Source organism: Tachypleus tridentatus, chromosome 1 (assembly GCF_004210375.1).
Source record: "Tachypleus tridentatus isolate NWPU-2018 chromosome 1, ASM421037v1, whole genome shotgun sequence".
NCBI classification, from domain to species: domain Eukaryota; kingdom Metazoa; phylum Arthropoda; class Merostomata; order Xiphosura; family Limulidae; genus Tachypleus; species Tachypleus tridentatus.
In genome coordinates, this window is record NC_134825.1 from 100,726,515 (window position 1) to 100,982,576 (window position 256,062).

Below are 256,062 nucleotides of genomic sequence, written 5' to 3' on the forward strand. Positions count from 1 at the left end.
TAGAAGGGCTTGCTGGCTCTCCTAAATTGGTAAAAATAAGTTACAGTCTGGGGTCATTTTAGTGGAAACATCTTTATCCCAACATTCCAAACTTCTCTTGAAACCAAAGGTGATTGGGGATATACCCATTAAGGTTACTTTTCATTTCTCTTTTGAATTCTTCCAGAGGAGTTATAGTTGAGAGGGATTTAAAGACCATTCCTGAGTCAGAGATTCTCACAGGTTTCACCAACCAAGGTGTTAGAACCGTGTGCCGAATTTTGTAGAGACAGGATTATGGAGTCAACAAATGTTCTTATATTAAGATTTACAACATCATGTCCTCCTACCACAATCAAAACAGGATATCTGATTTGTAAGGTATGGCCTTATGTTTATAACCCTGTTAGATGTTTTAATTGTCAACAATTTGGTCATTCGAAAAAATCTTGCCATGGTTCCTTGACATGTACCTGTTGTGCTGGTAAAGACTTGATGGTTTTGGATGCCAACTAGAACTGCATTGTATTAACTGTAATGTTCCACATCCTTCCTATTTTACTTCTTGCCCTAATTAGGCAGAAGAGAAAGAAGTACAATGTCTGAAGACAGTTCACAATATTAGTTATGCATAAGCTTGGAAATTATTATTCCCAGTTCTGTTTTGGATTTATGCTGTTGTAATCTGTTCCACTACTACAGTAGGAGTCCAGACAGACCTTTCCGTGCCTCCTACAGAATCCTTAACAGCACATCTTAATCTAGTACCCTCCAAAATCAAAAAAAATGAATCAGTATCTACTTCTATCTCTGTCTGTACCATATCTTCCAGTCATTGCCCAACTTCACCTTGTTGAAGCCCAGGTGTTTCCATGGGGTCTTCCTTTCTTGACACTTCAAAAAAATAAACCATTTGTTCATGTCCTCAATCACTGGAACATATGTCTACAAACACTGACCTTCCTACTAGATCCAGAGCAGGATCAATAGAGGGTGAAAAACCCACATCCAGTAAAGAAAAAATGCAGTCACAAGCAGGTCTCTTTGCTATATTCTCCTCCAAAATAAATAAAAACACCCACGTTAATCCAATGGAACTGTCAAAGTTTTCAATCAAATCTGAATGGCATCAAGGATTTGATTGACTTTTATTATCCCAAATGCCTTTCTTTGCAGGAAACATTTTTAAAACTTACTAATATAATCACAATTTAACAATACTTCTTATACCAAAATGACAGGTCATGTTTAGGACAAGGACATGGAGGAGTAGCACTACTGGTTGATCAACATGTGCCCACCTGGTCCTTGCCATTGAATATGCCCTTGGAGACTGTAGCCATCTGTAACTCCATGGGGTCATACCATCACTGTTTGCTCTCTGTACTTTACCCCTGGATAAAATTATAATCTGTCAGACCTCGATGCTCTTATTGAGCAACTGCCAACCCCTTATTTAATTTTGGGGGATCTAAATGGGCATGATGCCCTCTGGGGTGGTTCTAGTATTGATGTGAGGGGTCGTGCTATAGAGCATATGCTCTTGAATCACAACCTGTCACTCTTCAATACTGACTCTCATTTTAATGCACCAAGTGAGTCATTTACTCCTATAGATTTTTCTATCTGCTCCCATTCACTTTTCACATGCATTTCTTGGTAGGTTGATATCAATCCACGGGGTAGTGATAATTTTCCTATCATATTAAGAGATTGGCTGTGGTCAGTGCTCCCAACACATGTGCATCAGTGGAAGTTGGACCACGTCAACTGGCTCTCTTTCACTACTCTCTCGGAACTTGATCCTGCCATCTTATGTAAATGTGTAGCAGCAGTAACTAACTGTATTGTCCAACAGCTGCTCAGTGCATCCCCAAAATCTCGACATCTTTCCCATGGCATTCTCGCCCTTTGTGGAACTCTGCTTATTATACAGAAACCTCAGAAACGTGCTTGAGATAAATTTCGTAGATATCCCATGCTTTCAAACCACATTGCATTTCAGCAAGCCCATGCACATTGCATGCTCAACGAGTTAGACGTCAAATCCAGAAGGAAACTTGAATCAAATACACTTCCAGCATTTCTTCAACCACCAGTTCAAAAATCATATGGAACAAGATCCGAAAGATGAGTGGATGGTATACTTCTGCCCTTTCTCTGTCTTAATATGCAATGGCCATGAAGTTGCTGATGCTCAGAGCATTGCCAGTACTCTTGGTGAATGTTTCTCTCATGTATCTAGCTCTTGAAATTCATCCCCTTCGTTTGAAGCTATTAAAACACGAGTTGAACATCTGCCACTTTCCTTTTCGACTAATCATCCCTATTACTACAATCGCCCTCTTAACTTGTGGAACTCAGATTTGCACTTTATTGGTCTGGTGATACATCAGTTGGACCTGATGATATACATTATCAGATGCTATGCTTTCTCTCTCCTGGCTGTCTTTAACTGGATATGGCAAGAGAATGACTTTCCTGATGCATGGCAACAAGCTATTGTACTCCTTATTCTTAAACCTGGGATGAATCCAAAGATTCCTTTGAATTACCGTCTAATTTCTTTGATGAGCTGTCTCAGTAATATCTTAGAGAGGATGATTAATGCTCGTCTTCTTTAGTTTCTTGAATCAAACAACCTTCCCTCACCCACTCATTGTGGGTTCCAAACACAACACTTCATGACAGACCACTTAACTCGCCTTGAAACTTGTTTCTCGCATCTTGTTTCTTTTTTATTTTATTTAGAGAGAGCTTATAATAGAGCATGGAGATATTGCATCTTGTGAAACCTTCACCTATACGGATTGCGTGGCAATTTGCCACTTTTTATTAAGCATTTTTAATGAACTGCCAATTCCAGGGCTGTGTGGGCTCAACACTTTCTCGTTTCTTCTCACAGGAACTTGGAGTCCCTCAGGACTGTGTTCTGATGTCACATTTTTCATTACAATTGCAAATGGTCTTTTCGTTGATGACTTTCACATCTCATGTCAGTCATTAAACATGAGGTTTATTGAGTGGCAGCTACAAACTGCAATCAGTCATATACTTAAGTGGACCACAGCAAATGAATTTTAACTTTCCCTAAAACTGTTTGTGTACATTTCTGCTGCCAGTGGGGGTATTCATCTAGATCCAGAACTATGTATTGATGATGTTATACTTCCTGTTGTCCCTGAGGTAAACTTCTTCAGTCTTTTATTTGACTGTAAATTAAACTTTATTTCGCATGTCAAGCAACTTCCTGTCAAATGTATAAGAGCACTGAACATCCTCCAGGTTCTCTCTTCCACATCTTGAGGAGTGGATTGATACTCCTTGCTTAAAATTTATCGTGCCCTTATCTGATCTAAACTTGTCTATGGTTTATGCTTCTGCCAGAATCTCAGCACTGAAAATGTTGGATCCTATCCACCATCAGGGGCTTCGGCTTTGCACTGTTGTCTTTCATACTTCTCCAATCCAAAGTTTGTATGTGGAGTCCGATGAACCCCCTCTGTATATTTACCATTTGTAACTGTCTCTTATGTATGCTTTCAAACTTTGCTCCTTACCACAGCATCCCACTTGGGGTTGTGTTTTTCATCTTCAGTGGGCCACACTTTTCTATAATAGAAAATTTGCCGTTCTTCCTTTTAATCTTCGTATCTGGGCACAATCAGAAAAATTGGCTGTATCTTTGAATAGCATAGTAGTATCAATGTATTGGCATCTTCCACCATGGCTAATTACTATCCCCATCTGTGACCAATCTTTGAGCTACCTGAGGAAGGCCAGTACTCCTGATTGGAAATATTGCCCTATTTTGCTGAACATCTTTCAAACGATTCACCCATTCCCATGTATACAAATGGTTGAAAATCAGGTGACTCTGTAGGCTCTACCATGGTATGTAACATTTCGGTTGTAGCACACAGAATCCCCCTGTACAGTTTCTATGTTCACTGCCGAATTGTATGCCATTTCTCTTGCCCTGAATCATATTGAAACTATGCAATATACGAATTGTCTATTGGCCCATAAGTTTCCATCTTATTCTTATCAATATCCAAAACAAACTGACCCATCTTTATCATCTATCTCTAGTTTTTTGGTTACCAGGTCACGTTGGTATTCGTGAGAATTAGCTAGCTGATAGAGTAGCAAAGACCATCTGCTCTGGCTCTACCACCACCATACCTGTTCCATATATGGACTGTGGTCCAGTTATCAAAACCCGACTGTACACCAGTTGGCAGTCAACCTGGAGTGAGCAAAGAAATAATAAGCTTTTTCAAATCAAGCCTTCTTTAGCTCTTTGGCCATCTTGTTTCTGTAAAGATTGAAGGGAGGAAGTTGTTTTGACAACTTGTACAGAAATGACAGGCTGTGTGTTGGACGAGTGCATGGAGGGGTGGCACTGTTGGTTGATCAGCATGGGCCCACCTTGTCTTACCAACTCCACACACCCTTGGAGGCCATAGCTATCTGTGTTCCTTTGGTCATACCATCACTGTTCTCTCCCTGTTACCTGAAGAGACCTATGATCAATCGGAACTTGATGCTCGCATTGAACAGTTGCCCATCTCCTTTTATAATCCTGGGGGACCCTAATGGACATCATCCCCTCTAGGGAATTGCCAATATTGATGGGAGGGGTCGCTCCATACAGCATATGCTCTCTAATCACAACTTTTCTCTTTTTCAATAGTGGTTCTTATACATATTGTCATGCACCTAGTCAGTCCTATACTACTATTGATCTCAGTTTGCTCCCTTTCACTTTTCATGGAAGGTTGACAATAATCCATGAGACAATGATTATTCTCCTATAATTTTGAGAGGGAGTGGCCGTGGTCGATGCCACCCGATCCGCATGCCCTGGTAAGAGCTGGATCAAGCAAACTGGCTCTGTTCCACTGCTCTTGCAGAACTTGATCCTGCCATCCTCTGTAAGATATATATACACGACTGAGTGGCAGCAATAACTTATTGTATTATATAGGCAGCTGCTCAATGTATTCCTAAAATATCGGCACGTTTTCCACGATATCTTCGTCTGTGATAGAATCCTGCCTGCTACAAGGCAAAGAAGGCTGAAATATGGGCCTGGGATACTTTTCATAGGTGTCCCACACTCTTACACTGCCCCGCTTTCCAGCAGGCCCGTGCACATGCTCAGTGGGTAAGACGTCAAAGCCAGAAAAAATCTTGGATTAAAATCATAACCAGTATATTTTCTACTACCAGTTCCAAAGTCACATTGGACAAGATTCGAAAGTTAGTGGGCAATATAATTCTGTCCCCCTCTAGATCTTGCTCTCTGATGGCTAGGAAGTAGATAATATCCAGAGCATGGCTGATACTCTAGGTGGAATCTTTTGCTAGGTATTTAGCACTTTTGCTTCTTCCTCCACCTTCTTAGCTATCAAGACTGACAGAGTGATAACCTCTTTCCTTTTGAGCTGATTGTTTCTATGACTATAATTGTCCCTTTACACTGGTGGAACTCAAACTTGGTCCTTCATCATTCTGGCAGTACCTCGGTTAGACCTGATGATGTACACTAGGAAGTGCTGTGCCATCTATCTCCTGCTTCTCTTGCTATTCTTCTGATTGTTTTTAACCACATCTGGCATGAGAATGTTTTTCCTGATGCCTGCTGCAAGGCTATTGTCCTTTCTCTCAACCTTGGATGGATCCAAATATTCCTTGAAATTACCATCCAATTGCTTTGACGAGTTGTCTTTGTAAGACCTTAGATAGGATGGTTAATCCTCGTCTTGTTTTGTTCCTCGAATCAAACAATTTTCTCTCGCCCACCCAGTGTGGATTCTGATGACAGCACTTCACCATCTGATTTGACTTGAAACGTCAATCAGAGAAGCCTGCCTCAAATGACAACATCTTGTATCAATATTCTTTGACATTGAGAAGCCTTATGATACAACATGTAGGTATGGCATTTTGCGAGACCTCCATATATATGGGTTATGTGGCCTTTTGCCCATTTGTATTAAAAAATTGTTAATGGACAGGCAACTCCAAGTTCATGTGAGTTCGACACCTTCCTGTTCTTTTCTACAGGAACTTGGAGTCCCTCAGTGCTGTGTTTTGAATGTCACACTTTTCAGTATAAAGATTAATGCCATCACTAAACAACTCCCTCTCATTGTTGCAAAAGGGCTCTATGTCGATGACTTTCACATCTCATGTCAGTTGTCGAACATGAGGTATATTGAGCGGCAGCTACAAACTGCCCTCGATTGTTTACTGAAGTAGACTACAGTAAATGGCTTTAAATTCTCTCTCTCTAAAACCATTTGTATGCGCTTTTGCTGCCAATGGGGTATTCACTCTTATCCTGAACACCTTTTTGGTGAAGTTGTACTGCCTGTGGTCCCTGAGACAAAGTTCTAGGGGGCTTATCTTTAGCCATAAACTGACTTTTATGCCACACACCAAGCAGCTATGGGTCAAATGCACAATAGCATTGAACATCCTTCATGTCCTCTCTTCCACCTCTTGTTGAGCAGATTGATGTTCTGTGCTGAAGATATATCATGCTCTTATTTGATTGAACTCGACTATGGATCACTGGTCCATGGCTTTGCCAGGACCTTAGCCTTAAAGATACTGGACACCATTCATCATCAAGGACTTTGGCTCTGCACTGGGGCTTTCTGCACTTCACCAGTTCAGAGCGTATACAGTGTCATGAACCTTCTCTACACCTCAACAGTTTGCAACTGTCATTAATTCATGTTTCGAAACTTTGTTCCTTATCAAAACATCCGTCCTCGGGTTGTGTTTTCCTTCCACAGTGGGCCATGCTTTTTCAGAATACATGATTGCTCCTTTTGGCCTTCGTATCAGGCTCAGTTGGATGAATTGGGTCTGTTCTTGGATAACATTGCTGTATCCACTCGTCAGCCCATCCCACCATGGCTTATTACAGTCCCCACGTGTGACCTGTTTTTAAGTCATCTGAGAAAAGCAGACACTGTCTGCAATTTGCTGAACATCTTTAGAACCACCCTTCCATTCCTATTTATACAGATGGTTCAAAATCAGGTGACTGTGTGGGCTCTGCCATGGTTTGTTGTGGTTTGGTGGTTGTGCGCAGAATCCCCTCTACATCTTGTGTTCACTGCTGAACTGTATGCCATTTCTCTCGCTCTGAATCACATAGAGCTAAGCATTACTCAAACTGCACTGTTTATATTGACTTGCTTCGCTCTCTTCAAACCTTGGAATCGCTTCACGTTAGTTCACATCCTGTTCTTGCCAATATTTAAAACCGACTGACCCATTTCTTTTAACATGTACTTCTATCCAGTTTTTCTGGATACTGGGCCAATTTGGTATTTGTGGGAACAAGCTTGCCGACACTGCAACAAAATCTATCTGGACTATCATTACTGTGCCTATTCCATGCTTGGACATGGTCTTGTATTCAAGTCTCAGCTCCATGCCAGTTGGCAGTCGACTTGGAATGAACAACGTGAAAACAAGCTCTTCCGAATAAAACCCTCTATTAGACTTTGGCCGTCTTGCTTCCGTAAGGATTGGAAAGAGGAAATTGTTCTAACTGGATTACGCATTGGTCACAGGTTTTTAACTTATTGTTTTCTTTTAGTTGGGACTAATGCACCAATGTGCTGTCTGTGTAACACTCAGATCACAATAAGCCACATTTTACTGTCTTGCCGTCGTTACGACTCTCAGCGACGGCACCATTTTAAATGTTCTGTCCCAAGGTTTATCTGTAACATTGAACAGTGTTATTGGCGATGGTGACACTGTCCACCCTGGAAACGTATTTAGTTTTTTAAAGGCCATTAATCTTTGTAATGCTATTTAAGCTTTTTAGTTTATGCATTAGACCTTTTTTAACGTAATTCCATTTTAAAAATCAATGTACATCTTGTTCGATGTGAAATTAGAAAATGATCATAAAGTCAAATATCTCGAAACCAGGACTGGAAAGGTCAACTTCAGATGATTAATGCTGCTGTTTGAACTACCCGTTAGTCATCTTGGCGAGCTATAATTAAAATTTTGCTACAAGTCTTTCAAAACTTTTATTACTTTACTTTCTGAAAATGGCCATTACATCAAATAACTCAGAACCAGGACTGGAAAGGCCAACTTCAGGTGACTAACGGTGGTTTTTGAACTTGTCTGTTAGTTTTTTTGGCGAGTTATAATAATGTTGTTGTTGTTTTGAATTAAGCACAAAGCTACACAATGAGCTATCTGTCGTCTGTCCACCACGGGTATCGAAACCCGGTTTTTAGCGTTGTAAGTCCACAGACATACCGCTGAGCCACTGGGGGGCGTTATGGTAATTACAATTATCTACAGAAAGTCCTTTATCGCTGGAAACTAGATGTTAAAATTGGTTTTAATGTTATTTATGTTTTTTTTTGTTTTTTAATTCAAAAACTAAACTTTGTTTTGTTTTACCTTAATTTCCTTTTGTGAATTTAATTTTAACTTTTTACCGGATGTTTGGCGCAGATAGCCTAGTTGCTTTGCGCCATAAAACACAATTTCAATTAGGTGATCGTTGAGGTCTTCAGCCATGTGTTAGATTCTACAACTAATAATATTGTTGGATAAAGGCACCTTTGAAAGTAGTTTTCTCGTAGATTCATCAAACATAAAGTTCACTATATTCACTGCAGCTGGTAAAATCAGTTCTTCTGTGATGGTGTGAGGCTTTTTACATTTCGCGACTCTTTATGCCATCTTGTAGGATGCTAACAAAGCGTTGCTTGGTATTGATACTTTTTTCCAAAATGTACCTTTTTGTTCTTTTAACTTTTTGGTAAAATAACCACGGGATTTACTGTCCATGTTAGGATAATTGGCCTCTAAGTGGCATTTTAGTTCACTTGGAAGCATGCACTCTGGAGCCAAAACTTTTAGACGTAATACACACTGCGGCCACTCTTCATGATTGACATGTACCTAAGTACAACCAAAATCTAGGTAACTATCGCCATATTTCAATTTCTTTACGGCCCGGCATGGCCAGGTAGTTAAAGCACTCGACTCGTAATCTTAGGGTCGCGGGTTCGAATCTCCGTCACAACAAATGTGCTCGCTCTTTCAGCTGTGGGGGCGTTATAAGTTATGGTCAATCCCATTATATGTTCGTAAAAGAGTTGGCGATGGTTGGTAATGACTAGCTGCCTTCCCTCTAGACTTACTGCTACATTAGGGACGGCTAGCGCAGATAGCTCTCGTGTAGCTTTGTGCGAAATTCAAACCAAACCGTTTCTTCACAACTTTGGCACTGATTTATGATTCGCCATCCTTTTCTTTACTGCCACACTTCTTATTAATGTTCAAAAACCTTTCTGTTTTTATGCACAAGGCCTAAAAATCAACAAAATAATTCACTGAACTTCGCCAGACCTCGCAAACACTTGATCACAACACTCTTCAGTTATTTCGATTACTGACAAACCCGGAGAGTCGACAGGTATTTATATACAAAAATCTAAAAAACGAGAAAGTTCGAGAAGTTACTGGCGTAGCCGAAAATACAAGTAAACAAAACCAAATTTCAAACATTCGAGAATGTCATTGAAGGACTGTGAACTAGCTAATAGTTCCTGCGATGTCCGACAGATGTAAGTATCGCTGTGTTTCCCTCGAATATTTGAAGTATCCGCGGCGCACAGTTTGGGAACTACTGCTTTCGAGGACACAATACAGTAGATAGCTCTCTACCGAGAGGGTGCTGCTAATATCCACATACACTAGGACACAATACAGTATATAGTTACAATGACAGTATTGAATTAGAACATAGTATGTTATTACGAACTTTAGATTTAAAAAAAAAGTTTGTATGATATAGTCCCAGTGGCTCAGTGAGAACATGAATAAGCTCTAAGGACCTGAATTAATGAGGTGAATAGAAGGAGACACGTTCCGGTTGTTCGATATGGAATAGGTGTAGACATTTTTGAGAAACAATTTTAATAGATTGGCATCGTAGTCATAGTGATTTTGGAGATGCTGTTTATCGTGCTTAAAAGCGAAAAGTTTGAATCGAGGGTGTTTGTATCGGTAAAATCAATTTTAAAATACGATTCCCGATTCAAATAAAATCCTACTCGCATATATTAACATTTTATTTGAACATTTATACAGGCTTACGTTTACCATATTTATCACTGTCGCAAATACAGATCGTCATTTACTTCTAGTGTTAGAATGTGGAGAACCTGCTTTACCTGTTGGGTCCCATCATGTTGGAACTCTCATCAATCAAACTGGAGTGTTCAACCGAACAAGCAGAACTGTCTACTGTGTTATGCCCTACTTTACCTAGTGTGTATGGAGGTTTTATAAAATCGGATTTCCCAAGTGTCTTCTGGCTCACATATTCATAACCAAATCGACTTCACTTTTTATGACAAATCATTGAGGTGTTGCTTTGCCATGGAACTTGTTCTTAACAAGTTGCAATGCAGAGATAAAGTGCTTGAGAAAAGAATTAGAACTAAGTCAGGTTTGTTTGTTGTTGTTGTTTTCTTTGTAAGCCATTTTTACCATATTCAAATAAATTTTACGAAGTCCTTTTAGTTTGAGAGAATCGAAGACTTCTACAACTGATCGAGTAACCAGCTCGTATTCAGAAACCAGAAGTTTGCAGTTGAGGTAGCCTATATAGAAAGCATGCTGCAGATATAGTTTGTAACTAGATTTTCTGTGCATTTGTAGATGGTAAACATTCAATGTACATAAAAGACGGCAATATGTTTTCAGAAAATTGGATTGTTGGAGCATTCAGCATCACATCAAATACTTCGTAGAAGAGTGTCTTAGTAAGTCTTTGACAGTTAATTTAAATCGGACATCCAACATACAGGACGTGATAATAAAATCTGGAACCAGTACAACTTATAAAACACTAGCGAAACATTACAGTTACTCAGTTATAAATTTTAATTCACGGTAAGCGATGAATAGATATGTTTACAAAAACTTTGTTGATATAGTAGAACAATCACCAGACAAAAATTAGCCAAACTCTCAAACACGTAACAGATACATCTATGTGAAACAGCACATAGAACTCGGAATTGGCTCTAATCATCCACTTTTTATATAGGCAACTAGTAAATTCAGCAGTAATGAAGGCGTAAGTGACAATATGCTTTATGATATAAGACTTCTACTATCACTGTGCTTGTGATAACTATACGCTCATGTTAAAATAGAGGCGCCGGCCCAAGAAAAGAATGATTTATTCATACTACCTTCTCCTTCATATAGAAAAATAGCAATAAGATGGAGTAACCATGTATTTAATTCGTATTTAAATACTTCATTCGACGAATACAGCCTGTTATGGACATTAGCGTCTGTTAATATTTTTATGGGTTATTATAATGTGTTTTGATTACTGAAGTATTAATATGCACATTATTTAGTAATTTTTATTAATATAACTAACTCTCAAACTTTTTAACTCTACTTTTTGTAGTTTTGAAGATGAACTATGTGTGTGTGTACTTGTGAATATAATGCGAGTCCTCATTTAAATAGAGGCATCAGGGTATAATTGGATAAAATGGAGTAAAGAATTATTTAGCTCGAACTGAATTATTTTTATAGGCCACCCAATAGCACAGCGGTATGTCTTTGGACTTACAATGCTAGAATCTGGGTTTCGATACCCATCGTGGGCAGAGCATCGTTAGCTCATTGTGCAGCTTTATACTTAACTACAAACAAGCATTTTTATTAGACAATTAGCATTTATGCTGAGAATTATATAATCTTTATCGGATAGGTGCGTTTGTTCTGTGTTTTTAAGAATTTACCTAATTATGCTTGTTCGTTAACTGTTGGATTATGTTAAAACATTTTACAAATTTATTTATTTGTCACTTACCATAATTAGGATTTTGACTGCATGCGTTTTATGCTGTTTGACTTTTGAATGTACTGCTGTACAGAATGTTTTTTAAGTGCGATGTTCTGACGTTCTTTCAGCTGTTGCAAAATATTGAATTAAAGTTTCCGCATTTCAAGTTCTCAAACTAGCACTTAAAGGTTAGGCTTAATTGATGCCACTGAATGTAATGGTATGTACCAAAAAAAGTGATCTTATATTTTTATTTAAAAATTGTTCATCCAAGTATTCAAAATGTCTATGTTGTTTCAAACACGTTGTTGCTTGATTTTCACAAAAGTGAAAGATTTGTAGACCTAGTATGTAGATTTATAGTAGTTTGTCGCAGATGTAAGCAAAGAGATAAGATTCGGTCTGAAGACAGATAATAACTATGACATCGCGATAAGGTTGAACTGTATTAAATTAAAATGAATGAAACTGAAAACAAATTGTATTTAAAAGTAAGCTGAAGGTTGAAACACCTAAGTCACAGATGAATATTGCTGGAAACACTAAATCTGTTCGTACATTCCACATACACACACTGCAGCTAACCAAATCATAAAAATGTATTGAAAGTGTCTGGACACGTATTTCCTTCTTATGGTAATTGTAGGTAAAGTAGGGCATAACACATTAGACAGTTCTAACGATATGGTGTTGCTATAACCCCAATGTCTTGAATTGGAAGACAAGATTTAGTGTATTAATGACAATTTTAGATTGAAAAAAGTATTATACAAACTCCTCGTGGCTCAGCGGTATGAAGACTTATAACGTTCAATATATGGTTTCGTTATTTGTGATAAGTACAGTACATATAGCCCACTGTGTAGCTTTGTGTTTAACAATAAACAAAAAGAAGTATGATATATATGGAATTGAAGTATCAGTTGTACTGATTGATAAAATCTGGCTCTTATGTTTGTAATAATCAGCATTTTTCATTTTATATTATCAAAAATATTACCACGTTCACTGCTCTATATATATAAAAAAATCCACATTTGAATAATACATTAAATCCTTAATTCTTCAACAACAAACGATAACAAATTAATACAAATATTCGGCTTAAAATATTTCTCCTGATCCGAAATGGAGTTATGGAAAAAATAATAATTAGTGTATTTCTAATATAAAATATCGAAGCAATTACACATTATTTTTCCAAACATCAAGTATTGTTTAATATAATATAGAACTGATTTAGTGTATTTACCACCATTTATTTTTAATCTCCCATTAATTTAAGTTGTTACGTTTTATTAATTCTAACTTTATAACAATTTCACATATAACATGATACGTTATTGGTTAAGTTACATTATCTCTTCTCGTTACTTTCTTTGCATTATTTACGTTTGTTGTAACTTTATTTTCTAAGCCTTAATACTACTTAATACTACTAGCCTAATTAATAAAACAAATAGTAATTACAGTTCACTTGATAATCTGATCCACTCTATAATAGTTGTTACTCATGAAAATTACGTATATATATACACACACACACACACACAACGTCTAGACCTCTTTTGAGCCTATTGTATCTCGGCCAGTCTGATGAGCCCTGGTAGCAGGCGAAAGGCTTCGTTGTCAGTACTATAGTTAGCATACTACATAACACACTCTTTGCTTTCGCTCATGAGCTCTTAAAATAGATTTTTCTCTCGGCATTATCCTGGTCACTTGCCTTTACACCTAAACGGTAGCGTGTTATAGTAATTTAACTCAGATGCCATGCACCTCTAAAATTACACTGGTTGCAATATATTTTTTCTTATACATTGTTTTGCTAGTGTAATGTTCAACGAACATCAAATCTGCGACAGTACTTGAAACTAAAAGATTGTGTTTGTGTATTTGGTAAGATATACTGTACTGTTATTTTTATTACTAGTATTCGTTATAATATTTAATATATCTAATGTTTTCACTTTTTATTATTATACTATTTTTACATAGATTGTTTTGCACTATCATTTTAATAAAAATATTTATGACTAACCTAATGTTTTATATGCTGGCCGAATCTCGTGAGATATTTTTATTATTATTATTATTGGAATTAAGGCATAAAAATGTTAATAGTGACGGTGTGTGTGTTTTCTTTTAGCAAAGCCACATCAGGCTATCTTCTGAGTCTACCGAGGGGGACCAAACCCCTTATTTTAGCGTTATAAATCCGTACTAGCGGAGGACATAGTGACGGTAGCCAACTGATAAGACAATTCTTCTTAATTTGTAAGAATGTATAAAAAAAATGTATCTAATTCGCTATACTCATTCACCTGGTTGATTTTTAGTTTCTATCTACGTACGTGCCTTACACTAATGTTAATATTATTTAATACGTTTTGCTGATATTATACACGAACAGTGGAAACAACTGAATTTATAAAGTAGGAAACAAAAGAACGAATTTTACATGAATAATCTTAATCGGCTAAGGTATCTTGAAATATGGTATTTTAATAAATATTTTTCAGAAAAATATTTTCGTGAATATAGGATGACTACTAGTTTGTTTCAGTATAAACCTATCTGTACTTTGTCCACCATAAGGAATCGATTCCCAGATTTTAGCGTTGTTAGTCCGTAAATTTACTACTGGCTCACTGAGAGGATAAAATGTCTACTAAGGGTTTATTCTGTTATTATTACGTTATCGCTTATTGTCTTATTTCAGCAGAATTTCAAAATTTAAATAAATAATAGTTTTATATTAAAGGTACTCAGTAATATTTTGGTGTACATAAGTTTCGGTTTAAGAGGGAATGAGATCTGTACACAGAAAATTATATTAATACCCAGGGCTCCTAGAAACGTTGGTTTAAAACTGTTACCGTGCGCAACCTAACCAGGCACTTTTATTAAACTTAATTTTTTATGACATGTGTACAAAAATTTATCATTCAAAAGACGTCTTATCCAGAATGTCACTCATAGTTGTTAACGCGATTGTAAACAAGTTTGATCCATCGTACTTTAATGGATAATAAATAATAAACTTTACCTTATGAAAAATCAATATTTGTTTGTTAAAAAATCACACACACAAAATGTGCAATTAGCAGTCGCTGTTATTAGTTTGTTTAGGCTGTTAAACACAAACTTCTGCAATAAGCTATCTGTGCTTTGCCCACCACTAGTATCGAAACTCGATTTTTACGCCATAAGCCTGCACAATTATCGCCAATCCTCTTGGGCGGATCGTGTTATTGAAACCTCGACCTACCCATATAACGACATTAAAGATACATAGTCTTTGAAACGATGCATTTTATCGATCCTGGCTGATGAAAACTAACAGCTGTTTGGGAAGTTTTATACGTATAGGTAAACAGACCAAGTGGCAGCGACTATGTAACATGTTTTGACAGAATGTTTCTGACGCACGTTCCAAAGCCATGAAAAGGACTGCATCAATGTCAGCTTTTATCAGTCCATCTAGGTCGATGAGAGGTGGACATCATCAGTGCAAATCTGTATAGTATTGTTATCTAGAAAATAACTTGCTGTAGTTTTTAGATACACACGCACCTTTATTCTCTCATTTCGAATGAAAGTTTAAAACTATTTTATCTGGAAGGCGGCAATGTGCATTGCAACGAAGACCAACGTAATAAACTGATTTTCTGTATTCAGCACATTTTGTTACATTATATTCTAGTCCTAACTGTGACCCTTAACCAAAGTATCGTCAATATGGATTAGTAGCCATATCCTGATAAAGGTTTAGCCTAGTTAAAGCAATTTAAACTTATGACGTTTAAAGTCATAGACTGTGATAGACAGGCATATATGACTCTCCTTTAGTTTGTATTCGGTATTTATAGTTTTCAGATTTGTTTGTTTCACTGATTCAGAAGAACAAGGCTTAGTTTACTTCCAAATTGTCACTTAGAATTCTTGGAACAAGGACCAAATAAAACATTTTGTAGCACTGGATACCATGGAATATCTGGAACCAGATAAACTCTCTACCTGTAAAAGTCTCTGTCGTTGAGTTGCAACATCACTTTGACTCACTACAGAATAGTCATTTATTGAGCAAAATTATAGGGAAGTGACGTGAGTGTCCAAACAAATATTAGTTGTACGTCAATGAATTGCAATGCTTTCACAATAAATAATACCCCATCATGTTGGCAGCCAATCAAGGAGATATTCTGGTTGATACGTTTGTGGAGGGACTTCTTAAGTGTCATTAGTTCAGCACTAGATACATTATATGTTTAACCAAAGCTATGGCAGTAGTAAGAATTTACAAAATGGTAAACTTAACTGAGTTTAAATGGTATAGAAAGCCTGCAGCAGAAACTACAGTGGCCCTATAAATACAGCCTCACAAGTGTGCCAATCTTACATTACAGGAGACAATGACAGGTGGCGTCATACTTATAGATATTGTACAGTAACTTGGTTGAACTGGAATCAATGCGAGCTAAGTGACAGAGATACTATGAACCTAATTATCCAAATGCATTTATGGAGAGATAAGATCCACAGAAAGAAATCAACAAAGGACCAAGAGCTTGTTACGACTGTGGACAGTATAGTTATTGTTGGCAACAAAGGAATCCTTTTCCTCGCCAAGTACAAGACCCTACGCATTCATCAAACAAAACAAATGGCAAAAGACAGTTTAATTGGTTTACGTTAGTAAGGGATGAATCGTATCTGGCCAAAGGTTTTGGAGATAATAGTTTGTTTTGGAATTTCGCACAAAGCTACTCGAGGGCTATCTGTGCTAGCCGTCCCTAATTTAGCAGTGTAAGACTAGAGGGAAGGCAGCTAGTCATCACCACCCACCGCCAACTCTTGGGCAACTCTTTTACCAACGAATAGTGGGATTGACCGTTACATTATAACGCCCCCACGGTTGGGAGGGCGAGCATGTTTGGCGCGACTCGGGCGCGAACCCTCGACCCTCAGATTACGAAGTGCACGCCTTAACGCGCTAGGCCATGCCAGGCCCCAAGATAATAGTTAGTTGTGTGTTCTAACAGGTGTGCTGATTAGTCTTGTATGCAAAAGTCGAGCGTGATTGGGTATGTCACTAAAAATTTATTAGTGTAAGATAGTTTTTCGTAATTATTGCTGATAGATTACAGTGAATATAGAAGTTCAATTCTAAATCACATTCGATACTTTCATTAAACACCTACAAGCTGTTATTATGAAACTTAATTAAAATACCATCACTTTACGTTAAGATATTCCACAGAAGTACATTTGTGTAAAACTGTAGGATGAAGTGCAGCTTCGTGGTGAAACCATAAAGTGTCATCTCCAACAACACATGTCGGGCATTACAAGTGCCATTTCTACTGGTGTTTTGGACGTACAGTCTCAGTATATACCATAGGCTAACTCAATGATACAAGCAATGATTTAGATTCACTGTTATTGTTGTTTAAATATAAAACAAGCTAAATTTGTTCGGTTTATCATCACTTCAAAAGAAAGGCATATTCTGGGTTTGTTTGTATGAAAACCATACAGTAGTTATTGACTGAAACGATAAGAGGCATTGCGCATGAAGGACAAAAATTATCAAAACTAATAGTATGGTAAATGTTGCGTCATACTGATATCTCACTAGCTGAACGATATGGAGAGAGAAAAATACTTCAGGTATCTGTTATAGGTAGGCATTTTGGTTACTTCATGTATCTGTTAGAAATAGGCAGCTGGGATACTTCATCTATCTGTTAGAGATAGGCAGTTGGGATACTTCTTGTATGTGTTATAGAGAGGCAGTTGGAATACTTCATGTATCTATTATAGATAGGAAATTTGGATACTTCATGTATCTGTTATAGATAAGCAATTTGGATACTTCATGTATCTGTTACAGAGAGGCAGTTTGGATACTACATATGTTTTATAGATTGGCAGTTTGGCTACTTTTTTATCTGTTATAGATAGGCAGTTGTATTTCTTGTGTCTGTTAGAAATAGGCATCAGTGATACTTCATGTATCTGTTATATAGAGGCAGTTATTGGATTTCATGTATCTGTTAGAAATAGGAGCTGGGATACTTCATGTATCTCTTATAGATAGGCAACTGGGATACTTCATGTATATTTTATAGACAGACAGTTAGGCTATTTTTTTATCTATTATATGTAGGCAGCTGGGATACTTCATATATCTGTCATAGACAGGCAACTGGAATAGTTCATGTATATTTTATAGACAGGCAGTTGGGATACATCATATATCGGTTATAGAGAGGCAGTTGGGATACTTCATGTATCTGTTGTAGATAGGCAGTTGGGATACTTCATTTATCTGTTATAGAAAGGTAGTTGGGATACTTCATGTATCTGTTATAGAAAGGCAGTTTGGCTACTTTTGTAACTGTTATATATAGGCAGTTGGTATTTCATATATCTATTATTGGTAGACACTTGGGTTACTTCATATATCTATTATAGACAGGCAGTTGTGATAATTCATGTGTCTGTTAGAAATGTGCAGCTTGTGTACTTTGTCTCTATTAGAAATAGGCAGTTGGGATATTTCATGTATCTGCTATTAGTAGACAGATGGGATACTTCATGTTTCTGTTATAGATAGACAACTGGGATAGTTCATGTATCTGTTATAGATTGGCTGCTGGGATATTTCATGTATGTGTTATGAATAGGGAATCGGGCTACTTTTTTATCTGTTATAGATAGGAAATTAGGATACTTCATGTGTCTGTTATGACAGAAAACTGTGATACTACTTACATCTGTTATGGATAGGCAACTGGGATAGTTCATGTATCTGTTAGAAATATGCAACTTGGGTACTTCATGTATCTGTTATAGATAAGCATTTGAGTTACTTCATGTATGTGTTATAGACAGGCAGGTTAACAAGTTTTGTATCTGTTATACATAGACAGTTAAGATACTTCATGTGTATGTTAGAAATAGGCAGTTGGGATGATTGATATATGTGTTGTAGATAGGAAGTTGGGATGCTTTATGTGACGGTCAATCCCACTATTCGTTGCTAAAAGAGTAGCCCAAGAGTTGGCGGTGGATGGTGATGACTATCTCTAATCTTACACTGCTAAATTAGGGACGGCTAGTGCACATAGGTTTTGTGTAGCTTTGCAAGAAATTCTAGCGGTGTAAGTCCACAGATATGTTCCTGTACTACTGGGGTAAATCAAAATGCATTCATCCAGGTAGAACATTTCGATTCCTGTCTGCCTATTGCAATTTTAGAGACAGGGTGCAAGGGGGCCGTGAGGGAGGATGCTGTAAAACCTTGTAAGTATAGTGAGTGTTGGTATAATAAAATTAAATTAAAGACGTAATGCGGGATAATCTAGTCTAGAGCCAAATCATTAAATTTATCATAAAAGCAAAAATATTAATTCAGTTTTAAATTTAAATTGTTTCTGAATTAAGCTATTTTACGTTATATCATAAGCGTTTTGAATAAAAACAAGCCTCTTTAATTAACGAAAACTCTAAATTAAGGATTTTATATAAATATAATAGTACTGTCTGTTATGTCTATGTAACTCCTTTGCAGTGTGTGGATGATTTTAACCAAAATGGGGTCTCACTGGGTCCAAGGGGAAATACATACACATTTTTGGTTTGGGGGTTTTATGAGTGCTTTTTACTACTAATTCACCTTCTGCAGATAGATCTTCACCAAATATGGTATGGAGATTCATTGGATTCATGGATAGCTACACACATATTTTCAGTTTTGCGTTTTGCAAGTTTTATGGACGATTTTATGTATTTTACTACAACCCCACCTTCTGTGGATGTATCTTTCACCAAATTTGTTATGGAGGTTCAAAAGATCCACAGGGAGATACATACAAATTTTCAGTTTTGAGTTTTGCTGTTTTTGTGGACGTTTTTTAAAATAATTACCTACAATGGAACAACTTTTCATGTTCTGATATAACCTTTAATTTACTTAACTTTCGTTTAGGGAAAGGTTACTCCAGTTAGTGAACAAACATTTTTCCAGCTTTGTTGTCTATAAATTCCTAATTGCGTTACATTTATTTAGTCTAAAGGAGAAATACCCTAACGACGAGCTCTCCCAACATAACTGTTCGAGAAAATTTGTTTTCTGTTTCAAAAATCTGAGGATAGCAGGGATGCAAGCACTTTTAGTGAGGTAAAAAAAGTGATGGAGAAGAAGGTAAGTCGACCCAAACAAGCTATAACAACAAACGGGCCTTTTCAGGACCTGGCAGGATTAATAAATCCAAGTACCAAGGCTTAGATCTACAAATCCAATTCCAAAGAAATTTTTGATGCGAGGAAAGGGAACGAAAGTATCCTGAGAAAACCCACTTTTATAGGACAAATGTCTAATTTTTAACTTTTCATTGCCCAGGCTGGGATGTAAAACATGAAATTATAATTACACGAAGAGAAATAGTGGAATTTGAATGTTGATTATCTGCTTAATTCACAAATAATGTTTCAGTGGTCTGGTGGTTCTCGGTATTGGTTTTACGGGAATAGCAATTTGAGAGGCGCACTAGTAATGACATATAGAGATACTATGAGATGATTTATTGATTCAGTCTGTAATATTTGTGTGCTAGTTTACTACGTATAAGGATATTGCTTGCTTCTTGTAGGTATTTGGTAGGGGTTTAGTTTCGGAGTCTTACAGCTAATTTTAATACTCTATTTTGTTGAACTTGTAGTTTGTTCAGAGTCCTATTTGACACGTTATAACTTAGAATCCACATTCTGTGACTAGGCATATATACTTCTGTGTATCTGAGAAGAACATAATTTATTTTAACCAGTAATAAGTCTTAATTGGATAGTTCTTTCACTGACTAACTTGTATATTTTACTTTTATATGTTCTACCTATGTTAGTTTCCTGTCAAAAGTTATACCCAGCAGTACTTATTTTGATATCTGTGTTATCAAGCTCGAATTTTACTTGTTTCCATTTTTAAAAGTGCTTGTTTAGGCTACAACAGAAGATTACAGTTTCTGTTTTAGTGGATTTGGAAGGACTCGCCAATCATTATACCATTTTACAATAGCATTTAATCATTTTTGGACTCGTTCAGCGACAGTTAATGATTTTCTGGAAATGCTTGAAACACAATGTCATCTGCAAATTGGGAGAAGTATGTGTATAGTAGTCAGGAAAGAGGGGATACTGTTGATGAAGGTAATGCATAGAAGAGGTCACAGGACAGAGTCCTCTAGAAATCCTTTGGAAATGTGACAAGACTACTGCAGAATTTCTTAGGTGACAGTACCGATTCCTGCGGAAGTCCTTTGAAGAAGTGACAGGACAGAGCCCTGCAGAACTCCTTAGAAGAGGTAAGAGGACAGAGTTCTGCGTAACTCCTTAGGAGAGGTGATAGAACAGAGCTCTACGTAACTTCTTAGGAAAGGTAACAGGACAGAGCCCTGCAGAACACCTTAGAAGAGGTGACAGAACAGAGTCCTACGTAATTCCTGCTGTGACATTGAAGGTTTTTGAGATGGTATTTAATTGTATAGTAGCTGTATGTTTGGTTAGAAAACATCCGATCCAACTTGTTTTTATTGGGTTAATATTCATGGAGTTTAATTGATATCTCAAGGCATTGTGCCGAACACTGTCAAAGGCGTTACGCATGCTTATGAAAACGGTAATTCTTGTTTGATTATTATTAAAAGATTTATATACTGCTTCTGTGAGACGTGTAAGATGATCAAAGGTTTGTCGCTTTTTTCTATAAGAGTTTTGAATATTTATAAAGAGATCATTAGTTATACTATAATAAAGGCTCCTCAATGAAGGCTGTATGTTTGCGGACTTATAGTGCTACAAAAAAGGTTTCGATATTCCTGGTGGGCAGCGTACAGATAGCCCTTTGTGTAGTTGTGCGCTTAATGACAAACAAAAGAAAAGACTATGATAAAGAAGTCTTTGGGCTATGTTTTTTACATTAATTTCCCTACACAGCTAAGGAGGTTAATAGGCTTAAAGTGTTTAGGATTAGATATGATGTTATGAAATTAGTAAATGGAAAGTTAGGGATATATATTATCGAGGATTCTTTTTACATGTTCTTTAACTTATTGTTGGTTGGATGAGCTCAAAGGTTGGAAGAAGAGATGTTTCCGAAATGTTTTGCCAGGATATTTGTTTTTTCTGAATTTGTTTTTGCAGTGATGTTGTTATATTTGATTTGGTGAAACTTATTGTTGTTGTGTTTATCTGAGATAGTTAATTTGAATCTTTTCCAAAAAACTTTTGGCTTATCTCTTAATTTGTCTAGATTATTACAAATTTGTTACTATTTGTCGCTTTTAGCTATGTTGATAATTTTCTTTATTTCTGTTGTGAGTTTGTAGATGTGAGTCTTAACGTTGACTTCGTAATTTCCTGAGGCGATGGCGATCAACAATTAATTTATGTACTTCTGGTTTAAGTGTTTAGCGAATGTAATGTGTTGGTTCGTTCGAACAAGAATATTACAGTGTTTGAGGCTTAATAAAAGGACATTGGCGTAGCTTGTCTGAACGTGGATCATCACCACCCACCGCCAACTCTTGGGTACTCTTTCACTAACGCATAGTGGGATTGACCGTAAAATTATAACACCCCCACAGCTGAAAGGGCGAGCATGTTTGGTGCGACGGAGATTCAAACGCCTTAACCTACCTGGCCATGCCGGGCCATTTCTTCATCTGTGACTCGTAGCTATACATTTCATTTTGAACGTTTTATGCGTAGACCAACAACTTGTTGGAAAGCAGTGTTAGCAAAACGCACATGCTTTTTTATATGTTATAGGTTGTTAATCTAACTTATTAGTTATTCTATAAATAGGTCAATTTCATGAATTACTTTCATTTTCATTGGCTCGCAAAACAATTTCCCAACGTTTGACTATCTCGACTGCACTTTTCTGCATCTTTGTTTCTCAAGCTTGATTGGTTTGGCTTGTTTCGAATTTAGCGCAAAGCTACACGATGGCTATCTGCACTAGCCGTCCCTAATTTAGCAGTATAAGACTAGAGAGAAGGCAATCAGTCATCACCACCCACTGCCAACTCTTTTATCAACGAATAGTGGGACTGACCGTCACATTATAACACCCCCACGGCTGAAAGAGCGAGCATGCTTGGTGTGACAGGGATTCCAAACAGCGACCCTCAAGTTACGAGTCTAGTGCCCTAACCACTTGGACCTGCTGGGCCTCTCAAGCTTGATTTCGCAAGATTTATTTATTTGAGTTAGCTGTGAAATGTGAGGTTAGGGTACGCTATGGGGTTAGAGTGATAGTATTTCCTCTTTTTTGTTATTAGGCACAAATCTACTCAAAGGACTGTCTGTGCTCTGCCCACTACGAGTATCGAAACCCGGTTTATAGCGATGTGCAACTGATGACAGGTAGTACTTGCTCCGTCATTTTTGACGGGATATACGCTAGTTGTTAAATAATTATGCAAACACACGTTTAGAATTATTGCAAATTTGAGTGGGTTGTTAATAGTTTTAAACTCCTTTTGATTTTAAAATAAGAAATTTCCATCTATTTAGTCGGAAATAAAGCTTGCATTACATATAAATTACAAAGAAAATTATTTTACTTATGACATTATTATTGATGCACGTTTAGACCGGTTTAATTACAAGTAAAGCCAGAATGATAGATATCTATGCAAGTTTAACCACAAATAAATGCAAGGGCATTAACAAAAATTCAGACAACCTAAACTATGTAAGGATAAACTACACATGGACAAGATACGATCAGGTCTTTTGAGGCTGTCCTTGAACACCAACTGTTGAGAAAAATACAAGTCTAAACTCGCCCTTTATTTTCTAGAAATTTATTGTTCCCCCTGTTAATCTTCTTTACAATACTGGTCTCCACTACTACCAACAGCTGGCAATCCTAAGTCAATCACTGTGCAATAAAAATAAAACTGGTTTTACTGAAGCCTAGCTTGTCTTTTCCATGCTTCGATCTTGTGACTTTTCACGATATTAAAATTATAACACAAAGAAACTAAAGGCTCTTATTTTGTCTATACTCTAGATAATCTTTTAAGCTTCAGTAAGGCCGCCATCTTACCCGTCTATTCTCAAGAGAAAATGAGAGATATTAACTATCTATCCGTTTCATCTCCGGAATCAACCTGGTAGATCTCCTCTGAACCCTTTAGAAGAAACCAATATCATTTTTTTTCAGATAAAGAGATAAAATATACATAGTATTCCAAGTGAAACCGAGATACTGACTTATACACGAAGAGACAGCAGAGGAGTAGCAAGGTTCGGGGTTTAAGCCCATGGGAACGAGAACTTTCGGCGTTTCATTGTGATATCTATCGTGATTTTTCATCCTTATTTATCAAGACACCAAATGAAGGTTCGAGGTGCTGTGAAATAGAAGGATCGGGGCACAGGCACCATGTGACAGCACCTGACAACATCTTTGACATAAAGATTTAATCACCGCTTTTCACTTGTAATCAATATCTCTCGTAAATATATCCTAAAATTATATTAGACTTGCTACTAGCAACAAAGCACTTACTCGACATTTAAACTACTTTGGACTTACAACGCTAAAATCTGGGGTTTGATTCCTTGCAATGGACATGAGATATTCAGTGAGGCTATCAATGAGCTATCAATGAAGAGACACCACTCATTCGGGTTACAGACAATTTCAATTGCCTCGTACAGACTGGATACATTGTGGCAGAAGCAGAGCCTATCTTGACGAGTGAAGAAGCTTGAAAAATATCGGTGACGCTTCCTCTGACTTGTGACTTGCACACTTTCATCTAACAAATCCCACCTCTTGAGCCTAGATGCCAAAAGCTCGGCACTCGACTTTGTTAGACCAAGATCTCTGATCATGTCATTAAGGTCTCTCTGGTTGGTGTAGTATGGGTTTCTCTTACCAGCTGCACCTCTGAATCTGTAATCTGGATCTTCAACATCTACCTCCTCTTCTGATTTGCTGCTCTCTTTTGAGGATGGCTGCTTTCTCTCTGGCGGAGTGGGTACAGGGAAGGTCCAGATACATGATAGCAGATGCATTCTTGACAGCCCGACGTTTGGAAGGGTCTACCATGCAGAAGTATTAATTGCTTAAGTGGTCAGTGGGTTCGCGCCAAATTCTTGGAATAGCAAACTTAATGGCTTTCTTTTCCCCTCTGTATCATCCTGCCGAAGAGCAAAATAAAATTGTTATTATGAGAATAAATATATTTCAGCCACAACTAATGTGTAAGAGGTTAATGCAAAATATTTTATTTGTGATATTTTTTCTATACTATTGAAAACTAAAAAAAAGAAAAGAAATCAAAAGATATTTAAATTTTAAAAGTTCTAAAATTTGTATTATACAAAATCTTACTATTCAAGCAAGCAAAAATTGCCCGTCTTAGCTTCTAGAGTTTTTTTGCAGTGCTCGCAGTTAAAATGAGGTGCCCAGGGTTTGTCTTGATTCCCGACAGGCATTTCGAAATATGCCTTGTAGGCTTCACCCATTTTTGGCAAATGCTGTTACAAAGTACTTTCTCGCTCTTGTCTTGATAAATTGGCCACATACATAGCAGAATGCGTCTGTAGAATGCTTGCAGCTTCTTGATGCCATCTCTGATAAAATCAGATAGGTCTATGCGTTCAGTTAGACAACTAGAACTAAACTGAAGTGGTAAGTGGTGAGCCCCTGTATATATATTACTATGGAAGGTTATAGAAAATTCTAAAAGGTTCTTGAAAATTCTCGTAAGTTCTACAACATTCTATAAAGTTTCTAAAAATTCTCTATCAACCACTCAGCACTGAATCTACCCGGAATGTTCTGGAAAATGGGTAAATTTGAAAATTTCATTACCCAGGTCACAAAAGCAAAGTTTGAAGAGAAAATTGGGTCTTTTCCATTTACTTTAGGTGTAAGCAATTGGGAAATAACACTTTCAGCCTAGGAACAAGAAAAATTAAAAATTTTGTAACATAGTGTAATTTACAGAGCAACACTTATCACTCCTTTTCAAACTAAGAGTCATATTACCATGTCCCCTCTCTATTGACCTACATAAAAAATAATAGCTACAGAAAAGTTTTGGACTCCTTCAAAATCACGTGTGAGACTTGGCTATGGTGATTCACTCTCTATTTTTATTTCTACTACTTAACACTAAGGAAGACTTGGCTATAGTAATTCATCTATTTTTGTCTTACCAATTGACAGTAAGGAAACTTTTAACTAAGAATAAACTTACTATCCCATAAAAAATTGCAGAAAATTATCATTACACGATAGCAGTAATTCTACAACACTTGTAATGGATGTAGAAAGATATTTCAGTTTATTTAGAAGAATAAAATGTCAAAAAGATTCAGGTCAACTGGAATATCTAGCCTGGCTACGCTATACGAAGATCCAACACAAAAACGCAAATATACTCACATTTTTATTTCCATTTAATTAATGTACAAATAATGTAATTACTTGATTGATATAAGCCAGTTTTTCAAATTAGCAAAATAAAGCAAGTCTAATTTACTACTGTTGAAGTAATTAAAGAGATAAGTATTAGTATTAACAAAGTAAGATATAATTCATGGTTTTAATTTAAAACAGATACGCGTGGATAGCAGATCCTTGAACAGTGAATCTTTTTAATCTGTTAATGTTTTTTTTATTTCTATCATATTTAGTTATGGCGTATTTCAACCTCTTTATGATAGTTTTACTTTTTAAAAAGTTGTAATTTTCAAAGAGTCAAAACTTGAAAGAAATTTAACTCGGGATATTTTTTTACCTGCGTTTTTAGAGTGCAATGTTTATTTTGATATAGCTATAGCCGGTAAAATTAACCTTTTGTAGTAACATCGTTTTCGTTTGGAAAGCTCCCCAGTGGCACAACGGAATGTATGTCTGCGAACACACAATGCTAAAAATCGCGTTTCGATACCCGTGGTGGGCAGAGCAGAGACAGCCCATTGTGTTGCTGTGTGCTTGACTAGAAAAACAACAACACCAACAACAATTCATTTGGATAAAAGAACGCTATTTTGTATATAGTAGAAGTATAAAGGTCAACAATAAAAGTGACATATTTTTAAACACTAACGTATAAAGGACCTGGGGCGTAACAGTTCCTTTATGTAACACTATGTAACAACATTTTCTTCTTCTTGTTCCTAGGCATAAAGTGTTATTTCCCAATTGCTTATGCCTAAAGTAAATGAAAAATACCTATTTTTCTCTTCAAACTTTGCTTTTGAGACTTGGGTAATGGAATTTTCATATTTACCCATTTTCCGGAATGCATCTGTTATCGTGTATCCGGACCTTCCATAATCCATCGCCTCAGTGTCATACTGCCCTGAGCTCCCTGTACCCACTCCGCCAGAGAGAAAGCAGCCATCTTCAGAAGAGAGCAGCAAATCAGAAGAGGAGGTTGATGTTGAAGATCCAGATTACAGTTTCAGAGGTGCAGCTGGTAAGAGAAACCCATACTACACCAACCAAAGAGACCTTAATGACTTGATCAGAGATATTCGTCTGACAAAGCGAATGCCGAGTGGGATTTGTTAGATGAAAGCGTGCAAGTCGCAAGTCAGAGGAAGCGTCACCGATATTTTTCAAGCTTCTTCACTCGTCAAGATGAGCTCTGCTTCTGCCACAATGTATCCAGTCTGTGCAAGGCAATTGGAATTGCCTGTAACCCGAACGAGTGGCACCTCTTCATTGATAATTCATCCAGAAGCCTCAAAGCTGTGCTGCTCTATAACGGGAATAAGTATCCGTCTCTTCCCCTGGCACATTCGGTGCACCTCAAAGAGGAATACAACAGCGTAAAGACCTTGCTAGAAGCCTTGAAGTATGATGAGTATGACTGGGAGGTTATCGGAGACTTCAAAATGGTGGCATTTCTGATGGGTCTCCAAGGAGACTTTACCAGGTTTCCTCTTGGGACAGCAGGGACACCGCAGCACACCACAAAAGGAAGCACTAGCTGCAATGGACCGAGTTCTCTGTGAGGAGGCACAATGTCAAGTGTGAGACACTAGTGGACCTCCAGAAGGTGTTGTTCCCACTATTGCCCATAAAATTGGGTCTTATGATATAATTTATCACAGCACTTGATAAGGAATCTGCAGTCTTCAAGTACCTTCGAGACTTCTTCCCTACGTTTTCTGAGGCAAAGGTCAAAGCTGGTGTCTTCGTTGGACCACAAATAAAGAAAATCTTGGAGTGCACAGGATTCCAAGAAACTCAGTAGGAAGGAAAATAAAGTTTGGGACAGCTTTGTCGCAGTGGTTAGGGGCTTCTTGAACAATCACAAGGCCGAAAACTATGTGGAACTGGTTGAGGCTCTGGTGAAGAACTACGGCAAAGTGAGCTGCAGGATGTCCCTGAAAGTCCATATCCTTGACGCTCATCTTGATAACTTCAAGGAGAACGTGAGAGCATACTCAGAGGAGCAAGGCAAGCACTTCCACCAAGACATACTGGACATTGAATGCCGCTACGAAGGAGCGTATAACGAAAATATGATGGGAGACTATATTTGGGGCCTGATACGTGAAAGTGATTTACATTACAGGCACAAATCTAGAAAAACTTCTCACTTCTAAACATTTTTGTACATTATTGAATAACTTCAGTACAAATACATGTAAATCTTGATTCATATGTTATTTTATTCAGACCTTATGTAAATGAAAATGTGCAAATTTGCCTGTTTTTACATAGAAAATAGGTTAATTTCTAAATTTCCTTATCCAGATCACAAAAGCAAAGTTTGAAGGGAATGATGGCCATTTTCTGTACTTTTATAACATAAGCAATTAAGAAATAACACATACTATCCAGGAACAAAATTTGTGTTACATAGTGTTATTACAATGCAACGATCGTTAACTTATTCACATACACAAGCGGTTCTTTTACTTTATCACACGTTTAGAAACATTGCTGTACAAACCCCAAGTGATGCAGAACAACATCAATAATAAAATAATATTTTAATCGTAGTTTTAAACGAATTTTCCATTACACGGGAAGGCCTCTTCGTACAAAAGTTTTGGAATTCTTATTTTTGGTTTGTTAGTAATGATTCAGTGTATTCTGATATATTTATGACGGTATATATTCGTCGAATAGACTGATATATGAAATTATTTGAACGAATTTTCCAAGTTCATTATTGGCCCGATATGGCCAGGTGGTTAAGGCACTTGACTCGTAATCAGAGGGTCGCGGGTTTGAAACCCCGTCACACCAAACATGCTTGCCCTTTCAGCGGTGGGGTCGTTATAATGTTACGAGCAATCCCACAATGCATTGATAAAAGAGTAGCCGAAGAATTAGCGGTGGGTGATGATGACTAACTACCTTTCCTCTAAATCAGGGACGGCTAGTGCAGATAGCCCTCGTGTAGCTTTACGCGAAATTCAAACCAGGTTCATCATTGGTTCTTGCGTTTGTAAGTTGTTTAGTGTGATGGGAAGTTACTAATATGAAACTTTATTATTAGCATTACATTCCACCCTTTTTCTTCTTATAACGATAGTTGTTATGGTAACATTAAAAGCTAATTTTGACATGTTTCTCATGACTTTTTCAACTTACTAAAATTGTAAAAACCTTAAACAATTATTAAATGTTTGAAACGTAATTTTAGACTAATGTGCATTTCTCCAAGATTACTTTAAAATGACACAAAACATAAGCTGTTAACCGAAACCAGACCTTCGATTAATACTATTCAGTGTATACGCAAATCATGTTATGGACATCGTAGATTTCGATAGATATGTCCAAATCTAGAACTGACTAGAAATCAGCAAGATTGTAGTCGATTTATACCTATACAAATATTTAAAAAAATACTAAAATAAGAACACATATAACGTTGTGAAATGTTTCTGTTTTATAAGACGCATAAGGATTTTTATGATTAAATGAGACAGCTTTCAAGGAAAATGTATTCCTAATTTCTTACCGCAAATTGCCAAATTGAAAGTAAATTGATAAATTGTTAATATATAAGTACGTTTTGAAAACTATATGAGCTTACATGTGTATCTACAATTTAATAATAATAATATATTTTAGCCAGTCGACACCAGAGGGATCAAATAACAAATAAAAGTTTTAAAGAAACTGTTTGTTTCTGTTAATCAGAGCTCGGTTACATTTTGCAGTAATGATTATATAACATACACAACTTACAACGTCTCTCATGGTGCATTAGTTTACAATCAGATTATTGGATCAAGAAACTAAATCTACGGAGTTTATTATTTTAGTTCTAAAGTCTAGCATAATGTTATTGTCACTTGAATAGTTGACAAAATTAAATTAACTATATAAATTTCACACATGAGCAAAGTGCATGCTAAGAGAAAGACATACGTAAATAACCTTTTGGAAAAATCAGTCACCACCAAGAATAATAATTTTACACTTCTACATCATTGGCTAGTTGGTATATGATCATATACCTGTGTGTATCTATTAATTTTGATAGATGGTCAAAATATTATATTATGTATTAGGTTGAGGAATAATTCGTGAGCGTTTTTAAATAATTTCATTCAAGCATTACATGCAAGACTATACAATACTTCAATACATGAACACATTACACCCAAAACATTTATTATGATACTTTATTTCATGTAATACCTAGGTATATAGTATGCATTGTTTTAAACGAAATTGCAGGAAATTAAATGCGAAAAGCAGATGGTGTCGAAAATGCTCGATTTTATCCACTTGACATTCCATTTAATGAGCTGAAAATGAAAGCAAAAATTAAAGACATATGAAAATCAAACACACCATCTATTAGAGCAAAAAATTATCTACCAAATGACATGAAATATTTTGCGAAAGCGTTTCATTTATGAATATATTTTTTTCAACTTGAAAAAAACGCTCACGAATTATTCCTCAACCCAATATAAATTCTAAAATCTTAGTGATTCTTTGAAATTTGTATCAATACTTCTATAGTTAAGACACTGAATCAGCCCTCGCAAAAGCAATAAATACAGAAATCACCACTATATGGAAATAACTATTTAAAAGTAATTAATACGTTTATCACTTAGCGGTTTTCAAAGCCCTATGAATGGCTAGTTACAGAAACGAAAGTTCATATGCGTATATTGATGGTAAATTATCCTAATAACATTAAACTCATTAAATTTTATACACACTGATTTTCAGTTCGTCGAAACTTTAGTCAACTTTATCATTATTTAATATTTTTTGTTTATGGACGGAAGGCACTACAGTGATTGGAATGATTTGTTCCCTTTATGGAATTCTTATAAAAGAGTGTGACTAGTTGATTTTCAGAGTTATAACTTATATGTTAATTGTGACTTCCTGTTAGTTTTATTATAATCTAAACTTAATTCCTTTCACAACATTATGTTCAATGATGAAATAAGCAGTTTTGATATTTAAAGAGCTTTGGCTTTGATTTGTTGAAAGATGGCGCATAAGATCAGGCACTCTGACTGGATTCGTCGATGAAACCTATCATAGAAAACAAACTGGATGATGAGAGCTGTAATCTTGATCGTAAATGTTACTTAATATTTTACAACTTTTAAATTGTTAGCACTGTTTAGAGTTGGTAGAACTAGTTTTTTGCACAATAAGAAAATAGAAGAGGCATTGGAATTAACAATATGAACAGCACCTTGTTCGCACATGAGCTAAAAGGCCAGGTTAGACCACTGAGAGCTAGAATTTGTTAAATATTAGAAATTAAAATATTTCTAAATTGTAAACAGTAGCTTTATCTGTTTGTCAGTTGTTATGGTGGCACTTTGTATTCGCCATAAGAGGACGCCACATCCATGTTAAGGAAGGGGGAGAAGGGTGACATAATAAAAGATGTAACAGTATCAAGGTTTAATCATTTTAATCCAATGATTTTTTTCTGAACTCCTATATTTCTTAACCAAGATGATCATTATCCTTCCATGAGTCAGTCTTGGTAAACTGTATTTTGGTGACGTGAAAATCTTTATTAAAGTGCTGTAAAAAAAGCTTTACGTTTGATCATACGTCGTCACAACAACTGACTATATGTGTGTATTCTAGTTTGACATCTGATATGGTTGGTTAGTTTTATGAACATGTATTAGAAGTAACATGTAGAAATGTGTATACGTGGCTAGTGTGAAAGTTGTGGTATTTTAAATATTAGTAACTAGTAACTTGTTCATTTAATATATTTATCTGTAGGGCAATTATTGGTTATATTTTGAATGATTTGTAAAAGTGAAACAGTAAGTATTCTGCAGTGTTAAGCACCCTTTCTTATGATGATTTAAGTATAAATAGTTAGTGTTAAGAATCTTTATAGGAAGGATTTAATTACAAATTATTTAATTAATTAGTGTTAAGCACCGTTTTTGGATAATCTAATTAATTAATGACTGATTACAGACATGATGAGACATGCATTGTATAAGTCATGGCTGCTTAGGAACACATTCTTTACTTTGTGACAAAATCATCCATCATGGAACAGCTGTAAAATAATGTGTGTAAAATAAAGTCACATTGTTGAACTATGACCTTATCATATTTGATGATATCACCCCTCTCTCCCTCCTTCTTCAGGTATGTGGTACCTCTTTCGGTGCGTTCGAAGTGCCTCTCTAACGACTCTCAAACTAGAAAACGTTTAAATTGTGATGTTGAATCACTAACTGACTAACTGATGGAAATTATTTAAAGCTTTCGTTGGTTGCTTTCGATGAGCAGTGTGAATTATATATATATATATATTTCTATTCGCTACTAGGTGAAGTAAATTTTGACGTTGGAGTATTTTGTTGGTCATTGAAAATATTTCCGTTTAACAAAAACCAACAGTATAATAGATGGTCATAATACAGAAGTTAAACAATGTTCTAACACAGAAAACTGTAAAATAATTGTATGTCTTTATAAAATAGGATTCAGTGCGGTGTTGTTGTATTTGCAATGCTATCTAACTTAATTTTGTTAAAGTTTTAAGAAATTTTTTTTTTCATACTAGAGTTTATTGCAGAATAGAACGATTTCATTGTTTATGAATAGATTTATTTCATGATTGGTTCAAAAGAAAATTTCGACACAATATTACTGTATATAATCATATACAATAGAAATGATTGAAGTGCCAGCGAGGCACACGCTCAATAGATTAGAAATTACGTTAACCTGTCCATTGTGCTAGAAGCTGCGAACTTTTGTAAATATTTGTTTGTTTGTTTTGGAATTTCGCACAAAGCTACTCGAGGGCTATCTGTGCTAGCCGTCCCTAATTTAGCAGTGTAAGACTAGAGGGAAGGCAGCTAGTCATCACCACCCACCACCAACTCTTGGGCTACTCTTTTACCAACGAATAGGGGGATTCACCGTCACATTTACGCCCCCACGGCTGGGAGGGCGAGCATGTTTGGCGCGACGCGGGCGCGAACCCGCGACCCTCGGATTACGAGTCGCACGCCTTACGCGCTTGGCCATGCCAGGCCCAAGACAAACTCAATAAACACAACAAACTTGCGAAACTCATTTAAGAGTATAGAAAATCTTAAATGCTAATTTTTATGCCACCCCACATAGATATTTCTGAAAATTTATTCTATATAAATGGTCAATTTTACAATGAGAAATAATATAAAAATGAAATTTAATAAGTTTCTTTAAACCAAGCAAGAAATTTAAAAAAATTATAAATTCAATGTTGTTACAACTATTTTTCTTTCGTTTTTTTATATAGCAACTTAATTAACTTGAGCATCTAAAATAATTCTTTGTACTTCGGGTTTATTAAATCAAAAGAATATTTTGATTTTCTCACACTCTGACGAGATTTTATTTTATTTCACCTCTCTAACATTTCACCTATGTTAGATACTTTTATTTACAAAAGTGGGCCTCTCACTTTCAGCCGTGAGAGCGTTATAATAGGAGTGATAGTTCAGTGACATTTCACCTGTGGTAACCCAAACTATCATAGATTTTCAGCGAATGTGCTCTACTTCACTTACTCACTTTCAAGATAACCCGTTATAATATATACAATTGTGATTTAATTTCTTCTTTTCTTCTTTTATTTGATAGAAAAACATATTTAACCTTTATGGATTTTTCTTTCAAATTTACAATCTACAAGTAGAAGTTTCATTTGGTGTAGGTATAAGACATGTGCAAAATTATTCAATAAAAACCGCTCAAAACGCAAAACGTCACATGAGCTATCGAGTTAACATTTTTTTGTACAGCTTTATCTAAGAGTAAAAATGTTTGTTTTATTTTTTGTCATTTGGATTGGATTAAATGCGGTTTCTTTTGAGCAGCAAAACTATAAGGTGAAATAATGTTCAGATAAATAACTGGTAGTTAGGACAAGCAAATTAAATTAACAGTTTCAACTTCATATTTTCAAAAGAATCATACCGGTGGAGGGTTATTATTCATTATTCATTGCCAAATTTGCTAAATGTCATGAGATTATCTTAATTAAAAAAAAACGTTTAGTGTCACGTGATATTAGCTTAAGCAATTAGCGTAAATAATGATGCTTGATACGACTGTACCGATTGCATGGAGGTAATCACAAGAAATTGTTAATCTCTATTCCATGGCGTTACTATAAAGGAAATTAATAACGCTGCTTTAGGGAGAAAAAATACCATAACATTTTGAGGAATGTGGTTGGTTCCGTAAAGTATGGATCTGTTCCGAAAAATAGGGATGTGATCCTAAAGCTAATATGGGTTACTATCGAACGTCACTTTCTTACTAGCTGTGGTTTGTTGGTGTGTTTCACAAAGAAGCCATAATATCTAATCATGAACACCTTAGGTGCGACAAAAAGGTGCAGCCAAAAAAAAAAAAATAAATAAAAGATTGAGTGTGCAACTCAAAGGAATGAAATCAAAATTGGCAGTCAAACAGGTAAATACAACATTGATAAGAACTTTACAGCAAATATTCATTCCTTGGTTAGCTAAGCAGTGTATTTTATCCAACATCATAGCAAATTTGAACGAATACTTGCTATAAAGTTATTACCAATGCTGTAAGTGTAGGTGCTAGTTTGGTCTCCGATTTTGATTTCATTTCTTTAAGTCGCACGCTGAATCCCTTTCTGGTCACATGTTTATTTCACTATTACTAAGCATGTCACGCACGAAGCCACAGGATTCGCATCTATCGTGCGTGACACGTCACACCTCACTAAATTAGCGATTTTAGATTGTTTTCTCAAAATGCGATTGGCACACATTCTTTCTCCTAGACCATCATAATGTATTACGATAACTTGCACAAGTTTAACAATTATAACATGATAATGATTCATATATATTATGTACAATGCAGTAAAGATGAATCATCATAAACTCTTGTTTTTCATGAACTTTCAAGGTTAGTCCTACAATGTTCTAATTTTTTTACCCAATACGATATACCAATAAACAATATTTCAACCTCTTTATAACACTGACTTATTGAACATTTTAAGTGGATGAAAGGTCTGGGTTGAAAGAACGTAATTAGTTGAAGTAAGACTTCTAGAATATAGCATTAGCTCTTTTTATACTTGTTCACGTTCTTGTTTGGAACATGTCATTTAAATAAAAAAGAAGCTATGAGTTTATGTCATGAAAAACTTAAGAAATTACATTCTGAGAGTAACTCGACAAGAAAATTTATTGAATGAACACTTTCAAGCTCATTTATTAATTCTTCGCCTTTATGACTTGTTGTGTCTCAGACACTTATAAATATTGATTAAAAACTGGTTAGGCCCGGCATGGCCAGGTGGTTAAGGCATTCGACTCGTAATCTGAGGATCGTGAGTTTGAATCAACTTCACACTAAATATGTTCGCCCTTTCAACGGTGGTAGTGTTATAATGTTAGTGCTAATCCCACTATTCGTTGGGAAAATAATAGTAACCCGAGAGTTGGCGGTGGGTAGGGATGACTAGATGCCTTTCCTCTAGACTTACACTGCTAAAATAGCCCTCGTGTAGTTTTGTGCGAGATTCGTAAACAAACAATAATTTAAGTATTTGGGAAGTGTATTTACGGAAGATGGTAAAATGAACAAAGAAATAAACATCAGATGTACCAAAACAATTAATGTTTTAGAACAACTTTTTCCACTGCTGCAACATAAACATATCCCAGTCAACACTCAAGTTAACCTCATAAAAATTACATTCTTACCAACACTGTGCTATCAATATTACATCTGAACTCTAACAACTTCACAGAAGTGTAAGATCAGTACAACAGAGATATCTGAGACGAGCTCTCGGAGTATCGTAACGAGATAGAATCAGACACAAAGATATCCAAGAAGATTGGAAGTAAAACCAGTTTTAAAATATAATAAAAAGTAACAAATCAAATGTTTTGGTCACCTCACTTCGATACTTTGGAATAAACTGCCACAACGAGCAAAAATACAACACAATGGATACAAGACAAGGGTAAGACCAAGAGGAAGGTTGAGTCAAGATATCGTAGATAACATTAAACACCACGGAGTCACTCTTACAGTAACTCTTGATGGGGCATATCAAAAGTCCACACGTCTTCCTTCTACACCTCACGACAGAAAGAGGAACGAAAAGTAAAGACATGTCTAACGCTTCACAACAGGATTTTATTCAATCACTGGATGTAACTAATGGTTAATATGTAATTTGCATCTGGCACTAGATATCATGAACACTTCACAAGACATTTGGCATCAGTCACTGAATATTATTAACACTTCAGAATATGAATTTGAATATCTAATTGGACATCAGTAAGGAAACATAATATATTTCGAATCAGGCACTGGACATTACTAACACTTCATAATATGTTTTGAATATTCAACAGGACATCATTAATGAATCACTACACGACGTTCTTCGGGTACTAAACATTACTAACACCTTCCAATATGATATGAATCGGATGCTGTCCGCAATTAACGCTTCATAATATGTTTTGAATATTCAACAGGACATCATTAATGAATCACTACACGACGTTCATCGGGTACTGGACATTACTAACACCTTCCAATATGATATGAATCGGATGCTGTCCGCAATTAACGCTTCATAATATGTTTTGAACATGATTTGAATCGGGCACTAGCTATTGCTAAGCCTTTGCAACATGATTTCAGCCGTGAATTGGACAGTACTTACGCATCATTACAATAAATTTCCAATGGTCACTTCACATTATTAGTTATTCACAGTGATTTACTTCGGATATCAACTATCACTAAAACTTCATAATATGATTTCAGTAATGAACTAGACATTATTAATATCTTAAAACATGATTTAAATCCGACAGAGAACGGCATTAACACTTGCTACGTACATCAATAACGTTTCACAACATCATGGTTTGAATCTAGTACTGAAAATTATCAACGTTTCGTAACACGATTTTAATCGGACATTGGACACTATTAACTGTTTAAAATACGATTTTAGTCGGGGTCTGTACATCATTAACGATTCGCAACATGATTTAAGTCGAGCGGTGGACGTTACTGACACTTGAAAATACGATATAAATCAGTAACTGAATGCCACTAACATTTCATAATATGATCCTAAATCAAACACTAGACATCATGAAGGCTTCACGATCGTAACTTATATCTGGCATTCAATGTAATTAAAGCTTCACAATGGAATTTCATTTCATAACTAAACATTGTTATTAGTTGACAATATAATTTACGTCGGGTAGCGGGTGTTGTATATTAACACTTCATAATAGCGATGTACGTCACGATTTGAATCGGGAAATAGATATTACTAACACTTTGTAGCATAATTTGAATCGTAAAGTGGACACTACAAATAATTTACGATAGATTTTAACACCTTGACGTCTTTAACGATTCACAAAATGATTTACATTGGACAAGGACTATCACTAACACTTTACAATATGATTCGAATAATGAACTGGATATTGTTAACGCTATTGTAGTTAGGTGTATAATGAATGAAGAGAATTTGATTTTGTTTACTCTTCAAAATGTCCAACCTCGCTACGATCTTGACATATTATATAAAGAAAACCGTGTCCATGTTTCTTTATTAGCAGGGATTCGGGTTAAGTTTCAGCGAGAAAACTACGATTAGATACTATCGATCACGCTTCTTACTAAGAGTTGAAATTTAGGATTCTTAATAACACATTCAATTATAAACATACACAATTAAATCTACAGTACTTACCAAATGATACAATTCGTAGAATAAATTTTAATACGTATCTCAAGAAAACTGATATATTGCATAAGTTGCAGAAGATAATATGCTACAGTATCATAATACACATATGTTGTTTAAGGGCAAGTGCAAAGTGTATTAGTTAGCTATCTGTTAGAATTATGGAAAGAAAGTATAATTTTTAGTGTACCAACACACACATATATATTTGCAATTAGATTCCATTACTTTTGTGGTTATTACATTATTGTAGTTATTACGGTAGACAAAGGTATTGTAAGGTTTAATAAAAAAAGATAATCAATACATACAATATTCCGATGCGATACTTCTCACTGACCTTGTTTTATCTTATCTTTGACAGATATTTGGTTCCAAGACGGATTTACAGTTTCATACTTACATTACCTGCGCGAACCCAAACCTTATAAGTGCTCCCGATGCTTCAAGTTTTTCGCCAATTCTTCATATTTGTCACAACATACCCGTATTCATCTTGGTATCAAACATTACCGCTGCAAGCTGTGTCAGCGAAAATTTACTCAGTTGTCTCACTTGCAACAACACATCCGGACTCACACTGGTGATAAACCGTACAAATGTCGTTACCCTGATTGTAATAAAGCCTTCAGTCAACTCTCCAATCTCTAGTTTCACTCTTGTGGACACCAGAAAGGCAGGCCCTACAAGTGTCATAGCTGTAACAAGTGTTTCGCCAGTGAAGACAGTTTGTTAGAGCACATCCTTAGACACAAAGAGTCCAAACATCTCAAGATCCATATCTGTATGCACTGTGGGAAATCATACACACAAGAGAGCTTTCTTTCCAAACACATGCAAAAGTACGCCGGTTGTTCGAAAAAAGAACGGCATTTGCCAGTTGAAAAAAGTCTTATTTAATACCATTTACTTTTCCTTGTCATATCTCCACGGAAAACTTGTGGTCCAGCAACATTTCCTCTACATCAGGCCGCGATCCATCCTCCTTAGTAGTGACTGATCATTCTGCTGTCCCACTTGTGTTGGAGTCTCTAGCAAAAAACAACTTCGGCTAAATAGCAACATTCAAGACATTCCATTAATTATTAGAGGAATAACAGTTAGTAACCAAGCTAAGAACACAGATATTCAGATCCCTTCTGAATCGACTCAGAGTGGTATGTTGCTATTGTCTCAGATAGCTTATGACACTTGCTTCCTTTCTGCATCCACCACTGAGACGAGTTCCTCTTTTACAATGATCCAGCTTAGTATTATGCCAATCTCCTCTGGATCCCAGCTGTTTTTGGCCGAATCTTTACGATATACACAATATGTTTTCCAAAGCACCTAATAGCCTTAAACCACATTAGGAACTAGCTTCTATGCCTAAAAGAGAACGTTCCAATGCTTTTGAGGAAAATATTTAACAGTAGCTGCTTGTTCATTTCAAATGGCTCAGTCGGTTATTCTTAACGACTTAATAGCAAAGACACGACTTAAACTAAGACAAACTGCTCCACTCGGGATAAGAAAAGAGTGCAATATAGATATAAAATTTTCTCCATGGTTGAACTAAATGTTATTCGGTGGCTTATCTGTAAGTCTAAAGACTTATAACACTAAATTTAGGGGTTCGATACCCACGGTGAACAAAATGTAAATAACCCATAGTGTGTGTAGCTTTGCACTTTAAAACCGTAAAAAAATATGTTTTCGGCTGTCTTTTCAATTTTTTTTTCATAATGACAGTCGAAAAACTAGAAGAGTAGAAATACTTATAAAAGATGTTGGGACTATTGTGAAACTGGAACAACTGAAAATTGGGAAGAATTTAATTGATTTTATTTTTTGTGTATGTCTTTCAATTATTAATAAATGGTATGTGAATAATATAACAGAGAACGTGAATTTTGTTCTGCTCAACATTCTTCTGTTTTTGTTTATTGGCTTTCTTTGTTGTTTTTACCGTACAGTCAGCACCAAAAATGCCGACTGTGTTTACCATTTATATTTGATGAGGCTCACTGACAGACCTTTTTCATTTAAGTGTTATGTTCTGTTGTAACTGAACATTTTTACTGCAAAATCAAGATAGTTATGAATTTCTGCTTCAAATTAACTGCATGTTTTATGAACATTTTTCTAAGATATGAAGTAAAATAGATTAATTTCCTGTTGTTTCTCTATTACCTTTTCTCTTCCTACGTATAAATCAGATAGTCATGATTGACTGTTATCCGTATATTTACACATTTTAACAATGAATGTGTAAACATAAGTCATGATTCACATTGACCAGGTGGTAAAGGTGCTCGACTCGTAATCTGAGGGTCACACCAAATTGTATCTGTTTTTCGGTTACCTAAATAATTGCCATGTGTAATTATATAACGGTAAAAACAAAACCTATACTCTTAAACCGCGTCTGTTTTATTGTAAATTCTCTTCGTTCAGTTTCAACACTAGAATGGAATTTGTAGTAACGTTTCTGAGATACAACAATAATCGTGAATACGACTTTTGTCACAATATATGTGAGTGTATGTGTGTACAAGGACAAAGTTTTATGAGATATGTTTTACCAGTTTCGGAAAATAAGTGCTAGTATTAAACTTTACTCGAATACATGTATCATTAATTACATAGCAGTACAATTAAACTTCATGGTTTACATACACATCATACATACACTTGTTTATCCAGCGATTGTATAATTTCAGACACAGCAGTACTTCTGGATGATCATTACGGTTAACTTTATTACTTCATTTAAAAAACAATCGTTTAAATACTTAAAATCAATATTTTGTTACAGTTAGTCTAAATGTATAGCTTACTTCATCACTTACGTATTAGTTAAATTGCTGATACAGAACGAACAATTTATACATAGAACATTAGCTACTGTCGTTACTTAACGATTTGTCAGAACGTGCTATTGGAAAAGCTGCTGGAGTACAAAAGCGTTGAACACAAAAACGAAATAATCTTGTTCCCGAAGAAATGAAACTCTCGCTCTACCAGCTCAAGGTTATGAATGACGAGTGTATAATGTATCAATAAATAAATACGTTCATCATACAAATAGACAGTTTGCTCAAAGATGATAAAACGAAGGTGTTAAATCAGTTACAAAAACGTCACCAAACCTCACAAGCCGTAAAACATATCAGTCAAAATGTAATCACTGACTCGTGAGGATTTAGGTATCTTTGACGCAGTTCTTAAAAAATATAAAAAGAAAGCTGAAATGCTATTAAACATAGACAAACTCTTGTGGTAACCTATCATGGAATGACAGAGGATAATTAATGATTACTGAGATACACGTTCCTGACAGTAATATAATCAGCCTGTGGAAGATGCGTTACGTATACGAAATAGTTTTACCCTACTGGATGGAAAAATAATTGTATATCATTTATGGTATATGAATGTTCCCTCAATATATTGTGTAAAACACTGTCAGATGGCAATATATAAAGCATGTAGACCGCATCTTACCTTCATAGGGATTTAGGTCTTGAAGACTTGATTGATTGTTTGGCGTTTTATAGCGCAAACAACTAGGCTATCTGCGCTAAACAACCAATAAAAAATTAAAAGTAAAGTACAATTATTAAAATTCGTAAAAAGTAATCATGTTAAAACAAAACAAAGTTCAATTTTTGAATTAAAAACTTCAATAGCGTTAAAAAGGCCAATGGCCCTTAAAAAACTAAAAACATTTGTAAGGTGGATGGACAATGTCGCCATCGCCAATGATACTGTCCAGCGTCATGGGTAAACCTGTGGGAAAAACATGTCTAAAATGGTGCCGTCATTGAGAGCCATAACGACGGCATGACAGTAAAATGTGAACTATTGTGACCTGAGTGTCTCACAGACAACAGATAAAAGAAAACGATGAGTTAAAAAATTGTGACCAATGTGTAGTCTAGTTACAACAACTTTTACTTTCCGATCCTTACACAAGACGGCCAAAGTCCGATAGGGAGTTTTATTCGGAAAATCTTGTTTTCACGTTGCTCGCTTCAAGTCGACTGCCAAGTGGCGAAGAGCGGAGTCCATGTATGAAACAGGCATAGCAGTGATAGCGCCATAGCAGACAGATTTAGTTGTGATGTTAGTATGCTCGTTCCCGCGAATATCAACGTGGTCTGGTATCCAGAAGAACTAGATAGAAGTAGATGTTAAAGAAAAATGGACCAGTCGGTTTTGAATATTGGAGAGACTAGGGTGTGAACTAACGTAAAGTGATTCCAGGTAGAGAAATAAGTGAGTCAGTATAAATAGTACAATTCGAGTACTACTTAGACTCTATGTGGTCCATGACAAGAGAAATGGCTAAGAGATATGTAGTGAACGTAAAAACTGTAGAGGGGATTCTGTGTGCAACCACCAAATCACAACAAACCATGGCAGAGCCCACAGAGTCATCTGATGTCGAACCATCCGTATAAATAGGAATGGAAAAATGTTTTGAAAAATGTTCAGCAAATAAAAGACGGTACTTCCAATCGGGTGTATCCGCTTTTCTCAGATGACTCAAAGTAAGGTCACACTTGATGATGGTAATAAGCCATGGTGGGGTGGGCTGACCAGTGGATAGAGCAATGTCATTCAGGGACAGGCCCAATTAATCCAACTGCACGAAGGATACGAAGGCCACAAGGAACAACGATAGATCGTCTTCTGGAAAAGCATGGCCTAACGAGGAAGGAAAACACAACTCCAGGTGGGATGCTGTGGTAAGGATCGAAGTTTTGAAGCATACAGTAAAGACAGCTGCAAACAGCAGAGGTGGAGAGGAGGTACATGAGACTCTGTGTATAAACTTTGGAATGGGGAAGTGCAGAAATCTCCATGCATAGCCAAAGCCCCTGATTATGAACGGGGTCCAGCATTTTCAAGGCCAAGGTCCTGGCAAAGTCATAGACCAGAGACCTATAGTCCAGTTTCGATTGAACGAGAGCACGATATATCTTTAGCATCGAACATCGATTCGCTCCCCAAGAGGTGGAAGAGAAGACACAAAAGGTGTTCAGTGCCCTTGTACACTTGACTCGAAACTGCTTGATGTGTTGTATAAAGGTAAGCTTATGGTCAAAGATAAGTTTCAAGAACTTTGCCTCAGGGACCACGGAAAACACAACTTCACCGATACGGAGTTCAGAATTAGGGTGAATACCTATATGCAAACGATTTTGGAGAGAAAAAAGTTAAAACTGTTAGTTATGGTTCACTTCAGTAAATGATTGAGGGGAGTCTGAAGATCTGAGAAGATCAGGACAATGGTGTGTTTGAGTAGGGGCTAGAGGGGGCTCAGCCCCAGGACTCATGGCCTTAATGAAGTTTCATTCATAATTTTATTACATGTAAATTTACATTATATTTAGAGCCCACAGATATTATTAGCCACTGGGTCAAGTTCAAATTGACCTCTTCGTCTCTGCTTGAATATTATTGTACTTTATGCTTGGTTTTGTTGATTTTAAATTTTCTATTATCCAATCCTTTTCAGGGCCATATTCGTGGGTTAACGTTACGGCCAGCGTAGGTGAAGCTAGAATTGGGTGATTTTAGTTTTTACTTTGCAGATATCTTGTTAGTTGATTGTATGATATCTGGGTTTACGAACAGGCATATAGTATGTGGTATTACAGAAATAAGGTGTTATTAATCTATTTCTGTTAAGAGTGTGAAGCCGTCTGTTCTGTTTTGGGAGTTATTGTAATTTGATTGCCTCGTCTACGGGATTTGTTACAGTTCCACATATGTTGATTGGCTGACTTACTGTGGTTTGTTTTTTCTAAATTTTGGTGTGTTCTTGATGACTGTGCATAAATGTTATTTGTAGTCTGTACCGGTGTGTTTTGTATTACTGGTGGTATTTTTCTGTTAGAGTTGAATTTTGGATTTTGTGTGTTTGTTTCAGGTTTATTTACTTTTAAGCGTTTTCCTCTTTTTTTTCCAACTATCTATTTTTTAGATCAACAAGAAATTTTAGCTGTTGACTAGTTAGTTTCGTAGTGTCAGACATGACATCCACACCAATCTCACCTTTGATGAAGAAAAAGAAAGCATATGATAGCGTCGTCCTTGAAAAGGCCCGGCATGGCCAGGTAACTAGGGCGTTCGACTCGTAATCGGAGGATCGCGGGTTCGCATCCCTGTCATACCAAACATACTTACTCTTTAAGCCATGGGGGCGTTATAATGTACAGATCAATCCTACTATTCGTTGGTAAAAGCGTAGCCCAAGAGTTGGCGGTGGATGGTGATGACTAGATGCCTTCCCTTTAGTATGACACTGCTAAATTACGGAGTCTAACGTAGATAGCCCTTATGTAGCTTTGCGCAAAGATAAAAAAAAAGTCCTTAAAAGTATTTCACAGACTTTTCTATCCTCGTCATATCGGCTGCAAAGAAGTATGTTCGATACACATTTATTGGGATCGCCTGCTCTGGAAGAAGAAAATGCGCTTGGCATACCTGTAGCAAATTCAGAGCCTGGGGAAAGAAATGAGGTACTTCTCGTTTCTTTGGATCTCGCTGCAAGAATCTTTCAACAATATTAGGTTTTGATTTTGAATTTCACGTACAGTTGCACAAGGGTTATCTGCGATATTCATCCTTAATTTAGCAGAGAAAGACCAGAGGGAAGGCAGCGAGAGGTGAAACAACAGCTAAAATAACAAAACACGAACATGTTTTATCAAAGTTAGTTAATTTTTATTGAAGTTTAACTGTGTTATTTGTTCATTCATGTTTTTTATGTAATAACGTTTTTAAAATTAATAATATTTTAAGTCGAGATAAACTAATACTACTGTTAGAGACAGGACTGATGGTAAACCTGATAGAAGTAGATAGTATGAACTTTTCAGACGAATTATAAAGTAAATAATGTCTGAATTGGATAAAGTATAGAGTATACTATAATCCTATTCATTCTGCCATTAATGGTAGACTGCAGACTTTATTTAGCTCTTTAAAAGCATTAGATAAATGTGTTAAAGACTGGTTATATCGGCAATATACAAATACACTGTATACGTTATTAAGATACAAACTTTCAACAAAGCGAGTGATAGTTTCTGGGATCGATGGACAATGGCAAGCTAATTTAGTTGGTCTGTCTAATCTAAATCTTACAATAATTAGTTTAAGTACTGTCCCTCGTATATCGACATATGTTCTAAGAATGCACGGATTGTTCTGCTCAAGGATACTTGTGAAATCTTTCAAGAAATATTAAAATAGGATGAACGTTTTAGAGGGACACTGGAACAGGCTTAACTAATCGTCTGTTTCAACGTTATCTCAAGGAACAACACATTTACTTCTTTATTACATCTGGTGAAAGAAAAGCGTCTATAGTAGAAAGATTTAAAACGAGCTGTATTACTGAATCTTCGTGGATTGAATAATGTGATTGATCGTACAAAATATATTTCTTACTTTAAAGACTTTCTGTTTGATACTGTATTTATTTTAGACTTGAAGATTTAATTAGAATCTTAAACCAAGTAGACAAATAATTTCCTAAATGCACAAAAACTTATATTCATTTACGATTCATTAGCAGGAAAAGTAGGTATTAGCCAAAATGATGAAGTCTTCATAACACTCGGCCCTGTACTGTCAGTATTACTTGGATTTTATAATAATCATTTTATAACAGAATTCGCTGTAGCTCCATACATTGTTAATGAGTATGGTGGATTCTATTCGCACTACATTTACATAGATATCATGTAACCTAATACCACTAATATTAATTATTCAAGTCAAAGGTCAAATGGAGGCATGGTCACTGAAGCATTCACATAGCCTCGTTTTATATACGGTCCTAAAGAAACGTTTCAGACCATCGAGAACGATATAACAGACGACATGAGCTAGCGTTGTGAGTCCTTTAACTTACCGCTCACCCACCGTTCAAGGGGCGTACTTACGATTAAAAGATCAATTGACAACAAATTATTATCGTATTTTGCCTTCTTTCAATATGCGTATTTCTCTAGATAAGTCAAAATGGATGTAAGTTTTGTACATCTAGAGATATTACCAAGGAGGAGGGATCGCCATGGATATTTGCACCAGAATCTCCGGACAGAATGTTGTCAGAATTTCCTCTTTCTTATCTCTTCAAGGTCAGTATATATATATATTAGTGCTATTCTGAAATTTAATCTTCAAAATATGGATAATCTACGTAGCTTATGAATTATTACACTATGCAACACAAATTTTGTTCCTGGATAGTATGCGTTATTTCGTACTTTTTTATGTTGTAAAAGTACAGAAAATGGCCATTATTCCCTTCAAACTTTGCTTTTGTGATCTGGATAATGAAATTTAAAAATTAACCTATCTTCCATGTAAAAACGGGCAAATTTGCACATTTTCATTTAGATAAGGTCTGAATACAACAACATATGAATCAAGATTTACATGTATTTACACTAAAGTTATACAAAAATGAACCAAAATGTTTAGAAGTGAGCAGTTTTCGAGATTTGTGCCTGTAATGTAAATCACTTTCACGTATCAGCCCCCAAATATAGTCTCCCATCATGTTTTCGTTATACGTTCCTTGGTAGCGGCGTTCAAAGTCCAGTATGTCTTAGTGGAAGTACTAGCCTTACTCCTCTGAGTATGCTCCCACGTTCTCCTTGAATTTATCAAGATGAGCGTCAAGAATATGGACTTTCAGGGACACCCTGCAGCTCACTTTGCCGTAGTTCTTCACCAGACCCTCAACCAGTTCCACATAGTTTTTGGCCTTGTGGTTGCCCAAGCAGCCCCTAACCACTGCGAAAAAGCTGTACCAAGCTTTTTTCTTCCTTCCCACTGAGTTTCTTGGAATTCTGTGCACTCCAAGATCTTCTTTATTTGTGGTCCAACGAAGACACCAGCTTTGACCTTTGCCTCAGAAAACGTAGGGAAGAAGTCTCGAAGGTACTTGAAGACTGCAGATTCCTTATCAAGTGCTGTGATAAATTATATCATAAGACCCAATTTTATGGGCAATAGTGGGAACAACACCTTCTGGAGGTCCACTAGTGTCTCACACTTGACATTGTGCCTCCCCACAGAGAACTCGGTCCATTGCAGCTAGTGCTTCCTTTTGTGGTGTGCTGCGGTGTTCCTGCTGTTCCAAAGGCAAAGATAACAGGGAAAATTGGCAAAGCCTCCTTGGAAACCCATCAGGAATGCCACCATTTTGAAGTCTCCGATAACCTCCCAGCCATAGTCATCATACTTCATACCTGTATATATATATTACTATGGAAAGTTCTAGAAAATTCTAAAAGGTTCTTGAAAATTCTCATAAGTTCTACAACATTCTAGAAAATTCTTGTTAGTTTAAGAAAATTCTCTATCAGCTACGTACTTAGCACTGAATCTACCTGGAATGTTCTGGAAAATGGGTAAATTTGAAAATTTCATTACCCAGGTCACAAAAGCAAAGTTTGAATAGAAAAATATGCTTTAGGCATAAGCAATTGGGAAATAACACTTTCTGTCCAGGAACAAGAAAAAGTAAAAATATTGTTACATAATGTTATCCACAGTACAATGTACCTTGGTCTCGAGGGTATGTAATTTTGATTTTCATTAATGATTCTAAATAACGTAACTTCATCGATGTCTCTGACAGCTTTGCTTATGCTGGTCGTTACTAGCATTTGATTTAGTTTACGATGAAGCTCATCCTACAGTTTCTCAGCAGTAAGCCTGAAGGCTTATAATGCTAAAACCTTTGTTTCGATACCTGTGGAGGACACAGTAAAATAGCCTATTGTGTAGTTTTGTGTTTAGCAATATATATCCAAATATCTACACACTAACAATTTTAGAAGTCCTGAAAAGGACTAATTAACGTTGCTTTATGCAGAAAGTGTGTGAATTCAAAGATTGTTAGATTCAAACAATTTTTGAACATCGCTAACAATTCACAAGATGGTTTTTATTAAATTGTTGGCATCACTAACACCTCACTGGTTATTACTAAAGCTTCTTACATGGCTTGAATTTGGCATTGTCCGTTACTAATGCTTAAACATTATTTGGATTGCACATTGGATATTACTAACACTTCACAACATGACTTGAATGGCCAAAGGATAGAAGTAACACTTTAAAACATTATATGAATTGGACAATGGGCTCCACTTACACTTTATAACAATATTTGAATTGGAGAATGAGCACCACTTACACTTTACAACAACATCTGAATCGGATACTGAGTATCCCTAATTAGGGATTTGAATAGATAATTATATATAAGTAAATTTTCACAACAAAATGTTAATCAAGCCCTGGAAATCACAAACGCTCTTCCAATGTGCTTGAAATCACTTTATGGTTATCATTGATGCTTTATATGATTTGCATCAACCTTTAGACACCACGGACATTACCAACGCTTTACCACGCAACTAAGATCGAACACTGGTCATTCTTAGTACTTAAAAAATATCAGTCAGACATTAGTTATCACTAGTGCTTCAAAATAATATGTTTAATCTGGCACTGGACGCTATTAACACTTCATAATATATCTTGAACCAGTCACTAGGCGTCATTAATGCATGAAAGTTCACTTTACTTCACGCACTGAGCATCAATAACTCTTTACAATATAATTTAAATCAGGTACTGGTTATTACTTACACTTTAAAATATAATAAAGTTTTAATCCGCACTAAGGAAACAATACCAAATTTATATGGATACTAGTTTCAGCACTTCTCGTGTTTTCATCAGTTCAGTGTTTGTTTGATGGGTAAACACAGACAATGCTTATTTATAATGGAAGTTCCAATTTCTTGAATGGCATATGACGTCAGAAAGGAGTTCAATTTAAAATAATGATCTTTAGATGCATTGATCGGTTTGCTTTGAATTTTGCCCAAAGCTACTGCTAATTTAGCAGTGTATGACTAGTGGGAAGGCAGCTAGTCATCATCACCCACCGCCAACTGTGGGACTACTCTTTTACCAACGAATAGTGGGGTTGACCGTCACATTATATCGTCTCCACGGCTGAGAAGGCGAGCATGTTTGGTGTGACGGGGTTAGAACCCACGACCCTCAGATTACGAGTCGAATACCTTAACCACCTGGCCATGCCGGGTTGTAGATGTGTTGAAGTTTGACAACCTTTAAATTAACGTTCTTTCCACAATTCTTCTGATATAATTCGTAGTTTCTGTGTATTAGTTTGGTTGATTCTCAGCTTATTTTATGATGAAATTATATTTAGAAAAATAACGTGGATGGTGCTTTGTCTTTTGAATTTACGCACAAAGCTACACGGAAACTATCTGCGCTAGCCGTCCCTAATTTAGCATTGTAATACTAGAGGGAAGGCAACTAGTCATCACTATCCACCGCCAACTCTTAAGTTATTCTTTTACCAACGAATAGTGGAATTGACCGTAAACATTATAACGCTCCCACGGCTGGAAGGGCGAGCATGTTTGGTGCAGCGGGAATTCGAACCCGCGACCCTCGGTTTATGAATCGAACGCTTTAACCCACCTTGCCATGCCAGGCCCATGGATGGTGCTACATACACATTAAACGTACTGTGGTATATTTAAATATAGGCTTCACCTTTATATTTAACTTGCACGGCACACGTTTGCATTTTCTGATGTTTTATATATAAAACAAATATCGCTATTTCATCAGTTTTTAACTTCTATAATCGATATATTGTATAGCGTCTATTCGCGTGGAAAAAGACGTTCTTCTATTTGGAAATAACGCCGCACAGTGAGTTTAGTAGGTTGTAATTTTACACTATAATAAATAAAGGATATAAATATGGTGCAAATTTTGTGTTTTCCTTTGTATAAAAGCTCAGTATGCACGTGGGAAAGCGGCCAAGAGGAACAGCATAGACCAGTACTACCATAAGTGGGTAAGGTGTTTTAGTCGGATGTCAAACACACTGTATTTCTTGAAGTTTTAGAGAAGAAGAACAAACAAAAATGAAGATAAACTTAACACAGTTCTATGTTAAACAAAGACGTGCGAGACATTTTTGAGTTACGAAAATATCCGAATTTATAATAATAATAATAATGTCTCTTTACAAACCTTTCTTTATAATAATAATAATAATGTCTCTTTACAAACCTTTCTTTATAATAATAATAATAATGTCTCTTTACAAACCTTTCTTTACTCATCCTCTACGACTGATTCCAAGAGAAGAGACATAACAGCATTTGGATTGCATGTACAGATTTGTCATTTTGCTCTTTGAAAAGTCAGTCATCTGGCAAATTTACTTTAAATGTTTAGTCATAAACCTAAACAACTGATATAAGATTGTAATCCCCTATTAATACTTGAAGTTTTGTTAACAGGCATTAGATACATTCAGTTCGTAGGTCTAACTGAATAAAAAACATACAAGAATCATAAATCATACGCCAACTGATATATACCTAACTAGTTTGAAAGTTAATCTTGGTAGTCCATTCTTTCTTTTTTTCCAAGTTCTATTATTCCGTAAAGTATATATGTGAGAAATATACCTGTTTTGAAACACAAGATAGCCGATAAAGTAGTTTTTCCGAGAGCACATACTAAAATCTTACATGATAAATCTTATTAAATAATAAGACCTAATGCCCAGTACAATAAGGATATTATTTATTGATTTCAACTGCTTGACATGTTTTGTGAAGCTTCTAAATAAAGAAACTTTCTATGATGATAACAGTTTGAATCATTTTCGAAAATTTCATTTACAGCGATTTTATTCTATTTGATTAATCACATGTTAGAACAGATATTATTACATCTAGTTGTAGGTCAGAATTTTACAAACTAAGATGTTTATAATTTTAGTAAATTTTGATAATAAAAGGGTGTATCTATGTTTCTGTGACCCCTATATCTCTAAGAGGAAAAAACTAAAAACCTGATATTTTCTATCCATACCAAGTGGACCCTAAAAGTGGGTGGCCCGGCATGGCCAGGTGGGTTAAGGCGTGCGACTCGTAATCCTAGGGTCGCGGGTTTCCATTCCCGTCGCACAAAACACGCTCGCCTTTTTAGCCGTGGGGGCGTTATAATGTTACGGTCAATCCCACTATTTGTTGGTAAAATAGTAGCCCAGGAGTTGGCGGTGAGTGGTGATGACTAGCTGCCTTCCCTCTAGTAAGTATTACTTATCCACACATGTGCACTTTTACATGAGGCAAGTAGGCGAAACACTACATCAGAAAAGAAGTGATTCCTTATACAACAACTTTTAATGTATGGAAAAGTCAGTGCGTTTTGGTGACAATGCGTTCCAACGATGGCTTCATGTTGGTTAAAAACAAAAGTGTATATATGTCATACTTTTACATTAAAATGTATTCAGAATATACATACTATCAACCTAACAACTTAAGCGAAGCCAGACATTTTGCTAGTAGTATACAATATATCCGATTCTTGAGGTTTTGTTAACAAATACTTCATTATGTGTGTAATAGTTGTTATGACTGTGATTTTGCGTAAAAATATTAATGATATCTACTTAAAACATATTATATTATAATGAAATATAAGTTTTATATAAAAATCACATATCACTAATTTGTAACCTGTGATTAACATAAACTCATTGAATGATCTTTATATATAAGTGAAAAATAATGCATCATATGTTACCGTAATGTTGTTTTGAAATCTCAGTGTATATGTTACGAAAATGTTTTGAAACGTAAAATAATCGATAAGCTAGTTTTTTTGAAGCTACAAATTGAAATCCTACGTGTTTAGTTTCGTTGAATGTACCCAAGTTTGACTGAACTCTATTTACAACACCCTGCTTTCTTCCATCTAGTTACTCTTATATCCAATTAGCTAACTAATCTCTCACACCAATAATTTTATTTTACAAATATTTTATGCAGCACCTTGTCAAACTTTTTGAAAATCCAAATACACCAAATCAACACTCTTATCATCATCTACACAAGCAGTGACATTTTTAAAAACTGTCAAAATATTTGTCAGGCAAAATTTTCTCTTAGTGACACCATGGTTACTGTACCATAAAATAATAAAAAATTTTGTTTGATAACTTTACATATATCTGTTATTAGACTTTCAAATCTCTTCCCACAACAGATGTGAGACTAATAGATCTATAATTGGTGGGACTAACTTTATCACCACTCTAGAAATAGAGGTGTGACATTAGCTAGCTTCCAGTCCTTTGGCACTTGCCTACTATACAAGGACTTACAATAATAGTAGCAAGTGGCTCACATATCCAATCCTTAATTTCCTAAACCCTTGGGAACATATTATCTGGCTCAGGAGCCTTATCATTCTTTAAACTTCCCAATTTCTTTCTAACAAGTTCAGAGTTAATGCAATCATTTTTTTATCCTGTTTCTATCTATAAACTAAATCTTTATTAGTAAAAAACTACAAGAGTAGAATTTAATATTCCAGCCCTTAGATACAACCCTTCATCTATCATACCTGAAGGATCCTACCTCATCCTAAAATTTTGTTTACACTTAAAAGTAGTTACAGAAATATAAACTGTTAGTTTTTAAATTTTCAGTATAAATTAATAAACAATCTAACATATCTTTGTTTTTAATAGGTTCCTTGACCAGTTGGTAAAATAAACCATCCTGAAGTTTCCAAAAACCTTGCTTCCTAAAAGTTCAGCTTTAGCACTTTTCACACTTAAAATTTCAATATCCATATTTATAACCTTAATATCAGGTGAAATCTTAATCTTTGTTTTCAAGTTTCTATTAATTTTTCACTTTAAGCCTTTTTGCTTTATATTCACCGACAGAAACCCAAATTTACTAAATCTTTTAGCTATTTGATATCCTCAAATGATGTAACTTACAGTTTATATGTCAAGCCACTCCTCCCCTATCTTTAGTCCTCTAACCCTATTAAATGACCTATAATTTGTATATTAAAGAAAATTTTGTTCTCAAAATTGTCTACATTTAACAATGTTTCAGTTATTCCAATTATATCACAATTTTCCATTCCTAACAGTACTATAAAGTCATCACTTTTATTTCTTACATTTCTAACATTACAATAGTAACGCCTAAACCTATCCTCAGATTTACTTCTATACTAATTTCTTACGCTAAACTTTTCTCTACATCTAATTTTTCCCCATTTAGTTTATCCTGACCTTAACCACTTTCCAGTCTCTTGTTTGAATCTTCCCTTACAGCTGAGTTAATAGCTCTTGTGAATAAGTCAGACTCTAACCTATTCAAATGTAAACTATCCACTTCAAAAGCTTCTTTCTCCAACTGAACAGATCCAAGTTCAACCAGCCTATTTGTTCATCTTTACATACTAACTTAAGTTTAACAATTAGTCCTAATGATCTACTCATAATTACAGTTCCATGATTAATAATCAGCAGTATATGTGACACAATTCAGTTGTTTTTTTCTTTAAATGCCTTTATCAACTCCTTGTATAAATATTAGATTTTATTATCTACTTTTCCCCATATCATTAGACTCTAGGTACACAACATAAACTACATTGTTGTTATATATACACTACTGGCCAAAATCTTAAAGCCAATGAACATAAAGAAAAAATATGGATTTTGTATTGCTAGGCTCAACAACTTATTTGAGTTGAGCTTTGAAAGATGAAAATAAGTAATGGGTATGTGTGTGTGTTTTTTCTTATAGAAAAGACACATCGGGCTATCTGCTGAGCCCACCGAGGGGAATCAAACCCTATATTTTAGCATTGTAAATCCACAGACATATCACTGTACTAGCAGGGGGCTAAGAAAAGGGAAAATAAAAAACTTCTTTTAGCATTTAATAGGGAAAATGTGAACACTATGAAATTAGTCAAAATACTAGCTGGTCAAAAATTTAAGACCATACTGAAATGAAGCGTTAATCGGTAAATATGTAACAATATTTAGTAATTTGTGTTCAAGCATTAGTGTCGTTAACATCTCCCACTGACATCTGTGTTACATTGAGTAAAAACATGACAAAGGCTAAAAAGTTGACAAAGTTTGAAAGTGGCAGAATTGTCAAGCTGCAAAAGCAAGGTCCCTCTCAACGTGCTATTGCTGGTGAGATTAGGCATAGTAAAACTGCTGTTGCAAATTTCTTAAAAGATCCTGAGGGATATGGAACAAGAATTTCAAGTGGTTGGCCCAAGAAAATTTCGTCGGCACAAAGCAGGAGGATTCGACGGGTTGTCCGGCAAGACCCCAGCCAATCGTCAAACCAGATTAAGGCCCTTACGGACGCAGAATGCAGCTCAAGAACAATAAGACGGCATCTACGAGAGAAAGGCTTTAAAAACTGTAAATGCCTTCAAAGGCCACGCCTCCTTCCACACCACAAAACAGCTCGGTTAAACTTTGCTGAGAAGCACCAAACATGGGACGTAGAAAAGTGGACGAAGGTTTTGTTCTCTGATGAGAGAAAATTTAACCTGGATGGTCCAGATGGCTTCCAACGTTATTGACACAATAAGGTTATCCCACCAGACATTTTCTACACAACACAGTGGAGGAGGTTACATCATGATCTGGGGTGCTTTCTCCTTCCATGGAACAATGGAGCTTCAGGCTATACAGGGGCGTAAAACAGCAGCTGGCTACACTGGCATATTGGAGAGAGAATCCTTAATGACTGAAGGCCCTTGCTTGTGTGGAAAACACTGGATCTTTCAGCAGGACAACGCTGCAATCCACAATGCCCGCAGGACAAATGACTTTTTCATGACGAATAACGCGATTCTTTTGGACCATCCAACATGTTCACCTGAACTGAACCCCAATGAAAATGTTTGGGAGTGGATGGCATGGAAAGTCTATAGAAATGGATGTTAATTCCAAACAGTGCATAATCTTTGTGAAGCCACCTTGGAATAACATTCCAGCCAGCCTTCTGCAAACACTTATATCAACCATGCCAAAGCAAATGTTTGAAGTTATTCGCAATGATGGCTGTGGAACTCACTACTGAGACCTCTTGTTGGGCATTTCCTACCCTGTTTAGGACTTCTTTTTGGTATTGTCTTAAACTTTTGATCAGCTAGTATTTAGGCTAATTTCACAGTGTTCACATTTTCCCTATTAAATGCTAAAAAAGTTTTTTTATTTTTATTTTCCCTTTTTCTATTTTCATCTCTTGAAGCTCTACTCAAATAAGTGGTAAACTATGTGAAGAGTTTCATAAGAAAGTTTTCTGAAGACTTCATATAGTATTAAACATTTATTCAAAGCGACAAAAATGTTTACAACGTATATACAAAGTACACAACAACAGGTTACTGCCAACAATTGAGTATTCCACTCTCACACAGAACACACTACATAAACCATTATGCTTGAAGTTGATGACAATAAATGTAGTATAATGTTACTATCCCAACAGACAAAAATTATCTTTCAATATCTAAAACAAAAATAGATTAATGTCAAAATACTCATTCAGTATGCTGCAAACTGAAGTGAAAACTGATTATTTTAATATCTTATTGGTCCTTACTGTTAAAAACACTTTCCACCATTGTTATGTACAATGCTTTTAAGGTCGTAACAACCAATGAAGTTGCAATGTTTACAAGGACTTCACCGAGAAACTGACCTTTGACGAATGATAATTTAACACATGTTGCTGTTCTCAATGATTCTTTTATATGGTTCATGATACCTAAATGAAAGGTATTACTAATCTTAGGAAAAACTAAAATGCAAGAATAAGTTAATAAACTTTGCAAGACACATTTCAAAGCCTAGATTTTTCTAGAAGTCATGATTAAAAATGTGTAAAATTTGAGAAAACTATTGGGTACAATTCATATACTTACAGAACAAAAAATAGGAATATAAAATAAATAAAATTCATGAATTAAGTTCCATATATGCCCAAGAAACTCACCACATGCCCAAACAGTAAAACCAATTCATGTTTTAATTGAAATCAAGGTCCAAATGTTATTAATCTACTACTGTACAACGTGCTCACTAGCATCATGTAATTAATTCTGCTCAAAGAAAAAGCTTATCAGCAAGTGTAAAAAGGTGTTCTTTATGAGACTCTAACAATGATTATATATATATATATGTATTTATATATATATTTACAATTTTGAATGATCATTTTAAAAATAAAGACAGAACAAAAAACAAAAAAAATCACATAACTCTGCTAAATATATGGCAGTGCAAAGCTGCACTAATAACAGTAGTTATGTTGCCACAGCAACATATTCTCATGACCTTAAAACAGAAGCATTAACATAGATTTTAATACAAAAATTCATGTGACAGTTTCTTCTGCTACTGGCTTCTTACGAGGCCTTCTAGTACTTCCTCCTCTATTTGCATGTAATAGATAACTAATGTCAATCACTTGTTTTCCAGGAAGTTGAGCCAGCAACTTAAGAAGAATGTTGTTCAGTCTTTCCTTTCTTTCTTGTCGCTGTGATAAAACCCAAAAATGTTATTACAGAAAGTACTATTTATTTTTCACACAAGTTATTATACTTAATGCCATCAAGGAAAGATCAGAGCCTTTACATCATTATTTCCAACATTCATAAAATTCTTCAACTTCCATGTACTTTCTACCTTAAGCAACTCTAGTTTAAAATAATTTTTTTTTCATTGTTCGAACACTTGGTTTGAAAGATAAGATGAACCTCCACAAAAACTTCCACTCATAACATTTTCTTCCCATTAACCTTCAGGCACAGGTGTCAGTTACTATTAACACTATCTTACAAAATCAGTTAGATGGAGGTTGGTGTTTAGTGAAACATAGTTCTTATAAAAGAGCCATATATTATTCATCTAATAAAGATCAGGAACAATCAGTGATATAAATTTATGGACAAAATTATACAAAAACCAGCAACTGATTTTTCAGAAACTATCATAAAGGATAAGTAACCAAACAATTTTTGGAAGACACATTACACACATGTTCCAATTCAAGTACTATAATATAGAAGAAACAAAACTTTTTAAAAAATAATGTGTAATAATTTTAGTTTTAATTAAATAAAATACCAAAATGCACAGATGTTGAGAAAACTTGTGCATATAATTTTTGGCTTTAAAATCCTTTCACACCTAATGTGTCATGTCTGTCCTCACTTGAAAATTATGTTAACATTTTGAAAAAAGGAAAAAGGATTTTGTTATCAGGTGGAACCAATATTTATAGGTGTCATTCAATATGGTATTATGAATTTGACAGTTTGTTTTGTTTTGAATTTTATGCAAAGCTGCAAGAGCCATAGCTATCTGTACTAGCTGTTCCTAATTTAGCAGTGAAAGACCAGAGGGAAGGCAGCTAGTTATCAGCATCCACTGCCAACTCTTAGGCTAATATTTTACCAACAAATAGTGGGACTGACTGTCATGTTATAGTGTCCCCACAGCTGAAAGGGTGAGTATGTTTGGTTGTATGGAAATTTGAACCTGTGACCTTCAGATTGCAAATCAAATGCCTTAATCATCTGACTGTGTTGAGCTGTATATTTAATGTCAATTATCAACTATTCATTTAATCCTACACTACTGCTTTAGCAACAGTATGTGGTATAGAACAGTACAAACCAGATACATATACAACATACAAAAGTACTGAAACAAAACTATAAATATTCACTTTGGAGATTCTACAAGTTATTCAAATACAATATGTAAATGATATGATGGACAAAACATTTTTATTCTTCACATGAACATTACTATGCATTCTGACTTGTCTCAGTCAGATTATCATAACAAATTCACACACATATCTTAAAACAAATACTTTTGTAAAGCATTTGTTTTTTTGTGTATAATAGACTTACAACTGTACTCACTACCACTAACTTCCTTGTTTTAAAATAACAAATCCCAATATTTTGTTCACTTTTTTGCACCTAATGTAAATTTTAATTTCAACAATCTATTAATTCAGAAACATAAATCTTTTATCTGGTTTCAGGTTAAATAGAAAAACCAGTCAATATACTTTCAGTATTTACCTATTACAGACAATCTGAATGCATCAGTTTGAGATTATCTTGAGATCCAACTAAGATCATACAAGTACAATTAGTTAGTTCTGTTGGGAAGTAAGAATACACAGAAACTCACCGTTAGTGTAGGGGTAGAGATGATGTTTTCACTGCTAATGCACTCATTCACTGAAGAAGAAAGGCTTTTATCTGATTCATCCACACCATGTTTGCTTCCATCACTTTTAACACTACTAGCACTATTCATTCGTTTCTTGTAAGAGATTGGAACAGTATGAGGCTACAGTAAAAGAGAGAAAGCTCAAGTTAAGTTTAATTCTTTCCCACTTAGGATGCCATGTATATCTTTCTGAATATAAAGGGAAAGGAAACATGTCCCAGTTTTATAAATCATGAAGAAACATCATTATTAGCTACTTCATGAAACATTTGTAAAAATCAACTGGTTAACAGATCATATAAATTAGGTTTAAGAGTCAACTGACCATAACCTTTAATACTAAAATTAAGGAAATATATATAAACAATGAAAAGCAACTCTTACCGAATATGTCTTTTTAGGATTAAGCCTCTGCCTGTATGTCTTAAAAGCATAATTTTTTGTGTTGACTGGGTAGCTATTGAAAAGTAAAAAATGTAACATAAATTTTAGAAGTTAATATAATATTTTAGACATCAAAACTCCTTTCTGCTTTATTGTAGCTACATACAATTTTCTTGAATATGCTAAAGTGAGTGCTGTACATTTATTCTTTTTTAATTTACTGCCAACTAGTCACAGACACCTACTCTAGAAGTTTCCTAAGCACAACAACACACAGCATATACTTATACTTATTACGAGGATAAGATAAAACAAACTTAATTTGATAACATGTAACTGGACGTTTTCATTAATGAAACAATCCACTGAGAGTTTATACTATAAAAATATTCAATATAAATATGTGGTATTAAAGAAACTGGAAACCTTTTGTGGTGGATTATGCAACTATAATGGTTGGAAAAAATTAAAATGAATTTCATGAAGAAAAAAGGAGAACCACAAGAAACTACAAAACATATATTGAAAACATTTATACAAAATGGTATTGGTACATATGCTTCCCTAGCAATTATACTCTTGGCAGAAGAATAGTGTCTGTGATCATATCTGATGGTAAAACTGTCACTAATTAGTTTTATGAAGCATTATACAAAAGACAGTGGAAAAAAAGACTGATATAGATGTCAATCATTACTACCAATTACTATTAAAGTAAATTTTATTTTTAAAGATTTTTCAATTATTCAGTATACAAACTACAATTCATGCTTTTGGTACAGTTAAATGAATCATTCTATGATTTCACATAGTGAGAATTTACTGATCACTGTGCTAGGTTTGTTCCAATCTGTTACTAAGTGGGATTAGTCATCAATAGTGCTTAAATAAATATATTTTACTAAAATTAAGTTGTGTTAAAATGTACAGATTAGATTACAAAAGCATTCATACACATTCAGATATTACTAGCCTACAAACAGTTCATAGCTTGATTTTGGAGAATTTCTAAAACAACATAAACATAACAGTCAGTTATATGACAATACAAACCTTTTGTAGATCATTATGTATTACTAAAGGTTTGTTTCATTTAAAGATTTTACAGACAAAAGGTTTGTTTGGAATTTCATGCAAAGCTACTCAAGGGCAATCTGCACTAGCTGTCCCTAAATTTAGCAGTATAAGACTAGAGGGAAAAGAAAAATGAAGGCAACTACATAGACAAAGGAAACATCTATAATTATGAATATCTCATTCCGATTTCAATTATGAAAAGATTTATAGTGCAACAGCTTACTTGGACTTTGAAATCTTGTAGAAGAAGTGTGCACTCTTGTCTACACGATATTCACAGATGTAAACATCTTCCAACTGGAAGCCCTTGGGTCTACCTTTAGAGTATGTATTCAGGTCTAAAACACAACACAAGCCTCGAATTGAATCTAAGGGAATTATCTCATATAATGGCACTCGCAGGACCTACAACAAAAAACAGTTAAAAGACAACTAGTATACTGTAGTTCAAAGATTAAAATTTACAACATATCAGGAAAAAGATAAACTTCAATAATTAGTGATAAATTGTTAAATACACGAACAGCAATTATTAAGTTAACACAGCAGTCTCGTTTGAACAAACCATGAAAACTGACTTCACTGAAATAAGATTTATGTTTTCGTAAACTTTAAAACTGAAAATAAAATACAGTTCACTGGTGTGGAAAAAAAGCAGAAACTGATGTGTTTATAAAATTTTAGGAGATATACACTAATCTTCATAACAGTATTAAATAATCAATCTACGGGTGTAATCTTGTTTTGACATGGACACACTTATTAAGAGTAATACTAAATCAGTTTTGGTTCCACACCAATCTATCTTTTGCCATAGACATATGTTTTTAACTTTTTTATAGCAGATAATAAATATATTTATTTTGCCTGTAAAAACATAAAAAATACCAGAATTTCAAGTTTAATGTCACTAAAAACACAAAAGGCTTTCAACTTTGTTATACAGCTTTTAGATAAATATCCTGACACTATAAATGTATTATAATGACCTTATGCTGTAAACAAACATACATCAAAGTTGAAAGACATGATTTTGTATTTACTGATTGATAATTTACTGTTTAAGATATTTTCTGTCAGTTTCAAGAAGAAAATGAACTAAAACTCACAAAGTAGTTTGACAAGTTAATTCAGAACTTAGTTTTTATCCCCTTCATATACATTGCTAGTTGTACCTTGTGTAATAAAAAAAAGAATTGTTTTTAATTCTCTCAATATGGGCTCAGTCATTCTGACCAATCACATAATCTCTTTGTACTCGTTCAGTCTTTATCTGATAGTATAAACTTTTAATAGTATACATTCAAAAAATTTGGCAGTCATTTACATATAAAAAATCATTTTTTATAAAATATTTTTAATAAAGTGTAAAAATAGACTCATTCTGTGTGTATATTAAGTGTTTGTTTTGAATAATCTGTGGGCAAAATGATTTTCTTATCAAAATTACAAATACTTTTCTTCATCTCAAATTTCATTTGTGTAATTTTTGAAACCTAAATACATCTAAAATGTTTGTTTCAGTAAAGCTTTATATTTCAGCTGCTATTTTCTCTACCATAATACTATACGTGACTGGTAAATTTGACTGACCTCACAAGATGAAGAAGAAAAAATCTAAATTAAATTATTCTCTTCTTCCTTCTAGAATGTCAAACTGTAACATGAAACTACATTTGTTTTTCCTAAGTAGCCTTAAACTCATAATAGTTTACATCTATCAATATTTAAGTTCTTGTTTTATCGTGCTTTGGACCATGTCTAATTAATATTCATGTCATTATAAGTTGTATATCATCTGGGAAAAGTGCACCTCACATTATGCTATTGAATTACATAAACCATAAGTTACTCCAAGCAGCTCGTGTGTATACCTAGTAAACACTACTGCTAGCCAGTATTTGTTAAGTAGCAAGGACTTTGTAGCTTCTTTCCCAAAGTTCTATGTTCAAGTTGTCCACCTTTATGCACTTGTAATTCTCTAACATAAATATTAATTGGTTTATTTGAATAAATTTATAATTTTGCTACCAAGGTCCATTTGCAATTTGCTTTTTTACCAGAAGAAACTGTTCAATTCACCTACATGTGTCTTATTTTGAACCAAATAAGCATATATTATGTAATACTAAATTAGAATATAATATTGTCAACTTGAAAAGACAGCTCAAGTGGTATGCACACTGAGTAATTATTTAGTCTTTACCTCTATAAACCCCTAAATAAAATATACTACCATTGTATTAATATTATAAAAACAACTAATGAGAATCTTCTTACCTCATTAGGGTAAAATTTTCTAGATGGTTCATGATAAGTTTCATGTGGATGGAGATAGTGGTGACCAAATGCAAACTTCTGCCCCCTACAACATTAATAAAAAATAAAAAAACTTACTTAATGCACTGGAAAACAGCTTTAAAAAATTAATCTAAACTTTACAAGAGAAACACACTGAATAAGCTGTTTTAAAAAATTTCCCAAAGAAGAATTAGAATTTAATACTTATTAATTATTCTATACAGCATAAAACAAAATGATTGATCCAAGTAACCTAGTTACATCTTTGCCAGAATTCTACTGTTCAAAAATATATGTAACTTCAACAAATGAATACTGATAAAATAATTTTTCATCTAACAACAGTCAACATAACAAAAATACATATTCCAAACAATGTTTAATATGAGCCTAAAATTGACAAAGTTATGCAAAATAGTATCTTGATATATTTATATTACATAATTAACTCTCAATAAACATGCAGTTTTCATGTACTTGCAGCCACAAGGTAACCATGAAAGTATACAGATTATAACTTTATGAAACTTAGCAGGTTTCAGTAAAAAAAAAATGTGTTTTGTACACAAGTATAAAATTTTTAAATTAAGTAAATTTATTATAGATTTGTCTGTGAAGTTTGAAGTTAGAATTTGACTTAGGTACTTACTAGCATGAGTGCAAGGTAATTTTCATGTTAAGATTAAAAATGTTTATTTTTTCACCCTACAGTTACTTCCAGTTACATAATCTCTAGGACATCATAAATGAATAGCAAAAGTTTTTCCAGCCTAAAACTGATCTATTTAACTGGTTTTTAACTCTTGCTCTGGGTATTGTGTATTACACATCAAGGAAAGTTTTAATATTTTATATTCAAATTTTTTTAAAACTACTTGTTACTCATATTATACCAATTAGTATAGAATAAAACCTTAGCTAACAATCTATAGTTTAATTGCATATAAGATTTAAGTTCCCAATTCTACAAATCTTGAATTTCCCCTGGTATGACACGACATATTGTCTCTAAGCATCTTGCTTTCTTTAGTTTTTCCCCCGCCCCTTAAAGGAGTAAGAAATTAAATGTAAATTACTCATTACAGAATTAATTTGCTCAGATAAAGCATAATTTTTACAGCCTTCAATTTTGTTTGGTTACAGAGTTATAAATAGAAAATGAAATCAGACCTTTCATGCTACCCCTAATTGTCACATCCATTCTTTCAGGATATGTTCAAATTCTCCCCTTGCATCTAGTTATGTATTACATATAACTGATAGAAAGTCAAAGTTTTCATCTATCAAATGACATTATATAATGTGTTCTATTCTGCATTTTAAACAGAGAATATGTATAGTCAATTTCACTCAGATTACAAGCAACATTCCAGTGAAAATTTTAATAGCTAACTTGGATGAATTTGTAACGGCTCTTGTTTTTCATATCCTTTATTTATTATTATAAAATCAACTAAAATGTAAAAATAAAGAATGTTTTAGGTGAGTTAAGATTAGGCAAAAAAAAAAAAAAATTACTTGCACATTGTTCATGTAATTTGATAGTATAACATGAGCTACTGCACGCACCCCAAGTGATTTACAACTTGTAATGGTGTAGATAGTAGTGAACATAGTTCCAAAGGTAATCTAAAGGAGCAATAAGACAATTAAATTTAACTATAAATAGATGTAGATTCCCATTACAATCTGAAGTCATTCTAGAAAGAAAAAAGGGGTAACTTAGGTTTATTTCCTTTTTCTTTGATGGTTATGAGGTTGGTCAAATTGACCAATCCCATTTTGAGGTAGTGTATACAAAATAACAGATAAAATATAAAGTTTTAATTAAAAAAATTAAACAAATGCTTGAAATGTATTTGGGAGGTTTTAAGGATTACACAAAGGAAATACGAGATTTTTGACATGAGAAAAAATATTTATTAACATTATGTGAAAATTACTTTAGACACAAGCTATTCAAAATGAATACTTAATTTATTAATGGACAAATTTTTATTTTTATTTATTAAAAATATTTCACTAAAAAACAAGATTTTTTTTATAAGTGAAAGATTGCCAAACTTAGTGAAGATATGCACACTACATTGACAGAGATGCCAACTATTTCAAATGACTGAGCGTAATGATTGTAGACAGAGCCCTTTCACAGTTTTAGTCCTTTTGGATTTGCCATAAACAAGACAATCTGGTGAATGAGGCCTCTTTTTTCCATCTTGTGAATGATCGCATTGATGTTTCAATGCTGATTAGAAAACGAGAAATACCCATCTACATGAGCGCTAATTGGCTGACAAGCACTGATGACGTAACTATGGGTTCCCTCACGTACCCAGTATGGAGAAGCACCACACTCAAACTATTGGTAGATGTCGGAGATACAAATATTTTTTATTATTTCAAGCACAAATATGATTATCGCATTATAGCTATTTGGACTATGTCTTTTATTTATTATCAAAATTTATTTGTATCTCACTAGAAATTTTCTTTTCACCCCTTTCAAGCTCTGGGGGAACAATTTATCACTTTATTGTATAGGCCCATATAATATATAATAATTTGGGAGTTGCAACAAATCGTAATATTTGTCTGTATGAGCGTATAGTCGTAATGTATACACCAAAATCGTACTGATTACGCTCATATCGTAATGGTTGGCATCTCTGCATTGAAAATTGCAAGTATTAAATCAATAAAAACTTTAAATGAGTATAAAGAGGTCATGGTGTTTGGTCGAACTGACCAAGCCCATAATGAAAAAGCCTCATACTTGTACCAGTTTAAATTTATTTTCACTAAATTTTAATGTTTTGTTGCTCTTTTAACCATGTAACAAGCTTTTTGGTTGGTTGATGGTTGATTTTGTGCTTTATGGCACAAAGCAGCTAAACTATCTGTGCCAAACACATCCTGTAAAAAGTTAAGAGTAAATTTAGTAAAATTCATAAAAGGAAATTAAGGGAAAACTAAACTTTGTTTATAAAAGAAAACAAATAGCATGAAACCAATGTTTACATCTAGTCTACAACATTAAGAGAAAAACTACAGTAATACAAGTCAAAGGACTTTCTGTAGCATAATTGTAATTATCATAACTTGCCAGGAAGACCAACAGGTAAGCACAAAAACCACTGTCAGTCACCTGAAGTTGGCCTTTCCAGTCCTGGTTTCGAGTATCTTGACATTATGGTCATTTTCTAATTTCAAAGGGAATCACATTAAAAAAGGACTAATGTATAAATTAAAAACCTTAAATGGCATTAAAAAGATTAATGACCTTTAAAAAACTAAAAACATTTCCAAAGTGAACACTGTCTAGCATTATGGACAAATCTTGGGACAGAACATGTTTAAAATGGTACTGTCGTTAAGAGTCATAATGACAGCAAGAAAGTAAAATGTGGCTTACTGTGACCTGAGTGGTATACAGACTACCCATTGGTGCATCAATTCCAGATAAAAGAAAACAATGAATTAAAAAACTGTGACCAATGCATAGTCTAGTTAGAACAACTTCCTCTTTCTGATCTTTATAGAAGCAAGACGGCCAAAGCCCAATATAGGGTTTTATTCAAAAAAGCTTGTTGTCGCATTGCTTACTCCAAGTGGACTGCCAGCTGGCACAGAGTATAGGACCATAGTCCATGTATGGAACAGGCACAACAGTGATAGTGCCAGAGCAGATAGATTTAGCTGCAGTGTTGGCAAGCTCATTCCCGCGAATACCAACATGGTCCAGTATCCAGAAAAACTGGATAGAAGTAGATGTTAAAGAGAAATGGACAAGTTGGTTTTGAATAGTGGCGACAACAGGGTGTGAACTAACGTGAAGCAATTCCAGGGCCAGTAGAGAACTAAGTGAGTCAGTATAAATAGTGCAGTTTGAGTACTGCTTAGCTTCTATGCGATACAGAGAAAGAGAAATGGCATACAGTTCAGCAGTGAACACAGATGTTGCAGAGGTGATTCTGTGTGCAACCACCAAACCACAACAAACCATGGCAGAGCCCACACATCACATGATTTCGAACCATCTGTATAAATAGGAATGAAAAGATGGTTCAAAAGATGTTCAGTAAATAGCAGACAATATTTTCAATTGGGTGTTTCTGCTTATCAGAGATAATTTAAAGATAGATTACATTTGGGGACTGTAAGAAGCCATGTTGGGATGGACTGACCAGTGGATACAGCAATGTTACCCAAGGACAGACCAAATTCACCCAAATGCATCTGGATATGAAGGCCAAAAGGAGCAATGGCAGATCATCTTGTGGAAAACTATGGTCCACAAAAGAAGGAAAAACACAACCCCAAGTGGGATGCTTTGGTAAAGAATGAAATTTTGAAGCATATAGTAAAGACAATTGCAAATGGCAAAGAAGGTTCATGAGACTATGTATAAACTCTGAACTAGGGGAGTGCAGAACTGAATTCCTTGATGATGAACAGGGTCCAGTATCTTTAAGGCCAAGGTCCTGGCAGTGTCATAGACCAGTGATCCATAGTTGAATTTCGATCAGATAAGAGCACAATGTATCTCTAGCATAGAACATCAATCTGCTCCCCAAGTGCTGGAAGAGAGGACATGGAGGATGTTCAGTACTCTTGTACACTTGACTCATAGCTGCTTGATGTGTGGCATAGAGGTCAGTTTATGGTCAAAGATAAGCCCAAAGATCTTTGTCTCAGGGACTATAGGCAGCACAACTTCACCGATATTGAGTTCAGGATCAGGATGAACACACCATTGGTGGCAAAAGTGCATGCAAACGGTTTTAGAGAGAGTGAAGTTAAAGCCGTTTTCTATGGTTTACTTCAGTAAAAGATTGAGGGCAGTATGTAGCTGTCGCTCAATATACTTCATGTCCAATGACTGACAGGAGATGTGAAAGTCGTCAACATAGAGACCATTTGCAACGGTGAGAGGGAGTCGTTCATTGATGGCATTAATCATTATATTAAAAAGTGTGACACTCAAAACACAGCCCTGAGGGATTCCAAGGTCCTGTAGAAAAGAATGGGAAAGTGTAGAACCAACATGAACTTGGAATCTCCTGTCCTTTAAAAAAATTAAAAAAAATAGGCAAATGGCCATGTAACCCATGCATATGGAGGTTTTGAAAAATGCCATTCCTCCATGTTGTAACATAAGCTTTCTCCGATTGACGTTTCAAGTTGAATCAGGTGGTCCATGGTGAAGCCCTGTCATCGGAACCCACACTGGGTGGGTGAGAGAAGGTTGTTTGATTGGAGGAACCAAATAAGATAAGCATTAACCATCCTCTCTTAGGTCTGACAGATACAACTCGTCAAAGCAACTGGATGGTAGTTTGAAGGAATCTTTGGATCCTTCCCAGCTTTAGAGAAAGATAGGACAATAGCCTGGTGCCAGGCATCAGGAAATACATTCTCCTGCCAGATCCAGTTAAAAACAATCTGAAGAATAGCAAGAGAAGCAGGAAATATATGGGAGAGCATGTCATAGTGTACATTATCAGGTCTAACCAATATACTGCTAGACCTATGAAGGGTCAGTTTAAGTTCCATCAGTGTAAAGGGACGATTATAGTCATAGAGACAATCAATTCAAAAGGAAAGAGGTGATCACTCTGCTCGAGTCTTGATGGCCAAGAAGATGGAGGAAGAAGCAGAAGTGCTAAATACCCAGCTAAAGGTTTCACTTAAGATTATCGGTGATGCTCCGGGTTTCAGCTACTTCCTGGCCATCAGAGAGCAAGATCGAGAGGGGGATAGAATTATATTGCCCACTGACCTTTCAAATCTTGTCCCATTTGACTTTGGAACTGGCAGTAGAAGATATGCTGGTTGTGAACTTAATCAAAGATTCCTTCTAGCTTTGACGTCTCATCTACCAAGAATGTGCATGGACCTACTGGAAAGCTATGTGGTTCGAGAGTGCAGGATATCTACTTAAAGTATCCCAGGACTATTTTTGAGCCTTCCGTAACATGTGGCAGGCAGGATTCCACCATGAATGAGGATATTGTAGTAAATGTGACAAGAGTTTAGGAACACACTGAGCAGTTGCTTGTATAATACAGTCAGTTACTGCTGCCACACAGTCATCTGTTGATGGGTTACAGACGATGGCATGATCAAGTTTTGCGGGAGCAGTGAAAGGGGCCAGCTTGCATGAGCCAGCTTCCACTGTGGCATGCAGGTCGGGTGGCATCAACCATACCCAGTCTATCTCAAAATTATATGAGAATGATCACTGCCTCATAGATTATTATCAACCCTACATGAAAAATGGGAAAATAGTGAGGGGAGCAAATTGAGAGATCAATAGCAGTAAAAGACTGGCTAGGTGCATGAAAACAAGTAGAAGAACCATTATTAAAAAGAGAAAGGTTGTGATCAGAGAGCATATGCTCTATGGAGCAACCCCTCTTATCAATATCAGCACTTCCCCAGAGGGGATGACGTCCATTAAAGTCCCCCAGGATTAAAAAGGGAGATGGCAACTATTCAATGAGAGCATCAAGGTCTAATTGATCATAGGTTTCTCCAGGCAACAGGTAGAGAGAACAGTGATGGTATGACAACCAAAGGAAACACGGATGACTATAGTCTCCAAGAGTGTATTGAATGGCAAAGACAGGGTGGGCACATGCTGATCGACCAACAGTGCCACCCCTCCATGCACTCGTCCAACACACAGTCTGTCATTTCTGTACAAAGAATACTGCCAAAATGTGACTGTATCAGCAGATTTCAGAAATGTTTCCTGTAAGGAAAGACATACAGGATGGTAGGAAGCAATCAGTGTTTTGATGTCATCCACATTAGAATGTAAACCTTGACAGTTCCATTGTATCAAGGTGGCCATTTTTATTTGTGTGTAGGAAAACTGGATGGAGAACCCTTCTGTTTATGACTACATCTTTTTTATTTAGTCTTTTTTCGAGGGAGGTCTATCGACCTCCATGGATCTTGCCCTGGATCGATTGGGCAGGTGTTTGCTGTTGGAAGAGGATTCCGGTGACTGAGATGGTGAACAAATGATCGCTTTGCATCTTGGGGCGGGAGAAGAAGAAGTATCGAAGGAAATGCCTGGACCTGAAACCAAAGGATGTGGATATTGGGATTTGTTGGAATGTATGTAAGGAACAGAGATGGTGTTGAAGTTGATTCATCAATTTTTTTTTTAACCGTGGAGGTCAAAGGACTTTTCATTTGTCTTGAGAACGATTCTTTTGGAGGCAGCAGCATATGTCCGAGATGAAGTGGTGGAAAGCATCTTTCGAGCCTCAGGACAAGTAATGTTATGAATCGTTTTCAAAAACTGCACCTCTTTTTCTTCCAACCATTTAGGACAAGAAGGAAAGTAGGATGGGTGGATGCCATTGCAACTTATGCAATGAAGATCCATTTCACACTAATAGGCATTGTGTTCCTTGCTACCATAACAAGCACCTGTCAAAGAAGCACATCATGACGTCTTTGAGTGACCAAACCACTGACACTAGAAATGTTGCCCAGGGTTTGGAACGTATGGCTGTACCCTGCGATTAAGGTAACCTGCCTTCATGGTGACAGGTGGACGTGGTGATGTAAATGTCAGAATGAGGATATTGGTTGGCATTGTAATTCCATCTTTGCGAGTGAAGATACACCTCACTGTGGAATCTCCTTGGTTGGAGAAACTATCGAGAATCTCTGACTCAGGGATGTTCTTCAAATCCTTCTCAACAATAACTCTTCGTGATGAATTCAAAGTAACATGAGGTGTAACCTCAATAGGTATATCACCAATTGCCCTTGAATGCAAGAGGAGTTTACTGTGTTGCAATGTGGATGTTTCCACCAATATGTCACCAGATTGAAGCTTCTTTACTGACTTTGAAGAGCCAGCAAGTCCCTCTAGTCCTTTCTGAATAATAAAGGGAGACATCTGCCCTAACGGTTTGATTGAAAGAGAATGTAGGATAAGAAAATGAGGTACAATAGGTGTTGCAGATGTTGAAGATTGCTGCTCAGAATCTTCAAGATGTGATCGTTTACCTATGGACTGTTTTTTCACCATTTTATTTAGGTTTTTTATTTGGATGATGCATAATAAAAAAAGGAATATTTCAGTGCCCACTGACCCCACCCACCATGGAGACCTATGAGGGAACACTCTAAAATGTCAAACAAGGATACTGCTGCAACACCAGGGTTTTGTGAACTCTATACCCAAACACCAGCATCGGATACAATGTGTACACACATGCTGAGAACATCCCATACTGGTTGGTACTTGGTTGATCCTAGCCCACGTGGACCTGCTGACTGACCCAAGGTGGGGGCCACCCCAAGACTGCCCATCTATAGGAATTCAAGGCCAAAGTGGTGTGTTGGACTCCTCAGCTACCAGGATCCTCTCCATCCCTTCATGAGTCACCATGCACGGCAAAAACGTGGGTGGACGTTTAGATCCCATAGGAAGTAAACTGAAAGAACAGAACCTTCCCTGGGAGGTCCCCTCACTACGTACAGGAATCAATACTGAGGAGCTACTTTTTGGTAATTATGGTAGCAGTATATAAAATAGATTTTATTTATTTCATACTTAAAAATAAGAACACAAAATAATAAAATGCACTAAGCAAACAATGTCTGGTAACTAGTAAAATTTAACTACTTTTTTGAACTAACATATAATTAACTGGACTGGTTGATGTGAACTCAAGTGATAATAACAATGAATTGAAAAATTGAAATACTGTAATTAGAACAAGTTAACCCTATACAAAAAACTGTTTTATTTTTACTGGTTATGAATAATGTAAGACAAAGTATTGGAGAGAATTACCAGTATCTTGTGAAAGAATGTGATTGGAAAGTGTGGCAAGTGGGTTTTGTTTTCTGGTTTATATATCCATAAACAAAGATCATAAAAAAGCTACAAAATTAGACCATGCCTCAGTAACTTTGACACTTTTTCATATCTGCATTGAAAGGGTTAAGGAAAGAACATATTAAAAAATACAAGCATAGTTTGATTATATGACCAAAAAACAAAACAACAACAAATATATATAGTTTTTCTTCAGAGTACTTTGGCTTTGGACAATATCACTTTGGCTAAAGTACAAACTTTATCACTTCAACCACAATTAATAAGCATAAATTCAAGATGCTGGCTATTATTTATAACAAGCATTGTATTTCAGTAATAATTTTTTAAATATGGAAAATGTACTGTTTACCAAATCTCTTCATTTAAAATGAATTTATCTTAAACATATACTTGTAGTAATTTTTAAATCAAAAAAATATTTGTGCTATCATATTTGTTTAATCTATCTTACATTTTGCTTCAATGTAATCATTGATATAACTTTCAAAATCGTAACTAAATCTGAGCATAAATGATTGTTTTATGTGAATATTTTATTTCCCCATACCCAAAAATAGAAATTTATGTCTGATGTTTCACCTTTATTCAAAAAATTGTTTTTGGATTTTTTCTTCTAAAATTTATTTAAAATTAATATGTTATCCCAAAGTTATATCAACACCACATGAAATACATCTGTAAATATCCTCCAACTTATGGAAATGAAATGGGTTGTTCCAGCATATATTTCAGCAGCCAGTTTTCATACAAACATATATATTTATTATTTTTTATTACAATGATCTTCTAGCCATGTCTAGCTAACATTACATAACTTGTACTGACATGATGCATGTTCACTCATGTTATGTATCCAGTGATATAAAATGGACCTTTAGTCTTTCCTTTCTTGGTTGTGTTTTAGTGGACTAGTATTTTGAAATACACAGTCACATTTGAATTAATATACATATAGATTATGACCATTTAGAAATAAATTATTAAACTTGTTATTCTTAAGATATAGAACAATAAATCTAAAAGTAAAGCAAATAATTATCTCTTCTTACCATGACCTCGAACTTAGTTGTTAAGCCTTTTAAAATTTTGCACATGAAAGATATCAAACAATTTTTTTTAGGTTTTATATATACAGATACATAATCAAAAAATCATAAATAACTAATATGTATTTAGATTAAAAAAATATGAAATTCTGAGCAGACTCAAGACACAACCTACCTTTATGTAACCTTTGTTGGAAATAATATGGTAGTCTATTCACAAAGGGGACCTTCTAAGCTGTCAATTGGTTATTCACATATCATACACTGTATTAAAAGTATATAAAGGAATGTTTCAAAGAATGGAACGAACTGAACGGGCCACCATGTATTATTCAGTATGTAAGCCATATCTCAGCAAAATAAAAATATGAGGTTCTTATTTTATATTCTAGCTTGATAATATTAGTAATATGAATTTGTAATACATATGAAACTGTAGACATAGTATTTTGACATCATCAACATCCAATTTTAAACAGTGCTGCATTCAACATATCATGTGACTCACTAAAATGTATACTTACTCATGTTCATTTAATATTCACTTTTAAATTAAGAAATTAATTCATATATAACATTAAAGTTTCAATTATAACCTACAGTCTGTTACCAAACTTAATGACATAAAATCATAAATATTAGTTCAATAAAATTTTGAATGCAAGTCAACAAACACGACAACATGGCCTTTAACCTGTGACCTGTTGAAAAAGGGTTAATAGAAAAAAAATCATGCATTAAGCAATAATATACAAGTAGACTTTGCATAAATCTTCTACTTTATAATAGTCATAAACAGTCATCTCATATAGTCTTGTGCAGAGTAGCATTAACTTGCAATCAACAACTGTAAGTAAACTCTACACACTGGTCTAACAACTGAATTCTTTATAAACATTTTTGAAACAAACAACAGATCCTTCACAAATCTGTTACAGAAAAATGTAGAAAATATATGAAATGATAAATCAGGTAAGTTCATTATAAATTTTCTAATTTCAGATCAAGAAAAAATAAAAATATTTTAATATAGAAATATTATAAACGTACATCTATTATGAACTAGTTACATTTTAATGCTACTCACTTTTCATCTTTCCAAAGCCGCTCAATTCTGAAAATGTCATATTTTTCTGCATATGCTCTAGTCAAAATCCCTGAACCATTATTGTGCCAGCTTCCACTGTCAAATCTTTCTTTTCCATACTGCCGCAAAACTTGACGTTGGGACAAAACTTCAATCTCAGTATGTTTACTTGCCCCTTTATCCTTTTGTAAGCCTTTTACCATGAAATTGTCTTCTTCTGTATTATCAGACTGAAGGTATACACAATCAGCTATATGAAGAGAAAATATACTAAAATCAGAAGCCATTATAAAATGAAAAAAATTCAAACTAGAAGAAATTATATAAAATATTAAGCAATAATAAATATTATTTATATATTTTCAAAAAATATTTTTTAATTTTTCATTGTATGTACAAACAGTTCTAATATATTTATTAAAACTGTACTGTTTTTAAACTAATTACTTACATTAAAATATCTGACTGAAATCAAGAATTTCTGTCCACAACACACCATGCAAATAAGTAATTATAAGATCATCAAGCATTTTACTTCCTTTTTCAGTAATAAAGCCAAACTTTGAGAGTGTTCAAGTTATAATAAAAAATCCAATTTTACATTGGCTGCTATCAGACAGAGTCATATGTGACCTACAGGTAAGTTTCTGCACTATAAAGTCTTCTGAATCAAATGACAAACCTTTGGATAACCTACTAAAGTTGGATTTATTTAGCAATAATAAAGTATAATAACGAATTTGATATTCATTTTGAAGTTACAGATCATATCACTAATAGTGATCATAATATGATAGAATTGCAATTTTCAAATTTTAATATAGTAAAAGATAATAATGAATTTATACATATAAATAGGCTCAATCGGTTGGATCTGAAAGTAGAAATACGAGAATATATAAATAAGATTAAAGATGAGATACTCAACAAAGATAATATTGAAAATTACTTTATAAAAATTACAAATAAAGTTAAAGAAATTTGTTTAAACAATTTAAGGAATAAGAATAATATAAAGAATTTTGATATAAACAAGCTTATTGGTGGAATACCAAGCTAAAGATCTTCCTTCAGGAGTAAAGTGAGAGCTTTAAGGAGAATATTTCAAGACTAAATATATTAATTTAAGACAGTATTATAAATTGGAATACAAAAAACAGCAAGCAAAATATAAAAGGTTAATTATTTTCACTAAAAAGGAAGCTTTAAGAAATTATATTACAAGTATTACTGGTAATAATATTTTTGTATACCGTATAAAACTATCATGGATAAAAAGAAGAAATATCTACAAATTAATGAAATAAAAGATAAAGATGGGAATATTACCAAAAATAGAAATGAAGCTATAAACGAAATTCTTAATTATCATTTTCCGTGGATGAATTATGATCAAGTGGTCTCTGGAATAGGTTTTTGCGATGAGATACAGAATAAAATGATACTGATGTGAACATAAATGAAGATAATATTACAGAGTATAAAATTAATAAAGTCATGGGGGAGATGGAGGATAATAAAGCTCCTGGATGTAATAATTTAAAATTATGTATAATCAAAGAACTATATTTTGCTAATAAAAATTGGTTTATTAAAGTATTAAATTTTTGTTATAATAATGGTATTTTTCCATTAGTTTGGAAAAAGGCTAAGGTGACTCTCATCCCATTTTTGCCCATTTGGGGTAAAATATTCGATAAGATTTTTAAATATATCATATTGACTTATTTTATAGAGAAATATAAATTAATTGATGTACAATATGGTTTTAGGAGTAAGAGATCTACTATACATGCATTACAGAAACTTAATGATTATGTTTATGAAAGTATAAACAATAAGTGCATTACATTATTAATTTCTTTGGATTTTAAAAATGCTTTTAACTCAGTGGATAAAATGATCTTAATAAAACATTTAAATAATCTAAAAATACCCTTGAAGTTGAAAAAAGTGATTATTGATTTCATTCAAAATAGAGAAGTTTTTATAGAAGGTATAACTAAGAAATATAATAAGGGGATTCCACAAGGATCTAGTTTGGGTCCTATTCTGTGGAATTTTTATATTGATGGAATGTTAAAATTAAAGAATATAAACAATGCAAATATACAAGCATTTGCTGATGACACCATTATTTTAATGAGAGCAAAAGCTTCATACCAATTTACATCTTTGTCTGAGGATATATTAAATAAGGTTAACAACTGAATTTCAGAAAATAAATTAGAACTTAATCTAGATAAATCAAATTTTATTTTAATTTATAAAGGTAAAAATATCACGCATATACCTAAAATTACTATTAGTAATAAAAGAATTAAATTTACTAAATAGTTGAAATACTTAGGTAATATAATTGACATGAAATTAAACTGTTTATCGCATCTAAATTTTGTTAAAAGTAAAATAGTTAATGTTATTCAAAAATTAAAGTAGATTTCAAGAGCTACTTGGGGCTTGAAACCAAAACTTTTAAAAGATATTTACATATTAAGTATAGAAAAAATGATAACATATGGATATGAAATTTGGTTTGAAAATACAGAAGGGATTAATAATAAAATTTTACAAATTCAAAGAATAGCAATATTACCCATCGCAAAAACATAAAACTGTAGCTAGTTTAACACTTAACACCTTATTGGGTATTCCCCCATTAAATATAAAACTAGAAAGTTGGTGTTAAACTATATAAGTTGTTTTTTCTTAATCAAAATATTAAAATAGAAGATGAAGTAATTGAATTAGAAAATACTGAAGTTCTAATGGAGCTAAATTTTGCTCCTTGGATCAACAGTAGTTTTAATTGGTATTATGATGAAGATTTAAAACAATTTAGTAATATATTTTATACAGATGGCTCAAAAATTAATAATAAAGTTGGATGTGCTTATATATATTTACAATGATGAAATTAAAAATGAAAGTTTGTTTAGATTAAATGACAATACAACAGTATTTATGGCTGAATTGTTTGCAATTTTAAGACTATTGATTTCATGGTTAATAATAACATTTATGAAGCAGCGATATATTCTGATTCAAGGTCATCATTAATGGCACTTAGATCAAGTAAAAATAATAATTAGTTAGTTCATAGAATTAAAGAACATATTATCTACAATAAACTTAATATTACTTTTATTTGGGTTAAAGCCCATATTAGGATCAATTATAATGAAATAGTAGATCTTAAAGCTAAGGAAGCCACAGAAAGAATGAAAATTAATACTGAATTTGGATATAGTAAAAAACAAATTAAAACAAAATTAAATAAAGAATTATTAAGTAATTGGCAACAAAGATGGGATGATGCTTCTGTTGGTAGATTCACCTATAAATATTTTAATAAAGTAAACTTTACTAGATGTAAAGGAAATTTTTCTATAAATCAAATTTTAACAAATCATGGGGTTTTTCCAGAAAATCAATCATGAATTTATGGAAAATCTAATTTATGTCTCTGTGGAGAGATATGAATGCAAGATCACATAATTCTATATTGCAAAAATTATGATTATATAAGAAAGAGATATTTTCCTAAAAATTATTTAAATTGGGAATTCAAGAATTTATTAAATGTGGGAGCAGTAAATGGTATTAAATGTATTATTACTGATATATTGGAAAAGTTATGTTGAAATTTGTTTGATTTATTTGTTTTGTGTTTGTTACTAAGTACGTAATTGATGTAAAACATTGTCACAATCTTGTAAGTTGTAAAAAAGTATTATTATTATAATTATTGTAAAAAGAAAATGTTGAAATTTGTTTAACTTTTATTGGTTTTTGTTTGTTAACAAGCTGGTAAAAAAAAAAAAAAAGAGAGAGAGAGAGAGAGAGAAAAGAAAAGAAGAGAGAGGGAGTTGGCAACAAATCTTGTAGTTGGAGGAAGTCTCAATTTGTAATGTTAGGTTTTATTAGTTTGATTTGCTCTACTGGCCGGGTATGTGATTTTGACATTCGAGTGATTAGTGAGCAGTATTGCTTTGCAGCGGCTTAATCATTCTTCAAATACCCCATAAGGGGTGGGTCGATAACATTTTTGGTTACCTACTACTATTCAACATTATTTAAAGTAATTCTAGTTGGCTTACCCACGAATGTTGAACCAGAAAGGATAGGAGTTATTCATAATATTAAAGAAACAGGTCTTTAAAAGAGTGGATCAGTTTGTGGAATTGATAATGGGCAAAAATATTATAAAAAAGTATATTAAATAAATTTAGTAAACTGATTTATCCATGAAAATAAAGTTAACTGAGGAAACTAGTAGGTGGAGACTACAATCTAAGACACTCTGACTGAAGAACCTGAAGATGAAATATTAAGAATGGACCAACTGTAGAACCTTCATCTTCTAACTTGTCTTCTCATAAGATTAAGGCAAATTATGTTGTAAAAGTTAAAGTTATTACTTAAATTTGGTGATGAAACCTTATACAGAAATTACTTATTATCTGCTTAAGAATTTAAATGGTAAGAATCATTTCCCAGAGTTAACCCTAACCACAGCAAATTTTTTAACACATTTCTATTAGATTGCAAAAATATTAACTTTTTTAAGACCTTATTATGGGTTTTGTTGTGATGCAGCAATTCAATGGCTTTTTAAAATTAAAATCATTACACAGAGGTGATGAGGAAAATTACTAACAAAATATGCACGTGTATAATTTTCTGGCTATGAATGGAGAAAAACTAATTTAGCACTAACAAATTCTGAATAAACTGGTGTCATAATAACAAAATAAAAACACCATATTCATTATTTTTTATCTAAACAAAAATATGGTTTCCTGGTAGGAAGAAATACTGACAAACATAAACAGTGTAAATACATGTTTTCTGTTGCCTTACCTATAAAGTTGTATTATCAAAACTATCATCAGTGTTAATGGGTATCTCCTAACAAATGTATCAGTCAAGCTTGTACATTATCTTACTGATTTCCAAGAATACACTAGCTGTGTTGTGTATATAAATTTTTATTGTAATAAAACATAAGTACAACAGTCAAAAAATTTAAAGAAAACTTTAAATTAGCACTTATAATACGTAAAAATGATGTACAGCAGCTCTTAAACCATGTGAGACACATGGAATCATTTTCAAGTCTTTTAATCCCTGTAAACACCATGCATTTTAAGGAACTATCAGACATTTTACAACAAGAGCTCAATAAAACCAAAGGATAAAGCACATCTTATACATTTAAACAACTTAGTCATGGAAGTGATAGTAAACACAACACTGACTAGAACTGTTGATGACTTACTGAAAAGAAAAGAAACCTGAAAAGTAACTGTCATTTCAGTACTTATGGTAGGTTGTGATGACTGGCTATCAAACTCTGATGCTGTTGTACTTAAGTGATTATAGAGGTACTAACCATGATGACAAATGACATCAATAATGTAAGACCAGCATTGAAAAAACTTAGATACAGACACAAACAGTTTTTAGATTCAACTAATGAAACCAACCAACATGAAATCATTTCCTTGAAATTAACAAGTTTAAAAACTGTGGAAATACTTCAGCCATTTTTAATACCATTAACAGGAAAAACCACAATACACAAAAAAGACACAAACTAGTGAATAAAAACCTGCTCCTCATGGAATTCACCAGCAGATTGTCTATTTTAAAACCTTTATCAACACAAGAATATAATTTTCAATGATTAAAATTTTCATTATTTTATTTCTGTTGTAACTAGTTCTATTAAATTTGAAGTTCACATTTGAAGTTGAGTGATAAATAATTTTTCATTCTAGATAAGAGGCAATATTAAAAAACATTGAAAAATATAACTTCAAGCACAAATATCAGTGTAAAAATATAGCAAGACAAAAACACATAATAATAATGCAAGTCGTCTCAACTTTCCTAGAATAACAAACAAGTTGTGTGCAAAATCTTTAACCCATTCTGGATTAAAGGAGCCTCACAGATATCACTTTAATTTTATCCCTTCTCTCAGTGGAAGTATTTCACCAAATTGCATAAAGCTTAGTGGACACTACTCATATATATATATAAAACCTCCTTTCATCTTAGAATTTTAAATTGCTTTACTGTTGATTGCAGTTACAATTCATAATACATAGAATAAATTGAGAAAGATTTATTAGAAAACTAGGTTCAATTTATCAGGCTAAGTGCTATGATTTTTGTTACCATATTTTTTGGCCATAATCAATTTTTATGCAATAAATGTATTTTCTTTTGAATAAATAATAAGCTCTGTGTTGGTTGAAAGCAATTCACTTGACAAAAATATTCTTTAAATATGGACTTGATTCACTGAAATATTTTACTATCACTTACCATACTTGTGGAACCTTACTAAAGATATCTGATGTCTTATCATTTACGAAATATTCTATAGCTTTCACAAAAGTATAATTTAACACAAAAACATTTTGGGTAATGAAAAAAACATGTAGTAAAACTACAAAACTCCCAACTATAACTTTTCCTATGTATTCTAAACTTCTAATTAAATTATTTTGTTCATTGGGAGCTCTGGAGACCCTGAATTATTGCTCACGTCACTTTATTCAAACTAAACTGATGTCAAAAGTTTCAACACTTTATAATGGTTTAATTCACATTTAAGTCAGTCTTTATCAGTAAGTGTTCAGATCACATGCTTTGACATCATAAAAGTGACAACATGGGCTGTAGTAATAAAACCTAGACTTTGAAATGGGCAGAAAACTTCTAAAACTGTTGATAAATACACTGTTTTATTCTTCAGAGGTAATTAACAATTAAAGTTGGAATTCTGTTTTCTCAGTGTTTAAGTTATATTTGTTTTTTTTAACATCTATTTGTGTATTCACAAAGAAAAAATGAATAGGATTAATAGGATTAAACAAAGTATGTTAGGAACCACAACCTCAATGTGGAAATGAAGTTTACCTTGCTTAATCTGAATATCATCCTTCAAAAGAGTTAAGTAATATGTGTAACCAGGTTTTGCATCTCTGGGTTGTGGAGTCATGCAGATTTCCTGATAGAAAATAAAGAAAATAATTCTTAAATTTTTAGATAGAATTTATGAAGAGCACTGTGATTATTTTCAGACTGATGATTTCAAAACAGATGTTACAGAAGATATAATACAAAAGAAAATTCTGCTGTTACAAGGTTGGGTGAATAATGTGGTTAGAACCAATAAGAAATAATTTTAAACATACTTGTAACTATTAAAAACTTTAATTTCCATAACTTTGATCTAACTTGAAAACACAAACTTTTGTTTTTCTTAAAATCATTTTAAAAATTTTACAAATAAAACTTAAGATTTTCATTGTCCTCCAAGTAAAATTTAAGTTTTCTTTAGCACTAGTAGTTTAAAAAATAACCATTTTAATCCTATCCACCTTGGGCATATTGAGTTGCATTTTGAGAAAATGCTGAAATTAAAATACTATATTTGTATAATCACTAAAACCTTTTGAATAAATTTCAAATGTCTTTTTTTAAATAAAAATTTTATACAAGGTTGGTTAATTTTATGGGTCCCATACCCATGTATCTCAGAATGGCTGGTATGGATATTAACATTTTTACTGATAAGGAGAGAAAAATGTTTTGACCTTTCTAGGTCATCTTCAGGTTAAAATGACCTAAGAAGGTTAAAACAATGTTCTCTTTTGAAATAGATTTTTATTTCAAGTAGGTTTCTCGTCATCAAGGAAGTCCCATAACCACCAAAAACAATTTAAATAAGTCTATACTACCCTTTTTTCCTTTCTAGAATTGACTTCAAACAAATTGCAATATAAAGTTAGATTTGTTTATCTTAAATAGATTTAAACTTGTAACAGTATACATCTATTTATATATATGCTTAAATTTTATTGTTTTACTGCAATTTGAACCATGTCTAACCAGTTGGAAAACAAGTAGCTCATAAATATTTTTATTATTCTTTATTTTACCTTATCTAACCTTAAAAGTTTCTAATCTTTACATTTTAGTTGCTTTTATAATAATAAATAAAGAATACATAAGAAAAATGTAAATATGGCACTTATCTTGGCCTTCTCTTTTTGCTGCCGACTGTTATGAAACTTTAACTCTTTTTTAACTAAAGGTACTGTTGCACTAAATATTTTGTCTAATTAAACATGCAAAAATAAAGAAAGCTGAATAACAAAATTTAAAAAAGCAAATTATAACTCAGTTTTTCTCCATTTTCAACACGATAACAGTCATTAAAAATTCAGCTATTTTTGTGGAAATAAAATTTGATATGGAAATGAAATAGACATTTCTCTGTACAGCAAACAACATAATGTAATACATCTTTTGGAAATTAAAACTTTGACTTTATGTTGGTTATAAATATTATAGTATTAAACATTGGCAATTTCTTAACGACAGAATGCAACAAGAGGGCTATGATTTTCTATTTTCATGGCTTTATAATCAAATAGGATTGAAGGCTATACAAATTTGGCTTTACCTGAGTAATGAAAACATTATAATGGGTAATTTATGTTAGATTTCATACTTCTTGGAGGTGTGATAAATAAATTAGAGATGAAGGGATACCTAGAAAGAAAATGTTACAATTTTCACACCTGGAGAATAGTGAGGATTTTTAAAGATACTGTCTATAAAATTAAGAACTTAAAACTTGAATAATGTTAAAATTTAGATTATTAACAATGTTTTTATGCCAAGTTTATTTATATACCATGATAATAAATTAGTTTTAATTTTGAAAGTGGTAATATGTCAAAATTTGGGATCAAAACACAGATTATAATTAAAATTTAATATCTAAGTTTTATTTCCTTAACTTTAAAATAAACTATGTAAATAAGGTTTTAATTTTCACTTGTCTGTGCTAAGTGACTCTGTTGTATTTTGAAATGCCACCAATATATAAATAAATTATAGGTTTTCTTTCTATTCTTTTATGGGTTTTGGTTTCTTAATTACAAACTTGCTGACATTCTTACCAGATTATTTATAATGATTATTTCATTTTGTTGTTCACAAGTAGACAACTTGCCTCAATTTCACTTCTTCTGATTGTGTTATTTAGCTTTGAGCAATTACCTGTTTACAGCTTATTTAGAAAACCAGTTAACTTTAAGTTTTGTTGCAGTGTCATTAAATACTTTTGCACTCTGAATTACATATCTGAAATAAACATGAATTACTTTATGGACAACAAATATAAACATAAGTTTAAAGTGCTTCACCCTTGACAGCAAAGGCACAATTCCAGATGCAAGTATTAAATTTCATGTTTTTAAGTACATTGTTTACTTGGTGCTATAATGAGAGACTAAAATTTAACAATTACAAAGATACTAAGTTAGATTATAAAAAATTAAATTTTCCCTAATACATGATATTGTACATCAAGGCAACTACATGCACACAGCATGGTTTGATTGTAACTTGTAAATCTATCCTGCTGTGAAAAATGGTTTTAGTGTATGCTGACATGGTCTACATACATCTATAAAGCAGTAGAACTAAATGAAACTAAATGTGAATAAAACAAGGTTTTATGGGGTACAAAAAATTGATATTCATTTCAGAGGTTTCATAGTTTGTGTATACTAAATATAAAAACTGGAAAATGTAAAGAAGGATTTCTTTTTTTCTTAGCATGAAAATCACTTTTCATTCAGATTGACTCCATATACTTTTAAAATAAACAGATAAATCTTCAGTTGAAACTCTTTAACAAATCTTGATAATTATGTGTATAACAGACCTCTAACATTTACTGAAAGTTTCCCAAATATTGTGGACATGTATAGAGTGACCTCAAAATTTCAGTAAACATTACTTTTCAATTACAGCACTGGCCCAATAAACTGACACTATAAATAACTCACCTTTGAAAGCTCTCTGGGATCACATATTTCACAAAGATAATTCTCCACACTATCATCAGCTCCTACACAGTCACAGTGCTGCCAGACCTACAAAGAACATAACAACAAATGAGAAAAGGAGTGCTTCCTGTTTTTCAATGGATAAATAATAAAACTGAAATAAATTAACCAATAAATATATTAGATCTTTTCTTGTATATACCAAGTTTACTTTACTACTCCTTCCCAGGAGCTTGTTTGATAACAATCTTTACAGTAGCAAAAATAGTATACACGAATTAAAAGCATGAAGTAAATGCTTAAAACACTTAACTGAGAAGAAAGAAGTTTTTTTTTTAAATTCACAGCTACTTTAGCAATAAATGTTAAATTATGTTTTTAACTAGAAATAGTTTTGTCATTGTGAATAAAAACGTCCCACCCCTGGTTTCATATTTTAAGTGGGAAAATGATCTTCATTAAGCTTGTAAAGAATAGAAAACTATAATTGGTCAATCTTTAGCTAAAAGAATAATATCACACAAAGCACTGAAATTACATGGCTCTATGCTTTTGATTAATAATCAATTAAGAAATTTAAAAATATCCACACTAATAAACAACTACAAGAAAAAATTCCAGGAATCTTTGTATTTACATTTTTGATTTTTTTAAAAATACACTATCAAATTCTGTATGCATGTTTTTGTTATCTAAATTTTGTTTTATAAATAAAAAATAAAAGTGGGGAATCCTACTGAAGGATGCATGAGAACACTTTCAAACAGGGTTGTTTTCATACAAATGTACTTGGTGCCAGTTGTTTAAGATCAGCTTTGATTACTGTTTACAACCTGTCTGAGTATTCCTAATCACATCTGAATTATTTATTGAAAAAACTTCAGTGTCCCTTGATGGTCACTGGCTAAACACTAAAAAAAAAAACCACTGGGTTTTGTCACATAGTCACAGTTAATTTTAAGCCCTGTACACTATTTACAATAACCTATTAACCCTTACATTATGATTTGGGTGAAATCCACCCAGATCATAACCACAAAATTATCCATGAGAGTAATAATACTATAATTTTTGATAATGTAAGCATATCTTTACAAAATTTTGCAAGTTATTGGTAAGCATTACAAGACTTTCATATACAAAGTATCAGGTTTTTGAATTAAGTATTTTCTCATATTTTTTTTTAGAATGTTGACTATCCAATATGCAGAGTAATTTTCATTTTAAATGTTAAAAATACTTTAATGTATTAGGAAATTTTCAAATTTCTCATATGAAACCTTTATAACCTCATAATAACCAAATTTTTAAGAAAACATTTTATCTTACTTTTGCTACTGAATCAGAAAAGGTCATATGTGTTTGGTAGATTTTATTAATCTCTTAACCACCACAAAAATTGGGATATATGTATAAATTATGCTTTTTTTGTTCCAGAATGGCTACAAATTATATGTTGAAAACACAACATTTAATCTAAACAGCTTATGTAATAAAATTATTAACTTGCATATATATACTTTTTATTACGTTGGCTTTTTAGGCATTGATGGACAAGATCACAGAAGTTATGATGATGCAGTGCACATGCACCCATGTTACCATATCCAATAATATAAAATTGATATTTATTCTTCAAAAAGTGACCTGTCTTGACTGAGTTTTAGTGAACTAGTATTTTGTGAAATACAGTCACATTTCAATTATTATACATTATATACATTTATAGATTATTACTATTCACAAACAAGTTCTTAAATTTATTTTTTTTAAAACATAAAACAGTAAATGAAGTAAAGCAAATAATTATCTCCTGTAGTTATGACCTTTTGTACTCAGTTGCTTAGCCTTAAAAAAATTTTGCATGTGAAAAATGCAAAATAATTTTGTATTTTTTAATAATATGATAACAAGAATTATTCGAGAAACTACAGAAATAACAAAACAGTGAAAATTATTATATCTTACCTAAAGATGATGGGTTTGAAAGTCAAAGAGTAAGCAGATGGTGTGATCTTTTCCAGATGACCAACTGCTTTATGTATTTCTTTTGTTCCCTAATTTTTGTTTTTCATACAACTACTGATGTAGAGAATTGTCATTGAAATATGCAATGTGACTTTTAAGACCACTGATCATTCTTAGAAGAAAAACTTTAACTGTACATTAAACAATGCTGGGTAAAAAATATGCTTTGGGTTTCAGTGTCGTATGTACACTACATATTTAAATGATCAACAGCACTTGCTATGGAGATGGAAATATATTACATAAACTACTGAGTTAACAGAAGTTATTTATTTTAAAAAAGTGTTTTAAGGCAAGTTTATGATAATTGCTAATTTTGAAGATATTTTAAAAATTAATCTCTGCAAATATTTCATGCTTGTACTAGCAACTTTTGGAAACATTTACATTTAAAAACAAACCAATATAAACATTATATAAATCTTCTGCTATTATAATAGCTGGACATTTGTTGGACTAGGTTCATATGATGAGGTACTGAGATATTATGACTATGCTGGTCAAGAAAGATTGCTGAAATCACTACCATGATCATTAAACTTAATTTTGGATAATACAAGCAGGATAGATTATTGCTTTGTCTTTCTGGAAGAACCTACATCTAGAATGCAAAATTGTAGTACTATAAGATAGGCATAATTGTCAACAACTAAGGGATTCTATGAAACATATAAACAATTCACCTCTCGAAAACCAACTCGCACCAACTTCATGAGTTTGCATGGGTGTAAGAACAATAACAGTTCAAGTGCCTAGTCTGTTTTTTGCTCCAGATTTTAACTACCCTCAGTACTGAGAAAGGTGAAACATCCCATCTGAACAAGTTTCCAATTATTCAATGTCCATATTTTTAAGTATCATTGAAGATGAGCTTTTTCTATCTGCAATTAGCTGAGCAGTTTTGAAACTGAATTTTAGCTATCAAGCAACAGTTTTATAAAATTTTGCTGAAAATCATGTTGGAGACATTATACTTTCGACCTATGCTAATAAAATCATGATACAGGCCGACTACATGCGACACTTTACAAGTCTGTTCAATCCTATTTTCCTCAATCTCTTCCCAGCAGTTATCAAACACAATTTTCAACTAGTAACAGCAAATTTAGCTTTCATTGTCATTACTGGTTAGTCTCCTAAAACCTTCTTTCAACACCTGGTCAAAGATATGGCCTTTAAAATCAGTTTTCTTTCTGGATGGGCATTCAATATCATGCTTGTGTGAAAGTCAGAGATTTTTGTTCTTGCTTATTGCCTATCAGATTAATAATGATATAATTAGAGCTCCTTATTTATAGAACTCAATTGTTTACCTAAAATATCTAATAATCAATCTCTTCTGCATTTGCAAATAAATGAAGGGACTTGTTGAATGTATTTTTAGGAGTCTCAATTAAGTGCTGAGTGAAGGCTTTTAAGACTGAGATTAGACTAAATTTTTAATCATACTTACAAAACACTTTTCACACTGAATCATTACACCTTCATCTCTGTAAATATTACAGATACACCTGATAACTTCCTCCTCTTCTCCAACTTTATCTGCTACAAAATTTCAACCAAACAAAAAACAGATTTTTAGAATTATTCTTTCAAAATAAGCATTCTCAGAAAAGAAGTTTTTAGTGTAAATATATCAACTGATAAATAAAAAAAACATTTTCCATACATTAACATTTAATTTTCTTATTGCAATATACAGTAACATTTGCTTAATTTATCTCCTTTAAACACACAAATCTTTAGGTATTTACTTTTGAATAGCAATTTTTTATCAATTTTGTATTTTCAGTAACTATTTTGTTATGCCTAATTTATCTTACCATTGACAGTGACAAATCCTGTTGCAAATGTTTTATGGTCTTCTACCATATGTGAAAATGTTTTAAAGCAAAGAGACAGAACAGTATTGAGTCAAACAACAACAACAAACACCAATAACTTTAAAGTATTACCGCTGCTGGTAGTATTTTGACTCTATCCATAAGGAAAACATTGTCAGTGTGAAAAAAACAAGAAAGTTATGTAAGTAGCCCACCCATATGAAGTGGAGATATTAGGCAGACAATTCAAGTCGAAAAGTGCCTATTCTGTTAACTGTTTCATACTGATGACAAAATTAGTTACGAAAGAACAAAAATTTTGTTAGAGTAGAAATAATAACATCAAAATTTGTCTATTAAGATTTATCGTATGTACTATTTACTTTGTTATACATCTTTAGGTATATGTTCAAGCTGGTTTGATAACACTTATTTGGCAACTAAAGTATTAAACAAGCAACATAAAAAATTGAATAAAAGATTCAGAGCACTGATTTAATCTCTCATACATATCTATATTTAGCTCAAACATTTTAAACAATAATATATTCAAGTAATCAAAATTTGAATGAAAGTTAAATTTTCCTTCATTAAACTAATGTTTTCTTGAAACTCTTATACAAAATTATTTAATTCTCAATGTTTTATTTCATATATTTTTGGCATTTGTACTACATACATCTTAGGATTAGTTTCATCAATGTTCCCGTTTCATTTTCATAGACTTATTTAATTTACAAAAACAAAAACTTTCAGCAAGGAGCTTTTGTTCAACAACTGGGAAACAACAGCTATTTGTAAAATAATGCAAAATGTATTACACTCAAATCACCCCTGTAACTTATATATAAAAATAAAACAGTGAATGATGTTTCATCAACAATGTCAAATTCTAGTTCTAAACAAAAACCATCAATATTATAAATTCAAATTGTACAATACGTAAGTCTTCAAAGAAGAATACATAAAGAGTAATCGCCACAAGAAAGATCACTAATACTTGGTCAATATAACAAGCTTAGAAAATCATTCAAAACTGGATTATTTGTACCTGCCTATAAATGTACATTCCAAAATAAAATTTATGTCTAGACTACAATTACAGAAGCCAATCTGTTATCCCTTTGGATATTCAGATTGTAACTGTCTATATCACAAGATTTTTGGAATACTAAATAATGTCTAAGGTTCCATGCACTTAAAACAGGTATATAATGGATGACAGAAATTTATTTTTACTGGTTTTGACACTACTAACTAATAAAACTTGAGTTACAAACAAACATAAATGTACTGACAATATTTTCTACTAGTTGAGAAGTAAACAAGAACTGAAACAAAAATTCTCAACAAAAAGGAAAATAGAAATTAAGTCAAACATTTATGATTTTCTGTCATATGTTTCAGCCAAAAATGACCATGCCTGAGATTTTATTTTGTTAATAAAGAGGTTCACACTGTCTTGTGGTAAGAAAAAAATTACTGTTAAATGAAAATTATTATAATTATAAAAAATCAGACATTATTCATTGGTGAATGGCAACCACACAGTGATCAAATGTATCAGCAAATATTTTGAAACATCATGTGAAAGTAAGACCAACCTCTATTATGATATTACACCTTAAATGACACTTTAATATGCTTTTTTGTACTAAAGATAATATAAAATGTAACAATCTATGTTATTTTTATAAAATCCTTACCTTCTGTAGGAGTCTTCAAAAATGAGGAAGGAAGTGTTTCACCCAAGATATCTTCTATGGAAGTAATGGCATTAGCTTTGGCACATTCATAAGCTTTCTGAAGTTTTATTACAATTTGGCCCATCTCAGAAGTCTTTCCATAATAAACCTTAACAAAAATATAATGTATGTCATCCTGTTTGACTTTCTCTTCTACCAGTGAGAATACAAATCAAGTTTCTGACACAAAAATGTAAAATTATTGATTTAATGTTTTTTTTACCTAACAAATATTTGGTAAGTATAAAACCATATTGCTTATTATGATGATAGATGAGTGCATAATTACATTTTAATGAATTTTGATCATAAGTAATTTAAAATATAAAGACTAAAATAACAAGTAAACTATTAACAAATACACTACTCTTAAAGCATATTGACCAATCCCAACATTATTATGTACACTATTGAAACTAAGTATGTAACTTTCATTCATCTTAGTCCTAAATCATTACTGTGTCATTAATATTAACCAAAGACCTCAAACATAATTCTAAAATATGAATTAGTTTTTTAAAATAATAAAAGTAATACATATGTGACAATTATTGATTACTTTAACAAATTAAATATCTTGAAGAAACAGTAACACTGAGAGAAGAACCATGCTGTAACAAGGTAGTTACTACTGCTTAAGTTCGTCAAAAAATGCTGAAAAATGTTTTGAATAGTTAAAGAAAAACACAGAAAAAAAATTTCATGCCACTATTAAAAAAATAGCTTGAAAATATCTTGCAAAAACAATTGAACTATTATAATACCTCTCCATTACAAAACAACTGTTTGAAATCCATATCGAAATCCTCCACTGTTTTGTACTGACCAGTTGTAATTTTTTTCTCAATTGTATTTAAATCGATGGGATCCAATATTTTGTCATAATAATCAATCTTTCGTCTTTTAGGAGGAACTGAACGAAAAGGATTTGAGAGCAGTTTTCCATCATCATCTAAACAAACCAGTAATAAAATTTACTAAATGTACTAACTACGGTTTTAATAAATATCATCAAAATTTGTAACTAGTAATAGTTTAGATAAGGTAACATAACAAAACATTATACATACATTCTCTTCTATGTTGTACATTATATCATATAGAATAAAATTAAAAAACATATTCTGTGATTATTTATTTATAAGGCCAGGGTTAAAAATAGTTCTGTTTGCTTTAAACCTAAACTGATTTAAAATGTAGGCAAATATGTTTTATTTCAAATTGTTTCTCAAAAAAGGAAATAACGCTAGTTTCATGATCACCTAAAACATAATGCATTATCCCATGAATACCATTACTATCAACGTTTATTCTACAAAGAGAAATGCAGCAATTCCAAATTTCTTCAAAACAATGCTCGCTTGAATGACTGTTGCTGACAGTTTTGTAGCTTGTTCTTCCATTTCATCTCATGTACTAAGTAAATCTAAAAATACTTCTCTTCACCTAGACAAGTTTCAAATTGGAATTTATTTTTCATCCCAATCCTCAATCTGCAAAAACATTTTTCGGATACAAATACAATGAACAGAGTTGTATTTACATCTTGTTGATGAATGCTTGTAAATAGTAATTTCTCACCTGCTAGGTTGTGTATTTACAAGTCTAGCAATAAAGGGTCCTGTAGATAAGATAAGTAAATGCACTGAAATTAAAGAACAAATTGAACAATTGCCAAGTTTTGTTATATTTTCTATTTTAAAGAAGGTTGACATACAGCTTACAACAGCTTCTGTACACTCTTTACAGCTAAACTCACAAATACATAGTCTAGATCTATTTGACTTTACCTCTCACTTATCCTTACTTGATCTAAATTTTGGACATGCATATATAAATAGCAAACAAGGCCCAGGGCTTTCCATACACTATGAGAAAAACTTAGTAGGTTCTAAAATATGATGCAATAATAAAACAATTGCCAATTTACAAAAGTTGAACTACATAACATATAATTCTCACAGTTCCATAAACAAACCTGTGATAAACTGTTGCTTCTAAAAATAACTAGATTTAACACTCATGCTATACTTACATTAACAGTATTCTAATCACAATACAGTAATTAAAATATTCAAGAAATTGGTAAAAATAAAATTTTTCAGCTCCTAATATCAGAAAAAAAATCTCAGTCAGCTCCAATTTCAGAAGGTCAGTCAAGTTACAGCAAACAAATATTTTTAAGCCTAGCCTAAACAGACTATGGTTGCAAGATAGCATTTCTAAAGCCTATGAGAAAAAGACTCAGGTTGCAGTAACTCAACCCACTCTAAAAGTTTTGCCTTTTTCTTTCAAAAGTGTCTAAAGAATATGACTATATATGTTTAAGCAATGGGAAATGTATTCACTTCTGTTAGTCTTGCAAGTTTCATTGTGACTCCTCCAAAGAACATAACTTTGAAACTTGAAATTATGTCATGCAAAATGTCAATACCATAATGAATTTTTAAAAATTTTAAATCAAAAACTGTAGTGAAAAATTAAGAAAAATATTAGAATATACATTATAAACAAAAAATTTACTCAGATGTGGGTCATGTTTGCTTTACAAAGTTAAGTATAACAAAATTATTATAATTCATAAAAAAATTAACAATTCTTCGTAAATGTATATTGAACATACATATTTTAAGTACATGATATATATTACATTCCAAGCTATATTTTTAAAGTCAGAAGCTTCTAATTTAAACTACTACTACACACACACACACACACACAATAAATAAATCAAATACGTCAACATTACTTAATAGTTTCCTCAGTATATTGAACATATTTTTAACATTAAATAGTGACCTTTGTAATTTTTGAATATTATTAAACTTTTGGTGGTTAATATATATTTAACATTTTTTTAAATATCTTTGTTTCTACTTTTGGAATTGGCAACTTTTAAAACTCTTAAGATTTAACAAAAATATATGTAACTGACAAAAAAAAATCAACTTACAAAAAATGTATATAATGTTTTATAAATATTTAGCTTGTATGATAGTTTTATTTCAAACTCTATTTTAAGATGGTTTTTATCCTGTTGTTATCATGCTTATTTTTAATAATAAGCCTTGATGCCCAGCAAGATTCATAATGAAATGTGTTGTTCTCCAGTACATGTCTATATTTCACAATTGTTATACTAACACACAGAATGTTTTTTTCTTTTTATAATAAGCCTGTCCCAGTTTATTGACAGGTTCTATACCAGTATCCTATTTAGAATAATTGCTTCTCAGAGTATAGATTTCAAACAACAACACCCAGCTAGTTACATACCACTAGCAGTGTAGTATCATTTGGCAATGTTGGGTAGCACATCTTTCATTTGATGTTGCTACTAAGTTACAAGATTCCTCATTCAGATAAATAGCTTTACAACCAGGGTTGAAGTTCAATGCACATGCTAAAACCTTGTACAGTCTCTCTTTCAATACAGCATTATGAATTTGATATGAGTTGTAAACTTTTCACCTCACCTTAGAGATTGCCGATTTCAACACCTCATGTTAAAGTTTGGGAAATACCAAATAACAGTTTACTTTGTAGAAGAGCTCAAACTGCAATACTTTTACACCACAAACATTCAAAAGACACACAAATATACTGTGTTGTGAAAATAGTACAATACCCAGATATATTACTTCAAAAGTTTTGAAAATTTAGTTAATTTTATTTTGTGGATAATATTACTGCATTAAAGTATATAATCATATATAGAGATAAAAAGAATATAAAGAACAGTAGTGTTCTCTCACTACAACTTCAAAAAGTTTTTAAAAGTTCAACAATGTCAATATAATACTCTGAAACAGAAAAGGGAACATGTTAGATTTTTTGTATTACTAATTTTGTTTAGTTAATTTGAAAATTATTATTTTATAGATTTTTAACTTTGGTGATTTTTATTATAAACGCATAACTGACATATACGATGCATGGTAATTCTTTATAAAGTATTAAATTATATTAATAAGTGGATTTGGTGTGATGCATATAGGTCAACTGCAATTATTATTTTCTCAGTGTATTTCAATTGACAGTCTATTCACATAACTATGTAAGAGAAACAAGGACTTCAGCCTATAACTCAGAAATCTTATAAAAACTTAATTCTTGATCTGATAATGGTATGCTACAGTGCAATGTAATAATGTTTAATTTAAAAAAAATCCTGTTGCTCTACCATACTCTAATGTCTATATTATTTCCTGGTGGTGTTACCATAAAAATACGTGCAATGAAAAACAAAAGTGGAATCAGCATTTTCCCAATTCAAAATAACAAAATGTCATCTCACTTCACATTACAATACTGTAGTGTTGAAAAAATTACTTTTATACTCATGATACTCTAAACAAGTAAAGTGGTGCAATTCAAAATAATTTACAAATATCCCCCATCTTGTATACATAATAAAATAACACATAATGAGAAGTCAGCAACAACAGGCACACAAAAGCTAACATTTTTAGTAATTACTTCAAAACTGTATTTACCATGTCAGAGACACAAACATTGAACCGAACACACTACAGTCAGCAAACACTCACATCTTTGCATAGCTTATAACATTTCATTAAAATCTGGATACAAATGTGTCACTCCATAAATCCACATGCAAATGGCAAAAATAAGCAATATTTACCAGTTGTTTGGTGTCCAAATAAAAAAAACTTTGGGTAACTAGAATGCTGTTCAATGACTGGTTACAAAATTATTTTGTGCATGAAGTTAAAGAAACCATGATGAAAAACAACTTCTAGGTTCTTCTAGTTTTCCATAATGCTCCAGACCATGACTTTGACACGCTACAGTTCAGCCATCTTAATGTGGAAATATTTTTACCTTTCAATACCATATCCATCCTGTAACTGATAGTCCAAGGAGTAATAAAGATATTCAAGTCTTACTATCCAAGAAATGTCTACTGACATGCAACCCAAGCTACAAACTCTGGTGTTTATGGAAACTTATAACATTAATGACTATATCAATATCACTAAAATATCGCGGGATGGAGTTGAAGAATCTACTTTAAGTTGGAAACCATTTCAAGGGCTTTCTGACAGTTGAAGAGAAAGTTGCTAACATCTTAAGACTTGCTAAGGAAATTCGAGGTAAAGCATTTGATAATATGAGGGATAAGGTGGTTGAGCTTCTGGGATCCTGTTACCAAGAGCCAACAAATGAAGAACTTGAAGTGACGATAGCCTATAGCAACAGTGAAAGTGATCAAGATACTGTATTTACTAAATCCATCCTCACAGCAAAGGCTGTGTTTGTTTTCCTATGCAAATCAGATGAGCTTGCAGAAATGGTTCGCATAAAGGAGAAAAGCATTGAATTTAAGAGGATTTAATTATATTCCAGCACTCTGCAGAGAAATCTTGAAAGTTTTATAGAGGATAGCCAAACAGCTGAAAATTACTGACTTTATGAGGTCCAAGTCAACCAATGCAAAGTTTTCAGACCACATCAAATCAATTTCTATATCTGCTTCATTACAGTTTGAGGACAAATTTTCTGATGATCCATCAGCATTAAAACTATTCTCTCAGCCTTTAAATCTGTTACAATGATCACCAGAAGTCTACCTCTTGTCAATGAAAGGTCTTTGTTTTCATCATATGTAGGTGAATGTTACATTAAAATGTAGTATTGTATTATTTAACATATTTTCATTTACAGGTGCAGAATACCACATGTGAATGCTATTACATTTATGAATTTACAATTTTAGTTCATACACAATACTTTATAGGCAGGACTTTTCATTTATATGCAGAAAAAAAATCATATACAAAAATTTATCAAAAACTTAATGTGGGTGTGCTCCCATAACCCCACTTGATCTTATAAGGTATTGAGTTCCTCTGATACAGCTTGCTCAAGAAACATAGCCCCATGTTTGAGGAGGATCCACTGTATGTGTTTATATACATGTCCAAAATAATAAATACAAGGTAATATCATCTGTCAAGTGACACCACAAACGAAAATTCATAAAAAGAATTTCATGCTTTGGGTATTCAGGGTTCAGACAATTTGTAAAATAATTATGGTATGTGCAACCACCATTTCTTTATCACAGAATGCAATTTTTAATAAAAGTGCTTTTTTCACAATAAGAATACAACTTTCACAAAAATTATATCTTTATTGACATAATTTTTAAATATAATACCAAAAAGTGGAATTATTCAAAAATATTATTTCCCCAATAAAAGGTACCTATTTGGTTGATTAATGAATTTGACAATTAATTCATGAGCAACTTTCACTAGTCATCCAGGTTTACATGTTTTTCATTAAACATTTTTGCCAAATGCCTAAATAGTTTACTTATTTACACACTTACATTAATAATGTTTGTTCTTGTATGGTCTCAACTGCATTCTGAGGTAAGAACTATTAACAAAGGAAGGTCTTGTTTATTTTTCAATTTATTACAAGTATGCAACTTTCTACTAGTTTTATGTGTGGGAAAATTGTATATGGTTTAAGCATTTATTACTTTTCTTCATTTAACAATTAACTAAAATTACCTTTGCTATTCATTAGTCTCTGATGAGCCATTATTGCATGAGACAGACAATAACTGATTTTTTTGTCAAATATATGTATAAGCAACAACTTACTTCGACAAGACACTACAGTAGTGAATATTTCTTTAAAAATCTGAGCTAATTTGGCAGTTTTAGTAAGTTCAGTGTTTCCTTCTGCTTTTGCCAACCTCCTATTGGAAAAAGAAAAAAAATTGCAATAAATTATTTTACAATAATATCTATTTTCAAGATCACACTTTTAATTGAAAACTGTATAAAACTACTCAATAGTTAATAAAGTGAATATCTCATGAATAATGAAAATATTACTGAAATAATTACAATTCCATGAACAATAAGGAGTTGAATATAAAAACAAGAAGTTGTGTGCAGATGACTAAGTTTTATAACACTGTAAATGGAGAAATAAGAGGAATATCATGACAATGAACTAGGTATGAGAACAATAACTTGTGTGCAGATAACAGTTTTCCTTTTAAACTGTACTTGGCATCTTTTTTTAGTGAGGAACTGAAAATGACAACAATACCCAAAACTGAATAAGAGCCCTCCTACATTAAATGGCACTGCTTGTTTTGTTACCATGGATGTCAGTGTGGAAGAAAAGCATAGGGATTAGAGAAGAGCCATGCAGCAAAAAAAATGAAACTGCTTTTAATAGTACTGTAAAGCCCTGATCAGAATGTCACATACAAAGAAAACATGCTTAAAAATCCTCCATTACTTAAATGTTTAAGAAACAGTTACTTGCAAGTTACTCAATAGAGTATATGCACTTTAATTATAAAACTGCTTGATGATACATACGATATTAAACACAGTTCATCATGTTAGGTTGCACATATGCTTGAAGTGCTCATCTTAAGACACTCCATTTTCTAAGCAATTTTTTTACATGCTTATATAGTAATTTATTGAAAAAATTCAAGCAAAATTGAAAGATAGCTAATTGATATTAAAAGCTATTTTTAAGTATAAGTGACCAAATACACTGGCAGAAGTATACAAAGAAATAATTTGAGAATTTCTATTAAAAGAAAATGCAATGTCACAGTCAGTGCCAACGAACTATTAAAACTATCACATCTTTCTGGCAAAAGCATAATAGTTTACTTTTGGTATTGCACTGTAACAAAATATTATTTTCTTAATCTACATTTTCCATATTTACATTATTTTTATAGCATAACCTGGAGCTAATAGAACATACTTCTGACACGCATACTTTGAAAATAAGTATTATATGTCTAATATTCCTAAGCTGAAAAACCTTCTCTACAAACAAAAACAAACTTTTGCCACAGAACTACAGGATAAAAAATGAACTATTAAATACTAACATATGTTTTACTTACTCCTTAAAGTATTAGTAGATACCCTAGTTTCTCTCATGTATAATTGTACTTAGAATAAACAAATAAAATACTGTCTAATCTAATTAAGCACTTGATATGAAAAAATGAAATGTATTAATTTATAAATGTGGAGTTATAGAAGTAAACTCTGTTACTTTATCAAAACTAGAGTCCAAGAGTTTCTTTTATTTCTAGCTTTAATGTGAACATTAATTTTTAGGCATGATTTTGTAACTTTTAAATTTTTATTTTTCTGAAAATAAAAATCTTTGAAGTATCGAATTCTTCAAAATGAAGTTTTGAATGAAACTTGGTGTTAGCAGATACTTATTGCTAGGAAGCAAAGGTGAGCAAGTTGAATAATCACTATAGTCATTACAAATTTTCATCAAATAAACAAAAGGTCTAGCCATATTTGAGTCTCTTATCTTGGTTTACTTTCCATTTTCATTCTTGATAGGTAATAAATGTTTGGAAATCATCCACAGTAGATTAGTATGTAATCTTTAGCATTTGGCCTACCATAATTTTGAACCAGGAAATATATTTAATTACTTATAAGTGCATATTACTTTGATTAGTGCAATGTAAAACAATTAAAACTTTGATTAAACAGATTAATCTTACAAAAGTAATCAGTTACTCTAAATGTTTCCAATTATTCCAACAACCATAGTAATAAAAACACTACCATAACAATTTCTCATTATTTTTGATTAATTTAAAAGTTCTTTAGTTCACTAAATTGGTATCATAAAAATAGCCAACTAACCAAATCTAGTGTTTCTGATTATTCCAGCTATCCATCTCATGTGAGAATAACTGACTTATGCATCTGATAATTGATTATCAAGTTTCACTAATTAACCAATCTTACCACCAGTTAATAATACAAGTCAACTTAAAAACCTCATAATTTAATACATATTCAACCTCTGACCATGTTAATTAAACACCAGATTTAGAAAGGTATCAATTATTTCCAAAAATTCAGTGTCAAAAGGAGCCAGATTCTCTAAAATACCTTACTAAAAATATTAACAGTAGTGAATTAAAAACCAATACATAAAAGTAGCAGAAAAATGGTTTCAATGATGTTTAATAAACAATTACTATTTTCTTGGTAAAAGCAGTTAAGATACTCTAAAATTGTTTTCATCCTTCAAAAGAGAAAAAAAATTTCACAAAAAAAGCTTTTAGCTACTTAAGTGGTATGGTGAATTCAATTCATTTAAATCTGAACAGCTAGCAAGTAGTGTAAAGGCCAAGAGTAAAATTAGAACTCATATATACAACTTTAATTGTTAAAGAATATGCAATTGTTTCTTTTATCTTATTACTTAACTTTGTTCTTGAAAATAACTATGTTATCTATAGATGCAAGTTTACTTCTGAGATCAATATGAATGGTTGTGTTCAAAACATACTGGTAAGGTTGAGTATTTTTATAAATGATATTGTGTTCAATAGTATGATTACTGGTATAAAAACCTACAGAAAATAAGACAAAAGTTATATCATTAGCATATTCAGATTTGTACTTGTCTAGTACAATTTCATTACAAATTTTTCCTCTCTTATAAAGTTTTTAACTCACCTTGTTTTAACCGATCTTGAAGTTTTTAGTGCAGTAAATTGGGTCAAAAAATCATCTAAAATATAAAACATGCTTTGCATATATAAAAATATTCATAAATAAATACATAAATTCATAAATAAATAGTTTATTTTCAGTTAATTCAAATGATTTGATACTTAAAAACAACTTTTATATCACGTCTTAGAATATATAACTACAAAAGTTTTCTGTGAATTAACAACTGCACACAATCTTCAGTACAGAATATGGTTCAACCATTTTATACTAGAAAATGTTTCTTGAGGATTATTTCAGCAACCACCATTACTTCATGTTTTTTAGGTAAAATATTACCACTGCTTTTCAGTTAACACTTCTTCCTTATTTTTAATGTGAAAAAATATAATCAATTAATATTAACAAAATAAACACAAACTAGTAGATAGTGATGAAATCAAATTCCTCTATTTTTTTTTAACAAAAGCATACCTTGTTTACTGAAGAAAATATCTTTAATACAGTCAAAATCCTGCTTGTCAAAGTCTTGTCTTGTCCTGTCCCTCATTCTTTTAACTTTGTCATAGTTTCTTAATAGAAAACAGCGATGCTTTTGAACAAAACATCTCTGTTGATGAGAAATAGGTTTCACTGGTAACAGTTGGCTTTGTTTACTCTGTGGTAATCCTTCTCTAGTGGTCTAACAGATAATAAGATACAGAATGTGTTGTTAGACACCATTAATGTAATAAACAGAATATTATAAAAAGAATAACTCAATACAGCCTCAAATACAAGTGTCTGATTACTAAATAAAATTCAGCACTACAGATCATTTTGCATAAAAGTATTTAATTTTATTGTGTTTTTTATTTCATACAATATTGATATAGTAACCAAATCCAACTGAATATTGAATGTCTTGATTGTGTTATATACAACAGAGGTATCACCATACAAAATTAAAAATGGGTAGAATTTTTATATGTCAGTTGCTATACACAGGACACACCACGTATAGAGCTGTATTAGTATCTATGTATCCTAAAGATGGCTAGTACGGGTATTAAAACCTGAATTAATATGAAGTATAAAATAATGTTTCAACCTTCTTAGATCATCTTCAGGTCAACAAAGCATCTGGAAAAGACCATTTCTGGGCATGTCTTGGGGAGAATGTGTGAACTGATACAATATTGTAGAGAGTGTTGCAGTTAGATGTCAGGTTATTAATTAACGTACACATAAAGGTGTTCCTTTATGTACATTTAACTTTGGTTTAAGTTCTTGGACAAGTAGGACTTCTCTGATTTTTGCATGTTTTTTTACTTGGTATGTTTGTGTTTTTATCATTATGTTGTGTTGACTTGCAGTGTTCAAAAATGTGTGAAGGTGTTTTTTTGTATTCTTTGAACCTGGTTTCTATTTTACTGCTTGTTTCTCCAATGTAAAGGTCCTGACAGTTGTTGCATTGCATTTTATGAATAATGTCCGAGTTGAACTTGTCGGTGCATAACTTACATTGTAAGGATTTTAGTTTTGTATTTGGTTTTTGAATGAATGTGGTGTTTACTGGAATGTTTTATATTTTTTTCAAATTTTTTTTTCCTCCTGATGTTGGGTTTATATGGTATGCATCAGTGTAAGGTTTTGTAATTTGTTATGTTTTTGGATTCATTATTGTTTATTTGTTGTTGGTGTGTGTATATCAAGGTGTGTGCATATAATTTTTTCAACAGTTTTTGGAGGAAATTTATTGATGTTGATAAAGTGTTGTTTTATTTGGTTGATTTCATCATTAATTTTATCAGATGAGCATAGTTTTGTGGCTGTGTTTATTTGATTTATTAATATGTTGAGTTGTTGTTTTGTTTCATGTGCTGTGTCCCACAGAATGTATAGTCCAATATGGATGATTCTACTGTGGATTTCTGTTTTTAATTGTGTATTGGTTCTTGTGATCTTGCGAATTGTTATTTGTTTAGTTTTTCTTGTTTTGGGGTATATGGAGTTAATGTGGTTGAAAAAACTAAGTGAGTGTAGATGTGAATCCAGTAACTCTATCATCAAACATATCTGTAGCAGTACAACAATGGGTGTAAGGCTAAAATGACAGCTTGAGATTCAATTGGTGTCATGTAAATGTTGGATGGAATTGGTGACACAGGATTGTCCATACTTAAGCCACTTATTTTTATACAGTTTTGGTCACTGAACATGAAGTTAGTTTTTGTGGTAGTGAATTCTAGAAGATTTACTAATTGGTTGCTAGGGATGTGTATTAATGGGTTGGGGTTTTGGATATAAAGTTCTATGGCTATCTTACAGACTTTGGTAGTTGGGAGATTAGATCAAAACTAACCATTAAGGATTTATGATTTAGTTGAACAAAAGTAGATTTAAATTTAAAACTCTGAAAAAGGAGCCAGCTGATGTTACATATTTAGAAAATTCCAATGCTATGCATTTATCAAGGTTGTAGTTGAATTATCCACAGGTCGACATTATGGGTCGTAGTGGCTAATACCCATACTAGCTATCACTGGAATACATTTTTACTTCAAGTGGGTTTCTTGTTATCATGAATTACTTCATCACGTATATTAGTATTTGTTCTTTACACAATGAATTACAAAATTTGTGAATCTGATGAACAATGCAGTGTGGATTCTATAGCTACAGTGGAGCGACATTAAGCCGCTGGACCAGTAAACTGTGAAATCGCTTAAGCCGCTGTAGCAAGTCTTGTGAGCGAGGATTATCGCGGCTCACCGCTAATTTAAGACGTGTAAAAACGCGGCTTACGAATTTAATCCTAACTTTATAACTTCAAGGGGATATTTAAAAAGGATTTGCTTTAATTTGGGAAATAAATAAAATATATTACAATAGAAATTGACCGTTAATGTACCTTATCCGCTCTCTATGCCAGCTTTATGGAGGCTGCCATTGTTACCGAATCACACCTCTCCATACATTAAAGTTAATCCGGGTAAATCCGTGAAAAAAGTGATCAATAATTAATGTATTATTTTTAATTCGATAATCCGATATAATGATCACGCAATGGCCCGGATGAGGCTCCTTGGCGGAGCTGTTGGCGACTTCGGCTTTTCAGTCACAAAGGTTGAAGCCGCGGACCACTTAAGCCGCAGTTAAGCAGGTTGACCCCCCAAATACCGCAGCTTAACGGCGCTCCACTGTACTTTATCAGTCTTTAACAAAAGACAGTGTGCAACAGTACCTAAAGTTTACATAAGTTAATAACCATTAATAATGCACATGAAATGCTCATCACGACTGACAAATTTTAATATCAAAATTTGTGTTAAAAGTGTATTAGAAACAACAAATATATGTGATGATCTGTGAAATCAAACAAGTTTCACGATTTACATGATTAGTATCTATAACTAACTGAGTTCAGAACTGTACAAAAGAACTTCTACTTAAACCCATGAACAAATATTAGATACTTTTGATTAATAATTTTATAAGTTCCTGCTGCAAAAAAATGTGTGGGCATGTTACTTAAGAGAAACATTCAGGGCAATTTGATTTTAAATAATTTTTCTGGCCTTACACGCTTTATTTTTCTTCCATTTTTTATATTTCTCAATTAATTTTCAACTACTCTTAAATGCAGTAAAAATAATTTGTGTAATATAAGGTAAATAGAAGTTTCCTTCCTAATTTTTACCTTTAGACTTGTATGGAAATTATTCAATAACATGAATGCCACTTTTATGATGCATAATCTTATTACATGCTGTATAGGAAAAAAAAACAAGAACAAATTAATATTTACTAAAACATTTAAACTAAGCTACTCAAACAGCAGAACATCATCTGGTATTTATACCAGTGAATGTAATGTGGTTTCTAACAAAGAAGTTAGGAAATTATATAAACATTCAAATAATGGAAAACTTTCTATCACTCTTGTTTCAAACAATTTTTCTGCAGTAAAAACAATGGTATTGCAAATTCATTGCTTACAGAAGGAACAGTGTAAATGATTACATGCAAACATTTGTGATGAAGCACTGAACTTTATTTTAATATTGTTAAAAGTTCTTTAAAAAAGAAAAGAGCTCTCTAGAAACAAAAATCATAAAATAACAAATATTGAATACAAACAAAAGATGTGTATACTGAATTTTATCACTAATGCTTCAAACAATCATGACAAAACCTTTCAGCAAGCCAAAAGCCAATTAAAGTTTCTTTTTACTCAAAAGTTGTATAGTTCACAATTAATCATAGTTAAGTCTCATTTTTGCAAGAGATTTTTTCCAGGTTATCTGGAATAATTAAATAACAGAGCTCTGATCAAGCTTCCCTTTTTTTGTATAGCATGATATAGTTCTACTGTTTCAAATCCCCTAATTAATAACAAAATACTTTGAATGAGAAGAAAAATAAACTTACTTCTTTTTTGGCTTTAATTTTTTGCTTTTCTTTTCTTTTCCTTTTTTCACGTGAAGTGCTGTTAACTTTGTTTTTTTCTTTTTCTTCTTTTGTTTGAGTCTGATTCAAACGTTGAGATCTTCCACCTATGAAGCCTCTGCATTTCAAACTCCCACACTTACATATTTGCTTAATTAGGAAAGAAAACAATGTAAGTCTGCAATATACAAACCTCATAATTATATCACAGTGATACTGAGAAATTTCACTGATACACATTATTCCCTGAATTCTACTAGTAAAAAAACCCCAAAAAAAACAACAACTTTTCTTAGCACTTAACACGTCTTGTCATTCTACTTGTTTTTGTTTGTCAAATAGTATGAAACATTTAGTGGTATTTGTCAAATAATATTTCTACTAAAATTTTACAAAAAAAATGAACATACCCAAGTGTATTTATATTCTTTCATTTAAATTGTACCAACAAATTATAAGATAATTATGAATCAAAATTTTTTCTTTTAAATTCATGCAACATTCTATATGTCTTCAGTAAATACACCAAAATGATTCTACTTATATTCAAATAAAGGCACATGAAAGAACAAAAATTTACTAATAATATTAAACATACGAATAATGTGTTCCCTTCATTCCACGTAAATTTAATTTACTTGACACTCTGGTATTGGTATAAAAACTAATATTTTTACCTTAAAATGCTACATTACATGTATGAAATTGTAAGTAAATATACACTTTAACAACACAGGTACTTAGTTTTAACAGAGGCATCAAATTAAACAGCAGCTTTTAATTGATACATGATGACGACTTGAATGCAAAATTCTATAAAACACATGACTGCTACATGAAAAAACTAAATTACATTAGTACTTTACTGTGTATTACTTCAATGTTTGGGGAGGGGATTGAAAGACCACGTGAAAAGAGGAGAAGTGGAAATTTGGAATGTCCCATTACTTTGCAACAGGAAGATTTTGTCAATTGTTTGAATTTTGTACATCACTACAGATTGAAAGTGGTAAATATGTAAAAACAAATATTTATTACATAACTAATACACCGGTCAACCATGGAACATTTCGTCATTTGATAGTCCTTTTCTTTTTTAATCTAACCAAAAACATCACCTAATAAGAAATAACTTGACCATAAACTATAAATACTACATAAAACATTTATTTCAAAAATTGAAAAAAAAAACATTTTCTACCAATGAATAATTTCAATTTTGTTCATCTTTTTACCTGAGTTTCAAGATTAAAGTTGTGAAAGTTATAATCATAGCAGATCTCTGTGTTGCTTGTAATGTCTTTTAGTGAAAACAGTCCTATCCTATATACTCCATTAACAGACCTACAAATAAATAAGATAAAAGGTGTGTGTACGTGTGCACACACACACATATATATATATATATATATATATATATATTTATATCAAGAACTTTCACTCACTTCTAATTCATACACATCCTTAACCAACATCAGTAAAAACATATCACCTAGACAAACTTGTTTCTTAAAAAATCTGCATTTTAGAAAGAAACACGTGATCATCCTTCCCACTTATGTCCCTAATGTACAGTTAACATAAGCTTCAGTCTATTACAGTTTTAGAAGAAAATAATGTCACAAAAAGAATAAAGAAAACTCTGCAACAAAAGATAGAATTACAATTTTAAAGGTTTGTATCATCTACTGTTTAACACTGATTTATGGTTCAGAGTGAAATCAGTTCCAGTACTGTTAAAACAGCACTTCTGTATTACTAATCAGCTTTAATTTCATTTAATGAAAAAACTGATTAACTTAACATGTTATCTTCTAAGAATGATCACGTTTAGACTTCCTGTAAAATCAATAGACTGGTATGATATATCTACTCCTATCATAAATGACTTCAAGTTAAATCAAAGTCTCAAGTCTCAGAAAATTTACAGTTTACTTTCAAAATTTTATAATTCAAAAACTACATGTTTTAAAAGTGTTTGAGGAAAAAAACACCCACATATAAATGTACTGATTATGTTCAGTTGTGTGGTTTGTTAAAAGACTCCACAATGATGAATTTGGTATTTAAGAGCATGTGAATGATTAAAAAACAAAATGATAATAAGATACTAACTTAATAATCAATATATGTATATATACTTTTATTTTTGTAAAATTAGATTTCTAGTTTAATGTTAAAGATTAAAAGTTTGTCCTCGTATACTCAAAAACTTAAGTATTATTATTGTACAATAACAAACTTATAGCACTGCATACACTTCATATATATATAACACCTAATAATTATTATACTAACTGACTGCTTGCTTGGAAACTTTTGATGATGTTTATAATGTGTGTATTGCATGCATAGAGATGTGATAAAACGTAACTAAAAACTTTGGTTTTCATATTTTAGTGTCATCTAATACTTATTTTAAGTTTTTTTCACATTCCATAAGTTTCTTAAAAAATGTTGTTTAAATGTAAAAAGTTAATGACACAATAGAAACCAACAGATCTAAACTGGGTGATGAAAGATTAAAGGTGCTCTAAAATACTGTTCATATGTACAATATAATACTTCAAAGCTATGGTTGAAATGTTCAAGACAAAAGACAGATCTCAATTGCTATTTTTACTCATTTATAATTTTAAATATTGAAATTGTCTAAGAGAAATGTGTAGTTTATGTTTATATAAAAAAATTTAGATCTGTTGGCTTCTAAAGTGCCATTAACTTTTTACATTTAAACATCTTTAAGAAACTTATGGAATGTATACACTAATTTGTTTTAATATTATAATAGCTTTAGAAATTATAAGTTTCATAAAATGCAAACCATTTTTGCATCTCACAGTTGGGTTCACAAGAATGGTTGACAAATCTTCCTTCTCCACCCATTCGATAGCCATCAATGACCATCCCACTATCCAAATTGAGGCAGTAATGATGTTGATCGTTGCAATAGCGTTCTGCCATTCGGTGACGAAATTCCTTTTCACTCACCACTTCACCAACATATTCCAGTATAAAACTACCTGTGATATGGAAATACAAGCTCTGGTTAGATGATAATTAGTGTTTGGAGTTAACAAAATAAATATGTATAAATGTGTGCACAACATTAAATCGTCTATTTTATGAAAAAAACAAGTGTGATATTTTACCTCTAGCTAGAATTTCACAATCTAAATATTTTAGGGATTAAAATATCTCTAATATTCTCATTTCCATAATAGCTAATTATAGTTTAAAATACATTCTAGTTCTATTTTCTTAATATAATACATTGTTCAAAAAATTAAAGAATAACTGGAGTTTCCTATATGCAGGCTATGATGCAACAGAACTACTGTATTTGTGCTTTGTAATTGTTAGTCTATAAAAAGCTCATAATCCTTTTAGTGTATTATGAAATATCATACTGCTTTATGTGAAAAATAATTTCTGTTAAATGATTACTATTGCTTAAGCAGCATATACAAAGTTGGAAAAAATAGTTTTAAGTTTAAGGATTCAGTAATTAAAAGACTTTATTTAACAGATCAATTACAAAAACACATACAGAGGGGAACAGTAACAACATATGTACCTAATCATCATATTTTCCTTGATCATCACCATGCTCCCTACAACTACTGAGTTCTAATAATTGTGATGAAATTGAATTGAAGTGTGGTTATTTGCAAGAGCAAAAGTGGAATTATGGTGCCTAAAAGTAACACCTTATTGAAAGTTTACATTGCAGAATTTCACTGTGAAAGACTAACAAGTTTAAATAATGTCCAAAGAGAAAGAGAACAGGACACAACAATGATCTTGGTGTATTACACATCTTCCTGCAGAGCAGCAGTCCACAACAGGTCCATTACCTTCAATATCATTGGTAAGAAATGGTTATAGGACCTTTGCACTGATCTTTCCCACAGTTTGTGAAAACTTGTATGTATATTTTATTCATCTTCCATGTGAGATGGGTATAAGTAAATGAACTAAAGAAATATTTTAGAATAAAAATCAGACCTGTTTTGCCCTTAGTACCAATTAAGTTCCCCCTAATTAAAATACCTGGAGACTTTAAACTGTAACCACAAACACATGAAAAAACCATTGGAAGTAGTAAAGATACTCTCACCTGCTTTGATAGGTTCAGTGGTTCGTATTCCCCAACCCCTGTCAGGAGTCATAAACCTTTCTAATCCTGGACTCCACTCATGTTTTTGAATTTTTTGATTAGAACACTGTTCCTTGCATGGACAAAGTTGAGAAGTACATTCAACGTACATCATCCTTTAAGTTGAAAAATACATTTTATGAAAAATGCATAAGAAACAAATTATTTCACTAGAATTATCTACTGGCTACATTCATGTTTGAAACAACAGATATAAATCAGAGAGAGAGAGGGAAATTTAGTGAAAATAACATGCATTTATAAATAAGTTTGTTCTAATAATCTGACTTTTGATGAGAATAAAAATGTACTCTAAGACATAATATGATTACAGCAAACAATTAACATTTCATAAGTCTATTTATAAAACTTACAGCATTATAACTATTACTCAATTTTATGACCAAAGAAAAAAATTCTTGAATTTCATAATATGGGCAATTAATTTATAAAGAACTTAAAAACATTTTGCCACTTCATTAATCAAGATAAAGCTTTACACACTCAGTTATTCCAAAAAACTATTCTATTCTTATAGGAAAAGATAAAATGGTGGGTGAAACAAGAAGGTATTTACATTTCAATTCACGTTAAATGGAGCACTTTTGATGCACCTGAGCACATCACCTTTTGAAAATCAAAGTCTGTTTACTGTTTAGTATAAAACTGCAAAATTGTATACCAGTACTGTTCTCACAGCAGGGATCAAATCCTGAAATTTAGTGTTATAAGATCTCAAAATTAACATTAAGTCACCAGGAGATAACATCAAAGACAGTGGAATTTTGTTTCACACACTAATGAAGCCGTAGGTCTGGAAAACTCAGAAATTAAAGAAATATTCTATTTAAATAATAAAAAAAGAACATAGGCTGGAAAATGTAGAAAGTTAAAGAAACATTTCCTGTTTACATGAAATATCCAAGGCTCACAAGAAATGAAGAAAATAGAAATTAAACTATGGTTACCTCTGTCATGAAACACATAGAGCTGTTTAATTCATATTTCACGTTCATTCAGTTTGGTACCAACTTACACCACAAATTAAAGGTTTCCACTCTCCTTAATCTTCTGTACAATCAGATCTCTTGTTCTGCTACAAAACATAGCTACAGTTTGACCAGACTGACCTCATAAAGGTCTAATATTTGATTAGGCTCCACATTAGAACAATAAATGTGTATTAAAATATATATAAAAGTAACAAATGAAGAAAAATGACTGATCCCACAGTACTCTGGTTTCAAGCCCTTTGCAACTGCCACAGTCTGTTAGTCCTTTTTATTTCCCTTTAGCAGTATTATCTCATAAACAAATGTGAAAAATAGTCAACCAAAGATTGGAAAATACAGCTGAAGAAAAGAGAGTTCTAGTCCTTCTTTAATAATATTAAATAGATATCTTGTTATAGAAGTGGCAAAAGTTTTGACAGTGAATAATTTATGTGTAAAAATATTATGTATATGGGATTTTATTTAGCAAAATTTTGAAACTTTTTGATGCTGCATACAGAAGGAAAAAAAATCAACCAACCTGTTCAAACAATCAGGACCACATCCTTTTTCAATAAAATGTTTTGGTCTTATACAATTACAGCTGGTAGCTTCATACCTAGACACAGGCTTTACATCAACACATACATCTGTAATAAACAAAAATGATCAAACATCATAAAATATACACATAAATCATAAACAGGTTTTGATAATTTTTGTTCAAATATCTAAAACATGCAGAACATTCTAATATTATATTTAAAAATATCAGTCACACAAGTGTGCAATAATTACCAAGAGAAAATACAGTTTAATATCACATACTCTCATTTGTTTTAAAAAAACAAACAAATGTTCATCTCCATTGCAAAAGTATGTGTTCATGTGTGTTTTTCTTAGAGTAAAGCCACATCAGGCTTGTCCACCAAGCAAAATCAAACCTCTCATTTTAGCATTGTAAATCTGAACATTAGCCACTGTCCCAGCAGGGGACTTGCAACAGTAAACTGTACACCTTATTTCTTGTGACCTGTGTTTTGTGTTTTAACCCCTTCATGAGCTAAGAATTAAAGGCCATGTAATCACATTCGTTGACTTGCATTCAAAATTTCATTGAACTACTATTTTAAGAATTTATGCCAAGAAGTTTGGTATCAAACTGTAGATTATAATTCAAATTTTCATATTATACATTGTTTAACTTTTTAATTTAAAAGTAAATATTAAAGTAATGCACCTAAATAAAGAATTTTGTGAGTCATGTGGTGTGTTGAATGCAGAACTGTTTAAAATCAGATGCTAGCAATTTCAAAATACTAAGTCTATAGTTTGGTATGAATAACAAACTGAAATTACCAATATTGACAAGGTAGAATATAAAGTAAGAACCTGATATATTTTGTTTTTGTTATGATGAGATATGGCTCATGTACTGAATCAAACACAAGGGCCTACATTCACTTTCTTCCATTTTAGAATAGGTCCCTTGTACAAAATGTACTTCAATATATGATGTGTGAATAACCATTCAACAGGGTAGAGTGCCTCCTTGCAGTTTGCTCAACCATTTTAATCTGTTAAAAGGCTACCACATTCTTTCAAACCAATATTTCAAAGAGATAATTTGTGCTTTTAGGCTAGTCAAAGTTTTGTACTTTTTTCAAATCTAAATACATTTTAGCTACTAAGCTTAATAAATTATAGTGGAGTTCTATGGTATCAGTATAGTCATTTACAATTTTTTAGTTATTTAACTGTATGTATAAAAACCTAAAAAAATTTGTTTGATATTCTCCATGTGCAAAGTTTTAAAAGGCTTAGAGATAACTGTTTGCTTTACTTCTATATTTATTGTTCTGTATTTTAAGAAAAATAAGTTTAATAATTAGATTAGTCTGCTTGAATATTTTATTTTTAGACATAAATTGAGCTTAGTTACTAAGTTCGATAAATTATAGTGGAATTCTATGGTATTGGTATAGTAATTTATGATCTTTTGGTTATTGAATTGTATATAAACAATTTTTTTATCATATCTTCCACCTGTAAAATTGTAAAAGGGCTTAGCAATCTACATCAAGCAGTAACCAAGTTCAAAGGTTCCAGCAAGAAGAAATAATTGTTTGCTTTACTTCTTTATTTACTGTTCAACATTTTAATAAAAGTAAGGTTAATAACTTACTTCTAAATAGTAATAGTGTATATACATATATATAATAATTGAAGTGTGACTGTATCTAACAAAATACTAGTCTACTAAAACTCAGCCAAGATATGCTAAGTTTGTAGAGACTAAAGGCCTGTTTTATATTATTGAATATTGTAACATGAGTGCATGTTTGCCACATCAGTGCAAGTCGCCCAATAACACTATGTAATACAAGTTTTGTTTCTGAATAGTAAGTGTTATTTCTTTATTCAAACTTTGCTTTTGTGACCTGGATAGTGAAATTTAGAAATTAGTCTATTTTCTATGTAAAAACTGCCAAATTTGCACATTTTCATTTACATAAGGTCTGAATAAAATAACATATGAATCAAGATTTACATGTATTTATAAAGTTATATGAAAACGAACAAAATTTTTTAGAAATGAGAAGTTTTTCAATAATTGTGACCGTAATGTAAATCACTTCATGTATCAGCCACCAAATACAGTCTCCCATCATGTTTTCGTTATATGCTCTTTGGTAGCAGTGTTCAAAGTCCAGTATATCATGGTGGAAGTGCTCGCGTTGCTCCTCTGAGTATGCTCCCATGTTCTCCTTGAATTTATGAAGATGAGAATCAAGGAAATGGACTTTCACGGACATCCTGCAGCTCATTTTGCTGTAGTTCTTCACCACAGCCTCAACCAGTTACACATAATTTTCAGCCTTGTGATTGCCAAAGAAGTGCCCGAATCACTGTGATAAAGCTCCTCCAAGCTTTTCTTTTCCTTCTTACTGAGATTCTTGGGGAATTCTGTGCACTTTAAGATCTTCTTTATTTGTGGTCTAACAAAGACACCAGCTTTGACCTTTGCCTCAGACAGCTTAGGGCAATGGATGATGGAAGGCCCAGATACATGATAACAGATGCATTCTTACCAGCCCAACGTTTGGAAGGGTCCACCATGCAGAAGTACAAACTGTTTGAGTAGTCAGTGGATTCACACCAAATTTTTGGAATAGCAAAATTCATGGCTCTCTTTTCCCCTCTGTACCATTCTGCAGGAGAGCAAAATAAAATTGTTGTTATGAAGAATAAATTTATTTCATCCACAACTAAAGTGTATGAGGTTCATGCAAAATATTTTTTCTATACTATTGGAAGTCAAAATAAAATATATTTAAATTTTATTTTTTACTATTCAAGCAAGCAAAAATTTGCCATCTTACCTTTTAAAGATTTTCTGCAGTGCTCACAGGTAAAATGAGGTGCCCAGGATTTGTTTTGATCCCCGACAGGTATGCCAAAACATGTCTTGTAGGCTTCACACATTTTTGACAGATGCTGTCACAGAGTACTTTTTCACTCTTGTCTTCATAAATTGGCCACATACATAGCAGTATGCATCTGGAGAATGCTTGCAGCTTCTTGATGCCATAAAATAAGATACATATATTTGTTCGCTTAGGCAGCTAGAACTAAACTGAAGTGGTGAGAGGTGAGCCCTGGTATATAATATTACTATGGAAATTCTCAAAAAATTATGAAAGGTGCTTGAAAATTCTTGTAAGTTCAAGAAAATTCTCGATCAGCTACTCAGCATTGAATCTCCCTGGAAAATTGGTAAGTTTGCAAATTTCATTACCCACGTCACAAAAGCAAAGTTTCAAGAGAAAAATAGGTCTTTTCCATTTACGTTAGGCATAAGCAATTGGGAAATAACACTTTCTGGCTGTGTTTTATCTTGAAAAAAAATAGGAAACCATTATATTTGCAAATGGCTGTGAAAATTACTATGGAGATATCCTTAGCTTCCAATCGATTATTCACGGCATATATGTAAGTATGTTTACATAAGTGACCATTTTAAAGAATGGAAAGAGCAACTATGTTTGACTCACTAAACAGTTTGCATTGGTTGGTTGATTTAGTGTTTTATGGTACAAAGCAGCTAGGCTATCTGTGCCAAACATCTGGTAAAAAATAAAAGGTAAATTTAGCAAAATTCATAAAAGGAAATTAAGGTAAAACAAAACAAAGTTAAAAAACAACAACACATAAATAACATAAAACCAATGTTTATATCTCCTCTACAACATTAAGAGAAAAACTACAGTAGTTCAAGTTGCAAAGGATTTTCTGTAGCGTAACTGTAATTATCATAATTTGCCAGCAAGACTAACAGGTAAGTACAAAAACCATCGTCAGTCACCTAAAGTTGGCCTTTCTTGTCCTGGTTCCAAATTATTTGATGTTATGGCCATTTTCAAAAAAGGAAAGTAATAAAAAGGTTTTAAAAGACGTGTAGCAAAATTATAATAATATCACGCCAAGATGACTAATGGATAGTTCAAACAGCAGCATTAACCACCTGAAGTTGGCCTTTCCAGTCCTAGTTTCAAGTTATTTAATTTTATGGCCAGTTTCTAATTTCAAATTGAACTAGATGAGCTTTAATTTTAAAAATGGAGCCACATTTAAAAAGGTGTAATGTATAAATTAAAAAACTTAAATGGCATTAAATAGATTAATGGACCTTAAAAAACTAAAAACATTACCAAGGTGGACAGTGTCACCATCACCAATAACGCTGTCTAACGTTATGGACAAACCTTGGAAGAGAACATATTTAAAATGGTGCCGTTGCGAGAGTTGTAATAATAGAAAGAAAGTAAAATGTGGTTTATTGTAATCTGAGTGTTGCACAAACTACACACTGGTGCATCAGTTCCAGATAAAAAAAAATTATAGTAAAAAACTGTGACCAATGCCTAGTTTAGTAAGAACAACTTACTCTTTCCAATCCTTACGGAAGCACAACAGCCGAAGTCCAATATAGGGTTTTATTTGGCACAGAGCTGAGCCTTGAATACAGGACCATAGTCCATGTACGGGACAGGCACAACGGTGATAGTACCAGAGCAGATAGCCTTAGCTGTGGTGTCGACGAGCTCTTTCCTGCAAATACCAACGTAGCCCCGGTATCCAGAAAAACTGGATAGAAGTAGATGTTAAACATAACTGGGCCAGTCAGTTTTGAATATCTGCGAGAACAGGGTGTGAACTAACGTAAAATGATTCCAGGGCCAGTAGAGAACTAAGCAAGTCGGTATAAATAGTGCAGGGCAAGAGAAATGGCAAACAGTTTACCAATAAACACAGAAGCTGCCAGATCAGGTTAAAAACAACCAGAAGAATAGCAAGAGAAGCAGGAGATAGATGACGCAGCATGTCATAGTGTACATCATCAGGTCCAACCGACATACTGCCAGACCGATGAAGGACCAGTTTGAGTTCCACCAGTGTAAAGGAATGACTATAGTCATAGAGACAAACAGCTTGCAAGGAAAGAGGTGACTGCTCTGCCCAAGTCATGATGGCTAAGAAGGTGAAAGAAGAAGCAAAAATGCTAGATACCTGGCAAAAGCTTTCACCTAGAGTATCAGCGATGCTCTGGGTATAAGCTACATCCTGGCCATCAGAGAGCAAGATAGAGAGGAGGACAGAATTATATTGCCCGCTGACCTATCAAATCTTGTCCCATATGACTTTGGAACTGGTGGTAGAAGATACGCCAGTTGTGAATATAATCCAAGATTCCTTGTGGCATTGACGTCTTACCCACCAAGCATGGGCACAGGCCCACTGGAAACAGATGCGGTTCAAGAGTGTGGGATATCTACGAAAAGTTTCCCAGGCCAGTCTTTATCCTTCCATGTCATTTGGCAGGTAGGATTGCACCATGGATGAGGATATAGTGGAAAATGTGTCTAGGTTTTAAGAATACATTGAGCAGCTGCTTGTATAATACAGTCAGTTACTGCTTACTGCTGCCACACAGTCATCTATTGATAGCTTACAGACAATGACAGGATTAATTTCTGCAAGAGCAGTGAAAGAGGGCCCTGATCCAGTTTTTACTGGAGCACACAGTTTTCTCTCAAAATTACAGAAAAATGATCACTGCCTCGTGGATTATTGTCAACCCTCCATGCAAAATGGGAGAATAGTGAAGGGGAGCAAATTGAGAGATTAATAGCAGTAAAAGACTGGCTAGGTGCAAGAAAACAAGTAGAAGAACCATTATTGAAAAGAGAAAGGTTGTGATCAGAGAGCATATGCTCTATGGAGCGACCCCTCTTATCAATATCAGCACTTCCCCAGAGTAGATGATGTCCATTGAAGTCCCCCAGGATTAAAAAGGGAGATGGCAACTATTCAATGAAAGCATCAAGATCTAATTGATCATAGGTTTCTTCAGGCAACAGGTAGAGAGAACAGTGATGGTATGACAACCAAAGGAAACACGGATGACTATGGCCTCCAAGAGTGTATCGAATGGCAAAGACAGGGTGGGCATATGCTGATCGACCAATAGTGCCACCCCTCCATGCACTCGTCCAACACACAGCCTGTCATTTCTGTACAAAGAATACTGCCGAAATGTGACTGTATCAGCAGATTTCAGAAACGTTTCCTGTAAGGAAAGACATACAGGATGGTAGGAAGCAATCAGTGTTTTGACGTCATCCAGATTAGAATGTAAACCTTGACAGTTCCATTGTATCAAGATGGCCATTTTTATTTATGTGTAGGCGAATTGGGTGGAGAACCCTTCTGTTTATGTCCATGTCTTTTTCCTTACAGTCCTATTGACATCCATGGATCCTGCCCTGGGTCGATTGGGCAGGTCTTTGCTGGAAGGGGATTCTAGTGACTGAGGACATGAATGAATGATTGTTTTGCATCTTGGGGTGAGAGAAGAAGATGTATCAGAGGAAATTCCTGTACCTGGATTTTGGGGTTTGTTGGAATGTATGTAAGGAACAGAGATGGATATTGAAGTTGATTCATCAACTTTTTTAACCATGGAAGTTAAAATACTTTTCATTTGTTTGGAGAATGATTCTTTTGGACACACAGAGAGAGATCTGTCTGCACTCCCACTGTAGTTGTGGAATGAATTGCAGCAACGTACATCCGAGATGAGGTGATGGACAGCAATTTTCGAGCCTCAGGATAAGTAATGTTATGAATCATTTTCAAATGCTGCACCTCTTTTTCTTCCAACCATTTAGGGCAAGAGCAAAAGTAGGATGGATGAGAGCCATTGCAAATGATGCAATGAGGGTCTGTTTCACACTCATAGGCATCATGGTCCTTGCCCCCGCAACAAGCGCATGCCAAGGAACCACAACATGACATCTCCGAGTGACTGATCCGCTGACACTGGAAACATCGTAGAGGGTTTGGAATGTATGGCCGTACTCTGCGATTGAGATAACCTGCCTTGATGGTGGCAGGGGGACATGGTGACGTAAATGTGAGAGTGGGGACATTTGTCGGTATCATAATTCCATCTTTGCGAGTGGATATACGCCTTACTGCAGAAACTCTTTGGGTGGAGAAACCAGCGAGAATCTCCGACTCTAAGATGTTCTTCAAATCCCTCTCAACAATAACTCCTCGTGATGAATTCAAAGTAGCATGAGGTGTAACATCAATAGGTATATTCCCAATTGCCTTTGAATGCACTGTGTTGAGATGTGGATGTTTCCACCAGTATGTCACCAGATTGAAGCTTCTTTACTGACTTTGGAGAGCCAGCAAGTCCCTCTGGTTCTTTCTGAATGAAAAAGGAAGACATTTGTCCTAAAGGTTTGTCTGAAAGAGAATGTAGGATAAGAAAATGAAGTACAATAGGTGTTACAGATGGTGAGGATTGCTGCTCAGAATCTTCAAGACGTGGTAATTTACCTATAGACCGTATTTTCACTATTATATTAAGATTTTAAATTGGAGTATCCATAATAAAGAAAGGGAAATTTTGATGCCCACTGACCCCACTCACCATGGAGCCCTACGAGAGGATGCACTATAATGTCAAACAAGGACAAGGACATTGCAGCAATGGCATGGTTTCGTGAGCACTATACCCAAACAGCAGCATCAGTTACAATGTTCACAACACCTGTTGAGAACATCCAACACTGGTACTTGGTTGACCCTACTCCAAGTGGACCAGCCGAAAGACCCAAAATGGGTCACCCCTAGGCTGCCTGTCTACAGGAATTCAAGGCCAAAGTGGTGTGTTAGGTTTGGACCTCTCAACCACCAGGATCTTCCCCCCTTCATGAGTTGCCATGCACGGCAAACATGTGGGTGGATGTTTAGATCCCAGAGAAGGTAAACTGAAAGAACAGAACCTTCCGTATGAGGTTCACCACATACAGGAATCCACACTGAGGGGAAATAGTTGGGGATGGCTTATCATATAGAAAATATAGGAGGTTTTATTCTATATTATAGCTTTTAAATATTGATAATTTGAGTTCCTAATTTGTACAAAACTATAGACTTCACATTTTTGATATTGCAAACATCTAATTTGAGCCAATGCTGCATTCAATTTGCCACAAGACACCATACAAAAAGCAATGTTTAGGCTTGTTTTTAAATATTTATTTTTGACATAAGAAATTGAACAATGTATAATAGGAAAATCTGAATTATAATATACAGTTTCATATTAAACATAAGGAGAGAAATTCATAAAACACTAGTTAAATAAAATTTTGAATATAAGTCAACAAATTCAATGACACGGCCTTTAAACTTTGATTCACCTGGAAAGAGTTAATTTCAGAAACAAATAAACCTGATTATGATTTTAGTATGAGAAAAAGTTATTGTAAACAATGAAAATGCATAGTGTTTTTCAACGCAAAACAAAGATAAAACTTAGTTTTAAAAAATATAAACTTTAAAATCAAATGTTCAAAGAACATAGGAAGACATAATAATTAGAAACTAAAATCTACAACAAAGGTAAGTAATTTCACTTATTTCTGAAAATATATGACACAGAGATCTTTCTGAAATTTCAAAGACATTAATTAAATCAAGTATCATATATAAAAATGAGATTTTACTTGCAAAAGCTGCATAAGCTGTTGAAAGTTATTCTGATGTTTCTAACTATTTCATCTAATTTTTCTTTTTGCACTGCGACAAAACACTATTTAACAAATGCATTGAACACTGGTTTCACAGTGATAGAGAAATCTATATATATTTAAAATTATATGATCAGTAGGATAGAGATCCATTTCATATAAAAAAAAATTACCTATATAAATGTGAACACAAAATTTAAATGTAATTTTCAGGTAGTTAAAAAAATCTAGTAAATTAGTAATTAATTTAAGATTTGTAGTAAAAGATCTTATTTAAAGCTGAATTTATTAAAAATATTCAATCACTGAAACATTAAATAGTTATTTTTGTTAACGTTCTGGGTTTATGTGCACAAGACTTTCAGTAACATTATACTACCAGTCAGCCAGCCATAAATTCACTAACAGAGGGGTTATCTTATGAATTTATCACTTATCAATATAAAGATTTTTATGATTAAAAATATCATCTGGTCTTGATTCACAAAAACAAAATTCTCTATATAAAATAAATTTATAATAAATGACACACATATGTAGGATAAAATTTGGTGATATAGAAAACCACAAACATAAGTAAAATGTAATCATAACCAAAACTAATCATAGATACTGGCAAAAGAATATGGATATACAGACATAAATGGAGATGGTGTTCCTTGTGGTCAGTGTCATAAGTAGATTATATATATAACATAAGCACTGCTAATTGTTTTTTACACTGATTTTCCACCTTGTACATTATTAAACCACTTGCATACTTATTGCTCATTTGTACCTGTATTTATTGAGTTTCTTTTCAGATTATGACATGTAGATCACGTTACTTGATTAGGAGACACATAGGTACTTTTGACAACACAAGCAAAATGTTACTTAATACAAAGACAAGCAACTATTCAAACTTACTTGTTTTAATTTTCTTGAAGTTGTTTGATAGGTCATTCTGGTAGAGGAGCTAAAATATAGTTACAAAACTTATTGTGCAGGAAAATTTAAAGCAAAAGACTGGAGACATTATTTTAAAAAATAATTAAAACAGTAACGAACTACTTGTATGTAAATGCACAACACAAAATACTTATTAAGCTAGTATTATTGTTTTAATAAATGACCACATATAAAATAAACCTAAGTTATGTTATTTTATTAATGTTTGAAAATTATTTAATGGTCTATAGAACCAAATATCTGATTCTGAAAGACAGAAAACTAAATTAGAGTTGTATCACAAATGATCCTATAGTTTACGTGACGTGATATCTTCATCATTAGGTAAGTTCAATTTTTTTTCCCTTACCATTTTCAAAGATTAATCACTGTCACAAGTTATTATATAAATGTGCTAGTAACAACCTCATGCCAGCCAAACATTATCTTTAACTAGGGAGTGATAATTCAACAGTTAACAAAAACATATTCTTCTTTATATGTATAAAAATAACACTGTGCCTTGAAGTTATTAACACTGAGTTACATCTGCTGATAAAAAAAACCAACAAAAAACAACTTCCAATCTCCTGTTAAAGTTGTATTTAAGTTAATATCATTATAAAGTACCCACAATCACATAGTTTCTCATTCCTGTTGTTCAGCTGACTTACATTTATAAGGAATTAAAATTACAAGTGTACCATCTATATGTAATCTTGATAGTATTAATCCAACTGAAAAACAAAAATCTAAGTAGTTGGGCACTACTTTATGTAAAGAAGTGATTTATGTTGTCTGTACAGCTAACAGTTGAAATAATAAAAAATATTAACAATCAGAAACACTAATCTATTATGTTGAATAACACTCAGAAGTAATAATGAGAAATCACAACACCCATGATTCAATTATTTGGATAGTTGATATAATCCAAAATAATAACTGGAAATGATAATTCAGTTAGTTGATTATTTTGTGACATCAATTGATTTAATTGTAATTTCAAGTAACTGATTATTTTACATTCCACTGATCAATGTTTTGTTATGCATTACATTATAAAATTGTGATATGTTTTAATTTTACTAACCTTTATACAAATCCTCTTTTAATGTTATTCACAAATATATTAATATATTATCCAGTTATTTACAAATAATATACAATCAGCTAAACATGAAAATTATTTAAAAAGTAGCATTTAGCACATAACTATGACTAATGTTACATTTTTTTCTGCCTGAAACCTACTTGTGAGTAGTTTCCAGTTTTTTAATCATGCATAATCCATTTTAAGTATGAAGAATGAAAATTATTTTATTTGTATTAGATAATATGTTACAAAAAGAATGAAAATACAGTGTAAAATTTAATATGCATTTCCTGTGTTAAAGATAATTTTATTTTTCTAACAAGGTAGTTTACCTTTGGATGATGTGGTGGCAGTAAATTTAAGTGAGATTATGAGAAAGCCTTGTTGTCCCCAAATTATTTTGTTATGCTAAAAAGATTAAGCATTCTTCTTCAGGCAGAAATACTCTGCATAAAACAAACAACCTTTATGATTATCCTGTGTAAATGTTTGATTTCAGACTTTGCATCACAACACTAAGTTTGTTATGCAGTAATACATTCCTTTTTTCAAATTAAATATTTTGATCTAGCAGAACTGAAGAATGTAATTTGCAAAATATTTATCAAGTTTTCCCATACCCTTCAGATCATAAACATTTATTTTGATACATAAAACATTCAGTTGAAGAGCAATTGTGTACAGGTATTGAATCTTTCAAGAATAATGTGTGTGTGTAACAAAAGTAGCCTTCTATGTTTAACTTGTCAAAATATATGGACAAAAGTGTAACACTACAGAGTGAATTTCTTTAATAATAGTTGTAATGTTGCAATATTGATTTTTCAATTCATAAAAAATACTGCTCTTTACATGTTTCTTTAAAAACGTTTTTATAACATGATTCATATAAGTTTCATTCACTTTTGAATTGTGTTGTTTTTCTCCTATCTTACAAGCATAATTTTATGGATTTTATGAGGGCAGACAAACATTTTGCTTCAAAATTGAAACTGGTGTAGAAAGTAAAAAAAATAATGCAAGTCTTATATTACACAGTTTTTCTACACTACAATCCCATCACTTATCTAAAAATGCATTATTTCATAACAAATAGTATTTAGGTTATTTCTTAATTTTGCTGTGTGCAAAGTTCTATAAACATTAATAGCTAAAAAATACATAAAACAAATAAAGAGACTTAGGAAATTTAAAGTATATTTTTGATCAGTAAAAACCAAACTCTTAATTTAATATCTTTTATCAAACAATTTTCCTTCAGCAACAGGGATTTATTCATTGTGAATGCAAATTATCACCTGAGCATATGGAACTTTACTTCCAACTTCACTCATCTTTCTGACGCTCCAAAGGTCTCACACCACTAGGTGTTCTTGGTAATTGGAAAGTTTGTGAGCAAAAGCATACAAATATCAAGCCCTTATTCCACCTGAATATTTTCTCACATATTTAATGTGAAATGCCTTTCACATATAACCAAATTATATTTTGTAAGCATAAACCACATGTAAAAGCACAGTGAATTCTATTAAAAAAAAAATCAACTCACAATCTTCAATGACTGTCAGAAAAATCAAATGCATGGAAATAATTGTAACAAATATAACTTAAAAAAAGCAAAAAACTTACTTTATTATGTTTATATAACCACCACACGTCATATGGCAAAAGAAACTCACTAAGCCGATGTCTCAAGAATCTCCCCACATGGATTGGTGGTGGAAGAAGCCCATGCTCATGTTCAGAAGGATTATAAACCAATTTCTCTTTTGCATTTCTGGTTCTGGTATTTTTCTTTATTGAAGTGCTAAATTGAGTAACATATAAAATAATAATGTTTACATATTGGAATTTCTGAAAAACCAAAGTGAACAGTTCTGTCCCAGCAGAGATTTAGATAAATTTAACTTTCAAACAGCTGACACAGAAAATTTCATCTTCTATCATTAATGTAAACAGTAAAACTCAGTTCTTAAAAAACTTAAGGTAAAATTGCCCATTAAAAGTTAACATTTTGTGCAATGGAAAGAACTGAGGAACAGTGTTCTGGAAACAGTACATCAGGTGAATCAAGTTCCCAAAATTTTTAAAAGCAAACCTTTCCTGATTTATTTAATCCAATGATCAGAAAGGATGGACAAGATCCACTTATGCTTTACTCATGACAGTACATGAGTGGTAGTCCAACATAGTACAGTAATACTATGTAATTAACTATTAGATGATCTTATGGAATGCTTTATTCCTACAGTGCCTATCCACGAAGTATATTGAATTAGTTTTATTTCTTGTTTGAATTTTGCATAAAGGTACACAAGGGCTATCTGCACTAGCCATTTTCAATTTAACAGTGAATAACCAGAAGGAAGACAGCTTGTCATCGTCACCCACCACCAACTTGTATGCTACTCTTTCACCAAAAAATGTTGGAATTGATTGTCACATTATAACACCCTCAAAGCTAAAAGGGCATGCATGTTTCATAGGATGGGGGTTCAAATCTGCAATCACCACAGTGCAAGTCAAGCACCATAATCACCTGGCCACGGTAGGCCACTGAACATTGGGCTGCTAGTGTGAAATTTGTTTGAAAAAGTACATCTGTCTAGTCAACATTCACTACAAAGTGGTACCCTATGAAAATGAGGTAAGGAATCCTTAAAGGCAAAGAAGAGAGATGTGTAGCAATGAAAATACTTATCCCTCTGTAAAATGTAGGAGAAATGGTTAATATAGATACAGCAGGTCGTCAAAAACCCTCAAATGAAGATACTGTTAGATCATGCAAATAATGCAGAGATAAAAATATTGGAGGACATCCATATACTAGCTCACACAATGTTTTTTAGCAGGCAATTCAACTGGGTTGCTAAAGACAAAAACAAGACAAATCTGAGTAGACTTGCAGAAATCTTGTTTCCAAAGACAGCCTAGAATAAGCAACATGGATCAGTTTCGTACCCACCTTGTAAATGTGAACAGGGATAAATCATAGGAAACTGAATGGCCTCAATGAATAAAAAGTCGATGTCTTGCATTTCTAAAGACCCTCACTGGACACAGCAAAAGACCGAGATCTTACTGGTCACAGAAAAGAGAAACAGTGATCAGACAAACTGGTGAAAAGAAATTATCCCATTCACTGGTTACCAGTGGCTCAGAGAAGAACTGGTTTGAAGATGTAAGTAGAATGAAAAAACATCCTGTACACAGTCAGTGCAAAACACTCTGACATGTAATGGCTGAAAGGCAACAGGAACAAAAATTAAACCTTCAAGGAAAAGTGACACATGGCAAATGAGGCTAAAGTATCAAATGAATGTTGAGAAAAGGCACATAATTCCAACTTAATATACCAGTAACATACCTGAAATTTGGTTATTATAGAAAGTTTGTGTGAAAACAAAAGAAAAAAAGTTCACTATATATTATATTGATGGGCATCACTAGATTAATAATTATTAACAGATTAAAGAATAGTGTTAAATGATGACTGAAAAAGGTATATCTTTCTTTAGCAGATAGATTGCTCTACCTAAACCCTGGACTGCTTGTCACAAGAGGTAATCATTAATTACACATGGTATGTACCATAAAGACATATCATTTTAAATTGCTATACTCATTAATGCTACAATTCTTGAAGATAATCCCACTCTCATTACATTTTGTTACAAAAATCTATCTAGTGGGTGAAATTGTTTGGAAAATGACTAGAATACCCCTAAAAGTGTATGGTTTCAATAAATATTTTATTTTGATTTTTTCTACCATTCCTAACAAAAAAAATTGTTATTTAATGTAGTTATTTGCCCTTTGGGTACTTCAAGAGCATAGTGATTTTCATTTTGAGTATATATACTTTATTTTCAATTTCCTGTACTATATCACTAACTCTAGTTATATTATCAATGTAGAGTGCAATGCACCATTTACAGTTAAAGAAGGGAAATATGTACTTACCTTTTAACTCTTCATTGAATAATCTCAAAATATCTTCTATGTGTTTTATGCAAAATTTCACTATCTATTCTCTAAGAGTGTATTTCTAATGTTTTATTTATTTTACTCTCCTGTTCCTTATGTTTGATCATTTATGTTAACACTCATCAACAAACGTCCATGAATGATGTGATGTTCATTTCAGCAAAGAACAAAATAGTCCCTTGGCATAGTATTTCTTGAACTTGTAACTTTGTCAAAGCTGTTTTATTGATTCAAAGTACAGAATAATTTAAAACTCATTAAGCCTTTCAAATATAAATTTTAATGCAGAGATAATACAAAATTAACTAAAATATGAGTAAAACCTAAATGCAAACTAACTCTATGTCAAACTAATATGTACAAGGTAAGAAAAATCTGCCAAATGCTATGGACACTGCTGTCAACAATGAACTTAGCCCCATTTTACAGTGTTTTAAAAGGAATATATAAATACACATTTCTTGTCAAAAAACCTTCAAAATTGAAATTTGTTCTTTCTACTTGTTAAGTGCATGCCAATCAACTTAAACTGGCTCTTAGCAACACACCTTTTACTTTGTTAGTGAGTGCAGCATAACTTCAACTCAATAATTTCTACAATGGTTTATTTTCTACACCAATTTTAGAAATGTGTATCAAATTACTTGTGGATGAACTGTAAGTAAATTTAGTTTATTATCAGCAAGAAAAATGTTTTTTAGCCATAGTTGTTTCTTATACACAAAGTATAAAGTTTTGCATCGCTACTTGCACTTCAAGGGAGAACAAATGTGAAGTATTTAATTACTATTTTAGCAGTTTCTTTGAAAATAAAGCAATACACACTAAAATAATTTGAATTATAATATAATTGATAGTGCTAATTTCATTAAAATATGTTGATAGTAAAGTGGATTAATTAAATTTTGAATGCCATCAGTCACAATTTTTGATGAGTGCTGAAAGGGATTTAAAAATGATATGGGGAGTCACAGGGTTAATTTAGAAATGTATTTTCAATTTAAGCATGGAATCAAATAAAGATTACACAATACTGCCCATAATCCTTATTTACTCAGACTGTCTCTAATAAGTTAGTTAAGCAGAAAAAACTTGCCACTAAATACAGCCTTTTGAAGGAATTCCTTAAATATGGAAGCAACATAGTAGCCAAATCATAGGATTTAAACAATTAGCATCTAGTAACAGTAGCAATAAAAAAATAAAACTTTAGTGATTCTAAAGTAATATTCTAAAGGACATTAATCATGGCAATGGTCACCACAGGCCTTCCATAACTAACAACATATTCAAATAGCTGTGAGAGAATATACACAAATATGAGACTATATATAAAACAAAACAACACACAAACCATTTATTTTAGTGTGTATTTATGTGGTAGAATATTACATTATGTACAGTTTGTTACATCATGTGATCAAATTTAGCAAGAAAAAAAAAGTTAAACACTTGAGTAATTTTGACCTATTATTATGACTTCTTAAAACAAGAAACTAATGACAAATTTCAAACCTGTAGACATGTATTTGTATGCTATTTATTTGATCATTTAGTACTGTCAAAGGAACATTAATGAAAGATACACCACCATTGAGGATATACCATTTATTACATAGAATTTTGCTTCAACTTCAAAAGTGCCTGTGAAATTTCAAAACTCAAAAACACACATACTACGCAGGAAAGGAATTAAGCACAACTTCACTGCTGGCCAAAATATTAAAGCCAATGAACATAAAGAAAAAATATGCATTTTGCATTGTTAGACTCAACCACTTATTTGAGTAGAGCTTCTAAGGATAAAAATAAGAAAAGGAAAAATAAAAATAAACGTTTTAACATAGTGTTCACATTTTCCCTATTAAATACTAAAAAAGTTTACTTTTATTTTCCCTTTTCTTATTTTCATCTTTCATAGCTCTACTCAAACAAGTGGTTGAGTCTAACAATGCAAAATGCATATTTTTTCTTTATGTTCATTGCCCTTAAGATTTTGACCAGCAGTGTATATGGACTAATCTAGTGCACACACCATGCAACAAACTTTGTATTTGCCATGTCAGACCAATCAATGGCTGTACTGATTTGCCCTCCAGCCACTTGTCATTGAACACACAATTTCCCGTAATTGCATTAACATTTCCATGTGAACAATGATTCACACTGTGGTTAAGATGCTTAAAGTTCCAGGCTTAATGAAAACAGGCCATAACCATGGTAATCCTAATCCTACAGCTTGCATTTGCAGCACTGCACATCTTTCAAAACAATCCAAATTAAATTTTGTACTCCTAGTTCAGGTAATAGGACTCACTTTAATGTTCCTAGTTCTGTGCATGCTTTTATAGAATGAATGCAAAGTAATGTAATGCTGTTAAGCATAGGTGCAATGTCAAACAAGCCAAAATTACAAAAAAAGATACAGCATAAATAACTACAGAAATTAATTTTAAAACCTATTTATGTCCTCAAAAGCCAAAAGCTATAAATTCAAGAATTTTTAAGGTCTTAGTAAAATACAAGATTGATTTAAGGACTGTTAAAAATTCTAACGTCACTTGACCAAATGTGTAACAAAGAAATATTAAAACCGTTTTTAACTTCTGTATAATACCACAAACATTCATGTTGATACTTAAATATATTTAATCAAAAGATGTAATGAAGTATGCCATATATCTTTCTATAGAATTTTAACTGCATAGCTGGAAAAATCCAAGCAGACTAGAATATTTTTTACATACAATAATAACAAATAATATCCATACTCTTAAATTAATTTTCAAAATAGCATATTTAGCAAAATTTCTAAAAAGAAACAAACATATGCCTATAAGTAGGTTTTCAAGTTTAGAAAAAGATCAGTCATGAATATTATCTTTTTAGAAATACATGCATATATAAAATGAAAAGACAAAATTAAAGTTTGGAGGAATCTGCATTGCAAAACTGGCTGATATAACAAATGTTATCACACTTTAACTGTAAAAAGGCAGAGAAAATGGGTTTATTCAATTTCCTCAACTGGAAAGTTCCATAATCACTACTATGAACCATAGAGGTTTGACAAAATCTAATCGCAATCTGTAGAAAGAGTTGCTGAAAAAATATACCAATGATAAATAATTTAAATTAAAATAGAAAGAGTACACAAATCACATTCACCTTGTGACCTAATACTTATAGCTGAACACTGAAAGACTCTTCTAGTCATTAGAATTCCAAAGCTATATAATTCATTCCTATGTACTGAAATCTTAACAGCTTGTTCAGCTGATTGTGATTGTTCAAATAACATAATTCAATACCTTTCAATTTTATAAAAGGTGGGTGAATAGTGCAATATTTCTGTTTATTATTTGTTAAAAAATAAAACAGAAGCCATACTTATGGGCTGTTTCAGAATCTCCATTTGAAGGCTCAGGTAAAGTAGAATCACTGGATTCCCCAGGTTCTCCATTTGCTGGTCTAGAAAAGAACATTTCCATGTTTATAATATTTGTACTAAAGCATGTACAACAAATACTTATACTAAATATATTAGGTAGAAACTAGCATTGTATGTAAACTATTTTGAATTTTCAAACAATATAGTGGTTGAATGATAACCACTATAGACACAATAAATAAAAGCAGCTATCATGGTTGATCTGTTGGTTCCTATCCTTGACTGTACGACATAAAAAAGTTATCTCACACATTATAATGTGATAACTGAAAGACTTGTTACGGTAATTCAAAATCAAATTACTACATAAACATTAAAACAGATTCATTCAGGAAGTGATTTGTTAAAAAAAATTTTGAGTTACTGTAAGCTTTCCCAAATTAATTTAAAATCAGCTCTTGAAATTAGAACATCAAGTCAATGGCCTAAAAAATATCACCACAACTGTACTAATCAAACCACTACCACACCTAATATTGACATTCATTATAAAAAGAATCTTTGTTTTAAAGATACACTTAACACAAGAGAAGGGTACAAGGCAAGCATTCTCACTAAGGTAAGGAATGAAAAACTTACATTAGGTTTTTACACTGAATTCGATATATAAAAGTTACACTTGCAACATACTCTGTCACATTCAGCCCACACAACATTCAATTCCAAAGAAAGTCAAAATCAATTGATTATTGGAGAAAAAATCATATTTTAAATATTTACAAAATACAGTAAAAGACTTCCAACACCTTTGTTTTCAAGCACTGATACTCTTTAAACCTCAGATAACAAAATTAATTTGTTTGTTAACTCTACACAACTTGTGCTTTTGCAAATGTAAAGCAATAAACTTCAGTCTTCTACAATAATAATATACACAATAATCTCAAAACAAAACTACACAGTTTGACAGATTGCACATAATTTTGGGTAATGAATCACATTTGTATCATAACAAATGTTTTGTTAATTAAACTGATACTACTAAAGCCTACAAAACAAAATTATTATTAGCTCTTAGAAATGGAGACTAGATTTGTAATGTTACCTTCCTATGTTTTTTTCTTGGTCTTTTCTCAAACCAAGATAGACTGATAAGTTTTCAAAATAATTTTCAAGAGATTATTTATACATTATATATTCAGTCGAGGTGAAAAATTTATGAGTTGTTTTTTTGTTGCTTACATGAACATATTTTTTCTGTTGTACTTGACATTTATCACAAAATGTCAAGCCTTTGCAACCTGCTGTCAACATGTTTTAATAGTAGTTTTATTTGAAACTGTTGAAAAAAAACCCTTCAATTTCATTTTTGTGTTTGTGAGAATGATAAAGCCTTTGGATTTTTGTCCGTCCCTTTCCAAATATTCTAATTTACAAAATCTGATAAGCTATGTTAACAAAGGCTTAGATATACCTTTTTATTCTCTTACTATCTACCGACACACACATACATGTATATATATATGTATCAAACATATTACTGGTTTTATAATAATTGTTTCTGAAGTTTGGATGGAAAAACTGTTTCATATTTGGTGTTTCTTTTATTTAATAAAACAAGTGACAAAGTCTTGCATGTTTTCCAGAATGAAAACCAAACCAGCAGTAAGCAATTACAATTTCATAAAATTTTCTAAAGAATCTTATAATTTCAGCAATGTTTGTTTTACTTTATATTTTCATTATTTTAAAATTTTAGCAATAACATAGTATGATGTGAGATATAATAGTGCTTCTTTTACTCTGTGGGTGTATATTATGAATCTTATGTTATAAGTTGTATTGTTCTCTTATGATCATGTTGCAATATTCATGATGGTATTGAGTCACTGGCTTTTAATGCAAGTATTATAATTAAAAAAAAACACTGACAAATAAGATGGGTTCTTAGTTCTTTTCATACCTTTCTTACAAATAAACAAATATTCAAACAATGTTTATGCACACATTCTGACAGTAGTATTGCTTAATCCACTTGAATAAATGAAATAACACAAAATTACTGAATAAATACATACATATCTTGTTTAAAATAGTTTGAATACAGTCCAGCCTTTAAATACGTTTTCTTTGGTAAACGAGGTTCCTTTTTCCTGGGTTTTTTAACTTCATACTGCATGCCACGACACCCCGATGATGGTTCAGTCACCATTATGACAGGAAATGAGCTACAAACATATCAAAAATATAAACATAAGAAAACTAGTGACTACAGAAATACAAGTAGATCTTTTAAATTATGAATAATTCATAAAGAAAAACTAATTATAAAGCATTTGCAGCCACAACTTTCTGTCAATACTTGCACCGACATTTGTGTAACATTATGTATCCATACTGTCTGCAGCATGAGCAGTCTAGTAACAACAAAAATATAAAACATGCAAATATATATTATTTCACAACTCCAAAATTTTTCAACTACAATAGTTATTAAACATCAATGAGAAGTGACTTTAAACAACTTTTTTACTTAGTAGATGAATACTGGTTAATCTATAAAACTGTTTGTCTCTACTGAATATTAAGCCTATCTTTATGCCTCTACATAAAGCTTTCTCTACCCATACCAACCGTTTTTACATATATATTTTTCTCTACAAGTGGGTTTTCTCGTCATCACTGATCAGGTACACACACACATCTTGAAGTCCATGAAGTCAAAAATAATAAGAGCAAGAAAAGCAAGTTTTAGCACAAGTTTCAACTTAATTTTATAAGGTAGTGTAAACTTAAAGGCTACCTGCCAGCCACTTTAACTTTAGGATCTGTAAAACTTTACACCATACTATTAATTTTATTTGAACAGACGAGAACAAAAAAAAAAAGAAAAAGAAAAAAGACTACATTATGCTATATTCAGTTTGGAAGATCAAAAGTTCATTATTAAATATATATTTCTTTAAACTCAATTACAAATTAATATACATTGCAAAAATGAGCTGTCTATACTACATACTTTAAAAACAGGATTTCTGCACATCTTTGTGATGCCTAACAGATTTTTACATATCTTTGTACTGAGGCATGTCTATATTTAAATTATAGCATATGATTAATCAAAATCTGTAACATATTTAACCTCACAATTACTTTGAGGCCTCTAACAGATAAAGACCCTCCTATACTCTTGTATTTTGATTTGGTTTGGTTGTTGTTAAACACAACTACACTAAGAGTCATTTATGAACTGCCAACCACAGGCATCTGAACTTGATTTTTTACTGTTGTAAACCTGAGATTTACCACTGAACTACTTAGGGAGTCTCCATTTTGTAAGCTATATTACAATTTTTAAGGGGCTCTAATTATTTTAGTCAAAAAATGCTCATTTAACATAATGTTTACCAATAAAACTACTAAATTATTTATAACAAAAACCATTACAAGGACAAAAAAGCAACAAAAAACTGAACTATTTAGGGAGTCTCCATTTTGTAAGCTATATTACAATTTTTAAGGGGCTCTAATTATTTTAGTCAAAAAATGCTCATTTAACATAATGTTTACCAATAAAACTACTAAATTATTTATAACAAAAACCATTACAAGGACAAAAAAGCAACAAAAAACTGAACTATTTAGGGAGTCTCCATTTTGTAAGCTATATTACAATTTTCAAGGGGCTCTAATTATTTTAGTCAAAAAATGCTCATTTAACATAATGTTTACCAATAAAACTACTAAATTATTTATAACAAAAACCATTACAAGGACAAAAAAGCAACAAAAAATTTATTACAATTCAAATTCTAAAAACCTTGAGTTATGACTGATACACAATTGTACATATGCTTCTAATTAAAAACAAAGAAAAACTTTAATACATTACAAACTAAAAAATTTTCAAGCTACAGTCCTGATAAAAACATTCAACAGGTATAAAAGTTAAACCCAATGAATTCTTCAGATTTAAGCATATATGTTTTGTTCAGAGAAAACATACAGAAATTAAACCACCAAAAGACATTAAACACAGTAAGTAATTGTGTTCACAATGCAAAAATGCAGATAGTTAACAAGCTGATTATGGATCACAATATTTGATTTACTTTGTGACAAAAAGTTAATCAAGCTTAGTTTTATCACATATATGTTTTGAATTAATTAAAAATTAAAAAAACACCTTCTCGTGAGACCTATAGCAGGCTTTGACAATTTGCATTTGCCATGGTGACCTATATTTACATAATGATGCCTAGCTAATTAGAACTCTAATCTTGAACCATTCTGAACACTTGGAAGCCTGGAACTATTTTTGCATTCTTTGAGTCCTAAATCAAACTTTGTTTCTAGGATTTTAATAGTAGATTCAGCACTTCATGTTTTTTTTCAGGAATGAAGCACTGCAAACTTACAATAATTTTGCATTTATTCTTTCTCTCAATGCAACCAAATAAGTACACACATGTGGACTCAGGTGAGATAAAAGACAATTAGTGCAAGCAATACTCTCAAGTGAGTGTTAACATGCATCAGTTGCTGTGAAAGTAAATAAAAATGCACTATGCCTTAATTATCTGTGCTAGTCCAGGAAAAGCACAAGATCTTGGATAGCAGATACAGTGTATAATAGAGGCACTACTGTATCTTACTGGTTAGCCAATTATTTAATCATTATAAAAATATTAATGTTTAATTTCTTGTTTTCTATTATAATCTTTTTACTGTAATTTAATCACACTATTTTCAAAAATTATAAAAGTCATCATACTCATTAAAGCCAAGCTTAGTTCAGTCAGTTGGTCATGTTTGATTTAGATGAATTTTATGAGTTATACAAGTTCAATATCATTTTTTCTACTACAATACTTCATCTTTTGATTGCCTGTTCTTGTTTTAGTTAAAGTTAGTTATTAACATAGGCATAAATATATCCTACTGTTCGCAACTTTTTCTGCTACAGACACAGAAGAGCATTTGCACCCTTATCAGCAGCAAAAACAAGGTATGCACCATACTTCTTATTTTTCATTTATATTCTTTATTTATTGTTCTAAGTAAATACAATATAAAAGTTATAAACTGAAGTTAGATTAGGTATGATAATGAAAAATAAAAATTTTTCATGAGGTATCCTTCTGAACAGCTCACAATTTACATCATTCAATACAGTAATGTGAGCTGTGTTCACCAAGTGATTTACAACTGGTATGGTGGGATTATCAGTTAGCTAAAATTCAAAGGGTAATAAAACAATAAAATTAACTATAAATAGATGTGGACTGCTAAAAGTTTTAAGCAATTAAGGACAAACAATATGAATCTATTTTGTACTCTTTTTTTCTCCTTTTTTTAAATAGAGGCCACAAGGCCAGTCAAATTGATCAAGTCCCTACAGAACTAGGGTTAACATAAAATATAAGGTTTTACTGATAAAATCATTTGATATTTATTTTGGAGGTTATATAAGAAAAAGTTCAATGTTCAGATGAGTATCTTAACACATAAACAATTTTGCACATTGAACAATAACTACTCTCAATTCCATATATTTATAGACAAAAGTCTAGTCAATAAACTTAAAAGAAATATGAGTTTTTGTGTGCAAGACACTTGTAATTTTGACTGAGAGCTTGTAAAATTTCATAAATAGACATAAAACATACTAAACATTTACAATCTGAACACTCTGATAGTTTCTTTGTAATTACAGATGGACACTAACCAACCCCATAGGGAAAAGTTAATACTTGTTTGTTGCCAAGCTCAAAGCTACATAATTATGTGTATTTTGTCCAATTTAAGCTTTACAAGTTTATTCAGCTATAGCAGTTTGGGAGGGGGACTTATGATGTGATGGGATCCAGAATTAAATTCCTATTGTCAGTATGCTTGCTTCCCCATCTTGGTTATGAGAAAGCTGCCAAGGCTATCCTGCCACTGCTGCAACTACTGATGAGATGAAAAGCAACAACCCTCAGAGCCAACTTTTTTTTCACGTCTCATGTTTTGAGGAACATCACAGTTATAAATTAATCAAATGTAATTGATTAATGAAGGCCATCAATTAACTGATTCATAAATTCCCCTAATCAACCTAGTCATCACATTCTATTAAGTTTATTGTTCCTTTATACAATGTAAATGCACTTGAGAGTATCCACATCCTTGATCATCTGAACATAATAGTGTACTTTCTATTCAAGAACTGCATTTCACTGGGTTAATAACCTATATTTGCATAAAATTGTAAGCTTGATCCCCAGAAATAAGCATACATAACTTACGTTAGCCTGTACATAATAACACTATGTAACAAAATGTTTACTTTTTTTTGTTCCTGGGCAGAAAGTGTTATTTCCCAACTGCTTATGCCTAAAGTAAACGGAATACACCTACTCTTCTCTTTAAACTTTGCTTCTGTTACCTGAGTAACGAAATTTTCAAATTTACCCATTTTCCAGAACATTCCAGGTAGATTCAGTGCTGAGTAGCTAATAGAGAATTTTCTCGAACTTTTTAGAATTTTCTAAAACTTTCCATAGTAATATATATTTAGGGGCTCACCACTCACCGCTTCAGTTTAGTTCTAGCTGCCTATGTGAACATGTAGACCTATCTGATTTTATTAGAGATGGCATCAAAAAGCTGCAAGCACCCTTCAGGTGCATTCTGCTATGCATGTCGCCAATTCGTCAAAACAAGAGTGAAAACGTACTCTATAACAGCATATGCTAATATGTGTAAAGCTTACAAGGTATATTTCAACAAGCCTGTCGGGGATCAAGACAAACCTTGAACACCTAATTTTACCTGTGAGCACTGAAAAAACACTCTAGAAGCTAAGACGGGCAATGTTTGCTTGCTTGAATAGCAAGATTTTGTATAATACAAATTTTAGACCTTTTAAAATTTAAATATCATTTAAGTTTTTATTCTTTTTAATTTCCAATAGTGTAGAAAAAATATTACATATAAAATATTTTGTATGAACCCCTGACTTTAGCGTGCAACTCCATAGACTTACCCCTGTACCAGCGGGGTACTCCTGAAGAATACAGTATTCTTTGTTTTCTTTTTTTTAGTTTCCAATAGTATAGAAAAATATCACATATAAAATATTTTGCATGAACCTCTTACACATTACTTGTGGATGAAATAAATTTATTCTTCATAGTAACAATTTTATTTTGCAGGATGGTACAGAGAGGAAAAGAAAGCCATAAGTTCACTATTCCAAGAATTTGGCATTAACCCACTGACTACTCAAGCAATTGCTAATTCTGTATGGTGGACCCTTCCAAACGTTGGGCTGGCAAGAATTCATCTGCTATCTTGTACCCAGACCTTCCATTGCCCCAGTGCCACACTGCCCTGAGCTCCCTGTACCCAATCTGACAGAGAGAAAGCAGCCATCCTAAGAAGAAGAGGTAGATACTGAAGATCTAGATTACAGTATCAGAGTGCAGCTGGTGAGAGAAACCCATACTACCCCAACCAAAAAGATCTCAATGACTTGATCAGAGATCTTGGTCTAACAGTGTCAAATGCCAAGCTTTTGACATCTAGGCTCAAGGAGTGGGATTTGTTAGATGAAAGTGTGCAAGTCACAAGTCAGAGGAAGTATCACCGACATTTTTCAAGCTTCTTCACTCACCAAGATGAGATCTGCTCTGCCACAATGCATCCAGTATGTGCGAGGCAACTGGAATTGCCTGTATCTCAAATGAGTGGCACCTCTTCATTGATAGCTCATCCAGAAGCCTCAAAACTGTGCTGCTCCATAATGGGAATAAGTATTCGTCTCTTCCCCTGACTCATTTGGTGCATCTCAAAGAGGAATACAACAGCATCAAGACTTTCCTAGAAGCCTTGAAGTATGATAAGTATGGCTGGGAGGTTATCAGAGACTTCAAAATGGTGGCATTCCTGATGGGTTTCCAAGGAGGCTTTACCAAGTTTCTCAAAAAACTACTTCTAAACATTTTTGTTCATTTTTGTATAAATACATGTAAATCTTGATTCATGTGTTGTTTTATTCAGACCTTATGTAAATGAAAATGTGCAAATTTGTCTGTTTTTACATAGAAAATAGGTTAATTTCTAAATTTCATTATCCAGGTCACAAAAGCAAAATTTGAAGGGAAGAATGGCCATTTTCTGTACTTTTACAAAATAAGCAATCAAGAAATAACACATACTATCGAGGAGCAAAATCTGTGTAATAATCTCTCTATTTACTTTTGTCACACGATGACATCTTCAAACAGTGGCACAAATTCACATGAAATTATGTGATATAAGGTAGAAGTTTTCAAAAGACTAGTAGCATGCAAATCTCTTTGGCAGATTGCATGAAAATTTAATGAAGATAGTTAATATATGTAAAGAGGTGAGTTATAATCTTAGAATATTAACAGTCTTGCTATCATATATTCTTGAAAACTGTTTCTATACAAAAGAAAAAATGAGAATTTATTGTCTTGTTATTACGCCTTTTCAACATTTCTACTGCATAAAAAACAGCAACTATTAGAATAACGAATAAACCAGTCAGAAATTGTGACAAATATCTGTTGCTAGATATGGACCCTTTCAATAGTAAATAATATAAAAATATGGTCCAGGGAATTAAGTATAAGGAATATCAATGTCTTGGAAATTCTAAATTCCTAAATGAAAAGAGCTGTTACACAATTTAATCAAATATGGACAATTTTTGGTACCATTACAGTACTTACAGAGTGCCAGGGACCATCTGGGACCACTTTGAATTCAGAATTATGAGGAAGTAGTGGACCTTCTGCAAACAATGTACACCCCAACTGAAAAGGGCACTGTCAAAAAACATCCAGGGACCAGTGTAAGAGGGCCTCCAACTTTGCTCTTTTCTCAAAGAGTAGAGAAACACATTCAAACACAATTGGAAAAAAGCCATTGTTTGCTACCCCAACAACTGGAGACTGGGAATAGTAAGAATTCCTGTACTCTACTAGTACAGTTTGGGAAGTTACACACCTTGAGAAGCACTGGGTAACAATGCTCTGAAAACTGTGCAATAGGTAAACGAAGTTCCCTACATTTTTAAAAGCAAATGGATCTCAACTTATGCAACCTGAAGATTAGCAAGGATGGATAAAATTCCTTTTAGCTTTACTCATGACAGTCAAAGAGTGGCAGTCTATAACAATATGGTAGATGCCTAGATGGTCTTATGGGACACCTTATTTCAACAGAGCCTGTTGCAACTGGTAGTAATTATAGCAAAAGTGGTTATTAGTGCAGAAATGAAATTAGAAGGCATACCTGCTTGGGTAACAAACACCACAGGGTGGGATCCAGTGAAAAATAAAGGTACCCAGGAAATAAGAGAGTATATGATTGATAACAATACTCACCTCCAGTTAAAGTCCAACAGATGTGGTCAAAATAGCTGCAGGGATTATTCAAAAACCCTCACAAGAGGAAATGATCAGATAATTGTAAGTAACAAGATAGACAAAAATATCAGTATTCTACATACCAAACTGCAAAATACTTTCCAGAGGGAAATTCAACTGGGCAGTTAATGACCCAAAGATATGATGATTCTGATGAGATGCGACACACAAAAGGTTCCTCTCCTGACAATAATACATCATAGGATATGTGATTGAACTTACAAAGCCACCTAGTTAGGACAATGGGAGGGAGATAAGTCAAGTGGTGGATTTCAATGGATGAACAATCAATTTCTAGAACCTCAAGATGAGTTAGCACAAATCATATAACATATGAAAGCCCTAACAGGACATAAACGATTAGGATAAGAGTGATCATACAGATGAGAAATGGCTGACAAATGGATTGGTGAAAAGGATCTTTTCCCCTTCCCTCACTGCCAGAATCTTGGGAAGAAAAGACCTCCTCAACCTCAGGACAAATGTGGAATGATAAAGAATCTAATGCACATGTATTGCAAACAACTTCAGCCAACAATGTCCACAAAGCCAGCAACAACAAAAAACACAATTCAAGATAAAAGTAAAACAAAAAAACACAAAGCTAATGGTTCCAAGGAAGGATGAGACAACACACATAAAACAACTTTAAAATCCCCATATGCAAATTGAAAAAGTTGTTTGGGTTCAAGAATATGAAAGGATTCAAGTAGACTTGACAGTACTGAGGAATCAAAAACTTTCTGAAATGTGGAATACTTAAAAATAGTGGGTAAGGATGTCTTATATAAAGCCACCATAGATAAAGCAAGACCCCTCTCAAATACCCAAGTCATGAAATGGGATATTATAGATATTTTAAGATGAAGAGGATTTAAATTCCTCTTAATAAACCATTGATGATAATTTTGCAATTTAAAAAGATAATGGCCATAGTTGGTCTATGGAGATATTTAGTTGAATGCAGAGAAACCTCAAAAGTTAAATCCTATGTCAGACAAAATACTGCAGAACCTCCAAGCATGAAGATTGAGTTTCCAAATATTTGGGTGTGGAATGTCTGATAACGACTGTTTCAAAAGGGACGACCAATGTCAAAGAGCTAGAGGACATCTATAATGCTTCTTTGGTATCCTGCAGATCCCAAGGAAGCTGCAACTATATTTGAATTTGCCTATATGGTGAAACAAAGGGAATTTGACAGAAAGTGAAACAAACCACAGTCAGAACCCAGAGCAATAGCTGAATCTGGGGGAAAGGCATACAAATGTAAATCTGTCCAGTCCTGACCAAACACATCTACTGCTAATGCTTGAGGATGAGGTATCAGAGATCAAAACAATTGCAGATGATAATTCTAATGAGTTGCAAAAGCATTAATTGTTGGATACCCAAATTGAGAGGAAATCCATAGAAAAATCTCATGATGTAGCATCCAGAAAAAAAATGTCAGAAAAATCTGGTTGGGTCAAGAAAAATGATTTGCAAGTAAATCAATCTCTCTTTGAACATCAAATGTGAAGCAACTGACACAACAGAAATGAGCCCAGTAGAGAAGATTTAAGTTATGAAAACAAAGGTTTTAGGGAACATTTCCCTCCTTGATGAGAAATCTAAAATATTACAGTGGAATAGTTAGAATGTATAGTGATATTTTTTCCCTTCAAGATAAACAGCCCTTGAAACCTGCCCAATGTACTGTAAGAACACTGAGAATGCTGCTATTGAGGATAGATGTGTCTTCTATCCAAATCCTCTGGAACTGGAATCCTCTGAGGTGGTGAAATGGGTACCTAAATAGTTGTGTTCTTCTCATCCAATAACCACTTGCAATCAACAATTTTGCTCCTGAGTAATGATACAGGATGATCTAAAAAATTCAAATGCATGATCCATTGGTCACACAGTGACCACTGAAGGGATCTTTGAATGTGCTTGTCCCTAAAAAATGAAAGGCTTGAGGGATGCCTGCATCCCAAAACTAAGAGAACCATCCACATCCATGCAGTAGGACAAGGAGAGGTAAATAAAAATCTGACATGGCTTGCAGTCTGATAGGGGTTGGTAAAGATTAATTTTAGTCAGTATTGAGAAACACAACCAAATGAATACTGCACTGGTGACAGAATAGGTTTCTCAAGCCTGATAAGGAAGTCCACTTTTGTGGCTTCTGAAAGGAGAATAAGAGTGTTGTTCTGCTATGGAAATATGGAGATAAGTGTCAGAAGCATCAAACTTGGTCATCCAAAGTGCTGGCAAAGTGCCATCATAGACTGAGATAAAATTCTATTGTAAAGTAAGAATCTAAAAACTGGATGAGCAGAGACAAACTGATGATTGGACACCAATATGCTGTCTTCTTGGGAAAAATGAATAAAAGGAATAAAATCCTGAAAGAACAAGATCTACCCTCCCCTACTGCCCTTTTGACACATAATTCTCCTATGGCTTGGGAACAAAGCTCCACTCACCATGGGTCTGTCCTGGTGGTGGTGATATAAATTAAATGACCAACCCTGAAGCTAGAAAATGGAGTAACCATGGATCTCTGGTGAAATAACTCCAGAGGTAATCATGCTCCCACTGCTCCCCCACCAACAGGATAGTTACAGATGTTCATATCATTGGCCCATCAGAGCTGAAGATCCTTGAGAATAAGGAGGAACTCTATTATGGGAACCAGTGGAGAAGTCAAGAAACACCATGGGCCAAAACAATCAAATTAGCATCCAATACTGAAGAAAGATGAGAAGTGAACACAAATAAAGAAGAATGTAAACAGGGTGCATCAATTCATGATTCTAACATTTCTGGAACTTCATTCAAGAAACAACAAAATACACAGAAAACGAACCACCTATAAACCACAAGGGCAGAAGACAGTAAATGAGCATTTTATAATAAAGCATCTCTACCAAGTAAACCCCAACAACAAACCACTCGGGAAACCATAGAAAAAATTAGCAAAGACAATCTTACTGAGGTAGATATCAGCAAAATCCACAACTAATCCTCAAGTAATTGAGGTGAATATTGATAAAATTCAAACAAAAGTTAGACTGAATACAAATACTTCAGGAGACACTCATGAGAACAATATGAGTCTGAGAAAACTCATCTGTTTTAAAGTGATCAAAGGTTCCATTCTAGAACCTCACAGGTACAAAATGGGGTCCATCCATTGAGAACCTAAATATACCTCCTTTTGATGGCAATAAGGTAAAGCATGATGTTCTGGTAAATATGAAAGACAAGGCATAGCTACTTTGTCACATCACTAAGCAGAAATCTTCTATAATAAACACAATATCAGAGAGGGAGAGGGAAGAGTACCAAGTAGTCACTTGCTGTCCTTTCTGCTATTAAGGAAGAAGTAAAGTCAAATACAATTGGGGAGAGAAAACTGAGTAGCCAACTGAAGAGAAAGGGCAGGAGATGGTTAATCAAAATTGAAGCCAATCTAGTAAATGAAGGAGTTAGAAAAAGCAAGTTTAAAATCTCCCCAGTTGATCCTGGATCATTTGCAAAAACTGCTTCAGAACTATCCTGAGAGACACCCTCGGTCTGTATATATGTCACCATCTTACAATTGATCTTGTCATTGATAGACTTGAGTGAAAGTCATCCCTCCCCTGGGTGTTGACAAACACCAGATAGCAGAGGTAGAAGAGCAGATGTCTGGTTGGCCTCTGTGATAAAAACATCAAATAGGGAATTCATACCTGTTGATACCAATACTTTTTAAGTACTTTATAAATATAAATTAATATATAACTACAGAAACACAAACCATGTTATAAGTCACAAAGCAAGCTGTGAATAATCACAATATTCCTGCTTAAAGAAATCAATGCCAAAAATTCTTAAAAAAAAGTGATTTTATTATCTGAAAAGAGTGCTCATATACAGTACCTAAGTAGAGGGAACACTGAAGTTAGTGGAAAATTTTGTAAATTAAAATTTGTCAAGGACATTCAAGTGGGGTATAAAAGACTGAAGCAAGCACGTTTGCAATGCTTATATAGGAAAAGAGTGGAAACCCTGGAGATCGAGAAATAGCTATATTATCATTGAAAGTAGGTATGCTTGGAAAACTATTTTTTTCTTAACGGTAAAGAGAAAACCCTTTTGCAACAGGCTGATACACTTTGCATCACCTCAAATGGGAAAGGACATTTACATAAAAACATGTGTTAACCTGAAAATGTCTCAGTCTCATAATATTTTAAGGTTTATACAAAGAATAATGATATTTTAATTACGTCTCTCTAATAAAAATGTTATTTATTTATAGTAGTTATTTGCACTCAAACTGTAAACAGTTTAGTTCGATTAGATCATAATCCTGCAATTTCAAAGCTAACATTTATTATTAGTAATGTGATTGAATTGGCATGAAAAAAAATGAAAATAAACATTTAAAGTATTTTAATTAAAAGAAGATAGCTATGTGATATACAAGTAAATTTAAAACAAATTATAGCTTTCTTTCTTGAATAGGGTGACTATTTTCAAATATTAAGATACCAAAGGTCATTTCCTATACAATCATACCACTTGCATTATCAATTATTTTGAACATCAACAGTATGAAAAACATCTTAGTCACAATAATTCTAATTTCTAAAGGATAGAATTTCAATTATATAACAAGTTGATTTTACAAGAGGTAAAAATTTAATATACCGATGTTTTTTGGTTATTCAAATGTACATATAAAACTACAAAACTTATTTCATTTCACATCCCCCACATGCAAAATTTCTTAAGGCTTAGCAATCTACAACAAGTAGCAACTAAATACAAAGATCATGACTAGAAGAGATAACTGTTTGCTTTACTTCTTTATTTACTGTGCTATGTTTTCATAAAAATAAGTATAAAATCTTAATTGTGAACAGCAATATTGTACACGTACAAAATGTACTAAAACTAAAATCTGATTGTATTTTACAAAACACTAGTCCACTAAAACACAACCGAGATAAGTCAGTTCATAAAGACTAAAGGTCAGTTTTATTTTCTCATACACAGTAATAATAATGAGTGATTAAAAGGTCAATATAATAAACATATGTTTAAGTTGTGACATTTAAGCAATTTAGATTAAATACCTGAGTAATAAACTATAGTCATTATAGAAAGAAAAAGCACAGTTTAAAATTACTTCCTAATTTTTTATGTCAGTTACAAGATTGTTCAAATCTATTGAACAGCTACAGAGATTCCAATCTGATAGTGAAAATATCAGATAAAATAGAAGGTTTTTTCTTAAAAACATTTGATAATTATCTGGAAGATATAAAGAATTCACATGTGAAATTTGAAAATTTTTTCATGCATATAAGTATTTTTAATCTTAAAATAAAAATTACTTTGCACATTGCCTAGTCAACATTCTAAAGGAAAATTTACAAGAAAATATTTAATTAAAATATCTTACTTCCTAATTCAAAAACCTGATTTTTGTTTATGAAAGCTTTGTAATGTTTACTAATAACCTGAAATTTTTTGTAAATGTGCATATATTATCACAAATCATAATATAATTACCCTTATAGATACTTTCATGGTTACAAGATGGGTGGATTCCACCCAATCCATAATGAGAGGGTTAATGACCAAGAGCTTGCTAATATGAATCTTAATTTGTTGAATATTTCTACTTCTATATGTGTTTCTAATTTCTGAATTACCATCTGTTTTAGTTTCTAATACAATTATTGACATGACTGTGGGTTTCATCAAATTCCAGAAAAGTGTAAATTCATATTTTCAAGCAATGAAACAAAATACATAAAAGTATATTTTCTCATAAAATCAGCTGTGTGATGTATTGCACAAAAAAAATAAAAACAATTTAAAGATGTACTTATAGCAGTGTAATTTCTAAAACTGCTAGAAATATTGTGAAAGCCCAACAAAACTTTTTCACACACAGTAGTACATACTGTTTTATAAAGAACGTTTTGGACTCCAAAACACCACTTGACACAATATTTTGCCGAGCAGTTCATTCAGGTGGATTTATCAACTTAGGAACACCTAATTAAGTGACAATAATAATAATGCAACAGTCAGTGGTATGATGAGTTCTTTAGATAAATTAAGTTCATTATGCCTGTGTACTGGAAATGTTACATGGTCCTTTAATGATTTAATTCAGTATACATGGGATTACATATTGTGTTCTTCCCTGCTGTAAATTACAAACTAGCTGGATTTAACAATGTATGATATGTTTCTTTGTGTAGAGAGAAGTTTACAATAAAATTATAACTATGTTGGCAGTAAAAACATTGTAGAAAATGTATAGAAAATACACAAAACTTACCTTGCCTGATACTGTTGTACTTTCTCATTATCAGGCCCACTTTCTTTCCTCAGTCTCTTAGCTATTGGAACCTCAGGCTCTTTAGGCTTCCTTTTAGTTTCTGGTACTGAACTAGTGGTTTTCAATCCTTTTACTACAGAGTCAATAGCTTCTGTAATTGAATCTTTCTCAGCAGTAGGTTTATAGGCAGATGAAAGCCTAGCCGCTGCTCTAATGCGCCAATTGTAAGTCTGTTGCCTTGTAATAGGTCGGTTTTTAGCAATAAAATTAGGGTTTGGCCTTTTCTTTTTCTTCTTAACAAACCCAGTCCTGTTAATTATTCTTCTTTTCCTACTAAAATTTGGTAATCTTCTATTTAATAGGCATCGATTTTGTAATCTTGAAGTTGCAGATGCATGCTGTGATCTTTTCTTAGCTTGCACTGAACTTGAATTCACAGAAGTGGAACCTAAAGAAGATAAGTCTGCTTTAATCTTCTCAACTTGACCTTCCCCACGTACAAGCTCTGCTAATGGTAAATCTTCAGAACTACTTTCTTCTCCTATGTGTAATTTTTTAGCCTCTTCAGTAACTTTAAAGGATATACCTGCATCTCCTACAAAAGAAGATGACAAATCACTTGAATATTTTTGTACACATCTTTCAATGGCCTCCTCAATTGAACGTAGAGTTGCTTTTCTTCTCTTTCGGTTTTTTGCTCTGGTTTTCAAAAGTCTAGAACCTCTGGTACTCATGGCAAACTTTTTCTTTTGCAGATTTTTTCTTAGAAGAAAGTGTTTATTGTTTAATTTTGTCTGTGAATTACACCGGGAAAGAGTATGTTCCACAATGGAAGTTTCCTGACTCTTATTGTTTTGATCATTTGTTTCTTCTGTTGTATACCTTATTATACAGGCTTCTATTGCTTCATCAATAGTATTTGCAACACCTTGAGAAGTATCAACTTTTTGAGATTTACCAAATAAATCTGCAGAAATATCTGAAATCTGACTAATTACAGACTTCTCAGAAGTACTCTGCCGTGTAGCACCTAAGCGAAAATATCTTTTCTTTAAAGGTAAATGTTGCTCTGAAGCTGCTGATTTACCTCGAATAGAGCGAGATCCTAATTCTTTCTGGATAAGCACATTTCTTTTTCTAAATTTCTTTGCATTTGTTTCTTTTAATAACTGAGTAACAGCTGATTTACCTTTGTGAAAGCAACGTTTAAGTCCTTGAGTTTCAAAGTCAGATTTTTGTAATTTATCAGATTTCTTAACTTTCAGATATTTTCTAATTTGGAACATGGAAGGCACACTTTTTTCAGTTATTTTTTGGTGATTTCCTGAAATACTGAAAACTTTAAAAATAGTAATTAAAGCTTCTAGGTCAGCATTATCAAAAAAAATTCCTTTACCTTTTCCTTGCTTTATTTTCTTTTTTTTCCTTACTGATTTTTCTTTAACTAGGTATCCAGTTTTAAGGTCATTTTTTGTTGCACTAATAGTTACTATATCTTTTACTTGCTCATATAATAAATTGTCATTTTTATTGTTACTTTCTTCAGACTTTTTCTCACTTAAACAAGTTGACTTTTTTGTAGCCAAGTTCTTTGGTGTTAGTGGAATACCAGTGCTTTCTTTTGATTCATTCTGCATTAACTCTTCAGTACCAAGGGATTTTCTAGATTTTGAAGACTTTGGTTTTTGATTTTCAACATTTGCTCCATTTCGATGCTTTCCTTTTGTTCTAGAATTTTTTTTAATAGAGAACGTATGCTTATCAGCAACAGATTTTCCTTTATGGCAAGTTGTCAAACTTGAAACTGATGACAAGTGTGTTTGTTTTCTTATACTTCTTCCAACATCTTTGTTTAAACATTTGGGGTTCTTACTGATAAGATTATCTAAGTTTGCATAGCTTTTTCTTGCAGCTTTTGTTCTGTGCTGCTTCTGTTGGTGAGGTTCAACATCCACTGGCAAAATATTGTTGTCTGTACATTCTTTAGCAGTGGATTCTTTATTTACTAAATTTACCAGCTTTCTATTTTCACTACTGTTAAATTGTGTTTTACTATTTGAGGAGAAATCTGAATATTCAGTTTGTAACTGGTTTTCCTGACTTGTTGCATCTATGACCTGACTGGACGTAAATGTTTCATTCTCTGCTTTACTGCTTTCAAGTCCATTTTTTTCACCATTTCTTGGGTTGCTGGATAGAACCTGTTTAGAATTATTTTCTGCATTTTCATCTGATACTTGTTTCTGTTGGACATCAGGTTCTTTAGGTCTGGCCTCAAAAGGTACATTTTCTAGTTCCACTGATTCTGGTTTTTCTTGCAATTTATTAGAAGTTTTTGGTGGTCCTTTCTTTACATAGCCTACTGAATATTTTCCCACATGTTTTTCTTTTTCTGCAGACAAACAACTAGCAACTTCAAAGTCACTCAGACTATCTGATTCAACATTTTGGAATTGGTTACATATATTCTCTTGAACACTCTGAACCAGCATTTCTAACTCACTGTCACCTTTGCAATTTTCAGATCTAGCTGATGCAGCTAATGCTTTTGCATATGAATTTCTGGTCATTTTAAATACTTCAGTATCACTGACAACCTGGGTGACACTTTTATCGCTATTCTTTTTTATTCTGTTTTTCTTTATGTTTGATCGTGCTACTACTTTCTTATTAATATTATACTCTATCGGTTGTCTAATTTGTTTAGACAATGAATGTATTTTTTCTGTATTTTCTGACACACTTTTTTGTTCAGTACTTTTAGAAACACTTTCAGGCATGGCACCATCTCTAGAATTTTCTCTTCCATCCAAATTCATTTCAGAAAATTTTACAGTTTTGTGATTTTCCAGTTTTTCAACAGGTAATAATGTTTTACAGGAAAACTGGTTTTTTGAAGGTTCAACTTTGCGCCCTTGTTTATGCTCTTCCTGAGCATTTTGGGGATAAGAAAGAGATGTACATTTAGAGGAATCTACTTTACCTCTTGTCTTTATTTCACAAGTTTCTTGATGAGCAGGTGAAGTACATTTAAAGAGTTCAACCATTCTTTCTGTTTTTTGTGTTCCATTATGACCAAGATAGTAAGTCTGGGGTACTAGCAGTTCATTTTTTCCTCTTGTTTTCTTTATTTCACTAAGACACTGAGAACTAGCATGGGAAGATATAGAAGGAACAAAATGATTTTCATCCCTAATTGTATTTTTATCAAAATGTATATAATTTTCAATATTATCTGTTAAATGTTCATTACAAACCAACTGAGAAGGCTGAGGATGGTTTTCGTTATCACAAAGCTGTCTCATTGGAGATTCTTCACAAGACTGGATACCACTATCAGGAGACACACCAGACTTTGCATCAGATGCTGTGGATGATGCAGGAGCATTCTCAACATTTGAAGAAGAACATGGGACATTCTCTTTTCTTTCTCCCTTTGGCCTTTCCAAATTTTCTTTAGACAACATGGATGATTTAGAAATAGTCACATGAGAAGTATCTTTAGACAAGGATACCTTTGTTGAACTTAATTTATTTTTTTCATGCTTCATGGACTTAAAGGAATTTCGGATATAACTTAACTTTAGATGTTCATCACACACTTCTGATCCTGACTGATCAACTGACAAAGTAAAATTACATTTCTGGGACACACAACTTAAGCTTTTGCAAGTCACATATGACCTTTCTCTGTTTTCTGACAGTGAAATGGTAGATAAACTAGTGGAAGGACTATTCTCACAAATTTTACCTGCAACAGGAGATATAAGCTGTGACACTTCTGTATTATCTTTTCTGTCACTGTTGATATTACTGTAATTATGAGAATGTTCATGAACAGTCCACTCTCTACTTAGTACATTGTCATTTATAGGCATATATTCTTTTGTGTATGAAAAGTTTTTGTGAGCCATACTTTTATTGTACTCATCAGTATTTACAGTTCTTATCTTACAAGCAGCTTGATTTCCTGACCTTTCTTTTGAAACTACTGGCAACCCTCTTTCTTTTCGTACCCTTTCTTCTTTACTAGAGTGATAATGTCCTTTACTGTAATAAGCTGGACACTCTGTATCTGAGAAGTAAGAGGAGCATTCACTATCTGAACTACTGCTACTGCTACTACTGCCACTCTCACAGCTACTGCTGCCAAAACTAGTACTGCCACTACTTCCGCTACTGCTGCCACTATGGCTTGAGCTTCGACTACTGCTTCTTTGACTATATTCACAAGAATGAAATTTTTTGAATGAACAGCAATTTGAAGATCTTCTTCTAGACGAAGTATATCGCTTTGGTGTAATATCCTGTAAAAAATGAAAAATTATAAAGATATATGCATACTTATACAAAAATGGTATAAAAGGCTTCAATATTAATGTATTTTCTCACTAACTGATAATCAAAGAAGGTAGTAAAAACACATAGCAATTTACTTCTGAAAACAATACTATAAAGAATTAATGCAAAATATCTATTAAAAATCATGTTAAAGTGATCTTGAAATACCTAAAACAAAATGAAGTGTTAGAGATATCACCAAATCAATTACAATAAATGGTATATTAAAGGTGTAATTAACAAATACACATATACTGTGGCTTGGCTTCTAAATACATGAACCAAAAGGAGTAAAATTATTCTGGTAAAATATCTATGTGGTTGCAATTTATCCACAACCAGATAAAATAGTTAATTTACACATGTAGACAATCTAGCCTATAAACAAATATTTCTATTATCAATACAAGTTAAAAGCTTTAGAAACATATCACATAAGCATCTAATGCTACATGTTAACCTCAAGTTCTTTGAAATTTTTTCACATAAATGTCTAATGCTATATATTATCTTCATTCTCTTAGAAACATTTCACATAAGTACCAAATGTTATAAGTTGACATCATACCCTGTGATAAGTCAAACAAACTAGTAAACAGATTCTTCCTTTCTAGACAAGTTCCACCAATACCACAAGAGCTTTAGTTATGTAAACAAGATCAACTAGTCAACCAATTTCAGTGTTATCATGTAGTTAGAAATTGTGTTCGTTGTATTGTAGATGTAAAACAATTCAAATTCTGCATGATCAGTAGAACAAGGTTTTAAATCAAATATGGCAATGTGCAAGAACTTTCATGTTATAACATTTATAATTTTTAACCAAATTCACTGAAGTTGCACTCCACAGAACATAAAAATGCTCAGGTTAGTTTACTTCAAATACTAAGAATATCAAAAAATTATCTCAATAATTTAAAACCTCTAATTATTATTTACAGACTTTCTTATAAAGTCAAAAATTATGTTAGATAGTCTGTAATTTCATGTATATAGAGTGCAGAATCTGATCAAGAGGCATTAAAAATTTCACCAATGATATGAATTGGTAAACAATTACAAAAATTAATCAATGAATCTACACATCACAAAATAGCAATGTCTTTCAGCTCTATCATAAAGAAATAATATGGATATAGTAAATATGACTTACTATTGAAGGAATTGTTGTCAAGTAAACCAAACAACAAATAAATCTCATACTTTCTGAAACATTCAATTAACCAGATTTATACAGTAACACTGGAAAATCAGTAAAATTTGATAATCAATTAAGAGATGGGATCATTAGTTAATTATTCAGTTATTTTTGGAAGTTATGACACTAATTGATTAAGCTTAACAACCACAAATTACTCAAAAATAATAAGAAATCATAATAGCAATATTCTGATTACTTGGATTGTTGTAATAATCAAGAGTTAACATTTTCATAAACTGAAAACGTATTTCTGATCGATACTTAGCTCCTCTCACAAAGTCGCATTTCTTGATTTGTACTGCAGTCTGTTGTTACAAATGTTTGGCCCTCGCCACTAGCCTTCCACCTCCTGGTTCTACATATCCACTTGTAAATAATTATGCAATACTTCTCTATCAACAGAAGTGTTACAGAACTCTTATAATAACCAGTGCCCTCTCCACATTTGCACTCATTAATCTCCTAAATATTATTCAGAAAACTACACCACATACCACCAGAAATGGGGAGAATGGGTGGGAAATAGAAGAGGTGAGAAGTATTTATTGGACATACATTTTTAGTTTATAAAAACATTAACTTCTGAAACAACATCTAACCTCCACTTACAAAATAGCTAGAATCCCACACGGAACTAGTGAAGGATCAGTGAAAAAATAATTTCCTTTTAGAAAGTGTTCAAAGAGAGACCATGTGTGTGAAACCACAAAATCACACCTTAGTGGGAAACCACACCACATCTGATCACTTTCATTGTTTATGACTGTCATGAGTAAAAAAGGAGAAGAAACAACATGAGGGAATCTCATACAAGCTGTTACTAATTAATGGAAACCTTGGGTGTCAAGTGGCTAGGGTACAACAGACTGCATCAGTAGTTCACCCTCAACCAACACCTGGAAGTATCTGGAATTGTATATCAGATCCATGGAAGGCAGAGAATCACCTACCTCTTCACCTCAAAATGGGAATTAGTAGGGAAAAAGAGCTACCATACTAAATCCATTTTCACTTACATTTCCAATTCAACCAACACTTTATCCTCCATACCAGTATCCAGAGAACAGCAGACAGGAGGAACATTTAAGCATGAGGTGCAAACTGCCATATATTTATAGTCATGGCAAAGTGCTTCAATCAAAACCTTGTAGTATCTGAAACTGTACATAAGGGCTACAATATAAATGACACTGAGAATGATCTCATAATGGACAGTGGAGATTAAAAAAAAAAAACCTAATCAGGCACCATTTACCATAGAGCAAGATCAACAATACATTGACAAACAGGCCCATGTAAATAAATAACGAAAACATAGTAAAGAAAAACTAAGCATACAGCATAAAGGAAAATACTGACACATTTGCAAGTTAAAACATGCACATCTGTACACTACTACTGTTAATTGAGAAGTGATTAGCAAGTGCAAATGTGAGACAGGGCTGGTTACAATGCAGGTTGTGTCATGCTCCAACTGGTGGAGAGCTGCTGCATAATAATTTACATGGATACACAGAAATGGGAAGTGGAAGGCTCTATGGTGAATGGTGCCTGATTAGGTTGTTTTTTTTAATCTCCACTGTCCATTATGTGATCATTCTCAGTGTCATTTATATTGTAGCCCTTATGTACAGTTTCAAATACTACAAGGTTTTGATTGAAGCACTTTGCCATGACTATAAATATATGGCAGTTTGCACCTCATGCTTAAAATGTGCATTGAAAATTTGCACCAAAACAGAGAAATAAAATTAAAATAATTTTGTGAATGGTGGTAACATATTGTATTGAAAACACTAACAACTGGGAACAATAACTTTAATCAGTTCATGACATCAAATGATGTAATCACAAATGCAATTTTTAGACTGATGCAATTGATACTTATAACTAATTGAAGTGATTGGTCAGTTGTATAGACATATTCTTTTCCATTGTCAATTACAATGGAGAAAAACAGTATTTTATGGTAAATAACTGTCCTCCTTGTGACTATTATACTCTGGACACTTAGTCTTTAAATTCCTGATTAATAGAAGTCTCTTCTTCACAGGGAAGTTTCTGAAACTTCTTTGTTATACCAGCTACAATTTAAATGCTAATTATCAAGGGACAATCTTTTTCTATTCATAGGTTCCTTGCTAAAGGATCCTCATCTTGTTCTGTTTCTATGTTCTCACAATATCTTGAAAACAGCATATGTGCTTTCACAGCATTTACTCAACATTTCACATATCACTGAATTTGTACAGCAGTCACACCAAATCAACATGCTGGAATCTATGCCCATTATTGATGGATTTCATGTAGACAAACCAAGGATCATCATCTTTACTGCTTATGTAAAAGTTTCGTGGCAGAATTCTCTATATAAATGACACTGATCTCTGATCCAAAATGCTTTTCACAAGCTTCTGCACATTTATCTTACTTTATCTTTAAAGATGCCAATCAAAGTCTGTTTGTTTGTGACTTCCTAGCCTGTGCCTTAAAACTATTTGCTAGATGCATTTTAAAACTCAAACATTATGTACAAACATACAGAAAAGATCAAGCAAATGAAACAGTTTTACTGAGAAAAATGCATTCTAAAGTGTGTGCTCAAACATATTTAAGTTCAGAAAAGAAGAAAGAGAGAGATTCCTCTTTTTCTGTTCTGGGAAAAGCTAGTGCTTTGAAAAAGTTTGATTCTTATTCTTACTCACCCACACCCACAAAAACATACTGGAGATGATGTTTTCTCAGTAGAAAAGAGTGATGATAGCCAAGAATATACATAGCATAAATCCAGTACTTGTTTGTTTGATTTAGTTAAATAGAACTGAATACAAATATAAAACATGGAAGATCCTTAGATTTCAGCTAACATCACTATACTTTTACCATGGTATAGAAAATCATTTTTCAACCTCTTCAGTACCAAGTACCAGTGTTCAATTTAAGCTGCACAAAAACCAATCAAGTCCCACACACTTCACTACTTCAACCATGCACATCCTCAGTAATGGTTATGAGTCTCAATTGTTGATGGCCTTAATGACCCTGGCAGTCAATATTCTGTCAATTTTGTTTTTTTTTATTGTTTGTTTCTGAAATCAACTAGGGTTGAAAAACACCTGTATAAAGGACCTTATAAGAAAAAGTTATCTAAACCTGAAATTAAATTGTTGAGCTTTATACCTATTTCATGGTTCATACAAGTTTATCAACTGTTTTTTCAGGATTTCATCAAGTATTTTGCTGAAATAATTTTATATTTCACTTTAAAAATTAATGAAAAATATAAAACTAACCTTTATGATGCACCAGTAGCTTTATTTTCAGGTGAAAAGTTGATATGACTGTTGACACTATCTGAATTTGACTTCCTTCTTCTAGATGCAATTACATATTCAAACTTAAAGTCCTTTATGATGTAATATTTATTGTTCTTACATTATTACATCTTTTATTACTTAAAATTTATTGTGTTAATTACCAATTCAAAAATTGAGAAGAGCAATGTATTATTGTACAACTGCACTTATGTCTTTGCTCTAAAATGTTTAGTACTTTGCCTCTAGTTTTGCCTATGCCAATTAACCCCACTGTGACAGGTCACAGGTCAAATATCATGCCATAGCACATTTGTGGACTTCCATTCAAAATTTTATTGAACTACTATTTTATGAATGTATGTCAATAAGTCTGGTATCAAACTGTATATTATAATTGAAATTTTAGTATGATCAATTAGTTAATTTCTTAATTTAAAAGTAAATATTAAAAAAGAAACCCTAAATAATGATTTGTGTGCCATGTGATATGTTCAATACCGAATTGATTCAAACTGAATGTTTGTAATGTACAAATAGTCTGTAATTTCTTGCAAATTAGGAACTAAAAGTACTGACACTGACAAATTAGAATATCAAATAAGAATCCCCAAAATTTTCTTCTGTTGAGATATCACTCATGTATTGAATCAAACACACTGAAGCCCCATTCATATCTTTTCAATTTTAGAAAGACTTCTGTATATACTTATTGCTGTTATATAACATGTAAATAACCAATCAAAAGCTCAGAATGTCCCACTAGTAACTTTCTCAGCCATTTTTCTTAATAGCTATTTATCATTTGCTCTAAGTCAATGCCCACACTTTCTTCTCTTTTTATGTTTCAAACATGTTTTGGATTTATGCTAAATTTAGCATATACTATCATTCAGAAATTAAAGCTGGATAGCACTTCACAAAAAATAATCACAATATATACTTATAATTTGTGTATTCCTTCATAATTAGTATAATAAAGGGAGGACAGTTTAACAACTGGAAATAAAATTTAATAAATTGCAGTAGTTTAACAAAATGAACAGTTCTCCAGTCCTGTTCTCTAAAAAGTGTAAATCGAAGTTCAAAATATTTATTATATAATAACATTTAAGTTTTAAGAGATATAACTTGTACCCTTGTTAATAAACAAACAATTTACAACAATTCATTATGAAATTACCAAAGATATTAAAGATTTTTCTTTAGTACATAAAAGAAGTGGTGGTTTTGAACCATGAAAGGTTAAAAACATGGAACTAAAAAATATCTCAAGTAAAAACCGATTCTCTCTTACAGAGGAATTATTACTCAGAAAATTAAAAATATATAAAGCTTTAGAAAATCTGAGGTTTACAGAGAGTATCTACATTCAAATAAGAGATAAAAGACAGTTTTGTTTTGATGTATAATATTTAAAACAAAATATCTACCAAGATATTCCTTCCAAAGGTATTTCAAAAGATGTAAAAGAAATTATATTTTGAATTCTAAAAATACTCATGCATGAATAGTAGAGTACATTATTTAACTGCTTTAATTACTTAAAATACATAGCATTGTTTTACATTTTATAAACTTTTTGCATTCAAGTACAAAATACCACAACCAAACAGAAGTTTCTTGTGTGAAACACAAGTTTTCCCCCTAGCACAATAGTTATGCATTTTAATGTGGCTAGAACTAAAAATAATATTCTTGTGTATAATATGAGTGGTCAACAAAATATTCTTTTGGTTTTTGACTGTTAAAGTCAACATGAAAAGCATTCAAAGAAAATATAAATAAGACAATGATCTTTTTGGAAAAGACAACCAATATATCTATAAAAATGTTGATTAAAAATAACTCAAATTTGTAAGAAGTTATTGTTATACAAAAGAAATCAATTGGTTACATCAATTAAAGTGTTATATTCTGTGTAACAAATGCATTTTTGGACCTACAGAGGTAAAAGAAATTCACATTAATTCTAAATTTCCCCAGTAAAGTTACTGATACTTTAACTTGTAGTGTAACTAATAAAATATATGAGAGAGAAATTTAAATTTAACAAACAATTTACATAAATGTCAATGAAATTAAGAACAAACAGAAGAGCCTTTTTTCTGAGCTTCTTTCTTCTTGATCTTTATTAACAAGACAAGACTAACTTATGAAAGATATTTAATTTATATATGTTGAAAGCTTCTTTCAATGGAATGCAATTTATTTTGATATAAAAGAAAGTTCAGTACTTCAGGAATTACACAAAATATGGATCTCTTCTGTTAAACATATGTACACTGTAAATGCAACTTTATATGTTACTTATTAGTTGGATGATTTAATTAATTACTTACAAGTAGAAATTACTTCAAATAAAGTCCCATAAACTAATCTATTAATTGAAATTATTATTAATCAATAAATTTAATAAAAATAATCAACTTATCACCACTAATGTTTCTGATTATTCCAACAACTGATTAATCCAAAATGAAAATGAAACACACATTAGAAAAACTATCCACTAATCAAAATTAGTTATTCCAACTACTACTATTTTCAATTATTCTAACATTCAATTAATCAAAATTATGATTAAATCAGGTGTCATAAAAATTATCAACTAACAATCAAGCTATGTTGGTTATTATAAAGCTACTAAAGCTATCTCCCCTGTCACTGATTTTTGAACTGCTGAACTGTCTGGCTATTTAAATGTTATATAGTGTGCAAATTTATAGTTGATCTTTTGCATTTAATTACACAACCATTCTTTAACAGTTAAGTGGACAGGGGTCTAGGTGAGGAATCCAGGTGCAGACCCTCCCAGAAATTAATAACTGTATTCTTTAATGTATACAAATAGAGAGAAATCTAGCAGGGTAAGTCCAGGGAGGTCTGACCACCCTCATCTATTTGTATCAGAAATGAATAACTGTACTACTTAAAGTAGTATGAGTAAGTACAGACCTGGAGGGTTTGGACCTCTCCATTTTTTTCAGAAATTCATAAAAGCAGTGAAATGTCATCACACTACTATATAGTATATAAAAAAAAAATAATTAGATGCCAGTCTTCTCAGATTTTCTGAAATAACACAAATGAATTCCAGTTAAGGCCTCAGGCAGTAAATGATTACACTATGTAACACAAATTTCATTTCTGGATAGTATGCATTATTTCTTAATTGCTTATGTTGTAAAAGTATGGAAAATAACCATTATTCCCTTCAAACTTTGCTTTTGTGACCTGGATAATGAAATTTAGAAATTAACCTATTTTCTATGTAAAAACAGGCAAATTTGCACATTTTCATTTATATTAGATCTGAACAAAACAATATATGAATCAAGATTTACAAGTATTTATACTAAAGTTATACAAAAAATGTTTAGAAGTGAGTAGTTTTTCGAGATTTGTGACTGTAATGTAAATCACTTTCACATATCAGCCTCCAAATATAGTCTCCCATCATGTTTATGTTATATGGTCCCAGGTCACAAAAGCAAAGTTTGAAGAGAAAAATAGGTCTTTTCCATTTACTTTAGGCATAAACAATTGGAAAATAACACTTTCTGCCCAGGAACAAGTAAAAATGTTGTTACACAGTGTTATTTATAAGCTAATACAAAAATATGAACATCAGAATAAATATTGCTAAGATAACTTTTGTGCCTTACCATTTTCAGGAGAAAAATGTTTTTATATTATTACTGTTGTCTACAACAGGTGAAAATGTAAATGGTATGACTGTATAAAAATTACTGTTTTTGTAAATTTGAAAACAAACATCCTGTATATGAAGGAATGTTATACAATTTTTGACATATGATTATAAATAATTATAATTTTAACTTAATACTTGAAATGTTTGTTCCTAACTATTCTTATTTTATGTCAATCACATTACTAGATGTAAGTTTTCAAACTGTTGAATTACAAACTTACTTATCTAATCATTTCCATGATACAGTTATGTTTAACTTTTTTTACTTACTTATGGTACCTTAGAACCATATGTTTAATGATTAATTCAAATTGCCATATTATTCTAGTGGAAGTATCTTCATTCATGTAAAAAAATAATGAAAATTTATTTACAGCATTACACAGTGAATATGATGTTAAACACTGTTGCTACGTTATAACATAATACTACATTATCTGAATAGAATTTCTAGTTTTACTTTTTATTCATTTTTATTATAGTTTTCAAACTCTAAGATAAACAAACTTATGCTATTATAATTCTTTTGTTGATTTTAAATTTGAATTACTTGAAGATTAACCAAAAGTACTATGTTTTTACTTTGGCTATGTACTTGTTTGCCTAATAAATAAAGTTATGACTGTAACAAGTCAGGTGAAATCAACGGTGTTTAAGTTACTCAAAACAGAATCAACACTTTAGACCTGCTCCAATGGTTGTAAACTATGGGTGTTAAATTCCATTAATGTATTAAATGTAAGCATTTAAATCTTATGCTGATTAAAAAACATTGAGAAAATGCTATTATTTTCAGGTACAAACAGCTCTATATAATAACACATACCACAAAAACTTCTTATACACACACACACACACTAAAATAATAATAAAAAAATTGCACCTGGAGTATAATAATCACCAGCTTTCATTACATAGTGAAAAATTAATCATATTATTACTGAAATGGTAAACTATTAGTCTAGCATATATTCACATAACTGTTTCCCTGCTCCCCTGTCCTCCACACTAGATCCAGCAGGTTGCTTCTTTCTGACATGCTTCAACACTGTTCCCTTGTAACTAAACACTGCAGAGAACAGCTTGTTTTATTTTTGGTTCCCTTAATAAAGAAATACCTAAGTGGCTTCACTTACTTTAACTCCCAAAGACAATCTTATGAAAAGCTGGTTTGTTTCACACAAAAACAAAATAGTTGTTCCAATTGCAAGTGATTAAACTTTTACTTATGACATGAACTGATATATTTAGAAACCTGACAAGTGTTTGTTTTGTTTATTCAGAGGTAGATTATAAATATACAATTATAATAATAATTTCATGTAATTTTTTTACTGTTACAGTCTTGTATTAAATTTGATAGTAATACCTTTTTGTTACATTTTATAATTTAACTTTAGTAAGAGTAGCAATATAGAGAATTCTCCAAAATTGAGTAGCAGCATGACATATTTTACAAAGGCAAGGTTAATGCCAGTAAAGTCCCATGTTCAAAATAATAATTTGTCCAGTAATTAACACAGAAACAAAACAAGGACATAACTGAACTAGCAAGGACCAATGCATTCAGAAAAGAGACAAACCATTGAATCAATAGAAAAGTGCTATATAACTATGACTTGAAACAACATAGCATTGATAAACATGGAAAGTCTTGTGCAAAACCAACAGGCCTGTAGAAGTGTATGCCAAAGGTAGTACCTTTGAGTCCATCAGAGTATGTAAAATACAATCCATATGAGCAAAATATCCAGTGGAAATGCCTTGTGAAGGATAATAAGATCAGCAATTCTCATCCTCCAAGGCAATAAACATTCAGAGGAAGCACCTTGGAAACACAGGATTAAAAAAAAATAAAATTACAGGTAGGAGTGTGACTGTAAATATTCTTATAACCAGCCTATTGCCAACATACATATCATACATCATCCACACACAGCAAGCTGTAGTACTAAACATAGTGATTGTTAGCCACAGTACTGTACCATATCAAAATAACTGTATGCATTTAAGACTGAAGGACTGTGAAATTTAAATGAATAGATTAAGCACAGTTCACCTGGGGAAAAAATATCCAGGAAGAGTCTTGGAACATATCAGATTATGCCACGTGCAATCCATCTAGGCCAAAATATCCAGTAAAAGTGACTTGAGTAAATTTCCAAGATCAACAAGTGTGATCCGTCCTGGCAAAAAACATCCAGAATAAAAGCCTTGGGTATATAACATTCAATAATATGGCCAAATGTGGTTTGTACAGACAAAACCATCCAGTAAAAATGGATTATGCATGTGTGATACATCCAAGCAAAAACATCTAAGAGAATTGTCTTGCATGAAATATAAAGATCAACCAGTGTGGTCTGACTGAGCAACACCCATGTGTCTTTATTACATAGGATTAAACAAAATGCAGTTTGCTCAGGCAAAAAAAACACTCATGGAAGCACCTTGGGCTACACTGGACTGTGCTAAATGCTGTCATCTATTGGAGCAGAAAACCATCCACTGGAAGTGTCTTGCATACAAAAGTTTTGATAAACAAGTGCTGTCTGACCAGGCAAAAGCATTTAAAGGAAATGCCTTCAATCTTGAATATTATGTTATTATATAATCAGTTTCGTATAGCAAAGAGAATGAGTATGATAGCCATCTTTTCAATAAGTGGCTACACAAGATATATACATATATATAGTCTGATTTTATTCCTTTGTTATACAAAACCCACTCAGGAGGAAAACTCCTCAATCTACTATCCCATTGTCTGAGAACCAGAAATGGTAAGGACTACATGCTCCACTAGAAAATATGGAGGACAATACACACTGAGGAATGATACACCAGAGATAGTGTAATGGGTATCTGCAATTCCCTACTTTAAAAAATAAGGTGACCTCAACTGGAGGAATTTTGGGTCAGTAGGGATGGCAGAAAATTCCATCTGTTAAACTCAGGAAGAGCATGAGTGAAAGTCCTTTATATACAAAACAGTCATAATATGTAGACACACACACAATCCACCATACAGTGAGCATTATAGAAGTATACAGAATTATTGCTAATATAATATGAGGCATATCTGACCAGGCAACACCTGCCACCAGAGAGGATTCTGAAATATGATATATATCAACTAAATAAAATAAAAAGTAATATAATGTTGACTTATCTCAATAAAAAAGAGAGAGACATGTAGAATTGTCACAGAAGGAAGACAGTTCATGTAGGTAATGTGCAACAAATATATTGGAAGTTGTCCATATACCTGAACAATCTCCTCCAAAGAATGGTGGATCTGAGCAGCTAAAGAAACAGCCAGATAATGAATGTGGTGTGAATAAATATTATGCAAACAGCAACCTTCCATGGACAAGTCAGAATATGCAAGATATGAGTCGAAACCCAACCAGTGAGTGTAACAGGTGAGAGATCATGTGAAAAAGGAATTTCATGGAACAAAGACAGGAATAAGAACAAAAATGAGCCACATAACAACACAGGTATGAAGTGAGTAAAGGAGTAAATCTGAATATGAATGGGAGTAATATAGTAAACGGAAAGTAAGGAATTGGGAGAAGCTAATCAGCCTTCCTTGGTAACTGACATCTTGGGAATAAAGGCCCAATCTGGATAGAGGATAACATATGAGGAATGGTGAAGGATGCAGGAAATATTAACTGGATATATATTGGTATAATGATCATCTCATGCCCCCTCCTGGCATGAACACTGCAAAGGGTTCAAAGGAAGAACCTGACAGGGTTTGAAGGACTACACAAAGCCCAATCCAGCAGAACAAAGGTACAAAACTACACTTGAAGATAAAGTTTGGAAACATTTGAATGAACTATGTCTGACTGCAGTTGTTTCAGTAAAGATCAGAGCACAGGAAACCATTTCTGAGCCTGCCAATATGGAGCAATAAGTGAATAAGTGAAATGTCTCTGGAAGAGATTCTGATCATATAGGTTAAAACCCCTCTTCACTGAATGCACCCACCTTTTCCTCCGAGCTGAGGGGTGTGAAACTGTAAACCCAAAAGATGGAACTTTGACCTTTCATTGAAAGGCAAATACACTTATATGTAGTGTTCCAAGATAAGAACACACCCACTGAAATACCTGAGGACAAAGGGACTACTCTGTATGGAGAACTTGGTAGGGACAAGTGATCAGTCACAAGATACATAATATCAGGAATGTAACATGTCCAGAACTTCCACTGTAGTCACTGGCCCAGTACAGGAGATACAGAGAGATCTGGACTTGGTTCCCCCTTGCTTGGTGATACAGCTGAAAACAGTGGAATTGTCAGAATGAACTGGAACCACCCATCTTCACGGGATGAAATGAACAGTCAAAAGTTCTAGGATGTTGACAAGGTGAGCAGCCTCTCAACTGATCACCAACCCCAAATCTCTAAAAATCAAGAAAAGCCATCACCACTCCAAAGAAGCATCAATGGACAGATGAAACTTCGAAATAGGAATCCCCACCCTGGTCAAGTCCCTGTTGAGCCACCAAGAAAGATTGACCCTGATTCCAGGGATAGTCCAAGAGATCATGGAAGAAGTTCCACTGGTCAAGAAGTGTACAATGAAGGCAAAAGATACTCAACCGACCCAAAGGAATAAGAACTTACAAGGAATACTACAATTGTAAAATATGGAACCTCTCATGCATTGAGGGAAGGAGAAGGTAGGGCCAGATGAAGATGGAAACTGAAGAAAAATCACAAATAAATGCAATTCTGCATGTTGTAATAACAGACTTCTTGAAACGCCATCCAATTAGCTTCCAAAAGAAGCAAACATGAATGACCAACAAGAATGAGAAGAGGCAAGCAAGACCCAGTTGCCCATGAAGAGGAGAGTCTGATGACCCAATGAGTGAAAATTATTGGCAAAATAGCACACCAAACTACACAGAGCCAAAGCAGGTCTGAACAGTGGCACAACTGGAAAACAAAATCCCCATGGATGAATTGAAGAAAACAACATGACACTGGAGCAACTGAAATACAAAGATAGGTATTCAGCATAACTATTTGGTTATTCAGAGTCCCAGTGGGAAAAAAACAACAACCCTGAAGTGAGAGACAAGACTCCATGGAGAAGTAAGGCAGCTCCAGATAAGAGTTCAACTGGAACAAGTCTACAAAAAGGCAACCAGTTAACAATAACAAAACTGGACTCAAAATTAATTCCCAATTAGATGTGACTGGAACTAACAAACAGTAAAAGGAGGTATATATTAACAGCCAATAATCAGTGTCTGCTGTGCAAAACCCACACATGTATCAAATATTAAACAAAAAAATGTAATAATCAAACTCTTAAATGCAAATTTAAACTCAAGTAACTTATATGGTGAAAGAACTACAGAAATCTAACTTCTAAATACTGAGCAGAGTACACATGAAAGACTTAAATAATCACATAAGGAAAATGGGGCAGCACACATAACTCATATAAACTTGTTAAACACGGGTATACATACATGGAGTGAGGAATATGCACAGAAAAACACAGATCACCTGGAAAAAAAGAACAATACCTAACCCAGCAGATTCATGGAGACATCTTAAGAGGTACAAAATGCTCTAGACAGGAACTTTCATTCAGTAGTTATATCCTTTTTTACAAAAATCCTAACATGAAAGTGTTTGCCAAAGTGAAGACAAGCTCTTAGTGAACAAAAGCTTGTACTTCCCAGCATACATCATCTCTCCTGAAACCTGAGGACTCTTGTAGACCATTGTTTATTATTTTGAGAAATTCATCATCAAACATGTCAAATCTCAAATTCATATGAACAAATTGAAGTTCAGGAAATAGATATATTTCAAAAACAAATGAACAGAAACAATGGAAATCAAACACAGGAAGCTGAAACTGATATAAATTTGTGATTAAGCAAAGTCTAAATTCTGTAGTCAAATGGAGAGCAAGTTAAAACACATATCTACATACTAGAATGCTACTGAAAAAGTGAGGATTGCTCTAGAACAGCAGAGAGAGCTAACTGTACCAGTATAGAGGACACCCCATTATTGCTGGAGGGCAATCACATGATTAGCACATATTCTGAAATGGTATGAAACTGATGGGGCAAGAAAGACCAGGGTACTTTTTATGAAAAAAATTAGCAGAGCTTAGAGGGTAGTCCAAAATCAAGACAGACATGTAATGTTTGGCCAAACACTGGTAGGATCCACTCAGGTATAAGGAGTTAAAACAGCATAAATATTTTAATCTGAAAATGTGTAACAAGTGACTGATAGCAATAAGAAGTAAATAAATCTTATTATTTTTAAATATTAAACAGTGCATTTGTGTTCAATGATGATACATTTTCATTCATAAAGATTACGATTACAAAAGTAACAAGTTATTATGGCTGAAGTCTGGAGACAGGAATTACTCTGCCTTTTCAAACTTTTCCCCACTTGTTAGCATTTTCTTAAAACAAAAATTAAATGTACACATTTTTCCTAGTTGAAAATGTATTTCCAATAAACATGCACAGAATAGCTTGATTTCATGCATTTGCCCATTAAGATTTGCATGTCACTAGCCCTGAGCTATCTCCCATCTATAAAACATGTTTATGTTGAACTTTGCTATTGCATTATGCCATCTTTACGCAACAATGATGATGGCATAAATAGGAGAGCTACACAACTATTTTCTGCTGTATCACCACTTATGCACTTGCACTCAATTTTATTCTTAAGCAAGGCAAAACGAAAGTGTACAAGAAGTTGGAAGGATGGATGAGAAGTTGTTTGAAGGTGAATATCTATCAGAAGTATACTTTCATGTACAAAAAATTTTAACTTCCAAGATGATATCTCACTTCCATACACAAAGAAAACATTAAACCTAGACTAGTTATCTCCAGAAAGCACACAATGGGAAAGCCCATGAAATGTGACACCCAATGACAGAGGTTCATCTGTAGCAGACCACATCTTGTTTTGGCCAGGTTATATTTTCCATCTAGGAGAAAAGGCAAAAAAAGTCCTGAGTGTCATATGAATAGGTACAATTTTAGCAATATCAGCTGAACACTGGCACATAAACAACTGGTCAGCCAAGTGTGGTAGGGTTAAGGCATGATCAGACGATATGGTGTGTATTTGACAGCAACTCAAATGAACAGACCAAGATGAGGGTGATGACCTATGATGGAAACTATGAAAAGAAGACTATGTCCCAAGAAATAGCAAACAACCCTAATCCAACACATTAAACAACCCCAGTCTGAACATGAATTAAAGTGAGAAACTAAAATGAAATGAAGAAGAAGAGAAAAAGAATTATCACCTTTCCAAGAAGTCAAAGTTTCAGAAGTAAAGGCATGCTTGGGGTAGATAACACACTCTAAGACCTCCAGGTGAGGAAAAGAAACATAACAGAGACCACAGAGATAAATATGAGAGACACACAATATCTAGGAAAGCATCTTATTGCAGTAAGGCCCAACAGCAGAGAAAACACACAAGGAGTGATAGAGCAGAAGAATTACCCACTAATGTTGTGAGAGAAGGAATTTCTCCAGAAAGTGATGAAAGTTAATGTTGAAGGGTGATAAGAGAGATAAAAGTGTGAAAATTGGACACTAGAAGTTAAAAGGTTTGCTCCCAAACAAGTAAAAGAAATTCCAAAGAATGCGAATCAAGGAGTGGAAATGAAAAATGGCTGTAAGTCACGAAAACAAGAGTCAAGCAGATAAAAAGATGAAGCAAGTTAGTATGCATGTCTAATTTCTCAAGAAACATGTTTGCATGAACCCTTATATAAGGTGAAGGATAGAAGAGAAAGTAAACTTGTGCATGAGTTTCATTTCGTAAAGCAGGGAGGAACTGAAAATTACAGGTGAATAGAAAAAAAAAGAATGCACCTATGAAATCATGTCAAGGAAGGGGTTAGATTGATTGATTTAGTGTTTTATGGCACAAAGCAGCTAGGCTATCTGTGTCAAACATTGGTAAAAAGGTAAAAATAAATTAAATGTAGTAAAATACAGAAAAGGAAATGAAGGTAAAACAAAACATAATTGAAAAACAGAAAAAGCATAAAACCAATGCTGACATCTAGTTTACAATGGTAAGAGAGAAAGAGAGTAAAAGAAGTTGTAAAGTATTTACTCTAGCAAAATGGTAATGATCATAACCCACCAGGAAGACTAACAGGTAAGTTCAACAACCACTGTCAGTCACCTGAAGTTGGCCTTTCCAGTCCTAGTTCCGAGTTATGTGTCATAGCAGCCATTATCAAAATGTAAAATAATAGAAGTTTTAGAAGACATATAGCAAAATTGTAATAATGAGTAGCCAAATGTCCAGTAAAAAGGTAAAAGTAAAGTAAATGTAGTAAAATTTGTAAAAGTAAACGAAGGTAAAAACAAAACAGCAATTAAAAACAGAAAATTGCATAAAACCAATGTTGACATCCAATCTATAAAGTTGAAAAGAACTTCTGTAGCAGAATGGTAATGATCATAACCAGCCAGGAAGACAAACAGGCAAGTACCAGAACCACCATCAGTCATCTGAAGTTGGTCTTTCCAGTCCTGGTTCCGGGTTATGTGTCATTATGGCTAGTTCCAAAGGGTAAAGTAATAAAAGTTTAAAAGACATGCAGCAAAATTGGAATAACAACTTGCCAAGACGACTAACGGGTAGTTCAAATGGATAGTTCAAACAGCAGCGTTAGTCACCTAAAGTTGGCCTTTCCAGTCCTGGTGTCGAGTTATTTAATGCTCTGGCCATTTTTCAATGTCAAATTGAACTAGAGAGAATAAAACTGTGAAAAGGGAACCACAATTAAAAAGATGTAATGAATAAATATCCAATACTTAAATAAGATTAAAAAGATTAATGGCCATTAAAAAACTAAAAACTTTATCAAGGTGGACAGTGTCACCATCACCAATAACAATGTCCAAAGTTACAGATAAACCCTGGGAAAAAACATGTTTAAAATAGTGCCGTCGTTGAGAATCGTACCGATGGCAAGAAAGTAAAATGTGGCTGATAGTGATTTGAGTGTTACACAAACTACACACTGGTGCATCAGTTCCAGATAAAAGAAAACAATGAGTTAAAAAACTGTGACCAATGTGTAGGCTAGTTAAAACAACTTCCTCCTTCGACACCTTACGGAAGCTAGATGGCCAAAGCCCAATATAGGGTTTTATTCAAAAAAGCTTGTTGTCGCATTGCTCACTCCAAGTGGACTGCCAGCTGGCACAGAGTCAAGCCTTGAATACAAGACCATAGTCCATGTACGGAATAGGCACAGTGGTGATAGTGCCTGAGCAGATAGATTTAGCTGCCGTGTCTGCAAGCTCGTTCCCGTGAATACCAACGTGGCCTGGTATCCAGAAAAACTGGATAGAAGTAGCAGTTAATGAGAAATGGGCCAGTCGGTTTTGAATATCAGCGAGAACAGGGTGTGAGCCAACGTGTAGCAATTCCAGGGCCAGTATAGAACTAAGCAAGTCAGTATAAATAGTGCACTTGAAGTACTGCTCAGCTTCAATATGATCCAGGGCAAGAGATATGGCATACAGTTCAGCAGTGAACACAGAAGCTGTAGAGGGGATTCAGCACACAACCACCGAACCACAGCAAACCATAGCAGAGCCCACTGAATTACCTGATTTGGAACCATCTGTATAAATGGGAACGGAATGATTGTTTAAAAGATGTTCATTAAATAAATGACGGTACTTCCAATCTGGAGTATCTGCCTTTTCTAGATGACTGAAAGACAGGTCACATTTGGGGGCTGTAATAAGCCATGGTGAGATGGGCTAACCTGTGGAATCTGCAATGTTATCCAAGAACAGACCCAAGTCATCCAATTGCATCTAGATGCGAAGGCCAAAAGGAGCAATGGCAGATCGTCTGTTCTTAAAAATGTACGGCCCACTGAGGAAGGAAAACACATCCCCATGTGGGATGCTTTGGTAAGGAACGAAGTTTCAAAAAATATAGTAAAGATAGTTGCAAACCGTGAAGGTGCAGAGAAGGTTCATGAGATTCAACGTACAAACTTTGAACTGGAGAGGTGCGGAGAGGTCCAGTGCAGAGTCGAAGTCCTTGGTGATGAATGGGGTCTAGCATCTTTAAGGCCGAGGGTCTGGTAGAGGCATAGACCATTGATCCATAGTCGAGGTTTGATCAAATAAGAGCACGATATATCTTTAACATAGAACATCGATCTGCTCCCCAACTGGTAGTAGAGACGACAAGGAGGATGTTCAGTGCTCTTGTGCATTTGACCCATGGCTGCTTTAAATGTGGTATAAAGGTCAGCTTACGGTCAAAGATAAGCCCCAAGAACTTGGTCTCAGGGACCACTGGCAGCAAAACTTCACCGATATGAGGTTCAGGATCAGGTTGGATACCCCATTGGTGGAAAAAGTGCATGAAAACGGTTTTAGAGAGAGAGAAATTAAAGCTATTTGCCATAGTCCACTTCTGTACACGATTGAGGGAAGTTTGTAGTTGTCGCTCAATATATCTCATGACAACTGACATGAGATTTGAAAGTTGTCGACATACAGCCCATTCACAATAGTGAGAGGGAGTTGTTCAGTGAGGGCATTTATCTTTATACTGAAAAGTGTAACACTCAAAACACAGCCCTGAAGGACTCCAAGTTCCTGTACAAACGGGAAAGTTTCGAGCCCACACGAACTTGGAATCTCCTGTCCATTAAAAATTTTTATAATAAAAATTGTTTGATTCCAGGAACCAAACAAGATGAGCATTAAACATCCTTTCTAAAGTCTTACAAAGCCAGCTCATCAAAGCAATTAGACGGTAGTTTGAAGGAATCTTGGGATCTTCCCCTGGCTTAGAGAAAGTTAAAATAATAGCCTGGAGCCAGGCATCAGGAGAAACATTCTCCTGACAGAGCTGGTTAAAGACAATCAGAATGACACCAAGAGAAGCAGGAGATAGATGGTGCAGCATGTCATAGTGTATACCATCAGGTCCAACAGATGTACTGCCAGACCGACGAAGGGCCATTTTCAGTTCCACTAGTGTAAAGGGACAATTACAGTCAAAGAGACAGTCAGTTCGAAAGGAAAGAGGTGAACGCTCTGCCCGAGTCTTGAAGGCCAAAAAGGTGGAGGAACAAGCAGAAGTGCTAGATACCCGACAAAAGCTTTCACCTGGAGTATCAGCGATGCTCCGGACATCAGCCACCTCCTGACCATCAGAGAGTAAGATTGAGGGGGGGACAGAATTGTAGTGCCCACTGACCTTTCGAATCCTGTCCCATATGACCTTGGAACTGGTGGTAGAAGATATGCTAAGTGTAAACTTAATCCAAGATTCCTTCTGGCTTTGACGTCTTACCCACCTAGCATGTGTACGAGCCCGTTGGAAAGCAACGTGATCAGAGAGCATATGCTCTATAGACAATGTAATATAAGAAAATGAGGTACGTGTGTTACAGATGTTGAAGATTGCTGCTTAGAGTCTTCAAGACGTGGTCGCTTACCTATTGACTGTATTTTCACTATTTTATTTAAATTTTTTGAAGGAGGATCCATAGGAAAAAAGAAAAATTTCAGTACCCACTGACCCCACCCACCATGGAGCCCTATGAAGGGATGCACTACAATATCATGCAAGGACAATGCAGCAACGCCAGGGTTTCGTGAGCACTATACCCAAACACCAGCATCAGGCACAATGTCCACAACACCCGTTGAGAACTTCCAACACTGGTACTTGGTTGACTCTAGCCCAAGTGGACCAGCTGACTGACCCAAGGGGGGCCACCCAAAGGCCGCCCGTCTACAGGAATTCAAGGCCAAAGTGGTGTGTTGGGGTTGGACCCCTCAACCACCAGGATCCTCTCCTCCCCTTCATGGGTCGCCACGCACAGCAAACACGTGGGTGGAAATTTAGATCCCAGAGGAGGTAAATTGGGAACAGAACCTTCCCTAGGAGGTCCCCTCACCACGTTCAGCAATCCACACTGAGGGAGAAGGGGTTAGAAGGGGGAAGATTTTCCTTCACAGATAAAGCTGTCCCTACAGCAAACACTGGTGGGGGAATCAGGCAATAAAAACTGTTTTAATCGTTGTTATGTTCAAACTGAGGAAAAGAAACTCCAGCCAAAATTAAGAGGAGGTACATGCTGAATGTGCATGGTGAAAACCCACAACACATTATGAGAAAGTAGCTTGGAGGAAGGGCATATTAATGGGAGTTAAGAGCCCCTTCAAATTTCTATTATTGCCATTATTGAGCATTTATTATTTATAGGTTAACATTAACTACATTCATAGATGGTGCCATGTCCTTACACAAAAATTTATTAAAGTTTCTACAATACAACATATACAAAGTGTGGGACGAAGGTTCATAAATATCTTATATACCTCAGAAAGTGTGCTAACATTCTCTATGATGAAATGCAATGAAAAAAATGACTGCCACAATTGCAATATAATAAAATCAGCTGAAATTTCTACTTCAACAGATAACATAAGGCTGATATGAAGAGCTGTTTCTTGAGACATACCAACTTCCTACTTTTACCTATGATCTTTTAACTTCCACCTATAAGTTACTTCTGCAGTCAATGACCATCAATTAATTAACTCTTTCTATGCAGACATCCTTTATTGCACATCACAATGTTTTAGTGACTTAAATTTAAAAATTTAAATAAGCTACCTTTTATATTATAGCAATTAGTGCAGCATGAAACTATAGCTAGCAATCCATATTTTAATAGTATACAAGTTTTAAATTATTAATTTTATAAGGTAATATTTAAACTAATCACAAATTTTCCTTAGTGTGAGAAATGGGATAGATTTTCTTTTGGAATCCCTTTTTCTGTATTTTATTCATCACCCCTTCAAGAAGTACACAATTCAATGCAAATTCTTCACTATATGATTACCATTGCCCAGACAAACCACAATTGTTATAACTTCAATTTTGTTTGGTTAAAGAGCCATCAAATTCAAAATGAGATCCTTCTTGCCACACCTATGTGTCACATCTTTTATTTCAGAATTTGTTAATAGTTCTCTTATGCTTAAGTCTATCATTTTCATCTATAAAATGATATTACATTGGCATTGTGCTTGAACAGATAACTGTCGATTTCTCTTTTAGTACAACTTTATTCTCATGGGAAAGATAACAATTAGCTTAGATGAATTTGTATTATATCCTTTGGTGCATTATTTGATTAAATAAAAATTATTTAATGTACTACTATCGTTAGTATTAAAAAAGTAGGGTTAAGTGTTGACAGCAAAAAAAAAACCACCCAAGTAAGTACTTTATTTCTGGTTACTCATGTTTATTCTTTATTTATCTACTACTATAACAGTAATTAATATATAAACATAGGGCACTCTTTCAATTATTTAAAGTTAAGTAGAAGTAAACTACATTATAACATGTTTCACGAGGTATACCTGCAAGCAGCTTCTAGTAGCTCGTGGGTAATGTAATTTGATAGTGTGACATGAGCTCTATGTATCAAATGATTTACAACTTGTAAAGGCACTAGTAGTAGTTGGTGGTTCAAAGGGTAATAAAACAATGAAATTTAAGTATAAATAGGTGTATACTATTACAAATTTAGAGCTACTTACGATAAACAAATGTAGTTTGTGTTCTTAATCTTAACATGAAAATTGTTTTTAATTCTGACTAGTAAAAAATACTCAGTATATTCATAGACAAATCTTTTTTCTTTTAGTGTATTAAAGATATTCCAGAAAAAAAATTTTGTGTGTAAAAAATTGCAATGTTTACTGAAAGTCTGCCAATTTTTGTGAAGATAAGCATGCCATATAAAAAGTTAGTGCTATCAAAATTATAAACATTAAATGAGTGCAAAAAAGTAACACAATCAGTCAAACAGACTGACCATGATTTAAAAGATTTAACCATGTGAAACACTGTGGAAATGTATAAAAAGATGGGTGTTGAAAGTAACAGAAAGCACTCCTACTGCCACTACCTCTTCCTATAAAGTCACCCTGGCCATCGTGCAATGTATATGATTTAAGTACATATGCACTGATTTCTTAAACCTTATACAAAACTTTTGGTGAAGTATTAGCCCTTTTGGCGCATTTGGTGACTGCAGTCGACTTGGAGGCTCAGCACGGCAGGCAACCTTCCTTTATTCCTGTTATTCTTATGTATTGAATTTAACATATATAGTATTGGGTACAATAACTGAATATTTCAGGGACTTTTGTTGAGTTATTGCCGAGATATCATGCTTTTAGTGCTGATACCGTAATTAGTTGAAGTATCAAACATATATTCAGCACCATGCCAAACATTCAAAGTTGTTATTCAGCACCAAAAGGGTTAATTAATACTACAATAATGTTATGTTGTTATAAATTATGCAAAAGTTGGAATTTGTGTTATTTTTCAATGCATCCACCCATAAATTTGTTTAAAGTTCATAACATGGACAAAGGACAGATACATTAGTTTCTTACCTATAAAAAAACCAATCAGTGTGTCAAAATAATGCAGTGGCTAAAAATGTTACTTAAGGTATCACATACACCCATTTTTTTCCTTCTATGGAGGTAGAGATCATGTAGTAACAGATTAATCAAATGTGATTAGATGAAAAGTCCATGAATTGATTGAATAGCAAATACTATCAACTAAAAATGTCTAATATAAATGTGTATTTTGTATCCTTCAAGTTTTCAAGCACATTTAATAAATATTTTAAATTAATATATAGTTTCTTTTTCAATAATTCATTCTAAAGAATTATCTAAAGAAATTAAAAACAAAATACAAATCATGAAGGACTATGCACATTTTCTATTATTTACTCATTTCACTGAAGGGAAATCAACAGGGTTAAGGCCTTTAATTTCTTTATGCTTCATGCATGTTCCAAAGAAAACAGGATGAGAGGACACAATTTATGCTCCAGTTAAGACAATTTTATTTTTTTAATACAGTGACTGACTTTTCAAATAACTTATTATCAACTTAATAGAAGCTGGCACTTTACAAAAGTAAAAGAGAAGAATCTTTCATTTCCTGGAAATTAGAAAGGGTAGTTTTTTGTTTTTTTTCTTTTCCTAAGGGTGAGCATGAAAGGATAGCCCAAAATGACCAAACTGTCACTTGCTGTGCTTAGATTATGTTAAAATCATTACAAACACTAATATAAACAACCAACCTTATCATCACAATACCATATTTGTGTTTCAATAGGCATTAGAAATCAAAATATATTTATGGCATGTTTGCTTATTATTACTGTTCTACTTCCTGATTTTCATAAAAATCCAACTTATACAGTGAATGACACAAGGTAGTGTAACAAGGATACAATGTGATGTTATCTATATGGTAAGAAAATAAGCACATTACTTTCTCAGCATGCATTTAATACCTGTTGAAAACCAGTATGCTTATAAAGCCTTATTCAAACTGGAGGTTTTATTTACCATGTTAATTATCATCTGTTAAAAGAAAAGTACTTCTCTAAAGTGAAAAATGTTTAGACTTGTATTATGTGTGTGCAAAATCTTCTAACCTTGGAATGAGCCATAATCATAATAAATTTTATAGTCTAGAATGTATGAGCATAAATGCATCCATCTCCCCCACACACAATACAGAAGCAAACTATACTCTCTGTTACATTTCTAATGTAGCACTGTGTTTCATGTACACAGTTTAATATCTTAAATAATATCATGTCCAATGAACTTTTCTAGGTTATTCTAATACATGTATACATACATACATGCATAACATTTAAAACAAATTAATATATACAATATAAAACTGTAAAAGGTGGAAAAATTATTTTCACAAGATGATTTATATCATTTTAAAACCCTGAAAATTTTAGACTCTACTAATGGTCTTAGTGCCATTGTGACTAACTGTATGTAAAAATAAGATTTCACTAAGTTAACTATATAAAAGGTAAAGACCTTTTCATTGTTAATTTTAAGTTATTTTGCAAATTTAATCAGAAGGCTTAAATATAGCATATTTTAAACTCTTCACAAACTAGTCAAAGACAGTATATTTTATAAAAACTGAAATTATTTAATAAATTGGTTAGCACCCTTGAAACCAAAAAGTATTAAAATAGTAATATAAGTACTAGTAATTAGGTATAATTTATATTTTGTTAAAATGTTTAATTATGTTTTCTAAATATAACAAATTTCAAGAACATAAACATTTGAATACTGTTGGCTTTTCCTTGTTTTATTTGCTTTCGTATAGTTAAAAAATATGTGGCTCAAAATTCTAAATGTTCTTTACACTCACCTCTCATATAATTTGTTACATATACATAACTACTTACATAAGCTCTGCTTTCCTGCCATCATTAAGATTTTTATAAAAGTTGTATCTGTGGTACAACCTATTTATAGTCACACTGTGGGGAGATGGGTGAGAAGGCATTTGAAATTTGTTTTTAGTATAAAAATCAAAAATCAAAATTTGTTTAATCTTACCTTTGAAATATTGTATACCAAAATACCTACAATAAAAAAGTATGTGAGGACAAGTGAGTGTGAAAATAACACAGAAAGAGCTATAAATTTTTCAGTTACAAAGAAGCAAAATAATAACAATCTAGACTATGATAAGCATAATCAAGCAGAATCAGAGTTGAATCCAGAACCAGAAAGATTAAAAGAACTGGATTCAAAAGAAAATTACTAAAGCAGACCAACATTACAGAAGGAATGGATCTGATGGACACACAGAGATGATATTCTTTTTGTCAGGTTTCCTCTCCACCATTGATACCATTCAGTTTCATCTCTCTCTCTTGTACACATATACACAAAATAAAAGAAAGGGTGCACTTATGGCAGAAACAGTTTATTATACATGTGGAGTTAATACTGGGAACACAGCTGGTGGTATAAATATTTAAGATGAATACTATGTCTTGTTCTTGCAGTGTAAGTTACTCAAGGGAGCAACCCAGTTAAATATTAACGCGTGGGCATATTCTAGACGTTAGAGCCATTTATCACCCATATCTAAAACAACCAACTAGTTACGGAGTTGTCCATATTAGTGGAAACTTGGAAAAAATCAGACTAAAGTAGACAGAATCAAAGATAAAATAGAAAAACAATGATCTCCATCTTGGTTAAAGGAGAGGCATTAATTAAGAACAAGCATTCTTAATGATATCACTAATACCACACAAGGTATCATCAGACATCAGGCCACACCCTCTGTCCACTTCTAGAGGGCAAACTCTTCTCATGGGCCCCAATTGCATAGGATGGAATTGTATATAACACAAATGTAAAGGTCAACATACATGTAAGAATACTGACTGGATGAATCCATAAAAATACAAAACTTCCTTAAAATAAAAAGACTGTACTGCTTTTCTTTTTAAAATATTTCATAATCAAAGACAGAAAATACTTGGGCCACTATACACAACTAAAATGTGGTCCCAAGCATTAAATACACATTGAACAAACAATAACTTGAATGTTATGAACTTTGTCTGGCTTGGGATAGCCACAGATGGTTGGTTAAATGATGAAGGAAAAATTGATTAAAAATATTTAATTTGTCTTTATGGTGGCCTGTCAAATGTCCTCTAAAAGGTACAGAAAAGAAGAAAACAAAGACATTACCAATACCAAATTTTATGAGATACAACCTGAAAGATTGAAAGTGAGATTAGGTGTATCTCAATAAACAAGATAGATCAGCTGCACAAGCCAATTTGTTAACATGGATGGAACAGGATGCATAGAGTGAAATTCTACGTGATATATAAACATTCTATTTTGAGCTTCTCTGAAAAATGTAATTTGTACAAAATAACAGAAAATGGTTTTATCAGGACATAAAAAACATTTTTTTTAAATGATAACCTGAGTTACTCAAGGCAGGCAACACAACTGATGAAAGAGTGATAACTTTCCTTTGCAGCTGTAAATGTCAAAACTTTTTCTTCTTGATTAATGTAAAAACAAAACATTTTTCATTTATAGATAGCACAGTTAGTTGTGAAAGCTTCAAACGGAAGACACTGTCCAATGAGATCTAAGTCCAACTGATAGCACAGTTAGTTGTGAAAGCTTCAAACGGAAGACACTGTCCAATGAGATCCAAGTCCAACTGAGGAGAGTGTACATGGAATCTGGGATAAGTGAAAGGTTAAAAAAAAAAAGAAGACAAAAGTGGAAAATGACATCTGTGGCTGTGGCATTTAAAAATGTTAGTAACAGCACTTCATAATTTGCAACTAAAGAAGCAGACACGTAAATGTCACAAAATAAGAAAATGAAGAATGAAAGTCTGCAGAGAAGATAAAGGCAGACAAGACACAGTATTTTGAAGTCAGGATCTCTGCGAGACAGTCCAATAATATTGGTAAATAGCTTTACAGGCAATGAAGGTGAATAGGACTAAGAAGAAAAAAATTAAACGATAATAAAAGCATGAATAATTCATCATTAAGTGATCAAATGAATATGAAACCCTCCATGGACACCAACATGTAATAGTAACATCCTAGACATATTAATCAATAAGGGTCAAAAACATAGAAATGGGACCTCCCTGCATACTAAAGGCATAATATATGAGCAAGAACTTTAAAAAGAATGAAAGTTTCTGATACTGATAAAAACATTTGCAAAAATACAGTGATGTCAAAATTCATATTGTTCTAGGTTAAGGGCATGCCAGTTGTTAGGTAAATCTGTAGTATAACATAAAACCAAAGTTTATATGCAATCTTCTCATGCACAGGTAATAAGTCATGAGGGAGGTGGAAGAGTAGAGAATTGAATAAATAATTTGCACTCTGGATGTTCAGAAATTTGATTTTTGTTTGTTACCAGTATAAGAGCAAACCCAACAAAACAACAACAACTCTACAGAATTTCATAAGTAATGCCACCTAACTTGAACTTGAATTTTAACATATTACTTCAAATACTCATTTTATGAAACCATCAGTTTCTTTGCAACAAGGAACAAACAAACAAATTAATGACATTTGGAAATTTCAAGAGCATACCTATTGTATGCATAAAAAAATAAATTCAAATTTGAGATGTCTTATTCAAATTACTAACATTTGGAAATTTCAACAGCATACCGATTGTATGCATATAAAAACAAATTCAAATTTGAGATGTATTATTCAAATTAATAACATTTATTCCATTACAGACATAAATGTTACTTTATAAAAAATACTCACAGTAAAGTACTTTGGACAAGATGACAGACAATGTCTTTGTTGTTCATTCTCTCGAAAGCTGCTATCAGTGCCACTTTGGTTTGGAGTTCTAACAGTGAGTTTTACTGCTGGATTTTCAGAACTTCCACTTCCTACAGTCTCTACTGGCACACTATTATCTAATGTTCCTTGACTCTTTGGAACACGTTTTGCTGCAATCTTTAACTTCAACTGACCATTATCGTAATTACTTTCTTTCACAATAGAAAATTCTCTTTCTTCTGAAATGCTTGAACACCAACTTGAACAACTGCTTTCATCAGACTCTTGACTACTACTACTGCAATTACTGCAGCTTTGTCTATCTGTCCACATCTTTTTCAACAAGTGTTCTGATTTTTCATTGGCAGACCTCATCCTCTCTGGCCCATAGGCACTTTCCTGAGAAACCACCCTGTACTAGACAATCTTTCTGGAATAGGCATAACTGATGCAGAGAGAGAGAGAAAAAATGATACTCCAAACTTTAGCACACTTGAAGACAATTTCCAGCATCAAACATGCACATTTTTACCTAAAATAAATAAGTAGAAGCAAGATCAAAATAAAAACAAATATAGTTTTTCCTTTAATTTCTAAATTTATTTTCTGTGAACAACATTAAAGATTAACATTTTACACAAATATAAAACTGCTGATAAACAACAAATACTTAATAAAACAATCACACAGGCCTGGCTCCAGCTCCCACCCCCTTTTTCATTTGGGGTGGGTGGGTCAGTGGAGCTTTTGTTAATTATTTTTAATGATTTACAAAAATTCAAAATGTTTCTTTTTTGTAACAGATAAGATTTTTTTAAACTGCTAGAGAAGATGCACTTGAGTGGATCAGATTGAAATTTGGAGCACATAGCCCACCCCAACACCAGCCATATAATCACCTCACCGTGCCTAATACGAAGTATGATTTATGATTGAATTTGATAAACTGCTGTAGAAACCCAAAGTGGGGTTTTTTACTATAGTTTGAAAGTAGCCTATCTATCCAAGTATTTCTGACTGACCTTGTAAAGCCCTATCCACTTTAATAACTGGACTATTTAATTAACCTTGACAAAACCATTTTAAGTCTAATAGAAAATAACTACATCACACAAGCAATTTCCACTTTGTTTACTCAAACCTTTTTACTATATATCCTAAGGTATGACAGCTTAATACTGTAAGATTAAAAATAAAAGTTTCATTTTGACTTTTACTTGTTGTAGAAGTTGAATATTGTATTGACAGATTGTGGCAAAGCTAATGTCTGAGGCTTAGCTTAGAAAAACGCTTCTAATTTTATAATCTCACCCAAAACATTTAAACCTCTGGAATAAGGATAGGTAAAAATGTGCTCAACTTATTTTTTCTTACAGAATCACATTTGAAATTTAATTACTTTCAATATATGTCAATGTCATTAAACCTTATATTAAAAAATATTTAATAGATTAACTTCTAATATCATACATGTTTTAATATCTTAATTTTAAAAACAAATATTTAAATACATTCTCTATCTTTACTTTTCTTTACCAAGTAACACTTGTCTGCTCTGAATTGCCCAATATGGTTAATATTTCCATCCCTATTTATGTTTCTGATTATGGATACTAATTAAACTTATACCAAAGATACTGTTAAAACATCATCTATCTTTACAGCTCCCAATAATCTTTTAAACCAGAAGGTCTAACCTACATGCCATACCCTTCTATTATGTAGTTTTTCAAACAAATATCTATTCTCTCTGACACTTGTGATTATATTATTTATTACCAATAAAAAAATATTTTTTAATTTGCTGATTTACATATAATGGTTGCTCATTTTCATGACAGTTTTTGAGTTATTCAGCAAATAGATTCAAAATACCAGCTAAAAAGATTATTTTATCAACACTTCAAGTCTTCAACAACAGAAAAGTACAAGGCACACATATACATACTAAATCTTGTTTATGTATATTTTTGTATAAAAAACTAAAATGTATAATTACAGACTTATTAGACAAGAAAAAGATTTAAAAATAATAATTAATTTCTCCACAAGACATGCATGCAAGACATTTGTGCATTACTAATGCAATACCATAACTGAGCTATGCATATGGTAAGTGATTTCTAGTTTGTTATACAGGTTCAGACTCTGACAACATAATTCAGAAAAATTTTAGTAAAATACTTAATTAAAATTTTTTTTGTATACAAAAGACTTATAATATTTACTAAAAGCGTATTACATTTTTGAAGATACACATACTATATTAAAAGTTATACATGTATAGTTTCATGCTTACATAGTTTATGTAAGGTTGATCAGAATGACCAAGCACATATAGAGCTGGTCAACCAATATAGAAACTTAATTTTTTCATTAAATTTATCTTAAGACATTTGCTCTGCTTTTATTCATGTATTAACATTAAAATACACAGCAATAAACTATGGGATACAACAGTTTGGTTATTGAGATAATTTCCTACAACTTATGAAGTATTTGCAAAATAAAATGTCTTACATGTGATATTTTTATGAATTCAGAGCTTTGAAAATTCAAAATTTCCCAACATGTTTTTTAAGAAATATTAAAAAGCCTACCTTATTGTAACCTAGAGTACTGACTTTTGTCTTTCTACATTCTAGTAAAATTTCTAAAAAAAAATAATTATTCTGGAAAACTATAAATTTTATCTTTGTTTAGATTCCAAAAGCACAACATAGAATTTCACCACATTAATTATCATTGTCATATTACAAAATTATCTTCTTTACCAATCTAATGTTAAAAAGAAGTCATCTTGTTTTTTAAATTGTTAATCAGGAAGTTTTATTTCATCCATGTAATAAACTCTAAGTGCACTTTGTATTCATTTATGTGTATACATTTTTACATTCCTTTTGAATGATTTTCTCAGCCCATTGAAGCAATTATTTAGGCTAATGAGAACTAAATTAACCACAGTTTAATAACAGCCACCTCGTCAGAGAAACAAAACTTCGTATGGTCAAATGCAAAGTCATCTAAGCCTATATCTTAAGTTCAGTATCAAATTTCATATAATACATTATTTAATTTTTAATTTAAAAGTAAATATTAAATAAACACATCTAAACATTGTTTTTTTGTGTGTCACATGGTACTTTGATGTAGCACTGGTTCAAATTAGATGTATGTATTCTAAAGATGGCTGGAATAGGTATTAAAACTATTTTTATTTAGGTACTCATTGGAGTACTTATATTGTATTCAGGTTAACAAAGACAATTTGCAACTGACCATTGCTAGACACGTTTCACAGATGAGTGTGTAAATGGGTACAACATTCTATGGGATGTTGCAGTTAGAAGTAAAGATATTAAGGTATAAAGGTCTTCTTTTTAACTGGTTCAATTTTAGTTTGAATTCTCATATAAGAAGGGAATCTTTAAGTTTGCATTTGTTTCCCTACTTAATATGCTGGTGTTTTCATTGGTTATGCTGTGCTTATTTGATTTGCAGTGTTCAAAAATGTGTGAAGGTGTTTGGGTTCAATGAATCTGGTTTCCCTTTCTCTCCTTGTCACTCCAATACATTATAAATTAGATATCTGTAATGTAAAAATACAAAGTCTACAGTTTTGTACAAATTAGCAACTCAAATTAGTGATAATGAAAAGGCAGAATATTAATACCTTTTATCTTTTCTATTTGCTTAGCTATCACAATATTTAACAAATCAGACAGTGCCCCCCACTCCTTAAATTGTTGTAAACAGTCCTTTATATATACTTAATATTATATATGACATGTAAATACCCAACTGAAAGCAAAGAATGTTCTCTCAGCAATTTTCTAAGCCATTTCAAATATAGCAGCATTGTTGTTTTTTCACTTTTGAGCTGGTAAGTTGAATCTTTAGTCTGTTCAGGATTTTGTATTTTTTTTAAGATATTAATACAGCTTAATTATTAAACTTGATAAACTATAATGGAATTACATGGTATCAATGAAGTAATTTTTATGATTTTCTGGTTATTCATATGTACATATAAAACCTAAAAAAAATATTTCATTTCACATCCTACATGTGCAAACTTTCCTAAAACTGAGCAAACTAAGACAAGCAGCAAAGCATACATAGGTCATAACTAGAATGGATAATTGTGGTTTATTTTTTTATTTGCTGTTCTATGTTTGAAGAAAAATAAGTTTAAGAACTTGTTTGTAAATAGTAATAATCTATATACATATGCAGTTTATTGAAATGTGACTATATTTTACTAAATACTAATTCACTAAATCACAGCCAAGACATGTCACTTTGTAAAAACTAAAGGTCAGTTTTATATTATTGAGTATGGTAACATAAGTGCATGTGTGCTGCACCATTGTAACTTATGTATTATTAGCCAGGCATAGCTCAGAGGTCAAAGTACTAAAAATAATAAATCCATATAAGTGTATAATGTTATGCGATTTAAGCTATTTTGTCTAAAATGTTTATATTTTTGTTTTATATATCTGTATACCTCTAGAATGAAAAATCGTAACTTATATCGATTTCCTAATTTTATATGGTTGTTAAAAGATTGGTCAAATTGACTGAATGCACACACAGATTTGTTAGTAAAAATAACAAAATATAAAGTATTTTTCTTATGCAACATTTGATAAAACTACCTGAACATAAGATTATTACATATGACATTTGAAAATTTTCTGATGCACAAAAGTAATTTTAATCTTAAACTGAAAATTACTTTGCTTGTTGGATAGACAACACAAAAAATAAAAAAAATCTGAGAAAAACATTGTTTAACAAATCTTAAGAATTGATAAAAAAAAATCTGATATTTTACGTACAAAAGCCTTGTAATGTTTACTGATAATATGCCAAATTTTGTGAACATATGCTCACTAATTTAAAAGTAATAGAATGAAAATAACACAGGTGCAAAATGGTTATAAAATCAGCACCTGGGACCAAGCTCATACTGAAACAGTTAACTGAAATAATCAGTGAAAAAATTTAAGACATTTCAAATGGTTGACAACCAGACCCTGGTTGTCCTTTCATAAGTAAAAGTGTTCATTCTAAACCTATTCCAAGTTTTAAAAGTGTTTGCTGAGATGGTCATATAGCAATGATATCAGATAAGAAAAACAGATCAACTCATAAGCTTATATTTGCAGTACCTTCAAGTTCTTTCACCATGATGTCATATACCCAACTTTTTCTATTTACTCATATATCATGAAATACCTTGAAAATACCATGAAATGCTCCTTAATGTTATTTGAAAACAAAAACAAAAAACATTGATATAAATGTTTCATTTTCTTTTTTAACAATTTGAACAATCACTGCAAACAAGCCACTTCAGGAAAAATGGTAGGCTATGGCAACAGGATCACTACTGGAACTCCTCAAAAATACTACTATGAAAATGATACAGTAACTTATTGAATGTTTTGTACTGAAAATTCAGAGAACTTTCTTTCCTACAATAATGAGCAATAAACTGCCAAAGATACATAATTCCTATTGTACACATTGTATGAAGCTTTGTTTACATCTTAAAAACCTGCAAAAAACTGTTATTTTGCTCATTTATATTTTCATGCATGTTGTATCCATTCCTATTATTCAATTCTTATAGGACTGGGTCAATCCAAGGATTTTGTTAGTAGATTTGCCATTGTAGCAATTACTTTGCATCAGAAAAAATTAACTTTGTGTACACTAAAAATGTCTTTGTATTTGTTTTATCTCAATGTCAGAGAAATTTTTCAGCAGCCCTAATAATGTATTTCAAATAAAAAACTGATAATTTTTTACTTCTCCAACATGACCATAACTTTTACCCAAAACAATTTATCACACAGTAATCAGAGCAATCATTGTTGCGGTTGGTTGAACTACCACACATGGCATGTTGCATTTTGAATAAGAATGTTTTTCATGGTGTGTACGTATGGGGGTTTCCACGTACTATTACAAGTACTTTGGAAGACAAACTGTAGTACAGTGTGCAGCTAGAGAAAACATATTTTTGAAAATTTCTGCAGTAGTCTGGACTTGATTGCAGTAGGTGCCTTGGTAATGAAAATCACTATGCACATGTTCAAATGTTGAACTGAGCTGACAGAGCTGCTTAACAGAAACATGTAAATAACAATGGAAGTATCACTTCATTAATAATATTCACCTACTATTTGCATTTCATTGCATCTCTCTGGTTCAATGATGAAATACTCGCACAAGGCAGCAGAGATACATTTCTGAAGTCTGAAATAATTTGGTTGTCCTAAGGATAATCCCACTCACTAAATTTTACAACATTTAGCTGTTTGACAATTTCTGGTCACCTCAGAAAACCATTAAAATTGTTCACTGATTATGATTAAGTCTATTCATGCTTTGAAAATAACCAAGTGATCAACAGTAGTGTTTCTTATTATCACAACTATCAAAGTTGCACATGAAAACAATTGTTGAAAGCTTAAGAACAAGAAAAAAAAACATCAGGACTATAACTGTGGTAGAATTTGTTCACAAAAAAATGTTTCTAACAGCAACTTACCACCAAGCTAAGCCTTTATAACTTAGTTACTGTCTATATGCGAGTCTCCATTGAACTAGAAGCTACAGTGATTTCTACTGTACAGTTGAAAAGAAGAGAGAAAAAGAGCTTTCATTAAGTGTTTAGATCACAGCCTCTGACTTCTCAAAGTTGAGATATAGGCAATTTCATCATATTAGGAAAAACCACTTTAGAAATAGTGTCCCAATGATTTTTGATATTCTATTATCATGATATATTATACATCATGTTAGTTATGAATTGAATATAACTAAATATTGAATTTGATAAAAAATTATTCACAAATGTGTGTGTCACTTTTTAATGAGAATCTTACAATAATAAATATTTATTGTCACAAAAACTCAAGGTACAAATACGAATAATTTTTTGTTTATATCCTAATATTCCTTTTCATTCAGTACAATTTACAGTGAAAGAAAGAAATTCTTAACTCAAAAATATTCTTCTTACTTAACTAAATATGGCAATTATGTAGATGAGGGTAAAGATGAAGGTTTGTAATACCTGAATCTTCAAAAGAGGTTCAACAAAGTATTGATAAATAACTAGTAAAGAGAACTATCTCTGTGGAATATAGAAGTTAGCTCAATGGATTAAGAGCTGGTTAGCATAGAGAAAACACATTAATGATATTTATGATAGAGTTGTAAACAACTTGGTAATTTTTGTTGACAACATTAAAGTTTTAGACGTAGATGGCTAAGCTAAGACAAAGATTTTACAAAGATTTGGATAATTTGGCAAACTGGGCAAATAAATTACAAATGCTATTTAACAAAGCGAAGCACAATGTATTATATGTTGACTACGTTAACTCTAATAACCACTTTTATGGAAATCAAGTGAACAATGTAATGGACGAAAAGGATCTTAGTGTTTTATTAAATAAATCTCTAACCTTTCAGGCAACATGTTGTTTCTAAAAAAAATCAAATTGCACTTTGGTTTGTATTACAAGAATATAGAGGACTGATGTTAAATCATGTTTCCATACTTAACGGTAAGAGCGGTAGGATTAGGGGCAGATTTAATATTTTGGCAAGTTAAAAGTCATTTGTGAACTAGGAAATTTTATTTTCCAAATAGGGTGGTCAGCCTCTGGAATGAATTATCTTCTGGGCTGCATATAAACAGAAAGATATTATGATGAAATGAATATGAAAACCACAATTGGTCCAGATATGACCCTTGTCATCCCTCAATGTTATGATACAAAAAAAAAAAAAAAATCATATCACCCACTATATCTAAATAGCTTTATATTGCTATGATTCACTTTTGTTACTTTAAATGTAAGCAATCGAGTTCTGTTTTTACTTGGTATACATTTCACTGAAAAACTATTTGTAAATAATAAAAAGTGCTAGACTTTTTAAATTTGTTTACAGAAGTGTGTGTATATACAAATATTACTACATACTATAGGTCAGATTGTAAACTAAAGCAGCATGGATCCTGTCAATGCAAGATGTGTATGTGAAACTAAATCAAAGGTGCAATGAGAGATCATGTTTTAAATTACATCCACACTAATTTTTGATGTAGTTTTTACCTAAAACGCTACTTTCTGTAAGACTCAATTTTTCTAAAGTGAAACTAAACACTGTATATAATCAGAACCTACAGTTGTATTAATAACTACATACATTTCCATAAAACAATTATGTATCATTAAACAGACAACATGATTTATCTGAATATACAAGTTACAAACTTAACATAGTCATGGATTGTTGTTGGTCATTTTGTTGCCATACACCCAAGTAATAGCTGTTGGATGAAAATAAATCATAAATTAAGTGATATTGAAGGTTCTTATGGTCCATCTCTTAGCCTTCCTCAATAAATAGAAAATGATGAGAATACATAGTTTTAAAGCATTTTAAATATTACGAAAACAAACAGAAAGGGTGCATTTTTCTTATCAGATATGTAATGATTGATGATGAGTGATATGGTAACATACAGTTAAGCAGTATTGTAAGATACAGATTGGCTAAAATATCTGAAAGAATGAGAAATGTTAACTATTGATCTAACAGCACTCATAAAACAACATGGGAAGTTTAATCATGTAATTAAATAAAACAAGTTTATTTTTAAAGAAATAAGCTTGTTAAAAATTATCTTTCATGAATGAGACTAATAAATGTATTCAAATTTTTAATACTTTTCTTATTCATAATATCAAATGTCCTACAAAAATGCTATTTCAGACCTTGTTTTTAGTGTTAGAGGTTCGAAAGTCAGAAATCCTATATGAGAGGACTAAAATTACTTACACTGGAACCAGTTTTATAACTAAAATGGATAGTGCATTCAATTTTAGAAAAGTTAAAATTAAAAACTGACTGATATAACACAAACTATTAATGAAGAATGAGATACTTTTATTAGTTGTATCAAAGTAACTCAAAAGAGATTTGTTTTCAATCTAATTTTTTTTATACAAAAGAACAATAAAGTTGATGATGAAAGTTTCAAACCTGAAATACACTATAAAGGCAAGAAATACCTGCAACGTATTGAAACAACTATTTACTAACATATAAATAAAGTACACAAAAGAGCAATAAAGTTGATGATGAAAGTTTCAAACCTGAAATATACTACAAAGGAAAGAAACATCTGTAAAGTATTAAAACAACTATTTACTAATGAAGCAGAAGAGGTAACTAGCATGATTATTTTTTAAAATATATGGAACATCTTTTCTAAATACTAAGGCAGCAATGAGAAGAGAGTTCTCACTGATGACTAAAATAATTTTTTGCTCTGCACTTTTTGTGTATATTATGCATCACAGTAAGCAAACAAAACTGATTTTGTGTTTTATAAGTTATTCTTGTTTTTTATAAATTTATATATATATATATATTTATAATTTCTTAAATACAACTTGATGCTTTGGTTAGACATTTCTAATATTTTCTATTGCTACTATACATGTCAATTAAGTATAGAATGCTTTCATTTTTTTAAGTAGGTATCAGGTGAAAAACAATGCAATTTAACTACATTCTATGAAGCTAACAATATTAGGTTTGTATGATCATGATATAACAAACTGTGTAATATTAGTTCAAAATCATGAAAAACAATGGTTAAAATTACCCAATTTATACTTAACAAACATATAACAACAGCATAAGTTACAGCAAATCTAAAATAAAAATTGAATAGTGACACATTATACAAGTTCAGGTTTACATAGTTTAATTGTTTATTTACTTATTAATTCACTGACTGTTGCATACCTTAATCATTGTAATTCAAGCATAAAAAATTTGCCACTGTAAGTTAACAAATTTGACAGTAATTACATACGGAAAATTCAAAGATTACTGATAATATATGACATATATACCCAGATTATAAAACACCGTTATTAAATCCTTATTATGAATGTATAATTAAGCTCCAGTATTTAAAATAAACATTTGTATCTTTGATGTTTGAAGAAAACAAAAAATGCATGACTATAGTGCTGCAGAAGTAAAAAGTTGGATATACTGTTTAATAAAACTTACTAATATGAGCTTCGGCGGTTCTAGATCCAGTAAATATCAGCGGTCGTAACTCACAAGTTAACGTAATTGATTATGCTTCGTTAGGCCTAACGATATGACTTACAACAAGGGAAAAAATAACTTACCATAGTAATAGTATAATGTAATGATACATTGTTTACTCGGTCACGTCATTATTCGACTCACCTTAAATTCCATAACGTGAGAAGTAAAACGTTATTACTATAAAACTAATAAATTTAAAAATAATATAAAATTGTAGTTCATTTAATAAAGTTATTTTATTATGTATTTTAGGCCTACATTTCCAAACCAATATAATTCATTAATTAACAATGGCGAAGCTTGCAGAGCGAATATGACGTCACAATCTGGGCGACAATTATGAGCGCCCTCATAAAAGACCAAACATATCCCATGCAGCATTTGATAAATCGGGATTAATGCTCATGCATTTTACCATAATATTCCTGTTGTTGTTTTTAATTTCAGATTTTTTAATTTTGAAAAATATTTAATATTATGTGAAATATTTAAGGCATTTAAATTGAAAAAAAAACTTTTGCAACTGACTGTAACGAGACAGGTGAATATCATGTTTTATCACATTACTGCTATATATTCTTTTGATTTCTCACCTGCATTAAATGAAACCTGTACTGCGTATGTGTTTTCTTATAGCAAAGCCACATCGGGCTATCAGCTGAACCCACCGAGGGGAATCGAATTCATGATTTTAGCGTTGTAAATCCGTATAGAAACTTGTACTGCACATAGAAAGATCAAAATCGAGTGTCATGGCTCTGTTGTAAGTTATACTTCAAACTTCATAACTTAATCACTATCTGTAAAAAGCATGACCTGACTACTTGTTTATGTATTAAATGTTCTTACATTTCAAAACATCATATTCTGTATATGCAATATTTGTAGCTAAAATTACTCAATATTCAAACTCATAACAATAACTTGTTCATAAAGTTTTTGGAGAAGCTCCACCACATCTAGAAATAGCATGCTTTGTGTAAGTGGTATGCTTTGCCTTTAGCTGGTACAAAGACCTAACAACACAAAAATTGCTCCCTACGGCAATGATACTGGTGAAAAATCACGCACATGCGAGAGTGGCTCAGCCGCAATCACTATTTTTATGACATAAAAATATACTTATAAAGTTATAACGTAGCTGCTTATGGGATTTAAAGTTTACTACATAGTATATATTTTTTGATGAAACTTTAGCATTTTTGAGTTTGAAATAATTACATGTCCACAAAACCCCGAAGCATTAGTATGCGAAACATGCTGATTGTGCTTCATATAATATATGTTGACTTTTGATTTCACAGATTAGAATGCTATTTCAAACATTTTATGTACAGGTATGGTAATAATTTAAAGGCTTCGTCTATTATCTAGAGACAAAGGTACATTATTTAAAAGATACGAGTAATTAGTTAGTGAAGTTAATGAGTATTCAGTGAGTTTACAAATTCAATATCAGAAATGTTATTCAGTGTTAGAAGTGAAGTTGACTGAGTATATTTAGTTACTCTAAAGATTAGTGCGGAAATTGTACAAGTATATTAATAAAATTCCAACTAAACGTTATTAGTAGAGTAGATTTTATAGTGATTACAATAGTGCATATTGAAAAGTTTTGTATTTGAAGTTAGGCCTCCAAGTGAAAGTGACTGTAAAGGGGAAATAAATTAATTTTATCAGTTATCGTCAAGTGGATTGGATCTGGCATTATTTCAACCAAATAATCATAAATGAATAAATCCAACAAAAGAACGTGTTACAAAGGTACATAACTATTTAATCTGTTAAATGTCTAGCATTGAAATAAAGAACTAAAAATTATGTTTGTCAGTTATTGTTTCTATATTCATTACTGGTTTTATTCTAAAATAAAAAATAAAACAAAAATAATCAACATCATTTTAGTAGCATACACAGATTGAATAAGAAAGTTAGGTTTCGAAAAGTATTGTGGTTTAAACATACAAAACACGATTTAAGCATATTTTCTTAAAGATCATAGTTTTTAAATAATTAATCCGAAAAAATTAAATGTATTGGACGTATTTATAACTATTACTTACTGTAAGCATTATTAGGTATTTTAGAACCATTTCTTACGGATGTGTTTTTTTGACGAGAGTATTAGCTACCCAAATAAGTGAATGACGAGAGATTATTTTTTAAACAATACCATATTTTGAGTAATTAACCTTACTTTTAAATGCTGAAAAATGGATTAAAGAATATAATTTTTCACGCTAAAATTTTTATTAGTTTTAATATAAACGCTATGAAGATTTCTTTTAAGATTTGGTATCATGAATTTGTCATTGAGGTTTTATTTCGTTGGGTTTGTGAAAATAAATCCTAGAAATTTGATTTTAACTTGCTAACTCTAACTAGACATAGTTTTGCAGTCCATTATATTTTTACATATTGCCCTTTTTGCAATGATAATTTGAATTTCTTAGATTTTATGTATGAGAATGATTTAATTTAACGCCCCTTGCTAGTACAGCGGTAAGTCTACGGATTTACAATGCTAAAATTAAGGGTTCGATTCCCCTCGGTGGTCTCAGCAAATAGCCCGTTGTGGCTTTGCTAAAAGAAAAACACACACACATTTAATTTAATTATTTTAACAATGGTGATGTAGTTAGATGTGCCTGATGGTAAATGGCGATTTATGAGCTAAAAAAGAAATAAAAGTATAATACTGCCAAAAACACACACACACATATGCTTCAACAAAAATTAAGACAAAAAAGATGTTATAAATGCTCTGAAGTTGATAATGTTTTGTATGTTTTTCTTATAGTAAAGCCACATCAGACTATCTGCTATGACCACCAAGGGAAATTCTGAAGTTGATAGACAGAGTGAAAAACTAACATTACTCAATAAAACTGCCCTTAAATAGTCCAGCACTGAATAATCAAGTACAATTCTTACCCATCATATTAAACTCAATATCACATCACATGTTTCGTAAAATATACATATGTGTATACATATTTCCTGAAACTTACTGACTGTATATTTTTGTTTAAGCCGTGGGGGGCGTTATAATGTGACGGTCAATCCCATTATTCGTTAATAAAAGAGTAGCCTAACGGTTGGCGGTGGGTGGTGATGACTAGCTGCCTTCCCTCTAGTCTTACACTGCTAAATTAGGGACGGTTAGCGCAGATAGCCCTTGAGTAGCTTTGCGCGAAATTAAAAATAACAAATTTTTGTTTTCTGAAGACCTTGTTCTTTTCTACCAGTAGAAAATACAATTCTTAAATATAGCTCAGTTCATACCATATTTTATTGTATCCCGTCACAGAATGGCTATCATGCTCGTAATAGAGTTCTTGACATATCTGCCTAAAACTACCAAATTCTTTTGAACAAATACAATAAAAGCTACTTTAAAATCACCGAGTAGATCTTTAGAAAGGCATGCACAGCATCTTTTATTTCATGTAATATAAGATGCAGGAAGAATATAGTATTTTGGACAAAGCAAGAAACTCTCAAAAAGCGTTTCAGTAAACATCAAGTTTCTATTAATGTTAAAATAAGAAAAGATATGGACATTCGTTTGCCCAACATTTCGTGCATCCAGATTATTATATAAGATATAGTTTTTTTTAGGTATTGAAACTATATTTAGAACTACAGCAAAAAGAGAAGTGAAAACAAGGTAATATAGTTTACAATTTATAACACTTTTAATACTGATTGAAATCACTTTGATTCCAAAAACAGCAGCATTCGACTTTTGTTGGATATACAATACTGTTCAGTTTAAGAGTTATTATGTAGTTTATTTAATGATTATTTAGTTTTATAACAGGGTGTTAAAAGTTAATTATTTTGAAAGCGATAGTTATGACAAGTTTCGTTACGTAATTCTGTACGAGTCATGTATTGGATATTTAGTTTAATTGTTGTACTAAGCTTTTGTAATACTTTTCACGTCATGTTTCTCGAAGCTTTTAGGTTTTTCTTGTTATATATCACAATGTTGTCACTAGAGGGCTATATATTTCTCTCGCGTGTTATGAATCCATACAGACAAAGAGAACAAGGAAGTATGTTGGTGAAAATAAAAGCTAAGTTGGACTGGGAATTCTAAAGCAAGTTTCACAACTGGTATTGTAACAAGAGAGATAAGAAGAAGAATTTGTCTTGTCAAAGGGTATTCTAAAAGTAAATGAACTCGCCTGTGTGATCTCTGACAAAAAAAGACAATTCTCCAAAGCTTTGAATACATACATTTGACTTCTTTTAAATATGTTATTTTAAAACACGTGGATTGTGTTCTGTGAATTTAGTTTTTATATTTATCTTCCTATAAAACTTGAAAACATTTAATCACTTCTCTATGAGACGAATATAAGTTATTTGTGTTTTTGCTCATATGCTTATGTACACTTGAGTGACATTGCATATGTAACATATATAACTGATGTTTTCGTTTACTCTCATTTGTCATATTTGTAATATGTTTATCTACATTTTTATTTCTTGTTATTACTGTGTGAGATGTGGCCTCTGTCTTAATGTGCAAGGACTTTTAAGACAAGTGGTTATGATTCTCAACCTGTTGTCTGCATACTTTGTGGTCGTCAGTGTGCTATAAGAGTGACGGTCAAATCACTTAGATGAGTCAATAATACTTCTGTTGATTAGCTATCTTCCCTCTAGTCAAAAAATAGTTATCTAATAGGGACGGTTATTCAAAGATACCTCTTGTGTAACTTTGCACAAAAATTCTAAAACAAAGAAATAATTAATTATTTTTTAAATTTCCTTCTAATTGAAAGTAGCAAATTATTTCTAATCTTTATTCATATTATTCCTTGTGTTACGTTACATTTAGCTCTCACATTATATTTCTTTTGAAAATTTTATAAAGTAATGTTTAGTTTCCCTTCTCCACTTCTTAAGTGTTTTCTTTTTGACACTCACATTTACCGTGACCAAATTATAGTGCCGAGTTGCTGAACAGAAAGCTTGAGGTGGGTTATAAGAATGGTAGTTAATTCGTTTTCTAGATTTGTAGCCTGTGTCCAAATCTAAGTATTAATTTCTTATATTTTTTTACATATACTAGTTAGTAACTAATTTATTTTGTAGTTTAATATACAAATCTACCCCTGTATTCAAGGAATTTTCCTTAAGGACTGTTGCGACGACGGGAGTGAGATCTAGCCAACGTTTCCTTGTTAGAAGGGCTAGTGTGCTATCTAGTCACCTAAGGTCTTCTTCATTAAGATGTCAAACATTTTATAGGCTAATAGGAATAAGAAAATCTAATACTACAGCACACGCACAACACTTTTTTGTGAGAAAATGTAACTAAAAGACGAAAAGCTCAGGTATTTACGAAAACCACAGTTAAAATTAGGATTTGGAATCATATTTGAACAGATCTCATCGAGTGTGTTCTAGAAACATATAGTTTTACATATTTTTTCTGTTGTCCAATGAAAGATAATACAAATTAACAAAGTTTTCAATTGAAGCTATTCTTTTGTTTTCTCTCTTTAAATAGAAAATGGAACGTATGCAGCTTGAGACATATACTTATGTCTGGGGAAATCTTTTTGGAGATTCTGATGAGTAAATAAAAAGAAAAAGAGCAAAAGATAGGTTTAAACTCCTTTAGCTCGATGTCATAAAATTTATTGGAAAGTCTGTGCAAGCAGTAAAGAATAAAAAACAATAAAGAACCATAACCATTGAATTCCGAAATTGTGAATTATACCATGATTGATTTCTCACTAATTTAATAAAAACTGCCAGAATGAAGGTAATACAGTGATTAGTGTACTTTCATCATACCCATCTTGAAACAAACCTTCGAATCATTGGATTCTGAAGTTGATTTGTGTGGACTTCTCCTGGTTCTCTAAGACTTACTATTCATTGTTAAGTCAACGTCTCACAAGTGGGTAAGTTTTGACCCATTTGAATATTCTAAAGTTAAAACTTTGATGATTTCCAAGAAAACTTCAAGAGATAATCACTAAATGATCTGGAAAAGAATGAGATGAGCAATAAGTAGCATACAAGTGTTCTTCGTACTTTGCTAATGGAGCAAACCTCCCATAAAATAGTTAATGTTTTGTTTTTTGCCAAGAAGTGAACACTTACTTATTCTAGAACCACTGCGACATTTCAATGAAGAAAGTAGTTTGTTTTATGTGGTGAATATTCATCCAAGACTGAAGTATATACTTGAATCTAATAGTAAATAGATGAGTAGCATAGATTTCCTGTTTCTAGCCATTATGCATATCACTATTAAAACATAACATTGCAATTGAAAATTTCCCGATTTTATTATTTCATTGATAAAGAAGAATATCTCTTAATCAAATCATCCTGGCATCTTGGTGTGGACCTAAATGAATGAGTCATTTTGAAAGGATTTGGAAATTTTTATCAGACAAAAAAAAGTTTGGTACTATTTTTGAGGGGTAGGTGGCTGGAACAACCATGATTAGATCTGTGACATAACCTGAGACCTTTAAAGCCAAAATTGAGAATTTAATTACTAAATGTAGAGTATAATGATATAATAATAAAATATGCTTGAAATGCTCTAGATGTGATTGTGAGTGTCATGACTTAAGAGTGGCGATTAATTTAAACCAGGTCGGAATTTATTCAAAGATATCCCACTCTATTTGACATGCCTGCTAAATCCTGAATCGGTAGTATTGCTATCTTCAAAAAGGGGGTGAGTGGAATCATGCACTAGAAGTCATTACTTTAATATTTTATTAATTTAACGGCACAGTAAAGCCCAAGATGATATATTAAAGTTGAGGCAGATGCAATTTGCATTACAAAATGACTTCCATAGCGATTCTCAAATTTAAAATGTATTTTTCACAATGAAGAGTAAATATAAGAAGGATGGTATAATACCTAATATGGTACCACCACGATGTCATAATTACATTAATGTTTATTTGTTTTTGTTTTCGTTTTAGAAGTAGTGTCGATCTTCATGCATCAACATCTATCGAAATAATCTTAAAACACCAGTTTCTAGAATTATTCTCCTGATGATTATCCTAAGCTCAGTACTAAATAATACTGGGCAGGCTTTTCTGGAAGATGTTAGTTATCTCCTAATAATGTGTGTGTTTAGTTATTCTTGTGAACAGTACTTTAATAGTTATAAGTATGTTTTAACCCCTGCTTTGTTTGGGAGTTATATACCACAGTGGTTACTCCATGGAGTTTGTATCGTAATTAAAGATTTGTTCATTTACTCTGTGTTTGGTATTAAGGTTGTGATTCATGATCATGGTAGATTGTTTTCTCAGATGATGTGGAACTTCCAATAGAGAAGAGTTAAAGACGTGATCTAACAGCACATTGATAGCTAAGAAACGCCCTCTACTGGAACAGGAACTCTTGCTAGACATGATGAGAGCTATGTCTGCATCATAGTTCTGTCCTCAGGTTCAAAAAGTTGAAATATTGTTAGAAGAAAGTCACGCTAACTGAATCTCTGCTTATTACCTCCCATATAAGCAGCATAGAATTACAATAATAGATCATGATGCTGAGAAGCAGTCTGAGCATCTAGAGGTAAATAGGACTGGTTTCTATTGGACATCCTAACAATTACTAACTGTCTTATGCATCGCAGTGTTAGTAAGGATTATCTGTGACAAGAAAAAGAGGTGCAATAGACTTGGTAGGTGAATGTCTACAGGAAGAACAGTGAGAGCAAACTGTCATGATGATCTGTACCATTGTGCAACGCAGCAGCAGCTGGTGATCTCGCCCGAGGATATCATGTTCAACATGTCTTTGAAGATATGGAAGATGAGGATATCCCTCGATAACCAACAGTGTATTAGTTACATGAGAAAGGTTGGTATTTGTGCTGCCCTAACATAATGACTGTAAAATGAAAACAAACAGAACTGTTAGTGCTTAAATGAACAGTAAACGATACTTTGAACCACAATTTTGAGAATTTCAGGCTGGCTAACTAATACTCATTGGACTCATGAAGACACAATGCAAAGAACGCTAAATTTGTATGGGTTAACACTCGCACTCTAAAGCATTTTTATAAGTAATAACCCAATAACTGCGACACAATAAACACTAATGTGTTCCCAAAATACAGCTGACTATGTGGTGTACTAAATGATCCACAGAGTGAAGTTCATTGTTCAAAGACATAGACTTCAGAAAACTTGACTGGTTTTGCAAGCCTTCCTAAGCATACTGCTCTTTGATCATGAATAACTCTTAATAAAATGTCTATAAAGTCTGTCAAGTTGCCTCAAGTGGTACCACGTGGATCTTAATGATGATTCCTGATCAATGCTGTTCCTTTGGTGATATGGTTTGAAACAATTAGGTCAAGCTAGCTACTAAAACAAAAGTCGCAGTGACTAATGTGGTTGATTCTGCTCATAAACAATTTCAAAGGCTATAGGTTTTTCCACGACTCTATATGAATAATATTATGTTATTGATGCTAACCTCAATATTAATTTGTAAATTATTCATATAAAGTTGGTAAAAATTACATTTCACCAACTTAATCTGATTCACGTCATAACAGTTGTTACTCATGCAGTTTGATAACATAAATATTGTGTCAACTATTGTGTCTGTCATATCCGAGCTGCCCTGAGAGACTTAATATTTGCAAGAGCCCATAGAAGCACCGGATATACTAAATGTAGTATGCTTCACATATCATCATATCTTTGTTTTTCAATATTAGAATAATCAGGTAACTGGGTATTATATTGTCCATATTATGTCATAAATTGAGCATAAATGAAACAAAATTTACTTCGTTTGAAGATATGGTAAGCGCAAAATGACTAAAAGCGAGTTATGGCTAGAAAAGCTCCATCTATTACAAACTACTAAAGGCTAAGATCGGTCTGGCCACTAATTTTCGCAGCTGTAGCGATAGTGGATAAAGGAGTAGTAACTGAATAAAAAATTATGAACACGTCATCACATGTAAGCTTATGGTGAAACACAGATATGAATTTTAGTTCCTATGAATGCCAAAACTTTACTCAACCTCGATGATTTATACAATCACATCAGCATCTTTATGAGCAATTTGCCAGTTTCTTGACTTCTGTTGAGTTCAGATTAATATCGCAACATTAATTATTAATCTCAGCTGCTCAGACAGTTACATTCTTGCTTCTGGCTGTAGCACAGCTGTAGAAATATCGGTAAAAACTCCAGCTTTGATCAATTAATCCTATCCAGACGAGTTACTATCTTTCAGATGTCAAATGCACATCTGCATATAAAATTTTAAACTTTAAGTAGAGATAGTATTTATAACTATACTGTGACGCATCTTTGCTCAAAACTATTTTTATAATTAATACTTTATTAATTTGTAACATTTATTTATTGTAATTTTAAAAGAAAACTGAAAACAATAAATTACAATATATTTCTGAGGAGTCTCAATTATGAACAGAGTACTTAATTTTTTAGAACTTTCCTCCCTGTTGCCTGATGCCATTGTGACAGCTAAAATCATAGATTAACAATAGATGTTTGACAGTATTTAAGTATTTGTAGTATTTTAATGCTTCATACCTGAACGAGAAAACTATTGCAACTAGTAAAATTAAACATCAAAGAAATATATCACTTAAAAGCTAATAAAATGTTTAAACTAGAACTTTATGGTCAACAGTAGAATATTTAATAACTGAAAATAAAAAGAAGTGTTTTAATCATTTTTCGAAATAATATTTCATAAAAAATTATAGAAGGTTTACTACGTAAAAATATGAGGAAAAGTAAATGAAACTACGTGCTTTTTAAAAACAAAATTCTATATTGTTTAGTCAGCTTTTACTACACTTCACACAGTTTGGTTATGTAGTTTCACTATAAGAAGGAATTGAAACATAGGGTGTAAATAACCCCTTCTCGTGATCCAGTTACTGTAAAATTAGTCCTGATCAATAGAAATACCATAAGGACGATTGGAGAGAACTTGTCTTGGATTAGGCATCGTTATCTTAGGACTGGTCCTACTTTAGAAATGTTAACCAGTTTTGCTTCTGAAATATGTAAACTGCATTTTATTACAAACTAAATATTCAGTCTTAACTAAATTGGACACAATACGCATGAAGTACAGGCATGCATTGGCGGAATAAGACTGTAATTGTGCACAGAGTATATCACGGTATTCTGTGGATTCAGTTTAATGCATTCTCATCATTTGCTACATTGATAGACTTAACGCTTTAATAAGGCAGCATTTGCTCAAACACTTATCTATCTCACTTATATCAGTGCTCATCTGTAATTACGCAGTTTGTATCTTTAACTTCTAACTGGAAAGACGATCAGAATGGCAATAGAAGCTGAAGTTTTGTACCTGATGTTTTTACAGCTATACTACAGTCAGAAGTAAGAATGTAACTGTTTGGACATATAAAATTAATAATTAATATTGTGATATTAATTTGAGTTTAACAGGAATCAATAACATGATGAATCTCTCATGAAAATGCTGATGTGTTTGTATAATCAGATTCCTATGTGCAGGGGAGTAGGTTTTTTACACTTGATTGGGGGAATGATTTTTGCAACCACTTATGTGGACTGTTCAATTTGCAAATTGGTAATCTTTAATTACGTGAACCTGAAAGCTGTAAACATGCAGTCACAGAGTAATCTTGTTGCCACAATACTTCAAAGTTTCCATGTAGGTTTGTATAAGTGAGGTGTTGTGAACAGTTTTCAAAATGTTAATAGAATAAAGACAAATGTGTCACAAATTAACTGCCACATGAATTTATTCCTGCACACTGTACAATATAAAAGATGGCCATTATACTTGACAAGGTTACTAATAACTTTCTTTGCACTAATTACGTTTTCAAATATTAATAAAATTAGTAATTACCCTTGATAAGTTTATATCTACTGAAAAACTGTTCATGTTGTTTGATAAAAATAATTAAAATGTCTTTGCGAACTCTTGAAAATTACACATCAATACAATGTAGCACATAATTATTCATACTTTTCATTGAAGTAAGATTCATTTAGTCTTCTAGTCTACATGTTCCCAAACGTAGATCTCCTTTGTGATGATCTGTTTATGAATTCTTTCATAAGCTCTTCTATATTTATCTTGTCGACCTCATCGTTGTGAGTGTGACAAACTGCGACATGGTTGAGGTGGCACTGAGACATAGTTGACCTTAACCACGTCTTCAACCGTCTTAATGCAGAAAAGCTGCGTTCACATTCGCAGCTGGATACTGGACATACAAGCAAAAATTTTCATGAGAAGAAACACTTCACTAAACATCTGCTGGCTTGTTTCGTGCATTTTACAGTATGCATCCTTTGCACCTTTCAGAGATACTGCTTTTGTTGTTTCTTTGAACATGGGCAACTGAAACTCGAGCCGTTGTGCAGAAATTTCTGGATAGAAGTTTATAACAGAGTTCTCAATCTTGCCACATATGATCATGTTCTCAAGTGCCAGATATTGTCTCAAGTCATTCTTGTCTGCATTGAATCTAGTGGTCAGATGTGCCCACAAATTCAAAATATTGGCTTCTGTAGTAAACTCTAGCTATTGCAGAATGGTGTGCTGAGCCATCACCTGTGATCCTTCTGGGGGGGGGGGGTCTGCGAATGCGTGGTAGTTCAATAGGCACCAGATCTGGGGAAGTTACCTTTTTCTCAGCTTCATCAAATATATTGTTGTAATTTTCCTCTGTTCGCAATACCCGCAATTGCTCAACTGTCACTGCAGATGTTTCAATCATGCCTGATACTGTCACTGATTTTGCTTGGAATGCACGGTTTGGTTCCTCTAATACAGCCAATGGATGCTGAGCCATCAACAGTACTAAAACTGTCTCTCCTTTGTCAAATATGTCTAGCAGACCTCGTGCTTTCACCGCTACATCTGATTTTTCATTTGCTAATTCAGACAAAAAATCAACAATGTCACTGTAGTGATTATTAGTACATGTAATTGCAGATGGGCGGCACAACCAGCGTGTTGGACACAGTGGGCGGATGTATTTAACTGGACCATTGTGGCTGTCTGACGATACAATATTTTCAAAGATTGTCTTGTATTTGCCTGACCTTTAAAGCAAGACACCAAGTTCATGTACCCACTGGACAGAATCTCGAACACATTCCCAAGCTTCAACTGCATGTTACATTATTAAATTAGCCTTGTGTGCTCTGCAGTAAAAAAATAAAGCTGACGGTTGCTTCTCTTTTATTTTTGCCTGGCATCCACTATACGCACCACTCATGTTAGTGGCTCCATCATAAGTTTGTGCTCTTAATCCTGACAGTGGTAAATTGAGTCTAGTCAATACATCAAGTATAGTCGAGGATATTGTTTAACCAGTTGTATTGGAAACACTGTACAAACCAAGAAATGTCTCATGGACGTCAAGGTTCTCATCTACGTGTCGTACACATATTGCTTCCTGTTCGGCACCTGTAACATCTTGAGTGCCATCAACCATTAATGCAAAGATTTTACTTTGCTGCACTTCGTGTGCTATGTTCCTCAGTATTTCATGGCTGAACATCTCCATTATTTCATTCTGAGCCTGGGGTTATGTGAATGTGGTTTTCTTTGACGATTAGGCCGTCAACTCAGGATCTTCCTCTTCCAGGAGCTTCATTAACTGCAGGAAATTCCCCCTCCGTATCAGTATGTTTACGTGATGCTATACCTTGATGCAGTAAAAAACGTAAACTTCTGAATATTTTGGCTAAACGTCTTTTGAATTCTTCCTGCTGCTTCTTTTTTTCCATCATGTAGCTGGACAGTCACTGGAGTTACATCAAGTGAACCTTCTGGAGATATAGCAAATCTGTGCTGAGAGGATGATTGGTGTTCGTTGAATTTCTGTTTTGCCTTTTTCCAGTTGCAAAAGCCGGTGGATATGAAGGTATACTCCACTGGCCTCTCCAATTTCCCTGTAAAAAGGCCTCTATTTTCCGCCTTGGCACAATGAAAGCATATGACTTTTTGAGTCTGATTGTTGAAGTGCAGCAATGAGAACTCATCAAACCACTTGCCCTGGAAGTTGATATTTTGAGATTTTGCTTTTTTGTCGTTGTATTTGTTGTGCGTCTGGATGATATGGCTTTCCATACTGGATCAGTGGAGTGTCAGAATTTTCATTACTCATTAGTGCACAAACTTGTTACAACTATTTGGTGGTTCATGATGTGCAATAGTTGCACAAGAATTTTCAAACTCGTTCTCTGATAAACATGGTATTTCCTCTGTATGGCAAGTTTCTATTCTTTTGCTTGAGGTTGTTGGATTATCTGTATCTACATTGTCACTTGTAGTACAAGAAACTGTCTAATATCGGAAAGTTTCAGACTCTTGCTTGTCATACTTGGAATCTGTTTTCCAGATGACTCAACAGGCTAAAATACAGTCTTTATTAAAAAACTTTAACGTACAACGAACGAAGATAGAACAGAATGGAAGTAAGACTGAACTGTACAATGTATTTAAGTCAAACGCGCGAACCTTACAGTGACTACCGAGCAGACTGATTGCCTGAGCATCGCTGGGACAATAATGTGTACTAGTTACAACATAAGTTATTGCAAGTTTCTCAAAAAATACTTAAACAATCACAAATATATTATATTGCTGTTAAAGCTCATCAAAAGGCAAACACGTTGTGATATAATGTCCATAAGCACGTCTATTAAATAAAAACACTTAAACAAAAACTAGCGATACAATTCGAGTAGAGGCTTCAGGCCGTTTAAATCGTTGTGTTCTAATTATACAAGAAAATACAATATTTTCACTATCTATGATAAGAGAACATATTGTTCTTTTACCATAAAGCACCAGCACTTTATTAGAGGACGGTGATAATCTGAAATTTCATGGATTAATGAGGGCCACAAACACAGGTCCAATGAGCCCTGTTGTAAAATCGAGGCTCAGACTAAAGGGAGCGGAGGGGGGTGATGTAAGGCGTGTCTGGATACGATCGGCCCGAACCCGTCGTTAACGTACACTGTGGTCAGATTCTTCGGCAGCTAAGGAGAGTAAGGCGCTCGACAATAAAACCGGCTAGACACGCATAAGAACAAATGGCGTAAGATTGTTTGTTTGTTTTGTTTTGAATTTCGCACAAAGCTACTCGAGGGCTATCTGTGCTAGCCGTCCCTAATTTAGCAGTGTAAGACTAGAGGAAAAGCAGCTAGTCATCACCACACACCGCCAACTCTTGGACTACTTTTTTTCCAACGTCACATTATAACGCCCCCACGGCTGAAAGGGCGAGCGTGTTTGGCGCAACGGGGATGCGAACCCGCGACCCACAGATTACGAGTCGCACGCCTTAACACGCTTTGCCATGCCTGGCCATGGCGTAGGAAAACCGCACAATATACACATAAGATTGGCCCGGCATGGTCAAGCGTGTTAAGGCGTGCGACTCGTAATCTGAGGGTCGCGAGTTCGCATCCCCGTCGCGCCAAACATGCTCGCTCTATCAGCCGTGGAGGCGTTATAATGTGACGGTCAATCCCACTATTCGTTGGTAAAGGAGTAGCCCAAGAGTTGGCGGTGGGTGGTAGTGACTAGCTGCCTTCCCTCTAGTCTTACACTGCCAAATTAGGGACGGCTAGCACAGATAGCCCTCGAGTAGCTTTGTGCGAAATTCAAAAAACAAACAAACAAACACATAAGATTGATGCAGCTATAAGCTACAAATGGCCTGCCAGATCTATATCAAAGGAGTTTACGCTTCGGAGTAATATTTTTTGAATTTCATGCTTTGTTCAATCTGTTGTGATGAAAATTTTACTTAATCTTACTCTACGTACAAGACGAAGGTAGATTCTGTGAGAGTGCTTGCAAGCCTTGCATGTATACTTAGGTCTACTGACTGATACTTACGAACTATCGCTTAGATCGAAAAGCTTAGAAGCACGCCTATATTAAATATGTACATTTCGGCTACTAAAAAACCTACATCTAGGCCTAATTATGTAATTCGATTGGTAAAAACACGAGAATCACAAGAATAAACACACAATTTGTGGGCCTGTGATGCAATAAAACAATTCAACAGACCAAACTGTAGGGGGGAGATTGTATGCACCATACCCCACCTAAAATGAAGGGGTGGATGTATCCCACCCATCCCACCCAGGATCTACGCCCCTGTCCATGTGGATCAGATTGCTCACTCATCTAGTTCGCTGATTTGTTTCTAGTGTCATATAATCATTTGGGTAGGTTTCATAACTCCTGAAATTTGTTGATGTGTTTCCAAGGTCAAATTGCTACCTGAATATGGCAAAAGTAAAATCATGAAATAGCCATAAGTAATACATGTTTGATGAAACAGCTGTTGTACAGAAATCCTTGGTGCAATTTGAATGTTTCCAGTGTTAAAATTGATTAGATGCTAAAGAGTAAAATAATATAACATTTGAAGGGGTCTGGTCATTTATGATAGCTATTCCAATGAAAAATGAAGGAACATCAAATTTCTACATAGACTTTAGGTTAGTTAATATGATTTCTCACGTCAGTGAATTTTCTGAGTTGTGGATGTTTGGATATACTAAGGGGGTACTATCGTTTACTGGTTCAGTAGATATGATCTACTCTCCGAGTTCTAGCATGTCGAAAGGGTCAATAAAAGTAGAGTTATTTAAGCACGGGGAGAAGATTAAACAAGTTCCATGTCATGCCTCATGTAGCTTTGAGCGAAATTCACAACAAACTAAACTGATCCATGTCAACCCTTCTGACCTGTATAATTCTTCCGTAACTTTCAAGAAACTGGTGGGACTTACAATGAGAGACCCGCAAGAGAAAATGTGTATCTATGTGGATGGTATTTTATTATTTAATCTCGCATTTCAGACAACAATTTGAACATGATTATGATAGTTTGGTATATTGAATATGTGTGCTTGAAACTGAGACAAAGAAAATGTAATTAAAGTACTAGGAAGTAAAGTTTCTTGGTATCATGTAGTAGGCAGGATTAGAGTATTCATTGGTCTTATAATTCATAGAATTTTCCCAGTATGAGACTGAATAACAAATGAGCAATGTATAGGTTTTGAATCATATTAGTAACAGTTGGTGAAGAATTTCTTCAAGATAGTCACATCACCATCTGCAGTCAGTTAGAATGATACACGGGTAAACAGACATATATGAGCGGGTATTGAATCCCTAAACCATGCTCTGGTCAAATAATTAATGTTGGCTTATCATCGCCAAGATTGTCCATTCATCTTAATAGTGTTACCGATGGTAGTAAAGTTGAAGTGTATTATCACAGATTCAGAATTTTGTGTAACATGTAGTTTATTTGCACTCTATACAGTAATAGCTTCGGTACACCAGTACGATGAGACAAAAAGTTTACATTTAGAATTCTCTCTCGATATTTTTCAATTGTGAGTGGATGAAGGAAATATATTGTACATTTGCTAGACAATCCCGAAAAATGGCAAGACGTTTTAATTGTACATCGCCTTATCGTCCGACACTAGATTTACGTTGTAGCAGCCACACTGAGTGAAAAGGTCTTGTTAGCTGATTTGACGAATGCCTCCCTAGATGTCTCAGTTCTGATTCTTGATATTTGCTCCAATGTTATAACTCTGTGCCCTACAATCACTACATTCAGTGCAGTGGTGAGAAATTCTGACAGTTCGTATCCAATTGTGTTTGAACCAGAAGAAAAATAAAATCTTATTTACATCATCTTCACTTCTGCAGAAAACACACCAACTTAATGCAGTACGAGGGACTTATACTCTTAACATCTGAGATCAGAGGTGTATTCAAGAATGACCTTAAAGTATATTACAGTCTTCACCCTTTCACATATTGTTTTCTTCACGTTGAATATCATCAACGCGATTAGCTCATTTTGAATGCAACGTTCAAAACAGCGGCCACGTGTTTCTTCACTTTTGTTCTATTGGACATGGTCTTGCATCGTAGGATCAAATTTAGCTATCATCTAATTTAATCCTAGAAAGTTACTGTGTCATATTCTTAAAGCTTTTCAAAGTACTTCACAACTGCTATAACACGTATCAACACTGATTGCCAATGTCCCTTCTTCTCATTTATCACTCGCATCGTATACTAATTTAATATATAGATTTAAGACAATCTTCTCTTCAGTAAACTCATTTTATTAAGCTTCTTATATGCTCACTAGATAAGATTTGAGATCGCAACCTCTTATCGAAATGCTTCCAATCATTACAGCCTTGTTTATTAATTTCCGTGCTGTATATGAGCTGCATAATTTATAGCAGAAGTAAAAACCTCCATCGAATTTCTTGAAGTATACTGGACAATGCATTTCAGCTCTTTATTCAGAAATCTTTGCAGGTAAAATTTTTCTCAAATTTGTCGATTCTCATCGTTCTGTGGAAAATCATAGTCGCCAACATATATTTTGACAAGCCCACTTTCCACCAAAGTATCTTGTTTTCCAGTAAAGCTGGATAATTGCTGAATGATATAGGTTTTCGGCGTAAATAGTATCGAGAAAACTGTCCACTTCAATAGTTTGAGCGCATCTTACAATATTATCTCCTTCAACAACGAGAGCAAAATCTACACTAACAGCGCCATTAAGATCACTACAGTTCATTAATAAATTCATAATTTATCTCACTAGCTGATAGATCTTTTGAAATCACAGACTTTTCAAAGGACCATTTCAGTGTTATCTGGATTTCCTCCTTTTCACCGCTCCCGACTCAAATTTTCTTTCATCTTCTCCGTCTCCTGCTTGTGCTAGCCATGGTATACATATTAAAATAAAACAACAAAACAAAACAGAGCTGGGTGAAATGATTTATGGAAACTTCCTCGTACTTCTGAGCTGCACGATGAAGCTTTTTTCCTGACATGGGAAAAAATAACAAAGAAAAATGTAGATGTAAAAAGGATTAGCTATTGACTATTATAGGGTCAGTAAAACTAAAAAAAACATCGTATACAACAATTGGAACAAATTTTAAAAATATACTTAACACAAATTTAACTAAAATGTCGAAAGCGCACCTCTTTTCTCTTGTGCTCTGAATCATTCGTTTAAAATAAATGAATTAATAAAATTAATCGCAAGAAGTGCCACCGATTCGTTCACTTGCTTAATTCAGGACTCTTCTTGTGAATTTAGGTACTTCTCTTAACTCTTAAACTAGCCTTCTTTACTGTGACATATTTTACTGAGTGAAACGACAAATAAATTGAAAAAACAAAGATTCTGAGCAAGAAAACACTCAAATGAATCTGAGCATTATAATTATGCAATTATATATACCAGTGTCGTTGGATTAAATGCATCAAGTGAACAACTTACTAATTATCAATATTTTGGTCAGTTGGTTCTAAGGATTTATTCAGTAAACGTAAGGTGTGCTATTGGAGTTTTCTGCCGTTTTTGCATTTGTGTGTGACGTCGTAAGCTCAAAACCCAGATCAGATGACCTGATTTCCGTACCGTAAGGTCGGCCTTGGGTATAGTCTTTATTGGAATTTAGTTTCAATCCTTCTCAGGAGTCGTTATTGGGTTCATTTATCGCAACGTTAAATAAGCCTGATTTTATAAGACTGGTCAGGACATTTATGGCTAAAGATCACTACCAGTGAGAAAAGAATTAGGGTTAGAAACGCGTATAGAACTCCTTAAAGAAATTATGTGTACGTATGTATTACTATACGCACATGAATTAATAATAAACTGTTAATTATTTATTTCGCTTGTTCAGAAGATGAATATCAGATATAAAGACATGTTACACAGAGTTTATTTCAAAACCATCGTGATAAACACTTTCATTATTCTTACGCTTCTTATAAAATTGTTCGTTTCGATGGACTTATTCCGTTTTAAAGTGTCAATTACATACACTTCAATGTATTTCACTATCGTTTTCTTTCTTTTTTTCACGACAATAATCATTTGTCTTTGTGAGTATCGCAAAGAGATGAAAGTTTTGATTTTTCTTAAACATTTTTAAGAGGATTGTCTAAGCTTGGCCAAATAGTCATTTTTATAAACCATCACCAAGCTATGTGCAAAAATATAACAAAAACTATGATTTTTGTGTGAATACTTTTTCTTCAATTGATTTACGTATCTAGTGGCAAAGAAACTGGTGGTCTAACGTTGTTATGTCAACTTATATAACATTTACTACACATATCGCATTAGTAAACAAATTGTATATATAACTGTATGTTCCAGGTCTATATCTGACTAGTTAGTGGCAGGGAGTATTGGTAGAGCCTCAGCAAGCCAAAAGCCTCAATTCCCCATCTGTAAGTTTATTTAGTTCTCTCCTACAATTCAAAATTAAAGCGTTTTCATGTTTGTCTATGTGTATTCTCATCAAGACTTTAGAAATATCATACTTTATATTGCTGGTAATATGAATAAAATATATAAAATGACATTCTATCTTGACACTGTTGAAAAACGCATGACATCCTGTAGTAAACCCACTGTTAATCGTCCTTATTTTTATATTGGAAAAACGAATAAATATATTATTATTTACTTTTTACGTTGAAAGTTAAATCAGTATTGCATTTACAAGTCTACTTTAAAGAACAGATTTAATTAAGTACTAGTTAGTTAGTATCAAAAAGTTAAACTGAATATCAAATCAAAGAAAGACAGCAGACGAAATAAACATTTTTATAGTTTTCACATGTGAGTTATTCTGTGGTGCTTAATAAATTGGCCAGAACGTTAGTTGGTTTTAAAATTAATATATCATTTATTTTCCACGTGTCCTCTACGTGTGATGAAAATTTGCATCAAGCAAAGAGTGGTAAAACCATTAACTTAAATTTAAAACAATTACGTCCTTTTGTGGTTTTAGAAAACAGACTTCTAACGCACATTAGTAGAATTCTGTCTACACGACTGCAAGTTTAGTTTGATTTAATAAATAGCAGTAACGATTATTTTTAACTCACGTTTATCTTGTTAGTATCCAATTAAACTTGAAGCATACGGTTACAAAAGTATTTTGGAGGCTTGTGCTTCTTGGTGTAGGGATTTGAAGATCAAATTTAAGAATTCAGAAAGAAATGTTATTTTGAAAATTAACAGTACCCTAACTAAATGACCATAGTAGAATATTTCGTTCTTACATTGACGATTAAAACAGTCTACTGTAATTTTCAAACTCTTTTGTATGAGCTTGGTTGTTTATTTGTTTTTAACTGGTATAATCTTTGGATGGTTACTTGTCTTTAAGCCCAAAGCCACACATTGGTGCACATGCACTGCTTCCCATCGTGGATATCGAGCCTTTAATTCTAGTATTTTAGCGTAGTTTTTCCGTTGAGCCACAGGGCCTATCAAGTAAAAAATAACAAATATTAAGACTAACAAGTACACCATCAAGATGTACTATAGCCAATAATGTCATGAATATGTAATAAATTAAATTTTTGTAACATAATTTACCATAATTTTTCAATCATAACAATAATAAAAGTAAAATAAAACTTTACCTTAAAAGGTCGTAAAGTTTAGACGATCACATAAACTTTAACAATTTTCTACTTCATAAAAATTGGTCTAATTATATTAGTAAAAGTTTACTCTGTAGACACATATACGATATAATATAAAATTTATAGTACTAGTCGAAATTTATTGGGTTTAAATTATGTTTTTAAAGTTATCATTTGTACACACAAACATCTTTTTCCTGGAGATGTTTTGTGTTATTATGATCTCTATCGAACGTCTTTATTATAATTCGGCCAGACGAAGTGTAGAAGTTAGCCCTAATTGTGAAACGTAGAACGTAAGAGTGACAATGAAAACCTATTATTAGATCAGATAAGAAAGAACACTCCCAGGAGTTGGTGATGGGCGTTATTGACTAGATTCTTTCCCTCTAATCTATAACTTCAAAAATAGGGATGGCTGTTCACAGGTAACTCTCATATGGTTATGCGCAAAATTTTAAACAAACAAATAAATTAGTTGCAATCAACCGCTGAGCGTAAAATTGTTTCATTCCTTTAATGAATTCGTGACAATATAATTGTATTTAAAACATCGATATTCTTTACTATATTTTATTCTTCGTCGAATATCTGAAGATAACTTTTCTGGTGTGGTTATCAAAAAAATATGTCGTCACAAAGAAGCAACTTATCAAATCCAGAACAACATCTCTTTTAGAAGTAAACAATAAACGAATAGTGCTTTAAATATGTTGAGCTATTTAATTTAGTAGCCATAAATGCAAATAATAATGAATCATGGCCTATTAAGCCTTAACATTTCAAATAACCCCCTACCTGCAATAAGCAAGAGAACTGACAGAAAGGATTATCAGTGTGACTGGCTAATGGCATGGAGGAACAAGAAAGGGCGATATTTAAACTTTCTTCAAATAGCAAAGTTATAAAAATTTTGAAATCTGCCGAAAAAATACACCTGTAACTTTGAACTGAAATACATTTATGTTTGGAACGCTTATGTCTAGAAATATTTCAGTAAATTCATAAATGAAGTCATAAAATGTCTTATTATTATCACTAGTGTATTGTTCGAGAGCAAGAAATATTTATTAGATAACCAAGCAGCATTTCCTCAAACTTCAGGACTATAACCTTGATCCCCTTACTCTCGGGGTGTCTGTGTTTCGGTGAGCTAAAGAATTGTCAATACTGAGTTCTTGGATACAAAGAACAGTTCGAAGTGATGTGAGAAGTTACAATGGTGACCTGATTAAATCCACCTGATAGACAGAGCTTTTAGAGAGAAGATATTTTCAAAGAGTCTACACTTCGAACATGGTGTATGTCGATTGAAAAAAAAAGTGCCCAAAACAGGGGAACGTCATGCTGAGTTTATGAAGGGGATAACACCAAATACAAAACCAGCCTACAACTTCAGTCAAGCAGCACGTGGCAGTCTGTAAAGCGGGCCACGACACATTAGGGCTACCCTGACTGTTTGCTTTTAGTGGCCCTGAATGAAAATGTACACATACCAATCACGCTCTTCAGTTGTATTAGTAAACAAAGCTTCATTCTTCTGTGCCAGCAGATACAGAGTAAAAGCATTACAAGTTTGAGAAAGCCACAGAATAACAAAAACATCGCACACCGCTCATACAGTTCCCAACTTTTCTGTCCCACCTGAAAGTATGCAACATTTGTTGGATAGAACCAGAATTCACTGGTACGTTCACTTATTATTAACACTAAACAATTGAAAAAGATAAAGAAGTACTAGAGTGAAACTGTTAGAAAATTCCATGTAAAAAGAAATTTATTTGTATTAGTGTGAAACCATTCGTGCATGCCATGTGAAAAGAAATTTATTTTCGTTGGAACGACGCAGGTGGACTAACGTTGCTTAATTTGAAGTGACCATTAACGACGATAAACATTTTTCATTTAAAAAAAAAGTTGTGTTGATAAAACGGAATATCTGCGATCGCCAGAAGAAAATGGAATACTTAATGTTGGTCTATTGAAGTTGCTTTCTGACATGGTACAAGTGGATATCAGATCAGCCTTAGCGGTGAGTTAACTGATTCTTGAAAACTAACATGAAACTGCTTTAGATTTATATTACTCGTATAACTAGTGTGTCCCAGAATGACATATAATATCACTTAAAATTATCTATATTTATTCAACAGGTGATTTTATTTTCGTATTCATATATAAATGACTTTTCTTTCCAATAAACATAAATATCTGGTATTTTAAAGACACTTTTTCACTGAAAGCATGACAACAATTTCTTTATTTTTCTGGTATTTTCAAAAACAAAAAAATTAAAACAACAAAAAAAACAGCTGGTTTCTGTGTTGTGACTGTCTTTATGAGTTGAGTGATGTGTTATTCCTTGACGGTAGGGTAAAAGACCAATAAGGGTACTAACATTGTAGCTGTAGTAAATCTTCCTTTCTGGTACAGAGATAGAATGCTGCTCCTACGTTTCTTCTTTTTCCACGAAGCCTTTGTAGTTAACCTGTCAGATTCTGAAAGAGCTTAAAATCAAACTTGCCACGACAAGTCTTTATAAAAGACTGTAGAGAGGATTAAAAACCACACTTGCGTGGATTAAGCACCAGAAGAGGCTGAACTATACACGTACGAAGAATTTCTTTTGGTGCTTCATTAGCGGGTTTTTTTCACCAAATGTTTTCTTTTTAGATCCTTTTCGCTTAAGCTCCATATAACATTTCGAAGATTTATAGGATTAACTTCCGGTGTGTCAGCAGTAAGTTTATGGACTTACAACACTCAAATCTGGTGTTCGATTCTCCGTGGTGGACAGAGTAGAGGTCGCCCATGTGTAATTTTGCATTGAGAAAATAACAACAACAATCTTATGATTAGGTAGACAAGATATTCTGTTCGAAGGATGTTTTAAGGACGTTAGACGTGTTATAAATGTTTTTTTTTAGTCTTAGAAATTTTGTAAATGATGAAGTTATCTCATACTATCTTTTATTTCAGATGGAAACTAAACACTTGTAGCCTGAAATAATCGATTAAGCTTCCGATAAATCCATAAGCATTTAAGCCAAAGTATTTTCTCTGTATTTGTATTGAACATTATTCCGCTACTTATATTAACTACACATATTTTGTAAAAGACCAGTAAAATGTAATGGTATTCAAGTCTGATTACAATAGCAAATGTTTTATTAATTTTGCTAATATTAAACAGAGAAATGAAAATAGCGTTTTAAAATATTGTTTACAGCTTAATACTGCTTGTAATCTTGTCGTGGTGGTTACTTATATACACTGCTGGCCAAAATCTTAAGGCCAATGAACATAAAGAAAAAATATGCATTTTGAGTTGTTAGACTCAACCACTTATTTGAGTAGAGCTTCGAGAGATGAAAATAAGAAAAAGGGAAATAAAAATAAACCTTTTTAGCATTTAATAGGGAAAATGTGAACACTATGAAATAAGCCTAGATACTAGCTGGTCAAAAGTTTAAGACCATACCAAAAAGAAGTCCTAAATAGGGTAGGAAATGCTCAACAAGAGGTCTCAGTAGTGAGTTGCACGGCCGTCACTGCGAATAACTGCAAACATTCGCTTTGGCATGGTTGATACAAACGTTTGCAGAAGGCTGGCTAGAATGTTATTCCAAGTGGTGAAGATGGCTTCACAAAGATCATGCACTGTTTGGAAACGACATTCATTTCTATAGACTTCCCTTGCCATCCACCCCCAAACATTTTCAATGGGGTTCAGTTCGGGCGAACACGCTGGATGGTCCAAAAGAATCATGTTATTCGCCATGAAAAAGTCCTTTGTCCTGCGGGCATTACGGATTGCAGCATTGTCTTACTGAAAGATCCAGTAATTTCCACACAAGCGAGGGCCTTCAGTCAACAAGGATGCTTTCTCCAACATACCAATGTTGCCAGCTGCTGTTTGACGCCCCTGTATAACCTGAAGCTCCATTGTTCCATGGAAGGAGAAAGCACCCCAGATCATGATGGAACCTCCTCCACTGTGTTGTGTAGAAAATGTCTCTGGTGGGATATCCTTATTGTGTCAGTAACGTTGGAAGCCATCTGGACCATCCAGGTTAAATTTTCTCTCATCAGAGAAAAGAAAACCTTTTTCCACTTTTCTACACCTCATGTTTGGTGCTTCTCAGCAAAGTTTAACCGAGCTGTTTCGTGGTGTGGAAGGAGGCGTGGCATTTGAAGACTTTTACAGTGTTTAAAATCTTTCTCTCGTAGATGCCGTCTTATTGTTCATGAGCTGCATTCTGCGTCCGTAAGGGCATTAATCTGGTTCGACGATCGGCTGGTGTCTTGCCGGACAACCCGTCTAATCCTCCTGCTTAGTGCCGACGAAATTTTCTTGGGCCGACCACTTGAAATTCTCGTTCCGTATCCCTTAGGGTCTTTTAAAAAATTTGCAACAGCACTTTCACTACGCCCAATCTCACCTGTAATGGGACGTTGAGAGAGACCTTGCTTTTGCAGCTCCACAATTCTGCTACGTTTAAACTCAGTCATCTTTTTAGCCTTTGCCATGTTTTTACCCAATATAACACAGGAAATGTCAGTGGGAGATGCTGACAACGCTAATGCTTGAACACAATTGACTAAATTTCGTTACGTGTTTACCGATTAACGCTTCGTTTTGATTAGCTAGTATTTTGGCTAATTCCATAGTAATCACATTTTCCCTATTAAATGCTAAAAATGTTTTTAATTTTATTTTTCCTTTTTTATTTTCATTTTTCGAAGCTCTACTCAAATAAGTGGTTGAATCTAACAACTCAAAATGCATATTTTTTCTTTATGCTCATTGGCCTTAAGATTTTGGCCAGCAGTGTATTATACGTGAAAAGTATCATTCGCTTTCTTGTGGTGTTAAATGTTTATGATTATCAAAATATATGTATATGTGTTATTAAGTGCATTTTTCTTATTGGTAACATAAACAACATCAAAAACCGTTATTGTAACAAAGGGACCAAATTCAAAATTTTCCACTTTCTTTTAGTGACTAGGATTTTGAATCGCACAAAAGGAAAACGTTAACCACTTGACTGTATTAAACACAGATGTCAAATTCTTAGGTAAAAATGAGATAATAAAGTGTAATTTGAACATATTGTTTTTACACCGTATTGCATTTAACGATATATGGCCTAAGAATAATATATAACAATGAACAAACCATTAATCGTGAGTCTTATGTAAAAGTAATAGTAAATAATCTGTATAAAGGTGTATTTGATATAAGATGACGCGAATTTCTTAATTTATTATTTACGGTTAATTTTTATGATCAAAATATAAAAACACTTAACTATAAAGCTGATTGACTTTTGACCAAATGTCGTAGGTCGGTTAGGTTTAGTGTAGAAAGACTTCCGAACATTCATTTTAAAAGGCTCTTTCAACATAAAGAATTTAAAGCACAGATTAAGATACAAATTAACGTAAAAATAAGTTTACACACACCATTTTATTAACTTAATATTTACTTGATATATTGATAATTTTATACTTCAAATCTCCAGTTACTTTAGTTTCAATTTTTAGCCGACAACAATGACTATGTAACTGTGAGACCAAAGTTAATTTCATTATTATGTATAATTCAGATTGTTTTTGCGCAAAGCTACACATTAAGCTATTTGTGCTCTTTCTCTCGTCCCCCACTGGTACCGCGGTATGTTTACAGATTTACTGCGCTAAAATTAGAGGTTCGATTACTCTCGGTGAACTCAGCAGATAGCCCTATGTGGTTTTGCTACAAGAAAAAGAAACACACACACTCTTTTTCTATGTATCATGTGAATCAAACTCAGGATTTTAGCGTTGTAAGTCAATAAACTTACAGCTGGCTTACCGAGGAAACTGTTAAGTGGAGAAAATGCCCTACTACATTATTTTTTATTATCTACATTCATAACAATTTTAAGTTTTACCTTTCAAATAGTTAGACGTAACTCAGAGTCCTAGAATCTAAAGAAATAATATCGGTTTGGAAACGGATAACTGTAAAACTTGCATTATTGTTTTTGTTGTAGCAAAACAAAATATAATTTGTGTAAATCATTTTCTTTATTAAACTCTTAATTATAAAACTACAATATCACTTTTTACACTACGAGAACAGGATATATGAAAATTAAAGATAATTATAAACGGGACTTCAGATCAGAAATGTTTTAAAAAGTTTTCGTGATTTTCTTTCAGTTTGTGCTTGGTAAGTCTAATTGTTTAGGATGGAATACTTTTCAGCATAAGAAACTGCGAATGCATTCTGTTACTTCGCATGAATCTTCACAGTGTGTTGATATTTTTGATATAAAAATTAATAATTGTAACTTGCACTAAAGACGATAATTATATTTTGAAAATAATTTTTTCTTTTTAAAAATGCATTGGTCCAGTGTAGCTCAGTAGTTAGAGTTTTTGTTCTGTGTATCTGAGTGTTCATGTTTTGCGGTCCAGTGCAACAAAAATGCGTTGTAATAGCAACGATGAAATCTAACTATTCAGTGGACCGAGAGTTGGAAGTGTGTACTTTTGACATACAGTCCTTTCTGCAGTTTTGCATAAACATTTTGAGACGAACCAAACAAATATGTCTTATAAAAACAGGGAAAAGAAAAGTGTAATGATTCTAATACATAAAATTATTTAACTAAAGTTTTATTTGTTATTATAAATGAAGATTTAAAGTAATTACATAGAATGATTTTTTATTTGAATTTTTTTTTTTGTTTAAGCTCTCGCCAAACATTTCTGTAACCTTTTGTTACGTTGAACATTTTCTTAGCTAAAGATTGGTTTTTTATAGTTAAGTACAATGCTATACAAAGGGTTATTTGAGCTCCGCCCATCACTGGTATCGAAACCCGGTTTCGAGAACTGTAAGTCCGCAGATATACCGTTGTACCACTGGAGGGCTTAAATAAAAAATACACGTTCCGTGAGTAGATTATTCTTTATATAAGATTATTACCGTGAGTAATAAGATGCATGTAATAATTAAAATAGCTTGTCATTTGAAAACAAATCACAACAACAAAAAGTTCGTTATGCAAAATTTACCAGTAGGTTTTTATTTATTCTAACAGTTTGGTATTATTTTAACAGAATTGAAACACTGATGGTTCAGTGGCGACGTTTAACGCTGTAAAATTTGGCGTTAGGTATTCGAGGTGGAAACAGCCCCCAAAAATCAATTTTGCGTGTTTTTTTTCTTGCTTAAGAAGAAACAAATAAATAAACTCCGTAGCTTGTTGGAACATTCTTATTTCTGTTATTAATGACTTTGCAAGTTACGATTTTAAATATGTATTTTCCCGCTATATGGTTTCAATAGACCATATTGTTCGTTTTGATAAAATTAATTTTATTCGTTTACATCATTTAAATCGGGTTCTTTAGATATTAAGTGTTGGATGCTCGTTTATTTAGATGGTTAGTAACAAAATCCTGGGTTTCTTCAGAGTGAGGCCCGGTATGGCCAGGTGGGTTAAAGCGTTCGACTCCACATCCGAGGGTCGCGGGTTCGAATCCACATCGCACCAAACATGCTCGCCCTTTCAGCCGTGAGATTGTTATAATGTAACGGTCAATCCAACTATTCGTTGGTAAAAGAGCAGCCGAAGAATTGGCGGTGGGTGGTGATGACTAGCTGCCTTCCAGTGCTAAATTAGGGACGGTTTGCTTAGATAGCCCTCGAGTAGCTTTGTGCAAAATTAAACAAACAAAGAATTTTTCAGAGTATTAGCTTCTCTCTCGTTTAGACCATTAGTAATAAAATCCAAAACTTCTTCAAGCGTTGGTTTCTCGCTTATTTAGATCATTTTAAACAAAATCCTGGATTCCTTTAGAGTTTAAGTATTGGATTCCTGCTTATTGAAAGCGTTAGTAACAAAATTTTGTGTATCTAGAGAATTGGGGTGTTGTATTCTGGGTGACTTAAAACGTTAATAACAAATTAACTTCGGTTTCTTTATATTTAAGTGTTGTCTTCTTGCTTAGTTAGATAGTTATTAACAAATTAAAGGGTTTCCTTGAGTTTAAATTTTGGATTCCAGTTTATTTAGACCGATAGTAATAAAAATCGTAGGTTTCTTTATAATTTAATTGTTGGATTCTCGCATATTTAGACAGTAAGAAAACCATGTAGTTACATAGAATATAACCTAATACTTGTTTTTCAGAAATTACAGTTATTTCCTTATTTTTTTCTTACTTAGTTGAGAAACCTGTTCATCAGCGATTTAAGAACAGAAAGGAACTATTTGTAAATATTAATACACGTAAACGGCTTCTTAAAGTGCATCATTACGTTTACTCACTCGATGATTGAAAAAGTAGCTAAACAAGTTCCCGAGGTAAACTGAGCTCGCACTGTGACCTTGTGTACGGGATCATGTGAAATATTTAGGTAGTTCAAATAGGATGATGTGAAATATTTAGGTAGTTTGAGCTTAGCATCTGGACATCTTTTCAATCACGTAAATTTATATCTATAATGCAATTAAAAACAAAACGTTTATATTTCAGGTTGATACAAATTAAATGGCATAGTTGACAGTCAGAAGTTTTGTATCCCGCAATTAGTGTTGATAGAAATATTTTAAAATGAGAAACTGTTTTTAAAATGACAAAGAGTTTCAACCGATCGCAGTGGCTGGAAAATATTATATGCAAGTTATCTAGTATTAAGCTAGTTTAAATATTTTAAATTGTAGTTTTTTTTCATCTGTTGTTAAAGAGATAAAAAGAAGATTTTGTGGCTTATTTTTAGAGCTATAGAGCACTGCATAAGTCAAGTAAAAGAAGACAATTATAACAAAGTTTCGTCGAGACATGTAGAGTGTATTTAAATGGAGGCTACTGATCGTTTCAATAAAGATGTTCTAGATACAGATAAGTGTTCTATTTTAATTAATTACTTTATTTTAACTTTAATGCAGGCCGTTCGTACTCATACACAGTAATTAAATAGCATCAATCGCACCTACATTTCATTGTTACACAAGAAAACATGTGATGATTCAATAAACGATCTCAAAGGAGAGTATTGGTCATTAACCCTGATCTTTTAAATGAACACAAAGTGAAGTTAACTTTACACTTGATAATGGAGTAATAAGAATGTAATAAGTAGTAATTTACATAGTAACAACATGTATACAGAGAGGCATTATACAATTTACTAAGTCACGTGACAACCAAGCCGATTTAAACTCGTAGTGTAATGATATAAAGTTACTGTGGAATATAATTTAAGCACTATATTTTGGCATTGTTTGGCGTTCATAAGTAGTGTGATACCATAGAAATATGATGAATTTTAGGAGTGGTATGTAATATGTAACAATCCTATCCAGTGTAAAATATTCATACGTTCTGATTATATAGATATGTTCGGATCTGATATTTAGAATTATCAAAACGGAAATATCCATTGCACTTAATGGCATTGTAAAACAAAGGAGTATGAATCAATTTGGGGTAGCAGGACCATTAAGAAAGAAGCATGTAAAAGAGTCGTACATCAATTGGGATAACCAAAGTGCAGCGTTTCATAATAAGTGATTATCTATGAAGGTTAATGACAAAATCCGTCTACATATCTCAGGCAAAAGTGTTCAACATAATCAAGAATAATCTTCATCTGGAAGAATGACTCAAGTTACTTCCGCAACATGTCTAAGAAAAGAAGACCAACTGTAGAAAATTGTAGAAACAACACCTAGCCGGGAAAATGACAATGCTATAATAAATATTGTGCTATTTTCAACTAGTCAACTGGTGAAAAGCATTTCTAAAGTGGAACTCAGCACGTCGCAAACTTTTTCAAACGCATTCACAATCACTGCTCGATACTATTTCAAGGGCAAGTTGGAGATCAGTAGAGTGAATACAAAAATCAAAGTGAGCTCTGTTTTACTATTATGTTTTATGCTCTTCGTAACACACATAAATGGCAACTTTGTACGGATACGAGGCCTAAAGGTATGGGTTCACCAAGATAAGGTTTCCAGTCGTTCGACCGTCACAAACCTCAAGTAGCTGGAGAATAAAACTGACATCCATGTTTTTTCACAAGGAACTATAACAGTGAAAGTCCCCAAACCCGGCACCTATACCATATATGTACGATTAAAGTGTTGAAACGAGAGTCGAAAATCCATCATTATCGTAAGCTAGATGAATTGTAGATAAAATGAGGATTGGGATATTTTGTACATGATACCTTAGAATAGAACTTTTGCAATAGAAAGTACGTTGAAGGAATATTGTCAAGGATCACAGTCATTAGACAGAGCGTGACCAGAGACAACTACTTTCAAGTGTAGATGTTACAAAAAGTTTGACACATTTTAGGTAGAGACTCGTAATTATTTACAATATTTCTTCTTCAATACGGGGTTCGTCCAATGAGTACATTCAGTTAAAGAAATACAACATTGAATAATTTCAAATTACAAACAGCGCTAAAAGTACTTTAAAATAGAACAATAAAAACACGTAATGTATAAACTTTTGAGTTATACATCACATTACGTGTATTAAGATTAATCACATTTCATGACAATAGTGTTATTATTCTGTAAGGAAACATAAAGAATGGTTGTGTAAACTATAAAACTTTACTTATATATTTTTTCGTAGAAATGAAAATAGACGGTTTATTCGTTGTTTTTCTTTTTTTGCGTAAGCTATACAAACGAATATTTGCGCATGGTCGTCCCTAATTTTAAACTAATCTACTAGAGGGAAGAGAGCTACTTAAAGGCGTCCACAAACAACTTCAGTGCTACTATAATTGAGAATTTAGGTTTTATTGCTATCTTACACCCCATTCACGACCTTATACTACAGAAGTCGATATTTGTATGTGTTTGAAACAATGAAACGCGAACCGTTGATTTCGGACGTACAGTTGCGCACACTGACTACTGGATCTTGTCCGACCCTAGATTATAGAAAAAATGTAAACATAAAATAAAAGATGATTATTAAGAAAGTTTTTGTATTTGGATAAATAATATCTTAGAAACTTTTGCCACATTGGAACAAAACTTCTCTGGAGATGTGCTGAGAATCAAAAGCGTTATTCAAGAAAGTTTTAACATAGTATATTACTGATATAAGCTGTAATGTAATTCTGACACATATCTATTGTTGGAAGTAATATTTCTATGTTTACGTTTGATGTTTGTGATGTTTTGATAACAGCAGTTTTAGAACACCCGTTATTATTATTATTTTATTATCCATTAAATAAAATGTTTGTTTGTTTTGGTTTAAAGCAAAGCTGCATTAGGCCATTTACTGTATCCAACGCAGAAAATCGAATTCCAAATTGTAGTGTTGTAAGTCCGTAAACTTACTAGTGTCCCACTGGGGAATACTAGGTAGAAATGTTTCCTATTTTATATATAATTCAAATGTTGGATTGTCGATAACATATGGTTTGAGTATTATCGAGTTTTCTATTTCCTGTTTATCTTCCGTAATTCTTATTTGTAACATATGTCATTGTTTTAACTATTTTCACTGAAAAGATACGAAGTATATTTCATTCTTCTCCCTACCAAATGATCTCGTGTTTCATGGTTTAGATTCAAAGGTATTCGTTATTGTGTGTTGTCTTCTGATTTTCTAAGCATTCTTGGGAAGATTTCCCAGAAACAGATAATTTTTTCTTATTTTATCTTTTATTTGGTCTCTTTTGTCTTCGAAACCATTTTTTGTTAAAGTAAGTATTGTTAATGTGGATATTTTGTATGTATATTCTCTTTTCCTGTGGTTTCGATTTTGTTGGCACTGTGTTTTTCGGAGTTAATGATTCCGTTCGTTATACACTGCAGATCCGTGTCTATTTATCTCTCAGTGTCTCTTGAGTTCCTACTAATACTAATAATAGGAAGTTTATGTTGTTGCCACCATTACATTCACCTTAGTCCAGCATGGCCAGGTGGGTTAAGGTGTTCGACTCGTAATCTGAGGGTCACTGGTTTGAATCCCTATCTCACCAAACATGCTCGCCCTTTCAGTCGTAGGGGCGTTATAATGTTACGATTAATCCCACTATTCATTGGTAAAAGAGTATCCCAACAGTTTGCGGTGGGTGGTGATGACTAGCTGCCTTCCCTCTAATCTTACACTACTAAATTAGGGACAGCTAGCGCAGATAGCCCTCGAGTAGCTTTGCGCAAAACTAAAAAAAAAACGTACAGATACCTTAAATGTACAAAGCTATTTTAAATGAAACAGCAAAAACTCAAAGTATTTTAAGTTATTTAGTCACTTAAATCACGTAGTTATTTTCAGTCGTGTTATATAATTACTTAGATACCGGCTTAGTATATTTTTTTGTTGTTTTTTTTTACTTTATTGCAGTAATTTTTTTCTTTGACATCGAACAAAACAGCTAAGCCAGTTTACTTAGTGTTTTTGTTTTACTGTCCCTGATTTTGTATCTCAGGACGGCTGGTATGGGTATTAACACTATTACTAATAAAGCAGAAAACAACGTTTCGACCTTCTTAGGTCATCTTAAGATTAACAAATAGAGAGATGAAGATGACCTAAGAAGGTCGAAATGTTGTTCTCTGCTTTATCAGTAAAAGTGTTAATATCCATGCCAGACGTTCTGAGATACATTTTGACTTCAAGTGTGTTTCTAGTCACCACGAATGTCTCTGATGTTATTATTCATTGCTTTTTTATTGAAAGTGTTCATTGCCGCATCTACACGATGTAGAGTACTTTGTTTTTAGATGTCTTTATCTTTGTCTTCTTCTTGAGTCTTTTGTACTGTTTATGTACTATTGTTTAAATGCAACTTGAAAATAAACCTTAAGGAACAATTGAAGAATGGGGTTTTTCACATATATTTTGGTTTAATTCTTGATCTTTTGCTGAAACATCAGCTTTCGGGCATGATATTGTTATTGTGTGACTTTTACCCTTTCATAATGTAGTTCGACTAAATTAGTAACACTTTAAGTAAACAAATTACTCGCTATGCTTTGTTTTACATACTTTTTTTTTTCTGTACGTACTATATTCCTACTCTAAAATCCAAGAAATTCAGTCAAACTAATACATCGATTTCCCACTAGATGGCTTTGATATACTTTCACACGTGTCAATTTGTTTTTAAAATTTACACGACGGATTTTGCGCATTTTTGGAAAACAAATTTGATTAAATAAAAATCTGTTATTCATATGACTATAACATGCAGTCCGGTACTGTTTATCTATAAACTGGCATATGAATAAATGAACCAACAAAAGAGAGAGTTAGAAAAGGAAGTAAAAGTAAAAAATAAAAAAAATTGCAACTATACTAAAAAGTAGTATACCACAACATGAAGCAATATGTATTCAAATAATAAATGTTATTCTGTGGTTCAAGCAGTTTTGTTAGGTGAAATGATGTAATAAAAATTTTGTAAATTAAAAAAAAACGATAGCAAAAGTCATCATGAAATGAAATCTGTAGTTATGTGACTGTTACCACTCAGTTTTGGCCTATTTGTTTCTAAATCTTCGCCATCATTCGTTACTTTTTAAAGTATTATACCATGTGTGTAAATAGTGTTTGAAACAACGATTTCTTACATACCGTTCAACCTAATTGAAAAGTTCTAATATTGTACGAATGGTCTCTTTGGTAATGACTTGTTGGTGAAAATGTGTTTGTGTGTATGTTTTCTTCTGGCAAAGCCACAGCGGATTATCTGCTGAGTGACTTGTTGGAGAAAAAAGATAGATCCAAAATGTAAATTTTACATGACTCTGATTTTGAATCCGAAAGGCCTAAGTTAAAATGAATGCGAAGAAAAAACGACAACCAAAAACATTTGCACTTTACGTGATTTTTATGAGTAGTTGAAAGTACCTGTTGAGGACGCAGAGATAGTATAAAGAATAATGTTAGATAATGTTCCCATTCCATTTTTCTTTTCTTATTTAATCTCTAATGACCTCATTAGATGTTAATTACGTAAGCTGCTTTGTAGAAGATAATAACTGATTGTTTGACGAATTAAATACATGTGTTTTTAAACTGAAACCAGACGTTAATAAAAGAAGTAAAAATGTCTCTATTTCAAGGTATTTTTATCCTTCTTTTCAAACAAACGTTCTAAAATTAAATTGTACATCGCCGGGCAAATTCTCCTTGCCATACTAAACATTGTTGGTAATCGAGCCAGATACAGTTACGACAGAAAGTGTTCGTACCCCTGCGTCCCGAGTGGTTTTTTACTCATAACTTAAAAAGTATTATGATTAAACTAACACACATCTACATAAAATTTTATGTAAATTAAACGACAAATAAACTGTTTATAAACAAATAACCAAAATTATGAGGAGCAGAAAATGTTCGTACAGTTCAGAACATGTGAAAAACTGATATTCCCGTAAAACTTTTGTTTAGTTTGGCAAATAAACTACATTATATCAATCCAAAACTAGACACTGGGTTCATAATTATCGAAATTTAGTCAGCAAAAAATATACTTCCTGTCATTTAGCGCCGTCTTCGTCATTATCTGCTTGGTCATCATGGCGAACAGAAAACAACTATTTAGTGATTTAAAAAACCGAATTATTGTAAAATACAAGTCTCGTGTGTCTCTTTCCGGTATTGCTACACAACTTAATGTGCCGAAATATACTGTTCAAAGCATAATTGCCAAGTTTAAGCTTACAGGATTAACTGCTAACCTCCCTCGTTCCGGACGCCCCACCAAAATTCCAGAGAGAACCAAACGGAAGGTTCTCAGAGAAGTTAGTAGAAACCCTTGTTTAACACGTAATGACATACAAAAGCTGGTAAGGGAAACTGGGGTTGAAGTAAAACCTCTACAGTTACGAACATGTTACGCTCTTCTGGGTTCAAAGAATGCCGTCCTCGTAGAACTCCATATTTTAAGCCTGTTTATTTAGAAGCACGATTGAGGTATGCAAGAAAGCATGTAGATAAACCCTTTACCTATTGGAAGAGTATTCTTTAGTCAGACAAGACTAAAAATCGAGCTTTTCGGCCACAATGATGTTCGCTATATTTTCCGTAGGAAGGGGGAACGAAATATTCCAAAGAACACAGTCCCTACAGTTAAACACGGAGGTGGCTCGATTATGCTATGGGATTTCTTCAGCTTTTCTGGTGTAGGCAGCCTTCACGCGTCAACGGAATCATGAAGAAAGAAAAGTACGTTGATATATTAGGCACTTATATCAAGAATGATGCTTGGAACTTGCGGCTTGGGCGTCGTCGGATCTTCCAGCACGACAATGACCCGAAGTACACATCGAAATATGTGCAATCCTGGTTGCAGAGGAACCACATAGCGTTCTGGAGTGGCCATCGCAGTCACCCGATCTCAATCCAATTAAAAACGTTTGGCATGAGTTGAAGACCAAGGTTCATCAGCTTCATCCGAAAAACTTGCAAGAGTTGGAGGCCTTCTGTAAAGACGAATGGAAGAAAATACCAGTCGAGTACTGTCAAACGATCATGGAGAGCTATGAGAAGAGATTGCGCCAAGTAATTTACCTGAAAGGCTACACAGCTGACCATTAAAGTAGACGTTCGAACACTTTCTGCTCCTCCTATGTTTGGTTATTTGTTTATAAACAGTTTATTTGTCGTTAAATTTACATACAAATTTAAATAGATGTGTGTTAGTATAATATTTATAATACATTATACTTTCATTATCCTAATCATGATACTTTTTAAGTTATGAGGAAAAAACTACTCACGACGCAGAGGTACGAACACTTTCTGTCGTAACTGTAACTGGATGACTGATGTTAATCACGCATACACAGACACACACATAATGTATCATATTTATAAAAAGAAGCGTAGACCTGTAATTTGTAATTGTTTGCCAGCATTCGGTAAAGTTTTGTTTGGTGAATTTCACCCAAAGCTTCATGAAAACTATCTGCGCTAGTTGTCACAAATTTTGAAGTGATGCATTTTAAGGAAGGCAACTATTCAAAATCATCCACTGCTAACCATCGGGCTGATTTTTAAAGAACTAATGGCGAAATTTTGATTACTAATCATATAACGATTAATTTATCAGTGTAAGAATAAAGGGAAGGCAGCTAGTCATCAACAACTCTTGGGCTACTATTTTATCAACGGATTGCGGGATTGGCCGTAAAATTGGAATGCCTCCACAGCTGAAAGGGCGAGCATGTTGGGTGTGACAGACATTGGAACTTTCGCCCCTGAGATTATTAGAAGCGCGCACTAACCACCTGGCCATGCCGGGCTTCAGCTAAAAAAAGTAAAAAAAACAATAAAAACATTTTGTTTGCTTCGGTAGAACATACATTAAAATACTTCATCTTGCGTCTCAAAAACATAGTAAAACATCTCGTCTCGCTTCAAAAGAACAAATATTGAAACATTCAGTCTTGTTTCATCAGAACAGACCAAAAAATCTCATCTTAATTCTACAAGACTTACTAAAATACCTTACCTTGTTTTATAAGAACACTTACTTAAATAAACACCTTGTCTTGCTTCAGCAGAACATTAAAACATCTCATCGTAGTTAGAGTGTGTTTTTTTGTTTGAATTTCGCCCAAAACTACACGAGGGCTCTCTGCGCATCATAATTAGACAGAGTGTTTCAACACCTTGTCTTTCTTTGGCGCAAAGTATGCTAGACTTAATGCTTCGTTCTGACGGAACTCAGTAAAACATCTTATCCTGTTTTGATACAGCACACCCTCACCTTACTTCGATAAAACGTATACTGAAACGTTTCGTGTTACTTCGTTAGAAGATGGATTCCAAAACACTTCGTGATACTTCCATAGGACGTATACAAAAATACCTTGTCGTGGTACTTCCTTAGGATGTGTACAAAACCGCCTTGTCATGATACTTCCATAGGACGTATACAAAAATACCTTGTCGTGGTACTTCCATAGGGCGTATATAAAAACACCTTGTCGTGGTACTTCCGTAGGACGTATACAAAAATACTATGTAGTGGTACTTTCATAGGGCGTGCACAAAAATGCCTCGTTACTTAGGATAAGCTCAAATATTGTTATTGAATCTTTATCAATAACTTGTTCTATATAAATGATCTTGTGATAATTTGATCTTAGCTGGACAGGTAAGGCTTACTGATTAACTGACGAAAATACATATGCAGGCTTCAATAGTAAAGACAACTCGGATTTATACAATCGTATACGTTCCCTTTCACTACATATAAAATGGGTTCTTCTGTTCAGTGAGATAGCTACTCACTTCTCGGAGATATTTCGGAAAAAAATATCCTACCTTTTTTTTTTTACTCTTATGCCCGAAAAATACATTACTCAGTTTAAAATAGGCGAAGATTCGATAAGAATAATAAAAATTTACTATTAGAAAAGAAGGATTAAATTTATTATTTCAAAGAAGATTTACACTCACACTGCTAGTAGTTCTTAGTTCTATTAAATAAGATGTGTCACCACTAACAAAGATATACATGTTAAGCAACACTTGATGAAAATAAAAATGGTAAGGTACCGAGTGTTATCAACATATGATAACACAGTGTCGAGTTACTAACAAAAAGACTACCTGTAAGGCTGGTGAGAGTTAAAGCTTGCGAATTTGACTCTCAGGCACCGACATTCTGCTGTTTCCTTTCTCTCACGTTGTAGCTAATTTCATTTATCTCGTCATTTGTAAATGTTATTGTAATATGAACACAAAATAGTTAATAGTTTTTTTATAAGCCCAATGTTTATCATCAGTCAGTTTTTAACATCTAGTTTGCTTTTACTTTAACAAGTGGGAAAAGCTGATAATAAGATGTTAAAAAAATATGTTAAATAAACAGTAAAATAAAGTAGATCTTAATACAAATTACGGTAAATTTTTAAAAATTACAAAATTTTCAATATGGTGTCTTACATATCAATGAAATACTTTTTTGTTGTTGTTGTAGAAAGTGCTTGCAAGCATTGGCGGAAACGATGCCCGGGGTTTTATGCCAGGTACATTATTGATCTTAGGTACCTTGAAATGTTCTACGTCGTCACTGGAAAACTCCATGCCTTATGTACACTTAATTTTATACATTTTGATCCCTATAAACATTTACTTACTTTACTATTAATTCTACAGCACTCCACACCCACATGTATATGTAATTTGAAATAAACATGACCCATTCACTTTCGGATAATGTGTTACAAGAAATCTCGCATTTTCTACCGCCTCGGTTTGCAACATTTAACTGGAAATGACCCCAGTTTCTAGAAAGTTGCTCGGACTGGGTCAGCGTTCGATAAAGCATGCTGGTTTCGCTTGAAAGCGTTTTTACCCCGAATATCAAGCTTCATCCCTGGAATTTACAAAGAATTATATTTTGATGGAAGAAAACACGCTCTTGGGAGCAAGAGTGAGTTTTTGGAAACATATATATTTGTTCTTATGTATGCGTGTGTACTATGTGGAAGGACAGTTACAGGAGAAATTTTATGCAAATACGTTTACACACATCCACCAGTGTAGGTGCAAATATCGAGATAGTTGACAAACTTGTGAGAACTTACAAACATTGAAATGTGAAAAAAGTTGCATCACTGTTCACAGCGCAGTCTCCTTCTTTGAGTTGCAAGAAACATACACGTGGTCGTTCTCTTCAAAGAAAAGTTGAACACATTGTTGCTGCGCAGAGCTAAGTGTTTAAACTTATCAAATGTTGTCGACAAAAGCTATCAATACTCTTCTTCTCTTCAGATTGGCAATGGTAAGTTTTCAAGTTTGTATTACAAGCATGTTACTTTAACCGTACGCTTTACTACCCCCCTGATATCTCTGTATTATTCAGGCCAGTGGTGTCAGAAATTGTCAAATTTTCATTGACAGATACAATGAAAAATTCGAATTTTTTGTTAGTGATCCTGTTTACAAGATCCCACTATTATACTTTTAATGATTATTTTACACATCATTCAATTCAAGTTAAGCTAGTTTACACAGAGGGCGCTATGAAATTCTTTTAATAACTATCTGCTATGAATTTAACAGAATCAATAGAACTCTTTGGAAAAAAGCTTTCTTATTTTACAGTTTATATAATTTAAGTAAAAACAGTAACAAAAATAAAATATTAATTATTTGTATAAGTTCTTTAGTTTAGTAATATACATATTTTGTAACGATATCAATAAGGAACAAAATAGGAGAATTACAAATTTGCAGTGTAAAGAAAGCAATGTTAATACATTTTAGCAAACTTGTGGAGAAAATACACTAAATAATATCTAATCATAGAACTTCTTAGTTACTTTGACAGATTTCATTTTCTGTGACGTCACACGTTCGGCTTTGTTAAATAATTGTTGAGTGTAAAAGAAAAGCACGTTTTACAGGGTGGCCTGATTTCAGCATTCATTTCATGTTGAAGCTCTGATTAATATTATATCTCTTTAAACACAAGCTCCGATAGAAAATACTCTTTCCATTTTCTGACGAAATATTTCTCTTTTTAAAACATTTTTATATTGTAGTCTATCTTGTTTATCAGTTGTATAACGTCATATGAAGACTTATTGAAGTTGTTCAGGTTTTTATTTCACGTCAAATAATCTAATACAAAAAGACTGAATAAACACGTCAGAATTCAGAATTTCCTCATTATTTACTATTATGACAAACCCACAGTTCTGAGTACTCTAACAAATTTTGAACATAAAAACATCATAGGTTGCTTCATGTTGTTTCACAATATCTGAGCAATACGTGTATGAGAATAATGATTGAAATCGATATAGTTCTGTAAATATGATATAAGAGGTAAATTTAGACAATTTAAGAAGGATTTTCGTACATCCGGTTTAGTTTGATTCTTGTTATTACAGAGTATTTACCAAGAATTAAACAATGCCAAATATATGAAAACTCTTTTTAAATAGTCTAAAGTCACTTCTTATGTCGTATTCAGTACTGTTTTTAAATAGGTTGCTTGACCTTTTGCTCTAATATTCCTTCTCCTTCTCAACATTTTTTGTTTAAATATAAAATACTATGCGAAGATTTTGTGTTGAAAACCAGCTCGAACATTAAGAACTGGGGATTTGGTTTTATGACAAATGTTGGTGTATAAAACTTCAATATACTGCTTGAATGCTAACTCTGATGAGGACTTTTAAACACTGGTTGTTTTACTTCTTTAGTTGCGCTTTACAAGCCAGTTCAACTTTTCCCACCAAATATGAATTCGCCTGCAAGTTCACACTAACGTGCTAGATAAAATAAGTAATGGTACGTACAGAATCAGTACTATAAAGAAAGAAAGATACGGTAAACATCTAGAAAATTAACTTTTGTTTACAGTCGAGGTGATCAGAAGAAAGTAATGAAGAGTGTGATTATGTTTTATATACGCTCTGTGTAGCTGACAGCTTTTGCAGATTCTTGTTCGGTACTTGGGTGAATTATTTGATGTTAGGGTAACTATAAACATGAGTCACTGTCTATTCATAGTCAGGTGTAAAATGGTGAATAATAGCAGACGACTGCCTAGATTCAAGTTAAATTACTCATGGTGAGCTGTTTGACTTAGCACATCCGATTACACATAAAGGCGGCGTCTCTGTTAGAATAAACCAAAAATTCACAAAAGCCATTTCAATCTGAAATATTCAATGTTTCCAAAAATAAATTAGTTGAGGTAACAAAAGAGTAATACAAATGTTTTTACTTTTCAATACTTTTACTTTTATAACTTCTCTAAATACTTAACACGAATGATCCTGATTCACTGAATAATTATTTTACTTTTAGATGTCTGACATTAAGAGTTGACTGTTACAGTTGTAACAACTACAGGTGAAACTGTAGATTATATCAAGCGGTCACAGCTCGAACACTCGGAGTTTGCGATCCGCAGACCAGCACCTAACCACTACGACATACCTAGTCCAAATTACTGTAATCTATATCAAAATGCTATGGATTTCAAATATATGTCATTGTTTTGTTTATGTGGATGTATTCCTACTGTAAAACAAAAAACAACCAATTAAAAGTTCAGTGTGCAGTGTTTGGAAAACTGTTATTGTAGACAAACAGGTATTGTAATTTCTTCTCGAGAACTGCTGAATCACGTCTCAATAGGTAACTCTGAGTCTAAGGTTTAAATCAACCTTGACCTACTTATGGGGCAATGCCCTCCTCTCACGTGGCTAATTATCGATTTCTTCTTTGGGCGTGTACCTGAAATCCACAATTCAGTGACTCATACAAATTAAATTTCATTAAAAGAACCTCTACTTTTCTCCAGAGCATTTCACGCTTGCATGAAATTAGGCTTTTTATTTCCCCTACACTAATATTTTTTTTACAGAACAACTCAAATAGAATTTATATGTTTTGATGGAATAATAGGACAAAGTAGAAATAAAGTAATTTAAAAGCAATTAAGACAAATTCAATATAAGCATTGTTTAATAAGTATGTTTTTTTATAGATTAGTGAAAGTTATTTGATGTTAAGTTTCTCAGTCATTTCTTTTAAATTCCATTCAACAACTCAAGTTAGTGTTTAATGAACAGAATAATTAATTGAAATATACAATAGTGACAATTTATACAACAGAAAAATTCCAATTTTAATAATTAGAACCTTTCGACTCATAGCATTTAGTATTCATCAGGTAAGAGCAATATTTAATGACACATTCAATGTAACTCTTGCCTGATGATGACTTGATGATGGGTCGACACTTTGCAATTATTAAAATCGGAGTTTGACTACCATAGACGTTGTTGTTATTTTTTGAAATAGTAGTTCCACGTAGCATAGTTATATATTCTACATTCCTTAAGCTTGTATAAGTGTAAATTATTTAGGTTCACCAGAATGGGCATACTTTATGTTTTTGTTACACGCCTTGTTGAGAAACAATAAGCTATTAAATTAATCTGACTGCGAAAAACTATATGATGATTTTAAAAAGATCACTTTCATCTTTTATTGTTTAATCTAAACCTAATAACTATTGATATCCACTTGTTTCTTTTTTCTATATAACAGTTTCATTTATTATATTTTTATTTAGGATATTTTGTGTGGTCAGTTCAGGTAAACTATCTTAAATATTTAATTTCCTAGTGTTTGCCAAGTTCATACTCAAAATGTTTAAAAAGAGGTTTTAATTTGTGAGATAAAAAGGCAACACATATTGTGCAAAACATGCTAATGCTACAGGAGCCTGGAGATAAGCCCTCTGTAGGAAATTTGTAAAACAAATGGGTGCTAGGAGAATACATATGGAAGCAATTCTGCATGAAACATGGTTTTAAAAAATAGCATAGCTATTCATATAAAATCCACAAACATCCAATGAAAAGTCAACAACTCATCATTCTGTTGTAACATTGCACGGGGAGTTAGACATAAACTGGCATAAATATATTTGTGTTATTATAGTAAAGTGTCATACTTTCTACATGCAGAAGAGTTATTAATTGTCAGATTATATTACTCATTTAAGCATTTCTGTAAAACAATACAATATTAGCTATTTAAATCATTGATTATCATGTATGTACATGTATGCACTACTGAAATAACATGTTAGCATGTTCCATTCTTCTAGGATGCTTTTCCATATACAACTTACATTCAATTTCAATGTTGATAGCAGTGTCATAATAATTATATATTAAACATAGACACTCGGTCTTTTTTTACGGTTTCTGTACACCTAAAGTAACTATTAAACTGTTGAAGAGCACATGCTGAACGTTCACAAAAACATGAAGTTAGTGGCAGTTTGGTAAAGATATCTGGTACAATGAAGCACGATTTTAAGTCTGGAGTAGTGTAGAAAGCCATCTTGTTTTTCTTTATTAGAGAATTGTAGACTGTGTGAAAAATGTTAAATTCAATAAGCAGCTGCAATATAATTATACAAACATATATTTCGTTTCACGTCACAAAAATAGGGGGTTCACTGAACTATTTCTCCTCCCCCGTGTATGTGTACATGTTTTTAAAAAGTACATTGTTTTGTCGTTTTGTGGCCTTTCTTCTCGTTTAAAGGATTTCCTTACTATTTTTGTTTTATTCAAAGTGGTGAGTTAAGTAAACATTCTTCGCATTTTCATTTATATTACTTTTTTTGTTTTTAACTTTTGAAGAACGTAACGCATTTATGGGTGTGTAGGTATCATTTTAAAATGGTTTAAATCGACTTTCAAAACAAAATATTCAGGAAGCACTCATATAATATTTTGGTGTTTCTAAAAATCTTTCTTTTTTCTCATAACACATGATTTTAACTACATGAAAAACTTAAGCCTTTTGTGAAATATTCAGTTACGAAGCCATTTACAAACTTGCTTTATCTATGTCTGATAATTTTCAGAAATATGAAAAATAGTCATGTGAATTACCTATTTTTAACCAGTTGCTTCTATTTGCCTATGCCTAAAATTTGAATAATTTACGTAATCACAAGCATTATTTCAGATATTTAAAGTTCAGTAACTTTTCAGATTTACGTATGACATTTTAGGTATTTCCAGAATACCAGAAACAAGATTCATGGCTCATAACTCATTACAGCAAAAGTGTATTCCAAACTGTATGGACGTGGATGCACCATATTCAATATTCGATTAAACAAAATTATACAAAAATTTGCAGTGGGCGCTGTTGGCAAGCTTCAAATTAAAGAACTTATAAAAACGAGAAGTGATAACTATCGATAAACTGTAATAACAGCCACTTGCATGTTAAGTTTTCAAAACTTTAGTGATACATGGTAACTATAAAATAAAAATAATAATTTAGTTTTTAAGAGGAAAGAAGAAATGACGTTTAAGTTGGCTGTTCTGTAAAATGTTCAACCAAAGTTTCTCACGATATTAAATGTTTTAATGTATAATCATTCTTCTTTTATTATCATTATTGTAAAATGTTTACTAGTAACTGATAATTCAATAATGACGAGTGTTTAAACATGGGGTATATTTGTAACTTCATATTCAAAATTTAAAGAACAAATGGATTTTATTCAGTGTCAGTTTATTACAGAAACAATAGTAAAAGTCTAAATGAAAACAAAAAGTTTACAGAAATACAATGTTGTGCAAAAGTATTAGGAAAAGAGAATATTTTATCATTCTTTCCATTTTATGGGGCTGATTCTTCCATGCTATTACAGAATGTAAATTTCATCACTAGGTAATGCTTCACTGATCCCTGTTAACAATTAAATGAACCAGGATAAGTATACTTATCATTTGTTAGAATTCTCATATACTTGTATCAAGGGAATCTCATAAGGGTTCTGCTTGAACTAACATACTTATAAAATTTAGAGTCTGAAATAATTGTCATGGTACCCTATGCAGTGTCTTAACTATATAAAAAAGAGCTAGCATATGGTATCGGTATATGCTTGAAGAAATCAAGTTAATATCACTCCGCGGTCCAAAAAACGCAGAGAATTGTCAGTAGGGCAAAGACTTAGCTTAAATGCTTTACGTAATGCTTGTTGGACTCTCCGACAAATTGCTGTAGACTTAAAATATTCTCCAAACATTGTGAAGTACACACTAGATCGTGAGTCCAAGACACGTAAACTTGAAAATATGAGAGGAAAAGGCAGAACACCTAAACTCGATTATACTGGTGTTAAGTGTCTTTGTTTATACAGACTTCGGACAGAAGAAAGATTGCCAATGATCTCAAGCATGAAATAAACAACCAAGTACCATATCATAGAAAAGTGTCTAGATCAACAGTATCAGGAAGACTCAACAGAATAGACTATTTCGTCATGTAGTAATTAAAAACCTTTATATCAAGCTACAAATATTGTCAAGAGACTTAGATTTACTAAAAAGTAACAAAACTGGATTGTTGATGATTAAAAAAGGATATAATGGACGGATAAGTCCAAGTTTGAAATGTTTGGTTCAAAGTGTAGGAGGTACGTCTGGTGGAAGAAATGTGAAAGATACTTATCTCAATGCACAGAACTTACTATGAAGCATGGAGGAAATGGTGTGATAATTTGGGGTATTTTTCTGTTGAGGCGACAAGCGATATTTGCAATATAGATGGAATAATGGGCCAGCGCAAGCACCATCAGGTACTGATCCATCAGTGATTTGTGTATTATTGGTAAAGGATTCTACTACCAAGAAGATAATGATCTCAAACACTCATCCTATCTATGAAGAAATTATTTAGCTGAGAAAAAAAGCTGCTGAAATCGTCCAAATGATACAATAGTCCCACAGAGCCCCGACCTCAACACAATTGAGCAGATTTGGGATATGATAAATCAAAAACTTGACAAATCAATGTTACTTTCAGAGAAACTTTATGGGAATGTATTAGAGATATTTGGAGGGTAATCTCAAAGGATACTTTAGTCTAATATGTTGAAGCAATGCCTGAAAGACTGTCTGCAGTTATTAAAACAAAAGGGGACACACAAAATATTAACTGTTTGTTGAACTCAAACACTTCCACTGAGTTTTTGTTGTACTAAATATGAAGATTAATAAAATGTTGATGTTTCACCTGTGATTTACCTTCCATTGTTCTTTGAAAATAGCCTGAAATCTAATTTTTGACTTTGTCCTAACACTGTTGCTCAATATTGTATGTATAATTTTGAGCTACATCTGTGAGCATCTAATGTGTTAGGATATTTTTGCTTGTGCTTGTTAGATAATAGCTAAGAAGTACTTAATATTAGCACAGGCACCTTTCGTCTCTGAAGACAACATGTTTGTTTGAAGTTAAGCACAAAGCTACACAATGGGTTATCTTTACTCTGTCCACGTTGTCCCTAGCGTCATAAGTCCGCAAACATACCGCTGTGTCACTAGGGGCTAAGAAAAATAGCATTCCATTTTATCATTCACAAAATATCACCCAGTTTCTAACGTTGTAAGTCCGTAGACATATCGCCGTGCCACTGGGGGGGTTACAAGAGCATAACTTCTAAAACAAATATTAAATGTCTTATCTCAAACCAGTGTTTTAAAAAAATACTTGTTAAAGTAAACAAGGTTAAAACTGACACACAATTTCTTGTTAAGTGACTATTCAAAATAACGGATAGCACGATGAAAATTTTTGTTTTCTTAATCAGTCATTGACTGTGAAAGAAAACATGTTAAAAGCTTAACGACTCGAGCTACTCCTCTGAGTTAAACCTGTTTCGATGAATATCACTTCTTAGTAACCCTAGAATAGGCCATAAAAAAACTAAAAGTGTGTCAGAAGTAGTAAAGTTTTACGCACGTACATTTATGGCAATTATTTCATAAATATGAATTTTTTTACTCTTTTATACATTGATAGGAATACAAGGATGCCTAACTTGTTTATAAATGGCGTAGATCCTCCCCCTGGTAACTCTTTGACAAGCTCGTTGGCCTATTACGAGTAACAATACCTGTTATGGCCAGAACACAGTTAGTCTCATTTGTATAACTGTTATTAACACTAAACATAGGTTTTTAATATGCAGGCTCTAATTAGAAAAGAAATTATAGTTTTATAATTGTCTCTGTCTTTTTTCCTTTGATTAATAATGTTATCGCAATTTTTTTTTTGTTTTCGCAAATAACAATGTTTTTCTTGTTTGTTTGTTTTTGTCGAGAGGTAATAAAACGAATAAATATTTTATTATTTTCAGGTCAAATACTATTTTGATGTTAAGATGGATATTATAGTTTTCCAATTATCTCTTTCTTCTCCTTTAATTTTGCTGTAATTTAGCTGAACGTTTAATATTATCGCAATAACATTTTTTTTTAAATGACGATGTCTTTTTATTTTTGACAAAAGGTAATTTACAAGAAAATTTATGAAGCTGATCAATAGGATATAATTATAGTTATCGAAGGCGGGTGAAGTGGTTTTAAAGGTAGCAAAGAATTTGGAACATCTTTCTTATAAAGTGCAATTAAATCTACGGATTGACAACGCTAAATATCCCCTATGTGGACACAGCAGATAAGTCCGATAACAAAAATGCACAAAGTACAATTAACTCAATATACAGAATGCCGAGTCTTGCTATTTGCCTATAAAAGCATTGACATTTCTCATTTATATTTTCTTTTTTCACGACGACATGTATAGTATCAGAAGATATTGTTCTTACTAAGATTCATTAATAAGAGTCAAATTTTATTCGGGTATTGCCTATTGGATAGCATATTGGGCCGCGGAAGAATAGGTCTAGTGCTAAAACTTGCAATATACCGTTGAACTTGCTTTGCACTTTCAGCTGTAGACACGTTATAATAATAGCAGTCAATTCCATTAATCATTTCAAAGCAACTTTGTTAGCTGTTTTCCCTTTATCTAGGAGAAGATCTAAATTAGGGAAAGCTATGCTCGAACAGTGGAATGCTTCTCTCTAGCTTGAACATTCTTCTCATATGTCCAATGGGTCACTGTCCATTTCGAAGGTACCAAATTCTAGAAGTGTAATTACAGATAAAGCGTTTCAGTACAGGTAAAACAACTTATATTAGTGACTGGACTTTTCAGTACAGGTAAAACAACTTATATTAGTGACTGGACTAAGTCCACATACACACTCTCCATTATTCGTCTTAAGAAACCCCACAAAAGTTAACAAAAGGGGTTAAGAGTCTCCATATAACTTTGTTTTCCAGGTACCCATGAACTCTAGTTGCATTACTGCATCCCAAAACTTTGTTTAAAACTATATATCTTCATTACTGTAACAAATAACAATCAAATTGTCATGTTTAAAGTTTTATTACTGATATAAGTCGCAAGTGAAGCAGTCATTGTAACAATCTTTTGTTAAATCTTAATTTCTATAATTATTACACTTTCTAATTTGTAATATAATTCTTACAAATGATATTTTCTAGCATCGTGTCATAAAGCTCATTTTAAGTATCGTTAGTTTATTTTGATTAGATCGCGCTCGTTACTTTAACAACCACATTTTTATAGGCTTCCATACAAAGAATCAATATTTTTATTGTTCATACTTTGAAATAAAAGTATCAATATGAACATTTTGAGACTAAATTCTTCTAATGTTTTCTAGCTCCTTTCAGTTGCAGTTTGTGTGTGTAGCCGCACAGTTCATCAGAATGTCAGAAACAACAGACGACACAAATATTCCAGGTAAGAAACTTGCCTTACATAGCAGTTGTAACTCAGTTATTTATATAAAATGAACTGTCTTTTGTTTAATCTACAAAATCCATCTAACGTAACTCTTAAGGTCTTTTACTTTGTACTGTGATCCGTAACTGTTATAAGAGAGTCTCGGTTTGATCGTTAGACTATATTATACCTCTCTGCGGTTGTTCAGTGGTAAATTTGAACACCAAAACCTAAAATTATATGTTTGAGACCTGTGATAAACACTGTTGTGTAGTTTTGCGATTAAAAATAAATAATCAATAGTTTTCTCTTTCAAAGTATAAACCACAATCGTAATGATAACAGATGGGCTATTAAACTGAAGGTGGTTGTTTTTTTTTTCTTTGTTTGTTTTATAATAAGTACGAATAATACGTATAATACCGTAGCTGGCATTACATAAATTCGAGAGCAATAATTTGGTTTTAGTTTAGAATAATTTTGTTCCGGGCAGACAAACAGAACCGGCTCTAGCTCCGGCTCCTTTCTTTTATGGAGTCTTCTTGGGGAAGCAAATCGTACAATGCTAACTGTTAAGGAGCAAGAACTTAAGTGGGAGAGAGAAACATTTGTTGGAGCACAGCCTTCCAGCTTCCTAGCACTCCTCATTAGCGCTGGTCCTACAGACAACACCGTCTGGAAAATTGTTTAACTACAGATAAAAGTGAAATTTTACCGTTTAATATTAACACAGATATGATGATTAGAAGTAGATATTTTAAATTTCAAGTCATTTCATAGCTAGCTAATACACATAGTAAGTAGAGTTGATTGTTTGTTTGTTTGTTTGTTTTGAATTTCGCGCAAAGCTACTCGAGTGTTATCTGCGCAAGCCGTCCCAAATTAAGCAGTATAAGACTAGAGGAAAGGCAGCTACTCATCACCATCCACCCCCAACTCTTGGGCTACTCTTTTACCAACGAATAGTGGGATTGACCGTAACTTTATAACGCCCCTTCGGCTGAAAGGGCGAGCATGTTTGGTACGACCGGGATTCGAAGCCGCGATTCTATGATTACGAGTAGAACGTCTTAACACGCTTGACCATGCCCGGCCAAGTAGAGCTGAGAAAAATTACAAGTAATGTGGAATTTTAGATAGTATTTGAAATAACCGACAGTTTACTAGTAAAATAAACATAACGGTTGATACTAACAGGAAGTTTACTGTCCAGTCTCTGTGATTTATCGTGCATATCTGAAGTACTACTTATTATCTCACTAAGTCTTACATTAAAAGTCTTGACGGACCAACTTAGATTAAAAAAATATTATTTAAATCTGGTTTAGTAGTATTTATTTTTGTAAATGAAATTTTGACTTTTGGTGCTAAAGTATATTAATTTTGACGTAACGTAATAAGCAGAAAGTTACAAATATGAAAGTGAATTTTATTTTATTATCTTTATCATATTTTTTATTTTATTTTATTTCCAGAGAACGGGCATGGGATTCTTGGATACAAAAACGTGGTCAACAAGCACACAGCTTGGCGGAATCTAACGAATGTTGCCCATCAGTTACAGAAATTATTCAGCCTCGAGGAGGTGTGTCTAGATTTGGGAGAATTTTAGAACTGTATCACGACCAGAATTCCACTCAAAGTTTTTACCAAACGTCTTGTCAGGATCACATTAAAGGCCGACCCTGCCGCTTCATCAGGTCTCACATGCATCTTAAATCAAAATGCGTTCAACGCTATAGCTTTACCTATGCCCTTGTTCGTGAGTTTAACACCAAAGACCCCTGGCGACTAGATTATATCCGGATGCGTAACGGATGTACGTGTGAGGTCCAGCGTAACAAGAGACGAAAGGTAGATATTTGAAAGCAAACTTTGTGTGATGAAAATCTATAGATCATTTGGAGGCGTTATCTTTAAGTTAACTACATATCGCCTTGCATAATTGTAAGGAGCAGATACGTGTAGAAAAACCTTAGCCATAACAATTCATCTGAATATCCTCTAACATCTAAATCTTCCTTGGCCCTGTCTGAAAACAAATAAAAATTATTTGTCACACTGGATCTGAAAATATGAGCTGAATACAGGCTCATAGAGAATACGTTGATAACTTCCTTGATAAGTAACTGAGTAAACCTCATAGTTAAGATGAGACTTAAATAACTATCAATCTACTATCGACCACATTTGTGTTTAGTGACGCATTTTTGCTATGAAGCCTTCAAAGACAATTATGTGTGATAGACGAAACCTGAACATAGCTGAAGACCACGTTTAAGCAATTTTTCTCAAGGCCATGCGTGTCCAGGTTTTGTCAAAAGAAAGCCATGTTGTGAATTAAAATTTAATACTATTGTAAAAAGGTTAACACCTTACACTCATGTTTATATACGTTAACTCATATATGATTAAAATATTTCGGTTGAAACACTACGTTATAGAAACATACACACACACGTATATGTACCAATGATACTGCCAAATAGATATAATCGTGACATCACACTCAGTAATGATGAAAGCTATACTCTCGTTATTTCATTAAATCGTAGCGTTGAAATAAAATAATTGAATTTATATAAGACAAAAATAGCTTCTGCTAATCAGCAAATAAGAAAGTGCAGGCTAATACGAGTGTTCATTTACTGAAAGATATATATAAAATTCAAGAACTTAATTACAAAAAGGAAACATTTATAAAAGGTTTTAAATAAACAAATATTTAGATACGTAAACAATTTTTCCGAAAGGACATAAAATCAAACAATTTTAGACTAATTAATAAATATAATAGATGTTTTAAGATGGCCAATTCTTTGGATTGTGACTCAGTTACATTTAAAAATAAATAAAACTGTTTTAACTTTCTTAAAAACACACACAAAAACCAAAAATAAAGTAATGTTCCTAACTGGATTCTTGATGTTATAGAAACATAATAATGTGTTTCAATATAAAAACAGAAGTTCATAATGATACGGTTAAAAAATGACAAAACGATATTTAACTTCATCTTCAATTAAACATATCAACCTTAATGAAATACAGTCGTAATAATAGTAATAAAATAATGAATAAGTTCCAAGAAAAGAAATATTGTTATATCTACAAATTTATAGCAATAAAAATGCATTTTTCTCCATCAGTTAGAAACAGCGTAATAACAAAACTGATAAGTAAAACATTGTTTTTTAATTTAAGAAACAATATTTAAAACTTGGTTACATGCCTTAGTAGTGAAAAACAAAAGGTTCAACATTATTAACTAGAGCTATGTTATTGTTCTTAGAATAAATAGAGAAATCACAAATTTGTAGTCGTTATTAGTTTTATTAGTGCCTATTGATGAACTTCTTAGTTAAACATTCTGTAATAAATGTTACTTAATATATACACATTTTACAATTTGAAGTTTACCACTGTTAAAAATTCCGCGTTTGTTTAACCTTTCGATAACTCACACTCGTTCCCAAATTGGTTAAAATTATTTACAAAATAATTACTTCATGTGATTATTTTAAGCTTATGTCTGTTGTTGTTATATTAATATCAATGTTAATATACATAAGTAATTGAATGCCAATTTAAAAAACATTGGCTTATTACAGTTAGATGTATTTGTCTAATACCTCTCTTCTAAATATTCTAAATATTTAATAAAACTGCGAGCACCTTTTACAGACATGACAACCGAATCACAGTGGTCGAAATCATTCACTAAGAGTGTATGTCTCCCTGCAAATCTAGTTTTTAAAACATTTTCAATATTAGAATTAATACTAATATATTGTTTTCCTTTTTACTTCAGTTCAGTTATCCTGGATTTTTTCTTGTACTGGAAGTTTTCGTTAGTTTATTCTTATTTCATCACAATTTTAGATAATTGTTTAAATTTTAAATGAATCATCAATGCTTTTAAGTTGTCCTCCAACTGTTAAACATAAACAGTTATTAAAAGTGTGATTTGACATTTCCATTTCAAAATTGCCTGAAAAGAGAAGATTTGAAACCATTACAATATGTAACACAAATATTGTTCCTGGATAGTATGTGTTATTTCTTAATTGCTTATGTTGTAAAAGTACAGAAAATTGACATTATTCCCTTCAAACTTTGCTTTTGTGACCTGGATAATGAAATTTAGAAACTAACCTATTTTCTTTGTAAAAACTGGCAAATTTTCATTAATATAAGGTCTGAATAAAACAACATATGAATCAAGATTCACATATATTTATACTAAAGTTATACACAATTTTAGAAGTGAGTAGTTTTTCGAGATTTGCGACTGTAATGTAAATCACTTTCACGTATCAGCTCCCAAATATAGTCTCTTATCATGTTTTCGTTATATGCTCCTTGGTAGCGGCATTTATTTTCCACTATATCTTGGTGGAAGCGCTCGTCTTGCTCCTCTGAGTATGCTCCCACGTTCTTCTTGAATTTATCAAGATAAGCGTCAAGGATATGGACTTTCAGGGACATCCTGCAGCCCATTTTGCCATAGTTCTTAACCAGAGCCTCAACCAGTTTTACATAATTTTCGGCCTTGTGATTGCCCAACAAACTCCGAACCACTGCGTCAAAGCTGCCCCAAGCTTTTTTCTTTTTTTTTTATTCTTACTGAGCTTCTTGAGGAATTATTTGCGCTCCAGGATCTTCTTTATTTGTGATCCAACAAAGACACTAGCTTTAACCTTTGCCTCAGACAGCTTAGGGGAGAAGTCTCAAAGGTACTTGAAGGCTACATTCTGCTTATCAAGAGCTGTGAGAAATTATTTCATAAGACTTAATTTTATGTTCAATGGTGGGAACAACATCTTTTAGAGGCCCACAGAAAACTCAGTCCGTTGTGGCCAATGCTTTCTGTTGCAGTGCGCCGCGGTGTCTCTGCTGTTCCAAAGGCAAAGATAACAGGGAAACTTGGTAAAGCCTTCTTGGAGACCCATCAGGAATGCCACCATTTTGAAGTTTAACCTCTCAGCCATACTCATCATACTTCAAGGCTTCTAGCAAGGTCTTGACGCTGTTGTATTCTTCTTTGAGGAGCACCAAAAGATATTTAAATTTTAAAAGGTCTAAAATTTGTATAATATAAATCTTACTATTCAAGCAAGCAAAAATTGTCTGACTTAGCTTCTAGAGCTTTTTTGCAGTGCTCACAGGTAAAATGAGGTGCCCAGGATTTGTTTTGATCCCTGACAGGAATGCCGAAATATGCCTTGTAGGCTTCACACATTTTTGGCAGATGCTGTCATAGAGTATTTTTTCGCTCTTGTTTTGATAAATTGGCCACATACATAACAGAATGCGTCTGGAGAATGTTTGCAGCTTCTTTATGCCATCTCTGATAAAATCAGATAGGTCTATGTGTTCACTTAGGCAGCTAGAACTAGACTGAAGTGGTGAGTGGTGAGCCCCTGTGTATATATATTACTATGGAAAGTTCTATAAAATTCTAAAAGGTTCTTGAAAATTATCGTAAGTTCTACAACATTCTAGAAAATTCTCTATCAGCTATTCAGCACTGAATCTACCTGGAATGTTCTGGAAAATGGGTAAATTTGAAAATTTTTAAGGTCACAAAAGCAAAGCTTGAAGAGAAAAATAGATGTTTTCCATTTACTTTAGGCATAAGCAATTGGGAAATAACACTTTCTGCCCAGGAACAAGAAAAAGTAAAAATTTTGTTGGATAGTGTTATATAAAGTAAAAATAAAGTTCAGACGATAAACTACAAAAAAAAATTCATACTTGATTTTGATCGGTATTTTATTATAAATAACAGATATTACTTTCCTCGTACAATAACTGATAACCATATTTTATATGACAATCTTTTCTATGGTTATGTTGCAAATCAAGTAAACACAACATAACCATAGAGAACACCCGAATACTAAATAAAGAAACAAACATAAACAAACGCAAAATTAAAGAAGCCTTACTTATGCAACAACTCAAGCCCAAAATAAACCAATACTAAGGAACACCTTTATACCTATATTAATAAATATATCCAACATTTAAGCACGCTCTCTACATTCCTACACTCAATTACACAAACGCCTTCAAACATGTGGTTAGCTACAAGCCAATAACCCTTTCTTTTTTTGTGAACCTGACGACGACCGAAGAAGGTCGAAGCGTTGTTCGCTCCTCTACTAGTGCTTTCTCTATCCATACCAACCGTTTTTAAATATATAATTTTCTCTACAAGTGGGTTTTCTCGTCATCACGGACAGTACAGATAGCTCACTGTGTAGCTTTGTGCGTAAAAGAAAGATTAATACATACGTTTTGTAAATTCTCGTGTGATTGTGAATCAGTTGAATATTACACTGGCAGGAATTCCTTCTGGTTGCCTACGATCAATAGACATTGATATGTAACATACTCTTACAAAGATGCTTTTACAGAAATAGTTACTTTGGTTATTGTGCACGTGATATTAAAAAATGACAACGCCTTTAGCACGCCATCTAGTAAGCTTAAGCTTCATATTTTACGCTAATTCTTCTTGGTGAATGAAATTGCCAAATATTTATCTGGAACAAGCTTTAGTACCCAGCCGTTGGACGGGTGAAAATAAAAATAAATTGTTTGTAACAAAGAATAGAAAAGTGTACTTTTGTTTTGTTTTTCTTAACATAATAAATGTTAAGATTGCAATAAAAATACATAAACGCACTAAATATTCAAAAGAAAGACATAATGTTTTTAAGAATTATATCAACATAAATTTAGATGGAATCCAACACCCTCTCCCTCATAATCTTCCTCTCGTCATCTTGCATCATTTTGTCAAGTTTTGCTGATTTGGTAGTCCCACCCTCCCGATATCAAATTGGATGGGGGAGGTCTAAACCATTTTCTACTCATGTCATCCTGTTTTACTGTGTCAAGTTGGGCGCTAACTGATCAAGAAATGTGGAGATGTATAAGGAACATATGGCTGAGAAGAGCGAACAAACAGTCGCAAACCTGGGTTTATATATTATATTGATACGCTTCGTTGGATTGCATATATTTTACTTCTATTTACCCTACTGCTTATTTCTCTTCAGTTCAATAAATTTGTATGACAGTCAAACCTGAAGAAGCAGTATGGAGAAATAATATTAAAACTTTACAATTGCTTTAAGAAGTCGTTGTTGTTAACTCGTTTGTTTTATGTGTTCTGATTAAACTTCTTTTAAGTAGTGAAAATATTAGTTTTAACTTGCGCCGATAGAGTTGCTTAGCGACTTTATAGGTGATTTTGAATATGAGATAACCAGTTTTTTACCATGATTACATGTCAAAAACTGATATTGTCAGTTAGTTGGAAAATCAAATGATAATAAAAAATGTGCTGATTATAAAATCAATAATTTTATTTTCACTTAATAGTTTTCACGTGAATACATTAGCTCAGTAAAATCGATAAAATGTTAAACAAACCAATTCTTTAATTTTTCTTAAAAACCGTTTCGTTTAGGTAAGTCTGATTGTTTAATCTAACCTTTCTTTCCTCATTAGCATTTTTTAAGTATAAAATCTAAGATGCATATGATTTTGTGCCAAATATATATATGTATGTGCATGTGCGTCATTTGTACGACAACATACCTTATTGTGCATAATTTAATACATGTATACAGTTTCTATTTAATAGTGTTTTGTTTTATTTTTTTATTAGCATTGGAATCTTGTACAAAATATTTATTGTTAATTTATTTGTAGTTTCAGGTTTTCTATATTAGAAGTATTAAAACACTAATATACCTTGTTTGTTACTTTAGTATTGTATTAATATTTAACTTAGGCTTCTAAAGGTAATAGTCATGTACTTCTGTTTATATGCACGTTTTGAAGTGAATCGTGAAATAATATTTGCAATTCGAAAAGGAAAGAAAGCTAATAAAAGCATTGACAACGAGATTGTCTTGTAACGAGATGAGTAAAATTTTGAAAATACTGAACAAAAATCAGACGTAGGGTCAGGTTACTAGAAAACAATATCGTGTTGACCTTTGCTTCTAAAATGTTAAGAAATACGAAACATTTATATCTTACCCTACCTTTTACAAAAATTGCATTTCATTTTCTGAAGACTCATTAAAGAACAAAGGTAAAATCAGAACTTTGTCTCTGTAGATTAATTATAATTAAACAAGTGCAATAACCAAATCTTTCTCAGAATGTAAGTGACATTTGAAAACTATGGGGTTATACCCTTCTATAATAAATTTAAAAATTAAATATTTCTTTATTCAGATGAACAAACATTCATTCAGATGGGTTGCAAGTCATATTATCATGAGCAAGATGTAGGAAACGTTGTACTTGCCTGAATCAATGCCTCAAAGATAAATGCTACAATGGTCATTCATGATAATTTTTTTCCTGTCTCTTCCCTGGGTTGTGAGCCAGACACAAATTTGTTTTTGAAGTTCATGCAGAGCTATACGAGGGCTATTTGCGCTAGCCGTTCCTAATTTAGCAGTGTAACACTAGAAGGGAAGCAGCTAGTCATCACCACTCACTGCCAACTCTTGGGCTACTCTTTTACCAACAAATAGTGGGATTGACCATCACATAATAACGCCTCCACGGCTGAAAGGGCGAGCATGTTTGGTGCGACGAGGATTCGAACCCGCGACCCTCGGATTACCAGTCGAGTACCTTAACCACTGGCCATGTTGGGTCCCAGACATGAGAGAACGGGTTGAGCTAGAAAATAAACCTCCTTTGTTTACAATGAGAAAGTGTATGACAGATGGCTGTACTTGCTTACCGCTGTCGTCAAATGGTTGAGTACTCGATCTGACTATCAGAACTTCTTAGGCAGATAGTCAACTACGTCCACTTCTATATCCAACCTTGCTGTCACCTAACTTATCACCCTGTTTACTGGACCATTTCTGAAACGTCTACGACCAAATTAACAATTATTATGCCATATATTATCTAATGGTAAGCTATGTTACGCCAAGAAAACGTTAAAGAAGGTGATCACTTATATCCAGCCAGATCGTAAGATCCTTATCCTCAAAGATGTCTTCCTTGCAACTGAGAGGTCTGAGAACAAGAAACCAAAAAAGTCTGGACTAAAAAAATGAGTAAGCAGGAATATAAGCATGATCAGGATAGAGCACGTCATGATTTTGCTTAACTCATCAGTGGCTATCTGAAAAAATATGTACCTACACAGCCAGTTTTCTTTATGATCATTGCCTTGGGATGGAGCCATCCTTACGTAAAGCATTGATTTACAGTTTTATACAAGTTAGTACGAACTGTGGCTTAACTTATGTTGCATGTAATAAAAATGTGATTTTTTGTCATTTATATCATTTTAAAACTAAATTCTCTTTGTGTATTGCTCTTAAGCTTTCAAGTTTTACTTCTCTGCACTACCTGAGTTGATATTGAATTGGTTTAATCCTTTGAATGGAGTGTTCTGATACTTGTCCCAAACGCAGTGTCTGGGTTGAGGTAAAAAAGCCAGGGATGTTGGTATTACTTTAGTACCCTACCTGTTGGAGACGCGTTTTCAACTCTATAAATATTTTAGACATTATGCCAGGTCCTACTAACGTAGGTTTGAGAAATCAGACGGTTGCCTACGACAACGCTGGGTTGAAACAAGACGATATTGCGAGACGACTTGGTGTGTCCGGGCAGACCGTTAACAGAGTTCTCAGAAAAGAGCTGCAACAGGAAGTGTGAGCCCCAGCAGAACCACGGGCCGTCCACATGCCACTACAGCACGCGATGATCGCCGGATCCTCACCATTGCTCGTCGAAACCATACGATGTCCTCCAGGTCGATTGCTTCTGAGTTACGTGCGCGACAACTAATCCGGATTTAACACCAGACGGTTAATCGACAGCTGGTGCAAGCTAGATACAGAGCAAGACGGATGATAAAAAAACCTATAATGACAGCTAGATATCACAACAACAGGCTGCAGTGGGCTCAGCGATACCGTAATCTGAAGATCGCACACTGGAAACATGTAGTTTTCGCTGACCAATCCAGATTTCTGCTCTACCCCACTGATGGACGGATACGAGTGCGCAGGCTTCCTGGAGAACAGCTGAATGATGAAAATGTTCAACCCAACGTTGCAGGAGGCGGAGGTTCAGTGAACATCTGGGGTGCAATCTGTTCTGCAGTTGTCAGCCAGTTAGTCATTGTGGATCAAAACGTCACTGGTGCTATGTATCAGGATATCCTAGTTTGCCAATTACTGCCATTTGCCCAGGGTATTTTCCAGGACAATTTCCGGCTGCAGCAGGACAATGCACCGACTCATAATGCTGGCAATGTGCAAGATTTCTTGCAACAACGTGGTGTGTTGGTCCTAGAGCAACCATCTGTAAGCCCAGATACCAACCTGATAGAGCATCTCTGGGATGAGCTTGGCCGTGCAGTCAGGAATACAAACGATCCCCTATAACCCTACAGCAGTTACGCCAAGCACTGACTGAAGTTCAAATCAAAAACCCGTATCGTTAGTTGAGAGTATACGTTATTGAGTTCAACATTCTAATGTGAATGTAATTGTTGCATGTTTACTGAAAGTTTATGATTGATACTAAATATTTTCATAAAATGACAATCTTGTTTGTTTTTACTTAGAAGTCAAGAAAAAAAGTCCATTTCTGGTGGTACAGATCTTAAGTTCTACCGAAATTTCCATAAAAAAGACATAATAATGAAACATAACACGAATGTTCATTTTATAAACGTATCTACCAATAACTAAAAAAAGGAAAGACATTGCACACATTAAAAATACAAGAAAAATAACAAATAAGGGCAAACAAGCTCAAAATTTCACATGTAACAAACTTTTTGAACAAGAGTGTATTATAAATTTTAACAGTTACTTCCAGTTACCAAGTTCTAAGTATTGCGTTTAATAGTATCAGCTGTTCTAGATACACTGTAATCCAATGGGTACTACATAATGTGATGGTATTACACCCTAACATCGAACCGTACTCCAAAGTTCATAAACGAAGAACTGCAATGTATTTTCGGGGCCTGGCATGCCCTAGCGCGTAAGGCGTGCGACTCGTAATCCGAGGGTCGCGGGTTCGCGCCCGCATCGCGCCAAACATGCTCGCCCTCCCAGCTGTGGGGGCGTTATAATGTGACGGTCAATCCCACTATTCGTTGGTAAAAGAGTAGCCCAAGAGTTGGCGGTGGGTGGTGATGACTAGCTGCCTTCCCTCTAGTCTTACACTGCTAAATTAGGGACGGCTAGCACAGATAGCCCTCGAGTAGCTTTGTGCGAAATTCCAAAACAAACAAACAAACAAGCAATGTATTTTCAACTTACACATATTTTCAACCTCCCAAAACTCCCTATCTTTCATATATTGTTACATTGTCCATTCGTCCCTACTCTTAATTTCACTTTTGCGTAATTTATCGTAGTTTTAAAGAAACTTCTCATGCAGGCATGCGCAATTGTAAAACAAGATTACAATATAAAATGTAACATAAGGTGTATACAACTTAAAGGTAATTAACCATTCAACAAACTTGCATTAATATAAATTACAAAATAAATAGAAAAGTAAACAATGTAGCAAAAATAATAATTTGGAATTCCAAAAGTAAGTTTACAAAATAAATGCATATACATTAAAATCAAATTTAGAAATACACAATCCCTTAACGATCAAATCACAAGAATAGTGAAAAATAAGCAGTCTTATAATTAAATTCCCACTCCCCTATAGGTCAGCGGTTTGTCGGTGGAGTTACAATACTAAAAACTAAGTTTCGATACCTGTAGTGAGTACAGCACAGATTCCCCATTGTGTAGCTGTATGTTTAATTGTCATAAAATATGTCTAAATAATGTATAAATAACAATATTTAATACAAGAAAGAACTGTATTAAGTCTTCTAATATACACATAAGAAAACACAATTTACAATGCAGAAATGCAAGGATAAAGTACAGAGGTAACTCTTTTAAAATAGCACAATCAAAATCAGTGAAATAAAAGACAAATGTTAGCGCACAAAACTTATAGATGATTGCATAATACGAAAAAAAAAAAGAGATCCTCTAAGGATGATATAAGAAATGATTGCATTAATCACATAATAATTATTTACTAACTATACATAATACAAATTTAGTAATAACGAAGATAATGGGAAGTTATCAAATAAAGAAAGTAGTGGTGCAGAAGTATTTTATATATATGCGTACAGGCAATCACAATTAATATCAACACGTACAGTGTACAAGGAATGAAAAGCTAACACACATAGCTTCACTGTATGTCAAATACGCAAATAGAATACTCTCATCTAATCTTAATAACATGTTAAACCCACTACTTATTACAAACAAGGAAAGATGGGTGAATATGTTAAATAATATCATATATAAATATAGTTCTAAAACACCGCAACTATCCTCTAGTAACCACCTACATATACACAGCAATGGCATGTATCTTTATGTGTAAAAACAGAAAAAGTGTTACCGTTTACAAGTTATAATACAAAACAAAATACACGGTAAACAACCTTTACATGAACATATGATCTGACTAGAGAAAAGGAAGGTGGAGGAAAAACAAAAATGCACATTAAATAACATTCAAAATAAAAAAATAACAAATATTTCCATGACTGATGGTGGCAATTTCGTGACATTTGTACGTTACAAACTGACGGACAAACATAGATACTTACATTTTGTACCCCAGCCATCTTCTACATGTCAAGAGAAACATTATCAAGTCACAAGTCCATAGATTTCTCACTAACTACCAAGGTTATAATAATATACTTCTATTTTTCATCATACTAAAGATAATCTGCAAACAAATAGTAAAAACACGAGTTCAGTTTTTAGGGACTGCTTAGCTTAAATTATAGTAATAATTATAACACCAATTCCATAAACAATTTAAAAATTCAAATGAAACGCGTTCAGCCTCGCTTTAAACTAACACACTCCAATTTCCACAGATTAAACACATTTCCTTTACACTTATGTTTTATCCATTCAACACACAAATAACACGTATATTGTTGGAAAACTTTGACATCATGACATAGGACAATACCATTGATCATAAGTTACCTAACAAATCTCTACTTTCAGGTAAACGAGACACTAAAATGAAAGACTTAAGTCATTCATAGTCAACTTGTGAACAGCATACGACCATCGTGCGATACTTATCTTGTTACATACAACTGTCAGAGGAATAGATGCTTCATTTGTCTCTACATTGATCAAAGAACATTTTTAATAGGTCATAAATAAGCGTATTATGTGAATAACTATTTCAGCAGTACGTCTGAATGTTTAATTTATTGTATTGTTCGTAACAACTATGATCAAATATACAAGGGAAAAATAAGCGGTTGAGAACTTTAAAGTATCTACCATACGACATGTTTCCCCCAACACCAATCAAGTATCAGAATCGAAAAATGTAAATCATGTTCAAATTTGGTTTTTAAGTTCTTTGGGCAGTAATGAACAGTTCAGCTTTTTATAATTTTTAAAATAATATTCATTTAGTTAGATAGTTAGTTATCACCGTTAGATTCCATCAAGGAACATAGGGCCGCAATCGCTTGCGGATTCTTCAACAGGTATTTAAGTGAGTAGGTTGTTAGCTCACTGCATCGAGCCGTCCATAATTTAGTAGTGTAAGACTAGAGGGAAGGCAGCTAGACATCACCACCCACCGCCAACTCTTGGGCTACTCTTTTACCAACGAATAGTGGGATTGACCGTCACTGTGTAACGCCCCGACGATTGGGAGGGCGAGCATATTTGGCGCGACGCAGGCGCGAACCCGCGACCCTCGGATTACGAGTCGCACGCCTTACGCGCTTGGCCATGTCAGGCCAATATTCATTTACTGTCTTCAAATTGTTTCTGTTTGAATTTCGCGCAAATCTACACGAGGGCTATATACGCTAGCCGCTTTTAATTTAGCAGTATAAGACTAGAGGGTGTGTTTTTCTTATAGCAAAACCACATCGGGCTATCTGCTCAGCCCACCGAGGAGAATCAAACCCCTGATTTTAGCGTTGTAAATCCGGAGACATACCGCTGTACTAGCGGGGGGCAAGACTAGAGGGAAGGCAGCTAGTCATCACCACCTACCGCCAACTCTTGAGTTACTTTTTTACCAACGAATAGTTAGATTAACCGTGACAATAACGCCCCCACGGCTGAAAGAACGAGCATGTTTGGTGTCACGGGGATTCGAACTTGCGACCCTCAGATTACGAGCCAAACGCCCCGACCACCTGGCTATGCTGTTCCCATTCTACAAATCCAAACAAAAGACGGGCGTAAACATTCTTTAATAGACAATTAGAATAACAATATATTACAAGTTTATCTAAGGTTTTAAAAAGGTTTAACGTTGGATTATAGAATAGCATTATTGCTTTATTTATTGATTATATTAAGTACGGTAACGCTTAGCCCTGGCCAAATTAAAGCAAAAAACGTACACAAGTTACAGTGTTAATTTATTACGTTATCGAATATAGGCTGTACTTAATAAAAGCTTAACTAAAGTTAGATCTAAGGCAAATGGACTTGCAGACATAGGTGTCTATTATTAGAATTATTTTGTATTATTTTAGAAATCCTATATTTAAAGAAGTACTGTTGCAATAAAAAATAGTAATTTGACCGCAAATATTTTGCAGGTCTCTGATAGTTGTATATTTTTACACCACCTCAATCATTATATATGAAACAGAAGGACAGAAGGTACTCCCAGATGGTACTGAATTACCAAATGATGGAAGTAGTCTTACCACGCAACTTTTTCTCTTTTGCTTGGCCTATTTTTATGTTGGGTAACTCTGATAGAACCTAGTAGAGTTCTCTAGCGATTTTGAAAAAAGGTATTCTCTTCCCTGACTACTCGTTTGAGTATCGTCTTGCTGTCACGATAGGCAGGTTCAACCCAAACTGCTTATTGAACCTGACAATGTAGTTGTAATACAATGGTTATACACAGAATGTAATATGATAGGACCAAAGTCAGTAGCAGCAGTGAAAATTAGTAGGTTTGCTGTTGTGTAACATATAGGTAGGAGGCTTGCTGGAGCTAGCTCGCCTTACATAATACCTTTACATCTTCAGTATGATGTTTTAAACAGAGGTAGAGGTTGAAAGCTCTTTCTGGTATTATTTGGGTGATTTCCCGGATTTTAACTCGGAAGGCCCATCTCAATGTCTTAATATTATCGTCTCATCAGAGATGCGTGTAAAGATCATTGTGGTGGGTGTGGTCTCATTACAGATACTGCTGGAACAGTTTATGGTGGTTTCTTTCTTTCTTGTAATCTTTATTCTTTGACTGCATGGGTTGAGAAGAATGTAGATTCTGCTCTGGAATAGCCGTATGAGACGACTTGGTGTTTCCAGGGCAAGTGGTACATACGACAGCGAGATGGAGGGGGTAGGTAGCTCCACTGGTTCTTGAGCCTATTTGTTGTGTCAGAGTGCTTGTTCAGCAGATGTGTCTGCCAAGAGTAAGGCTTTATGCTTCAGTTCTACATCTGAAATGTTTAGGCTTTCTCTTGTAAAATCCTGTACTCTTCCATTATAATGAGAAAAATAAGGTGCATCCAGAAAGCAAACAAAAATATTAAGCTGCTAGCTAATTGTTTAGCCATGTGCTATCTGAAATGCCATAGGAGGCAATCTATCCACAAAGACACAGCTCTCTGGTAGTAAAGTGAAGCATAACTTCCTGACATCCAAGTGGGCTGTAGTAATTAAAAGATTTGTTTGTTTGTTTTTGGAATTTCGCAAAAAGCTACTCGAGGGCTATCTGTGCTAGCCGTCCCTAATTTAGCAGTGTAAGACTAGAGGGAAGGCAGCTAGTCATCACCACCCATCGCCAACTCTTGGGCTACTCTTTTACCAACGAAAAGTGGGATTGACCGTCACATTATAACGCCCCCACGGCTGGGAGGGCGAGCATGTTTGGCGCGACGCGGACGCGAACCCGCGACCCTCGGATTACGATTCGCGCGCCTTACGCACTTGGCCATGCCGGGCCATAATTAAAAGCACGGTTTCTTTAATCGTTTCAGGCAGGTAATTGTATGAAATATATGAACATATGTAGTGGGGATGAAATGCATAATGCTGACAGAAACATAGAATGTGTCTGTGGGAATTCAGCCTGAAGTTGTCTCTTTGAAGTAGTTTCAAGAAAAAAAGAAATCTCATCATTAGCTGCAGTGATTCATAACTCTTATGTCATAAGCATCTCATGATATTTTGACATGTCGCTTTCGAACCTATTAGCACTTTTCAAGGCTCCGTGGTGGTTATGTTGCAGCAGATGTTTCCTTCAAATGTCACTCTAAACAGGAAGAATTTGATTTGATTTCTCACCGCTGACACATTTTAAATAAAACAGTTCTTATCTTGTTTACAGCCAGAATAATATGGTAATATGTGCTACTCTACCCACCTCCATAGTAGTTGTAGGAGGAATGCAGGCAATCCATGACTTCTTTCATTGACCACATTGAACTAACAGAATACAAGGTCAAGCTAGACCATTACCTGGTCAATAATAGGGAAAGGCGTAATGTAATCAGCTTGAATCCAAAGATGTGGTAGTAAACATAGCTAAGAGGGCTAGATACATGTTGCAAATAGTGCATAAGAGTAACTTCAAGTCTTTTGTTACAAGAGTCACAAAAACTCCTATAAGTCATGCTGGCTAACAGTTATTCTGAGCGAAGCTACCACTTTAATTAGTTATTATATATTTTTCTTCTGATAATGACGACAGAGCAGAAAATAGTGCAGAGGCATCTCTCTAATTTCATCTTAATGTTGTCTCTCAAAAAATAAATGCAGTTGTCTTCAAATTTTAGTTAGGCGTTGGTATCTTATGGATGGATATATCGCAAAAACTTTCCTTCAGTTTTTCTTGGAAATTATGAACTACAATCCAGTAGAAAAGCCATCAGTTACCAACAGGAAGGCAACAAAAACAAAGGATTCCAATAGCACGTGATGATAAAGTTGCATTACCTCTGAATGTACAAGTGATGTATAATGGTCTTAACCAACATCTACTGCAACGATAGAAGAACATACTTATAAAACACGCTGTTTACTGTACAAAAAGCAGGCTGCACTTGCTCGAACAGTAACTTATATGTTTGTATGCTAAAATAAAAGTGACTAGAACTATCTGTGTGTCTAGAGTTGTTTCTTGTATATTGTATCCAAGAATTAATTAATGGTTGCAGGAATATTCGAGTTCACAGACTGAAACTTGACAGGCAATTTAGATTTATAACACTAAAAACACTGGATTTCTAGGATCAGATGACTGATTGAGTCAGACAATAATAACACACAACTATAAAGATGCAGAATGTAACAAAATTTAGTTTATTTTGATATTATGAGATGATTTTGTGGTGGTATAACCTTGACGATTTGCTGCAGAATACAAAATTCAACCACATACATTCATTTCAATATATAAACGATCTAAAATCTACTTCTTCTAATGAATCATAGACAAATAATATGGTTACAAATCATGCTCATTTAAAGTTATTTTATTCGAAAAACAACATGAAATGGGTGAAAATAAACGTAAAATTAAACATATGATTAATAAAAATTCAAAAGTATATAAATATCATGGTGGAATATAAGCATTTTTTATTTATTATGTATAAAGACTAGACAACAACAAAAGCAAACAAACGAACTGGAAACTTTAGTGAATGACAAGCAAAGAAAGTAACATGAAAGTATACGCACAGTTTGAGAGCTTTATAATGCTTCACTTAAAAAAAATCTAGTAAAATATTTCGGCCTTCATGGTCAGGTGGTTAAGACACTCGACTCGTAATCCGAGGATCGCGTGTTGGAATCCCTGTCACACCAAACGTGCTTGCTCTTTCAGCCGTGGGGGCGTTATAATGTGACTGTTAATCCCACTATTCGTTGGTAAAAGAATAGTCCAAGAGTTAGCGGTGGGTGGTGATGACTAGCTCTTTCCCTCTAGTCTTTCACTGCTATATTAGGGACAGCTAGCACAGATATCCTTCGAATAGCTTTGCGCGAAATTCAAAGCAAACAATAAAATATTTTATATATCGTTCTCGTAGGGTTACCAGTGCGGCTACATTTACTTACAACAACTGATTAAATCAAAATATAAATTGTTTCTCAAGAGGGCTTACTGAGCTCACTACTGAATAAAAATACTGAAATGCCTTTCTAATTCTATAGTTATGTTTTGTTTGTTTGTTTGGAAATTTCGCACAAAGCTACTCGAGAGCTATCTGTGCTAGCCGTCCATAATTTAGCAGTGTAAGACTAGAGGGAAGGCAGCTAGTCATCACCACCCACCGCCAACTCTTGGGCTACTCTTTACTAACGAATAGTGGGATTGACCGTCACATTATACACCATCACGGCTGGGAGGGCGAGCATGTTTAGCGCGACGCGGGCGCGAACCCGCGACCCTCGGATTACAAGTCGCACGCCTTACGCGCTAGGCCATGCCGGGCCATCTACAGTTATGAATTTTGATGTTTCTCAAATACCAGTGTATGTTCTCCCATATAATGATAATCTCTCTATTCCGGTTATTAAGCAAAAAAAAAAAAAGTACAAACATTTGTTCAAATCTTATGCAATACTTTATTTAAATTCTGTCATCTAATATCATTTTGAAGTGATAGACTAGAGGGAAAATAGCTGTCTAGCATTACCAATTCTTGGACTACTCTTTACCAATGAATGATAGAATTGACTTGACATTGTAACGCCCCATAGCTGAAAGGACGAGTACTTTCGATGATGAGGTTCTAATCTGCAATCCATACTTTGTGAATCAACTGCCATAATCGCTGGGGTATGCCAAACCGAAAATCTGTTTAAAAATTCTTTATGATATAGCAAGAGCAGAAGAACGGTATATTTGATTAGCTGTACTTAGTACTTGATTGATCTTTAACCTATTTCGTCATGATTGAAGTTAATAATCAATTGAAAGTAATAATTATTATTGAAGGGGTTTGTGAACGTGCCTTATAGTGAGGCCACATTGGGTTATCTGCTGCGTCCACCAAGGGGAATTGATCCCCGGATTTTAGCGTTGGAAGTCGCTAAACTTACCGCTGTCTCATTGAGTGGCTGTTCTTGAATAACATATACATTATTTACAAAACTCTCCATGTTCTATTGGCGACAAAGAACAAGAAACACAAACAAATTCACCATGTAAGTAACGAAATAATGAGACATTCATGTTGTTTTATAAGTGATATGATTTTCGATTGAAATATCACGGTATAAATTTCATGTGTAACAAGTATTTCAGCATCATATTATTTGGCCTGCTTATTATGTTAGATAACTTTAACAAAGAGATACATTAAGCGAGTTACCCCTTTTGAAAGTACCAAATTCTTGATTTTTGGCACCTTATATTAAGAATTTTATTAAAAAGTGTTTTAAAAGCGAATTCTTCTTTATCATGGATGTTTTATCAAATGAATAGATGACACCTTTGATACTCTTCGTCTGTATTTTCTTTTTACAGATTAATTACAACAGCTATCGAATAATTATTAAATAAATTTTCAGAAGCTACTAAGTTTGAAAATTATAAAGTTCAAACTATAAAAGTAACAGTTACACTATTTTATTTTTATCTTTGAAACGACAATCGACTTGTTATCCAGAATCAATAGATCAATTTGGAAATACTGCTTTTGTTAATCCTTTTAGGTTAGATGAAAATCAACAAGAATCAATAATGGTAAGTGTCATCTATTTACAGTCGTTATCAATCAAATGTCAAGTATAAGTTGGGTATTAAACTTTACAAACATTTATTCCATATATTGTTTTGATGTAATACTAAACACGTTTAACATTTGTGTTCGCTGTCGTCGACATTAAATTTGTGGTGTTTGGGATTTAAATTTTGAAATTCGGAGCATGTTTTTTTTTGTTTATTTCACGAGTTTCAACAAGAAAAATTTAAAATATAAGCTATTGAAAGAGATGAACATCAATTCATATTTAGATATCTAGTTTTAAAATGCTGGGCAAAAACAACCTTTAATGTACCAAGCGTCTGAGAATGAATCGGTGAATGTTAAATCATGATTCGTTGCAATAACACATTTCTATCTCTATTAATGCTAATAGCAGAATGTAGAAAATGGGATGTGGTTAGTGTGTTTTGAATATTTTTTCATTTTTCAAATTAAACAGTCAGCGTTATTATATCAAACTTTCACTAATTAAAGTTGAACTTTAAGGTGTTATGATATGGCACCAACAGTAACACTATCGACTTTAAAAGAAGTTAGAACTACTCATATTGGTAACTTTTTAAACTGTTGTGTTTCATAAGAACTTAATGCTAAAATTTTAAGAAAGAATTTAACTGGAGTGTGACTGTTATGACTTTTATAGGGTTAAGACACAAGCAACGATGACCAAGCTGCAATGTTATTTAAATTGAGGATAACGTTCATGAGTACCACTATAAATTCTTACTCCTATTTCAACAAACATAGCTAGCTATTAAGCTGGATTTTAATATTTGTTTGTATATAGACTTTTGACAAATAAAGAATGATTAAAATGATAATTTGAGTAGGGTAGTGATTAATATACATTTGTTACTTTGTAGATTTAATATATATTTGTTGTTACTTTATAATTTATTGATGTTTTTATGCTTATGCTGTGAGATAATGTCTGCTGCTTTAATTTTGTTTTGTGTATGAGCTCATTGCTGTCCTAATTTAGGATTTTCTTTTTAATAAGTTCTTATAAATGTTAAAAGAGAAAGAATGGGGACCCAGTAATAATGTTTATTCTAAGGGTGTGCTGGCTTTTGACATTCCATGCAGACTTGTACTCGTACATTAATCTTAATTAAATCACAACTAATAGTACTAAGAAGATAGTATTTGTATAAAGTTATTGGTATAAGTTGATATTTGCATTAGGGAAAATTGCAAGTATAAAGTTCATATGGTGACTTGCAAAATGGCAAAAGATGCTTCTAAAAGTTCAAGTGTCTTGTGAATTGAAAATTTTAATTTGAAATTATAAATTTCAGGTACATATATTACTATGTCTGTTTATGACTTTAAATGTGAACAGCATAAGTGATCAGTTATGTGTGCTAATGATAGCATTTATTTTGCTAAATAAAAACCATGCAATTTTTAATTTTTTAAATTTATTGCATTACTCTCCAATAATTCAATATCTTTCCTATGGTAAGGAGTCCAAGACTGAGCACAATATTCCAAATGTGGCCTAACCAGTTACCTGTACAATGAAAGTATAATCTCTTTAGACTTGTATTTAATATTTCTGTAAATACAACCTAAAACTCTGTTTGTCCTACTACTAGTAAGAGCATATTGTTAGGATGGCTTTAGAGACTAATTGACTAATACACCAAGATCCCTTTCTCTCATGACACTATTACATTTATTCTGATCCAAATTATCAAAACCTATCTGCCATTTATTTGCTCAACTCAATAAATCATCTAAATCCTTTTGTTAATCAGCAACATCTTCACAACTAACAACATCCAAGATCTTTATCATCAACACATTTTAAGTAATTTCCATTTCTTATTCTGTGTCATTGATGTAAATCAAAAAGAGCAAAGATCCTAAGACTGAGCCCTGATGTACTCCACTTGTGACATTAATCCACTTTGACTGAACTCCATTTGTAATAAACCTCTGCTTTCTTTTATCAAATTAGCTAATTTATTCCCTATGCCTGCAGAGACTTTTTTTTATGAGCCTCTTATATGGCATCTTGTTAGATGCTTTCTGAAAGATCCAAATATCTACTTAAGCAGTAATCTTTTCAAAGAATGTCAAAATTTCCCTTAGTGAAACCATGTTGTCTATCCAATAAAGTTTTAAATTTTTTTTAACTGACTTTGCAAAGTATATTTTAATAGACTTTCCAAAATATTTCCAACAACTGATGTAAGACCAATGGGTCTATAATTACTATGACAATTTTTATCACCTTACTTGAAAAGAGGAATGACATTAGCTAACTTTCAATGTGCATGTACCCGTCCTCTATTCCAGGACTGACAATAGTAGTATTAAGTGGCTCACATATTCAATCTTTAACTTCCTATAAAACCATAAAACCCTTGGAGAAATATTACCTGGCCTATTTTATAAACTTTCCAATCTCAAATGGAGACGTAAAAGACTACTGGTTTAAATTATAAAGTTTTTTTGTAATTTAATGCAACTTGAAAAAACATTAGTCTTTCAAGCATCTCCTGAAAAACAAAAGGAGAAAAAAATCTGTATATTTGTATATCTGAAAGCCATAGTAGTTTGGTAGCAAGGATTATTAGGCCAAGCTTCACACTTGATATTTTAAAGTTTTGTTACCACACTAGGATTAATGTCTGATTAGGCTCTATAGTGCTACAGACATAAATTATAAAAAGTTGGTGCATATTACATTGAAAAGAAAACATCACAACAACTCGCTTGAAGAAGTTTGTTTCTAACATGACGGTACAGTATTATCTGAACATACTTTCTAGTTTTATTCTTATTCATTTCATAATAGTTTCCAAATTTTGAAAGCTATAAGAATCAAAAGTTTTATCTTACAAAATTAATTGATATTAACCTAGTTTTAATTTTGTTTTACTTTAAATTTAGGCTTCTTGAAAAAAAACCCAATTACTACTAATTTTTTCTACTTTGATTAAGTACATGCTTGCTTAGTAAACAAAGTGAGTTGTGGTTGGTTATAAAGCATGTATGTAACTGCATTGTTATAGATACAACACTTAAAAAGATCCGTTTTTGTAAATGTGCTTATGAACAATATTACATTGCCTGAAATAATGGATTTTGAAAAGTGTACACAGTATTTTTGCAGCAGGTGACCTGATAATAAATCTTTTGGCGTTTCTAAATTTCAACAATGCATGAGCTTAATACTTAGCTTCAGAGATAGCCATTATTTCATGTACCACTGTGCTTGTGTGTGTAGTGTTAGGCATTAGGCACTGTAGGTGGTATATTACTTTTTATATGTTAATATATTAAGAAATTTTAAATTGGATATTACCTATTTTGATGTATGCAAAAAAAAAAAAAGTAGATTTTATTGTTCAACTTGAAGATCTTTTAAAATACATGTAACTAACAATCACAACTTTGTGGAGGCTAGTGTGTCTTCTCATATATTTACAATCACAATTTACCAACTAAAGCTGCTTTTGT

The 256,062-nt window shown here is 33.1% G+C and overlaps 2 protein-coding genes across 11 annotated transcripts; one reads left to right on the forward strand and one right to left on the reverse strand.

Moving 5' to 3' along the window:
• Positions 1-55,411: 55,411 nt before the first annotated feature.
• Positions 55,412-184,356, reverse strand: ash1 (histone-lysine N-methyltransferase ash1). Of its 9 annotated transcripts, none has more exons than XM_076514942.1 (28): positions 184,145-184,318; positions 173,819-174,371; positions 155,536-155,656; positions 141,984-146,290; positions 128,285-128,434; positions 126,206-126,286; positions 120,458-120,635; positions 117,712-117,760; positions 108,234-108,342; positions 106,662-106,816; positions 105,366-105,564; positions 103,777-103,885; positions 102,524-102,691; positions 101,793-101,861; positions 98,585-98,792; positions 98,114-98,168; positions 95,234-95,331; positions 89,360-89,547; positions 88,557-88,704; positions 86,481-86,572; positions 83,000-83,086; positions 80,052-80,142; positions 73,119-73,368; positions 62,093-62,177; positions 60,036-60,217; positions 58,736-58,808; positions 58,310-58,471; positions 55,412-56,636 (listed from the first exon to the last, which is right to left on the reverse strand). In XM_076514942.1, exons 4-28 carry the CDS (start codon positions 145,895-145,897, stop codon positions 56,475-56,477), a joined length of 7,062 nt encoding a protein of 2,353 aa, XP_076371057.1. In that variant the 5' UTR covers positions 145,898-146,290; positions 155,536-155,656; positions 173,819-174,371; positions 184,145-184,318; the 3' UTR covers positions 55,412-56,474. The 9 variants fall into 9 exon arrangements, with proteins under 9 accessions (XP_076371057.1, XP_076371046.1, XP_076371068.1 ...); XM_076514931.1 differs by lacking the exon at positions 155,536-155,656 and adding an exon at positions 150,819-150,899 and having other exon boundaries at positions 183,959-184,301; XM_076514953.1 differs by lacking the exon at positions 184,145-184,318 and adding an exon at positions 150,819-150,899 and having other exon boundaries at positions 155,536-155,623; positions 173,819-173,952.
• A 21,805-nt stretch (positions 184,357-206,161) lies between these two features.
• Positions 206,162-236,245, forward strand: LOC143253042 (uncharacterized). 2 transcript variants are annotated; one of them, XM_076506249.1, is made up of 3 exons: positions 206,162-206,601; positions 232,681-232,760; positions 234,218-236,245. In XM_076506249.1, exons 1-3 carry the CDS (start codon positions 206,569-206,571, stop codon positions 234,606-234,608), a joined length of 504 nt encoding a protein of 167 aa, XP_076362364.1. In that variant the 5' UTR covers positions 206,162-206,568; the 3' UTR covers positions 234,609-236,245. The 2 variants fall into 2 exon arrangements, with proteins under 2 accessions (XP_076362364.1, XP_076362293.1); XM_076506178.1 differs by lacking the exon at positions 206,162-206,601 and adding an exon at positions 223,090-223,359.
• Positions 236,246-256,062: the final 19,817 nt, after the last annotated feature.

Excerpts from the sequence above, each read along its gene's own strand:
- LOC143253042 (XM_076506178.1), top strand. The coding sequence starts at position 223,309 with ATGTTGTCGACAAAAGCTATCAATACTCTTCTTCTCTTCAGATTGGCA. Across the intron at positions 223,360-232,680 it reads TTCTCTTCAGATTGGCAATG|CTCCTTTCAGTTGCAGTTTG; the intron begins GTAAGTTTTCAA and ends AATGTTTTCTAG. Across the intron at positions 232,761-234,217 it reads AGACGACACAAATATTCCAG|AGAACGGGCATGGGATTCTT; the intron begins GTAAGAAACTTG and ends TTTTATTTCCAG.
- ash1 (XM_076514884.1), bottom strand. The coding sequence starts at position 174,214 with ATGAGGTCTGCCAATGAAAAATCAGAACACTTGTTGAAAAAGATGTGG. Across the intron at positions 98,793-101,792 it reads ATTTCCATACAAGTCTAAAG|ACCACTAGAGAAGGATTACC; the intron begins GTAAAAATTAGG and ends ATTATCTGTTAG. Across the intron at positions 88,705-89,359 it reads AGTTGTTTTGTAATGGAGAG|GTTTATTATGGAAAGACTTC; the intron begins GTATTATAATAG and ends ATTTTTGTTAAG.